Source organism: Dromaius novaehollandiae, chromosome 1 (genome assembly GCF_036370855.1).
Source record: "Dromaius novaehollandiae isolate bDroNov1 chromosome 1, bDroNov1.hap1, whole genome shotgun sequence".
NCBI lineage: Eukaryota > Metazoa > Chordata > Aves > Casuariiformes > Dromaiidae > Dromaius > Dromaius novaehollandiae.
This window is the reverse complement of record NC_088098.1, coordinates 28,166,948-28,410,740: the sequence shown is the minus strand read 5'-3', so window position 1 is coordinate 28,410,740 and position 243,793 is coordinate 28,166,948. Positions and strand designations below refer to the sequence as shown.

General features: G+C 37.0%; 3 protein-coding genes across 7 annotated transcripts; 1 reads left to right on the top strand and 2 right to left on the bottom strand.

The window, feature by feature from the left end:
• Positions 1-2,016: 2,016 nt before the first annotated feature.
• NRCAM (neuronal cell adhesion molecule) lies at positions 2,017-160,314 on the bottom strand. The gene is given in 35 exon segments (XM_064507881.1): positions 2,017-7,325; positions 7,327-7,705; positions 7,707-9,131; positions 10,851-10,929; positions 13,865-13,996; positions 18,318-18,470; positions 19,571-19,696; positions 20,202-20,267; positions 29,345-29,380; positions 30,498-30,674; positions 31,996-32,118; positions 32,320-32,524; positions 34,852-34,967; positions 35,274-35,499; positions 36,383-36,453; positions 36,566-36,763; positions 38,857-38,958; positions 40,284-40,313; positions 41,187-41,311; positions 41,850-41,997; positions 42,082-42,248; positions 42,575-42,686; positions 43,720-43,863; positions 52,237-52,368; positions 53,839-54,023; positions 56,028-56,139; positions 58,219-58,275; positions 58,730-58,900; positions 59,296-59,418; positions 60,343-60,539; positions 63,289-63,394; positions 65,342-65,359; positions 67,947-68,134; positions 100,014-100,103; positions 160,174-160,314. Coding segments are annotated over 33 exon segments (5,559 nt in total). The 5' UTR covers positions 68,038-68,134; positions 100,014-100,103; positions 160,174-160,314; the 3' UTR covers positions 2,017-7,298.
• A 19,765-nt stretch (positions 160,315-180,079) lies between these two features.
• PNPLA8 (patatin like phospholipase domain containing 8) lies at positions 180,080-222,767 on the bottom strand. 5 transcript variants are annotated; one of them, XM_026117713.2, is made up of 10 exons: positions 222,546-222,765; positions 220,283-221,499; positions 219,741-219,890; positions 218,343-218,494; positions 215,695-215,789; positions 209,079-209,250; positions 204,371-204,428; positions 201,413-201,607; positions 183,066-183,261; positions 180,080-180,849 (listed from the first exon to the last, which is right to left on the bottom strand). In XM_026117713.2, exons 2-10 carry the CDS (start codon positions 221,405-221,407, stop codon positions 180,575-180,577), a joined length of 2,418 nt encoding a protein of 805 aa, XP_025973498.2. In that variant the 5' UTR covers positions 221,408-221,499; positions 222,546-222,765; the 3' UTR covers positions 180,080-180,574. The 5 variants fall into 5 exon arrangements, 4 of the variants coding, with proteins under 4 accessions (XP_025973498.2, XP_064363935.1, XP_064363925.1 ...); XM_064507865.1 differs by having other exon boundaries at positions 220,283-221,139; XM_064507855.1 differs by lacking the exon at positions 222,546-222,765 and adding an exon at positions 222,131-222,505.
• A 14,625-nt stretch (positions 222,768-237,392) lies between these two features.
• LOC112993800 (arg8-vasotocin receptor-like) lies at positions 237,393-240,781 on the top strand. The gene is made up of 2 exons (XM_026117742.2): positions 237,393-238,471; positions 239,626-240,781. The coding sequence occupies exons 1-2, from the start codon at positions 237,556-237,558 to the stop codon at positions 239,823-239,825; spliced, it is 1,116 nt and encodes a 371-aa protein (XP_025973527.1). The 5' UTR covers positions 237,393-237,555; the 3' UTR covers positions 239,826-240,781.
• Positions 240,782-243,793: the final 3,012 nt, after the last annotated feature.

The window sequence follows — 243,793 nt, the reverse complement described above, 5'->3', positions numbered from 1 at the left end:
GGTTCTTTTTTTAACAATTTATTTTGAAAGAGTTTGTAATTTTGCTGTGTTAGTAAATAATTTAATTCTGACTTTTTTTTTAACAAATCTTCTAAGGCCATGAAAACTTGTTGTGCTCTGCCTATAAAGCGAATATTTTATTTGCAAGGGCAAAATATCATACTGTTTTTTGTGTAATTTAAAACATTGAAAACCTTCCTTTTTTAGCACAACAGTTTCATAACACTTTTTTTTTACATTGTTACTTTATTTGGCAATGATAGTAGTCCACTAATCACAGTTTACTGCACCAACTGATTTAGTAGTACAGTGCATTATGGAATGCATATTGTAAAAAGGCACTGAATGTATTTTGCCCTGTGTTTCTGGAATATTTTCTCTCATTTTAAAGTTTTTCCTTCAGTGACTGTACAAATTCCAAAATGCATTGCAATGCATATCTTTCATGCCCTAAAATCAATCCAATGTATTTTGATGTAAAAATAGAACACTGTACTGCTGTAACACTTGATAGATTAAAAAGGCTATAAAGTAATAGGAGCAAAGAGCAGATAATAGGGTCTCATTAAGCATCAGCAAATGCAAGTGTCATACTTAAATCATTTAGCAATTATATACTGTACATACTGCTCCTAACTGTCTTACAAAAAGACATATGATAGCTAGACATTAAGTCACCAATTTCACAACAATGTCCACAAAGACATTGAAGTTCTATATAAGACTACTATAACACTCTGACAATGAAAATGGACTTCATATCCAGGGATTCAGCTGAGGACCGCATAACAAATTATCAAACCATGTTTTTATAGTGTACACAAGATTATCTGTGAATTGTGTAGCATTTTTTCATGCATTATACTGTATTTTCAACAGGAAATAATATTATCAGTCAATGTTATTTTTTGTGTCAGTTCCTTAAAAAAAAACAAAAGCGAGAATACTCAAGTTTGGAACCAAATCTGAATTTCTTGTTTTGATTCAGACTAACATACCACTTAATGTGTCATTGTACTGTATAATTATATTGGCCTGCATATTCTCACAGCATAAACGTCTTGTGGTGAGGACCTTTGTTACTTGTATGTTCATATTACAAGAAGCAGGATGTACAAGTGCTTTAAATATAACTGAAGATACTGTGACAAGGGGATCAAGTTCTTTGATTACACAAATGAATTCATAGCATTTACAGGAGAAGGAGCCTCAGAACTTTCATTTCCTTCTGCAGGTTCTTTCTCTTTTTTACCACTGTATTGTCCAATAAAGGAGCCATCCTCATTGAACTGACCATTTACACCTTCTCCATAGTCAACTAAACTATCATCACTGTCTTCTTTTTTCACAGTTCTGTCTGAAGGTGTCCGGCTTCCTTTTTTTAGAGGTTTATGGTCCTCTGCATCACTGGAGACACACACACATATGCACCAAAAAAAAAAAAAAAAAAAAAAAAAAAAAAAAAAAAGAGAGAGAGAGAAAGAAATTAATGAATGTATTATTTTTTCAGGCAAAATCAGCCATGCATGCAGAGTTTAAAAAAAAGCATGTGCACAGCCCTGTAACCCTTTAGTAAACCCACATCACATTGTAGAGACAAATCAATATGATGCAGTTGACATGAACACATGGTGTAGTAATGGTTTAAACAGAGAGTATCTTCAGTGGAGGGAGGGGGTTTTCGCGGTTTCTTTTTTTTTCATCGTGCATGATTTTTCAGTGATAAGACTTGTGCCCTTGGGCTCAGGAGCAATTTAGACGTAACTGCAAGCATTAAAAAGTGGGTTCTAAAGTTACATAAAAAATTATTTGTTCTTCAAAGAAAACAGCTTATAATGTGCCGTGAAGTTAGTCTGTTAAACTTCTTAATTTCATTGACTCTTTGAACGTGAATGAAGAATGAATTTGGTTAAATGAAATATACTGCTTTTTTTACTAGTAAAAAGAAAATAAAAGTGCTGCATTTTAAATAATTTGTTATATAATGCAGGCCAGACTTGCAATTTTCAACCTTACCTTTCAAGAGACCTATATATTCCATTAAAAGGGTGCAGAAGAAACAAATGAAAACAGCCTAAGAAGAAAAGCAAAGTCCATATCCTGATAGTGATCAGTATTTTATGAAGTTGCTCTTAAAATTGCTAAAACATTTACTGTGTACAGGTAAAGCAATAATTTAGCTTATATTGGCTAGAACCGAGCAGTTACGAGCATGCTTAGCTTTTTTTCGTCAGGTACGAAGAAATACTTTACTCCATTTATCTTTGCTAACCTCACCCTGATGGTACTTCCGCACTTTCACTACTTATCAGATCAACCTCCCTACCCTAATCCTCAACTGATAACATGTTCTGGCAATGATGATGATGATTTGGAGCACAACAGAAAACGGAAAGGAAAGATAGGCCAAAACTATACAGCATATACAAGATCACGTAGATTAATTAATGCCCTATTAAGAAGCATTTCACTAAAAATCATTACACCCATTTTCCATTAAGCTACTTTTCATTTCATCATCCTTTTTTGGCTTTGGAAGATACCGAATTATTATATCCTAAAAGGATACATCTGTAATATGGATATACTTACAAAAAGAAAAGCATAACAGAAGTCTTATTTTTCTATACATACAGAGGAAGAGAGAAATGGTAGGAATATAATCGCATTTCCATCTAAGAAAACCTTCATGTTAAAATATAAGAGGGCAAAAACTCTGAACTTGACTATCAACTTGACTTTGTTTTTGCTACTGTGCATGTGGCACGAGGATAAATATTGTGTCACTGATCTTCTGCGCCCACTGGTATTGCAAACAGACAGGGTATTAACACTTACAAAAATTCCACTTCAAAATGTCAAGCCTCCGGAAGCAAAGTGAAAATGTTTGTAATACTACAAACACAACCATCTTAAAAAATATTTCTTAAGAGAGATCATTTTGGAAGGACACTGCATTTAATAGGTCAAAGACAGAACACAATATTTAAACATCTTAAGTATGAATGTCCTTGTCAGATAGAAATGTAGTTTGCCCACTGTCCTCATTAGAGTGCGCCAGAGTCATCAGAAACAGTCAATACAAATAAAATGAGACCAGTCCCTCACTTTTAAATAGTACTAGGTCCTGCTTCAGAAGGAAAATGTTCTGCAGTGTTCAACGCTATCTGTGTGCGAGTATCTGGTAAAGAATATTGTACATACGATTTACTGTTTAAATGGTTTTACACCATAAGTAGGAATGAAAATAAATTAAAATTGCATTTGTATCACATTCTGAATTGACAGAAAAATGTGCAAATATTCTGAAGTGTGATCCTATCCAGTGTAATTCAGTTGGCTGGAATATACCATAAATAAAAAGTACACCATCACTGTTTTAAAAGTATTTACAGTTTAGACATCTTTGTGTTTAATCCAAAACAAAACTAGAGGTTAATTTATAAATTAGATATATCTGGATACAGGAACTTTTGCTTTGCATTGCTCTTAGAGTTTTCTTGTTTGTATTTTTTGTTTATAAATATTTTGCATTTGTTTACAAATAAATATAGTTTATTTATAATCTAAACAATGAAGAAATACTTACACAGATGGCTGCATTGTCTCTGTGATTTTTCTATATTTTAGTAAGGATGCAGATTCTACTGTCTGTTTAATTAAAAAACAAACAAACAAAACTGCAGATTGACCCAGGAGTGTACCTGCATGGATGTGGCTACTGGTGTAAGTGCACAATTACGGCAGATGTAAAACTCAAATCTGAACCTGGGGATTCCCTCCCTCTTTGCACCACGAAAGTCCAGAAAGAAGTTCTGACTGGACTCTGGCAGTAAAAAGAGAAGTGGGATTACCCAGAGTGCTTTCCACTTGTTCAGGAAGAGGAAACGTGCCACGGTACCATGATTCTTTATCAAATTGGACTATGTGACTCTTGTATTAGATATGAATACAGAATTTTGGATGGAACGCGAATAAACTGAGGAAGAAAGAGTAAGAAACAAATAGGTGAGAGAGAGAGAGAGAGAGAGAGAGAGAGAGAGAGAGAGAAGACAGACAGACAGGCAGAGGCAGAGGCAGAGGCAGTGAAGACACCAGTGTTTTGGACAGCAATTTTATAACCCTGGGGGTGCCAAACAGAGAAGGGTCCCTGGTGCTCTGGGGACATGAATGGATTTTCTGTGTGCTGCCAAGAAGCAATCTGAAAAAGTAGCTGGATTGTCTCATTATGAATACTGAAGCCCAAAGAGCTATAAAATACTGGCTTTAGAATGTGTAGCACTACACTGCAGAAACATGTTAAAGCCAGAAATTCTGATATAGTATCTCTGTGGCTTGCTAATCTTGTTTATGATCTTTCACAAAACTGTTCCAAAATGCAATCAGGATAGATCATAATTTGTTTTAGTTTTTGCTTGTGGGTTTGTTTGCTGACTTTTATACTTATGTAGTATTTTGAAATGGAAAATAAAGTACAAGTCAGATTGAATAAAATTACTGTGGAAAATTTAAAAGTATTTTCAAATATGTCACATACACTGTGCATACAATTAATAGTGAGACAGTAAGTACTGGGAACAAAACAGGAAGTGAGCATGTGTATGAATTCTGCACGTAGATGAGACAGCCATGAAAGTTAAGTCCAGTGATACTTTTACTATTTGTTGTCCTACAAATAAATTTCATACTATTAGCTTTTTAAAGATGACAGTTTCTTAATGAAGACTGACACTTACAGATAATCAGCCTATTTCAGTAAGTAACTTGCCATTTTAGTAAGAACAGTGCGTTCAATATTAAAGTACACTCTGAAAGCATGATTTAAATATTTTTCATAAAGTACTGCTAATATAATACATATTTCTTTTTCTTCTTAGTTTCATGAAACAAATAGCAAACTTGCAGCTAATGATTAAAAGATATGATGAAGTAGGAAGGTGATAATGACAAGCATAAAGTACAAACTTACTTTAAAAAACAGTACTTCTATTTCACAAGCTTATCATAGTTATTGAAAGAAATGTGTTACCTTCAAATCTCCTTTCTTCCTTCACCTTTTTAATTTTTCTTCCTTAGAAATGGGTACATGCAGCAACCAGACAGAATGGGGAGGACAGTTTTACGATGCCTCTGCAGTCCAGCAGGCAACTAGTTCCCACTAAACTTTGCCACATTAATGGACATGCAAAACAACTCAATATATGGTTAGCAATACACTACTTTTCCTTATAACACAACTGTTGCATGAGAGGTAACACAAAACAAACAAAATGGTGAAGCATTCCGGGCTGCTGGAAAAGGGGATGCAGAAAAAATCTGTTGGGAATAAATTCCTTTTTCTGTACCCTCAGGTCAACAGCCCAGAAATGTTTAGGTATAAGCATTCATATAAAGCTACAGGAGTACTTTGGACTATTGCTTCCTTGTAAATTTTAAGAGAAACTCTTCCCTAATACCTAACATGTTTCTGCTCATGCTTATAAGTTGTTAGGGATCCTGAAGACTATGTAGATGAAAAACTCTTTCCCTATACAGTTATGCATATGCTTCCCTAAGCATTATGTCTCAATCCAGATTTCAGAACTTTTTACTATTTCTAATGTAGCTAAGATAATACACGCATCTGTATTAGTTTTCCAAGCAGCTTGTCTTTAACATCTCCGCAATACTGATCTTCAATCTTAGCAGAAGCTGTAAAAACTGAAAAACTGAGCTCTTCCTCTAACTGGCAACAGGTTGAAAAAGTTGTTAGTCAAAGAATCCAACTCTCTCCTTGTGAAAATTTTAAAGAAAAATTTACTTGAGATAAAGTTAATAAAATTTTCCATATTTACTATGTCTTCTGAAGCAAAAACATATAAAATGAAATCAATGCAATGATTCAAAAAAGAAGTGACATGGACGTTCAAGAATTAAGTTAGGAACCGTCAAAGAAAGCATGTGTGTGTGAATGAGAACACAGTAAGACTGCTGCCAAATCCAATCAGACTATTCCGAGATAAGAGTCCTCAGGCAGTCTATTGACATTATCTCTTGTGTTAGAAGCAACTGAGCTTAGACTCGGAGTGGTGAGGGCACAAGTAATTGGCAGATCCTTCAGTAACAGATCTGGGTTGCAATAAAATTTGAAAAAATACAATAGAGAAAAATACTACTGCAGGTCATAAACTATATTCACATTGTTAATCAACCTAGAGAAAGATGGAAGACTAGCATATTACTTAACAACCTCAGAGTTGTCCACCAACCATTTTCAGAAAGTCTCTTGTAGAGTAGCTAGGAATTTCTTGGAAAAAAACCTTTGTGCATCAAAACACTTGAGAAAAGAGGCAAAAGAATTCAATGAAATGTGCAAACAGCCTGTGCAACCGCACTAGCAGTCCTACCACTGTAGATGCCTTGTCCTGTTTGATCTTCCTGGACACATTTCACAGATTGGAATGAGAGCACAAAAATACATAGATATGATGTAATAAAAGATGTGAAAAGCTTCCCTTTCATACTTCCCATAAAGTTTAACAAATGCATGCTTGTAATCTCTCCCCATCCTCAAATCCAAAAGCCTGACGATGTTATAACTCCTTAATTTCTCTTGATTCACGGCCCAGGATGGAAATTTAGGCTGATTTATTACAAGTAGACCTGTGCTGGCCTGAACAGGAGCTCTATGTCTTTGTTCTTTTTTCTTTAAACAAACATTTATTTATGGCATTTCTTGCAGTGTCTTGGTGTAATCATTCACTGTTCACAATTAACTGTATCAGTCTTCTATAACTCAAACCCATCAGGATTGTAATGCAATTGCTTTGCTATAAAATGGACTTTCAGAGGCACTGTTTTCCCTTGTTACGTGAAGATCTGATTATGCCTCCAGCTACAGGGGGATTGTGTATCCAGTTATTCTGTGGTTCCAAAAACAACTGCGTTTCCTAAACCGTTCTTTCCTTCATTAGACTGGCATGGTAGAAAAACCCCATGGTGGCAGGTTCTGCGGGAAGTATGCTCTTAGGTGAAGAAACACAGCTGAAGAGTGAAAAACGTCAAACAGCTCCAGACCATCTCAAAAATACCAGGAAGCCTAGCAACTGAATCTGACAAAAACACCTCCTAAATCTGAGAGCTATGACTTTTCTGGAAAATGTTAATTAGTGCCAAAATTATTTAAATCTTACTTTGAAACAACTAATTTCCTAAGCATTGGGCTTACTTGTCCAGAAATACTGATGACTGTTCACTGTAAATTTCCAAATCTTCCACTCTTCCCAGCTCCTGAGGAAAAAGTAAGCAAGTCTATATTGTCAGAAAGTTCCTCTTGATGGCTCTGATGTCTCTCTGAAAATGAGATGTCCTTTTGTAGTTAGTGTGAAATGACTGTGAGACCTTATACTTTCCCTTCCCTCCTTTAAAGTTAGGAGGAGAATGGAAGGAGCTCAGACAGTTGTAAGGATAAGAAAACAAAGAGCTTTCAACAGATCTTTTTTTTCTCAGCTGATGGAGGGAATGTTTGCATTCTGAAAAATCCTTCATGATCTTTACCACAGATTCACCAAATAGCTTGCCACCTGTATATGGCAAAGATAGCAGCTGAGATTTTAGATCTAGCGATGAGGTCCAAGGCCGTAGCCATACAGCTCTCCACGCTAATGTGAGGCAGGCCATATTCTTAACTGTGAGTCTTAGAGAATCCTCAGCTGCATCATGGATGATTAGTTGCAATTTTACATAGCCTATGTGTCCTCTGCCTGGCAGTGGATTGGACCCATTTCTTTTTGAATCTGTCTTGTTCTTCCTCCAGCCATATTAGCAAGGCTCTTGAAGCGTAGGTGCAGTAGATGGATACTCCAAGTTGGGCTGCAACTAGCTTGAAAGACCTTTTGATTGCTTCCTCAACCTTTCTATCAGTAGGATCTTTAGGTAGAGCATCCATATGAGCAGGTGCAGAATCCCCAGTAACCACTGCCCTGTCCACCTCAGGCAACCCCCCCCACAAAGCAGCTTTATCCGCTGAAAGAGGATACACCTTACGTAGCACTGCTGGGGGTTCGTGTTTTGCTTCAGGATTACCCCAAATCCTACAGACAAGATTTTCCAGTGCTGAATGGATAGGAAGGGCATTATCTACCTTGCTTTCTTCAGAGGGCATAGGCAGTTCTTCTGAAGGGCATTCACATTTGGAAGATTTCAACATTAGCACTCTCTTAATATGCTTGAACAGATAATTCTGATTCTCCATGTCAAACTTACGCACAGGATCTGGTTCCTCTTGGTCTTCTGTAGGGGGCTGAGATGACACCTCCACATCTTCAGGGAATGACTCATCATGCAAGGCCTTGTCTGCCTTAGATTTCTCCTTACTAGAAGCTGCTTGCTCTTTTAAACTGCCCACACAGTCAGACTTGAAAGCTTCGAAACTGCTCCCAGTTGCTTTTAGGGGAACCACAGGAACTTCTGTAACTGGTACCTGGGGATGCTTTACTGAATGGGAGCTAGCCTGTGCCACAGAAGTTATACTTTGGCTGGCTGCAGTCAGTGCATCCTTTAACACAGTAGCCAACTCAGGCAATATTATAGATCTCACTAATCTATTTTTTTCAGATTCAGAGAAATGAGTAGCAGTAGAAGGTCTTACCTTCTTGTGGTAGAAGCTTTGAGAGTCTTCTGAATCTGAGCTGTAGTCTGGGGTCTGGATGAACCACTGCTGGAGAGAAGAATGCTGCCTTGCCAGTGAGCCACGAATTGAGTTGCAGCTGAGCTGTTGCTGGAAAGGGGGAGGCTGTCCTGCCTGAGAATCTGAGCCCTCCTCCGACCCCATTATGTGTTGCTTGGAAGCATGATGTCTAGAGCCATGCCTGTACTTCCATTCGTCTGACCTCTCTTCCTCTTGGCAGAGGGAAGCAGAGACAGAACTAACCCTTGTAAGCTCTGAAGACTGCCTAGCCCTCCTCCTGGAGGAGGAGGTCTCTGATCTGGTGCTGGAGTATTGATCCCCTGACCTTCTGAAGAAGTTGGATCTGTCAGATCTCACAGAAATTGCTTTGGTAAAGACAGAGTCTGCTTCAGGAGATTTGGCACAGCTACCTTGTCTTTTCTTTTCCTTGTCCGTTTTCTTTACTGTCCAAGTAGACATGGACCTGAAGTGATGAAAAAAGTTCAAAATACTCGAATTCCTAGACCTTTCAAAAATTACTTACTTTTTTTTTTTAAGGGAAAACCTAAACCCTTTTTCCTCAGAGAAGCACTGCATTGTGACCAGTGCCATATGAGACAGACAAACTGGGAACTGAGTGACTGCAGTGATGTTGGGCTGCAGAGAGGGTGCCAAGATATCTTCTGTAATCTGACTGGTTGCTGCTGCTGCCCTGTCTCTAAGGAAAAAAGAGGAAAGCCCAATACAGACTAATTAAACAAACAAACAAAAAAACACGTAGAAAGGAGTTTTTGCATGGTCAATAGGATGAGTTTCTTCATATGAACAACTCTGAAAGCTATGCATGCAATTGTCCATATTCACCAGACAAAAGGTTTATAAATGCATTATACAATCATTTAATGAAGCACTAGATGATTCTATAGATTAACTGAAGCCATTTGAATATTGAGATACACATTCAAATTTTGCTACAGACCACACATGAAAACAGACTGAATAATCTTACTCTACACCTGAGTAAATATGTATTCAAGCCACATAACTTGTACAATTCTGCATGAAGATCAGTTTCAGCTAATGAAATTTTCAGATATAGAAAGGCAGAGGAGTTATAAAGTAGAATGCAAACTGGGCTGCCTAGGAAAACTTATACAATACTTATTTACATCTTTGGCATTCAGAATTGTGAGCCTCTTCCAGTCAGATTAAGATGCCTATTTGCCTTATATAAAGAAACTACAAAACAGAGTGAATCCTTCTTGGAAAAAAATCAGTATTTCCATGCACTTTTGAAAATTTTCCAGCTACAGAAAGATAAAAGGCCTTTACAATTTTTTGACACAGGAATACACTGTAAAATGTATTATAACACCCAAATAAAATATAATGGCATTGACATATTTAGAAAATAATAACATTATTTCCTGAGCTAATCAAAATACACCATATAAAATCCTGCTTTTTTAATAAACAACCGCACCCATATTTGTTATATGAACAGAGTTGCCAAAACATGCTTTTTGTGTTGCAAGGAGATTCAGTTAGCATATATTTAGGATAAAGGAAGACAATCAGGAATAAAAGCTGTGTGGCATGCTTAGAAGCAGCTTGCTATATTTCTTGCACAGAAACAGATGAAATGGAGATTTGTTTTTCTTTTAGGACGTTCTCCCACCTCTGTGTTTAGTATCTCTTCTTTGCTATTGGATTAAGTGTTAGTATTGTCAGCCATTTTAAATTAATTTATTTTCCAGGCAGTGGAACACCATGTTGCCTTTTTAAAATTTCTATAAGAAACGTATTTTTGAAAAAAGAATGCAATTATGTGCCGTAACTCAAAGGATGCAAGCACACAGTATCTAAAAGCACACAGTATCTGATATTTTAATTATCTGAAAGATGGGCTTGTAAACAAAGATTCCTCACTTTCAGACACTTTGAGTTGAATTTGGACTTCAACTTGTATTAGTGGACAATCCTTAGAATACATTATAAGCTCTCAATTCATAAATATTAGGTGTTTAATACTGCTTCTAATGGTCTAACTGAAATGTTATCTATATGTAGTTCTATAAAACGCTGGATACAGAGTATTTTTCAGAGTGAAAAAAGTTAAAATTTTGAATTAATAAGTGAGATATTATATGAAGCACATGTATGATATGAGTAGTGATCATGACAAATCACATCAGCTACTCACCTGTATTCGCCAAATGTTCCATCATCTTCCTTCATAGGTTGTATTTCTGGATCAGCATGTGCATCCTCCTTTTCCTTCACTAAAATATTTGAAATTGGAATTTTTATCATAAAATTGCAAGGCTAAGAAATTAGGATCCTAATTTCACATACTGATCACATTTGGCAGGAACATATTTGAGTAAAAGCTGTTCTCTGAACTGAGGCCTTAGGCTGTTACATTTTTCATTTTTAAGGAAAAAATCTCTTAATTAGTTATAGAATTTTATTTTAATTCAAGTAAAAAACACTGTATGTCATTTGGCATTAATAAAACTTCCTTTCATTTCTAGCGTTAAAGCGAGTTTTCTGTTAAAAGCCTACTAAAATACTTAATTTACTTATGTTATTAATAGAATTATTTTTTATTGTAATCTGAATAATTTTGTTTTACTTATCCATACTCCTTTTTCACTCTTGATATGCCTCTCATACTGACTGATAAAACTGAATCAGTGTCACATGCGTTCACCGTTAGTTTGTAGCCATTCTCCTTTCATGTCATGCACTAACAATGCAGTAAAGGTTCTCTAACAGACACTCTAAGGGAATATTAAATAGTATTTTTTAAATTATTAAACTTGTGAAAAAGTCCTTTAGTCTGTTCATTCTTTCTTTTATATAACATGATCCAAAGGAAAACAAAAATGCCTACGCTAGACCTAAATTTAACATAATTGCATCTCCTGCAGTAATCGCAATTAAACACATCCTACTTACAGGTTTAGTAATCTTGTAATCGCTGCTGATAAAAGTGCATGCAACTAGTCCTGAAAAACCTATGCAGCACTGTCTTTTGGCACTGAAACCCACTGGTACCTGAGAAGAGACTTGTTCATATAAAACAGATATTCCTATAAACTAAGACTGTGGACAAGAGTATAATAACATATTGACTTCTAGAATATTTTTAATGGTTCTCCCCTGTGCCTTTTCATTTCTGTTTTTCTAGTTATTCAAATCCTTTCCTTGTTTAGCAGACAGTTATATCCAACATGCAATTCAACATACAATCTCATATTCTGGTAATTTACACACTTCATCTGTACATCATTAGTTTACATGCTGTTATTTAAGATATTACGAATAATTCCTGACAGTATTTTCTAACTGTAAAATGATGACAATGCATAACACCTTGAAATGTATCTGGCTGTTATAATTTCATATTGAAATAACTTAATTTTTTTTAACCATAGGCAAGCTCAAGATGACATGCTAAAATTAAGACAAAAAAGCATTGATAACTGTACTTTGCATTTGTCAGTTCATCTGTAGAACAGGATGTTTGCAATGATACCAGAAACATCATTAGTTCTAGAGCCACCGGTACAAATGAATATAGGCTGACTCTGGAAATCTTATCAGACACAGCTGAAGGCTACCATATCTAGTCAACGGATAGTCAACAGGACTTCCACAAACTAATACCATTATCAGCATCCAACGGCCTTCTACACTTTTACTCTAGCTATGTTTTACCCTATTCTGAATGCTGGCTCACTCCAAGTCCTCCCCCTCTTTTCAGTTCTTTCACTTCACTTATTCTACCCTCCCTTCTAGTCTCTCTCAACTAATAGTCACTTTTCCCATATCCTCTCTAATCTCATTTTCTCTTAACAAACTCCAAACATTAGGAAAAATAACTAAAATGTCTTCAGCCTGTCATTCAACTTGGATACAACACTGCATTCCTTAATCATCTTTTCTGCATGGGCAAAAGCATTTGGGACAGAAGCTTCCCTTACTTTACTTTTGCTGTACTACAAGTCTTCATCTTCACCATAAAACAATGAAATAGTTAGACTGTCTGGGCAAAGTAGGAGTCCTGTATTTATCAAGGTGATTTTACCTTCTTGTAAAAATCATCTCATATGTTAAGTTCTGCTATGAAAAATTTGCCTATACACAGAAGAAAAGCTTTAAATGTTCACTAACACTACTTTTCAGAAGTGCTAATTGCAATAAGGCATAGATCAAAAACAATGGCAGAAATTAAAATATAGGATGGATCTTTTTTTTATATTTGTATAAGTATATCCATTTTGTTCATGTCCAAATTGACAATATACACTTAAAGTAAAGCTTGAGCTGACTTTGAATAAATATTCCAAAGTCTGGATACTTGTATCATTTTCCAAATCTTTGGAGTCTATAGTACTGGACAGAAAATTTCATGAGATCACTGGGGAAAGATATATATAAGACATATAAACATATGCACGCATACATACACACATATATGTCTTTTATAATATACACATCCAGAGGGATTGGAGTTTTGATAGAAAAGGCACATTGTATAGGTCCCATTTTAATTACAAATTATGAAACATATTTAACCATTGCTAGGCCTAACACTCAAATAAACTAAAAAGAAAAACCCTTCTTAAAAAAAAACAACCCTAACTGGAGGATGAAGACTTCAAATTTAGCTGCAACAATACAGAGCCTGACGAAGAAAAAGATTCTGAGTAAATCTGAATTTAAGGAGGGTAAAATATTTGAAACAAAATAATCTATGAAGAGAATTTTCCTATGAAATGCTGTTTTCCTGGTACATTAAATAACATGGCAGGTATGATCTGGCATACGTTTCCAGGCCTTCAGACTAATGAAATTCTAACTCAACTCAATTTAGTGGGTTAAACCCATCTGTATTAGACTTCAGAAACTGGGGCATACAGTAGTTGCTGGGAGAGCCGAGTATCCTCAAACAAAGCTCCAACCTCTCTAGAGTGGTAATGTACTAATACCACCCTCCAGGAACGAGGGAGATAGATACCTGTCTTACACTTAAGTGGACTGGAGTTTTCTACCAATAGGCAGATTGCTCCCAACAAGCCTACCAAATGATAGGACTGATTTCCCATATACACAATGTAAATGTAAACCATCAACAAAGGTAATTTCTCCAATAAAACTGAGATCTGTCCTATTAGGATTACCAGTAACTTTTATTGCTATATATCATACCTGGATATTTGCCACCTTTATTCCTCCTTATGAAGCAAACAATCAGTAAAATTAAGATAAGAAGAGCCACAGCACACATAAGACCAATGAACCATCCTTGAGTAGCAATGTCTACCTGCCGACTTGCCATTGCTGCAGAATAAAAAAAACATGAGATTTTTTTTCTGCATTTAAATGTTACAGTAATTCATATAAAAGCCAGTATCCACTGTTCATTAATTACACAAGAATAACACTCACTGTGAAGATCAGTAATAGGAAAAAAAAATGGTACTATACTTTGTGAGTATTTTCATTATTTTAAATGTTTGCAAGTACAAATACATAGAACTTCCTTTTGAATATATAAGCATTCTGCCAACTTAGTTCATCATTTAGGCTTAGCAACTATTACTACTACTACTTTGCAAAACATATATACATCCTACATTGCTTTTCACAAATCTCAAAACTATTCTGAACTGTTTCACACTGATTAAACTACTGAAATGAAATTGCAAATTATAATTAATACAAACATTTGGATAGCATTCTCAAAATGAATAAAAACCCAATCCTCATTAGCTAATTCACACCCATTAGTCTGAAACAGGGCAACAGATGGGTCATTCAAGACCTTAACATTCAATTTCAACTAATAATCAACAACAAAGCATCCTTTAAAGCCTTATTAAGCATTATGGTTTCTTCTTCTCCTCAAGCTCATATCTCATCCTACAATTTTCATGATTGCCATGATTCAGCATTACGGTAGAGCTTAGCGCAGTGTGACTGGGAAGCCCTTCAGTGGCACTCTTTCTGTCCAAATCTTTACTCTGGCTGGAAGTGAGAAGCACACTACAGAGGAAACACTACAGACTTTAAGAAGGGCAGGAATTGTATCTGTGTGGTTTGGGGGCCAGAACCTTCCTATTAGTCTCCAAGACATTAGGTAGATTTTCCTGGTGAAGCCTGTTCCTACTCTGCTAATTGGAAACACACCACAGACACCTGACCTTAAGATTTGCTGTTGAGATAAAATCAGAAGGGTGACTGGAGTGCTATAGATAGAAAACATGAAATGGGAGGAAGATGAACATCCATCCAACCTTATCTGTTCATTCTTTACCTTCGCCTCCAGCCCCAAAACTCCTATGAAGAGTTGCCCAATAGAGCTCTCTCTAGATGGAGAGATAGAGACAAAGATCCTCTTCCCACATGAATAAGGACAGTCACATGCAAAAGGCTTTCTGTGCATAGCTCACATGGCATTTTGGTCCAGCATCTCTTGTTTTTTCTGACTTCATGTGATAAGGTAAGATGGATTGCAGTCAGTAAATTACCCAGGATTTTAGTGAGGGTCAAAAGTACTTCAGATATCAGCTTAGTGGACACTCTGCACTAGGACAAGTTATACTCGACACCTTCAGTCAGTCTCTTTTTTGGTGTCTGTGAGTACATCAGCTCTTATTGCAGAACGTGTTTCACCCAGATCTGCTCGGGAAGGTCTTTGGGCCTGTTTCCACTCAAGTGGTGGGGAGAATGCATGCATAGCTGCACTCACAGAAACGTGAAAGTCCCAGAGCCCCATAAAGATTTTCATCTCTCCTTACAGAAGATATTTAAGTGAAGGCTCATGGCGACATGTCACAGAGAACCTATTTTCAACAGAGCTCTGATTGTTTTCTAGCCCCAGGTCCTGATGATACAGCACAAACTCTCTCCCACTTCCAAAACATGGGGGATGACTATTGGGAAGAGTCCCTGGCTGTGGCTGTCCTTTGAACTACCTGGGCCTTGTTTGGCATACAGCTGATTGTCACTGGGCTGGCAAGCACACTAACAATAAAATATAACAATATTCAGTTATGGGCCAGAATTTAAACCCCTGTCTTAGTCTCACTTTATTTTTTAGTAAAGACAGCCTGAGATTGAGCTAGCCTGGAAACATGGGCTCTGTACAGTCCTAGATTCCTGAGGATTTTCCATGGGCTGTATGAAAACTAAAAGTACCTGTGACATTTGGCGATAGTATCTATTCTCCATTCCATATGGAAGACCAGTGCTTATTCCAGAGAAGTATGGGGCTGAAATTAACTCTTTAATTTGTTGCCTGTTTTTGGTTTTATTGAGCACAGGTATGATTTGATTTCAGTTAAATAGATAATAAATGAATGTGTTTGGTTATTGTAGGATTACATTTAGCAGATTTCCCAGCCTTTGGTAAAGACTATGCTTTCTGATATTTGAGAAATTGTTTCTTTTATGCCTGACAATTTAAACCATTTTTGGATAAAAATATCTAAGGTTTTTATATATGTGTGTATATATATAAAGGCAATGTTAAAAAACAAAATCACAAAGGCCATCCTCCTCTGAACTATAAATCAAATTAATACAAATTTTTGTTTCCACATTAAGGTTAAAATTATTTTGATTTTTGCAAATGTGCATTTATAATAAGGCATTAAGGGTTGCATATTAAATACCATAACAAGACATAAAAGCACATTTAACATTCAAATGCAGTAAGAAGTAGCATTGAGCAAAACAACCCATGCGTAAAAACAGGCAAGACAGATGGGAAAGAGTAAAGATGAAAACTTACTTATACAGCTTCCTGTATTCTTTAACTTATTGTATATCTAGTAGGAAAGGGTTTCTACAGCCTGTAGAACCCAGTGCTACTTTAAAAACGGCACAACATTTCCTGTTTACTCTAAACAAATTATCTGCTTCAGGCAGAAAGACACTTACTTTTGGTGAATGCAGAAGCTGCTAATGCAGGAGTCAATGCAATAAACTATGCTGGTATGCTCAAAAAATAAAAGCACACACTATGAAGATGCTCTATAGGAATGCTTGCTAAAGAAAAAGTTGCAATAAAAGCCTCATATACTAAACCTTGCAGTTTCCTTCCTTATTCCATATTCCTTATTCCATATTCCATTCCATATTCCAGTACGTTGCTCTTTTCTCCATTTTATTTTTTCCCAGTGTTTAACAGCTTTGATCTAGGCTACAGCGTGACACAATATTTTTGTGTAAGAAATATGCTATGTATATCACTAGGCTAGGAATCACAGCGCTGTGCATTGAACCTTTCCTTGATCAAGATCAGAAAAGACTACCTTTAAACTCCCTTATTCCTTAAGTACTCAAGGATATAAGACAAGGCAACTGATTCATTCAGAGGTACATACAGGACTGCTTATCTACTGACTCAGTATTTCTTGTTCAGCAAGGTGCTTCTGGGAAGGTTTCCATTCTGCTTGTTTTGAATCACACTACAGTCTTGATCCTTTACTTACTGCCACTTTAGGCTTTGGATGTATATTTGCATGGAGTTTTACATATCTGCTTTTATATCATTAGCTGTTCTAGGCATAAACAACCTCTGTATTTAGTCCATACATATTTGCTTGGCACTATTATTTGGTACCACATTTTCAAAGCTTTCCTATAGCAACATGATACACTGTGAACAGAAATGGAACAAAAGAAAGCAAAAAATTATGATTTTAGAAAGCATTCACTTTCAAACTGACATATGAATTATTATTCATTATTATTGTTGTCTGATAATTATTTCATATTGTTTAGGCATATTTTCATGTTTAAACTACTTTCTTAAATCATAACATTCTGTATTTGGTGAGGCTACTGCTAAATAACTATGCATGGGCCAAAATGCTTGGAATGAGCAGAAGTGGCTAGCAAATACACAACAAATGGTAACGGCTAACCAAGAACATGCTGCATTGGCAACAACTTATTCAGCATACCATCAAAAAACTTCCAATAGAGCCCTTTCTTAGAGTTAAATGAACAAGTATCACTAATTTGCTTATGAAGACATGACTGTTGCACCCTTTCTTTCAATGAATGTTGAATTATTTTTCTATGGAAAATATACATAAAGAACTAAAAACAGTCTTCTTGATTCACAGCAGGCAGTTTGTGAAATAAAAAATTACACGAAACTGGTATATGACAGGCAAAGACACATTAATAACTAGAAATCCCTTAACAGTAGTTTAAATAGATTACATGAAACATAAAATTGAATGTGCACTTCTGATTATGCAAACATTTTAGATCAGAATTTTGTATTGCAAGTATACACTATTTAAATACAGCACTCTAATTATATTAATTAAAATATAAAGTGGAAGCAAATGAAGTAGTTTATCTCCAGTGCACAGCACATAGACAGAGTGGGAGCAGTGAGTATCTTGCCCCTAATGTAAATAACAGACAAGTAGAGTGAGCTGCAAGGATGAAAACATTCATAACCTACATAATAAATGTGCTGGCATTTCTAGCAATTTATAAAATAGTTCAACATTGCTCTAAAAATAGAACATACATAGATGTTAGCTACAACATCTCTTTGCTAGAACTAGTTCAGTATTTCAGCACTTGGTCTATCACAATTCTGACTACGACACAGAACTGGTATGGTGTGCCTCACCTGGACCTGTCTCAAACACATCCTCTGAACTCTTAAAACCAGACAGGCCCTCAGCACCAACCCGGACTTTATATGCTGTTCCTGGTGTTAAACCCTTTAACACAAAGAAGCTTCGAGAACCATTTACAATTTCTTTTTTCCAATCTTCTTTGCCTACAAAAATTTTAGGAAAACAACATATTGGAATTTTAATTTTCTATGTGTTACTGAAAGTTTCTAGACAAGATACTATCAATGGTTAGTTAAGTAAATTATTAATTGGAAGAAAGAAGTAACTACTCTCAAAAATAATAACATCTTATATAAAATTACAACTCTGAATAATATATTGCATGCAATATCAAGAAGACATTGTAAATGAATTATGAGAACTATTTTAAACATTTGTTCCATTGTATTATAGAAATACTACTTTCATCTATTTTCTTTAAAGCCTTATTGAATTTTCAATTATAGTAAACATGAAAATAGATTTTAATCACTTAATTAGATTATGATTCTAGTAGTTAGAGTCAATATTTATTTTGGTTGACAAGTTCTACTTCAAAATCTGAACACATCATATTTCCTGAACATTCTCCTGTATCTTTTTCTAATAGTCTCAGCTGCCTCTTTGACAATATCCAGAAAAAAGCATTTATATTCCAATTCTCAGACTATCTTTAGTCAGGATTTTAGAAGGACAATGTATTTGTACAGAAGTGTCTTGGTTTTATTAACTAACCTTCTATGTTGTAATGATTACTAGGAGTAAAATAAAAAAGGTATTATCAAAGATTGAAAACTATATTTTTATATCAATAAAAGTATGTAAGTTCTTTGAGCTCTTTTAAAGTTTAATTTAACTACTACAATTGTTTCAATTCATTCTATTTACTTTTTTTTACTGAATTGGACATAATTTAAGAGAACCATTATATCCTGTTTTAATAACAAGTAATCATATTTTCATACATGTAATCACTGTATGATAAACAAAGCAATTTGTGTTTTCAGAAGTTCATGTTCAAAATAATTGAAACAATAATACAAAGGAACAAAGATGGATTTTCTATCTAAGCATTAGATAGCTACTACACATTGACATTTATTATAATGAAAATGATTTGATTGCCCAATAAAATTAAAAAATAATTCTTTTAGACATTTAAGAGCTATCATGAACACTGGATCAATTTAGGACCACATTTACTACTAAAATATTTGAAAACATATCTGAACACTTAGAATAATTTAATGAAATGACTTCTTACTGCCTGCTACACCATATTCAACATAAAAGTTCGCATGATCTGGTCCCTCATACTCCCAACTGATATTGGCATATGTCTCAGCAGCAGCTGTTGTAACATTTCTGATCCTTGGATAAAGTGGTTGCACTGAATATACAATAGAAAAACAAAGCAGAATATGAAATTGTGACTTCATTTATAAAAATAATTGAATTTAAGAATCTACTATGCTAATTTAGACCATATTCAGGGAAAGTATAGTAAATTCATCATTGTTTCTGTTCTGGGAAATTAGTGACTGAATTAGCATGTATGGTAATGGAATCATAAGCAGTTACTATACTATGAAATTAGAAAGTAGAGTCTCTGTACTCTACTGAGCATGCCCTAATTCACCAAGATTGCCAAATACTTAAAAATACCTAATTGCCAAAATCCTGAAAAACATTATTTCTATTCATCTCAAAGTAAAATGCATACAGCAGAAAACTGAAAATATGCTAAAGGTAATAGGAGAGAATGGAGGTATAAAGGAGGTACACTCCTCCCTTTATTCCAAGTGTCACTGAATGGACTGCAAATGCCTCAACTGCAAGCCCTTTAAGGATTTTGTCTCTACTGTATTGGTAATGATAAAAAAGGAACACAATACCCTTATAGAATGTTGGACGGACAGTATGCATGACTGGGGAGGTTGCAAAAAGGGTTTCTGAATATCCTTCACCATCAGAGATCGTAGGAAAGAAAAAATAAAGAGTAAAAACACTTTACATCAGAAAGTAACATTTAAATAATGCAGTAAAACCTTACCTGTTAAGTGAATAACACATGCACACTCTAAGTTCATGCAGGATTCAATCAGTTTTACTTGTTAAAATATGAAGAGGCTAAGTGATACACGTGTATTTGAAAACAAACTGAATTTTGTGTGTACTTTTACAGAACATTCCTGAAATTAGCTTCATTAACATTAGGGATTTACTGCACCCTGAACAGACATTCTTCTGCCCATCAGTGGCTCCCTCGAACCCAAGAATACCAAATTTACTCCTTGCATGTTTTACTTTTTGCATAGAAATCATAAACCTCTTTGAAGAGCAAGTGGTCTTTGGGTAGACGCTACATTCAGAGGAGGACAGGGTCAATTAGCCATAGAATTTTATTTCTTGGCTCCAGAAAATCAGTTAAAACAGGATAAATCTAAAACCAAAGATACTAATGTTATGGTTTTGTGTGGTAAGACTTTTTTCTCTTAACCCACATTTTCAAATCTCCATTTATTTCAGAGAGTATTTTTGGTGCTCAGGCTCCAATACCTGCAGCAAGTACCAGAACGTTAATTCAAATCTCAGTCAAACACAGAAACTGAGAAAGTGATGATAAATCTAGACCACTTTTTATTTATTATTGTTGTTTTTCCAGTAATATAAACTTTAAAGACAAATAGAGAGAATTACAGGCCCAGAATTTCCAAGGTCACTTTTACTCATACTTAACTTGTGTGTACATACAGTTCAGATATAAATAAAAGGGCCTTGTGATTGATAGAAGTGATGTCACCGAGAAAATATTAGCATTTTCAAAGTTGTATTTCAAAGACTAGAATTCTCAGCTAAGATTGTTTAAACCTTTTCTCAGAAAAAAGGGCATATATTTTTATTAAATACCTGATTACTAAATTAGACTATGAAAAACAGATCTCTGTGTCAAAAACCTCAGGTACAGATAACTACACTGCTGATGTAGCTGACGATTAAAGAAACAAAACAAAACTTGAAAAAGCTTGAGTTATGACAAGATAAAACTAATAAAAATAGTAAAATTAATTTTGAATAGATTGAGTTTGTGATGATCCTCTTTCTTCCTGCTGATGAAAGTTTATCTTAAAAAGTAGTAGTAGTAAAATATTTGGAAAGCTAGCATCAAAATATTCTGACTTGTAGGATGCAAACCACTGGAATGCAAAAAGCTATTTTTAAGTACTGTGTCTTATTATCATCTTCTTTCAACAGCAGTATTTTACACAAATATGCACAATGTCCATATCTCTGAAAAGTCTAATATTACCAAAAATAGATTTTAATAGTCTGGTGCAGATACGAATGCGATGTTCCTCAAAGAACAAGGCATAAAATTAATTTTTAATAGAAGTGCCTCATTACTGTAGCACTGTTTGCACCTGACATTTCTATCCTGTTAAAAAAATATCTTTTCTGCTGGAAACCACATCAAAAATGCTTTCAAAGGACCATAAAACATCAGAGGTGAAATCCTTGCCTCAGTAAAGTCAAATAATAGAATTCCAATGGCTTCACATATACTAGAAAATAAAACAGGCAAGGGCCTGTTCTCAAGGCAAGTGGTGCTGCACAGTTTGTATCCATGTAGTTAAATTATTTTCCTCTCAAAATAGGATGACCTTGTTCATTTGGCTGACAGGAAATAGCTTCAAATTAGATTCAAAGAGATTGGTAAGATAAATAAATTTGTATATAATCCACTGAAACAGAGTAAATAATAGGAGTACAGTGCCTAGAAAAGTATAATTTCTTAGTCTTTTTAAAAAAGACCTAAATAATGCAAATTCCATCTATACTCCTGAAAATGTATTCTAGCAATTACAAATTTTCATAATAGCAGTTTTTTATCTTCACACGTGCATCAAATTTTTCTTAACTTCATTCCATTAATACAGATTGAAATGTGAAATGAGAACTAAACTAACTATTCCCACATTTGATGTTTATGTCATTAAAGTGTTTTCAGTCTGTTATTCATTATAGGTAAGTTGTGCTTACACGCTTTATGTATCAGTCCAAATGCCTTTCACCAACCAAAAATAAAAAATAATATATTTATTTATTCTCTAAAATGACCTAATTGAAAATCAAATAGAAAACCGTAGATTTAAAAAAAGCCATCAAGGCTACTAAGTCAACAACAAAAACAGTAAGAAATATAAGAGCCAGGGTTGTCTATGGGGAATCTAATATGCAATCATATACAGTATGGTGATGTTAGGGGATTAGATCCTATTACTCTGTGCCACTTCAAGGTAGTGAGAGGGAAGAACAGCAAGTTCTAAATTCAGAAGGGCGCAGAGTCTGAGATCCTTCCTCATTTGCGCATTGGAACAGGTGTAAGCTACAGTCAGGATCTTAGTATTTTTTCTGTGCAAAGAAAACTACAGGTTTGTAATCTAAATATGACTTGTTCCGTTTTGTTTCATTAAATCATGTTTTCTCAAACCAATATTTTCCGTGTTTTGGTCTTCCACAAGACATGACTGACTCACAGCAGAACTGTAAGACTGGTATTTGTCACCAAATAAAGCTAGAAGAAACTACCAGCAATAATGCAACTCTTGCACAGAAAGGTCCCTGAACTCCATCTAACATCTCTCTCCGCAAGCCCAGGCACTTGTGGATGAAGTAAGCCACCTCATCTAGTGTGAAAGACTCCAAATGATACACAGCTTCTGATACCACTTGGCAAACTGCTCCAGCAAATAACTACCTTCCCTGTGAAAAAATGCACCTTATCTCCATCTTTTTTCTTTTAACTCAGATTTCCAGCTTCTTCTCTGATTAAACGGTTGTCTGCTAGATTAAGTACCTACTGGCTAGTAAATTTCTGCTTATATAAATGTATACAACAAGTTGGCTCTGAAAATTATCTTCATTCTCTTGGTGTTATAGTTTCCAAATCCTCTCAAGTGGGTTTATGCTTATGTTTCTCAGGTGTACTCTTATCTGACTCTTATCAGTAGCTGTTTGTACAGTTATCCTTGTGTAATATTTAGTCAAATTCAAGTTCTATTTTTTCTTATTGAAGACAGTACACCAAAGAATTTGTTCAGCAGCACACCTATTTTCAAAATCATCAATTTTGTTTTCTTCCCCTTTTTCACTACTAATTGGTCTAATTTTTCCAGCAGGCCTGGAAAGCTTTGTTTTTAAGTCTGTTGCATGTGCCATATTTGGAACATGAATTGTGACACATATAACATGATAAGACATGGCTGATGGATCCTGAGGTGATGAAAGCCTACAGTCGAAGTAGCTGTAGTCAAAGCTTGTTGCAAATCTACCCAGGCTCTTGTCTTCTCAGTCTAATTACACCTCTGATTACAGATAACCTTTTCTTTGATATGTTTCTTGGCACTCCTCACAAATGCAACATGTGTAATTGTCAGTTGGAAGAAACTCTCAGTGTGCAAGTGTCAGCTGTTAAAAGGCAGAAAAGCTCTGTGTCTGAAAGAAGTGCTTTTTTACCAGAAAAGCACTATGTTCTCTAGATTTGTAACCATACTGCAGTGCTGTGCAGCATTACTGACAAAAGATGGACTCTAAAAAAGGTGGGACTGGATTGTTAATAAATTACAATTTTTACAAAAGAATTCTTATTCAGCTATCTCCAGTAAATTAAGCTAACCATGCTATAATGCAATGCAAAATTCAGTTGGCATCTCCAAGTATGGTTTCATTCTGGTAGTGAGATATGTTATACAAGCATTTGCCAATCGTTGAGAAAGAGACCAAGGTCCAAAGTTATATTTTTCTTTTTTTTAAATCAATTCTTATGCTTCTTTAATGCTTTTTGTATATTTAAGCTTACACCCTTTCAGGAACACAGTTCCTCCAAATAACACAGTTATACCTGGGCTGCAGATTCAACAAAATTTAGTAAGCCATGACATGAGACATGACAGGATTTTAACAACAGGATATACTCTCTCTCAAGATTTAGTTTAACAGAACAGCAAATTAAATACTTTTTAAAGTGATGAAAACTTTAGCAAGTTTCATGGGATTCACCAGATCTCCATGAAGAATGGCAGGTAAGTGTTAAGCACACATTCAAAGGATAGTGACAAATGGAGAAAAACTCCAAAGAAATATACCATAGGGAATTAGCTGAAATACATAAGTAAAGTGGAAAACAAATTCATATGAAAAAAATACAGAAAAAAGATGAAGAAAAAGGTAACATGTTCTGCCAGAATCTGTAAGACAAATAGAGAATAGTTTTGCTTTTGTTTGTTTGCTTCTTAATCTACAACTTCTACATTACAAAACTGAAGCTTCAAGATAAAAACAAGAGCAAATTCCATTTGTTGGCATTAAGAGATGGGTACTAGTCAGCTCTGAGGTTATGTAGGCCACTGCAGAGCATTCCTGTAGTGCAAAAAATACAGAAGAAAAAGAAGAAATGCAATAAACAGTTTCCCTGTTAAACATTTAACTTGGTATGGATTTTGCGTGATGTCTACAAGGAGAAAGGTTTTTGCAGGGAAGGAATTTTTACACTGAAATCATCATAATTTTCTCTAGTCTAGCATCCCAAGCATCACCATTTTGCCCAGTAGATTTAAAGGAGAACGCACTGGTTCTGCATAGCAGGCCACAGTGAGGGAATACCAGAGATGCATGATGGAGAAGTTCACAGAGACAGAGTGGCCAAAAGAGCAGTGGAAAAATACTATAATCAACTTGAAAAGAAAAAGAAGATTGAACTTGATAGAGAAAAATGTGGAGACACTATGTAAAATGATTCAAAGGAGGAGGTACAACAAGATGGTTGGCAGGGAAAATGGTTTGAAAAAGAGCATTTTGTATGGAACAAAGAATTTAAATGATCATGTCTTCCACTAAGACATCAGAGGTATGAACTCAGCTGAGAATGATTTCTAGCCTAAAGAAAAGAGTTTGTATCTTACACTTGGAGATTCTGTCAGAAAAAGAATAATTTCAAACTCATGAGTTAGATTAGTTGAGTATTTTTTCATTGCAACAAAAGTATTTCTGTCAATAATTCTTAAGATACTATACGAAGAATGCAGACCGAAGCAAGTACCATTTTGACTGGAAGTGCTCGTTTCAGTTAAAGGTAATTGTGATTTCACGTCTCTGTTTTAATTGCAGTTCCGAACTGCCAGTTATCACTGTCTGTGTGCGTACAGACTACAAGAAATTGCTTTCAAATAAATGCACTATATAAAAAAGAAACTGAATACTAAAACAAGAAAGCTTGTTAAATGTACAGATTGGCATGTAATTATACAGGCATGACTCCCTACATTTCAGCTTACAAAAAAACACCATAATGAGCTCTTATGAATGTTTATTTCAATCATATCTTTCATTTCTGCCACTAGTCTAATCTGCATTCTCTTCCCTCCTCTATAGTCTATTTAAAATTTCCGATGGAAGACAGTAGGAAAGACCTGACTCTCGTGATCACCCCAGTCAATTTTCAGCTGCTTCTATAATTATTTTATATTGTTATTTATATTATTATTTTATATTATTTTATATATATAATCAGCTTCTTACTCCCTAATTTCTTCTCTCACAACTGTTGTCTCATGCTTGTTGTCAGACACATGTCAATACATAATGGTAATATCAATGCATACTGCTTATACACTACTGGGTTTAATGCATTATGTTTTACCTAGACAGTTTTCAGACACATACATTTAGAATACAAGTTGCTAAAAGCATTTTTTTTATTTGTAGTGCCAAAACTTAAATGTCATAAGTCATGCCTAGTATCACAGCATTAGAAAAGGAAGCGTAATTTGGAATATAAATGGTGTAACAGGGTAGTTTCCCCATGTTCAGTAGAATAGTGTGTCTCATCATTTACTAGTGGGAGAATGACATGAATCTCCCCTGTCCCATTAAGTTTCCCTGAAATATAGAGCCTAAGAGAAGACCAAAACTCAATTCTTTGTTATTTGCCAAGATCCACAGTATTTCTGTCATTTGACGCAATAGCTTTTCTAGTCCAAAGAACCTTTTGGTGAGAATGGTGGCCACCTTAAAGGAAGACAGTAATTACCTCCTTATCTTGTGCCCCATTTGCTGCAGTATTCTGTCCTTCTAAGTTTTACTCAAGGCACAAGAAAAAATGATTCCTTTATCTAAACCTTTTATCCTTGTCCTCATATTCCATGTCTAATAACCATCTAAAATGGTCGTTTTACCTTATGGGAAAAATGCAACGAAACTTGCTTCTCTACTTACTGATCTTGAAAATTTGGGGATCTTTAGAAAAATTACCTACATCAGCACAGTCATGATCAGAGAAACTCAGCTAGAGCTAATGTTAAGAATGTCAAGTGCTGCAGTTGGTTATTAGTAACAAAAGACTAAGTACAGTGTGCGCGCGTGTGTGTGTGTGTGTGTGTGTGTGTGTGTGTGTGTGTGTCTGTGTGTCTGTGTGTGTGTCTGTGTGTTGGGGGGGCACTTCTGTCTATACATACGGTGCCAAGAAACGGGAAATATTAAGAATGTCAAGTGCTGCAGTTGGTTATTAGTAACAAAAGACTAAGTACAGTGTGTGTGTGTCTGTGTCTGTGTGTGTCTGTGTCTGTGTGTGTTGGGGGGAACACTTCTGTCTATACATACGGTGCCAAGAAACGGGAAATATATTTCAGGACTGCAATAAGAATCCTGAGACACCACAAGATTCTTAGGAGTACTGTTATGTTATTTGCTTCTGCGCCTTTTTCACTCTGAGAAGTGAAACATGTCTCAAGTAGCATACCTAGCCCAAGTTCAAATGATTTGAATTCTTCCAGGACCTTGTGTTTAATGTTTTTGATTGGCCATCTGTAGGCTTTCAGAGGCAGGCAGCCAGCAGACAACACCAAGTACAGAAATTTGGATTGAATTTTGGCTGTCTGAATCTGAATCCTATTGTCTTTTTAACCTCCAGAATGAATGAGCTCAAACTGTAAAAAGAAAGGATAACTGCATTGTTCTAGTAAGTCCAGCCCTTCAAAAAGAAAAACTGAGATGATGTTTTCGATAGATTACAAAATAGCTGTGAATATCTAAATTTCATATTCTATTTGGTGTGGCTTTGGGTCCGCATTACTGAGAACTGATTATCAAGTGCTCTGCTGTACTTGACAGGGGAGAAAAGTTCACTGCTGGGTATGGCTTCTTCCTAAGTGGGCTGAGTATTTCTGCCTTCCAAACCCACCCACTCATGGAACCAAATGATTTGGCACTTGATCTTGGTAATATGATCCTCCTTTTCCTTCCTGGTAGTCCCTGATCAGCAGTGAAATAGTTAATCATGATGACATAAGTGACCACTGAGAACATTCATCTGAAAATTGAAGCAACTCAGATGTCCTAACAGATGTCATGGCTTTGCTTCTGTTCTGTTTACTGTTACAAAGTTTTCATTGCGAATATAAGACCTAGATACTTAAAGGAATACTTGAAAACTTTGAAACAATAAATGGAATGGAACCAAAAGAAGGCATCTGTTCAAGTTTTCAGAGAACTTAAACTGACAGCTCTGAAACATAAGCTGTCCCAACTGATCTTACAAATAAGATGCTTTCTTCTAACTATGGACTGTGATACAGCTATAATTAGATCTCAGTTTCACACAGAGAATCCATTTTTCCTTGCATGAGTTTTTATAGCTAGCTACAAATGATAAGAATTTGATTTTCATTTCTGTTATAATGTCCAGGACTACAAGCCAGTTTTATTGTTCTGTGCTGACCTGCCAGCTACCTGGGCTGATTAAAAAGCAGTAAGAAAGATTTGTCATTAAAATAAATCCACAACCTCATACACTTACCAGAAATACATTAGAATATTCTGATATTAGAATGTCCTTATAGACACATATAAATATGTATAAAATATATTTATATATTATATATACACACATACAGATATATACATATATACATACATGCATACATGTATAGTTTGACTTCGCTTATATGAATTAAATTCTTTTATTCAAATTATTCAAACTTATTGAAATTCTATTATTCAAAATGTGTAATAATCAAGTGGGAAAAATATGTATAATACAGTTTATGCTGTCTCTTTCAAGTTTGTAAAAAAAATGTCAGATGGGATACTTTCATGCACAGATATGAACTGAGATTTTTATAGCCTGAGAATCTGAAACATGGATGTTCACAGGTGTTAATGACACCTCTGTGGTAAAATGACACAGACATATCAAGACACCTTTATGGCTTCTTAGAAGTCCTCAGGACTATCTTTGTTTCTCACAATAACGTTATCAAAATGCATAAAAACTGTGTGAAAGAATATGAAGAATACCATGTTTGACAAAAGAACCGCGTCACAAAAAGCTGAATATTACTAAAGTCAAGAAGAAAGATGATAATATGTTTCTATCAATGAAAAATTCTCAAGTGCACACTCACAAGATTCATGAACCTAAGAAAGAGAGCAGGAAATCATTTGCCTGTGTATTCAATTTGATACTTGAACTGAGAAGTACACAGAGGGTGTTGTCAGTCATCTGTCTCCTCTGCACAGTTGGCTTGTAAATGAAATAAATGCGATCAAATGAATAACATTAATCAGCAGTGAGAACAAGAATGCACCTACTTCTTTTTTTAAAAAAAAAGCACATGGTACAGACAGTAAAAAAATATGCTCTGTAAAAGGTGCCATTTTTTCCGCCCTGGCTAATCAGTGCTAGTGCACCTGGACCCTGAATATTTATGACAGTGACATACATCTGTTAAATGTTGAGAAATAATTAGACTTTAGTGAAGCAAAGCTAATGAATTCCCCTGGAACTTTGTGGCAAAATAAACAGATGAAAGGTATTAATACAAGTATTTTGGATTTTTATCACAAATGTCTCCTCCCAGTACTGATTAATACTTTGTATACTAAAATGTAGTCCAAGATTTCCTCTCCTTACCACTGCAGTTTCCCCATTTGCAACACTGCAAAAATCCACACATTAACAGATCATGCAGTTTTATTTTACCTTTGCCTGCACCTACAGCAGGACGGAGAATACCAGCTTTAATGGAGGAAAATAAAAATAGGAACACTATATAATTAGATACAACACCAAAAGGAACATACAAATATAATTTCATTATAAACCATAAAAGCATGCAGACTAAATAAAATGTACTAATTCAAATAAATTAGAAACAATAGACTTTTGCTGAACATTGACGGACTATTACAAGACAAAAAGTTAATAAACATGCATTTAATAAATTTTATTTTCATGCTTGTTAAGATTCATGGTTTAAAATAAACACAGTTCATATACAACCTTAATATAGTATTAGAGAAATTGTACTGCATATCAACCCACCTACAGCAATTGCAATAAACTGCAATTTTACTAACCATAAGAAACACATGAAAAGATGGTAACAAAATAGGCTTTTAATATTAAGATGTGCAAAATCATAAAAAGTTTACCCTCCAAATTTCCCCTTGATTTAAATTACTATTCTTTAATTGAATTTTCATATTTAAATAACATCTTCAACAGAAGAACTGCCAAAATCTCAGATCTACAGTGGCTGCAAATGTAAAAATCAACAGTGATAGAATCAAACACCAAAATTACGATTCTTTAAACATTACACAATGTCACCAGTTCCTTGAGGCCTTAGATGATAAATTTATTACTGCATTTTCAAGTTATTGCCAGCTCTGTGGCAAAAGTTTAGACCTTACAAAAGCTATTGCGTACTTCAAAAGAGAAATAATTGTCTCAACTAGCCAAAAAGCTGCATCATTTCAGTATTTTTCTCTGTGACCAGAAGAGGTCATTGAACCAGAATAGGTGAATGGAGGCAGACCACTTAAAATATCAAGTTACATGAAACAAACTTTGAAAGTTTCTGGATACATTCTAGCTCAGAAAAGGCAGAGTCTTTGATCAAATGAAGTGGTTTTATACCTCTTTTGTGCTTCCACTGCAGTAGAAAACCTTTGCACATCTTTTCTTAAAAACTATTTTAAATCTTTCATTAATGCACACTAAAGTTAAGAAAGCTCTAGAAAAACTTTTAATAGGGATTACTTCCTCAATGTACCAAAAAAGTGGTAATATTTTTAATAAAACTCAATTTTTTAAAAACTCACTGGATTTTCTTTATACATACCCATCTTACCTTCATCCATAATTGTTACTGCTTCCTCAGTTATCTGACTTCCTGCTCCAACTGATGTTTGTGCATTAAAGTAAAACTTGTATCGTGTGCTGTAATTTAAATTTTTTAATATCAAGCTGCTCTCGTTGGCAGGAATTCTTATCTCTATCAAGGGACCTAATTCATGTGTGTTGTTAACTGTTATTACAAGAAAAGAAAAACAGAGTTAGTTAGAAAAAATACCATTGTGTTTAATCAGGCTTCATCTTTTGTTTTTGTTTGTTTGTTTGCTGCATTGTTCATTTCAGATTATATGAATGATAATTTACAATTTCCAAAGAAAGTCATGTATGGGGTAAATAGGATCTATGCAAGGGGCAAAAATTTCACATGGAGACAGGAAATACCTACATGTTTTTCAAGCTCAAGCTCCACTCCTGTAAGCAACGTATGCTGAGAATGTCCAAAGGTATGTCAGCATTTGAACACAGCTGATAGCAAAAGTGTTCGGACATTGAACATCTGAATCTGAGATAACTGAGTCCACATCAAATCACCTGAACTAATACACTTTTGAAACACTGGTAATTAATGACTCTGAAGTAACTGCCTAAGAACAAATTCAGTATGTTTTGGAATAAAAATACTGACATGATTTCTATCTTATGCCAAAGAACAGAGGAAGTCGGTAAGTGGGAAAAGAACAAACTGCCTTAACTTCTTCCATGTACAGGAGACTCATGATTTCAAGTGTCACTGCTGACAAATTTCTGGGCAGGGCAAGTAAACAGCGGCATGTGGATTCTAAGGAAATGACTAGCTGAATGGAAATAATGCACATTTTAATTTAAAGTTAGTGCATTTCTGGTATCAGTAAATGGTCCTGTGACCAAGGATTCCTATACAACTACATTTATTAACTTCTGATTTGAAAATTAAAACACTAGGAAAATTGGAGAAGCAGACAGCAATAGAATTGGATGTATTTTGTTCTGCTTATAATGGTATTTTCTTCGCAATTAGAACATAAGCTTTACCAGTGGTAGCATCTTGCTTCTAACTTAGCTGTCAATTATTTATTAACTTCTGATTTGAAAATTAAAACACCAGGAAAATTGGAGAAGCAGACAGCAATAGAACTGGATGTATTTTGTTCTGCTTATAATGGTATTTTCTTTGCAATTAGAACATAAGCTTTACCAGTGGTAGCATCTTGCTTCTAACTTAGCTGTCAATTATATGTAGGACTTTATCTCCATTTTTCTGTGAAGCATGATTTGAAGAAATGAAAGAAATAGAAAAATCCCAAACATGTATGTGAGCATGTGAGGTTTTCCAAAAAGGGTCATCTATACTGTCAACATATTAATCTTTTCAAAATTAACCTCTGCAATGCAAATTATAGGAGTATCATACCTTTTCCACATTATAAATTTACTGTAATTTCTTCTTAATAAACGGATTATTATTTGGTAGGCATATAGTCCAAGACAGAATTATAGATTCATTATTAACTTACTTGGCTGAAACTTCAATATATATGATGTCAAAACACCATTTGGATGAGTAGGTGAACCCCACTCCAGAGTCAAAGAGTCCAATGTTGGGTTAGTAATCTTCAAAAAGGAGGGTGAGCTGGGAACTTACAAGAAGAATATATAGTAAATACAAAGTAGATGACCTTAAAACAGCTCATGAATTATTAATTATTAATCATATGACTATATTAAGAAGGACTATTATTTTATGATTTCTAAGACACAAAATCAGCAATTACATCCTTAGCGTTCTGTTTCGGAATATACTACACTTAAGTTTATCCTCTACCCTTCTTATTTCATACCTCCTTCAGGGGTCTTAAATACTTTGTCTGGGCTTGCTGGTCCTTCTCCTTTACCATTAACAACTCTAACATTTAGCTTGTAAGAACTATAGGGCTCCAGTCCAGGCAACATTCCAAAAGTCTTGTTTCCCCTGAAAGTCAGGATCTTTTTTTCTACATGCCTCCTACTCCTCCTGGATAGACTCTGCACTTTCCAGTAGTAAACCTAAAGACAAAAGAAAACCTATGATGAGCATAGAGGTTTTTTAATTTTGCAGACTAAAAATTCCATGAATATCCATGAATCACAGGCAGGAACAACTGAAATTTTAATAAGCTCGGGTAAAAGCAGCATAGACCTTTGCAACTCCAGAAACAGACCTTGTCCAGAAAGGGTCATGTCTACATGACTGGATAAAAATTAGCACTTGCCAGTTCCACTTATGATCAAAGTCAGTTTGACACAAGTTCTGGTTTGAAGCTGCATTAGTACCTGACAGTTCTCATGCTAGCAAGTCCATCTGAGAGGCAGGATTTATTCATACTGTCTGTTCTTGCACTAACGTGTCTACATAGCTTCTAAAGCAACCTGCACTCTGCCACCTTGTTATGTAAATAGATGTCATGCACATAACCATGCAGATATATTGCCTGTGACGTGGAAGCCAAGTTGACATTCTTAAATGTGAAAGAAACAAAATGATTTCTCTAGGCTGGAAAAACAGGCAAGTTATGAAAGGACTCTGATGCTACAATTATGGAATGATAGGCAGGAAGACCATTCTTCTTTTATATGATCATAAGCTCAGAGTACAAAGTACACAAATTTCCGTGTCCATTTTGCTGATTCAGCTTCTTAGAAACTCACAAGTAATTACTGGAACCTCCTTGACTACTCTCTCTTTACCACTCAGTATCCCTACTGTAACTTTTGGAAAGACATTAGCAGTTGTCTCTAAAAAGACCTGTGTTACTCCTAGAAATGCTACTCTCAAATACACCATCATTCATTTTTCACAGGGCAATTTTTTGTGTATGTATGCATACATGATTATACACTAAAACGGATAAAATAATATAAATGGGTAAGATCCTGGTTCCACTTAGGCCAACTGCTTGTGTCTATGGCTTTTTCTGTATTATTAATGATCTTTAACAGAAATTTGGTGATTTGGATTATGGGCATTAGCATTGCTGTAATGGAACTAAAAGTAATCATTAATTTCACTAAATTCTAATTTGATCCTTGCATAGTATATGTCCTTTTGGTTGCCCATTTGTGTATGTAACACCAGGTTGATATGATAGTCTAACAGACCTAATAAATCCTTTTTCTCAGCAGGATTTATTGTCTAGGGCAGAGCACCACGCTAACTACGAATGCCTATGACAGCTCATACAAAACTAGCGTATCTCTCATGGCGATATTTTGTGCCAGGTAAGTGACATCCGAATACCAGGAGCTCACATTCATTTGGTAACCAGATGTTATATGCTCAAGTTCGGATTCAACATAATTGCACTCCAGAATGCTAGTCCTCCATCTTATGACATACATTTCTTTTCCTCTAAATGAGGCCTTGCATTTAAACAGAAATAGTCCAAATTAGCCTGTCTTATCAAGTAACCTAGGTCAGCCTGTGTAACATCTATACGGTTGGAACATATTTATTAGTACGCTTGCAGAGTACAGAAGTAACTATATTATATTTTCTTCTATTGTTGCATATGCAGTCACAGTATTCTCACATTCCACCTTCCCCTCTTCAACAAGTCTACCGTGGTCCTGCAGTTTCCATTCTTGAGTTTCCTCCGCTGGGCTTCCAGTGCAACCTCTGAAGCAATATGTGCTGTCAGATTTTCTCTGCTCTCCCAAGGACATGAGTTCCCCAATTTCTTACCCTGAAGTCCTTCTGTCTCCCATTCTCTATTATTTGCAGCCTTTTGTTTCCAACATAGCCTTCTCAGTTATCATCAAAGCCAGCACATTACCTTCCACTAAACTTCTTTCAATTTTACATACATTCCAAATTTTCTGCAATTTTCTACCATTCCCTCTTTTAAACTGAGCTTTTTCCTCCAAAAAGACAAACCATCCAGCATCAGCTAACAAGTGGCTAGTCAGTCACAATTAAAGATATGGTTAACCATACAATGGCAAAAGATTAGTAATCTTGGCATTCAATAGCATGAGACCCAGAAGGGATTCCTACAGAAACCATTTCTCCTCATCCTCTAAATATCTTTTTGGAAAAAGATCTATGATACTATCATAATTTTTAAATCTATATAATGTGTTTCAAATTAACTGCAAGCACAGCTGTTTTTCTTCAATAACAATATCAGACAAGACTAATACTACAAGGCTGAAAATTTGCAGAACTTTAAATGAATCTCATCAATGTTGTTGCTCTTGGCAGCAGAACTTGTCAGCTCACCGGAAAGCAAGAATAATCCTCTTAGGTATCAGTTATGTCAATATGGATACAATTTCATATATTACAGTGATCTATTTTAATAAACGAGGAACATAAAGCTTCTGGTTGTACTTACTTTGTACCCTTGAAGATGCCCTCGGACAGTTTTTAGTGGAACTGGGTCCCAATGCACCTTCGCTAATGTGCTGTTAAGGACATGAACCTGCACATTGCCTGGAGCAACCATTGGCACTGTGTTGAAAGGATGTAACAAATATCTAGTTAGAATTCAACACTATATGAATATACTTTTTCAGAAAGACTCTTTGCGTTCCATTCAAGGAGTAGTTTAAAATGTTGTTCCTGTTTGTTAAACAGTTGACCTTAGGATTAATACTGCAGTGTTTTATAAAGCCTTATTATCTTCAAATTACTTCAGTTTAATTTAAAAAGTATCTACTACTCCCCCATTTTCAATATTTCAATATTTTAAAAACCCATTTTGTTATGTATTTTGCTTTTTTTATTAGTAAAATTAAGTCAGTCTAGGAAACTTACAGTCTTCCCCTGAATGTCCAATCACCTCTGAAGGCTCTGGAGCATATCCCAGGTCATTTAAAGCCTGTACTTTTATCTCATAGGGAACAAAAGTTGGTGTACCAGACACAATATACTTAGATACATTTGCAACTATAACAGAAGTCCATTCATCATCAAAATCTTTCTGACGCCAGCTGACTCTGTACTGAAGCCCTGGTCCATTAGACTGAAAACCTTTTAAAGACTGAAATGAAAAGAATAAATGAAATTGTTTTAAAAGTATTTTGAAGCATCTGAAAAATCTAAAGTCATAAAGGAGATCTTTTTTACAATTTTACTGAAAATTTATCATTACATTCTATCACTGAGAAACACTGTTGAAATTCCCAAGCTACACTATTTAATCTTGACATGAATATAGTTCAGTTGCTTTTCATTCATTAGTAAAAATCCCGTAGAACAGTTTGAATAGGAGACCGGCTAATCACCGTGCAACCATACAGTGAGATTACTGTAAAAATATTTTGTTTTCAAATATTTCTTCAGAAGTTAGAGAAGGAAATACAGACCTATACCAGCTCCATATAAACCATGTTCCCTAGAGAATGTTTCTTGCCTGGGATGGGAAACTGGTTTTATGTGACTCTCATGAGTTCCTGTCATGATGGTAAAGACAAGACACAGACACAAGGGTCTGTAGCGGAAGAATGCACAATAATTTAGTTCATCACAAAAGTTGAGGGGAGAATTAGGATTTACATTGGAATTCATTTTAAACATAAGAGTCTACTTGAAATAAACCATAATTTACACATTCAAGATTTTCTACATAGGCAGGAAAACATCCCGTATTACCAAATTAATGACTTGTCTTGGAGAAAACAATAATTGCTCAATGAAAATACAGCACCTTGAAAAAAATATTTTCTTTGATAATACATTAAGCTTTTCCCTGAAAGTGAACAAAGGAAAATGTCTGGATTTTTATTCTTTTTCAAAAATGTTTCCAACAAGAAACAAATATAGCTTATCATGGGGTATTCACAGTTACATCATTGTTATTTCTCTAAAAAAATGCTACTCACAGACTTAAAAGCAAACCAAAAAACCCCCAAACCCAAGCTTACCTCCCATGTTATCACCAAATTATCAGGTTCTGAGCCTATCCCTTGTACATTAGAAGGATTTTCATCAGGGTCTAAAAATTAAATATTTACATGTGAAAAGGATGACTTCTGTGTGTGTTCCAAGCAAATTCAATGCCATTCAAAGCATAAATCAATCATTTGCAAATGGGAATACTTATTTACTTGCAGCTTTTGTCAGATATTGCTCAGATGATTCACTTGGCTGACTTCTACCAATCTCATTGACAGCTATCACACGGAATGAATAATTGACGTATGGAGACAGCTTCAACTGTACTGTTGTCTGAGTTCCAGGGACTTCTGTCTGGTAATGCCACACTCCTGGTTCATGCAGTCCATCTTCGTATTCAATAACAAAATCTATGAACAAAAATTGAATCCGATTTTATGTCAAAATTTCCAATACATTCCGAGATACGCATAGTCATTTTTAAATGAGCTAATCAGAACGGAACGATCTAATCAACTTTTTCTAAACACGGAAATTGAAATCCGAGAACACAAAACTCACCCAAAATCTACAGTGTGGATCTCAAAAGTAGTGCCTAAACAGAAATGTAATAGAAGCGCCCTTATTTTTATTACTAAGTATTCTTACTAGTGTAGCTGTCAGGTAACACGCTATTACAAGACCTCTCTCTCAGGTACTGGATTTAAATGTAATGGGAACATGTGAACTATCACAATAAGAAAGTGGGACAGGTTTGGAATTTTGATGTAAAAGTAATCTCTGGCAGACAGGTATGTTGCTCTTAATTGTATGAAGCTGATAATAAAGTATCTATACAATATTAAAACTGCCTAAATATTCCATTTTCCCCAGTAAGATTGGTTTAGCAAAAAACTATTTAAAGCCAAGAACCAATACCTGAGGAAGGTTTTTGAGTGCAATCTTCAGTATTTTCAAATTAAGCCAAGGAGTGTGCGTACAGCAACTAGATTTCTTGTGAGTTGTTGGTGTGAACTTTACTATGATTGCTGTCAGGGCCCTGTGCTTCACCCCTACAGAATATATAAACTCAGGGATAAATAGGTTTGTAGAAGCCCAAAAAGAGGATCATTATCAAAGAACAAAGGACATTTTCTTCAGCTGTAAAAGAGCCAAAAGAGCTTCTTGCTCTTACGTATATTAGACAAAACTTCTGAAACCCTTAACAAGAGTTAGCAGGATATAGTAAAGAAAAGGGAGAAGAATGAGTAGTCTAAGTACATTCCACATAACCTTAAGCTTTGATATTTGAACTTTAGACCCGCATCAAATGTGTGCTACGTTGAAAATTTTGCCATTTTTCATTTATAGATAGGGACAAGAAGCCAGATTATGACTTAGAATATATTCTCTTTGCACTATTAATTATGAAGGGCTTTTTGAAATTGCTTTTAGAAGAAAACTGATAGTACTATATAGAAATAATATTTGTCTAGCAGTCACTCACAAGTATCTGAGGATCCAAGATGTCTAACTAGTACTAAGTATAGGTTTCTGGGCTTAAAGATTTAATCCTGATCTGAGTGGGAGGAAAGAGGGAGAACTGGCCCCAAATTACTATCTGAGTTCTAGTTGTTCAGTGTTCACAGATAAAGGTTTTGGGATGCAATGCTTTCTTGATGAGACTCTTCATTGAAAGGTTATATATTTTATATTAAAAAAAAAAAAAAGGACAAGTACCATCAAAGTTTTCACTACTGTTTTTTGCTTCTCTTGTAACTGGCATTCTGCCTGCAACTGTGGAAGAACAATTTATATGAGACTTCAAAGAAAAATTTTCTACCTGAGCTTTCAGACAAATTCTAGCATGTGAACCGTATCACCTGTGTAAAGGGATCATTCATTGTGAAGTGCTAGTCTTGACCTGTACTTTGAAGTGATAACAGCAGCAGTAAGAGGCTTACTTTTGAAGCAAATCTGTTTCTTGAAGGCACTCAAGGAACCACAAAACAACTAGAATTGTATCGTAATTAAAAACAGCATTATTTAATAGGAAAAGTTCAATTTCCAAATTTACGTTTCAGAGTGTAAGACAATATCTCACTTCCAGAAAAGCTCTGACATGAGCCAACACTACCTAGTATCATCTCTTACAAAAAAATGATCTCTTTCTCCTTCAAAAGCATATAGGAGTAACTTTTTATCCACTGAACAAGTTTACTCGGTATGTATTCTTAAGACTCCACCTTGTCAGAAAAAGCCCATGTTAGTGTCAACTTCTATGTTAACAGTTGGCTAGTACAGTTTTTTGGATCAAAAGCCCAGCTCTTAGGGCAGTAAATAAATCTTTCTGCTTGAGTGCACAGCAGAGAACATTCAGTAAATTTTTGTTATGTAAATAAATGGCAAGTGTAGTGAATGAATTTGCTATTCTTACATGCTGCACACAATATTTATCTCAGAACTCTTTGGAATCTAGAAATAGTGAATTTAATGCTGTTACAATAAATATAGACAAACATACTTGTAATTGGACTGTTATTTTCGTCTCCTGGTATCCACGAGAGTTCTATGCTTCTTTCAAGCTGACCTGTCAATTCCAAATCGAAGGGTGGATTTGGCCGAGCTGTAAATCAAATGAACACAAAGTAAATACTCAAACCAGAATATGGAGTTTCTTCTTCAAAACAATCCTTATATTCAAATCAAAACATTTAAAATAATACAGCAATGCAGATCTACTTTAATTATGTAAGCATGATTAAATGATCATTAGCATGCAATTGTTATAAAATGGAGAAGAACTGATGTATCTGGAATCTTGTTAACTTATTATTAACTTAAAAACAAGAATCTATGTTTGATTTTATCTACATCTGATTGAATTGTAATGAGAAGCAAAGAAATATGAAATGCATGTTTAGTGAACATGAGTGTAATCTATTGCAACTAAAAATAATTAATAAAACATGGAAAATAAAGAAGCACTGACATTAAAAAAGCTGTTTCAGAATCACTGCAAATATTTTGCATGTGAATTCAAAGCAAATAGAAACTAATTGCTAGTCACTAAGCAATTTATTTCTTGTGGTACTTTTTAAGAACCCTGAAATATCAAAGGAGCTGTTAATGTATATTCTCATCATGCATAACGATATAAATGTCCATTCCAAATTGCTGAAAATAATTTATTATATGAATTATTACTCAAAATCAAGACTAACGAGTAGGTTCATTTAAATAAATATAGGCATTTCCACTGAACATGACAGAACTTACATAAATGTGCCCAAGTTACTCATACTTTAAAGTGTTTTCAGAAGCAGGCATATTATGTTGTATCTTCAAATGCAAATTCAGAAAAATGTTGTCAAATTAAAGACTGTAGGTGACCAATGAATAGAGTAACTTTAATTTAAAGATCTGTATCAGAAATTTCATCAGGCACAAACTGACTGGGCAATACAGTCCTAACCACTTCTATAGTGAAGTACAATGAAGCCACACTATGAAATAAAGTACATCACACCTATAAAGTTGTCTTTGAAAGCGATGGAAAAATATACCATAATTTGGAGGATGCAAGATCTTTCATAGTGAATTAGCTTTCAGCCAAGATGTGAATTTACCTTTTGAATCTTTTTTTTCATTTATTATAGAACTAATTTGCATTACAGTGTTCAATAGGAAAAAAAACATACCACAACCAACCTTAATTAAAAATAATTGAACTCTGCAAATTATTTATTCACTAAAATACAAAGCTTTGATTCTATTATTCCAAAGTCTATTATTCCAGTAATGAAGCAGTTGGTAAAATGGAATGATACCACACACACACACAGAAACACAGAGGAAAAAAAAAGGAAAAAAAGATGTTGCGGTTTGCAATAGGCAAATGAGAAATATGTCTTTCAGATGATGTAGAAAGAGAACTTTGCATTAGTTTACCGTAAATGATAGCTGGAGTTGGGGGAGCAGCTGAAAAGAACATTAATATAAATGGTTTAATCAGTTAGTAGCCAAAGAAACAGAGTACTGCAGGTAGTTAAAGACTACAATTAATAGAGAAAAAATAATTAATTTACAGTATATTGTTGACTTTAAATCATATACTGGTAATTTTTCACTGAAAAGTGATAAAAATATTCTTTAATATTTTATCCAATTTCTTTAATAAAATAAATAAAGTAACAATCTTGCAAAATCTTGTAAATAAATATTAGAAGTTTGATGTACGTCATTCTTGGATAGGTATAAGATCACAACACAATTTGGAAACACAAGTGTACTTGACTTCAACTTTTTGGTTGAACTTTGGTTGAACTTAACTTCGTTAGGTAAGAATCACATAGAACATTATTTAAGACTCTTAACAAATTGTGAGCAGGGGCAAAGAAACACATTTTACAGCCATTTGCAATGATAGAAACTTAACAGAGAGAACTAATTTACAAAGGAAAGCCTTGAAAAATCCTATAATCAAGCATGCCCAGTCTTTCTGAAGCAGAATTTAACAGCCAACAAGGTTCTTGTGATAACCTGTTTATGTTCAGATATTCTGCAATATTTGATCCACTGTGTTAGCTCAGGTGTGATATAAATAAAAACCTGTAAGCATGAAACTGAATGTGTTATCTGAACCATTTTATAAGTTGCTGAGTCAATGGTGAACTTGAGAGCAAAACTATTCTTTTTTTTTACCTGAAACATGTACAAAGAGCTGAAATTTCCTTTGTCCTATCCTAGCTGCCAAAACTATGTTTGTGTTTTTCGTTTCAGATCTAATACTGTTTTCAAATTTAACAAAATTAAACACAGTTCTGCTATTATAAAGTTTTAGAGTATTCTTACCAACAACAGTAAGCACAGCACTTGCTGAAACACTGTCCAGAGTGGTATTAATTATGCAAGTATATGTTCCATCATCTTTATCAGTTACATTCATAATGGTCAAGTTGTCTTTACCAACTAGAAACCTGTAAATACAATAAATTCAGCCACTGATTTTTCAATAACTGGTACTTTCATATGAAACTTGCAAAAAAATATTGTCAAATCCCCTGTACTTGTATATTTCAGCAAATATCTAGAGATGAATGTAAGTTATGGGACTATGTCAGCCTTTTCTGCATTGCTATTAACCATCTTCCCACAGTAACTGCCTCTCTTTTGCATGTGTTCTTATTTCCAAATATGCTGAATCTATTTTTAATTTTTTGTGATCTATGGCAAAATATTTCTTCTATCATCTATTTGGCTTCTTATGCCAATTATCTTCTCCTTACAATTGATACACATTATCAATGTGCACATTTAAAAATTTTACATCTCATTTTATTTTAATTCTATCTTAATATTGTCTCCACAGTAAATAGGGCTTTTAGTCAGGAAATATACGATAGTGATGATATTTATTAGTCTTCCTCAATACATGTCTTTCAGAAAAGATCAGGAAAAAAAGCAACTGGAAGAAACTGAAAAGGAAAAATAAAAGAAATACTATTTTGTCCATACCTTTCATCATCTGGCAGCTCTCCATGGTCTTTCAACCATATAACTGTTGGTATTAAAGTAGGATCATGTTTTATTGTACACTCAAATGAAACTTGGCCAGCTCTCTGAATCACTTTGTATTCTGGCTGTTTAATTATCATTGTTGGATCTGAAATTTAAGATCACTATTAGGTATTTTAAAAGTCTGAAATTCCATACTAACCCTGTGATGAAACAGTGATTCATTTCTTACCTTTCACTTCCAACCGCACCTCATTTTGCATGTTTCCTAATTCATTCCTTGCTACACACGTGTATGTACCAGCACTATCCTTCTGAGCCACCGGAATTTCCAAGGTTCCATTATCATGGAAAACATATCCATTTCCACGCAAGATGCTACCTTTCACTCCCTTAAACCTTTATATTAAAAGTAATATCATTATCCAACATCATACTTTAATTCTATCACACTTTATTGTGAGAAAACACAAACTTGGACTACCACAGAATCTAGAGATGCTATAGACAGAATCACATTACTGAAAAGTAAACTTGACTCTGTAGGGGTAACTTAACTGTTGTTATGCTAAGTATTGTATTAACATAATGTAATCAAGTTTATGTTTTAACTATACTATTTTAAAATTGTAAATAAAGTAAAACAGTTTTAAAGTTTTAAATGTTTGTTTTCATAGATAAAACTGCTTTTTTTTTTAAATATTTTAAACACAACAATAGCTTACCATTCAATTTCAGGCTTAGGTGAGCCAAAATAAGCACAGTCTAGCAATGCAGGATTATTTGCAATGACTTGATACAGTTTGTTAGCAGGAGTTAGAATTCTTGGTGGCTCAGCTGAAAAGACAAAGATAATCTGCATATAGATACAAAGATGAAAATACAAAATACTAAGACATCAAGAATGGCCTAAAGATTTACATGTTAACATTTTTCTCTGAAGTGATTTCTGGTCTTAGCCCAGGTCCAAATATGTTCTGCTGCCAGTAGCCTGAAGAAACTTTAGTACAGGAGAATGTTCTTGTTAAAAAAAAAAAAAAAAAAAGCTTCCTCCCTGCTTACAAGTAGTAGTGATGGGCACCAAAACAAACAATTTCATTTGGAGAACTTTAATCAGAATGTATTTCAAGTAAAGAAACTGTTGGGAACAGACTGAACTACACATTTCCAAACCTGCAAGCAGAAAGAAGCTAGGATGTTTATTTGGTGAAACGTCTGCTTTTTTGAAAGGTATCTTGGCTTCAGAAAGAGCTCTCTCATTTAAAAGACAGTGACCTTCCATCAAAGGACCTGCCAGGTCCTTTAGGAGAATCTTTAGAGGTCATTCTGCCTAGATTTTTTTTGCTAGTTTTGTTAAATTCAGAGAAAAAATTAGAGAGTTCACAGTATCTCCTACCTAGAAACATATCCCCTTGCAAAAGCAATTTACAAAATCTTTGCTATGATGGAATTTAGCTGAGTCCTTTTCGGGGCTTATCTGAAGGAGGGATCTTCGCAGAAGGAACACAATGTATTTAAAACTGTAATTTTAGAATGAAACGATTATTTAACTGATCCAAAACACCAACAAACAATGAAAGTGAACCAAAACATACTTAAAGTTAATATTCCTGCCTTATTTGTTATACATACATTTGCTTGATTTACATAAACAAAGAAAAGGGATAAAATTTCTTCTGAGTTTCCTCCAGGATCCATGAGTATCTTACAAAGAACGAGGTATATATACAGCTTTTACACTGCTCAGGAAATATGTCCATTCCCACTTCATAAAGACCTTAAGAAAGGTTTGAGCATGCAATCTCTGTATTAGCAGGGAACAATTGAATACTGTGAAGAAGACTGAAAAATTTAAAAATTTGTTTCTTACCCAAAACATTCACAAATGCATTTGCCAGCAGATATCCATATTCATTAGAAGCATTGCACTGATAGACAGCACTTGACCTCTCTTGCACATCTGAGAAAATTATGGTGTCACCATCTACCTTTCTGCTAGGATCTTCTGGGGCAACTGTTGGTGTTAAAAAAAAAAAAAAAAGAGTTGTTTTGCTTAACTTGCTGTTGGATTATTCATTTTGTACTTGTGAAAAGAAGAAACAATGTGAAAGAGCACAGGCTCTTTATACTATTTTCCTGGATGACTGTTTACCCATTAAGATGTGAATTCCAATGTGCTTAAGGAAGTTCTGTCAATTTTACACATATTTAACTCAGGATGGTAGAGTTCATAGTGTGTGTGTGTGTGTGTGTGTGTGTGTGTGTGTGTGTGTGTGTGTGTGTGTGTGTGTTTTAAAGAAGTGAATTCAAGGACATATTCTGTCTGCATTTTGGAGGAAAAATACTGACATGACCAGTTTTAGGCAAATAGAGGCAATATCTAGAAAAATAAGGGAAGATTTCTGACTGTCAAAAGAAAATGACATTAGAATGACACTGGAACTTTAGAATTTTCTGCGACTTAAAGGTTTCAGCTTTTCAAATAAGTTGTCATATGCATAAATATTTCTCCAAATATAAAAATAGCCTTGCTCAGTTGAAAACTATCTGAGTAAAATATAAGTAAGCGCAATTCTTTAGTACAAAATTAAGAAACAAAGGATGTTCACGAAAGCAGTGATAGTAATTCAGTAGGTGGCACCCTTTCCTTTGAGTAAGTGTTAAACAAAGCATTTCCTCAACTGTTCTGTAGTAGTGCGAGCTGTATCTCAGGAGAGTTAAGAATATAACAGAAAATAAATTTGTGATATATTTCTGAAAAGTAATAGCTGTCAGTTTTGATACAACTGGATGGAGTTACAGAGGTAAAACAGAAAAAACTTAGCTTGTAATACCATGATGCATAAAAATGCAAACCATCATTTAATATTTTAAATAAATATTAAAATATTTATTAATGCATTATTAATATTGAAACATGTTAATAAAATTGATATATTAATATAAAATAAGTGATAACTCTTTATGCTTCAGACAATATATCTATATTCAACTGTAAAGAAAGGGGAGAAATTTTTCCTGTATCTTCTCATTTTTATTGAGATATCTACTACTGAATGCTATAAGAGGGAAGAAACTGGATGAAAGGGACTACAGTTCTGAGCTCCTTCTTGAGGATATTTCTGTCTTGGTTGAATTCTAAGGCCATTTTACATGTAAAGTGACTACACTAATTTCCAAAGAGATGCCTCAAGAACAGTTTTCAACTCTATTGTTTTACTCTTACCTTAAACCACTCTGATTTCAAATCAATAACACAAATCTAAAAATTTGGAAAGGGAAAAAGAAGAAAAAGAAGGAACTGGTAGAAGTTTAAATGCTTAACTTTTCTCTGGGCTTCTGGATTGCTAGCACTTTTTTATTCTCTTTTCCTTTACTTCCTATTGTGTTATGTGTTCCATTTTGCTTCATATTCCATTTACATGCCATTTGCATTAAGATTTATGGCCTGAAAAAATATGGAGCAGATGAGCAGCCTAGCAGGCCAGCCAGTCATCTGTGATAAGTGGTCTGTTTCTGCATACAAATCACTTCTAAATGGAAAAAACTTACAACCATCCTCCCCAAAAGTAGCAGAACTTCCCACACCCAAGCGGATGTTCTAACCACTGTGCTACTCTCGGCCCCTTGCTCTACTTTTTCCTTTCTTGTCCACTGAATCTTGAATCATTTTCTATATGCTGACACAGCTTTAATGGCTGCACAGAATACCTCCCTCACACACACTCCCGTATGTAACAACTTATATATGGCTGCTCCTTTCAGGGAGATGGAAGCCATTAATTAGTTCAAACTTCTCTGGCTGAAGATGAAACTGGATCTTAAAAAAAACACCTAACCATTAAATTATCATTTAAAAAGAAGGGTAGCATCTTCTCTTCCCTCTGCTGCACTTATGGAAGAAAAAGAGAAATCCCTCCTCAGTCCTTTCAAGGAAAAGAAGTAGATGCCTGTTTTCAGAAAAGGGTTTCAACCTGCGGGTCCTTAGAGGGGAAATAATACCTGAGAAAAGTACCGGGTTAATCAGTGTTTCCATTGGACCAGTCTAGCCATTTGCAGGCTGAACAGCAGGGATTTTAGAAAGCTGCCTTTTGAGATTGCTGCCCATTACAGATTGTCTTCTGAAACACCTAATTCTCCCACATATCACAAATAGGACCTACATATCTTTGCCCGTGTGCTACACTTCATTTTGCATGGCCAGACCCCAAAAGTTAGATGTTATATCGTCCAAGTCCTTTACTGATCTTAAACATTCAGCTGACAGCTATACTCAGGCAGAGCTTATTTGCCTTTACTGGGATTCAGGCCACATAGCAACATGACAGGATGGCTGTATGAAAGAAAGATAATGCTATGGAGAAATTTGACAAATCTGAATTAGACATTGGTATTCTAAGTATCAAACAATACTTTAACACTTAAAATGGGTGTGTACAATCAGGATAACAAATGAGCATTTGCTGTCACAGTTCTGCTGCTGTAACAGATAGTTATACACATGGCCTGTAAAAGCCAATATTTACCCCCCAAATTATCAAATCTCAACCTTTTAAAGACTTATGAACATGCTTACATCTTTTCTGGACAAAAATCTGACTGCTTTGTTTCACCGTATTTTTCCATCACTGTATCAGACAGCTTTTTGATTCTATAGCTACCTACAGCATATTCTTGTACAGCAAATATATAGCCTCCATCAGATATTTTTGTCGCAGTTAGTCATCAGCACCCCAAATACCGTCTGTGTACCTTCACATTCTTTTTCCTAAACCTTAGACAGCCCAAACAATTACTTCTGTTAGTATGTTTAAATAACCACTTATGGCACCATTCTTTTTTTCTGGAAAAAAAGGCAGAACCAAATGTGCTTTCTGAACAGATATGGTTAGAACACACCACTGGTTAAAACACACCACTATACTTGAAACTGGAAGGAAAAATAACAGATTTTGTTGGATTTTTTTTCCCTCTTCTGCTGAAGTACTTCATCTTCCTGACCAATTCTAATTGCTGTTCAATGTATCTTTGTGCATGTTCAGGAAGTTAAACACAGTGACGATCAGAACAACTTGTCAACTGATGACACAGTATACAACATAACATCAGTCCAAACAAATAATACAAACTTCAGCCTGATTTCTAAGAAGAATAGGATTTCTTCACAGAAAATGCTTAAGATATGAGATTAGTCATAGTTTTTAGGATATGTAAGTACTAACTGCTTCTATTCTACAGTGAAAACGCTGATGCCATCCCCAGATGTACTAGAGATTTCCTCTAGCTGAAAACAAGCTGGAAGAGAAAGGAACAAAATTACTTGACTGCTTTTCCCCATATCAGTGAGAATACATACATAAATACGTTGGCATGTGTACAGGTTATCTTACCTAGATCAGTAAAATGTCACAGAAAAACACAGTGAAAAAAGAGAAGAATTTCTCTTCGGGAAAAAAGCAGAACAATTCATTACTGTGTGTCTTTAGATGCCTGCATCCCCTTTAGCAAACCTTACCTGCAAACCATAGGTAATCATTCCTGCTATGCATTTACTATATATGACTACATATGATTGTTGGAAAAGGTTTTTTACAGTAATTGTTAGCTTTTTAAATTTATGAATAATATGGTTTTGGACTACAGAACTATGCAGTACCTCTCAAAAACTGACAGCAATGTAATAACAGAAAGTCTGTTGTTTATGTGTTATAGTGCACAGTCAGTCTTTATTAAAGCTATGTTATCATATTGCATCAGTAGGAACATACTGGTTTTTCAGAGAAGCAGTGACAATTATTTGATCTACATTTTCATACAGAATGCTTGTTGTAGTTCTACTATTACTGTAATTCTGTCTTTAAGTTTATATATAGATAATGGTGAAAGTAAACTGGTGGCTGAGACCAACCATGGCTCAAAGACATGATTTTGAACAACTCTAACTTCAGAAATTGCTCTGAAGACCCTGCTATTGTGAAAAAAATTAAGAAAGCAAAGACATTAGCTTTTTCTTCTTCCTTGATATGAATTTGGAAACATATGGTCCTTGTCTAGTGATGTTCATGAATGCTTTTCAAGTTCTGAAAGGACTGCAGAGTCACCTGTATTACAGTAACTTTTGCTTTTTTATTAACCAACCAATCAATACAACTGGGAGGAACGTTCCAGTGTGTAGTCATTGAGGTGGCTTGATAAGAAGGTATGTCCCTAATGCAGGGACCTCCTGGTTCACCATAAGGTGCATGAATGAGCATCCAGTTGTATCAGGCGATCCATAGTATCAGGCGATACTATGCAAGACAAATCTATCCTCTCCAATTTGTGATCATATTGCCAAAATATCATATTATGCATTGAGAGAATGTTATGGGACTAGAATCCTTTTCCTGCCTTTTTTGGGGAAGCTGGAGAGAAGAGGAAGGAAGGATAAGGTGAAGAAAGGGAATTTAAGCAATGGTTCACCTTACTTGGCTTTAAGTTTCATGGTCACATGGAACTACAGATGTATTTCTATGCAGATGAACACTGATCTAGTGATAGATGCACAAAAGTTGAAGAAGTTCTGAGCTGGCAGAGGCTTGGGTTATGGTTTCAGAGTTGAATACAGGCAGGACAAAAACAGGTAGTGAAATGCAAGGGTGGGCATAAGTATAGTGCAGCAGACATACTTCAGAAACTATATAGTAAAACCAAGATTGAAAGTAAGCAATGAAAATGAGACTTAGTATAATAATCCAGTTTTGCCTTACTCTACTTCTTACAGTGAACTGTCAGACAATTTTGGAAGAGATGGGACATGGAAGATGTCCTTTTCCTTCTTCTACTAAACCAACTTGCTCCTCAGAAAAATATTTTCCTGTGACCATTCTAATCCTTGTTCCAGGGCAATTTTCTGATTTTAACAATACTATTGACCCCAAAAGGGACAGCAGAATATTACCTGCAGCCTCTCCCTATTCCACGCACTAGCCACAACTGTCCTTTGACTATCTTACACAAAATACATAAAACTGAGTATCAAAGGTTTTTGCATCTGCTACAGTTATTTGGCCAGATGCATAGTTCCAACATAACGATAGCAGAAGTGGTGGATAAATAAATATCCGTCCTGGCAGCTCTCTCCTCTTTGAAACTGAATTCCTTGGGGCATCAGAGTCCAGTAGATGTCACCCCACCCTCCCACAGCTGCGGTGAACAGCCTGTGTGTGTGTACTCGCAGAGAACGCAATGGAGGACAAATCTCCCAGCCAGGGATTATCAAGTCCTTTCATGAAGCAAATCTAAGGGCTAATGTTTTTCCTTTAAATTCAATGTGATTACTAATGGAGACTAACTAAAAATTAAGATTTAATGTGAAACGTGATATAAACAAGCAAAGGACATGTTGAAAGAAGATAAACAGCGCCTTTCAGTGCACTACTTTGTCTAAATCTAAGTGTGTGTATTTAATATTTAATAGCTCACTGTGAACTATAAACTACTGAACCAATAAATTAGTCTTTTGTGCAGTATTTGAAATGCCTTTCTGAAGTCCAATTATGAAGGTGTTTCCCCTCCCCAATTACTCTGGGTTGTTACTTTCTTAAAAGTTGAGATACTTTATGCATGGCTTCCCTTCTGTAAAACCATGCTGAACTTCCAAGCAGTAAAACACAATGGATTATGCAGCAGTATAAATAATGCAGAACTTCAGCGTTAATTGAGGCATAAGGCAAAGCAGAGTCATGGCCTGAACTTTCAATTGCTACTTGTAAAAGTAATTCCAATTGACCTCTGTGGGACTGTGCATGTAAGTTCAAATTACTCCTGTGAGTAAACATTATAAGGTTAGGTCCTAATCATTCCAGGACGTCTGAAACAGCTTGCTGTAAATCTAAGTAAGTTTTTTCTTTTAAGTATTATTGTTAATGAAAATGAATTAAATACTGAAAAGGAACCTAAAATCTTCCTTTAAAAATGTTTTTACTCTGGATAATATAATCTGGCAAAATGCACAGCATTGCTCTTTTTCACAGATACTTAAAATACACTACTTTTTTTTCTTTATTTTGATATGAAGTCACTCTTCATCTTTCCTCCCTTTTCCTTCTTTCTTTCCCCTTTTGGTATTTAAGCCTCACCCTCTGACTGAGATATGGACAAATGGCTTTTTCTTCAACATTCCCCCTTCCTTTTCTAACTCTATTGTGGAAAAACAAAACCGGAAGAATTAAGCATCTCCCAGTTGTGCTTTCCAATAGAAAATTAAAGGATTGCAAACAGATTACTGGGCCACAGGAGGTGCATTGTGACATACATGATGACAGCAGGGCTTTGAAATTCAAATGTACCTCTTTTTCTTTGAAATGCTGCCATGGGTGTAGCACTCTCAGCACTTCCCTGAAGCTGAAACAGCTGCTTTAGTTTCCTTTTACAGTTTACTAATAATTCAGCTGGAAGAACAGGGGCTCAATTCTATCACTTAGTAACAAGTGAACAAAAGAGCACACTGCAGTTAGGAGTCTCCAGACCAGCTTTTGGTAACTCAGAATATTACAAAATCAAAAGATTCATAAGAACCGCATTTTCTGTGGTCATGCCGCTTCTCTTTCTTAGACGCCCTGAGAGATTCAGTGTACTGGAGCATCCAGTAAAGTTTTACTTAAATATTTAAAGTGGATAAGACTTCAGTCTTGCTTAGTAGTGGGTGACCTTTTACATAAGGCTAAGCTACCGAATTATTCTTCTCCTGTCTTCTTTATTCTTTCCTTTTTCTTCTTTTTTAACTGAGGTTGAGTGGGTAATTTCATTAAAGTCTCTTAATTTTTACTGAATTCTCTTTCATCAGACTTTGTATACTGATTCCTCATGGCCAGTCAGCCAATATATGCTGCCCTAATATTTGGGAAGTTTGGTGGCATCCTGTAACTGCTTCTGAAAACATTGTATTTCTTAATGTTCTATTGCTATCCTGCCAGGATGCAAGACACATCATTGCTGTTCTGGAAAATGTACTTGTCTGTCAGATGAATAGCATGTCCTACGGCATCGATGAGGAAGCAATCCAGGGCAAAGGGGAATCTCATCATCAGTTGCAAAAGATGGTGGTCTGAAACGGTGGTGTTAGTCAACTTCAGCTTACATAACTTATTTAACAAACGGAAACTTCTTGTTTTAAATCTCAGGCTAGAGTCTCAACTTACATTTAACTAGGATTCTTGAAAGAGACTCCTTGCTAAATACTTCTGTTTAAATGTATATATATCTCCTCATTTTTTCCCTGAAGTTGTATATTCCTTCCCTCCAGCTCAGTTTCATCTCTCTTGTATCCAAAATACTTCAAATATATCTTGTTCTTGTTCTCCTGCTGCTACTTCCTAGATTATCACTGCAGAGAATTCTCCTCCATGTCCCAAACTCCATGACTTTTACTTTATCAACATACTTAAACATCTCCTGAAACTCAGTCTTCCAGTTACTCTTCCAAACTTTCAACACGCCAGTATTTTAGAATGTATTACCTCTAACAAGGCAACAGGGTAGATTGCTTGGTTTTTATAACATTGTTTCAAGAAAGAAGAAGGATAAAGGTAAAAGGACCAAGACTGATTTTATGGTACAGGCTATGCTGAGTGCCGACAAAACTGACAACATACGTAGTTTTCTCCAGCAAGTTCTTTTTAAGTTGCATTACACTATATATAGCAGCTACTTTGTGTCTGCCACACAGCATTGCCAGTCATAACACTTTACCAATTAAGTGACTCAATTACCAATTCAGGGTTGCTTTTCTTATCCATATACAGGGAACCAGCTGTTTCACTGTCTTGGTGGTTCCTTTTCTTCAACATCTACTTGGCACAAGTTGTTTTCCAGGCATTTGCTGACTCATCCAATCAGTTTTGCTACTGCTTTTTAGGGTTGAAGCCTTGACATATTCTAAGCTGTAAACCGTGCAAAAGTGCTCTGTATAGCTGAGTTCCTAACCTTTTAGGGTACCTTTTCAATTGTTAGACAAAATTAGTTTTCCACTAGGGCAGCAAACGAGATAGCAAACATGACTGCCAAAGCAACACAATGGCAGAAATTCTACCCCAATAATATTCCTGTCGAAGGAACATGGCATAGCTTGATTGCTATGACCCATCCCTGCAGCTATACCATTAGCAGAACACCAGATGGGACAACCACGTGTACACTCACAAATTCTAATGTTCTCAAGCGCATCAAAGGCACATTTTCTCTTGCCACCTTTGTGAACGCCAACATTTTTACCACCTCATTTATAATTTAGTATTAGCCGTCGGGCTAAAACTACTCAGATATACAGTCTTCATTTATGTTAGAAAAAGCTGACATTCTTCATATTCCCCCATTCATTCTTTTATAAGATAATTAAAGATCTTACTTGCTATGGGAACGCCATTTGTTAACCAGCTTATATGAGGCTTTGGGTTGCCATTAGCCCTGCAGATCAACGTCCCATCCTCTCCAGGAGACAAGACCAAGTTTCTGGGTGCTGTTATCCAGTATGGGGCAGCTGAGGTTAGGAAGAGAAACAGAGCAATCATTTTCCGAAATGATATACAGAAAATCATATGGTACCGTCACTGTAACAATAAAACAATTCAAAAAAGCATATATAGCTATACATATACACTTGCACTGTTATTTTTTTTATATCTGTGATACTCAAAAATTAACTGGTAAAACTGCACTTTGGCTAAACAGAGCTATTGACCACCCACTACACTGAAAAAGGGGATAGCTGTTTACTTCAAAATTCTGGGATAAGTAACGAGATTCTTTGCTTTAAGGCTGTTATCTGCTTTTAATCTAATTTGCTTTTCCTAAAGAAAGCAAACTATGGCATCTACAGCAGATAGAGTGGTGTTTTGATTATACTTAGAGATATCCATGGTTACAGTATTTAGGCTGATAGAACTGGAGTTCGGTTAGATTATGCAAATTGATTTAATGTCAAGAGTGAAACTTAGAAATGGCAAAATTCCTGGTTCTCTGAATTCAATGGATGATTGAAGTAGGGCCAGATGTTTACCTAGGACAGCTGAAAAACACACAGGTATCAAAACGGATGAAACATTTTCCTGACCAAAAGGCCTTCATCTATGTCATCACCTTTTGTACAATAAACCACCACAAATAGCATATGCTATCACATGTTGCCATTAATTCAGTTTTTAGATTGATGGATAGATGCAAACAGAAAATTAAACTTCTACTCTTAAAAAGGAGGTATAATTTGACCATAAAAGCAGAATGGACTGGACTGCAAAAAGATTACATTAACAAAAATGTATATTTAGCATGCCGAATGAACACTACAGCTGATTACTTAAAAGACTAATTAGCTCTCATCCCAAATATTTTCTTTCATGATGTTCAAAATACATACTTACAAGTCATACTTAGATCAACACATTGTGTTTTTAGAACCAGTAAGATATCATCATTGGATACAAGCGGTAAAAAAACATGAAGGAGAAGGAATAACAGAAATATAGATTAAAGGAGAAAAAGAAAGAAGAATATAATGATATGAGACAAATAGACAGATGAGAAAAATATAGTAGAGAAAGAATCAGGGCTATATTAGTGGAGAGCAGAAAAGATCAAGAAAGATGGGGAGGGAAATAAAAAAGAAGGGAAAGAAGCAGTCTAATGACAGGTAATCTAAGGATCTAAAGTAAATGTAGCACAGGTACAAGCTAAGAAATTATTTTACATTTATTACAGTACAGTCTCAGTTTCGCTTCTTGCCTGATAAAATAACAAATTAAAAAGAGAAATGTGTTAGAGACAGAGAAATCCCTCACATGGTAGAACTAGTTGGTTTAATGATCATTTCCTCACTTTTTTTTTTTTTTTTTTACCATTATCATTCATTCTTGCAGCTATAGTTCATCCTAGAAAGATTGTCAAACAGAGTATGTTCATTCTTGCATTTTGGATGCTGATGCTATTAAATTAGGGATTATTTGAGTATTACCTTTAACAGTTACGGAAATGACATGATGAGTAGAACCTAATATATTTCTTGCTATACATTTGTAGTTTCCAGAATCAGCTTCAGAAACATCTATGATCTTGAGAGTTTTCTTAAAGTTTTCAAAAAATGTTCTGTTGGCTGGCAGTTCCCCACCCTCTTTAATCCAGCGGATTACTGGTGTGGGTCTGGAGAAGCAAAAACATAGATCATATTTAGAGACCAGAAAAAAAGGAGAGTAGGAGACCATTCATTTTTTCCAATAAATATTTTAAAAATAATTGTATTAAGAGCCTTTACCCAGATTTTGGGGCATGTCCAGCATATCTGCAAAATATGCCAGCAGTTGTTTCTAAGAAATGACAAGCCTCACTAACACTGTCAATGGCCATCTGTTTGCAGGCTCAATAATTATGGAATACATTTGTTTGCTGATAACCTGGAATCCCTGCTGGCTAACAAAAGAATACAAATATAATTCAAATCTTATTGCACTTATACAATTTCTTGTGGTAAAATAATGCTCCTAAAAGGTAGCTTCCAAATAATGACAAGTTTATAATTGCCCTTCATGCTCCATGATCATCATAAATTTTACAGCACTGCTGCCAGCAGACAGAAAATTTTCCTACGAGAATTAAAGAAAAAATGTCAGTGCTTGCTCAGGTATAGTTACCTGACACCACAGTGTGCCTAAATCTTGGCTAAGCTCCGTGTTGTCCATGGAAGCTGAGAATTATCCAAACTCATGTAGATATACTTCTAAAATTGTAACAAATTGCAAGTTGTTATTTACTGAGTAAAATATTCCCTCTCAAATACCATGATTCAAGGCAAATACTCCCTCAGAAGTCTAATATCTCATATTTTATAACAGAGACACTTAGGAAAGCTGAATTTAAATCATGGTATCAATAATTAGGAATAGTTGCTCTAAACAAATGGAAGAACTGAATCTGGCCCCTTGCGGACAACTGTGTGAGCTTCCCACACGGAAATACATGAAGGCTAAAGACATAAGGCTAGTTATATTGTTTAATATTCCAATTTTTTCCCTTTTTTACTCAGTCATTTTACTGGAGCTTGGATCACTCAATACTTTTATTGCAGGGCTGTCAAAAAGAACAAAAGTAAACTGTAAATGAAGATTACGAGAGCTGACTCTACTCCCACTCGTAGGTGTGGTTATGCAGTAGTGCATGATGCAAAGACACCTGAACTGACCATAGCTGAGACAGAAGAAATGCACTCATGCTTGTATCACACTGTATCGAGCTATGCCTCATCGTGCCCTGCAGAGTTTACACAGGTGAAAACATCTGCCTGATGCTCTGCTGCATCACTTGCACTTATGGGCTTGCCTTGGTGCTATCTCAGAGAGCTCTGGACCGTATTGTTCTGTGCACTGTAAACATGTTCACAGTACTGAAATAGGCAGTAAAAGATTTTCCAGTTCTGCATCAAGGCTGCTCACTTCTCTGATTTCTTCTTGAGGATGAAACTGACGTAAGATCAAACTAGTTCATGAAGTTAGACTACTATTTAGTCATTTTCTACTTGCACAATAACCAGCAGAGGTGAACATGGATTACATCAAAGAAACAAGTACCAATTAAACTCAATTACAGTGGGATGCTGGATGCAAGGAGCTGAAAGTGTGTTCTAATAACTCCCACCTAGCTGACCTAGTAAGTAATTATTAGCAAATGTGTGAGTACCTTTTTTAGATTAGACCAGCATATTCTTATCTATTGTAATATAACTTGAGGGCCTAATCATGGTAAATTTAAGAGAATAAAAACAGTGGCTTGATTCAGGCATTCTATTAGAGCATGATGACAAAGTCCTCAGTACAATTCTGCAGATGTGTGCCCAAGGTAACCTTATGATGCTTCTTGCTTATGTCCTGAAAAGGAACACTAGCACAACCTGAATCCAGTGTATAGAGGGCTGGTGATATGAGAAGGCAGAGGCTATAATATTTATGTTCTAAGTTTTAAAACCTATTGATGCCTACCTAAATGGCTGACTTGTTTAAATCCACTTTATTTTACCTGTCTGTTTCTGAGGCTGTAATACTGTCACTTTAAAACACTTAGTCTTATACAATGGCAACTTCTTAAGTGTCTCTGAACTGTTTCTCTCTGTTTTTTATTTTTAATTAAAGAAACACTGGCTAAAAAGTAACTCACAATCCTGCTGCAATGCACTCCAACAAAAGCACATTTCCTCTCAGTTCCACTTTGTTACTTGTGCTACCTGTTGGTGTTAGAAGAATTGGTTGCCTCTCTGTAACTGGTTTGGCTGAAACAAGAAAAAATTAAAATAATGAATTTCTAAACTTTATTTTAATACTGATCAAATGCATACACCCATTCTCACATTTTGGACAGAAATTCTGCTGCACAGTGGCCATTTAATTAAAAACCATCATGTTACACAATGACATAATTCAACAAATTAGATTTTTGACAGACAGAATCACATCTCAACCTCACAAATGTTGTAGTTTTGAACACATAAATGAAAAATCTTCTATAAAAGAGGGGAGCATTTGATACAGTTTTTACACAGGCAACTATGTGGCCTGATGGGTACACACAGAGCCCTAATCCTACGCAGCTACTATTCACTTCAGCAGAACTATTTTGAAGTGTGAGGGACAACCGATATGAGCCATACTGTAAGACTCAAAGTTACCAAAAGTTATGGGGCTTCCATCAAAACATAAATAAAGCAAAGTCATTGTATGCAGAAATATAAACCAAAGTGATAAGAGGTATACTCCACTTTGCACTATGCTTTGTTCATTATTTTCTAGACTGCGGATGTCTCTTGTGAAGTCTAGTCATGTCTTCTCTTGCTATGTATTTAGTTCAAACTATTCTCCAGTCTGATAATTATGAACCATTTTCCACAAGAAATAACCACAGTCAACAGATAGCCAGAAATTATACTCTGTTGGCTTCAAAAGTCTACCATATTTCATGTGCCTTCATGAAAACTGGAATAATAGACTGTGTTCCATAAATACTAAAGTTCAACAGCAATTTCATAACATACAATTAACTTGCTGTGAGGTGTAGTAGTCTAAATTACTACAATAAATTATTGTACCTTTTAAAAAATGTGGGCAAAACCAAATATTTTTCTCTCTTGTTTATTATGATATAGTATTTACTGATAGATTAATATAAATAGAACACTTAAAACAATTTTCATACAGTATGTACCTTGAATTCCTTAAAAACTAATACATGAATGATACTCTTTAAACTGAGAGACAAAAAAGGCAGTCTAGAGTGATGAACACAGCCAAGAGTCACAGGCAATAGGTAATCTGACCAGTTTCTACTCTGCAAAGGGCCACTGACTCACATTACGAGATTCTAAAAATTCAGAATTAGCTCTGGTATTTCTGAGCTGTGAGACAACTGAATTGTTTTCTCTCTGCTAATTGCAACCTACTACGCTATGTTCAGGTAAATATTTCTTGTTTGTTCTTGAAAGAAAACTATTTTTATGCAGAGAATTAAAAAGGTTCCATGCCCCTGCTATATTTTAGATTTCAGTAAGTTAAGGTTTAATATCTACAGAGCCTCATTTGACAAGAAAAAAGGACAATAAACTACATTAGTTCTATTTCGTTAACTATCGCATACAACACTAACTGGGGGAGCAGCTAAAACTTCAACCCGTATGAAATCAGTCTTGCTCCAAAGCAGCCTCACTAAACACATGTACACCTGTTGAGAAGGATTTCAGTCACAATATACAAAAGAAGACCATTCAACTTAGATTAATGTAGAGATCAGCTCAAACAAACAAATACAACTAATTTTTCCCCTACAAAGTTAATTTTACAGATAGTGTTAAAGTGTTTAGATTTTAATTCATTCCAGTTTTACACTCATGAAACACATTCAAAGTGAATGGTACGTTCAAGAAATTATTACATGTGAAATGCATCTGTTAGATACTTAACTGTTATTACTTATAATGCAGCATGTGATATTGAATAGTCCTAGTGATAATGAATACATCCAATTATCAGTTAAATTGGAGGAAAAATATAAACAAGCAACACATTACAGAAGCAATTAAATAGACAATTTGCAAAATCTGTCCCAGTGTGAAAGGACTCATTTATTGTAAAAGTTGATATTTTTTTATGAGCCATATTACGATAACATTAAAACATTAAATATTTTAAAGGATCACACTGTGCAGTCCCTTTCTAAAGCAAATTATTATCACCAGTACTAATAGATACCTTTATTAGAAACTGGGAAAGAGCAAAGGTTAAGTAGCCGTGGAGGTGAAGTTAGTTCACTAAATGCTACTGTGAAACAGGGAGTGTCAGTGGGGACCAGTGTAACTCACCACCATAAATATCAGTGTCACTCAAATTAGCAGCTATAGTGTCATTCAATGAATCCACTGAAATAAACAGAATATCATGAAGAATGCATATAAGAGGGATAAATCAAAGTACTGGGAATCAAAAGGTGATGATAGGGCCATGGTGAGTTAATCAAATGATCGATTAATTTGTTTCTATAGTTACGACAATAATAAATTGGTATTCTTACACATGAAAACGATTTCAAAACTGTTATTTATTACACCGTAATTTTTCATTAACTGAATCTTACAAAACACTTTTTCAAAACAAAAAAAGCCTAATAAAGGGGAAAAAATCAACGGCATTTACAACAAACTACATATCAAGAAAATTGGAGATTACATTCTAAATTTTACAGAGTAATTTAATTTCTTATTCAGAATTAAAATATGAGAATTCCCGAGTGAAAAACTATTTAACCGTTGAAAAATAACTATGAATTCTGGATAAATTCAATGTTAGGATGTGATTAGGTAACACAATACCTACTTGAAAGAACTTTTACAGAAATTGGCTGCTTCTGCTGTATAGTTTGTGTATGATTAAATCTTGCATAGCAGATATAGTCCTCATGGGTGTCTTCTGGTTGTACATTAGAAAAATAAAGGTCTCCATTTAGGCCTTGGGAAACTCTTTCACTTTGAGGCAACCTTTGGAAAGCTAAGCAAAAACAAGAACACATTTATTTCAACTATAATACACATGCTGTTGTTATGATCTGCAGAATCCATATTTGTTTCATTACGCTTTCTGTAACAGCTTATCTCTTTGCAACTTTCCCATAGTCTTTTGGACGTTTCTTCTGGAGCACCCTTGTCTTCCCTTTCCTCCCCAGTGTGTTAATCTAAAATACACACTGAGATCTCCAGCCACTTTTGAATTTATGCCGTTGGGCTGCATTACGCTTGCTTTTTCATTTCTACATAACAGGAAATTTTTTGAATTTTAACTTAGAGGGAAACTCTGCCATTTGTGGTAAGTCTTAGTGAGCACTGATGAACTCCTTAAAAACACTGACACAAGTATAGTAGGTCTACGTAAGAAAACATACTTACCATTATCCATCCAAAATATTATAGGTGGTGGTAAGCCAACAGGAGGTCTGCAGTGTAGCACTAGGGAATCACCTTCTCGAACTTGATTTGGTTCTATTTTTTCTTTAGTCCACAAAGGGGATCCTACAGAAAATAATTTTAACATGCATACAAACTATGGATTGACAAGAATTCCAGAATTTAAGGAAGAACTGCCCACACAATTCCAGAAATATAGAATAACAATATACATCAAAAAATTAGCTCCTGTAATATTTATTAAAGACTTAATTTTTGTTCTTCTTTATGTTTTCCTGGGAGAAAAGCAAGTTTTTTTAAAAATATTTCTTACAACAATGATTCACTGAAAGTATAATCAATTTACTCAAATTATTTTGGTTAATCACTGCAGGTTCTACAACAGTATCTTGGACAGGTTGAAGTTGGGCAATGCAAAAAAAATAAATGATGCACACGATTAAAAGAAAAGTTAGATCTTCATGAAGTAGTATTATAATTGATTTAATGAAATATGTGAGAACAATACACTTTAAGCTGAGAAGTTTGAAAAAATGATCTGAAATAAAAATGACAGAAAGAGCAGTAGAAACAGTTTATCATTAATTAAATGAATTAAATTAGCTTCATCTCCTTTTTGGTCCCTATCTGTTCTATATTAAAGCTACTACAAAAACTATGAACAATGTGCATCAGCAAAAGAGAGTAAAAATGGTCCTCATCAAAGACGCGCATTAAAGATTTACAATTTTCTTTTCGAATTGTAATGTTTTATATATTACCCAATTTTTAACATGGCAGGTCATCCAGATCTATTGAAAAAATCAGGAAAACATTCTGGGTAGTTAATATTCTAAGAAATTTTGGAGAGAACATGCAATACGTTATTAAATGTATTAAATACAGTATCTTCTAACCAGATTGCTTTGATGATTAAAAAGATGTCTTTTTTTAAGAAAGGAAAAAACAGAATAATTAAAGCAAAATGTCCCTAAGAAAATAAGTAAACAGAAGTTTTTCACATTTCAAGAACATTAGAGTTTCACTTACTGGATGGCCTTATGACAATATTGTTGGAAATGGCTGCTCCTCGTTCATTCCTTGCTGTACACTGGTATACTCCTTCATATGCTTCTGCCTTTCCACCATTCATAATATTTATGACAAGGGTTCCTGAATTTGGTTTCATTGTTACCTGTGCATCTTTATCTATATCAAAATGAGTTCCATTGCGTGTCCATGAGAAGCTACAATAACAAGGACAAAAATAAAAATTGTTTCTTCAGTACCTTATTGTAGATCATAGGGAGAGAAAAAATTCATTTTTATTAACACATTGCATTTTTCCTTCAGTCTATAAATAATATTGGTTCTCAAACTATATCAACAAAGAAAGTAATAGAGCACTTCTTTAATATAACAAATCTGGTAATACTTCAAGATAAAGGGGTTGGCAGAACGTGGCCATTTCAAAGACAGTATTTTTATTTTAAAAATTACATTAAAAGATCCAAAAGTTAATCATATACTGAAAAGAAATGCTTTCCTTTTTACTAAAGATGATACAGTAACATCTGCTAGAACTGATATTGCTAAAGCTGCATTAGCATTTCTCTTATAAAACCTATTGTCAAAAGGGTTTATAAACCTGCATTTCAAAATCTGCCCTGGGCTGAAATATGTCTCAGCAGGAGACCACGTCTCTTGATTGGTTTGGCCATTCTTAAGTTACTGAAGTGAATTAAAGACTGAGTGGTGAGTCTGATTTTTTTTCACTACTCCAACTCAAATGACTGTGATTCATTGAAAGAAATTTTGCAGTCTGATAGTCCATAACTAATCTAGTAAGTTTATACTGGTGTTACTCAAAGCCAGAGATGTTTTGTAAAGGAGCCACTAGAAACGAAGACTATTAAAACTCATTAAAAAATTGTAGAAAGTAGAGATTCACCATGTGCAACTTCTACTATTGTAAGCACTAATTCCTGCCTTATACTATACTTTTGGCCGTTAACAAAGTAATGCAGAGCTACAGCAATGTCTGTGAAGTGTTGAGCACTCAGTTTCCCAAACCATGAATGGCAGTTTTTGTACTTGTTACACATCAGGACACAGTTTGTGTCCAGTTTGTACACTGCAGTGCGGGACAGTGGAGAAACAGGGGCCCATCAGGAGCACCACAATACAGCGGCAGTGTTTTGGGGAGGACTAGAACCCTCCAAGCTCGAAGTGTGAACCTATTCCTTAGGAATTTGCAGGCAAAGTCACAGACTGTGGGGCTTCTGTAACCCCCAGCTACCAGGAACACTGAAGGACATGGGGGAACAGTACAGCTTCAAATGAGATGTGCCAATGGGGTACAAAATCCTGAACTTGAGATATCTGAAAGTGGGAATCTTTGCTGCTAAAGCTATATGTAGCAGCCCATCCATAAGCCTTTATGCCAACTCTCTGCAGTAAAAAAGTCACCCTGCTTTAACAAACAATTCACACTCATTCGGACTGAGAAAGTTCAGCTTCAGAGCTTTGAAGCTGTTCAAATTTCAATATTCATTTGCAGGATCAGATTCAGGACTAATGGACCAGTTATTGAAATAAATTAGCTGGATGTGATAACTTTAAAAACAGGCAAAACTAAGTACAAGCTATTTTCCTCCTTAGAAAATTCTGCACTTAAATCCTGCCTCCGTAGCAGGGGAACAAGGTGGCAACCAGATTTGATGAGAAGGGTGAGGCTGTATAGCAGTAAGCCCTGCCACATGACTAAGGTATTTGAGTCTCATGGACAGTGCTCATAGTCTCTCAGCTAAATCCACCCCAAAAAGGAGTTTAGGAGAAGCACCTGCAGAAACAGGACAGTGGTCCCAAAGCACACCATAATCACCCAGGTCAACATCCAGATTCTTGAGAATAGCATTATGCCTATTAACTTAAAATAGTAGTAAACACAGTAGTGTTATTGCACTCCTACTATTAAAAGAACATTATAAATGGTGAGAGCATCATAGAAAATCTGTCTTCTCTATTCTGTTGCTCAGCATGATAATGACCATGACCCCAAGGCAACCAGAAGCAATAATGTAGAAAAAAATCCTCCTTAGTCGTAAGTAGAAGTATATATAATGAGCTCTGTGTGAATCTGAGCAAGCATTTATAGGCTAGCCTTGCTAATAAGTTGTAGCTTACTGAAACACATTACTGAAAACTCAGAGATGCACATTTCTGTCTTATAATCTCTGAAATCAGAAGCAGTTATGGCAATGATGGAATGCATCACTCCCACTGCTTTTTCCAATTCAGGTACCCAGCAAAAATATTTGGAAACTCCCTATTTCATGGTACTGGAAACAGGTGTTTCTAATGGAAGACAATTCGGAATCTGACGTACACACAGGGTTACTATTTCTGCCAAAAATAAAACTCTTTTAAAGCTGTAAAATGCACCTGGTAAATCAAGGCTTACTGATCATTTAAACCGATACACATTCCTTAACTTCTTACAGAATACTTATGTATTTTAAGATGAACCTCACAGGATTGAGTGATTTAGAAAACATGAAATATACAAGAAAAAAATGGCTAACGTCCCAAATTTGTGTTTATTAGGGTTAGTCTGAATTTATTCACTGTGCATACTTATTGCATGTCACGCCAAAGACTGGAACGTGATCCAATTCATAGTATGGTGTGCTCTGTAGTGCTTTCCATGGGCAGTTACCTATCTCTATTAGTGTAATAATCTAGTATTATCACGTCATTGGAGCTTTGAGGAGAAAAAAAATACTAGTTGCTTGATGGTACAGAAATGAGACTAAAGGATGAGAAATATTCAAATTTATATCACTTTCTGGTAGATGTTTAAATTACAGAGGATGGGTGCGTGCATGTCTGTGTGTGTGCAAGCACACATACATGCACAAACTTGTTAGTTTACAAAAGTTACATTATTTCCTCCTATGCTGTTAGGCCACAAAAAGCAAAATAAATACTACTAACCTTGGCGGTGGCTTTCCTTTTGCTTCACACTGTATTACAATATTCTCTCGGGGGTCAATAATGTAATCTTTTGGAGATTGCTGAGTTATCGTTGGAGGCTGAGACACTTCATTATGGAATATAATTAGGAAACAGAGAAGAATTTAATATTTTCAAAGCATCAGCAACAGTTTTGTAAGTGGAGAAAGCAGAATTACAATCGGCAAGAAAATCAGCAATGAGAGACTGGAATTAAAGTATCCTTTGTAGTTTGGCTGAAACACTCTACTCTTGCAAATCAGTGTAGTTCTACCACCTTCAAACTGAGTTATGCCAATTTACAGCAGATTAAGATCTGGATCGAAATGTTTAATGAACACCATTTGCTATACATCAGATTTCAAACGATTTTCATGAAGTCAAAGGACACTTCAATTCTAGGTCCAATATATATTTCTAAATAAACAGCCATGGTACCTATTTCCACACAAAAAAGATGTTTTTTAACAGACAGAAATAACAAAAAATACAATATATGCTGTTTCTAAACATTGGATTTATTTCCATATTCTCTATGCGTGTAAAATTTTTACAAATTTCTTGTGTTCAACAGGTTGAACTAATCTACAAAGCATGCTTCTAGGAGCTACTTTTCAGGAGTAAAAACTGTGTTTGAATAGCCAAGATACAAGAGGAACCAGGTAAGAAAAAAATAGTAATTAGAAGTTTCCAAATACAGTAAACATGTGAGAAAGGTCTAGTACTGATTCTCCTAAAGCAAAACAAAACAAAACAAAACAAGGCAATTTTCTGAATTGATCCAGGAGAAACATCCCAGAATGAGCAGCATAAAATGAAATTTTGCCTGACAAAGTAGCTGGTACTTTCCTGAAGTGTTTTATAACCTATATCCACTATCTATAGACATTTGCATAGAAAAATTATTTTTATTACATTAAGACAGTGATAAGCATGTCTTCCTCAACACTGTAAATCTGTTTATAGTTAAGTGTCAACTAAAGGAACCAGCTAATAGCATCCCTGTGAACATCCCTGTGCAAATGCTGTAAACTATCTGTCCACCAATATACTCTGCTACTGCTCTGGGATCTGTTTTAGCCACTTGAGCAAAATATTTCAATCATTAGAGATTGCTGTGTTTTCATGTCGCACCCTTTTATCTTAGCCCGTAAAAATGGTAAAACTAGGATTTTTATTTTGAGCATCATTAAACATTAAGTAAGGTCTCTTTGTTACACAGAAAGAGGCAACAGTCTGTAAAGCACTACCCACACGAAATAGCCAGAAAAAAATATTCAGATCATGGAATTGTAATGTTATATAACAGCTAAGCAGAAAAAAAACAGTTTGTTCTAGAGTTTGTTCTTCATCCTCGCTGCGGAAGGGAAGTGATCAGAAGTGGGAGGGAACATTTTTACAGGATGATGAATCTTTGGTATTCTTTTAGAGAAGCACTCTGAAGATAGTCTTTTCTCTCTCAGAGGCAGTTCTCAGAATCAGCAGACATCACACGATCACTTGGGACAAGAAAGCACACTCCGAAAAGGGATATGATATGAGCACTGTACAACGTACACTACATTCTACCTGATGCACATCTAAGACCTGAAGTCTTCACTCCTGCACTGTTAAATTTACCACGATGCTACAGCTGAGTTAGGAGATCCCATAAAAGATTAGGTCAACTCAATTAACTGAACACACTCTTTTTTTAATGGAAATAAAAGTATCTCCAACTCAGACATGTAAAATAATTAAACAAATATATTTACTCCTGAAAGTAGTAGTAAAACATTGCTCATGCTGATATTGAATATGGATTTTAATGTTCAGACAGCATATTACTGAAAACCATACACAATTCATTGCTTTAAATACCAGAATGATTTATGTACAGTAGTATTTTCTGCATGCACAAAACATTCAGCCACAGCAAACCAAATTATGAACAAAATGCCAGAATCACACATTTTGGATTGCAAATTCAATTTGCAACACAATCAGTATTAATTTTCAGCAGCACACAGTCTAATTTTTGTGGACAGGAACTTACATTCTTCTAGAAGTTTTGCTTTTATTCCCCCATCAGAAACAGCAGGTGAATGGGCAAAATGGAGATTAAAAAGAAACATTTGTTAGTAAAAAGACAATTAGCATTTTTGAGAGGGAAGATAAGTATCTCTGGCAAGTACATTGGTCACCATTAAAAAGAAAACATTTAGCACTGTAACCCATGCAGTGATTCCTGAAATTCCAACGATTTCCATTGTGTCAGAAATGCTATATTTATCACAAATTTCACGGTATGAGAAACTTCTCTGAAATATTGACTTTTTAAGGGCAACCAGGGTATGTGACTTTGGCCCCACAAGGACAAGAAGCACTGATATGGAGGAGACAGGAAATCAGAATTAATGGAGTGCGCTGCCCTCATGCTGCAGCCAAAATCAATCTACCCAAATGACCATATGGAAGAACAAAGGGAATGCTTCAGGCTAAAATTACTCTTACAAAGACAAAAGCATCTAATTCTATTCAACAGACATGCAATTATTTTTGATTTGAAAAATACTTATCACTTATTTTAAACATTTTGCATATATGGCTCCTCATCAATAACATTTTAGAGCAAGTCAAACTGCTTTAGGTCAGCTACACTTTTGGTCATACCTTGCATACTTTGGGACATTGTAAAGCATAAGAACTGCCAACCTGGACGAAACCAAAGGCTCAGCTTATCCAGGATGTTCTTACTACCACGTCCCTGTGGTGGGTGTGTAGGGAAGAGCTACAGAAAATGCAACCCTGCCCTTCCCTTGTGGTGCTCTCCCAGTAGCCATTCCAACCATTATTTATGAAAACAATAATATAATTATAGACATAATTTTGGTTAATATGATCTTTGGCTACATATTCATGTATCTAACCAGATCTAACACATTTATTGATGACATATAGCAGGTAACATGTTAATTGAGAGTTATCATGACACTTATAAAAGGGCTATTCATTCTCATCTGTTGATGCACTGCTGGTTAATCTAGCTTGAAGTGTTGCTCTGTGCACAAGCTACCACAGTATTGAACAATTAATATACATTCCTAAACTATAAGAACAGTTTAAAACCTTACTTATAGGCTGCAAAAGTATTTACTGAGAAAAAATAAGTTTAGAAAATAAGACATTTGCTCATCGTGCTTTTAAAGCTGTCTGTAAGTCACAGCTTACTGTTTTAAAGACATTCACAGCGCTACAAGTCTGATGTCATTTAGATATATTGATCTTGCTACAGAAATAGAGGTCAATGGTTTGAGAGGCTTGGAAAAATGTACAGGGAAAAAAAACTCAGCAAAGCGGTTGCAAGCTTTGTTGATAATTATTAAAGAAAAACATGCATTTATGGTAGAAAGGTACCAAAAATATGGGGGCAAAGAAAGCCATGCAGATTAGAATCATAGGTGAATTTACTGATGCATTAATCCATGAATTTAACAGCAGACCTGATGTTCTCTTCTCTGGCAATTAGTTTTACAACTGAATAGTCCATGTGAGGTGGAATATGACTCACTGAATTCTGAAAATGTGATCATGCTTATCTTAAAATGAAAAGAACACCTGAAGCATGAATAAATTCATAAAAATAGCTATTAGAGCCAGATGCAATGACAAATGACAGTATCTAAAGTGGTATTTCCATAGGATTTAAGCCTCTAAATACAATATCCCACGAGCTTCACCTGCCTAATGTGCCTAACTCTAAATTTTCCCCACGTTAACAGAGCTAAATCTAGCCCAGTCTTCAGAGGGATGAGGCATTCAACAACTAACTTGCTGTTGTGCCTGACCTGGCTAGGGAAACTGGTCACTCTTCTGTGCAGCAGGAATATCCTGAGTATGCTTGACAGTCACCAATGCTAACAGACCCTAAAAAATGCAGCAACTACTATTTCTTCCTTTTCAACATGAGATGATACCTTCAAGGCTCTGGTTCCCCACTAACGTAATCCTGAGTAAGACAACAGAATTTCATACCATGGGATTTTCCCCCATATACGTGTTTCCTCACTGGTTAATTCCAGAGTTCCCTGCTCAGCACACTTACTTTTATCTTAAAGGTAGATACTTGACTCTTTCCAGTAATTTAGGAAACCTATGCTTAACTCAGTATTCTGAGTCAAAAAGTAAGATGCTTCCAATGTCTCTGGTTTGTGTATTTGAATCTTTTACTGGATGTCACCTCAGCCCCTAGAAACTCTCTTGTAGCTTCCTAAGATAAGGGTGACTTTTTTACAGCAACTAGGAATAGTCCTGGTGCTTTCAGCAAATTGCCAACATGACCTTAGTGCCACAAAAAATTAGCTTCTCTGCCCTTCTTCATTTTGATCAACTAAAGTGTTCAATAAAGGCATACAAAAGTGTGATGTATTTCTCAGAATCCTCTGTTAACCTTTTTCAAGTGAATAATGGTATTTCATATGTACAGTTTTTGAAAATCTTAAATAAATTCACATAAGTATTCATAATCACAGTGTCCTGACCAAAGTGAGCAAACACATTCCATGTTTAGTCCCATGCTGGAGTTATCTTCATCTTCCTATATATAAATTATACAACTAATTCGCCATTACTCTGCACTTACTTAGCAAGTTAATACTTACAGTCTAGAGGTACCTCCAATGCAGAAATCATTTGGCACAGAAAGAGAATCAAGGAAGCTCTGCTTGCAGATGTGCTCTTCTTTTTCATCATGATTTTAGGATGTAGGAAGTAACTCACACTGGAAGAATGATGTCCAACTTCATCAGATTAGTGGCTGGGAATAGTTATGTAAATATAGACAAGAAACCTGGTAAATAAAAATACGAGAACAACATGGAGACACTATGGAGACTCGAATGATGACATCTTAGTAATGTTATGAAGTACCAGTACTCTATGCATTATATCCAAGGATAAAAGCAGAGAACAGCAATTACACAATGTGCTCTAATGAAATACAAGTGGAGATTCAGAAATTCTTAACATACCTAGATCATGATACTTCCCTTAATTCCTAAGGAAGCTAGTGAATAACACTTACAACCTTCTTGAAGGTTAGGTAGGCTTCTGATTACACACAAAATGTATAACTGACATATGCTGTCATATCTAGCCCCGAAAACCAAAATTTAACTGGCATCACACTGCCAAATTCTCTTCTCTCCTTTCCTGGGTCAAGAGTTGGCAGAAATCAAATTTAAGGGAAATCTGTTCTTTTTTGAAATGTTCTAGATTTTCCCTCTCAAGCAAGTGTGAGAGATCATATCAAACCAAGGTAGAAGAATGATTCTGACACCCTCCTTATTTTTACTGCATTCAGGACCAAAAAGAATGTTGAAGGATTAAAAACTAGCTGCCTGTGAGTCCCATCATCATTACAGGTGACCTGCAAAGAGCTGTAAGAATGAAGCTTTAGAAATCCATGACAGAAGTCTCTAATTCTTATGCAACACATTCTCAGTAATTGGACAACAGCTGAGAAACCACTTTCCAGATGCCAGACTGATCAGAAGATTCACAGTGATCAGCATTAATTTACCTTGAAGACAGCATTTCCCAAGACCATGCACACAAATGCAGAACACAGTGCTATGAAGTCCACAAGGAGTAAAAGTTGCAAAGAAGCAGCTGAATTAGGCTAAATGAAGAAGATTACTTGTATTTCCTACGGTTACTTAAGCCAATCTATGCAAAGAATTTGCCTTAATATTTAGGTTACAGAAGAAATGATGTCTCCTAATTGCTTCTGTAAATGGACTTTCTCTTTGTATAGTTTTCTGATCAGAGACTGGAATTGGAAAACAGCTCTGAGGTGTGAAGCTCAATTTCTAGACCCAGCGTAGCACATCAAACTCACGGATCCTCACTCTCGCTGGCTCTAACACTGATGTTTGCTTTGAAAGAAACATTGGACATCTTGAGAACTGCTGATTAAGGCACGATGTGAGAGGAGGAATTGGTTATTCACATTCCAAGCTATCCACACTACACCACGCCATAAAAAAACTACTAAGTATTCCACATGGCAGATAAGGGAGATTACAAAACTCATCAGGAGAGACAACACCGGAGTCCTAGCCTTTGTATAGTTATTTGTACAAAGTAGAACTGTATGAACAGATAAGCTGGTGAGCCTAACTCAAAAATACCCAGCAAGTGGTTAAGGCATACAGCAGGAAAGCATGTAAGTGGATTCAGATTCTCTTAGTCAGAAAAAGAAAGTGAACTAGGCTTTCCTACGTTTTAAATGTGCATCTTAAATCATGTCAATGAAATCGACCCCACTCTCCCATTTCCCCCCAGTTTGGCAGATGAAACCAAAATAAATACCCATAAAACCTGCTCATAAATGCATTTGGAGGGAGGCCGGGGGAGCGGAAAAATGTTTCTTCCATCCCGTTTCAGGCACATAAACTAGCTGGTTAGTTTCCTGTGACTCCTCTACTGTCAGTAAAGACAAAGAAAAAGGCCTCTCCTGAGCGTGATTTAAAGCACTCAACTTGTTTTCCTGCACTGAAGAGCTCTTCAGAGAGCTGATTTCATTTAACTGACTGTAGTTGTCTGTTCTCCTTTAGTTAAGCTAGGTTTTCACAGACTACTCTCTTGATCTTCACGCAGTCTTCTCTTTTACATCACTGCAAGTTCAGATATGAACTACATAGCTGAATGATGATTTAAGAGATGCTTTCTCTGAACAACATGTTTGACCCAGGATTTACAGGACAGTCTTTGAAGGATTCTACAAGTGAACCTTGACTTTTATTCCTTCTTCTCCAAGCAAAATTTCAGTTCTCTTTACAAAAGTACTGAGAACCTGATTATCCAGTTTATTGTCTTGCTCTTTCATCATGTAAAATGAGTAATCCTATTGCAGTGATTTGAGAGTATTTGAAAATTAAATTGCATTCCCTTTGAACAAGTACCAATGGATACGCAAGCAGTGGTGAATCAGGCTCATACATGTGCAATTAAAATGATTGTGAAAATAATACCCTTGAGAAAATACTTCACATTGTCTACATCTGCTATTGCAGATACCTATTTAGTCTACTGCTCTTATGTCTGGATATAATATGGGAATTTAAGAGGCAATGGGAATTATAAAGCTGAGCTGACACACTGACTTTGTCATTCTTCATAGAGGCAAGGCGCCCAAATGTTTTGTGATAGAACGTATTTAACTGAAAATGATTGCAAGTTTGTCAGCACAACTGGATGCTCTTGTTCAACATATTCAAGATTAAATCTGACACAATTTAGTATGAATACAACAGCTGCTGACTAGAACTAAACATTGTTGTGGCATATTATCTGCTACAAAATAAGGCCAAGTGTATACATGCAGCTTAATGTATAAGCTTCGATTTCAGAACTCAGAATACTTATACAACAGACTGCCTTTTCCTACAGATAATTTGTCTAACATCTCCTAACTCAGTCACTTTGTCCTACTTTTTTCACAGGAAAACAAATAGATTTTGACAGCTCATTCAGGCTATTCACAGATTTGTACAAAGTTCTATATACCTACATACCTCTTACTTACATAATAAAATATCATTATGTTTCCTATGCTTCTTGCTGAAATGTTAATTAGTGAGTAAAAACACAGAGGTCAAAGGTCAAAGCTATGGTTCAACAAATGAATCAAGGTAAATGTGAATGCGTAAGCAAAGCGTAATAATATTTCATCATGAAATACAATATCAAATCTCAAAGGGTGGGCTTTCTGTGCATTAGAAATGGATTAGAATCAAGTGAGAGACATCTACTTTTTTTTTTTCTTCCTTTTTTCTTTAAGGATATGTTTACGTGTCATGGATGAGCTACAGAAAGACATAACCGTAAGAGTGAAAGCACCAGTGAGCCTGAGGTAGAACATTTGGCAGTGTCACAGCACATGGTTCGATGCCAGTGATGTCTTTGCTGTGATTCACATGTCTGGGCACTTTGGTCAGAAAAAAAGAACAGAATGATGAAAATAGATACTCTGAAAACCGTGAAGGAGCTAGGAAAAACAGCATGCATATAGAAGCAAGGCAGAATCAGAGTGCTTTTTACACTACAGATCAAATGGGCCAGGAACCTTCTCCCGGCCTTAAGAGCAAATGATACACCATGGTTTGCATCCATACAAACTCTCTTCCCTTCTGAAACAAGGAAGCCTCATCCATACCACCTACACACTGGCAACAGCCACTGAGTGCGCTATCCCCTCAGTCCCCCCTGCCCAGGCATTGTCTGGGAGAATTACGGTTTGCCCAGACCAAAACCTGCCAGGGAGAGGATTAACAGTATATATGATCATGGAACATACATAAAATACATATATTTTACTATACTATATTAGTAATTAGTATTACTGATCACTAATCAGTGTATTAATACCTACACACTCTCAACAGACATCTCAAAGTTCAATCAATTAAGGCTGCAGCTGACAGAGGAAACATACTTTTCCTGTGGCTACAACAGGGGCAGAACAGCCTCACATCATCTTCAGCATAAGCACGCTGCAGCTTTGATTTCCTCCATGTGCAGCTGCAATGCTTCTCTAAGAGGATATAAGAAGTGTAAGGAAGTGCATTTACCACTATTTAGAGTAATGCAGAGCAACAGAATGTATCTTTTAAACATAATCTTGCTCCACAGAGCTTCGATGTATCAACTGATTATGTATTTCTACTTGATTAGATTATTCTAAGATATCAGGGTCTGTCTGAATGTGAACTGAAATCAAAGACAATGTCAGAAATGTGAAAGGGTTATAAAACTGCAAGAAAAAACAATTCGAATACTTCATGCACATTACAAAAAAAAGCATTCTGTGCTATGCAGTCTTGATTAAATTAACAGGAAACAACTTAGACACTACCTATGACAGGAAAAATTAATAGTGAACACAAAACTTTTCCTCTGCTTCATTTGTTTAATACCTTTATTTTTTCTCGGAGCTAAAGACATATATTATTAGAATATAGGGAAAAAAAAACATTTTTCAAGGGAATCTGTTTTGAGGCAGCCTTATGTAGAGCTCCACAGAAACAATGAAGAAAAGCATTTTAAAACAAGGTAAATGAATTTATGACTTATACATAAAAAATAATGTGTGTGTTGATAATGCACACATTCTATGCACACATTTTAACAGAAAAAAGCACAGTGCTTGCTTTTGAAGATAACTACAATTCCCTTATCAGTTAATGACAGATCTTTGTAGGGTTTATGCGTTTTATACAAATATGTGAACTATGCAAGTATCAATAATTTCATTAGAAACTTTTTGAACCAGTTTCAAATTTAATACTTCCTTTTCAGCATACCCAGCAGTTACAGCATAAGTTAGGTAACATTAAAAACTCTGATTAGAAACAACTATTTCATTTGAAATCTTTCAAATAAAAACAGATAATGCACTTAGCATCATATTACCTAAATGGTATAGACAAAATACTAATAGAAACAAAAATGCTATTTAGATATATTTATTTACCTTACCTTAGATACACTTATATACCTTTATTCTACTTATTTTTATGGTGGTAGCATGACTTCATAGACTAAGCACTCATGTAGGAGTCGAGACCTGAGTCCTGTTCAAAACTCTACCCTTGCGTAATCACATATTCAATTCAACCCGCAACAGTTTGCTTTCTCTCCCTGTCTTTTCTTACCTAATAGATGTAAATTGTCCAAGGTATGGTATATCTACGGTTAGGTAGTCTTAATCTACTTGACACAGGACACGCACCTCTGGGGTGGCAGAATACAGATGTACAATAAAAAAATGTATAAAGCTTTCCAAAATACACCAAAGTAGAAATCACAAAGTATTAAACTCTCTCTTCTGACCTGCTCTTTACGAAGCCCATTGCTTTGTTTTTGGCTATATCATACCTGCTATGGGGGCATCCATTTAAAGACGACTACTATGCAGACAGAACTTTTGCATACGATATGGAACTCCTGAACACTAACTTAGATACCACAGGTACTTACTTCTGTTAGCTGGTTATCTGTACTTTAGCCATTTTCAAGCCTGTTTTCAAGAATGCCAGCGTCAAGAGCTGTGTGCAGGATCTAAACAGGGTTCTGTACAAAACTGCAGTTCTATATACAGTGTAAAATCACCAGCCTTGTCATGCTTATTGACTCGCCTTACACATAGCATTACTCCTTTGGCTCCAACACTGTACTTCAGCCTTCTTATTGGTCTACTTCTTCCTACGACCCTGACAGAATTTCCTGTCTCTGTACTCTCCTCCCCCATTTTTCAAGCGTAGCCTGCTAGCTTCCTTCTTCCTAGCTAGATGATTCATATTTTTCAATATTTAAAAATAAAAATTTGGCTCACTCAGTCAGCTTCATCTCTCTTTAGGACTGTCTTGTCTTCAGGGTTATTGCTGTTCTGCCAATCTTCAGATTAGCAGCTAATTTCAAAGTGTAAAATTACAGCTGATAAATTCAACAATGAAAATGCTAAATATCATCGGGTTTTACATTGCTGCTCATGTGAATGCCACTGGAAAACCACCTAGTCACTGATAATTCTTTATTGACAATCATATATTTAGACCTGCTAGCTAGTTTGTTATTCATTCAAGTCTGGTCTGTTACATTATATAGTTCAATTTATGTATTCGTTAATCAGTGTCACATGGTACTAAGTCAAATGCTTCTCAAAGTCTATTACATCAACAGTGTCATCTTAGTAAACATGTAATTTTAGCAAATATTAAAAGATTAAAATCAAGTTTGTTTTACAAGCCCTACTTTCCATAAAACTATGTTGACTGGAATTAATTTCATTCATGGCCTTTAATTCTCTACCAACGGTGTCCTCAATCAGCTTTTTCCATATGTTCACTGTGATTTATATCAGCCTATATTTACCCTGCTCAATCTGCTTGTCTGCTCTGATTCTGGGCAGATCATCAGCTCTCTTCCAGTCTTAAGGAATGTATTAAAAATGAAAACCAGTGAACTAGAAATCTCCCGCACCAGCTCTTTTGGAACTCATAGATAAACTTATCATCCCTAGGCCTGCTGATTGAAAAATATGTATCTCCAATACATAATATTTAATATTCCCAAATGGCTACTAGTGACTGAGAGAGCTCTTCATCCTAACCTGATATATCACGCTTTTTCCTCAAATGCATCATCTTACTTGTAATAATTAAAATCAACATTAAAAGCACACAAAACAGTGCTATTCCCCTTTGTGTTCTTAAGGCTTGTCCTTGTAAAGTAAATCAAACACTTGTCTACTTATTTCCTTCATGGCAATGGCCAACACATCTGTCATTAGAATAGAAGCCCTTTCACACATGGACCAGTACTAACCATGTATCTACACAGCTCTAGCACAATGGGATCCAATTGCCTCTAATGCAACTTCTGTGTAAACTGCTGAACTGGTATTTAAACAGCTTCATTATGGATCTGTTCGTTTTTGTGTCACCCCTGAACTGCACTTGTACGTGGTCATCTGACACTCTCCCAGCTGATACAACCTTGCATGAGGTTGAGTACTCTGGTCCAGTCAGGACTAACAGGCTCCTATGAGAGCATGAAGGTCCTATTGAAGCACACTCAGCAAAGGATCTAGTCCTGTAACAGCATTTTATTAGGGCTAAAGAGGTGTAAATGAAGGTATGCCTGTTCTGGAAATTCTGTAAGTCATACTCCAGTCATCCATACATTGAACAGGAGACAGGAGGAAACCTGGCTTCTAGTTTATAGAAAGGCAGTTACTCAGCTTCAGTCTTTTCCACGCTGACAAGACACAGGCAACCTGGATCTAGTCTTGTTCACTTGTTTTTTTATATTTTCTTCTCTCCAACTCTATCTCCCTTTTTCTTTTGGGAGTCATTAGTGTTGTTCTTCCTTGAATGCTGTAAAATCTTGGAGCTGCTAGCTGCAGCTTACTGGTAAATTACTATGAGCACTAGATAGAGCCAAAAAAGCAAGGATACTGGTCCTTAAAAATTCCACACAGCAAAGTCTTCCTTCAAGTGACTGCCCTAGAAGTGCCAGTGTCCTTGCCTAGAAGTGCCCAGAAGTGCAGAATAAGAAACATTAAGCACAGAGTTCAAATGTCTGATTAAGGGCTGCAAACAAGCATGTAAGATCAGTCATGGTCCACAGACTAAAATCCTCTCTTGAGAGCAGCCACTTACAGCTGATTTTTAAAAGACTAGAGCAGGGTAGATCTTTCCTTTTACAGTTGTCCTACATATTCCCTGAGGACCTTCAGATTCCCTATTTGGCCCTTCAGAGGATTTAAACAGAGGACCACTTACTTTCTAGATCCTGGTCAGATTAAATTATAAGGTGCTTTGACTGGGGCAGTTGCATACATGGTACAGCAAAGCTGTAGGTACCTCTCAAACAGGGAGATGCCTGGTAAGCTTAGATAACGCCAGAGTCAGATAAGCAGGTGAATGGTATTTTTGGATTGCAACTTTAAACCCAGATGTCTCAATTTTGCTCAAGTGTTCTAAATTCTTCACCAGAATTAGTCTTTATAACCTTATTTTTTACCTCCTCCCTTATAAAAGAAGATGGGATGGAGTATAAAAACAATGTTTTAATGCCATTCTTTTCAGCAGTCCTTTAGAGTAATTACAGCCTCAGCAAATATGCTTCATCTCTTGTGCACGTACATGTATGTTTTGATTTCTTTCAAAGACATTAAAGCATTTGAATTGAGCACAACTTTGCAAATCTGCTGAAGACAATGGAAGTACTCAGGAAGGAGTGAAAACATTCCTTGCGTACGTTGAAAGACACATAATTTGGTTTGAGGCACATCACTATTAGAGATGGTAATTGAGAAGAAGTAAAGAATTCAGCCTGATTATTACATTTCTCAGTGAGTTAGAAATCTGGCACAAAAACAAATTAAGAATGCATTCTTACAGCCACTCAGAAACAGGTACCCACATGATGGCACTATTAGGGTAGTATTTCAGGCTGTACTTTTAACATTTGCACAAGCATGCAAATGTGGTAGCAACCATTAAGTTCACTTTCAGAAGGCCTAATTCAGAGCGGGTATCAACAAGACACAGGATTTCAAGCAGTCCACCTCTTTTCCACTGAAAGGTTTTGCACTAGAGCAAAAAAGTGCTTACTGAAGAAAATATCTATGAATCATCAGACTCTGCTATTACAGCAAAACCATTTAGTGCAAACAGAACCTAAAGGAAAACTGCAGAACAGGCAGAAGGAAAATGTACCACTGACCTGAAGGAGAGCTCTGAACTCAATGTCTACAGTTTCTTGTAAATATGCAGAAGGGATGCTCAGCTGAAATACTCCCTGAAATCTTAATTTCTTTGCCTAGGAAATATGATGAAGGATTTTTCTTTCTTTTTCTTTCTTTCTTTCTTTTTTTTTTCTTAACCATCCAGAATCCAGAGCAGGGGCTTCAAAGGGCCTATAAGAAGGTAAAACATTTTGTATTATTCTGGTTAATCACTTTCCTTACATCCCTGCAGCTAACTACCAAAAGCACTGTCTGTCTAGGAGAATGCCTGCAATGCTGGAGATACTCTTGTGAAAAGCTTACTGTGCAAAAGAACAGAATCTGATTCAAAGATGGGGAAACTCCTCCCTTTGGGAAGTAGAGCAGAAACCACTAATATTAGCATGAAATGCCAGAATAGTTATGCTAGGGAGGAGGTCGCTTAGAAGAGGGACAGTGCCAGAAACTGAGGACTAAGGCATTCTGTCAGATCTAAAGCCCTAACAAGTACACTAACAAAGGAGGGTAAGCAGCGCTGAGGGAACAAGCTGTACGAATTCCAGCTAGTTGCCTTGGGGAAATTTTAAGGAGATGGGGCACCGGTCACCTATATGTAGTATCTATTTAAACACATACAGTTAAGGCAAAAGTTTGCATGTTTGCTGTTTTTAATTTTAAATCACTCTCTTAAAGGAGTTACAATTATATCTGTTAGCTTGAAAACTCTTGGCATGCCATTAAAAATTGAAATGAATATGAACCAAGAGCTCAGATTCAAACATTTCTGAGCTTTAGAAAGATGCCTACCTTCTTCTTGGAAAGGACTGATAGAATTCAAGATGGTTACAGCTGTGCAAATCAGGCCTGTCCCAGCTTTATAATGCAACACTAATTCATGCTGCTACTGCTCCCAACAGGAAAGTGTGACGCTTAAACAAACCAACCAACCCCTCAAAATTTGCAGATATCACCAGAGCTGTGCTACATTTCATAAACAGGCCATTTCATAACTTATGCCTAGGGTTTGCTGTTTAGAAGCCTATATGCAGGGATGACTGGTGCCCTAACAGCCAAAAAAAACTAATCAATTTTTAGATTTTCCAATATTATCACTTCTCTAATTGAGTATCTCTAGTTCCCTCTCACTCTCAAATACTTCATAACAAAATGTGAAGTGCTAAACAGCTTATCACCTTCATAAAAACTGCCTGCTGCAGCTGGAAACCTTAACTGTATAGATAAAGTAAAGCAGGGAAGGTTGGCGTTCGATTTCCCCCCTTTTTTTTGGTTGCCTTTTCTTTTTCTTTAATATTAACTTGTAGAGCAGATAAATACCTCCAGCTTGCTGAGGTATTTATCTACAGGAGTAGAAACTGTGGTAGTTCTAAATTGGAGTATACAACAAGGCAAAGCCTGACATAGCAAGGATTGTGGCCGTACAACAACGCACTGTGAACAATGACACCACTTCACTGTCTATTGGCAACATTAGGTTAAGAGTTGACTTATTTGGCTGGCACTTGAGAAACTAGAGGAGACTTGATGTCTTCCCTCAAGAGCTGACACAGGGAGACAGAGATATAATAAACTACAACAAGGGCAAGTTCTTCCTGGCTGCACTGCCAGGAGTTTTTCCTCCATTCTTGATGAATAGGGCACACAGCAGTCCAGATAGTGTCTCCTATTTAAAAATATCAACAATAATGTCAGTCCTCCATTAGGTGGCAGATTGACCCAGAGCGAGGACAGGGTAGATGCTTCGCTGAGTTTGGAGTTGGGGCAGAAGAGGGTGAAGGACAGTGGGTAGGCAACTCTTTAGGCAAAATGTGGAAATGGGATTCAGAAGAAAGTACCAAGTAAATAGTATCTTTTCTGTTTCACTAGGGGGGAGGGGGAAAGGCAAGAAGGAAAAGAAGTGCAGATGTACTTAAAGGCATTAAGGTTGGAATTACACGTTAAAATCGCATGCATGAAGCCAGAAGGATGTAGAGAAACTGAAATTAAGAGATACTAACAGGAAAATTACAAGCAGAACAATCATTCTCCAGCAGAGTTTAAAGCATAGTCTGGAAGATGATGGGGTAAACTCATCTATGCAATACACAAATGTATAGACCCAATGCTGTTATGTTATTTTAGTGGAATGACCTAGAATAACATATACAATGTATTGAAATTTATATTTACAGGATTAACACCTTGTGTCGCTGGTGTTATTCAACCAGATCTGCCTGTGGCTTTATCTAAATTCTGGCTTGATTAAAACTCTAAGATTTGTTCTATTATTTTTATTGCAGCTGATTCTTTTCTCTCTTCCCTAGTCATTTTCTTGTACCTGCATTATCAAAGACATAAAAACATAGCAATCCCATGAGAGACTTATTTTTATGTGTTTCTCATTTATATAAATGTGGAAATTTTTCCTGCTATTATAATGTTAGAGAATTAATATGACTATATATTTCAATGTATCAAAAATAAAGCCCTGCAGCTTAATTCTCACAATAAACCTTGTGCTTCTAATAAGAGTTTTAAAAATACCATTATCAAACTGAAACCTTCTAAATGAGAAGTGCTAACCTACATTCCCATGCTGCTGCCCTTTCATTTAAAATATATTTTATACATTAAGAATATTTTAAATTTGATTACAAAAATCAGAGAAAGCACTTAATACCACTAAAATAATGTAATTTTAGGTTCAATTTTACAAATCAGCAATGGGACAAAGCCAATAACTATTTGTAAGCCTGGGTGAGCTTTTTTATACAAATCATTAATTCAAACCTTTAGGGTAAAAAAAAAAAAAAAAAAAAAAAACCCTCATTTATTCATCAAGAAGTTAATCCAGTTTGTTCCCTAGCTCACATATAGCTTTCCCTGTGTTTTTTTGGATGTGTATGCTATTAATGAAACACAGAAACTTACCCTGAGTTTCAAACCTATTATAGTAGTAAACATTACATTTTGATATAAAAACTTACAAGGTTAACAGATTCATTTGAATTTCACATTCACATTACCACCAAGGAGATAAAAGAAATTTATTTCCTACTGCTATGTTTACTACTGTTTTCTTGGCTTGTTACAACTAATTTATCTTTGAAATCAAGATCTCAAATTAAAACAGCATACTTTACTTTGCAAGAATAATAATTTATTTTTCTCTTTTAAATTAAGCTCAGTACAGTTCTACACTGTCCCACCAACAGTCGAGGGAAAACCATTCTTCCATTCAAAGAATTCTACCAAATACTTTGTTTTTATGTTATATAAATATTAGGCTATGTACAAATGATATCACCCCACAAAATTAGTAATAAATACTGAATTAAAGGAAGAAAGACTTTTCAAGGGAAAGGAAAATAACATTGCAAGAGAAAAAGATAAAACAAAATCGCAAAGTCACTCAAAACAACCTTTCTGAAATTTAGCTGATACCACTGAAAAAACACTTTACTACAAAACTTGTAATCTAGACTGTACTTTCGTAATAGCAGACCCCTAATAAACGTGTTATTTTTTCCACATTTGAGAATGGATACATTTAAGCATACAAAAATAAAAAACTTACTAACCACATATACATAAAAAACTATATCATTATATAGTTATATATACACACACACACAATATTTTTATCACACACTGAGCCATTCAAAGAAACATCTGTTTTTTACACCAATACCGTTATGCCAATACAGAAACAGGGCAGCACAATTTCACCCCACAGCAGGACTCTTCTTCTCAGGAAAATACACTGTTTTATAATTACACATTCACAGTATCTCCATAAACTATCAACTGAAGCCAGGTTATTTGCTAAATTTCTAAATATGCACAAAAAATTAAAACCAGATTTCTCTTAGTATGGGTACACATAATAGCAATTTCTCTTAGCACAATTATTAGAAATTATTTTAGTATATTGTACCATTTTTAATTTTTGTATAATTGTAACATTTAATGCATATTTTTCATGCAAATGCAGTACAAAATATGAACACTTCTGAACTTTGACAAACTATAAACACTTTAAAAAGTGAAAATATATCATATTCTTAATTCGCTGATTACTTCAAACACTTGGCTTGGCTTTATAGTTTTGACAAATTATCTTATTCTTGGAGGGAATTTTCAGTCTTTCCAGTCATAGTTAGAATAACAGTGTATCAAGGCAGCTTGTCAGTCAGACCCCTCTCCTTTGCACATCTTGAAATATTGATCCTTCAAAGAAAATACAAACAACTGCTCACTTGAGTCTCAAGTCATACCTGCAGGTGACTCAGCTGTATTAGCATAATACTGTTCTGGATTTCAACACGTAAAGAATGCAAAATTGCTGTAAATCAACATTAAAGGCTAAAATGATTTTCTCAGCCATACTAATTTGAGAAAGATGCCAATGTTTACAGATTTTAAATTTTAAATTGTCTTACTGCTTATACATCAGAGAAACCATAATATAACTAAGACCAGAAAGTACTCTTTAATCTTTAATATAAATTTGAATTTTGCTGTTTTTCCAATTTATCCAGAGACTTAGCACCATTTAAAATTATGCTTTGTTGTATTCATTTTAATCAAATGTTACTTTAATTGGGTCTCTAAGGACATGCAGAAATTACCACACCACTGGGATGAATCTAGTTTTTGATCTCCTGTTCTTAAATTTATTTCCAAATCAACCTGATTTTTATTCTCACCTTTAACATCCCTTCAGGCATTATTCCCTAGGGTTCCGCAACATTAATTCCCAATTCAAATTTTCTCAGAAGAGTAATATATCTCAAAGTGGTAATTCTGGAAGGTCAGACTTCTGGAAATGGGGACTTCTTACCAAATCTTCCTTATGGCCTATGGGAAAATGTTGACACGTGAAGTAGGGCTCCTGGGAAATGCCGCACCAGCATATGGATGGAGAAGGAGGATGGCAGACCTATGCTGCATGTAGGTTCGTGGTGCTTCTGAGGGTAGTTGCTGCGCAAGTATGCTACAAGACTGGAGTACCTCCTTCCAGTACGGAGCGAGAAATGAAGGCAGGACCTTGGACACCGAGTGGGAAGGCACACCTGCTCTCCCCTTCCCCAGCCTGATCTCTCCTAAGCACCTTCCTTTCCGGGAGGCAGACAGATGGCTGCCTTTGCTTCCTCCCTGCAAACTGAGCTAGCCACCAACAGACTGGAGGAAGGCTGTTCTCCATACTGCTGGAAGAGTAGCCTTCTATGAACAAGGAGAGTCATGAGACATAAAGTCTTGAGAGGAAAAAGTCAGTCTTTGAATAAGAGCAATGTAACCCATGCTGAGATTTACCTTTTCTTACAGTCAGAATTAATAATTAATACATTTTCCTTAGATCAGGTAGCTTCAACAGCTGAAATGGGTTGATGATACAAGGCGACAAAATTAGAGCACTCTTCCTATGGATCTTTATTTCTTCCGTCTTTAGCATGAAATTAGCTCAGCTGTTTCACTGCAAAGATTTGGTAGTTCACCATTTTCTAGACTAAACTACAAGATGTTAAATTAGTTCATAATTGTATTCCATAATTAAGTTGGATTCAATCTGCCTGGACAGCATTTAGACTAAATCTAAGTTTCATTCATCATCAGAGTAAAATTTAACGTAGAAAATCAACTTACATCTCTAACTGCAGGAAAACAATATTTTTAATATCAAGTTAGATATTAGGTTAGTTAGATATTAGTTAGATACTAACACTGAAGGGTGGGGGGTTTTTTGGTTTGTTTAGACTTTGCGGACTTGTTTTGGGGGTTTTTTTTGGTCATTTGAGATCCTGGAACAAACTTGTTAAATTATATTTTAGATGGAATTGGATCAAGTTCATGAAAGGCATTATGTCATGTGGGTTTCCTGTGCAGCAGTCACTGGACTCCGGGAAAACCCTTGCAAGATTCCTCTCCCAGAAGGAAAAAAGCATAAACAGGTGACAAGACATTTAGGATCACGTATCAATAAGGCATAGGAATACTCTACTCATAACCCTGAAAGGAAGAGAATCCGCAACTCCTTTAAGGTTTACACCTTTAGTTTTTTTTCATTTCAACTGAGAGTGGAAGAGAAAGGCAAGTGACCTGTTTCCAACCTGTTATTATTTAAGGTTTTGTACTGCATTGTAGGGGATCTCAGAATTCACACTCATGACTCATTTTAAACTTTGTAATTGGTTCTAACTGGACTTGGTTGGTATAAGAAGGCATTAGATGGAATCTGTGGAGATGGCAGAGATGCAGGAAGCCCTTTTCCCACTCTCCTTTATTCTTGATAGTGGGTTCCCAGCATTAGGCTGGGGCCAATCTAGCAACAAAGAGTGATTAAGAAAATTTTGACACCATAATGCTTGCTGCTGGATAATTTGCCAGGTAAGATAATAAGATTTCTGCTTAAACCAAGTTCCTTTCTTCCTCAATGGCTGACAATCTTGGCTACTTTTAACATTGCAAAATGTATTCACATCAGTATATCCTGGGAAAAGTGTGATATACCTCATGTTTAATATCATAAAGCAGAATTTCCAGAGACACAGCCAACAGTTGGCATAATTGAGACATTCTGAGCTTCAAACATATGCTTTCTTAAATGTTTAAATCAGAAAGAGTTTACCTGAGTCACTGCATTGGTTTAGCAGAGATATTGAATGTCACGCTGAAAGAGGGGAAAAAGACTCAAAAGACTTAAAACAGATAGCTAAAATACTGTTTAAAAATGAAACCCTCTTAATGTATTTGGGTCAAAGTACCTGTACCAGAAAAAGCATCCATTGAAATCTGAATTGAGAAAACAAATACATTAAACCTTAGTTAACTGGACTGCAGAGTAAAAAAATGAAGCCAGCCATAAAATTCCTTTTGCTATTATAACAGCATTAAGGGCCAGAATTTCTCTTTTCTGCCAGCAATTACTGCAGTCCCTTGACCAAAGGACTTTATCTGAAGGTCCATTTAGGTACTTAATCTTCCAAACAACCTGAAAAACTGCAATATGAAAAGGGAGCTTCATGGACACTAGAAGAACTACTCTTGAAGTCATCCTTTCTTTGCTATCCTGAGTAGAGTCACAGCATTATGGAACCAACTAACCTCCCAGAATTAAAACAGGAAACTGTGCAAAAAAATTAGACTATCCATTCAATGGCCATACTCCTTTTTCTGCAAGGAGTGGTCAAACAGTTCCTCTACAGTTTTTGCCTTCCACTGAAAATGAAAGGGTTGGTACTTAACTGAAGTTTAGGCGCATTTTTGCATTAGGCTTGCTCTGACCTAATGATAAGCTGCTACTAAAAAGACAGGGGAAAATGGAGAAGTCCTGAGCTCCTCTCCTGTGCCTCACTGCACGTCCCTGTACCCTCTCCTTCCATTTGGTTTAAGAACTGTAGTATCCTCAGTAAGTTAGATCAGTTCTTTGATCCAAGAGAAAACAAACCTACACAAAAAAATATTTAGCTCCTGACCTGACAGAGACTGCCCAAAAGGGACTCCCTCTTTTGGATGGCAGCCTGGAATTAAATGCGGTGACATACCACGTGAAACTATACCTTCAGTCTAAGTCTTCATGCAACTGAGCTGGGACAATACCATAATAAACTATTCCTATCACTCCAAGTTTACTCTGTTCCTCCCCACTGAGGCACTGGTGAGGGATACTCTGCAAAAACAAGGAAAATGAGCAGAGTAGAACATCTGCAAACATATTCATGAGCAGAAGCTTTTCTTAAAAAAAAAATTAATCAAAGAAAGATCCTAATGTCTTTGAGTTCCTCCATTTATGCAAGGAAAAGGTCACGAACACAATTTTTTAAATCACTACAATGTCCAAAAATGTAAAAATAGATGTTACTCAAAGACAACCTCCCAAGTAGGTTTCCCTACCCACCCATTTTGCTACAGAAAACTATTAACTTCTCAAAATCACTTTCTTACGGTATTTCACAAGGAATTCTGACATGTTGCTGGTAAAGTCTTGGAATTTCATTTATACTTAGCCCTTTTATTCAGTTTAATCAGTTACTCAGTATGATCATTCTTTTGCATGGCCTTCAGCTAGGACATAGTTTCTTCATGTCCCTGTGATTTATGTCCATAACTTCTAGCATTCACTCCTTTTAAAAATATTTTTCACTTTAACATTGCATTTGCTGACTTTAGCAGAATCTTCTACCATTCAAACATTTAATGCTTATAATTTTGGGAAAGCAAAGATATATTTTATTTTGATGCAACTCACTGGAATCCTTATCTCATATTTAGCAATTTTAAAATACACACACAGCACAGTCTTGAACCTCCTTCCACATGTTCAGGACAAGATGTTGAATAAAACATGATCCAGGGATAGATGGTAAGCAGCAGGCTACAAACATATTAACTTAAGAATGGGAAGGGATGATAAAATTCTCCCTATCTACTGGGCCTTTAAATAGGTCCAAAATAGGCTTTAATAGCCTCAGATCATGTAAATAATAATTCAGAATAGATCCACTTCACCTTAAACCCTAGGATTCATGTCCTCTTTGAATTCCTCTTGACTTCTTTCAAGAATAGGGATGGAGGTGTGGCCTTAACCATCAAAGACACTGGGACCGTTCCCCACTTTCCTTCATAAAAAGAAGCTCTTTGGACATATCACATTTGCTTCTAGAAGATAACACTTTTAGCCTTTAAAAACATTCTGCAGGATGCAATAAACAAACATTCCTGAAGTCCTCTTACCATCAAAGTCTTGCATTAAAATTTTTATTTCTTTGACCTCACAAAATTGTCAGGAAAAGTCCTTCCAGACACAGCAATCTGCTAAACAAGAAAAAAACATCTGATCCAAGGAACAGATGATTAGTTCAACCCTCAGGCAGACCCATGGAAGAAAACTACAACAATACTTCAACCATGTTGAAGAAACAAAATACTCAGGACATCCAGGAGGGTTTTATAATGAAAAATAGAATCCCATGAAGATTATGGGTTCCCACAGATTCCTCAAGCTCATCAACAGGAGACAGAGTAGGCCCTTGTAAGTACATTCTCATACGCACATGAGAAAAAGGAGGCAGCTAGCCTCCAGCATGCCTAAGTATTGCCTTCTTGAGGTCTCAGCCATCCTGCTACTGTTCTGACTAAATCTTCACCAGTCAGGCAGAAAAGGAAAGCTTTATAGGAGAATTCCCTGCATCACTAGCAGTGCTTTCTCAGAGGTGAGAAATAGTACTTTCGCCCCACAGAGTACAGAATATGGCAAAAATAAGGTTCATAAATAGCAAAACAGCTTTTTGAAATAAGGCCTGCTCATATCACATAGCAGAACATGACCTGGAGGTCTCTGAGGGAGGCACAAATCAAGCTTGTCAATGATGCAGAGCATACCTGGCCAGCTTGGGTCCTAAAAGAAGTGTTACCATGCTGGATTTTACTAGTAAGTGGGTTCAGTGCCATCTTGACAATGCTATTCTGCTTACAGTTTTAGAACAAGCTTGGCCTCAGACAACTCAGGTAACTCTACACCAGCAGAGAAATGCCCATGGCGTTATCTTGAAGTTACTAGAGGAGACGTGCATGTTTTAATTTAAGCATATTAGTAGTTCAGGTGACTTCACTAGGAGTCCTTGAATTCTTGAAATTTATATATATGTTGACAGGATCAAGTTCTCAGCCACATAAATAATGATGACAGTTGTAATGTTTAAACACATTGGTGATAAATCCTTCGCTTGTACTTCTCAGATAACATTGCAATTTCCGGGAGTGCCTTCTTTCGAACACGATTTAACCAAATAAAATATTTAGATTTATTGCTTTAAATACTGAACCTACTTCTACTTTATTTATATGACTTCACATGTGTAGAATTCCACTAATCTGAATGGAATTACTCCTGATATATTTTGGAAAGAAGAACAGAATCAGGTCCACTGTCCTTATATGCTCCCCTGTGACATGTCTGTTTTGTTAAAGCAGGCAGCCTGAAAGCCAATATTCACCCTTTTCTCACGACATCTCAGCCACTTTCAGAAGATAGCAGATACACTCATAAATTTCACTGCACATTTCTGTTAGGAACACTAGTAGTGACATCTTACTTTTACTATCTTTATGATTCAAAACATATCCTTGTATTTCTTCATAATGAGTTGCAGCATTGTTCGTAATGCATTCCATCAGGAACATGAACCTTTAATTTTGAAAAGCACCCGTCAAAGAAGTGTTATACATTGTACAAACAGAGTAAGTATCAAACATTTACTGCATTTCCCTGAGTTTTATATCCACCAACCTTTTACATTTATTTTATTCAAATAACATGGGTTTTTTTATTCAGGATAAAATAGTTACAATAACTGTAGGCAACAACTATAGACCAGTATATGCAGTGTCCTGCAGAATAATTCTATCACAGTACTGTATTTCACATATATTTACCAGGATGCATTTTATATACACTGCAAATACTATATTTGAAGGTTTTTTCCTCGAAAAATAGGAAAATTATATATGTTATATAATTAGTTACGTTACTATATATGTCTTCTACTATTACATATATATATGTAAATACACACACACACTTTCACATATATATGAAAAGAATATTCAGTTATCTTAATCAGCTTGGCAAATTGGGGAGCCTGTTGCTTTGATGACTACTCTCCTTTAAAAAAGTGCTTCATGTAGTTTCTGTGCCTGCTTGCATCTGGAGTACATGCCTGGCACAACACAATTTTCCATTTGCACACCAGTTTGCAGTTGATATGGGAATCATTAAGTATCAAAAAGTTACAGCAGCTACTAAAGAGAAAGTTGATAAGTCAGATTTAAGCTATTCATGGGAAAGAGGTACACACAAAGAAGGTACTTGACAGACCATTGGTTAGTTACTCTGTTTGGAATGTGATGTAGGGGAAAATTAACCCAAGATTCTCCATCAAAAGTCACTGAGCTATATCACAAATTTAAACCTACTTTGGTTAAATAATCAATTAAACTGTGTGACATGTTAAATAAAAACATGTAAGGGGAACAAATATTTTCAAGAGGTTTTGACTGCTATTCTCGTTTCATCTATTGGTACGCTTTTAAAAGAAAAACAGAAATTTTGAAAGCACTGCCTTAATATAGTAAAGTAAGAGCAATGTTGCTTTTTCACATGAATGATAAGAAGTATTTGGGTGTGTAGGTTATGCCAACATAGAAATTTTAAAATGCATTTCCTTTATTTACCAGAGTCGAATGTGATAGTCTTTCAAAAATGAAACAGAAGCAGTCTTTGTGCTCAAAGCCTTACAGCTATTCGAGCCAGCACCCTGACTTAGGAGGTCACTTCCTAGGCTTCTGCCAGGTCCATGCAGAGATGCTTTTTAGGCTCCATTGAAGTTCTCTCCTCCCTTTCAGTGTGCTGTTGTCTTCGACTGATCAGATTCTCGCCTGTGTGAGTGAGCACATAATGCAAACTATCCCTCTTCCAAATTTGTAGGAAGCCTTTTTTTTTTTTTTTTTTTTTTTTTTAAAGTAGAAAGATATTTTTTCCTGGGAAGCTGTTTAGCTCTCTTATATCACTCACAAACAAAAAATGGCAGCAAAGACTATCAGTATCAAGCTTTCCCAGACAGCATCAAATACCTATTTTGTACTCTAAAGTTAGTCAACTACTTTAAACATGAAAGAACTAAAAATTGTGTTGCTAACAATTATAGAAGGATGTCCAAGGATGCACATTACAGAAGGATGCACAAGAACTTTTGAAGGAAGTGTTCTATTAAACTTGTACTTCTAAAGCTACTCTAGTCAGAAATTTGTTATTAAACTCCTTACACGTGGTCTTCTTGAATACAGAACTCAATGCAAATTACATCAATTTTTTTTTAATGAAAGTATGTTTTTTAAACAGAGGTGAATGCACTCCTCTGCTAGTGAGAGCAGATAGTCTTTCCTTTTGCCACTTGACTGAGATTAAATGCTGCAGTAGGCAGACACAAGAGGGGCTCTCTACAATGCCCAGAGAACTTTTCCATCCTTTTTCCCCTAGGCAATCATGACCTGCTTTGAGGAAGTACAAAACAAGGGGGAAAAAAGCATTTTTGATTAATCCACTGATTCCATTTTATTGTGTTTTGTCAAGCAGAATATGTAATTTTTTTCTCCCATTTTGCCAGTAGATTAGTTCAATGATCTACACATAAAACTAGTATAAATTTTAACATGAGAAGGATATATCCTCTTTAAAAATATTTGTACTGTTCAATTCATGGCTGTTTCGTGACATTTCAAAAACTAATGAGTATACTGACAGATGACTGGATGACAGGTTTCAAAGAAATGTTTTAGCTTTCTGTGGCTAAACATTTGACAGTTTTCTTGCAGAAGTAAGTTTTCTGAATAACACTTAATAGAAACTGAACAATAAAAATTCTGCTCCGAACTTTACAAGCCAAAACCACACGAACTGTAATTATTTTAAAAACTAAGTGGCCATCAACATTTTTTTATATTCAGTCTTTGTTTTGTTGTTCTAGCACTGTACACTGTCATTATCTGTTCTTTCAGCAGTATTAAAAGGCTTTAGAAACTGCTGATACTCAGTCATTTACTCTTTAGTGAAGCCAGAAAGCTTTATAACATTAACGGACCATGTCACATATCAAAAGACACTTAGCTACTGCAAAAGAGTGCTCCTGATGCCAGACAGATGACATTATTGAGTCATTAGAGTACTCTCATCTGCTAATTTTTAGAAGATCCATAAGAGTTGATGAATCCCAAAACAAAAGCCTCTGAGGAATAAATATGAGATTACATATTCTTCAGCATGCATTATTTAACAGTGTTTCTGCTTTGGATTCCACAAATCTTGTATAGACTAATCACTTAATAAAAGTCTGAAAACGGTGATGCTCCTTAGATGCTTTCCTGAATATACTAGTTTCCTATTTCACAAAAGGCTTATATTGGCTGCAAAGGCGTAACTGGAGAATTTTAGTATTACAAATTTTAGATTTGATCTTTTGGAACAGAGAGAGCAGGCAATCCCTGGTGTTTAATTAGAAGTCTGAAATCACCTGCTACATTTTACTAATTAATACTGATCCTAGCTAAGTACAGAAATGGTACTCTACGCATTTTTTTTCTCTGATGACATTGCCCACAGAGAACAATCTAATCTTCTACTGATTTACTATCAAGCATAGAGTCAATGAGACTTCAGATCAGCCTCCAGTCTAAACTGAGGTTACTCTTCTTGCCTCTGCCTAATAAGTTAGGGATAAATAAGTTTAGAGTCAAGACTTTTAGTTCTCCATGTTTAGACTTATACATGCACAAATCCACATGAGAAAAACTGAGCCACTATCCTTAATTCTTTTTCAATTTATATTGGCTTCGGGTCCCCTATTGTAGGCCTGTGCCCAAATTAATCTAATCAGCAGCATACTAGGGGTTCTGAAAGGTTATGGACAAATGTCCTCTTCCATCTAGCTCAATTAATACAGAGGATTAACAAGGCTTAAACAGGGAAAAGATCAAATGATCAGTTTAGCTGGCTGTCACAGAAAGGCAGGCAATACCCGTCAGCAAGGAGAAACTGGGCAGGCTAATGGGCAACAACATCTTTTGCTGACTTAGCTGTTTGAAGAAGCTGTTTGAAGAACATCTTTCTGTCTACAGCTATGTTGAGATGTGTTGAAAGCAACAGTTAGGTCAACACAGTGTGTTGCTTCAATCATTTCCTACTGTGAATGAATGGTGATGAACCATGGTATCTTAGAAAGCAAAGGTTTTTTAAGTGTTGTTTAGTGAAAATGTTGAAATAAGGGCAAGGTGTATTCGCTATTCAAAGTGCCGCACTGTATCACAGAAGGCTTTTCATATCCTTTCATGGCCATTCTCCTTTCAAATGAATTCAGTTGAAAAGAGCATATACATCTTTGTGTGTGCCTTCCTACATACATAGAGTATTACAGATGAAAAGCACTTGTCAAAAATCAACTAGGAAAGGCAATTAAATCATTTGAAACTTATCCCTTCAGTTTTCCTACACCATCTATCAAAATGATCTCATCGCAGACAGACAACGATAATGATCAACATCATAACTCTAATGAGGTCGGCAGGAATTCTGCTGTTGAGTTCAGTTAGACAGGATTGCATCTAGACATGTTTCTAAAACTGAACAAGGGAACTATCTGGCTGAATACAAGTACCAAAGGAACTATACACCCTACTACAAAGTGGGTGCATCTTGGAAACAAAACAGAGGTTATGCTATACTACTATGTTTTAAATTCAGGACAGGAATACACGTCAAGTAATTTTTTATCCTGACAGGTGTGAGGAGAGGGCAGGGTGCAGTGGAATTCCTGATAGCAAAGGTGCAGTACAAACCACATCTTACAGGATCCACAGGGAAACTACTGTCACACACAGAAGATGTCACAGGCAGTTATTGTACCAAACAGACAAGTAAGGTAACCGCATGAATAACAGAGATAAATGCTGACATCTGTCAAGGTACAAACGCACATATCATACATTGCCCTTACAGTATGCTTGTGTCTTAAGTCTGCATCCTTGATATCTTTTTTCTCATACGCTCACTTCTCCTTGCAATATTCTTTCTTCTTGAAGACTGCCTATTGCCCTGAATAAAAAATTCACAGCCAACAGCAGAGACCTCCATTGAACAACAGGCTCAGGAAAAGAGCTGAAGCTCTGAAAGAAGAGCTGTTGTGCTGCAAGAGAAATCACGGGGACAGGAACATTTCAAGAGCTGTTACAACCTGCAACTTCATGTTTGGAGTATTTGATCATTTATATATTCTTCTGGAGAAGAGTATCTTGTTTTTGACTGGATAGGTCATACAGCACCGGAAGCTTCCGCTTGCTGGAACCCATGCAACACTGGGGATATTCAACAGCTGGATGATTAACAGCCTGAAAAATCCAAATACTGTAGGCACAAGCCACAAGATCCTGCCTGAAAACCTAGGACCAAACCCAGAAAAAACAGACAAAGGCTTTCCAGCACTGAATACTGTAAGGGCAAAAGCAACAAGTTCCAGAGCGGAGTTCACATCGTTAATTTGGATCTATATTCCCTATTATATTAAACACAAGAGAGAGGTGTTTGCGCATGCCTACCTCAACCAACAGAAACTACTTAAAAATTTAAAATTCTCTCTTTCTCCTGAGAGTTCTAAATACTATTATACCAGCATGAAACCAGGTATCAGAGCCTAAAACCTCTACACCAGTCAGGAGGCCATGCCATGACTTTGAGTATGGAAGGAGGAAGCAGCAACATTGTGCACAGCAGCCTGGTAATGCAACTGTGAAACAGAAGGAAATCTGGATTCTAGGCTTGTTCAGTCCAGATGTCCCTAAGCTAACGAAAGGCCATGATCACAAGACTTCAAGTCTATACTAGGAGTCCATGCTTCTCTTGAAGCTGTGCTACTGTACAGTAAAGAAAACAAGAGTAACTGCTTCTATTCATTACATACAAAGAAGAAGCAATAACACTATGTCATTGTCCAAAATCTAGGTAACTTTATGCGTAGCGTTGCCCTCTTCAAGGAATCAATACTCTAATACCCTAGCTGCTCTTTTGTGGAAACCATTTCTGATGCTTACAGTGCTCAGTCCTACTTGGTAAATACTAGATCCTGCTGCAGCTGGTTTTTGAGAAAGAATAAAATTAAGCATTCTTTGTGGAACTTTCAAGTAAAACGAACAGTCATAGTGATAAAAAATATCTTTACTTGGTTTGATAATAAACTCAGAGGTTGAAGGAAGCCTATTGTGGTTCTTTCCCTTTTAAATACTACAGGGAAGCTCTTTATATCAAAATGCAATTACATAAAAATCTCTCTCACTTCACCACTCCTTCCAGCTCCTCTAAAGGTAATGCTTTAAATTAATAAATGGATCCCATTTTAGTTTTAAAATGCATTATCTAAATGTCACAATAATGCTGGGAAAATCCAAGGACAGCGATGACTGTTTCAATCAGTATTTGTGGTAAGCCTTTAATATGATTGTTTCTGTAGAATACATGAGCCCTTCCCAGTTGCATTTCCTACCCCAGCAACCTTATGCAGGCAACCTCCATGATTATGGTAAGAGCAGTTTGAAGAATCAAACTCTTAAAATCTTTTTCACAACTTGCTTTGGGGAGACCAGTGAGCAAGTGTGCTCAACACCTTGAAAGGACTAATTTGTTTTTAAAAAGTGCAGATGTTGATCTAGTATCCTTATAATTTAAGAGTGAGATGATAATCACTGTTCTACAGCAGTGCCAAAAAATGAGTCAAACAAAATGCCCCATCAGCCTTTCTAAACTTGTGTTAATTTTCAAGCGCTAAACAAAGCATACTTTTGTGGTGAGCAAACTGATTTTGCAAAAGCTTTAACTTACAAGGCTGATTTACAAAGTAAGTTAAAAACTGATGGCATCATACGTTATGAAAATTTTGAGAACAGCAACTGTATTTCACACTAGATATTGTTTTAGGAGAGCTGTGTAAAGAAAAGAAACAAGATTCAATTGTTTAGTTAGAAAAATAACTTTTTTATGGTTCACTTTAAATCCCACCTCCACTTTTAATATCTGCAGGCTGCAGAAATATTTTGTTTCTTACCAGCACTTTTTATGAATGAACTGAATTCACAAACATTTCACTAATCAAAGTCTCATGTGTTGCATCTTAATTGCCTATGCTTTTCCAGGTTCCTCAACCATCTCATTGTTTTGGTAAATATTTTCCACCCATCCAAAAGAAAAAAAGTTACAGTAAGTCCCAGAGAGAACAAAATACTATCTTTACTCTTTTAATAGCAAGTATTGTGTTAGCTGAATCTATGAAATATGCAGAAGTGTAGCGGTAAGTTTGGGGAAAAATGTTAAAATGTACTGCAAGTAACTTAATCCATTTATCTTCTATGAATTGAAATTAGCCGATTCTTCAGCGCTGTGCAAACAGTCCAAGAGAGCTGATGCTGTCTTTTACATATGCAAACAGATTTGTAGAACAGTTGTTGCATGTTATTCCGTATCACCATCCAAGATACAGCTATATCTCAAAGTTTTACAACTGCTTGAAAAACATTAATTGGTGGAAGCACACTGTTCTTTTGAATTCAACTGTTCCGGGTGTGAAGCTTCAAAAACTGTGTGGCCTGAGAGCTACCATTTCAGGCAGAGGACTAGAGAAACGTGTCTGAACAACCATAAACAAGTGGGAAGGTATGACAGTTGATGGCAGGTTATTTAAAAAATACCTACAGGGTTTAAATCTTCCTCATAACATTTTACTCTCTTTTCTCTGGCTGGATAGCATCCACTCCTGCCAGCCAAACATCCATTTTCCCTTTGAAGTACTTCCTGAGAATTTAATTGCCTAGTAAATTGCCAACAAAACTTTCAAGTTGTAGACCAGCCCTGAGAGACTCCAGAGGGAACAGCCTAGAATACTTATTCATCTTTCCACAGTCAGTGAGGAAGAGTTGTTCTCTCGGCCTCCAGCCACAAAATCTATTTGTGACTAGACTGAGCTCACTGAACTAAGTACAGGCAAATACAGGAGTTACCAGTTCTCACCGAATATAATCTGAAGTTAAATTCAAGCAATACTTTTGAGAACTGGCATATTTATTCAGATAATTAGTGGATCTAGCTACATAAGCATTACAACTTATACATCTCATGTTTCATATTTGAAAATATTTTTTTTGATAATTTAGACTTCTACAGTTATTTAGACTCTGTTACGCAGTTTTATCATTCTTGACAGGTCCTTTAAATTGACTGCTTCTCATCATGCTTTTCAAGTTGCCAAGGTTCAAATGATAACACAACATAGGAAAGATAGAGGGAGAGGAGCATAAAATTGCTAATTTTTTTTATTTACAGAAATGGTTTTAAATTCTCAGTTTTGTAGCTTTCTGAGATAAATAATCCTTCATAACAATGCAAAAGGACTCAAAATTCCTGCAGCACAAGAAGTGTGAAGGCTAAAACCAAGCAAAGTTTTTTTCAAAGACAAAGCCAGATTAACTGTAGTAAAGATCCTCAAAATGCTGACATAATTGCACAATACTGTAAATTATGCAGCTCACCCAATTCAAGAAAATGTATCGTCTGACAGGAGAACGTAAATTGAAATAATATTGAATTGCAGTAATGCCTAACATGATATGACTAATCCAGTTAATTTATATAGTTTGGAGACAACTGTTTTACATAGCAAAAAATATTGTTTATACCAGAATACAGAATGTTAATCACTCATGACATTTTATTATGAATACTTTAGTGAATTCTTTTTAAACTGTCAATTCAAAAAATTAAGATTTGTAAACACCAGATACTCAGGCTTGTTTACAGTGCCGGAATACATTACTATGAAGGTCTAACCTTAACTGCCTTATTTAGCTTTTAATTCAAGGATAAGCATTTTGCAAACAAACCCATACTTTAACAGAAAAAGAATACATCACTTAAGTAGCTCAAATTCAGATTTTAACACAATATAATTTTACTGCTTTTCCCACTTCACTGGGAAGCTTCTCCCACTCAGTGCTCTGTAACGCCTCAATCTAAATGAGTATGCCCTAGCAACACGCTGGCTGAAAAAGCACAGAAAAAAACAGAGCACCAGGTGTGTTACTAAGAATAAAAGATAAATATGTTTTACCTTAAAAAAATCTATAAATATGGTAAAAAATTTAGGAGAAACAGTGGAAATGAAAAAACTTCAGAAGCTCCAATCTCTATGCCTCTATATTCCTCAGATCTTTGTCTCTGAAATCTCCATCATTTTTTTAAATACTGAAATACATGTACACATGTAGGAAAAAGAAGTGGAATGAGGATCAAGAAGGGGTCTTTTAAACTGTAGTCGGAAAAAGAGTATCATTTACCTTGAAAGTTATATGATACTAACGAAAGCCACATCTCAAAAAAACCCTTGGACTGAATCATAGTTTAATTTTTATTCTGAAGATAAAATTTTAACCAAATTCTCACCTACTCTTCCATCCACAAATGGGATGATTTTGTTAGAATCACACTAACAGAGCAGTTACATGACTAGAAGGCCATTAGGACACATCCTCTTTTAATCCTAGTATTCTATATAGTCAAATGTCTGCTGGGGTTTCTGACACTAAAACCAAACAATATGAATGAAGTTCTGAAGTCATGTTTTTTATTCTACTCCAAAAAGTGTTACATTTAAAGAAACAGTTTCCTTATACAGTTTCCTATTATAAGTATACCAATCTTTTAACCTAGGTTGTTTGTTCTGAATAAAGAAAATCATTCCTCGTACAGAATATTATAGCCCCTTCCTTAACAGCCATCTTTGGGCTTTTCTAGTCTTCAAACTATTTCAGTACCTCTTTCACTATAATTTGCTACAATAACATGCATTTTTTAAGCACAATTTTTGGTAACTGTGAATGTCCCCATGCCAGTCACAGTATTGGCTAAAAAGCTGGAGAGGTTTTCTGTTGAACTGGACAGAGGCACTCTTGAGTAAAATGGATATAGAATATTGAGGGGAAAAAAAAAGCTTTGGTAAGTTTTTGAGGACTTCCCATGATGTGAAATCAATGGGATTTAAAAGTACCTACCCTAGGCCAAATACAATCAAAAAAAGACTCAGAAAATAGCTCACTTCAAGAATAGGACTGGCTGATATCCACTGATCCATGTGATATGGCTAATATCTGTATCAAGTATGTACAGCCCCAAAAGGCACTTCATAGGCCTACAGTTGCGAGAAGCACCTGTTATGGTTGGTAAAGAAAATGGGGAAGGAAAAGAAGAAGGGATAGAAGAAGAGAGACAGAAAAAGAACACAGACAGGGAAGTTCTGGGATCGATTACTGCTTGGTTCTTCAACCCTTGAGTGATATCCAGAAGGGAGAGATTCTTTTATATCCACAGAAAGCTTTTGGTTTCAAGACCACCTCTTCTCTCTCTCTCTCTCTCTCTCTCTCTCGCACACGCACACAGAGGGAAATACGTGTTATTAATAGCTAAGAAATTCAATAAGCTGCGTATTTTCTTTCAGGAAAAACTTTTGGCACTTATCCCTCCCTTGCAGGCACACAATTCATCAAGAAGAATCTCCCTCTTAGACTTGTCTTGAATGGAAAGCAAAACCATATGCATTGAACACATTAGTACTTTTTCTTTATATGAAATCTGCAGATCTACATGCCATATCAGAACACATCTGTAGCATAGCATGGATCGGAAATGGAAGACATCGCATTTCGTAAGGGATATAAAATCAGACTCCTAAAATACGCTTTTTAAAACATTCAAAGAACTGAGAAAGAATATTTCCTCAAAAAAATAAAATAAAATCTGATGCCTCCCTATTAGAAAAATGTGATGACCATGGTCTTTTGCTAGATTAGCTTTTTATTTTTAAACTTACTTCTGTTGATCAACATCTCCAACTAGTTTCCCTCTCTATCTGCCCTCAGGCAGTTTCTTGCACCGTCACATGCAGCACCACAGGGTAGCCAAAAGTAAAAAGCCCCAAGAATGTCTTTGACCAGGCTTGAAAAGAGAGAAAGGAAACTATCTATTAATGCAGTTGTTTGGCAGATTGTACATGGAAAGAGAGAAAGGAACATTTGCTAGTAAAAAATGAAATGAACATATGGAAGCAGAAAAAACAGCTTTTTACCAAAAGGAGAGGCTAAGGAAAGGCTCAGGATCAGTGTCACAGGACAAGCAAATAGGTAACAATGTCTAAATGTTTCATATACTTGACCGCACCAAAAAGTTGAACATTAGTTATCTCTCCCACTCAGCATCCACAATGTGTATGTTGCTGGGACTAAACTTCTCGTTTTGCTTTGCAAATCATATCTCAGAAAGTGCAGTAAGTTATGAGAATCCTAGCAAAGCTAAATTGTTTTTTAAAGCTGTGCCTCTGCAAGCAGGTCAGACCAATGTGACCAGTCATTTGAAGGGAAACGGGCAGTGGAGAAGGAGTTAGGGCACCCCCAATAGCGCTCCTTCAGCATTACAAGAAGGAGCTAGGAGCGATCTTGCCTCCTCCTCAGCACTGGTGAGGCCACAGCTGGAGCGCTGGGTCCAGTCCTGGGCTCCCCATGGCAAGAAAGACATAGACATAGCAGAGCGAGTCCAGCAAAAGGCCACAAAGATCATTAGGGGACTAGAGCATCTGTCATATAAGGAGACGCTGAGAGAACTGGGCCTGTTTAGCCTGGAGAAGGCTTAGGGGGATTTTATCAATGTGTATAAATATCTGATGGCAGATGGCAAAGAAGACGAAGCCAGACTCTCCTTGGTGCTGCCCAGTGAAACAGCAAGAGGCAATGGTCACTAACTGAAATACAGCAAATTCCACTGAAGAAAAAGCTTTTATACTGTGAGGGTGGTGAAATACTTGAGCAGGCTGCCCAGACAGCAACCTGCTCTAGCTGACTGTACTTTGAGGGGTCTGCATCTCCAGAAGTCCCTTCCAACCCAAGTATTCTATGGTGCTATTAGGAAGAGACCAAACAAGGGCAGCGGTGTCTGAATAACATAGGTTTAGTATCACTTTTTTTCTCTGCACAGACCAAGCCTTCAATAACATAAAACAGTTCTCTTGCACATCAGTTGCCTGTATGTGACTGTATTCTATGAAGGCAAGTTGTTCATTAGACTTAGGAATAGACTACGCAATTACAGCCTATCCAGCTGTTTTTCTCTCCCATGCATTTCCTGATGTCCAAGACTCAAGGTCTAGCCAGTATGAGAACTACATAACATACAGTTTAAGACAATGTATTTGTTTTCACCAATCAAATCAATGGCATTGTTATTACATTGTCTATTTGTGTCAGCACATATCCATCACTTGAAAGGATTTTTTTCGCACGCCCCCCACGAAGTCAGCCCTCAAGAGTTAAGGTTAGTTTAATCAGAACAGTCTAATGTATGACAGGAAGCCATCCTTCCACTTTTATAATGCCTGTTCTCTTGCACCAAAGTATTGACAGTCATGCTTTACAACTACAGGGGAAATGAGAGGAACCAATAAAATGTCACAGAGAAAAGCTAGAACATCTCACTCATGAGGAGCAGGCACCTGTGCACTGACCCAATTAGACATTCAAACACTTGTCACTTTGGAGCTGGCTGGTTGTCACTCATCCAAGTAGCCTCAGGGACCTATTGTATGGTGGCATTGCCTGACAGGAGAATTGGAGCTATGTAGGCAATAAGGGCACAGCGATAGGGTGCCAGGATCCTGGTGAGCAAGAGCAGCCGCCAGCAAAGCCAAGAACCTTACAGCTTCCTTAACTTGATTACCATCCAAAAAGCTTTTCAAAATCTTCAATGGTTATCCTTTTTTTCGGAGCAGTCCAGTTTGAAAACCTTACAGTAACAGTCCTCTCTATGGAAAGCTACATTTAACTCTTCAGTGACTAACACAAGAACCATGTGAGAAGAGATTCTTGAAAGATTAAAAAAAAAAAACTTCATTGGAGAGAAAGGATGTCCTAAATGATACTTTTAGTAACACCACCAGCATATAGTTCGGAAATCAATACATTTCATTGCTTATTTCCTCTTTTCTCTGTTTTAAACCTATTATTGATGCTTTCAGATGCTGTCTGCTTGAACACATAAACGAGGGATAAAACACTGTACAGCCATCCACGCCTACACACACTATAAAAAAAAGGTCTGTTCCAGTAGACTGCACACAATACTGCATTCAAGACACCAAAATAAAATTTTTCTTTTAGAAAAGTCATATATTAAAACACAGATGACTATTCAGCAGCTACTAGCGACTTCAAGTAAGGCTATCTCTGTTCTTATGTTGAAAGATTTATGCTACTCAAATACAAGAGCGAGGTGGGGGAGGGAGAGGATTAAAAAAAGAAAAATGAAAGCTTACTTCAAAACTTTCAAAACAGGCATTTTAACCTTAGGATCTAAACCACGGGACTGAAGAATTCATAATGCACCCATGACCAAAACCGTGATCTACACTAGAAGAAAAACTTTTTCAGTACAAAATATCCCAAGACCCTTCTAGCTTCTATTTTGCAGACACTCACTTGTTTACTATTTGACTTGTCCTGACACCTGTTCTCTGCAGCTACGAACATCAGAGATGATTAAGCTTACCTTCAAACGCATGAAGCTATGAAATACTTTTAGCAGCTTTCCTAGTTAATATATTTGATTTGAGCCCTTCAGTTTGAAGCTGAGCTGACATTTTAAAATTTATACTAATCACAAACTGTTTACCCAGATAAATATGGAAATGCAGCTAAATGCAGAATACATTATATGACTTTCCTGACAGTATGTAAACGTAATGCCAGTAGTTTTCGTTCTCAAAGTTAGCATGAAACATTAAAATTTAGCAGGAAAAAACTATTTTACCTTTGTATGAATAACTTCAGAGCAAGATGGTCTATGTCTTTGCTTTCTTTCTTATCCCCTGTATCGCAGGTCGTTAGGTTACTGCCTGGCCTGAAAAAATAACATATAACCCAAAATATTTATACAAGCCAGTAATAACATTCACTATTAAATTATAACAAATACATCATATATGTCTTGATATAGCTGCAATACTAAATTCAGTGTAGCTTAAGTAAAGTTAAGCAGAATGGTATTTTACCAGGAACGTGGAGCTGAAGGAAAAATAAGAAACATCAGGAACAAAACTAAGATTCCTAAGTTTCAAAATTACCTGCATTTAGCACCCCAAAATGAACATAGCTAGCCCCATCAGATCGAACCAGACCACCCCATACAGGTATCCACGTTTTCTATACTAACGAATGAAAAACAGTCAGTGCTTCTGAAAGCTTCAGAGAGACATCCTGATCGAGCCCATAGGAAATCCCACCACATCTTTCTAACATTCAGTAACCTAATCAGTAACCTAACTTAAGGCCCACTGGGTATCTCTATCTCCTCAGGACCAAAGGCTGCAGTGCTCTTTGGGAAACATGGGCCTACACCCTGCATAGGCTTCTGAAAAGACCTCTGCCCCTAGTTGAGGAGGGGAAGAGAACAACCCCCTCCACACACCCAAATCCTCCAAATTAAAAACACAAAATAAACCATAAGGAACCAGTAGGAGAGGTTCTGTCTGGAAATCAACTGCTGCCTCGTTCCGTTATTCAGAGGAATTCTTCATTCAATTCCTCTCTCTCCTCCAACTATCTGTTACGTTAAGCCCCTAATTTAAACAGATGGAAGTTTTGTTGAGGAGGAGCTTATTTTGTTGGTTATTCTTCCACATTAAAGTATGTGTGGAGCTGAACTTTCAAGTGAGAAAGGTTCAAGAAGGATCAGAAATTTTGGAAGTGAGTCTCAAAATTTCTAACTGAGAATTCCCAGTGCAGCCAGTTATTTTACAGTACATGTGCTCCTCTGCAAACTCAGCTATGCTTACCCCTCTGAGCAGCCCTTATTTCAGTGAACTGCTGGTAGAGCAAAAGGCTAAAAGCAACAGAGTAGCATCAGTCTAGCCACCTGTTATTGTATATGTTGCACATTAAAATATGAATTTTATCTTTAGAAAAGTAATTATAGTTTATTGTTCACTTTTATGGCTGCTTAGCACCCTATTAAAAGGTAAAGCAGGAGAGAAAGCAAAATCTCAACTTTTATTAGTGATTCAGTAAGATCAGTTTAGTTTCCTGTCAATTTGATAAGTGGTCATCATACAATTTCTTTCAGAAAATTTAAAAAAGACTTTTTACTGTGAAATTGCTCTGTAACCTGGCAAATCCTTAAGTGTTGACCAGAAGTCTCTTGTAACTGTTTCTTCCAGTAGCAAAGAGCACTTTGCTCATAAACGACTCTTCAAAATGCTCTTTCAAATCAACTTGTTGCTCTCATAACAAAGCACTAGAAAGAATATGTTATCTTTGTAACTCTGCAAGTTTGGCATATATTTCACTGGCTTGGGTAATTCATGTGATCGCCTCCATCTTTACTCTGGCACTCAAATCCTTCCCTCCCCCCCCCCCCCCCCCAATCTATATTTGCAGCTGGAGCAGCCGCTTGTAAACAGGAATGACCTCAATTAGCCAAAGTCAGCTCTGAACTCGCACCCAGAACTGCTATATGCATGCAACTCCTGGGTTACCAAACCACTGAAGTATGACAATAATCATGCACAGCCTACTCTCACATGAAGATAACGGATACACCTACTCTGCCATTGTGCTGCTTCCTGTCTCTGTTTTGGACCACCAACTCTGAGATAAAAGCAGAGCACGTTTTAGGCCTTGTCCCACCCCAGGGGCCACTCCCAAAGGGCAGTGTTGAGCAGACAGCATAAATTTTGACCGTCCATCCTAGACAGTCCTAGGGGCCCACCCGACAAGGCATTGCACCCTCAAACACTCCACAGACTGGCATGCAATACCCCAGGGCACACACCACACTGAATTACGCTGCAAAACCATCACTTTGGTGGGCTGCAACACAGCTTTTGGTATCTCACTCTGAACTAAAAGCATGAAATAGCTGTATCTTAGGGCTGCAGGGACATCACATTACCCAGAAGAAACTCAGATTATGCAGGGTGTATTTGGCCAGTCTATTTTGGAAGAGACTAGTTTTCTAAAACTGAAATGTGGAGGTAGACCAGTCCTTGCCAATTAGCCTTCCTTGATGACAGAGATTTGTCCATCTTCCTTTTACTAGCAGTAAAGAACAGTTGTAGCCTCAAGGGCTATTTCTAAAAGTTGGGCATGGTCTTAAATCCAGGGGTGGTTTGTGCAAAAGACTTCACAGCAAAAAAACACAGCTTTGCAGGTCCACAGACCAATGCTGACACTGTGGATAATTTTTCACAGATAATTCAAAGGCATATTTTAAAGAAGGGGGGTGTGTGGAGGGAAGGAGATTAAAAAACAGTTCCCCATATACTTTTGAACTAAATATATACGACTTGGGATGTACGTTAATGAACTACAATTTTTAATATTTTATTGCGAGAAAAGAAACTGCACCAGAACAACTGTTGAACTGTTTTGAACTGTTGTGTGTGAAATGGTCAGAATATCAGTCTCTCTGGATGTCTGGACTACATTCATTCTACTCCAAAAATAAATATTTGCTATAGTTCTTCTTGACATCTGCTGCTTTAACCTATTTACAGTCCATGACCAGATTCCTTCTCTGTGAGGTTACTTTCTCTGATAGTCTCTTAGGAGGGAGCTTAACAAAAGCTTGAAAATCCAGTGAAATCACAGCCCTCAGTTGTTCTGTAAAACATGTACAGAAGAGCACTTGAAGGTCCAAAATTCAACTCAGATATAAATGAAGAAGTAAAGAAGCAATCTCAGCTTACAAATATACTGTACAACATTTTTTGCTCTTTGACAGTCAACATAAAACTTGAAATTATTATTCACAGGGCTAACCACATGAAGACAATACTTTGAATGTCTTGGTGACGTTGTCCCATGGATTTAAACAAGAAAAGTTCCGCTTCTTTTACTGGGGCCAGGATACCCGCCATGTCCAAACTTGTTAATTAATAACCAGATGTTTGGTTTTCAGATTAAGAGGGGTATTTGCACCCTTACAGAACAATTACAAGTATATGAGCTATTGTGAATCACAACAAAAAAAACAAAAAAACAAAAAAAAAACAAGGAGGAGTGAGCAAAGGGGAAGGTTTAAAAACATATCCAAACCCAGCTTGTTTTATATGAAAGCCTAAAGATCAGATAAAACATGTTTTATAATATATTAGACATATTTGGGGTTAAGTAATTTCTTATTTTCTTCTTATAAGATTAGCTACTAGAACGTTGTGAATGGGTAATATATACTTTTTACTCTTTTGCACCTGAGTATTATGCTTATTAATTACTGTATACGTACTTGTTTAAAAATTCATGAAAAAGCTAAAATTTATACTGCATTGTTGCTTTAAAAACATTCATGCTACTATATATTGTGTCGATAGACCTCAGGCGAGCACAATTTAGAAGGAACAGAGCAAAGACGCTAATACAAAATTATGCAAAAAGTTCAAATATAAAAAACCCAGAACAAAAATTCCATTTTCATTTTATAATCAGATTGACCACATGATTTTAGATTAAATGTATTCAGGACAGTCATTAAAAATTAAGATATTTTAATGGTTTTAACATAAATCTTGAAAGTAGTAGAAAAAGGCAATACATAGCTTTGTCTTAAAATTAATTACATAGATAGATATAAATTCAGCATTTCTTTTTATTTTACAGTGCCACAGAAAGTTATTTAATACAAAAAATTTTCATGGGGAACTGGAAAAAAGTTTGCTTTGTGATATATAAAATTTATTTAAGTATATTTAAGCACAGTTTTATGCTATTCAGTATTGCAGAGCTCCACTATTCATTCTCATGTCACTCCTTCTTTCACAATTAAGGACTGATGAGTAGTCCTCTGAAAAGGAGAAACTACTCTGTTGGTTGAGGCCAGTAATCCATCTTTCTGTCCTATCTACCTTATTTCTGGCAGTTGCCAACCCCAGATCATTCTGACAAACTAGTAATAGAAAAAATATCCTGGAAGTACACCAAAAATAATTGTTCAGTTTTCTGTTTCTCATATACACATCCTCACAAATACATTTACTAAGGCACGTAGTCTAACCTAGATTATACTTATATCCTTTAAAACAATGTGCTATTTTTTCTTAAATTAGTCCAATGTATTATAATAATCAAAATGGAATCTGAATTTCATTTAATACATTGCAAAGTCATGCCCTTCCTCCCTAGACACCAATTAAATTATAGCTGTATTGATTTTAATTCATAGAGTATTAACCAAAGTCAAATGTTTCAGTAAATTAAACAGAAGAGGTTTATTTCCCCTTCTAGATGTATAAACTCCATTTCCAGAGGTGTAAACTCCATATCCTTACATTTCCCCTATTTAAAGAAACCAAACTAACTGATACTAAGGTACACGAATTGTAACTATTTAAATGACCATCAAAAAGAAACAGAAGAGAAAAGGAAAACTGGCTATTACCTTGTGCATGCAGCTATACAATCCTCTTCGCATTTTCTGATTAGTGAGAGGTAAGAATTGCTAATACTCTCTCCTTCACCTTGTAATCTTGACCAAATTCTGCTGTTGCTGGACTGTGTGCAGAAGCGTGTGCAGAAAAGAGCTGTTTCCAGCAGCCAGTCCCTTTGTCCTTGGACCTCCCAAGCTTCTGTGTGATCAGCACAGGCTTTGTGGCAATACAATACGGGTTAAACATTTCCCTGTATTTATTTAAAAGCAGAGCTAAATCTGCTAAGCTGCATGAATGTTTTAGTAAAATGATGCTCACTGCATTAGGGCTTTTTTCTGCTTGTTTGTTTTTAAGAGTAAGTGGTTTCTATCTAAGAAAAGAAAAAAACCCTATAGTTCCTCATTATACACAGCAGTTAAACAATGCAGCCAGTCAAATCAAGAAAGGTTTTTCTCCAGATCTTTCCTTATCTAGAATTTTCCCCTAAATAACTGTCTGTGGCTTGCCTCTTTTTACTTAAAGAACTCGTCTCATTTTTCCCTTTACATGCTACTTGATGAATTGCCAATAGTGCAACACTCAGTTCTCCATTGGTAGTGCCGGAGGGGCAGGTTATTGCTAGAGCTGCTATATATGCTGACAGGTGAAATTCCAATACAAGCAAGCAAATTTATCCATACTCAGAAATAAACGAAAACATTTTAGAAGAGCTGAATGTGCTTGCCCACGGTATTAAGGCCAGCAAATTCTTACTTCATACAAATCTCTCTGAACCACCTTTGCTTTTCAAACAACTATCTTGAAGCAACACTGATTCAAAATAGTGGCTTTTTTAAACTGTTTAAGAAAGAAACCCTATTCAAAACCTTTAATTTCTGTTCTGTCACAAAGGAAGATTTTTTTTAAGTTCAGTAAAAATGTTTCTAACTTTAAGGGGCTTGCTGCTTTTTATAGGTAACAGTCTAAGTATTCTGACAGCATTTATTAGCAACAGCATTAGTTCAGAACAATACCTTCATCTGCTCCTTTGAAACCTATTCTGTTTTCAAGGCTTATTTAGAATAATGCTTTTCTTCACAAAAGCACAATCTATACATAAGAATCTACTTCAAAGCAGATTGCCAGTGAGGTTCAGTAATGACTGCAACCACCTGACCTCTTCAACACAACGAAACAGAGCCAGAGCATCTTAATTGAGCTCCCACTTCACATATATATCATGCTTCTAAAGCTGCAACTAACTTAGCTGAGCATACTAGAGCCTTAGAAAAATAGAAATTACAATTACAGGCGATTTGCTTTTGATCTGAAGGTTTATCATCAAATAATATAGTGTTGATTAGGCAAAAACCTCTGCCATTCAAAGTTATTCCTTTTTAATTGCACATTTACAGCTGTATATTTTAATGACACCAGCTGACATGAAACGTAAACAATTAGCTACTTACCACATCACAAATGTGGTCCAATATTAATCTATTATTCATACTCAGTACCATCTAATTCTTGCAAAAGCTCAATTTTCAAAATTGCTATTTTCTTAGCTTCAATCATTCCTTCTAAAATGAAGTCCCAAACGAAAAAGAGAGTCTTCCTTGGCAATGCAGTATCTTAACTATTTTTTCCCCTCTGCTTTTGGCAGCATACGATATTAAGAAATTAGTTAAAATATAACAGATTGAACAGATTTTTTGTTTAACTGGGTTTAACAGGAGACTGTTCTCTGAATTTTAGAGCGGAATGAAGAAGGGATGGGTCTGATTTTGTAGCCTGATTGACCAAGCCTAATCAGAATTATTTCTGCACACTGCTTCACTACAGCTGTGGATCCATTAAACACTAAATGCTTCGAGAGGCCCATTCCCTTTCAGCTTCCCACTGCGACTCACACTTTTCAAACAGTAGCTACGCAGTGGGCTACTCAAAACATTCAAAAAATGGAGGTGCTATATTTAATGGACAGCTCAAAACCCATAACAAAATCTGTCACTTGACTGTCAGGACAGCAGCTATCATAATAAAACAGATTCTTTGTGACGGAGAGTTACAAAAGAACCCTTTGAACTGGTTCTCTTACCTTGCGATACATTTTTTTTTCTGAGAAGGTTTTCAGTGATAGCAGCTATTTTTTTCTTCAACAAAAATAACCATGTCTACCTCTGAAAATGTTCACTGAGATACATGTATTTTCTAGTAATCATAATATCCTCTGCGGCATCTGGTTTTACACCTTATTACCATCTTAGCCTCAGGAAGCTTTTAAACAAATATAACCACTAGGAATGTCTTATTGCACAATTTCTATAATAACAAAACTACTTTTTTAACCTATTAAACTATTTAAGCTAGTTCTATAGTACAGATGACTAACTGGACTTATACACACTGCCCTAATTTCTCTTCTTCATTTTAAAAAAAAGTTCATACAGTCCCTTTACTATATTGACTACATGTAAGCAAAGAAACATGACTAGCTATGTTTCAGTCTAAAAATAAATGACAACAATATAAAAACGTTATACTAAACTTAAGTGCCAACTGACTCCAGAGTTCTTAGGTTTTCAAAGATGGTGACAGGCAAAATCAGACATAAAATATTTTGCTAATGTACAGCTTCCTTATAATGCTTTTAATATGTACTTAATATAATTATATTAATTTATGCAAGGTAAAATAGGTAAAGCATAATACAACTATTTCACACAGATCATAGGACAAAAGATGTCTTCGACATCTGAAAAATAATTCACGTAGTTAACTTCAAAATTCTATTTAGACTGTGAATGAAGTTACCACCAGAAGGTGTTTTCTGCGAGAAATTACATACTGGAAATAACTATGATGCGCACATACACTACACAGACAAGTCATTCCTGACTTTGAGACCTGCCTATCAGGTGAAAATCAGATTCTGAAAAAAACTAGAATTGCCTGATGACACTGATATCTCACCCATCTCTTCTTTCATGATTTTTTCATTTTCCTTCCCAAATGTCCTCCATTTTTTTCTAGACTGATGGTAATATTCATAAAAAGCCACAAATCATTTGTGTTTTCTAAGATCAAAGTCACGCTCCATCAAAATTTAGCTAGTGTAATACTCAGCTGAGATCTTCTAGTAGTTCAATAGTTAACTAGAATTTAATGCCAGAGGCTCACTTTAGAGAATATGGTATGTCAGACTGGTCAAAATCTGCGCGATTTGTAACTCTGCAAGGACAGGGTCATTCAGCAGTATCCAGGGATGGGGTACAAACATAGGAAAGATATAGGAAAGATAAATCCAAGATAAAAGATGCTTATGTGGTTAGGTCAGTGCTAACATAAAATAGTTGTGTAATACAGAAGAATCATGGTACTGTAATGAAATAGGGCTGTTGCTTTCACTTGTTATTTTGGACACAATGTTTTAAAAGATTCTGCATACCTAATCATCACAACAGAAATCATGTAGGTATTACGCTCTTCACAGTAAAGACTGATGTATTAAAAGGCATGCTTGGGTGTATCATTACCCATAAAGTCCTCTAGCATGTCCACCTAGAGGACAGGAGGACAATATTCAATTTTAATGACTATACAGTCAGCAGTAGGTATGCTAAATAGGTGGCTAGAAGGTTTTTTTAATTATTATTCTTTCGTTCTTTCTTTCTTTGAAGAGAAGTGAAGAGACTTCAGTTTCCTAGGTGGGAATTTATGAAATGCAGTCTTGATTCAGCCTTGTTCCCTCCATGTGTTTGGACAGAGTCCTAAATTTCATGATTAGCTATTATTATGTTTCACATTTCTTCATATGCGAGCTGAATTCTAGATTTGTTTTCATTTTTCAGCTTTTTTTCAGCATTCATTTTTCAATTTACCTTAGATTCTTAGTAAGTTCTGGGATCATAATTTTGTGCATAAAACTGTAAAATACATACTGTTTGCAGTTTCTTTGTGAAAAATGCCTGTAGAATTAAGAGAGTTTGAAAAGACATTAAAGTATAGACAACATACAAAAACTCCTAATATCTCCCTTGCTGTAGCAATCTGTGAAAGCAGTATTAAGTAATACGATACATGCACGCACAGTCTACTGCATATACAAGTGACACTGTGCTAATACAATACATAATGGAGGGGGAGGGAAATGAGGGGGAAAAAGGCATGTGTAAGACTGATCTGGACAACATATGCATGCTATATGCTGTGTTTTAAAGGGTCTAATTCTTCAGTACTGAAAAAAAGGCTGGAGTCTAAAGTTAGCAATTAAATATACATGGTAACTGTTAATCACCAAATTAGCTGATGATTTCTAAGAAATACATTAAGAAATATTAAATCACATGTGAATAGTTCAGCCTGCTACTATACAGAATTGTTTATGAGCAAAATCTAAGTATCCAGTAAGCACCTTTTATTAACATTTCAACAACTGAGTGCCTCAAGTAATATGTATGCCTTGTATCAGAATTTGGTTGTGCTGATTTACCTCAGGTAACTCCCCCATCCTTCCTGACCTTCCCGGCACATCCTAGGAGAACTTACTTTGTTGGAAGGCAGTAAGAAGTAGTAAGCAAGAGCCTTCTGGAAATGCAAGAGACTCAGTTCTGCAATAGATCCCCAAATGCTAAAACACAGGCAAGTGGACCCACCAAGGCCATTCTAAAACACTGAAAGAAGGAAAAAAGCAGGAGATGTGGACCATCTAACATCAAACAGTAATGCAGAATAAAGACTGAAGAAATAGTTTTGGCATGACAACATAGCTTCACAGGCATATGAAGACATATGAGAAGAGAATTCAGTTCTCTGTCTATGCTCCATTCAACATATTTGGGTTAGGAGGTGAATTTTAAAGAGTGACTATTAAGTTAAGTGCTATTCTGAAATTAAAATGACGAAGATCAGGATCCTCTGATGAATGTGATAGAGCAAAATGTTTTCTTCATAATGTTCTATCTAGATTAAGAACAAACTACAAGACTGATTTTTTTAATATGAAAACTAAAAAACTTGGAAGAAAAAATTTAACAGTTGGAAGTATGCGGGAGATATGGATATTAGATATGCCAAAATATTTCGTAAGAAAAAATGCTATTTTTCTCTTAGGTAAATAAACTAATAGTATGTATATGGAATGACAAGCTTGCAGAGATAGCTTAACAGTCTAAAAAGAAATGTGAAAAGATGCCACCATCAGTAACAATATTACTTTAAAATATCATCATAAGCACTTCTACTGGTTTTAGCTGTTACAACTGAAACTTCATGGACCTGCCTGAATTAAACCCATTGCCATCACTTCCTAAGTATAAATTTGGTCTGTGTTCTTTTCTGTAAGCGTACATAGGGATATTATGCCAGACTTAGCCAGTGATTCCTTATTATAAAAACCAGTGGATTATAATAAGCAAAACAGGCTAAGTGATTTTAAGTGAAAAAAGGAGAACGCTATTTTTACTCCATTTTCCAACCATTTCTAATAGCATACAAATCAATCTGCATAACTTACAGGGATTATTTCAAATGAAAAGGCATTTCCCAGAGCTAGGGGGAACTTCATTAATACAGTTTACTTTACAATTGTTGAACTAGGGTGGGGAAGATTCTGCCTCTTTCAAGCATCCTGACACTACAAAAATTAGATCCAAATAACCTACTTTTTCATTTCAAAAATCATGACAGCATATATATCCTGATTATCATTCCTAGACTCCCTTCTCTCCTTTCTGTATTTTCTTAATGTTCACTGCGACAGCCAAAGCTGGCTATTTGCCAGCTGCAGAAAATCACTTACAGAAGGCTTTGGGAGGCAGACTCTCACTGGTCTGATTCCACTGAACCTTTTTACAGGCAGCGACTTTGTTCCCACACATTAAGTGCTTATACTGTTTATCGCACACAGAAGTCATCAGAAGAGTGAAATTTCCCAGAAGTGACTCCAGCATGACAGACTGAGAAAAGCCCTCTTCAAACAACTCAAGGTTTATTAGCCTCCTTATTTCACCACCTATAGCCAAACAGCTTAGTGTTGCTGTAGTCTCAAATAAGCAGGTTTTCTCTTCTGCTTTCACGTTACTTTTTGATGACAATGTTACATAATAAGATTCACAGCATTAAGTTCAATTATACTAAGATTTTCCCTAGTACTGTTCTCTACCCTAAGGGAGAAATGCTTTGCCCTTTCTCTTTGTGCACGATGAATAGCCTTGACTTCAGTATGTCTAAGGTAGTTTCAATGCATGGGGCACAAAAACATAGCATAAGCAGAGACAAACACACACCTCCTGTCCCCAGGGTGAGGAGATCTATCAGCAGCGGCACTACCAACTGGAGCTTCAGCTACAAGGCAGTTTGTTGATGCTGAACCGCCTGTAGCTAACAAGGGGAAAAGGTACTGAACCTAAAATCCTCCCAAACAGCTAGAATCTACATCAAATACTTCGGAAAGAGGAACTGAATCAAGTCTGAATCAAGGAAGAAAAAGAAGAGGGGAGAAGGAGGGAGATGAGAGCTACAAACCAAGGTTAGAATCTTAATTCCCCCGAAGCTCCCCCAGATTCTGGGGTATGAGAGTTTCGATCCATTCTCAAGGGGAAGAAAAAATACAAAGCCTTTTTTTGTTGCAGAAATATTTTTGGGATGCTCGAGCTGTCCAAGAGTTTTCTTTTTCTTGGAAAGGCATGTACTTTTTAAACTTCTACCTGTGATGCATATATTAGCACCTACAGCTGAAAAAGTGAACTGCCCAAAGAGGGACCTGGCTAGAACTGGGCCTAGCTCTATTTCTGCTGTTCCCCTGTCCAAACTCCTCTGCTATCAAACCTAGAAGCACTAAATTCACTGGTGTTTTATATTTGACTCAAAGGCTCTCTAGCTGTCTACTGTTCTTCCAGTCACAACTAGAAAGAATTTAGCAGCTCTCTGCCTCTGTCATGCCTACACGTTCTGACTGACAGCTTGAGACTAAAATTATCCACCTAAATCTCCTAAAGGGCTGTTTTCAATAGGTGCACACAGAGCATGCCTAAGACACAACAGGGCTGGGCTCCCCAAAGCAGTGGCACAGCTGTGATTTTCATTAAAACAACAACCAGAGAAAGACTGTGTGGTAGCACTTTCTTTTTAACACAGAGCAGGGCTGTCTCTGCTCAGTGAATCTCAACATTTTCTCCTAAGGGGTACCACTTCCACGGAGAGACAGTGAAGATACCATCTACCTCCTGTAGATCACGGGTGGGGTACATACTAAGGTAAAGAAAAAAGATTCTCTTCTCCACCCCTTTTCCCCCACTGTCTAAAGATCCTGTAACATGACGTATATGGATTTTCTGTAGAGATAACAGATCCTGTAGGAGTTGGGGTTGGAAGGGACCTCTGGAGATCATGTAGTCCAACCCCTCCTACCGCCCACCCCCGCTCAAGCAAGGTCAGTTAGAGCAGTTGTCCAGGACCATGTCCAGTCAAGTTTTGACTATCTCTAAAGAGAAGGAGACTCCACAACCTCTCTGGGCAATCCTGTTCAGCCACCCTCACATTAAAGAAGCATTTTCTTGTGTTCAAGAGGAATTTCCTGTGTTTCAGTTTGTGCCCACTGCCTCTTGTCCTGCCACTGGGCACCACAGCACCCTGAAAAGAGTCTGGCTCCAGCCATCTCATGTTCATTAACACCAGATTCATTATAGCCAAATTCTCACATACCCAAACTCCCATCAGGCTCAATCTTTCGTTTGCACAGACTGCATGATTTCTGTATTCTCTACAGTAAGAGAGAAAGTATTCATACACAAAAAACAGGCTTTATTGCTGTTTACAAAAGCCAGAGAAGCTGTTCACCTTTTATTGTAGTTTCTCCTTATTTCAGTCCTTTGTCAAATTACTTTTCCTATCAGTTTAAAAGAAGCAAGCCAAGAAGTCTCCATAAGACTCTGACCTTTGCAGAAGTCTGTTTTATAGCTATCAAACTACCTGACTGTTTAGATATCAGTTCAAAGCTTAGTAAAGAAAGACCAAAAATAAAACTCTAGAGATTAAAATTTACAACCAAATCCACTGAAAGTCGTATTACAGTTTTACTATTAAATAGAGGGTATATTATGAAGTAGAAAACCTGGTACTCAAGAGTTTTACTTTGAAATCTGTACATCATTAAAGTGATGTTTCTTGTGGAGCAGCAGGACAAAGAGGCAATCATCATCTTCCTATCATCAAGGACTACTGAATATGCTAAACATTTTTTCAAGTCACACCCAACTTGATTACCAGCAGATGCACCACTTTTTCATAGCAGCTTGAGGAAAAAAGGTGCTTGGAGTGACTCCTCCATCTAGGAGACTGGAGTTGTCAAGAGTCCAGTTTGGTTACTTACATTCTGTATTTGTATTCTGTACAGCAATTCCGCTTTGGACCAGCCTTACCTAGAACTGCTACACAGAAAGAGCAGCTGGAAGAACGGCACAGCTGTAACTTCATTAAGCCAAAGGTACAACTTGTTGGATTAACTCCTGGAGTGAAGTAGTCTCTTCACAATAATGCAGAGCCTCTTCACTTCATTAGAAGTGTTACATCAGCCTAAAGGTATTACCCATATTTCCTTATTTAAATATAATCTGTTTTAAACACACTTTGATTACCAAATTATATACCACATACAGAATTGTGAAACAGCTATCAACTTTCTAAATTCAGTGGAGTTCTCCACAAAAAGGATGAGTTTTACCTGTACAAAAAAGCCTGCAGTGTTGGATTCCAAATGGTTATGGCCTAGAAATCAGTGCATCTCCAGTAGTTTGCCCAGGTAACAGAAAAGGAGTGTTACCCTTCAAAAGGGCAGATAACATACGCATGTAACAGATGCAGCTTTGAGCCTCAAAGTTTGATGAGCTTACAAAACATATAGTAATCAAATGTGATCTTAGGAGGTTTTTTTTGTTGTTTTTTTTTTTGTTTGTTTGTTTTTGCCTCTGAGAGACTTCTAAAGGCATGACTAACATTGCTGTGTTGTTTTTTCAGTATGCTAGTATCAGCCATTATTTTCTCACACATACAGCAAATCATGGAATAGAAGTGGTCTGTGAAGACCCCACTAAAGCTTTAACATCTGCTCATAACATGGTCCACAAATTTACTTTCCTTCCTAGCTCTCTGTGTATGCTTTGGTTATTTAAGAGATTAAGATTCAGCAATTACAAGAGGATGTACACTTATTTGGGACAAAAATTGTATTGATAAGTATGGTTTAAGTTTTCATTAAAAGTTTCATTCTAAAATACAAATCAACAAATTTTATTGATCTAGTTCACCTTTTGCATTAAACATCTCTTCCAATTAATAAAGTCTCTAGTTCCAATGAGTTATATAGTCCTTTCTTTCCAACTAACTTCATGTCTTTTTCTAACTTTATTAACAAAAAATAAGGAAAAATAAGGCCTGGAAATTTAGTCAAAGTAAACCATCTTAGTTATACTATTTTCCAGACGTGGTCCGAGGATATGAATACATTTAATTTGTCTTTCCCAAAATCACACGCTGATAAGCAGGGATGTTACTTCGTCAGACATGACAGCACATTGTTTGTCAAGCCTGTCAGCTTCTGGCACAGGGATGTCTTTTAACCTACTACTTGACTACACCCTAAGATTGATGACTGCTTTTAACTCAGTGGTCTTAGTCTGCCTCTTCAAGTCAAGAGGAATCTTATGCCATCAAACTGGGGGTAAGGCTAAATCAAGTTCTTGAAAATACATTAATCCAAACTGGTGATCTGGAAGGCAACATTACTAATGGTGGGTGTATTTTGCCTTTCTCATTGACAAAGGTTTTTGATTTACTTATCCAAATGCAGTGTGTTTCAAGACAGAATGCTATCTTCACAGATCAAATTTTAATGAGAAATTAAGTTCTAGGGAGAATTAGGGGGGATTACTCAATACCCATATATAGAGCCTTAATTTCTTTTTCCTTTGAAGCAAGTATCTAGTAACCAATCACAGCATATTGCAGTTGATTTCTTTAGTTTGCTTTTAGGCAGCAATGCACAAGTCAATGGCTTTCAGTGCCTGGACACAGGAACTAAAGAATAAAGGAATATTTTGGTTCAGAAGTTGCGGTGGGCCAAATGCCACGTTACAGAACCCCCAAATCTTATAGAAATTCTGCAAGATGTACTTGGAAACTTCCTCAGCAAATATATCCTATTACAAATAACTTGAGCTAGTGTGAAAAAGTTGAAAATCCTTTCTATTGATCTTAAGACATTATTCAGGTAGATCGCCTCCAGACTTGGTGAATAGGCTTTTAATAGTTCTTTTAAATCCAGAAGCTCTACAAATACAGAAATAAAGATGTGTTTTTACTCTGCTAGGTATTAGCTTTTTGTTTGAAAATATACTTAAACCTCTATTTTTTGTTTTTCTGTTCTTGTTAATAAATTTTACCTTACTTAAAGAAATATAAAATAGTAGCTGAAATAAAACTAACCAGTTTAAATACTAGTTAGGAATAGTTAAAGGATGATGATGTTAAAGTGAAGGTCTGGGACTTTAAGTTATATCATACCAATCCAGTAAATAATACCAAAAATATATTTCATCCCAGTGTTGCTATGGAACTGTTTTCCAAGTGGAACTAGATTTTTCCTCCCTTTACCACAGTGTTGTAATCTCTAATGTCTTAGGGTAATTCATCAGCACAGGCATTGTTGATACTCAGGTACTGTTCTCTGTCATCAGAAAAAACACATAATGGACAAGTAGCAAGCAATTTTTAAAATATATATTTTTACCCTCAGAATGCTAAGAGCAGCAAGAGATTAAATATATATGCTTGACAAAGCCAAATCCAATATAGGAACTGGCATACAAATAGAATAAAGGGAAAAGAAAAACCCAGATTATAAGAAAAAAATAGCCACTGCAGGTTCCTTTAAAAAAAGAGGGGATTTTATAGGCATATATTAATTGAGGGTAACACACAGAAACAAACTCACTTTGAAGTACTTGGTAACTTTTAAAACATGCAGTAAGTTAAAGCTGTGCTGTTATTAAATATTGAAGGTTATTTTGACTTCAAACACTGACAAGATGTCTATTTTATCTAAATAAAAAAAAACATGAAAAGAGCATTTGAACTTTTTTTTAAAAAAAGATTTAACACATTCAGTGCAAAACTTCCAGCTTCCTGAGAATATTTGAAGAATTTTGCCTTCATGACAGTTAAAATACTTGATGAAGATATCTTTATAAAAAATGTATAATTCAAAATATATTTTATAAAAACAACCCCAGGGAAATGCTGGTGAGCACTGGATTAGATTTTTGACAGTTTCAGAACATACTTCTGGCTTTATATTTAGACTGATCTAGAACTAGTGCAACGAAACCTCAGGCTGAGGGCAGTTCTGTTGTTAAAATATCTCACACTGCTCTGCTCTGTCCTTACAAAGGCCCTGACCTTCTCAGTATAACCAGGTAAATGATGCTGAACTTGTATTGATTTAGGTGACATCAGACAGCAGAGAAACAGTACTTGTCAGATGGTGAAGAAATATGTACATCCCCTCATCCCTCCTGTGCTAATATGCAAGATAATTAAGGTACTTCATTTTATATCTTGTTGCGTACATCTGATTTTATTATTTGGTAAATGAAAGTTACAAAATCTCTTTAATGTAAGTGTAATATGAGACTATTTCACAGAGCATTTTACAGACTGTTTCACAACACCATTTAAATTGACACAGTCAAACAGTAGCTCTTAATTTACCTATCCTATTGGAGTTCAAATGACTCAGGGCTAAAGAGCAGCAACAGATGATATACTACAGCATGACAATTACACAGACTTCAAAAAATACAAAAAACTTAGGCAATAACATCACCACGGTAATAGGTACTAGTCCTTTGCCCTGTTCTGCAGGGTCCTATACAGACGTCTTTGGCTCTGTTTTGTGTTTCCCTTTCTCCCTGTACTTACCCGCACTCAGCACCCTTTACCCAGCCCCAGTCTTCTGATCCTCAGTTCCCAATATTCTGTTCGAACCAGGTATTTATTTGAAATACCTATGTCACGACAGTAGCCAGAGCCTCCAGATAAGAGTCCTGCCCGTTATGGCAGGCGCTGCAATAAATCTGTATCAAGTGGTTCCTGCTCGGCAAACCTCACAGTCCAAACAAATTATTCTCCCATTCAAACCAGACTCTGTTGCACCTACTGAAATCACTGCAAAGCACATCCATCCTTTCCCTTTTTACTTGTCAGAGGCAAGTGACTAACGCATCTGGACTTAGGCAGCCACAACAGGCACCAACACAGTAAAACATCTAGATCCTCCCCCCACCTTTTTTTAATCATTAACAGTCTACAGTACTGTGCAAACAGACAAAAAAAGTGTTTTAATTTGCTTGTATATATTTTTGCACCAAGTATATATTGATGACACCTGCCAAAGCTACAGGGCATGAAATTAATTTTCACCACCTGTTGAGAAGGTGAGTAATCCAGAGAAGCCACCTGGCTTCTCTAACAAGAAACACAACACAAGATGAAAAATAAAAATAAGAAACTCCCCCACATCCCTTTTCCTCACTATTTCTAGGATTGCTTTTGGCACAAGAGGAGGGGAGAGGAATACTAACAAAAACATGAAACTTTCTCCAGAGTCGAATTTTTATCTTGGCTATACGGTTGGAAAGCCAACAAGTTTTTGTGAGCTGGCAGATGATTAGACTGACAAGATCTGTGCTCTCCAGAAAGCCAGAGGGAGCTGGGGTTTTGTCTGCTTCGCACCCCCACTGACTCGCAGGAAAAGAGCTGACAGCGCATCCGCCACCCCAACAATGGCAGCGCTGTCACCGAGCCGGGAAGCGGGGATGTTAGCAGTGCTGCAAGATCCAGCCCAGGGACACAAAAGTGAGAGAGATCCATAAAACTACCGAGCAATATCTGAAAACAGAAAAGTAAAATCATTCATGCTGGAAGGGATAAGGGATTCAGGCCTAGGAAATGGGAGTTTCTGCAATATGTTTCTCTAGAAGATTTTGATATTTAACAATCAGTGTGTGTTCATTATATGTATGCATCTCCCACCCTCCAATTTCATCTATAATTCATAAACAGCATATGGCAGAAGTGTTATCTTTAAAATGAGTTCTATTTCCGTGTCAATAATTAAACCAAAATTTCCAGCAGCAATTTTATCCTTTTTCCTTATGTAAGCAGATCATTTATTACATCAACTTCAGCATGCTTGATCACATAACAATTGTAATGAATATGCATTAGAGACTAAAGCTACATCAACAGAAACACTAGAAAAAGAATGCTTGTGCGAGTGCTTGCTTTTGCAAGCTTTCTAATGTTCTTTTCAATAAAATCCTCACAACAGATTTTCAGAGGAATTTTCAGAGAAAGAAATTCTATCAAATAGCACCATTATAAATAACAACACAGCTTAAAAGCAGAGTTAGAAACTTTAGGTCTGTTATTACAAACCTCTCCAGTGATCTAAAGAGGAGGAACTGCAAGAAGGGAATTTCTTTCTGTGAAAGTATACCAGTAGAGAAAACAGCATATGCTTTGCAGTGGATTACACAGCAGTAGAATGACAGCCCCGAGATTTTGGGATCAACCTTGAAGCTCTGTGACAGATACTGTTCAGAAGCCATAGATCCTCTTCTGCACATTTCAGCCTAGATGAACTTTTTGTACATCTGTGTTCCTTCTCTTCTTACAGTGCAGGCTCCTTACCCTCATCTCATGCTTGCCCCTATTCAAGCCTCAGCTTTCTAGTCCCTCAGGGTTTCTGCTGGTATCTCCCTCTTCCCAGTTCTTCATTTTATTGATTCCACTCCCCTTTTCCCTCCCCCAAATACACATACATAAACAAGCCTCTGGTCCTATAGGGCAATCCTTTTTCCCCACCCCTCCAACCTTACAGGTCTAATCTCTTTGCCAAATCAGTGAAGAGATTCACTTTGAGTGAAATTATTCACTTTGAATAAAAGCATATTACTCACAGAAAAGGCCAGAGCAGGAGCTTAAGCACTGAGCTGCTAGATCATCCATACTATTTAGTAGTTCACTACATGGCTCTCAGAGGTCACTCCACATAGGCTTCCAAAAAATAGTACTTCACTCTGGGGCTATTGGCAATAGACAGCTTTAAGTTTTTCATAAGGCTGCATTAGTTTGGGTTTATTTGGCAGTGCCCCAACACCATCCAAGGCAGCTCTTGTACTCTCGGATATGCCCTCAAGCTCCCCAGGACACATGATATACATAACCCAACACATACCACAGAAAAGAATATCCTACGGGGCTGCAGCATAGTCTTCATGTTATATCAGACACTTTGAACTGAACCTTCCCTGCTTCCTCACAAAAATCAAGTGATTTGAGGCACAGGAATACCATGTTGGACTTGGAGGAGACTCAGAGCCAAATGCTATGTTGTGTGGATGCAGCCCTGAGCAGTGCCAAGATAGCCACTTTACACTGCTTGGCTGGGGAACCAAGCATCCCCTTCTCAGCTAGCAATTCCCAGTCCTAGTTTCATCAGCTCTACAGTTTCTCTCAGTTTCAAATCCCTCTATTCACCCTTTTGCCTATTCTTTTTGCTCCTCCACGTGACTAGCTTTTCATCCCTCTAAACTTCTGACAAGCAACATTATCAGCATAAGAGAAAATTTCCTTTTCACCCCTAAGCCACCCATTCTTTTGCCAAACCCCAGACTTGACCAGTCCCCAAGAGCTTATTCCTGTAATTACAAAGAAAGCCTTCTCAGACCTCTGCAGGTATGGTCTGGAATGTATTCAGTGTAGATGCAATATATGTTATAACTGATGAGTTACTACTGAAAGTGGGCAAGCTGAAACATATGCAAGGTTCTTTAACCTAGCCAGCAACAGGCAAATTTTCATGAAGATGTCAAAAGGCTATCTTTGGCAGAAAGACAAAAGCTTCTAAATAAAAAAAGCTGGTGTGTGTGTATCTTTTGGGTTTTTTTTTTTAAACATCTTGTACTCTATCCTGAAATACTTTGGCTGAAGTTTTTTGAAGAAATGTAGCTTGGAGCAAACACTAATGTTGAACAGCTTTAGCAACAGATAGCACTAACCACCCCCTCCCTCAATAATAAAGAGTAAGACATGACAAACTGTTATAAATCACATTTATTTCACACAATATGATATCTTTTTACTGTGCCTGTAAGAATTAAAATAACTCAAAATAGGAATGAACACATAATAAAAACTAATCTCCAGTTTTGAATAGAGCTCTAATTTTAGTTCATCATTGTGTAACAGTTTCTTTTGAAGGCAGAATTTTATTCAAGGTATTAAACTCAAGTTCTCAAATACTTTTGAAAACACTGAAAGAAAGACTGCATATAGGATTGATGTAGCTGTTAAGACAGTTCAGTAGCATCTGTTCTGGTCAGAGCAAGTAATACCTAACAACTTTCATCTAAGTATCCCACATTCTAAGCAGCCTCCTTTGAACAGTATATAATTCAGGAACGCAGCAATCATTAGCATCAAATAAAAATTATCAGCTATATAGATCTTCCACTAAAAACTCATGGGGGAATCTAAACCTTAAGAGCAGCAGGGATCCTTACAGCCTAAGTCTAAAAGCTGTTCCATGCCCTCAGTTCCAGCTGTTTAGTGGTAATGCTCAGACCCTTGCAAGAGGCCCTGAACGAAGGAGCAACCTCGATCAGCCTAAGGAAGGCTTCTTTTCCTGTCAGTAACAGGGCCATTTAAAAGAGCTTGCATTCAAAAACAGCACACTGGAAGTAAAATTAGCTCAAAGTGCTAGATCGTGACTTGGCGTCTAATCGTAACACCAACCTACATGATTCACTAAATAGAGAACTCCCAAGTGGCTGACCTTAACCAAAGCAAACCTCCACCATAGAGCTCCAGTAAGATATTTTTAAAGACAAGATAAACTGCAATATACACTAGGTCAGCAAAACCATGCAAGTCAGACTCCTGCACACATACCACGTGCACTCATTTTACATTATTAAATAAAATAGATCAATAATTAGGAACTGAAATATAATTTACAGTTTCAATTATGCAATAAACCCTGCTCTAGTCTTTAAAAAGCACTTAAAGATGTAACGGTTTAAACATGGTGAGTATTTAGTAGCTATAACAGCACTGGATATTTGGTTATTGGAAATTTGTAATTTAAGTATTGTTGTAATTTTTTTCCTCAATTTCTGGTTTTGATTATAAGCTAGACTCATAACTCAGCTAGAGCAGTTTATAGTTTGAGAGTGTCCCATTCTTTTATCTACGTGGGGGCTGAAAACCCATTCTAGATAAAGGGGCACCTCAATCTAATCAACAGCTACCTTTTCCACTTGAAAACACTAAACACCTAAAGGAGACAGCTTTAAGTGCCCACATGCTTCAAAAACTGATGCTTCGGCTTCCCCCATGTAGCATCCAGAAGCTTTTCATAAGAAACAGCAGAAATCTAAAATTAGGAAGCTCTGAATGCCAGGATGAGATGCACTGAGCACTGATTCAGATTCTCTCATTTAGATGCACAAATTAAAAATGACAGATCCAATCCTGTACAGGCTCTCCTGTTTTGATCAGTTTTGCACTTTAATTTTTCTGCCAGCTTCCCTTCTGTGCGGAGATATCCTTCTGTAACTGCCCATGGGCCTGATATCACCTTGTCACAAATCCTTTACGTAAACATCTGATTAAAACCAAGTGATTGGGGGAAGGTGGTCTTCTTTCACAGATTTCTCATATATAGCTTCCTATGTCTCGTGTAGTTTACACACTTGGACAGAGACTACACAGGTGGAGGGACTTTGACTTTTCCTACTTTCATTTTCCATACCCAGTGAATTACATGTAAATTGTTTTATGTACAAATATACTCCATATAATACATTCTCATAATTAATTGTTTCAACAATGCAATAAGCAAAAAGGATTAAAATATTCTTAATGTTAATTATTTTTAAAGGCAGGCATACCATTTTAGACCAAGAGGTAAAGAGCTTTTAAAAAAAGTCAATTTTTTTGGTCTCTCAAATATTATTAAAGGACTTTAAACTTGTACATACATAAACAAAGCTATACACATTATGTTATATTAAAGTAGGTATTTCATTGCATTTATTTCTGAATTCGCTGGCAACAGTTGTCTTGTTTCCACCCTATGAATAGATACTATCAAAGACTTCTAGTTGATTGAAAAAATTACTGAACTCTGATTAGTTTGTAGCCATAAATTTGCACTGCCTACAGCTCAAAAATAATAAGGAAGAGAACCTAAAGATCTGTTACATCTTTCAAAATTAATGTAATTAATAAGATGAATCTAAATAGCTCTTAAATCCAATCATTAGATAGATACATGTTGAGAAAAATCTCTTAGAACATTTTTTAAATACTGAAACAAGTTAAGCTTTTGAAGGTTATTATGGGGGAGGATATTTAAATTGGGGGTTATTATTTGGGATTATTTAAAAACTACTGTTAAGAGAATACCTGCAACAAGTTACCAGTTTGTATAGTTTAACATATTATCTGCTGATGTAAGTATTTCCTTCAAGAAATTTAAATAATTAGAGAGACTACAGTTTATTTGGAGACATTTAAACAATTAACCAAACAGAAAAGTAATCATGGTAATAATGTTGAGAATGGACAAATGTACTCCTCTTTCAAATGAAATAAAGGAATTGCACTTACAGAAATGTAACTAAAAAGTTTCATTTCACATTATGCTGTTCATCTGAAAAAAAGCTGTTTAGTCAAATATTGATGGTTTGAAAAGGGAAATGGTCTTTTGGAGGAAGCAAATACATTCCCTACTGTATCAGTTGTCTTCAATTTCTGTATTGTCATGCTCTAGTCACTTCTCAGTAACAATACTGGAACCATCCAGAGCAAGTCCATTGTAAGAAAGGTGTGAAGAATGGATCATTTTGTTCCATAAAGGCTCTGGAAGTATTCAGCATAAAGAAAGAAACTAGATATGCTTCCTCTTACACCTTGACTGAATACCTCTTTTCACTATACTCAAATGGGTCAAGGTGCTAGAAGGCAACACAGGTTTAAAGCTCCTTGAAAAGTCATCTGAAGGGAAGAGGGAATCTTAAGCTCTTCAAAAAAACATTTGAAACTTGACCAAATATTGATTGCTAGAAAGTATAATGAACTAAATTACAATTCCATTGTATGCCAGGAGAACATGATTGAAGATACAGAGAGCTCATGAGGACAAAGAAGCCTTACAAAGCAAGACATGCTAGCAAGGCATAGCGATCCAGTCCAATTTAACAGCTATTAAATCAGTAAAAAGAGATATCAGGAAAATAAACAATTTTAAAACAGTATGTTCTCACAAGTAATGATTAAAACTGGAGATCATTATCTGAACAGAAGGTTATTGTCAGCATTCTCCTTCACACTATAAAATGCTGATGCCAGTACTCAGGCTTCATGGGTACTTTCCTTCCCTGCATGAAAAAAGTTACAGCATTTCTCATTACATCAGTTTTCAAAAGCATAATCAGTGTACAGCAAGAAAAACCCTACACGTAGGCTCAAACTGTGATGCAAGTCTTTTAAAATCCTGCCAGTTAAAAATGTCAACCTTTATGTTCAAATTTCTCTAAGGAAGACATTGAAGATGTTATTATGTTTCCAAAGCTGTATTTATGCAGTGTATCATCTGTCTGGAGATGCACAGAAGTCCTTACAAGGTCTTTATCATTGAGCCAGAAAGTTGAATGAGGCAAGGCACTTACCAAGAGAAGAGAAGGTACAGCCTCAAGAACTAGTTCAAGCTAGTTTAACACTTTAAGTGAAAAATGTATAATAATATGGGTTTGACATGTTCTCACAACAGTGTTTATAACTGCAGAAGTTTCTCTGCGTTCTGAAATTAAGCTTAGAAAAGCCTCTCTTGATATCATACAATTTCAGTACTACAAAAATCACCCCATCTGCACCCTTATTCTTTACAGCCCACTGCTTCACCACACTGACATGCCATCCTTAGGATTACAAAGAGTGCTCCACCAAATAGGAATCACCTGCTGTTTCCCATAAATCATCTTGAACTTCACTGAGCGCTTTAACACAGGTAGTTCAACTACACACACATTTGTCTTCCATAGAGAAACTCCATGAGAGAGTTTTCACAAAACAACCGACAATATTATATCCTAGATTTCAATAGAGCGCAGTAATGACAGTTTATTATTATTATCGAATGAAAACTATAAAAAAAATAGATATTTGGTAGGGAACATTGTCAGAAAAATTTGTGAGGGAAACCGAGATAGTTATTTAGGTTTCCCTAACAAACAGCATACAAAATGCAGCAGAAAGAAAGGATTTAGTTTTAGTCGTTCATGGTTATTTACAGAGGAAATCAGGAAGCCTATCAAGCCCACTAAGCATGGCCCAAAATGCTGAGATTATGTGGAAGCATAGCAAGATTTTTTTTTTTTTTTTGACTTTAAAGAGACTAAGCAGGAAGAAAACATGATAGGAAGTCATAAAAATCACCGCAGAGCACAACATGCAAGTTCTGCTTTCCCTTCCTTCCCATGCTTCAATAAACATGAAATGAAAGTTTTAACTTACTACCGGGGGAAAAAAAAAATCCGGCAACAACACCACCCCATGCCACATCAAAACACCACATCTCTATTTTAGAAGTGTTCAAATGTTTAGGCCTTCAACTACAAATGCATATTTTGACATTTTCTATCATACAGAAACAGTCAGTTTAGACTGCCTTTCTCCATCTAAAACTAAGCTTTCCTTCCTGGAGCTTTTAGTTGCTTAGACCCTCTAGCCTCAAGCAAGAACAACAAAACAAAAACAAAACCATACACCCCACCCGCCACTTTTCTGCCCTGCGTTGAAACTCCTGTTCTTAAAGCTCAATAGCCCCTGTACAGCTAGACAACCTTCCCACTGTCTGGCAACTGCATAAAGTTAGAGAGGTTCTCTTGCTCCTCAGTCATGAGGGCAAATCTTTAAACAAGTATTTAAACAGCACATTTGACTTAACTGAAGTTAACACCATCAGCACCATCTGCCTTGTTCAAAACCCAGTTCTCCCTGACGGAATACAACCCAGAATACACCCAGGACACTGTTCTAAGCCATAGCAAGCCATTTTTCTACTTGAGAGTACTCCTTAATTCTTTTCATGCAACTGGGTCCCTTCATGCTCTAGAACACAAAAATTCAACAGTCCAGCAGCAGGTGCCAGACACTCATGCCTGAGACACTAAGCAGGGCTAAGATACTCATCTTGAAGGCTAGACCATACAGTTTGCTCCCTGAATTATTTCTATCAAGCTACTATAAACCAGAAAGACACAGAAACAGTCCAGGGTTGAGAGTCAGGAAACATCATTACTTTCATCCTCTCTGCTCCCTAGAGGGAGAAATCTGTCTCTCCACAGTGTAGAAACACACTCATACACTTCCCATTTACCTTATTCTTCTCATATGACAAAGCTGGTGGGTTGCAGCTCCACACACTAAAATGTAAAAAACAATGGTCTCACCCACTGTGTGACACAGCCAGTAAGACAGAAAAAATGAATTCTTGGCACCAGAGATGTGGACTATGCAAAACAAAGTTTCAAAGTTTTTCTTTTACTTAGCATCTGGCTGCCAACAGGCCATCATCATTACACCAGGCTATGAGTATCTGTGTCTTAGGGTGAAAAGGATTTCCAGCTCTCAATCCAGAGGGATTATGTTTAGCACAATGTTAAAAAGAGGGATGCCTAAGGATGCATTAGTATCTTCACTTTGTCACTTCCTAGGCAGTGCAAGGCTCAGCATGCTCCAACAGCATCAGTGAAGGGACCTGACTTCCCCACATAATACACTAGATCTGAGCACTACAGCAAATTCCACTCTCAAGCATTGCACTAACTGCAGCAATGGGGGGCTTGAAGAAAATATGGAAATGTGGATCAGCTACTAGTTGCTAGTAGAGAGATGCAGTATGTCCATATCAATCTGCTTTAATCAGGCAAAAGAAAGTGCAAGCTAGAAGAAAAAAGTAGTAAATTTAAGAGTAAAATTACCATGGAAAAGGTGCCAAAGGTTTTACTTGGTTTGGCATTTTTTCCCTGTTCTGTTATTGCTTCTCCTCCTCCCTCATTTGTTATCAGCTGTCTGTACTCACTTTCATTCTTTCTTCCCATTAAAACTGAGATGGTGTATGGCATCAGACTGTCTCAAATGACCACTTTCTCTCTGAATGTGTATCAACATGGACAGCAAAGCACAAGGTAGCTACACCTGAAACAGCCTGAATACTAGAAACTATCTTCACGGCAGCATAGAATTTGGCACAGGTTTCAAAAGTGACAGAAAAAGCTAAGTTGGCCCCTTCTGAGGTCTGTGCGGCTGCTTCCAGTATTAGAGGTGGTTTGGTACAGGTATGTCCAACATAGTAACAGCAAGGTAAAGCAGCTCTGTGTGAAAACGTGTATATAAACAGCCTTTCAGATACCTCTTGAGAAACTGCTGGTATGTTCCAGACACATTTACTCAGGATTTTCCTACTAGCCTTGAGTTAACACACCCCGTCAGGCCCAAGGCAGCTGCGACCAGTCAGATCAGGTCTCCCAACCTGGTGCTTGGAACTCAGACTACAGGAAAGCGTCTACAGACGCATCTAAGGTGCCCTGACTGCTACAAGGGCTTGTGACCTTGCACTTTCAATGTTTGTTTAACTCCAGCTTGGCTCTATTACTGAACCTAACCCAAACTCCTCCTGGCACCTGCTGGGGAACCCAGAGCAGAAACATGCTGTTCAGAGCCAGCAGAAACCAACTCAGGTGCAAGCAGGGCCAGTGCTTTCTCCCAACTCTGCTGGGCATTTCAGCATCTCCACTGTTTCGGTTAATGAAGAAGTGATTGTATATACACGCAGTAGTAGTAAGAAAAGAGAAAGAGCCAGAACACACCACTATCAGATGGGCCCTTTTAGGGGCACAGAGCGGATGACAAGAAGCTGAACAAATCACAAAATCTGTGCCAACAACTACACCCAAAATTAAAACATGTTTTTCAAGACCTAAGAGACTGACTTCTTTTATTGAAACTAGTGGGGAGTAAGAAGGCAAAAAAGACGAAGGTATGAAATGTTTTCAGGCAGTAGTGAACTCTGGTGATTATGGTATGTTAAGATTTTACTATATAAGAACAGTTAGATAATTTAGTTTTAAACCCTGAATAGCAGAGAACGTTTTCCCAGTGAAACACTGGGAACCGTGAAATTCTTCCATACTTAGAACCTTCCTAGATAAAACTTTTAATTTTTCCTAGATTAATGATTAGACAAAAAGTTTAAAGTAATCATTTTGCTTTATTTTGAAACTGTATAAAAAAGCAAAATTTTAAATCTCACTAGAATTCTGAGCCTCACTGTGATAAGCTGCAAGAGCTTCCATGAAGCAGTATATACGAAAGTCACTGAACCATTTTCTCACTTCCAAATTATCATTGCTATTGTGGACTAGTACCTTTCTATATTAAACCTCAAGACAAAACAAAATTGACAGAACAGATATTGATACTCAAATATTTACAGTAGCTTACATCACCAGAAAGTTCCTTTGAGTTAATATAAGTCTCCACTCAGTGTGGCTAATGGTATCAAATCTAACATACATATCCATAGATAAAACAGTAAACTTAAGCAGAATTTCAGAATCTAGTGAACATGGATGGGTACAGATCTCAAACAGTATAATCTCCTACAAAACAGATAGTTTGACTGGAATAAAAATAGCTGATTAATATCTTACCCACAAGCACAAATAAAGCTCAAATTACCAATTTACCACTAAATACATCTTAATGAAGAGTATAGCAAGGTACTTCTATAAACTTACTACTGTTCTTGACATTTCATACATGACTGTCAACCATGAAGTTGGAATTATGCAATAGAAATAAAGATTGGTATGAATGGAAATGTCTGTGCACGAAAGCACCAGAAAAAAAACACTGCAGAGGAAGGATGAGAAGAATGGTATAGTGTGATAGCCATTGATCTACAGTAATAAAGTTGGTAAACACTGATGAATCTGTTGCTTACATCAGTACCAGAAGGCCTGCACTCTGGTAAAGATACAGTACAGGTGACTTGTGCAGCTCTTTTGCTAATTCTGGAAATGTGGATGGCAAAAAATTCACAGCATACGGTATTTGCTGTGCTTTTTCCTGTTATCCCACAAGGAAGACAGACTGTAACCATTAAGATACGCAAATTAAGAACAAAAACGATCTTAGCAAGGTTGCTTCCCATTTATGGAGGATAATGCAAGCACAATTGTGAAGGAAAGGCTCATGCCATAACAACTGACTCCTAAAAGGAACAGCCCCCCCCCCCCCCCCCCCCCCAAACAGTTGCTGCAAATCAAGACAAACCCATCAGATGTAGAGGAGACTTGGTAGTGGGCATCCCTTGTCCTCCATGGTGCAAATGAACAACTCTGGCCAGGTCTCAGACCAGCTGGACAAACAAATCTTGGTGCTTGTGAGTATGCGTATGGGGAAAGACTGAATGACTGAAATCTGAGGAAACTAGTGACAAACAGAATTTTAATTTCAGTCTAGCTAGAATTAGATTGAAATGAGGTTTAAAATAAACATCCCTTCCATAATCTCCAACAAACTTTGTTAAATAATTAAGTAAACATTTCTGTGTATTCAGGCCTCTATTTTCAGGACAGGGTGTAAAGAATTATGCCTCTAACTGCCTTCAGAGACATTAATTTAGACCTTAGAGTCAGCAGAACAAAAAAGTATCTTTCAAAAAAAATTACAAATGAAACTAGGAGGAACTGGCAAGTGAGCAAAGCATAAAGATGTGACCTACAAAACCACTACTCAAACTTCAAAAGTTTTCAATAATACTCTCAGTCTTCTAAAGGAACTAAGCAGTCAAGAGTTAAAAGGGAAGGTCCCGCAGTATATAAATAACTGGATAGAGATTAGCAGGGGGGAAACCTCAATCAATAAAGACTAAAACCAAACAGTTAATTTTCACACTAGAAAAGGTTAGAGAGTCTGTGCCAGAACTCCCAGAGTTAAGTATATTCAGAAGTCACCTGGAACAAGGAGGAAGTAGGCAAGGAAGGAGATGACAAAGGGTGGAGGGTACTGGTTCGGGTAGCAGAGACAAGGGCCAATTGTAGAGAACTGCAAGGCAGTTATAATACTGACCATCTGGGTAATGTGACAAATGAAATTCAATGTAGCAAAAAGAGTAATGCGCACTGGAAACCCGCCCACAAACTTAATTTCAGATTCAGTAGCAAGTGTCAAGCTTTTACCAAGAATAAGAAGTTGGCATTGTAACAGTTAGCTCTTCAACAAGATCAGTTCAATCCTCAAGCAATCCAAAAAAGCAAAACGGAAGTTCGGAACTGGTTGGAAAAGAAAAGAGGAAAAACATGTATTATTACCCTACAGTACCTTCCATGGCATACCTATATCTTAAATTATGCACACAATTCTGATCTGCTCAGCTCAAAAAAGTTAACTGTTAGATCTGATTTAAAAGTGATCAGCAGGGATGATCATAACCACAAAATCATTTCTGAAAAGAAAACAGCTACTTAAATGTAAGAAAATTCAGGATGAAGAAAAAAAAAAGAGGAAAGACTAAGGTGGTTTAGACTAGAGGGTATAAAACAGGCCTACAAGATTATAGATGGCATTAAATGGATAAATACAGATTGACTGTTTGCAGTTTCTTCTAGTATAGGATATAGTCAACATCAAATGAAAGTTATGTGCTAGACAAACAGATCCAAATCCAAGACAAGGCCTAAGAACAAGAAGTGACTCATCACTCAAAGTGTAAATAAGCCATGGAACTTTTACACAGGTCACTGAACAAGAGTTTGCATGGATTCGTGCAGTGGCAGAAACTACTGAAGTTTAAAAAAGGGGGGGGGGAGAGAGGGCTCAGAAAGTTACTGTAGTTATTGAGATGAAAAAAATGCTAAAGTATTATATACTCTCACCTGCTCTCACTTACCCTCTCTTAGACCTCTACTGTCAGACTCAGTATGCTTCACTAGTAGGACCTTTGGTCTAATCCAGTATACTTGCACTAAAAATGGAAGTGGGACTGAATTTTGAATGTAGGTGCCTGCACCAGGGCAGAAAACCTTTGGCAGACAGGTTTACTACCATGTTCTTCAGATGTATGTTAAAGTTAATTAGCACTAATTAGGCACTACCACATTCAAAAAAGTGTCTGGTCTAAAAAGCTGATTCTAACAAAAAATTGTCTAATCAACAGAAGTCAAAGGCAGGTAGGTATCTCACCAGGAAAGGAATGGAGAAGGGCTTATTTGCTTGATGGCTTAGTAGTGAGAACAGTAAACCAAGCAGCAGAAAGCCAGAATTCAATTCAGCTGAATTCAGGCCTAAGAGTTGGGCACGATCTAAGCAGGAATAGTGGATCACATTCTCTGACTGGAGTTCCAGCAGCTCGCTGCCCATCTCAGACTCCCAGGAGCTCGGGTTCCTACCCCACCGACCAAGGCACTGCTGAGCCAGTCAGGCAGAGAGAACCTGACCCTTTGCAGTTACAGATGGGATGGGGACAGATAAGGACCTCTAAGGAGTATTCTCGCTTCCTTCCTTCACAGGAGCCCTAACAACTGCTTGCAGATGATAAATTAGGTCTCTAATTTCAGATAAAATACACCTCGTCTGACTTCAATCCGTGATGTAACTCAGGACACAGGGAGAACCCATGGACAGCAGGAAAGCAGTAAAGGGGAGAGGCCCCAAGTCTGCATTCGGGGGCAGAACCAGAGAGAAAAGTCAGCTCCCCATGGCTGAACTTCTGCGTGTCAAGGAATGACAGACTCTGTTCCCCTCTGCATCCAGATCCCCTCTAGAAGAGAATTTTATGCATTTATGATTTTTCCAAGAGCTGACTGGTTAATAAATTAATCTTTTTCAATGAACACTTATGCCCATTTAATCAAAACAAAAAATTACTTTTATTTCAAAAGTATAAGATTGACCCAAATGATAAACTGAAGAATCATCATAATTTCTAGCTACACCCAAGACATATCTCAGTTCTTAAGATGAACATGATGCATGGTATGATCTTTAAAAATGATAAAAATCTGCCTATAACAAACAAATCAATAAAAAAAAGACATTTTAAAGCTTCCAAAACTTAAGATTTTAAACTTTAATTTTTTAAATCAAAATTTACCAGAGCATATAATTGCTCTCCAATATCAATAAAAAATAAACTATAATTATCAAGTAGCACCTAGGGGTATAACATGAATTTAACAGCTTATCTTCTAAACAAATTTGTCTTAAATGTTCATTTCATTTTAATCATATTTGAATGAGATTTGCCATATAGCCCAGTAAGACTGAAATAGGTTACTGTGCTCAGAAGAACTGCCTCAGGGAAAGAGAGGAAAAAAACATGGGACAGATTCATCTTCAGTAGTGCATCACACTGCCTTGATCTGTCAGGTCTATTCTTTATCATCATGTCTATGATCACAGAGATGGTGCTACAACAGCCTGTTACACCTTTGATGAGTCCCACCCAGGAGAAGACTACAGAAGGATTTTCCTTCCTGTTTTGTTTAATTGCTTCTTTCTTTGATAAGAAAAAGAGGGAGGGGGAAAAAAATGCTCACACATTAGGCTACTAGAGACACTGTGAAGCCTTTAAATTCCTTTTCAAAGCACACAAATTCAGGTTAAATTCAAGCATGTGTGTACTCGAGAGTAACAGTGCCAAACAGAATGGACAAAATCATAGGAGCTCAGCAAAGCCAGATACTATTTCAAACCACTTTTATTAAAGATTTTTATATTAAACAATTCATTCTTCATCCACAGTAACTCTTATTTTCCCTCATATTTTAGTTGTAGTCAGCTTTGTGCAAACCTCTTGCTGATATTAAACTGCTGATAGAATAAGAATCAGAAAGCACAGAAATAAGAGCTGCACTCATCTCATTTATAGGTGAATGATTTACCAATTTAAAAAGCTTTCCCTACCACTAAATAATATAATATAATGAAAAGATATTACTAGAGCCAGCTTCATAAAATTGAAAAAAAAAAGAGAGCTGAATAAATGGGTCTGAGGCAAACAGAAGGGATGAGACAGTAAGAGGCAATAGATATACAGCTAGTATTGTGAATTTGTAGGAAAAAAATACATAGAGTTTCTTCCTCTTCCTTCATCCACAAAAGCGATTTTTATCTCCATTAAATTTATTAAGCAAGGATCAACACTTTTAGACAAACTATGCATGAACAAAGGCAGCTCAAATTCTGTCAGGCAACAGATATTCATGGGTACAATGTCCAAAACAGGAGACTAAGCACAGATACAAGTCTTCAACCTAGCAGGGGCGATTTACATTTTACAAATGGCACATGATGCACTGCTGGCCCCTCATTGGGAACTGTGTTCTCTGGGGTGAGGGAAGGAGGCTTGCCCACCTGTTTCTTTTTAACATCTCCTCCAACACCTATCCTTCACCTGACTGGGGAATTCAACTAGCTGCACACCCAAATCCACAAACTGTGTGCACATGTGCATGTGTGTAAAATCTGGCTAAATCACCAGATGCAACTGCTTCCTTTGCAGTTAACCATAACTGTATAGACCTGAAGCATGCCCAGAGCACTAACACTATCAGTAAAAATACTGGCTGCCCTGGTTAATAAGGAAATTATGATAGCAGAGGCAGGACATCTATTGATGAGACTAACTTAATGGAAATACTGTGTTATGTAAAGCCTCAGAACAAGCAAATGAGGAAAAAAGGAAAGCTACCTATAAAAAGTGTCTTCAGACAAATGTGCTATCAGAAAGCAGTATCCATTCTCTTAGCCTTATCCATTCTCTCCAATAGAATTCCTCAGCAATAAGAAATCTCTCTGCTAATCTATAAATCCAACAACCACACATCGCCACCCTCTTCCCAGGGGGTGCTGACAAGGTCATTCTAATTCATCCCTTGGGCAATATTTAAGCATCTGTTCATGTAGTTCAGATGTCTAAATGCACTAAATCAACTACTTCATAATCTACTGGCCATTTCTTCTTAAAGGTATCTTATAGATAAATATAAAGACTATAATTACAGATAGCTGGTATGTAATCTCACTTCTGGACACAGCAAAACTGAAATTCCCTTCACCTAATGGACTTTTTTGATTAGGCTAATGATTTGTTTCTCTTCCTATGTTCAGAAATGTTAGTCTATAATGACAAATAAAAGAAATGAAATTGCCATCTAATTCTATCTTTCTATACAGAATCAATTTGCACATTCTGGAATCAGCTGATCAACTAGAAAGCAATATAACACATCATTCAGTACAGTATGCTCTGTTCAAGGCTGATGTTCGATCCCATGGTCACTTATTATATGGAAGACTATGTTATCATGTAAAAATATTGATAAGAAATTAAACTACAAATGTATTTTTTTGTTCTCACTTTAAGTTATTTTGTCCTCAAGACAACCCAGTTCCCTCCACAAGGCTTTCCTCTCAACTCTTCTCAAAGTTTTCTAGTCTGCAGACAGTATCTTCCATCAATACAGCCAAAAACTTTTTCCATTTTCTGCTTCATCCATACAACTCTGAAAGAAAACTTTTGTCATCTTGACATTACCAGTCACTTACCTCTTGAGAGCTCCAAGTTTTCTTTTTCTGATTGCCTCCAACTGTCCATTCTTCCTTACTGTCCTGTACAGTGAAACTCTTGAACTTACTTTGATTAAGGAAAGGAAGGGGGAAATAAAGAACAAACATGTCTATTTGCAATTCACTGAAAACCTGAATCATAAGAGAGGGGAAAAAAAACCCAAGAGACCACATAATAACAAGAATTGCTGTCAGTCCTACCAAGGACATAACAACCAAGGCACTGCAGAATCAGAAGACTGAATCAGTCAGCTTTCTCAGCATAACTACATAAAGACAGACAATGCTGGCAGACTGCCCTGAAGTTACAACTACTTCAATACAGAAAAAGGTTGGTAGTAAATTTAAGAGTTGAGGAATGCTATTGAGACCATGGAGCCAAATAATCCTTTCTCTTACCCTGGTGAGAGGTTCTGCCCTGTAGCCACTACCCCAGCTTGCCTTGTCTCCACAGCCAGGTGTCTGGATTCTGGGACCCAGTAGCTACACATGCACCAACTAATACACTATCACTCCTCACAAACAACTGGCATTGCCATTTTATGAGTCTGACATGCTTTGTTTTCTCTGCTTTTAGTTTGATGTTAAGGCAAATGATGTCTGACAAAAGAATGAGCATAGAATAATCTCAGCTTCAACCATTAACACATTAATCAAACAATTAACGCAACTCAAGTGTTTGTAAAGTTATATATACACATACACACACAAGCAATGTGACTATTATTAAATGATTACATCTGCGAGGGAGAGAAATCACATACTTTTTGAATAAGGCATGTATACCCTAAGTAATTAAAATAATTTATACTAATAATTGTAAGTGTCAGTTTGGGCATGCATTTCTCTGTGTTACAAAAAGGTTCTTTTAAAATGTCAATTAAATATATTAAAAAAAGAACTTTGCTATCAAAGAATATGGGAAACCAGGTGTCAGACTTTCAATTACTTTATAGAGACAAGCATTAAGGAAAACAACCCTAACATATGTTATACCCTAACACAGTATCAGTGCCTGGAAAGAGATACATTGATTTGTAAGCATTTGTGAATTTCCTCCCAAATATTTCTAACAAGTTACTATGAAAAACAGACCTTATCCACGTCATTCCTTATGCATTCTTCTCCCCTCTCCCTGTTCCATGTTTCAATATCTTAGTATTATTGCTGTCTTGCTGCTTTGGTCTGTATTTTACTATAGCACGACAAGTCAGAACTGCACCCACCAAGAGAGAGAGAGAATTAGTATTCAAAAAACAGTGGGCACTAGTTGCTAAATACAGACTAGGAATTAAATAATGAAGGGGAAAAAGTTCAAGACTGGAGCATTACCAATTTTGCTAGTTATGAGAGGTATGACTTTAAAATTCTAATTTCCATTCTACTCTTTCTCATTCAACTCTAACTTTACCTATTCTCATGGCTAATTATAATCATTTCATACAATGGGATGACCAATCCAATAGATTTGGATTCTTCAGCCTTGAAAAAGGAAAAGGGAAAGACAGAAAAAGTCTATAGAGTCTTGAATGGCACAGAGAGAATAACCAGAATGACTGTTAGCTGTCTCTTCCAACACAAGGATTAGAGACACCAATAAAACTAGCAGGTAACAAGTATAAATATCAAGTAAGAAGAGATTTTTCTTCAAATAGCATGTAGTTGAACTCCTTGTCACAGGGTATTGCGGATGCCGAATTTACTTGGCCTCTAAGTGCAGGAGAGTACTAGAAAGGCAACTGACTCTGGAAGAACCCTCTGTAAAGCTTGTGGCTGCATGTTTCCAATATCACACTTTTCCCAAAAGGTGCAAACTGAGTTTCCAAAAGCTGAAGTTCTATGAAATGATGTATTTAAAAATGAATCTAAGGCAGCAGCATCAGTCATAAGACTCTAGATTCATAGATAAAGTGAGTCATCTTCTTTAGCCAGCTTCTCATTCCTATGCTCAGCAAAAAAACCCCAGTCAGCCAGCTTTCAACTCTGCTAGGTTTGGTTCATCATGCATATGTCATTATTTCTCAAGTGATGTATAAATATGAGATGGGAATGAGCAGCCAGAATAGAAGCATAAGACCAGTTCTTTTACAGCAGCACTGAATAAACATTCATGGGATTGTGACTGCAACCAACTAAAGAAAGAAACAAACTGACTCTATGCCCAAGCCACCAGGGACAGAGACTGCAACGGCAGCCTAAGAAGCTTAACACATGCTTGGCCAGTATGCAAGGTTTAAAGAAGGCAGATTTTTGAGTGCTCCCCAGTGAGAATGCTGTGATCACTATGAACACAGCCACAAGTCAGCAATGCAGCTGAAAATTCTGACACCTAATTTTAAGGGCCTAAAGACCAAATAGTCATAGGTGATCTAGCCAAAAAAGCTCAGGACTGATTTAGCTTGTCCTAATGTATGCAACAGGTAAGCTGAATTGCTTTCTGAAGTCTGCTGGCTGGAATTTTCTATCTGCATTGACTAAACTGGAAGTTTACATGTGCACCTAGAGCACATGCAGCTGCCCATGCAAAGGGCAACTGGCAAATAAATTTTGACAAAGTTTGAAACTGCCATCTCCCTTGTATCTGATAGAGTAGATTGCATCACTCCCAAATAGCAGTTAAAGGACTAACTGGGATTATCTACATATAAAATACATGTCATAACCAAGCATACCAATAGGGGCATTTACAGGCAGCAAAAAGACCCTGTGAAAGATAGCCATGGGAATTTATTTCTTAGGATTGACTCTTTAAAACAAAGCGAGAAAGACTTTCAAATATTTAAAATGATTCCATCTGACAAAGTAGTAAAATTCAGAAACAATAGGATCCTCCTACTAAATATGTAAATCCTAATCTCTTGACCACAGCAATAGTAGTCTAGCAGAACAATTCCAGATTAGAAGTTGTGGTTACCTATTTTTACATTAAAATTTGAAAGCTAAGAATGGAATGACAGTCAGCAATCTGCAAAGCATTTTTGTCAGGTGTGAAAGGCTTTGACTTCTTCATATTGTTTTTGTCTTGCAGGGCAATTAAAGTATATGCTTAGTTTGATCAGAGACTAATAAACCTAAGAGAGTTTCAGAGACTTCCAAAAAGGAAAGCTTACACTGAGCTTACACTGCTCACCAGTGAGCAGTGAGCTAGATAAGAGTCTTTATATAACCTCCTCTTTCTTCTGGTCTTCCTCTCCACACATGTGATTCAGCAAGCAGAACTGCCTAAGACTGAGGCTTGGCAGACATGAGGCTAAAATATCAAAATTTGTGAATTTCTTCAGTATATTTGTACTTTTCTTTGCATATTTATGAGTGCAGCTTCACTCATCCAACAACTTCTATAGTTACTAAAATTGCATGCAATAATAGTGTATGCTCAAGTTAAAAGACCATCTTGATACTAGTTTTAAAATATATTTTTACATTATAATATAGAGATAATTCAGTAAGCTACACTAATATTCAAAAGAAACACTTTAGGTCTGAGATGTTTATGAAGTAATTTTATTTTTGCAAACTATTTCAGTCCTGTATTTTTACCCACATATAGAAATTGTTATTTCTTTCACCAGAAAAAAAGGCAGTATGACTTTTAATGAGCTCTGTAAAACTGTATTTAAGATGCAGTTACTTTCGCATTAAGATTCAGCAAAACACATGATGAATTAGTAAAAATTGACTGCCGCTTTCTGAAAAGTACTATGGGAGAGATTATATTAAGTATAATACTTGCCTCTGAAAAACAGATTTTCTGCTAAATACTCCCTTTCTTGCAATACATTTAGCAGTTTTATTATGCTGAGATACCAGATTTTCCTTGCATTTATGATAAAAGTACTGGAATAAGCAGTGATCTTCAGATCACTTTAGAGTACCTTATTCCTGTCCATTACAAATGTGGACAATAAAGACATGTAAACAAGCATGTTCTGCTGCCTCTTCCTACACGCAAAAGAGAACAGTGTCAGCTAGACGTACACTTAACATTTCAGAGTGACAGCAGTAGCAGCTCTCCTAATCACTCAAATGAAAGAATATGCAGTCCATCAGGAAAAGAAACAAAGACCTGTGGCAACAGGAGAAAAGCTCCCTGCTCACTGGGTTAGGATGCATGATTTGCATTATTCTAGGCAAAACAGCTCTTGTCAGTAGGTTCATTACCACCCATTCTCTTCCATTTCAAAGTGGAATTAGGTGATATCATCTACAGCTGATGGTCTGAGTTGTCAGAACAGGCTGAATAAGCAGTAATGCAGACTGGGCTGCACTGGTTTAACACAGCTTTGGAAAACAGAGGTATAGAAGGCTGGATCATCATCATTCTCCCATCCACAGAGTAAAACGAACCCATGAACTTTTGGTCAGACTGGGATCAGCCTCTCCAAGGAAAGGCTGCAACTAGAAAGATGAAACTCAGCTCCAGGACCTAACCTTTTTAGAGCTGGCAAACCACTAGTTCCACTTTTTCCGGACTGATGGACATCTTTCTGCTCTCTGAGGCAAAAAATAGAAGCTATTTATGAGATGTACTGAGGTGAGCTGGAAGTAGTAAAGAACTGACCAGATGTGCTGTATTTACCTTAGCCCTACTGTTAAACAACTCGCTTTCAATTTCTGGATCATTTGTACAAATGAGAAGAGCAGTCACCTGCCTCAGCATTCATGAAGTCATGCAAATAAACTTATGGGATAAGGACCTGGTAGAAATTAACAGGTGTCACTCCACAGGTGCATCTATTCTTGTCCTTTATGTATACCCTCTCCCTACATGAGTCAGAAGAAAGGGAAGGAATTTCTGGCTTGAGAAATCCAAACCTGCTCCTTCACATGTACTCACAAACTTTCACATTTATATATCTCGCACACATTCCAGGTAACTGGAGAGGCCAAGAACCAGCAACAACAGTGAAGGGCTACATCATCTCAGACCCCTGGATGCATCAAAAGCTTCGTACTTGCAGGCAAGAAAGGGCAAAGCATGCTAAGCTTTGGAGAAGGAAGTATTCATGAAAGCTTTTGGACTGTGTCATACCAATAGACTGTTTACTCTGAGAACCAGAGAGTCCCACACATTCACTGAGATCACCCAAACACTAAAAAGAAATCATGTTGGGTTTAAAGAGTTATCTTTGTATCAAACACACATATCAATCCTGAACCTAAATAGATTTACTAATAAATGCCAAATTTGGAAACAGAAGAACTCAAAACAAGAAAAGTTCAGTCATATGCACAGATACTAAATATATCTTTAAATGTCAACTGTTGTCATCTTCGCTACAAGAGCTAGGAAAACCTCATAATCCAAAAGTCTCCTCATTTGTACCCCATATGTCCCAGAAAAAATGTATGCATATACACAACTACTAGAAAATTAAGAGTCACAATTAGCTCATTAAGAGGACAGAATGCCATGAGAATATCAGGTATTTATATTAAACTACAGAATGGATTAGTTCAGAACCAAAATAGTAGGTTTAGCTATTTTTTATAGCAAGGCTTAGAATACTGAACATGACATTTTTCAATTTAAAAGACTGATGTTGCACTCGACATGTACTTCAACTGCAGTGAAAAATATACTTCTGAAAGTATGCATGTACAAGGGCAAGATTCCTAGACCTCACTCTTAAAATGGAAATTCAAAAGATATTACAGAAGAATATACACTGTTCTAAACATGAGGCATTGCTAGACATAGCTTTTGTAGAAAAGCTGTGTCTTTCATAAGACAAAGTGTACAAGTTAACACACACCATGCAAAGAAAATCTATGGTTAATTTAGCTTAAAAATCTAAAAAAAATGTTTTTCTAATTGAAGTCATTTCATAATGAAGAATAGCTGCCCTATTCCGTGGTAGCCCTTTGCTCTAGCATTCTTTATGGATATAGTCTAAAGATTTTTTTAGAGTTTTCATATCAGAAACAACAGATAGAAATAATTTCATCTTCCTCTGTACAAAAAGGTACAAAGGCACACTCAATGGGACAGAGACAGACCTTACATATTCCCTCCTGCTCCCTCCCCCCCCTCTCCCCCGCCCCAGAAAAAAGAAGAGTTACATTATGAGCTCACCTGTCAAACTTCAGAAGATCTACTTCAAGAAAAGGTAGGGGAGGGGAAAGGGAAGAAATTAGGCCTCAAACTACTCTGTGTATTCAAGACACGGAAGAGTAGCAAGTTCTGCTCCCTCTTGCCTGACCATCATAAAGTTATCCTATTAAGTACAGGACTACTTTATTCTAGGGACTCTGCAAGATAAATCCTCCTCCAGAAGAACAGACACAAACAAAAACAGTGTGAATTTCAAATAATCCCCAGTAATGCAAAGCCAGGGTGAGTACCTAAGTTTCGTGCAGAAATGATAACCATTTCATTTAAATGCCCACAAGTGCACAAACATTTTCGTTTAATATAAACTAGCACTTAGCACATAACTTAAAGCACATAAGTGCCCACAGTGCATATCATTTTGCCCTTTATAGATTCACTAGGTTCAGCACAGAAAACATTTGGCAATGCTGTGCCCAACGCATTTCAGAAAGATGGTACAATTCTTCCTCCTCCTCTCCATGCAGAATCAGCTGGTGATGCAGGGAGGAGAGGGGAAGAACAGAGGGAAGCAACTACATTGTAGGTGTATTTCCTCCTGCTTCACCCTCTCTCATGAGACATTTACCATAGGAGGCAGCTTAAATCCACGAAGTTCAATAAGTGCACTAACATTAATCTAGCAATAAGGAAGAGTCCACATGACAAAATTCCCGGTTATTATTCTCTCCGGCTTTTAGTTTATTTTAAAATTCTTCACAAGGCTTGTTTAAGCACGTTATGTCTATAGTCCTGAGCCACACAGATTAAGAAAAATTAACAGCTTGGTCTTATCAAGAATTCATGATCTGTAAGTCTAGTGGCAAACAAGAACAGCCTAGTTGGTCTATCCTGCATGGACATTTGCGACACTTCAAAACTGTCACTTTGAAATACAATTTTAAGCACTTATTTTGATAGTATTTCTCACACAACCCAAGAGAATCTTATTTGCTCAAATACCCTTAAAATAGTGTATTGAACAGGTTTGGGGCAAGTGTGGGACCACCAAACCGCAAGAGGTGGAAAAAAGAACCAAATAAACCATTTCTCCTTATTTCAGATGAATGCGATAAGTAAGTATACTCTTCCACTGTAAGATTATTTAATTGATAACACCTGCATTTCATTTTTAACCTAAAAGAAATAACTGCATCACTGCTGTCTGTAACAAGCTGACAGAAGATTTTGTATAGGTTTCATTATCCCCTTCCAAACACTATCCCTCTCCTCTCTTTCCAGATAGGTCTCTTTTAGACACAGCACATGCTGCAGGTGCCTAGGACAGTGAGGACCATAACAGAGACCATGAGCAAAACTAGGAAACATTACCACCACTAGTCCTATATATTCAAGATGTGAGACCCATGCAAATCACAGCTACGTCCTTAATCAGATTGTCATTTAAGAGCTGAGTGCACCATGTCTCCAGAACTGATTCCTGTCTATTTGAAACTGAAGGGAACAAGGAGAATAGAGCCTAACAGGAAGCCATGGGCTTTTTCAGTTGGTTCCTTGATATTTAAGAAACCTTGAACTTCCTACTTCATTAGATTTTTCACCTCTGAAGTACAAATCATACACAATCATTTAAAAGGAGCTTTTCTTAAGATAGCCTCCAGCCACTTTCTACCAGGAATTTTCATCAAAAACTCCTGATAGTCAGCATTTCTCTTCTCAGGTCTCTCAGAAATGAATATTCCCCACCCTGGAGCACATCAGTATCCACCTGCACACTGCCTAGAAATGGTAGACTGAGAATACTAGAAGAATTTCTCTTACAGAGGTAGGCTCTAGTTGTCTCCACAGTGTTCAAATTCCTTATGATCTGCAGCATACGGAAGCCATACTTTGATCCTCTGAGAACAGAACTGATTAGAAGTAAAAACTGAACCACTGGGAAAAGAGAGATAAGAACAGAAGTCACAGGATGTAAGAAAACATTTATTAATTCTTTAAAACAAGTGGGAATAAACTTTATCTAAGAGTAAGCTATAATTATTTTTTGCTTTCACATTTATTATATGTAATACGAATAGTTTACTACTGTTTAAATCCATTCCTTCCTCTGAAGTTTCTACTTTTCCTTTCTTAGCCTGTATATACTATATTCACCTTGTGATGCAGGAAATGCTGCCAAATGCTTCCTCTCTGGGAAAACACCAGCATAATAAAGGTTTGGTAGAAGCCTTGGTGCCTGAACTAGATGTCGGCACACTTGACTGAAACTGAGCATTAGCCACAGTAAAATACAAAAACTGAAAGTAGTTGGAGAAAAAGGCATGCTTCCAGTTAAACCTGTTAGAGAACAGAGCTCGCTGAGTACTTCAAAGATCTTAGCTTTCTAAACAGAAACACTACCTATGTAAGAGAGTTCCTTTCTCCTGTCCCCCTAACAGGGAGTGGCACATTTCAGGCATTCAGAGAATAAAGCAATGACAACAATGCAGAGTCACATGAAGCAGTTCTGCACCAGCTGGGTGAGCTTCCTGAAATTTCATTCACCAAAAGGTCAAGAACTTGCAGTACTGTATGTATGAGGCCTTTCATAAATTATTTAGAGTTTAACTGCTTGTAAGATTTTCCTTGTATTTCAACACAAAACTAACATTTCACTGATCTGCTTTGCAATATGACATTTCATCCATATACTGTCTACTGTACAGGAAATGCATTAGCTCTTGTGCTGTTCTGGGAACTGAGTAGTCCTCTGCCTTAGGAAAGAAAATAATTATAGTGGGTATGATGAAGAAAAGCAGTTTCTGATTTTACCTACACATAACAGGCTGTTTGTAATGATCCTAGATGAAGAAGCTATCCAGCCTGAAAGTTACTGAAAAATCACTATTCAGATTTTAAGTTTGTAATTTTAAACTCAAAAATGAAATGAATGCTCTAACCTCAAAATATCAAGGATTTGGAAAACAGTATTCTGCAGAGCCTAATCTGAGTGTGCTGGGTTATAAACAGACAGACATAACCCACTAAAATGCAGCCTCTGGCTTAAGAGCAATCTTGTATTAAAACCATAGGTAATCTGTCTTACATAAATCCATTTGCATTTTGTAATCCTGTTAAAAATATTTTGACATCAAATCAATGTTTACTATTCACAAATGCGATGTCCAAACCAGGAGTTGCACTCAGTCAGTTTAATTGTTTTGGTTTTTTCCTTCTATTTTATGAGTAGCTCTTTTATAGCATTTATGATATACATAAACAGTACAGTGGTATGAACTGATTTTTAACGCTTTAATGCAAATATGAATTTATTTGGAGAACTATCAATAGTCCTATGAAATTAAGCTACATGAGTCCGAAGTTCCATTCTGGTGAATTATTCACACCGCTGGGGGATAGTATAACACAACACAAAGTTTTGCCATTAGTAAAGCAGATTATAACTTCAGGCTGGGAAGTTGGTAATAAACCTTATATTAACCCATGTTATCCCACTTAAATCCTGAACAGCAATTCAGTTTGTAGCATGGACAGCAATTCAGTTTGTAGCATCAGGTAGTCACAGGATGTAGGCAGATACCTAAATACACTAAACAACTCCCAATTTAGCCTTAGAATTACCTAGGGAGTTGACCTCATTCATCCTTCTATACTCAGAAGCACACATTCCGGGTAGACGAACACTTGTCTTCTGCCTAAGGCTCCACAGCTCTCTAGAGAGATACAATGAAGCACCTGACTTCTACCCAAACTGTCTAGAAGAACTGGAAAAGTCAGATGTGACGTGGATCACAACCAGTTCCATGAGAGGAAGCAGAAATAGTACTCCTGCCCACTTTCTTCTCAACAGTGTGGTAGTAGAACACATACCCAAGCAGTGGGAGATCCAACTTCAACCTCTGTATTAGAAGAGCTGGCTGAGCAGGGCTCATGACGATTTACTACAGACTGCAGACTCAGAGAGCATGATGTTGCATACCAGTTCTCCCAGCCTTTCCCTGCTGCACAGGGGCTCTGAGTGGATGGCAACTTTCACAAAGTACACCCTCAGCGCTGGCACCTAGGGCAGCATCCAGTACACAGAACAGAAGCAATTGAGACTGTGTTAAGGCCAAACTAAAAACCAGAACCAAGATCTCCCATTTCTTAAATATACTTCATTGGATTGGTTTTCAGGCCGTTCTTATTTCTCATCATCAAGCAAAATAGGAAAAACAAACAGTTGTACTAGGAAGGCTAGCTTGCTACTCTGTTCCAAATAGTTCAAATTCTGGCACAGATGAATTTAAGTTAGGAGGACAGGATTTCACCCTTACATCATGCAACAAAGGCTAACAACTTCTGTGTGTGCGCATATATACACACACATATGTACATATATATTATATATACATACACACATACACCACTGTTTACAGATATGCACTAACATTTCTCAAAAAAGAAAAACCCAAAGAGTCCGGCAAATTTCCAAGTCATTAGCTGCGTCAGTTTAGGTCTGATTTTCTCTTTAAATTTGCAAATACAACTGCTGTATGTCCTACCAAGTCTGGCATTTGTTTAGCGTAACAGCCAAGATCCATATAGTCCAACGCCTCACCTCTGACAGCAGCTAAAAGCAAATGGCTATAGAAGAACATGTCTATGGCAATACTCTCCCAGTCTTCACCAAGTGAAAGCTCAGAGGCTTCCTGCATTTTTCTGTTGCTTAACTCTGTCTCGATGAAGTACTGACTTTTTTCACACCATTTCTGCCATCAGAATAATGGCCTCCAATTTCATAAGCTGTATTAGTAACCTGCTTGAAACATTACAGCCATTGCCACTAACAGCATATAAAGTTAGCAATAATCACTACTACAGAAACTACAGCTAGCACATACTGTGTTTTCACATAAAATGCAAAACACTAACATTTTCCCCACAAACTTTAGGTATGAATCAGCTCCTTTATCTTGCTTTTACTATCAGATTATGGTCTAAAACAATGTACTGTATGTTGTGGCAAAATCTATGGAATTAAAGTTATAATTATGATAAAAAAGATGAATTTTGAGTTTGTGCTATAGTTATGATTCTGATGCAGCTAGGTATCAGAGCTGTGTCTGTGCGCATATCCAGCACGCTTAGTCAGCAACTCCTAGGGTGGTCCAGGAACTCATCAGCTAACCTCTGCACGGATGAGACAATGGACTGATCTGAGACAAAGGTCTGACTTGAGACTGTGGTGACTGAACCCTCAGCTGCCCTTACGCCAAGGCAGCTGACTTACTGTTACAGGACTTCTCCAGGTGGGAATTTTGGACAGTCCCAGAGATTTCCGCAGGCAGCTCCTGCTATGCAGAGGCCAGCTGATAAGCACTACTCATATGTTTAAATGTATGATCAGCATCCTGGGCAGAGGATCTGCCATTCCCACCGACTTCCTCCAGGCAGCAGAAACTGTTCCTGCAGATGCAGATATGGTCACGTAGCCCAGTCTTTTGTACATATGAAATGAAGTCAGGAGATGTTTTACATAGAGTTTAAGGTAACCAATAGAAACAGATCATGCATAAACAGCACAAAAAAACCCCATTTTGTGGAGTCTCATCTCATCCAGCTGAAGAGACTCCCATCACTATCTGGTCAGTGACTAATCACCTAGACAGTTTGAGATTCAATTCCCCAGGTAAGCACTACCCTAAACAGATCCCAGTAAATTACTTGTTAAAAAACACCACACACAGACACACCACAGCTGTATGACTGTACATCTTAAAAGTTACTTGAAGACAAAGGATTACATTGTCTTTTTCAGGGAAAGCATTAAAGTCATTTCCCAGCCTTTGCAGTCACGTTAAGCCTAGCTCCTCTGCATCTGTGCTGCTTCCCTAATGGCTTCCAGATTAAACATTTAGGCATAATACCTAATTAACCTGGAAATGTTTGTTTTATCAAATTGTACCAAACTAATGAATGACAGGCTTGTGAGTACTTTCATTCTCATTCAAACTTCAATTCTAGAAGGATTACTCCCAGTTCATGTAGATGGTAGGCCATAAAAAGCCCAAAAGACCAGAATATTTTCATGTAATTCTGAAGTAATGACAGCAGACTGAAACCCCCACACACACATTTCACACACATTTTTCTCAAATACTTTAAATAAGTTCAGTGTATCAGCAGTGTTCCTGTAAGTACTTTAAAATACTACACAGATACGATTAGAAATGTTTCCTGCGTTAAGGCTGCATATACCACTTACAAGTTCTGAGATGAGTTCAAGTCTAGTTGGCTTCACAACTCTAGCTTCTCAAAAAAAAAAAAACAAAACAAAACAAAACACCACACACAAAAACCCAAAAACAAAACAAAAAAACCCCAGCTATCAACAACAGCCAAATCTGCCTTTTATTTTCCTATATAAAGGGTTAAGTGATTCCAACACTTTCCTTTAGATATGGAGCTTTATACTGTCTTGAATTGATAGTGATGGATGGCAGTATATCCACCACAGAAATTACACCTTCAGACCAGATGGGAACTGAAGCTGATATACTATACAGTTGTCACTTCATAGGGTGTCATTCTCCGTTTCCTCCTCCCCCCCATAATTTAAACAGCACAGTTAATTCTCAATTATACAAGGCAATACAAGGCTCAAATAATCAGGAAAAAACCATGGATAATACACATGTACACGTATTAAGTTACAGAAGAGCACTCAATGAGATGCAAAAGAGTCCAGTGATACTGTTGACTATGAATGTACAGAAATTGTCTAACTAAACCTGACCTAAAACCAGTCCGCATCACATAGGAGAAGCTATGCTGCTTTCTGACCTAAGCTTGCTCACAGGAAGCCAACTGGGGCAGCTCCACATTTACAGCACTGCTAACACAGAACATGGATGATCCACTAACAGATAACCAAGAGTTCAATATACTCAGTTTCAGTGCTGTGGCTGGTAGTCATAACCAGAAGGTTTCTGGGAGCATTTATGTTAGCACTCCCCCCCAAACCCCAAAGACCTGATACAGACCAAAATCACTGGAGAATAAAAATCCCACACACATACACACACACAAAAACAAAAACACCACACAACACACCACAAACTCATACTGAGGCACTGCTCCCATCATGGAGATGGAGCTTATCTGATGAACAGCCCCATGATTGGGAACTCACTTTGTATCTTATCAAAACACGCTCAAACATTACAACTTCCAAGAAATTGCTGCAAAGCTGTTTTCTGTTCCTGATATGAAAAAGTCAGAATAAGGAACCTGTTCAAGAAACTGTTTAGAGTTGCCTGGATTGCTTGTTGTTACAGTGAATTGTGCTTCTATATTTAGATACTGGCATGCCTTTTAAGCCTACATCATAATGACACTGAAGAACAGTTGTGTCCCCAAAACCAAATAAATTTAGCTTAACAAAAAACATAGCTTTGAGAATAAGTAAAAATATGTACAGTGCAAGCTTTTTATTTAAAGCTACTATGTGACACTAGTTCTAGAAGTTGCCAGTGTAACATTAAAACCATTTGGAATTCTGAAGGCAGTTGGCGTAATGTGTAAAGGAAGCTTTTCTCCCTTCAAAATGCTATGAGACTAAGTCTCAAAATTCACCATCTTTCTATGACCAAATTCTATATTTGTTAGTCCAGTCAGTAATTTGATTATTGAAAACAGAACATCATTCATTCATGCTGATGATCAAGTCAGTGAGGATAATATGGCCATTCTGGTTCTCCAAGCTATATAATGGTGCTGTCTCCCTAAGCTGTCTGCAGGATATTGTATTTTCTTGACAGTACAGTTGTTAGTCTTTTAGAACTGAAGCACTATTCAGAATTCTACTAGCTGGATATAAATCCACTTCTTGGATATAAATCCACTTCTTGGATATAAATCCACTTCTTCCTTTCTCCATTCTCAATAACATTAAAAGTCTCAAATCCACCTTTTTTAATAGCAAACAAAACTTTCTGATGAGTAAGGTATACTACATGAAAGGTATCTGAAAGTAGAAGTACTCAAAATAAACATGTTCTTCCATACAGTATTTTAAATTCTGGTACAGAACAATAGAACAATACTTTTTCTGACTAGTGTGAACACATTTAGCAGGGCCAGCTTTAATATTCTTTAAAGACGTTAGTTCTAAAAAAACGGTTATTGCATAGTACTTGCATAATAATTATGCCTAGACACCCTAATCATAAGTTACAATCTCATTCTGACCAGTAGTGTACAGACAGAGGCTCAGCATCAAAGAGCTTTCAGAAATTTGCAAAATCATTTCATATGAAAATACAGAAGTCATTATACAACAAACAGAGGTTTTAAAATATTTGTTTCAAAGTCTGGCTGTCTAATTATATTTAAGTATGTAAGCATCCTTAGAAGGAACCTTTAAATATTTACAGTTCTGTGCCTACTATTACATGATTGCACTCATAAAAGTAAGATTTACATACTAATTACTCCCCTCTGCCTGAATAGCAGGTATTTAAAAATCTACCATAGGATGGGAGAAAGAGCAATAAAGGGATAGATGAGACAAGGGAACTCAAAAATGTTGCTCTTCTGTGTGTTACTCAGAGAATTGCCAGTGTTTTATTCTGGGCACTACACAAATTTTTCTTTGAGGATTAGTGTTCAGAAATTAAGTTGCAGTATACAGGTTTAGAGTTCCGATTTGTGTTCTCTGAGAAAGATGAAGAGTTATTTTTTCCAGAAATATTTAGTGTTGAAAAATTATCAATAGCTGTGTTTTGTAACATTTACATTTAAACTACCATTTCATTTCAGCATATTGTCACAATTAGGATCTTAAATAAGTGTTACACAGAGATCACAAGAGAGAGTCCTTTAGGAGGTTTTAAACTTTCTAGCGAAAGTGATTTTTCCCTTATTCATTAATACTGTTTTTATGGTCTATTTAGATATTTTTCACACATAATTAGACAACAGGGTATGAACCCCCTATAGTCTTCCCCCTGCATTTTAGGGCCACCCCAGGGGCTTCTGTTTGCCTTCTGGTGAGCCCCAGGGGCCTCATTTGAAGTCAGTCAGCTCTTTTCAATTTGAAAGCTGAAAGACAATGTTTGTGATTTCTGTTCTGGAAGCAATCCATGTTTGTAGTGCAATATTTCATCTTAATGTCTTTTCATCACTACAATAATGTTATTTCCTTCCATTTCAGGTTAATATCAATGATTCACAGTATTCTCTCTAGGTTTTTGGGTTGTATGCATCATACAGAATCTTTTCCCAGCAGTACATCAGCATACATCACAACAGTTCAATTCATGGAGAAATTAGTTTCTCCCCTCAAACTATAACTTTCCTAAACTTCTCTCACCCCTTTCTCAGACTATAACCATAAGAGGTTGCAGCAGTTACCTACCATCCAACATAGCTCTCTTCCTTCTCTCCCTTTCCATCTACTACTTTTTCAAAGATCTTGGCTTCATTCAGTGAAGCCAACTCAGTAACAGTGATATAATTCATCCATGCATGTTACACCAAACTGTGGCACAGTCTACAATTCAGATACAACTGGCAAGTCCAGCCTTCCTAGGTACAGTGGGAATATTAACCCACTACGCTATTCACTAGAATGATATAACCACTTGGGAGACTGAGAAATGAGTTACAGACCTAGCTGACCCGTGTGCTTGTGTTCATCCCTGCCTTCTTGGCCTTCATAACCTAGTGCCTAGGCCTCTGCAGCTGACGAGCCAAATAAAGACATGCTCCCTGCATGCTCAGAAACTACCTTATCTGAGCTGATTCCTCAACTGATATCACACATACTGCCGAGAGCCAAACCATACAACCACAGGGGATGCTCTGCAGCTTGACGCTCACCGTTGTGAGAGCTCAGAGAGCCAGAGCACCTTCCTGCATGCTCAAAGGGAGCCTGGAGACGCAGGTCCACACAAACAGAGCATACCGCTATGGGATCCCTGCCCTACACGGTCTCAGTTAAGGAAAATACAATCCCCATTTCCTCTGCACTCCCAACCACAGCCTGAAAATACACAAACTTCACACACAGTTTAACAATCTACAGTAAGTGTAAAAGGCAGACTGTAGCTGCATGCCCTCGCAGCTCTTTTTGCTTTGACAGACTGAGCAGTGACACCACTAGCTTCAATCATCAAAAGATGAAAAAGCCTAGTTTAATTTGACTGTATGAGCTGCTGTTTCTTCAGATGTGTCCTATCTATCTGCCAGTGACTTAAATTAAGGCTTTCATGATTTTGCTCTAGAAAACCATTCCAGAAAATAAAACTGAAACATTAGAAGTTGTTTCAAAACTGCTGTTCTCCTTACATTTACTTTTACCCCACTTATCCTACCTATGCCAAAAATCTGTTCCTTCAGTAAGGTATGCCTCTGCCCAAGATACAGCTACATTAAAATCTGATTATCTGAGTCAATTATGGGGGGGGGGGGGGGTAGAGGAAGAAGTTTCCACGTTAAGTAGGAGGCTCAGGATAATACTTGATTACAGAAAAACACTTTTTCACATATTAAAAGGGTGTAACCAGCATATTCCTGTTTCTGTGCTCCTGGTCTTTAGCTTGTCTAATTGTTTTTCTCTCTTCAGAAATCATTTTCCATACAAGAAAAAGCAATTTTCCCTCAGTCTGTGAAAAAAGTCACTAGAATCTAGATCAAGACACCATCATTTTTGTACTAGCAAAACTTGAACAGCAAGACAAGGAACAGATGCATAGTATGAGAACAATTTCAACAAATATTATTTCTTGCACCATTTAATTTTTTTTATGCAATTGTTTTCTTTGCCAGTCCAGACCATATTTTACAGTTAAGAGCATCATTCATTAAAATGGTGGCTTGAGGTTTTATTTTAGTAAACAACAAATCATAGCTCTGTCCGATGAATAGCAATTTGCTTGTAATTAAGTAGATCCAGTCTCTTTGCTTTGTCTCCCCTAATTTTTGCCCTTTTCCACACCTTCTTCCGATTTCAGCATTTTCTTACCTTTTCTTCTTCCATTCCATGTTCCTACATCTTTTTATTATCAAACTAGGAAGCTGCATATTAACTTTTAATATGAAATTCTCCTATTTCAAATAACAAAGAGACTGACATTTGTTTACTTTATTTTGTTGTGAGAAATGCTTTTGTCGCAGTTAGGGTTAAAGGTAGCAATGAAGAGAATAAACAGTTCTAAGAGTTGGCACGTCTTTCAATATAATATCCATCAATGGAGAAGGAAAAAGCATAATCTACTGCCAGTAGATTAGAACTACAGTGTGTGATCTCAGCAAACAGTGTTATGTCTCTCTTCAAAGGGCAAAATTCAGTCCCTGTAGAGCGTTGTCAAGTCTCATAACTTTAATGATTTACTGAAAACCCAAATTTAAAAAAAAAAAAAACCACCAAATATTAAGAGCAGTTCAGGGTTGCAATAAATGTTTCTTGGCCCTTCTAGTAATAAAGAAAAAAGAAGAGAAGCCAAGACACATTAGCCAAGTGTACTACCTATGAAGACAAGATCTTAAATCTTGGATTTCAATGATCCTCCTGAATGTCTGATGCTGTCAATTCTGCCAGTACTTTTCCCATGCTGCTATGAGAAATTTGCTACCATATTTCAGTGCCAAAGTGGGGAACGAGTTGTGAAGAAGTTCTTAAAGTCTTGAAACTAACTGGGGAAATTGCTCCAGCTAAAGATTTGCAGATGGTATCTGCAAGTCATCTTATGAAAGTCCTCTCTAAGTTCTGCTACTAGAGGGGGACTCTGCCTGCTGGAAGTGACAGTGGGGAAAAACAGAAATCTGGGGCAGCATTTAAGGCTCTCTGAATGATCTTTCACTCCAGCAACTACCACTACTAGGTTCAAGCGCCCACAGAAAGCAAACAAAGCTCCTAGGTGTTGCCTCTAAGGAGCTCTGTAACTTTGAAACAATGGGATAAGGACCAGTATTACTTCCCTTATAGAAACTGCCTACCTTTTAGGAAAAAATAATTCAAAGAGACTCAAACTAAAAATTTGAGAAGGTTCATGAGCAGTAAAAGGCAACATATGATATTCTTTATTTAGGTTTTTTTACTAGGAGTGTTAGGTGCTTAATTAAAAATCACTGAACACCATTTTCCACTGAAAACTACAATCCTACCTCCTGAAAAGGCTGCTTTTATTGAAGTACTTAATTTTAGGACCATAATATTATAAGATTTTCCATGATACTCTGAAAAGTAAGTTTGTTTATTTTTCAAGGGCATTATTGTTATTATTAAAAAAAAAAAAGAAGAAGAAGAATAGGTAGACCCTGGGGGATCTTTATAGTAACATGAAAATTAGGGTCATTTTCCAGCCACTTCACATTCAGACAGGATTAAATTCTTCTTTAAAAGAAATAAGCTACTGAAAAAGTGTTTTATTTTTTCATTTTCAAATGAACACCTTCCTGGAAAATGCACTTGAATTAAAACTACTGGATTCAATATAAAGGTAAATGGGTTAAGTTTAATAATTTATTAATGACAGGTTGAACTACATGATCTGATGGTCTGCACTGAATTTCACTGTATGAATACAAAAATATAACTGAGTTATAAGCAGCTGTATTTACTTGTATATGTTACTGACAGAATGTAACACTATCTTATGTTTATGAAACTCTGTATCTATACATTGTTTATTCAACCATTATTTCCCTATATTTTTATATGCATAGGTGGTCTTTTTCTATGGTGTTTTTTTGTTTGCTTTTTTTTGTTTTTGTTTTCATTCATTAAACAGTAGGTCTGCCCTCTGGTGGTCAAGCTCACCTTCATCTATTCCTACTTTTTAAGTTACAAACGCATTTTATCCAACCACCACCTACAAGTTCTAGCAGATTGTTTAGTTTTTAGTCACCTTGGGCTTGCCTGCTTTTCCCTTCAGTGAAGTAATTGCTTATATTTCAACTTTATCTCACAGAAATAGCCAGACTGTCATTTTTAAGATGTTCCTAGTTTTTCAGCATCTGCAACCAAGTTTAGACACCAACAGTAACACCTTAAATTTCAATTGCTATTGAGAGAAGACAGTTGTTACCATCTGAGGGAAGATGTTATATCCTGTAGTACACTGAAATGTTGGCCATTAGATTCCAAGGTCCATAGAGACATGAAGTGCTTCTCAGGGAAAAGATGGATATTTAAAAGAGGATTTGGAATTTAAGTCATCAGATTTACTTTACAAGTAAACCTCTACAACATTACACAAGACCAATATGGACAAAAACATTTAGCTAGGAAGAACCATTGACTGTAACCCATTTATTAACACTGCTCCTCTAACATGTGACAGGGAAGCAGTCATGCAACTTCCTCTTTTACACTGTACTATATATCCAGGAAAAGATTACAGAAAACTATTTCCCAACTCTAAGCCTTCATTTTCAGAGGAATAGTAGGTGCAATCCTCTCTCATTATTTGATGCCTTTAGGGCATCAGACGAAATAAAAACCACATATACAAGAACAAAGACCACCCAAAATGGCTGAAATTTTTTGTTTGTTTGCTATTATAAAACCAAACCAAAATCTGTTTGTGAGTAGACAAAAATGAGTTGGACAACAGAAAAATTAGGTAGAGCTCTGCTATGAACGGTACATTCCTTCACATCCCCACAAACATCACAGGCAACCTGCAGTGTTACTTGGACTGAATTGTACCGAGTAGTAATAGTCCTCATCAGCTCCTTTGTCCTAATCAAAGCTGTGCCTGGGCAAGAATAATATGATGTTTGCAGTAGAAAGAAAAGCTCAGAAGACTGTGGATTCCCTGTGACAACCCAACATATTTGGTCCCCTTTCCACCCTCACTACCAAGATATTCATTATCCTTGGGCATCTTTGAACTTCAGTAAACAAACACCTCAATAAATATGGTGGTAAACAGAAGTAGGAATCTTTCACATCTGGCAAACAAGGCCATTTCCTATCCAACATGCCAGGTCACAAAAGTTCATGTCCTTATGACTTATAGGCTTGATCATGACACTATCGAAATGGTTTCCCCCACACTCCAGAAAAAGTGTCAGCTTCTTTAAAACATGACAGCCCAAAGACTCTACAACACATCATGCTGCAGGTTCTGGGAAGCCAGTTTCTTGTCCTAGCTTTTAGCTTTACTCAGATCTTATTTCAGAACTGAACGGGATTGCCATTATGCCTATGACTAGTTTAACAACAACAATCTAATCACATTGGAACCATCAAATTGTTGACAACTGAAAAAGGCTCACATCTACAGAGGACAGTAGTCTTCATAGTAGCTGGACCTAGAACATGGAACTTACTGCTGCAAGACAACAAGAATGACTAGAGGCCTCAGTTCATCCTACACTGCATGCAAAAACTCTATTTCTATACTTTCCTCTCAATATAAAGTTCCTCTGTCGTACACCTACTCAAATTACATACAATTTTGACAGCATGGGAAAGAAAAGGAATGCATCTCCCTTTTCTAAGCTTAAACAATATGATATAACTTGTCAGAAAAAGATTAAAAAACAGTAAAAGGGCTAGTACAACCTATTACTATCTCATCTCATCCATGGCAAAAACCAGATTATAGTAGTATGTAGTCATGTAACAACCGTGGCAAAATTACAAAACTCAGGAAGCTGATGAAGAAAAGCCTTCCATTTTCCAGAAAATAAAAGCAACTCAAGGGGGTTAAACTTCCTGTTGTATTTAGTATGTCCAGAGACCATAGCATTGGTCCACAAGCAAAGGGTGGTGGGGAGGAACCCACAGATTCCAGCTTACTTGAAGTGGCAGTAAATGAGTCACTGAACCTCTTCATCCCACACAAAGAATAGCCATTGCCCACATGAAGCTTACCTCTTCTTTTTATCACTTGAAAACTGTAATGAGGAAGGCATATAAGGTACCTCCTACATTTTGATTCACCTAGAGATGTGAGCTGTAGTAGGGAAGGAAATCCCATTCTTTTCAGTCCTTCCAAACACTGGGGCAATAGTGAAGAGACTGGCTATCCAGCTATGTGCTATACAACCTTACTGCTGAGATGAATTTGACCAACAATATTAAATTCTTAAATACCTTTGACTGATGGGGAACATGCCACAAATAACTGGGGCACTTAATGTTTTCCTTCAAATTGCTTGATTTGATAAGTCCTTAAGAAAACAAAAAAGCCACTTGACCAATAACAAGGCAAACTTACCATTTCCCCCTTTTTCTGCTCCCCTTCATGTAATTGATTTCCTTGATTCTGGCATGCTTTTCAGGATTCTTCTCTCCTTCAGGACTGTTTGCGCTTCCCACCTCATGCCTCAAAGCTATCCCTACTTCATCCCACAAACTTATCTCTAAGTTGTACATTCCCTCTCAATCTATTCTACCTGGAGCTCCAGAAGACTGCTCCCTTTCCTATTTAAGGTTTCCAGTGAGTATTATTCTCAACTCCCTCATTTCTATCACTTCTTTCTAATCCAAAACTCAATACATTCTGCTCCTCATACCTTTATTGATAAAGCAGCCCTCCTCATGACAGATTTTGATCCATTATCTTCTTCAGCCTCTTACTTCAGACTTTGTTCATTTATACCACCCTGCCCATGCTACAGTGCAATATTCAACAGGAAAACTGCCCTATGAACTGGTCAGCTAACTCACTGCTAGTGTTATCTGCCAGCAGAGCTGTTCCCTAGCCTCCAGTCTCATACAGTTGACTTGTGCAGTAACTGATCATATGCAATACCCTTTGGTCTACTCGCATGTGCATGCATGCACACACACAGCCTTACAGTTCTGGCACTGAAAAGTGGATTACTTTACTTGAACCCTCAGAATCAAGCTTGACAAATGCAGAAAGGCTGAAAACGTATTTAAAAAATGGAAATCAGAAGTGAGTTTCAGTTCCGAAAGACAAAAAATATCTATACTAGTGTATAAGCACCATCAGCTCCTCAGTTCAATAATGACCTGTAAAGTGACATAATATGTTAATATTTTGGGAGACTGTCCAGAAAAGCCTGAACAGTGGCCAAAGATTGTAACCCATATAACCAGGAAGTTATGGATCAACTTTTGTTCTCCTCAAGCACGTTGTTAAACAGTAACAATTACATACTTTAAACCAGAGGAAATTAAAAGGTCATATATACTTAATGGTGCAGACAAAGTATTAAGACAACTGTAATCCCAAGAGGCCTCATGCAAATTCAGAAATCTTGCATGAGAATTTACAGAATTTAGAGAGACCAAATTAGTACTAATTCTCTTATTTAATTGACGATTTAGACAGCTAATTTGGACAGCTTTTCTAATGGGGCTGGTTTTTTAAAGTTATCACGTCCTCATAAATTGAACTGGTCTTTTTTCCTCCCTTGGCTATTTTTGTGCATCCGAGATGCTTTGGATCAAATGCTGCTTTTTATATAAAAGTTTGGTTGCTTAAAGTAGAATGGGGGTACTGTAAGCTCTTACAGAAACATTTTATAATTCAAGCTGCTATGCTTCCATACTAAAAAGTTAACAAGGGGAAAGCTGTAATCACATTATGAATTGAGCCATTTCAAAAAAATGAAACAGTGTAGGAAAACAGTGCATTCACAAAATAAATACTAAGATACATTTATCCCAATTCATACAGCAAAACAAAAAAAATTGAAAGCTTTTTACACCAGTTAATAGAGGATCCAGATGAACATTTCTGTACTTATTCAACGTTTACTAGAAGGGAGAAGCTAAGGAGCAATCCAGAGAAGTATTTGCAATGCAATTAGGCTAGACAAATAAGTCTGAATGTATGCCAGCTGCAGGGGCCTGCCCTTAATTCACACAATCAAATGTCTAGTGTGTTGCACAGTGTCTAGCATCAGTATCTCCAGTATTAGAAGTCTCATCAGATATGTACTCGTTTACTGAGCATATTAATCTGGGTCTGAACACACTTCTACCTATACCTTCTAGTTCTCCCTGTGCAGGTCCATCACCATCTGTCAGCTAAAGCTTCCACAGATACAAAAATTACTATTCAAACAAATCCGTTCGACACTCAAACTAAGCTATCATTCACATTTCAATATGAGACTTGAATTCCTTTTCAGTGTTCTTCAACTTTGACCCAGCTCTACCCCCTCCTTCACTGAAAAGGGCAAAGACAACAGCCCAGCAAGTGGGACAGGCAAAACAGACCTCCTTTGTTCACTTTTTCCTTTCAGTTTTCTACTGAGGTAAATAACTGAAAGCTCAGCCAGCCCTCACCAGCTCAGAAAAAAGCAATATAGCTAGCTCGTAACTAAGCTTTCCTGGTTAACAAACAATATGACAAAACTTATGGCACATCATGTTAATCTTACTATTGAGGTTTATTTACAAATTCTCCTACTGTTATGTGGGAGACAATATTCATATATGCATAAAGTGACAGTATCTTTTATACTAAACTGAATAGGCAATAAATATATTTACCAATTTGAAATGCAACAAATTATGACTGTAGAGAAAGTATAACTGAATTTTTTGAATACTATCAACCCACTCAAGAAGGCGAAATCAAATTCGCTGCATATTGCCCAGCAGATGACCTCCTACATTATTCCCTCAGCTTACATTACTGATGCACTTTTTCCTCTATGACTTCCCATTTTACCAACTTTGCTCATAAAACATAACAAAATTAACGTATCCAGTAAAAATTGAATAGCACAGTTCTTACTGTGCTCTTCAGACATAATGGAAGGTAAATAGTCTCAGGCCAAGGTGATCTGGGACAACTGAATAAAACTACAGAGTAACAGCCACTCCACAGCTCCAAGCAAAACAGATTTACTTTTTAGGCTGATGGAGCCATTTGAGTTGTGTAATAATCTATTAGAAAAACCAAACCCTTAATATATTCAGTATGTTTTATAACCAGATAATATGGAAATTCATCTCATTCTTTTTATTATATCAAGTGAAAAGATTAGTATTACCTTCCCCTGACTTGAAATTGGAATCCCCAAAGCGAAGAAATATGTCAGTTAGGGAGACATCTCATTAACTCCAAGAAACTGCAATTTGGTTATTAGAGCTTCTGCTATCATCTTTTTTAAGCAGCAGAAAGAAATGTCAAAGCACAACAAGCTTACAGCAGATATCAGTAAATATCCACTGGATTCATTATTTCATTCCATTCTTGAATATAAAAGCCATTTTTAAAAGTCCAATTTTCTTATTACAACTTTTCTCAAAGCAAACAAATAAATAAATCTGTTGACATGATAAAAATATACTTTCTGCAAGAAGATAAGGCATAGTAATTAAGAATCAGATTGTGGTGATCTCATTCACCTTGATCAATATTACTTTTGAGTATTTGTACTGAGGCCAATAAGACCTATTACAGAAGATAACGGTCAGAGTAAGAGTATGCTTAATTGCAAGTTTATTCTGCGAGTGAAGAGGGTTTTACTCCATCATTAACACCGGCTTGTACACACTAGCCCATCATCTGATGTGGTCACACAGCTGTACACTTATCCTTTAGCTACATCTCCTTTGCACAATCCAGAATTTAAATTCGTTCAATGGATGCTGCAGATTCTGACAGCATCAGGCGATGAGGGTTTTTTTTTTTTTAACATTCAATATTCTCAGAATTCAACATCTTACCAATTCCATACTAAAATTAGTTGTCAAAATGTATCAAACACCTGAGAGAATTTCAAAGTACTTCTAAATTCAAATAAGTTATTTTCACAGACTTTAATATTAAATTCTTAAGCAACTCTGGTCACTTGCTTTGCAATTTATATTCAAAAATAAGGATAGCCATCAACTAAACAGGTGCCTGAGGTGTATTTGTATGAATGGTAATACTGAACAGATTAGACAAATATTAAAAATAGGAGTGCTGCAAGTCAGTTTTCCTATATATTCTTGCAGGTTCTTCGAGCTAGTATCTCTCTCTTTTCAGCTGATTATCTCATGCAAAAAAAATACCTGCAAGATGTCTCTTCACACATATACTGCTCTCAATTTCAGAACGAAATTCAGATGCCTTCCAATATTGCATAGGGACCTGCTCTATGCACAGTCCCACATAATTACAACCCAGAATTGTCAAGCTGATTTATCATTTCAACCTCTTTCATCTTTTAGTATAATCTTGTGCCTGCTAGATTCAATGAAATTTTATCATTTCATTTACTTTCCACAATATTTTGAATTCAGAATTGAAATATGCTTTAATACTCAGAAAAGAGAAAGCAAAACTCAGAGGGCATGAACATGTTTAAAAAAAAAAAAAAAAAAAAAAAAAAAAAAAAAAAAAAAAGAGTGGCTAATCTTGGCTTCTTGACTCAGCAGGAAGTTTGTTTGAATAAACAGTGAAAAACTGGACCTTTATGGATAAAGGAACTTCTCATCATGATCTACAAGTCTCACTGTAGAGTTAAATACCACATTTCCATTATTTTAACGGACTACACAGACAGCTAGCAAGCAGTACTCTTTTCACAATGTACTTGTCAATATGGAACAGCCTTATTGACTGGGCTGAAGCACACTATAGCCCTTAAATATCTAAGCAGCTTGGCATTACTAATCAGATGGAATACACACTAACCAGAAACCTTGGTTTAAACACATTTCAGACTTCAAAAATAACACACCTGTGCCGAGAAGTGTATCAAGAGCTCAAGGTTTAGTTAATTATTACTGTTTAACTGAAGAGCAAGTACGTTTGACACTCAGATTTCACTGGTTTTCTGTATTAAGTTACCCTTAGAAGAGGTAAAGCAGAACGCGGGCATATACGAACATCTCGGGATGGAGACAGCTTTTAGTCGTTTTAAGCCTCTTTGGCACTGTCATTCACTGGAAAGAGCTCAGCGCAGAAGGAAAAGACGTGGTAAATAAACGTGTAAAAAGAAAAATCGTGACCATCTGAACACATCAGCCGCACGCCCAGGCGGGTTTCAGAGGCGCTGCCCGGCGCCGCCGCCGCCCCCGCCCCGCGCTCCAGATGGAGAGGCGCCGAGCGGCGGGCAGCCGCCCCCCAAGCCCTAATCCGGGGCCAGCTCGCCGCTTCAGCACAGACAGCTCCTTCCCCGCGAGCGCGGCCGCGCAGCCTCCGCGCGGCACCGCGCCGCGGGGGGGGGAGCCCCGCACGAAATGGCGCCCTGCCGGCCCCTCCGCGCGCGCCCGGTCGCGGGGGGGGGGGGCGCTCCGCCGCGCGGGCGGGGCTGCGGCCGGCCGCCGCCTCGCTGCCGGGCGGAGGGTGCGCGCCCCCGTCGCGATGCCGGGCGGAGACGCTCCGCGGCTGCGGCGCCACAGCGCCCGCCGCCGTCCCCGGCCACCCACCTGCGGCGGCCCCGGGCCGCCACCGCCCGGCCCCCACCTGCAGCCGCAACAAAGCCGCGACAGCGGCCGCCTCCGCCGGCGGGCCCTGTCGCTGCGGCGGCAGGTGCCTCGCACGCACCCGCCCGCCGCGCTCGCGTCCTGCGGGGACCGGCGGGGTCCTGCGCACCTGCAGCCGCCCGCGGGCGGCTCCGTGCCCGCCTCCCCAGTTCGGCCCCGCAGAGGGGCCTCCGGCAGCGCCGCACGGCGCGCCCGCCCGCACGGACGCACCCGCCGAGCCGGCGCCGGGTCGGGCCCCGGGATGCCGGGCGCTGCGGCTGCTGCCACACGGCTCCCCGCCGTCGGGGCGGCCGCGGGGGGCTGCCGTCGCCTCGCGGTGCGGCGGCACGGCAGGACGGCGGGGACCGGTACTCACGGGTCGTTGCAGCCCCTCCGCCCGGGAAGCGGCGGTGGGGGGAGCCGCAGCCGCGCACCTCCTCCCTCTCTTCCTCCCCGCTCGGCAGCCCGGCGAGAAGAGCCGAGGCAGGCGCGCTCCCGCGCCTATCACCTCCCCAGCGCCCCCGCCCCCGTCCGCACCGCGGGGCGCGCACCCGCGGGGGGGGTAGGCGGGGAAGGAGCGCGCCTGCGCGGGCTCGCCGCGGAGCGGGGACGCGCGGCGGCGGCGGCGGCGGGTGGGGCAGCGCTGCCCGCGGCGCGGGTCCCTCTCACACCTGAGGTGGCGCGAGGGGGGGCGGCAGCCTCCATCTTGGGCAGTGCCCCGCGGCTGTGGCCGCCGCCAGAGAGCGACTGGACCCTGCTGGCGACCTCCCTCCCTCCGCCACCCGGATAAATGTCAAAATCGGCACAGTGCTCCGCGAGGGGACCTGGCTCCAGACCTGCCGGCAGTCCCAGGCCTCGCTCCGTCGCAGCCCCCCTCTACCTGTAACCGCCGCCCCGTCTAGGGCGTCTGGAGAAGAGCCGTTACGGTCCCACGGCCCGCGGGGGCCTTTCTCGGCGCCCGCGTGCAGCCTGTGCAGGGCAACGGCCGCGGCGACAGCCCGCTGCGGAAGGGCCAACGGCTCGTCGGGGCACCCCCCACCCGCCAGCGGTGCGGGTGCTGGTGAAGACTGTTTTAAATAGAGGCACTATTTTAGCCTCGTCGTGCTCCCTCTAAATACATGGTTTCAGCTAGTTCCCGAACTGGAGACAAGGATATTATTTCACGCTCGAGAATAGTTCTGTTGAGCTCGGCAGCACTGCTCACATGCATGTGGTTGAACACGAGTGTTCGCAGGAGTGGAGCCAATAATTTCGGCCATTCTGGGTACAATACAGTAAATTGCAGTGACTTTAAAAGGGCACAGGCCTGCGTTGCTGGGCGCGTCGCGGGGGAGGTGGAATCCGCTGTGCTGTGGTTGTGGTGGGGGCTGCCAGCGGGCTGCCCACGGCTCCCGCCGGCGCGGTTTTCGTTGGTGAGAACAAGATTAAATTAGATGGAATCTCTCAGTTCACAAGTTCAGGAAGTCGGACACTTGGATCTAATCATTTAAAGAGAAACTCTGGATGAGACCACTTAGAGAAAAGCCTCAGATGAGGGTTATTTCAAATAAACCTTTCTTTCAGGTGCATCTCTTAATTAAGAAGCACTCGCAGTGCACACCTTTGTTTCTGCACCTTCCCTTCCACGTCTTGCAGTTCATTTAAACTGCATTGCCAGAAAGCATTTTAATACCATTTTGAGACTGCTGTTTACTGACACTTAAAAGCAAACATAATGCTTCTTGTCACATACAGGCTATGCTCAATATTGTTCAAAATTAATCCTTGTCTACATTTAACGTGTGGTAAATGTGATTATTCACCACTGCTGACCTTGCTTTTCAGTCAGCCATTTTAGGAATAGATATACCATTTTGTTCATTGCAAGGTGGCAACTTTTATAGTGTTTAACTCTTTATACATTCCAAGAAACAGCTCTCAAGATGACCTTTATATTAGTAGCTTTACAGTACAAAACACAATATCCATGATGAGCAAAAAACCCTTATCCTGCATCTCCCCAGAAACTCCATTATGATTCTAGCAAGTTAAATCTGAACAGCTGACCTCTTGAAAAACAACACACTAAATGAACAACAGACTCTATAAATGATACAGCACATGCATATAAATATCCAAGGGCTAAACAGTAAGTCAGACACTACTGCTTCAGATTTTGGAGATTTTCATGTTCCTATCAATCTGAGACCAGGGTATTATTGTTTGAGACATGAATATGTAAAGATTAGCTGGATGTGGAGAAAATCCCTTTTATAACGTGAGGCAAGTGAGTGCTTGAATTTACGATGTAGCCTTAAATGTTTACTCTTGCTTACTTGCTTACATTTATTCTTGCTATGACACTCCTAGATTCCCAACTAACTAAATTATTTTAATCTTAAAAATAACAAAACTGCAGTCTAAAGAAACACTCTGCAATGTGTGAACAAAAGGCCTAAAATGTTAGGAAATTACCTAGTCTGCTTTCACAATACTGCATTCCACAAGGACAATATGTAGCCACTGCTGCCTTTGAGAAAATATGGACATAAAATGCTGAGAGAAGCATCATTTCTCAGACAGCTATCTGTGTCCTTGCTGGACTCCCAGGGAACATGGCGAGCCTAACCTTGAGGAAGTGGAGTGAGAAGCTTCGGCACACTTCAGGGGAAGGACAGGCAAGACTTGAACTGAAAGCTGAACCTTTTTCAGATGTAGAAGCTAAGATCTGGTTAAGCTGAAATGTTGCAACTGGTATGATTACTCATTTGTGATTCTCCTAAGAATTTAAACTCCATATTGTTTTTTATATTACTGAGATAAACTAATATACACATTCAATAGCATAAAGCAGAGCTTTCCAAATGGTGTCATGCATACAATTATTAATAAATAAGTTACTTCAAATGCTTATGCAGCTTATTGCGGAGCTAGAAGGTACCTCTGTTGTTGATGGCACCTCCTATTGTGCCATCATTGCTGGAAGTAGGATGGTGGCATCAAGCAAAAAGAAACAGGTGGGCTCGTTGGCCCATGATGGTAAGCAGAACTTGTGTCGCTGAAGGAACGTTAGCTTTCAGAGTAATTCTCTGCCACCTTGCATCTTTTTTGTAGTCATAATACTACCATTCCACTTTTTGTAGCATTTCTCCTCACTTTGCCTGCTGCAGTTATATCCACCAATGGGCAGTTACAAAGCAGCATTTTAGTCTTCATGTTGCATAGGTATCAACCTTTGTTCATTTAGCCCTTTACTGCCATCCCCTATTTTAATTTTTGGTATTTTGTAGTCTTTGTTTAGGGAAGCATTGATCAGATACATGGCACGTTCATTTAATTGACACACAAAAGGCTATAACATGATTGCAGTATTGTAACACAAAAAAAAGATATGAGTAACTTGATCATAATGGGTATCAATCATGATTTGGACATATGGAAAGAGTGGTTATGAAGAAGTTACCAACTGAAATATTCAGTGGGCTGATACGATGGAAGGGGCTAGTGCTAGCTGAAAAGAATTCTTTGGCATTTTGCTCATAGACCAGACCTTTCAAGGGATATGGAAAGACATCCAGGGTTGTGTTCATCTCACCTAACTTTAGATGTCTACAGTGTGAATGTCTGCATCTGAGCTAGTCACTCTCTCCATTAAGTTTAAAGGGAACCAGAAATAGGCACTTTTAGTGTATGATTCATCTGACCTATTTTAGATATCTATGTTAGAATAAGCTGACTTGCATCCTAGAAATGCCTGTTTCTCTCCATTGACTATAACAGGACCAGAGGGTGTCTAGTTCAGCTGTGAATGTCTACATTGTAAAAGTCTACATTTAGTCGGCTGAATGCCACCCATGTGATTTTAACATGAGTTAGTTGATACCCTTTATTCCACTTGGTTTGAGGTTTTGCAATGGTGAATGGATCACAGTGCAGTACATAAAGTACTTCTCTTTACACAAAGTAAAATGGTAAGAAATACCTGACTGAATGTCAGACGATAAAAGACAATAAAATTTAGGCTAATCTTATTCGGGAGATCATGAGTCCTTCCCAGTCATAAACTGAAAATCTTTCAAGATGGAGTAGCCTACCCAGCAGTATGATGAATTTTAATCTAATTTTATTTATTGGCATTTCAAATTTATTTCAGAGGATCTCGCGATGCCATAATAGTAAAATAAATGCCCTTATTGCTGGACTTACACTTTCTGGAAATTAGTGTTTATTTACTATAGCAACAAAAATGTGAATATTGCAAAGCAGAAAAAGAGACCAAAAATAAGATCAAAAGCTCAAGTGATGCCTAATATAAAAGCTGCGCTGCTTGGTATACAGTAACAAAATGAGCCCTCACATTCGTATGCATGGGATGTGTTTTGATGTAAAATATGTAGAGAACTGGGCTAGCAAGAGATTAAACAGAAAAGATATTGCACAGAAGTGTTCTGATATGTTGTCAAGAATTTAAAAACAATACTTGATTTAAGGCTTCAGAGCTATTTTCTCAAAAGACAATTCATGACTAGACAGGTACTGCCACGCCTGATATGTAAGTTATAACCTAGGTTTCCCTTACTAGGAATGCCAGCTTAGGCACCTAGGCAGGCTAGCAGGCTTAGCAAAAAGCCTATTAGTGACAGCCAGACAGAAATGTCAGTGATAAAGCTGTGTTTTAAATCTTGCCTTTCTTAGGGTTTTAGATATTGCAAGCTGCCAGGAGATACTACTGGAAGTTCACCAGGCTCAAGCTCCCTTCAGGAATTAGATACTTGAACCCAAAATGGAAAGAGAGGATCCTGTTCTTTGAAGAGTGATTTAAGTGAAGGAGCTGCCGGTGCTATCACCTCTCCCATTTTCCATTACTCTGATCATTAGAGTGCAGAGCGAGGAAGTAGGAGGTCTCAGTCCAATTCCCTCCTTTGCTTGATGGAATTTAACTTACTTCTCAGGGCACTAGCTTTACAGCATCTTAGAAAAGAATCTAAGGATGAAGATAGAGTATGCAATTCATCTTGTTGATGCTTTTCCCCTTGTACAGGCTAGTTAAATATTGAGAGGAAGTAAGATCACACAGATAAAATACATCTCCCACAAACATACCTCAATTTATTATTTATTTGTATATTATATTTATTATTAATATTTTATATATTTTATATTTTATTTATATTTGTATAATATATTACATATTCCATTATTATTATTATATTAAATAGTATATATTTAATTAATTTAAAACTCTTTAATTGATATATTTGCCTATGTGTGGGGAAACTTGAGTTCTAAACCTATACCTACAAATACTTAACTGTTTCTTTTTAAGTAGAGTTGCAGCTGGCCTCCCTTTTCCCAGATCACTTGACTGTCTAGACTAGTGATTAGAGTTCTCTCTTGTGCCTATGAGTATTTAGTAATTCTGTGCAAAGTGAAATTATTTCAGAAAGAGAGATTAGAGTATTGTTTTATTTTGGAATACTCAGTATCTTAGCTTCTAGACATGAAAGGCTGAAAAAGTAGTTAAAAACACTTCTTGCACATCCTGGACAATTCTAATCACAAGAAAATATCACTGTCAGCTTGGTTTTGTGTGAAGCTTGATCAATCGGATGGATGTACTCTGAGGATGCTTATAAGATCAAGTCCTTCAGGTGAAAGAGAGAATGAACTTTGTAAACCTCCACAGATGTCAAAGCACACTTTTGGCCATGCTTGGAAGGTGATCTCAAGGAAAATAAGGAACCTTTGGAAGCTGTCAGAAACTTAACAGAGAAAGGATTAAATAAAACACATATTTAATGTGATGCATGGTGTATTACAGAAACTACAGACATTTTTGACAGCAGTATACAACATGGTGAAATGGCTCAAAGTCAATGGAATTTAGATACTGATTTCAACAAGACCAATGCCTTATCTGGTATATAAATAAATAAGCAATAAGTTCTTCACGCACAACAGATTAAATTGTCTGCAAACACCAAAGACATTTTTCATGTGCATGATTAGATTTCACATTTTTCTGTTAGGAAAGATTGGCTAAGACCATTAAAAATCTCTTAGAAGTCTAAATTTATGGTCCTCTCGTATTTCAAGATTCTTCAAAAGCTGTTCCATGAAGATTAAATGTCTACAGACACTGGTCAGTTTATCTAAGGGACTTCTAAAGTGCTGATCAGTAAGCAGCTCCGTTTTCAACAACAGCTTAGAGCTAAGGTTGAACTGTTGCATCTTTTGGCTAAATATCTCACAGGTTGAGAGAGTCTGCCTTCTCTGGGAAGTTTTCCATTATGGAAACGAGCCAGGAAGCAACTCCAAGATTCTGGAAAATGGCTAATAGTAAATATTAGAGCTATAGCTGTAATTGCTTTAGTGAAGCTGTTCGTTCTAGTCCACCAAATGTTCATGCACCTGTTTATTGTGTGTATAAATACTGTGAATAAACTTACTGATTCACACTATAAAAAATTGTGTATCTAAGCCTTTTCAGGGGACAGAGAAGAAAAAGTGAAGTTGGTAAAAGAGTAAGGTGTGCGCCCTTCTCCAACACATGAATATGACTTCTGATCGCATGTATTAAAGCTTAGAATGAAGGAAAGGTTTTGCCTGGGAAATTGAAAGGAAAGAGAGGAAAACTTCAGTGAAAAATTACATAAATTAAGTTTTTTTGAAGTTATCCTGTAGTCTTGAACTAGAAGAATGCCCAAAAGGGCTTCTCTAATCTGCTTTCTTAAGATATACCTTGTTCTCTAAGTCTTTTGGATCTTCTGAGGATGAGATTGCTTTTAAATTACTAACAGACTATTGCCCTAAAGGCTTATGTTTGGATTCCTTGAGGCAGTTTAAGTGAGAAAATCTCTGGATAAATTTCCTGGCTCTACTAGGTTTTCAGAGAAGAGAAGTCAGTGAACAGCAGTTCATACTCCTTGTGGCTTTCTGAAAACAGTTGAAGGTAATTAATCATCATTTTCCCTATGAATTGAGAATTCAGAAGAGTTGATGAAACTTGCGCCAAAGAAATCAAATACTTCAGAGGACTCAGAAATTTACAGAAAACATTTCACATGGAACACAAGAAAATTAAAAGCAATGCATTCAACATCACCAGAAATATATATACATTTAACAAAAATAAAGGAATTTTAAAACAAAAAGATTCTAAGATGTTCAGAATGGTGCCAGATGACATCCTGTTAGAAATAACTCTACTCATGCTTCAGAGATTAAACTGAGATGCAGCAAGCTTACAAAGATCCCATTGCATGTGCAGGTGGGAACCTCAGCATAAAGAATATCCTTCTTTTATCTTCTGATCCCTAATATTAAGTTGCATTAATACATAAACAGCAAGTGGATATATTTAATTTTACCATTCTATTTGTAGCAGATGAGATCCAATTTTATTTTAATTTTCATCACTTTGAGATTATATGAAGTAGCCTGATCTTATAGCCTGTGGTTACTTTTAGCCAAATTAAGGCAAAAAACGTACTGCTATAGCTTCTCTCCTGTGTGTTTGTATTGTGTTTGATCATTTTCAGTTTGAAGTGTACTGACATAGCACTTTTCAGTTAAGCAAGAGAATGCAGCACTATTTCCTCCTCTGCTTGATCTCCCCTAACCACCCATCCTTTTAGTCCATAAGGTTCATTATTTTTCCCTTCTTTTTATGGCAAGAGCATATCATTTTATCTTTTTACAAACTGAAGGAAAGTGACGCAATTTCTGAGAAGAATACTGGCAATGAGTCTGCTCTGTCTCACTCTTTACTAACACTTTGCTGAAACAACTAGTATCACATACAGCAATCATCATGGTGTTTGGGTGTCTCCTCTCACTAAATTTCCCTATCTCACTAAAATAAATTAAAAACCTTACTTAATGATACATGATCCCTAGATCCCTAAAATTATCATTCTTCCATTTCCTTAACTACCCTTGCTCTCTCCAAAGTGCTTGGACAGAGTTTACATTCAGAGGATGATCCTTCATCTCCTTCAGTGCTGGAACCTGCGTGCTGTGATGCCGACTGCTATGAGAGTCCACCTCTTCCTCAGCTCAGGAGTTCCTTTGCGTATTTTCAAGGAGAGCTTTCTAAAAATTAGTGTAGTTTCCAGCTATTTGCCCTCAAATCAGATGACTGAAGTGACAGAGCACAGACAATGGGATATTTTGTTACCAACTGTGGTAGAAGCCAAGAAATTTTCCTGGTACACCCAGACTGGCTCATATCAACCAGATTTTTCATTTCCTTAATAATAAGAGTGGAAGCAGGCCTAGGAAGGCAAACAGTGCAGTTTTGTTGCTCCTTGGTGCTGTAAATCCCAACAGGTGACAAGAAATATGGTCTGAAGTCCAGCATTAACCTTCACAGGTCTGGCTGGGGGATTTTGATGTGCACAGCTGGGGGCAAGGTGGGTCAGCTGACCTTAAGGGAGGGAATGGATCCAGGGAACCAACGCTCAAATTTCTTTATCTAGTATGGTCCCTAAAGTGGACTCAGGAGAATGGCAATGCTCCCTCCTTGTGGGGAACTTTTAATTGGGTGCGGAATACACCCAGTTTTATTTCTGCATGTGTGCACACACCTTTTTTCATTTTACACTACTGTGGAACATCAGAAAGAGCTTTAAATCTGAGTTCCCTATCATGTTTAAATGTGCTATATAACCATTTTATTTAACATACTGATTTTTTTTTGCATATTTGATATATGAATATGTGCAATCAATACATAAATTAAGTTGTGGCTTACTGTTTCAATCTGTGCCTTCAAGCCAAATACATCCATCTGTTATCTAGATTTCGCTTCAAAAACCTGCTATATATATTTCCTTTGACATCAAACTTTGCTGTTTCCCCTAACATTCCCTTATTTTTCTGAAGTTATTTTTATTGTTGTGATTAGGGAGGAACCTTTCACCATAACCAAAAATAATCCATTAGCACAACCAATGATCTTCTGTTTTTTTAGCTATGTTATAATAACTTTTTTGATTCTCCGGTCATCTATCATTGTGAGAAATGTTTGTGCTCAGCTCAAAGTTTTAGAAATGCACTAACATTGATGTTTTTGAGCAGTAGATACAAGGCTGTTGCCTCTTTTGTTGTAACACCTTTTTATCAGTCTTTGTTCTATGGTACAAATACCAATAACATTAAGAGAGCTAACTTAGGCAAGTACGCTCTGGTCCAGAAATAAACAGAATAATAGATGAGTACAAAAACTGTTCTATGAGACATTTAACAATTGATTATAACAGCATCATTAGGTTTCAAAATTAGGCATGTAGTCATTAATGAGAATACTTTAAAGTACACCAAATTAGAGAGATAGGGAAGTCAATCAGAGGACAAACCAGACATAGACAAGCCTACAGGGCACAGCTAGAAAAAAAGAGGAGTTCTTCAGAATGTGCAATAATTACATGGAAAAAAAGATCTTTTCTGGGAAGGAGAAAGGGGAGATCTTAAAGCAGTAGTCAAGGAGGAACTCATACAGGAATGCTATCATACCTTTTTTCCCTAAGGGAGTAAACTTAGGTCTTGATTCGTACCAGATACTGTTCTAGGCCTTGAAAACAAGACAAGACTGCACTTTCAACAAGGCAAGATGACTTGTCTGAGCAAATATATGAAATCCTAAGCATCTTCACAGAGATGAGGAAGAGCAAGTGTAGCTGAGAGCACAGCTGACTACTTGCCACCATCTACTGTAACACTCCATTTTTGCAACAACAGAGGCATAAAAATAATTAGAAAAAAACTGCTCTCTCACACACACCTAGTATCTCTATCTGAATAAAAGCTCAAAAATGTAAGATAGTAAGACTGAAACTTCTGTAATTTGATTCCTTGACCTTGAGAGTAGGTGACTGCAGACGGGAGGCCAGCATTAAGATAAAAGATAGCTGTAACAAGTATTGTTTAATTCAAGCTAAATGGAGGCTGCATTGCCTGTCTCTGTAAAGCTATTTGAGCCTATCTGCAGATTAGAAAATAAACTACATTCTGTCATTTTCTAATCTGCTGTTTACTGTTGTGGAGATAGAGTTTATGAGATGCAATACGTTTGTTTTTACAAATAAAGTCTGACAGGGTGACTTACCTTCTAAAGAAGCTTCTTTATTCTTGTTTCTTTTTAGGTAACTGGAGAAAAAAGCTGTCTGGGAACTGTCATGATAAACAGAGTATATACTTCTGAGCTGTTGCTTAGAAAGCTCTAAGAGCACCTAATTAGAAGTTCTGTTTGCTACTTTGTGCAGGCTCTGGATCTGCTTTGCGTAGTTTCGAAGTCCTTCTCTGCAATGAGGACCAGAAGCTTTCTTCCCTTAGTGTGCCACTGGCAGCATCCATAAACAGCCATGTGTATGTCTAAAGAATGCTTTGGGTATTATGGAGAATGCCCCGGTTGATGTCCTGTGTCCTTGGAAACCTCAAGGAACCATATGGTACTTTTCAGGTCCCCTCTTCACATGGACTGCAGCGATTTGAGATTGCCAGCACATATTCTATGCCACTCCAGTGTGCATGCTTTTGCCCACATAGCCCATCTCTGCTAAAACATGGTGTCACAGGCCCATATTGGACCAATTCTGCTTTTCCACTACCAGCAGGAGAGTGACTTCCCACCATATAAAGAACTTGACAGCATTTGGAATAGTAGTCTGCCTATCCCATATCACCCCACACTGAGAGCTAAAAGCCATACAAGACACTTGTAAGGTTAGCAGAGCAGCACCTATACTTACCCTTTAGCTTGTTTGGGGAAAATACTCCCTTCCCCACCACACCTGAGAGCCTGCTCTAACATCATCAGCTGAGCACTGAATCTCATTTTGCTTAATGAGCTAAATCTGCCTAGCAGCAAGTTTATTGCAGCCTTAAATAATGCCAGCCAAGTATAGTGTCTGTCAACAGCTGATCATGCATGTGCCTGCTGCCTTTTTGTTCCTTGATGCCTATCACAAACATCTGCTGCTGTGATTCTCTCTCCAACCTGGCTTGAGTCACAAGAGGAGCGTACTATAAAGGGTCAAGGTTACTAGACCTGCACCCATCTTCCTTTTTTCTCAGCTGTTCTCACCCAAGGCCAGCCTAGCTTTCCCAGGGAAAAGTTCACACAGGCTGTGCACTTCCCTGGAAAGACTGGGAACTTTGTTATTTTGTTGGTGAGTAGATTTCTCCAGGAGAGAAGTCATGGAGACTTTAGAGTCTTCTTTTGAGGAGCTGTTCAAGACAGAAGGGAGAAGGTTTGCCATCAGCTTCATGCTAAGAATATCTCTCTGCCCATTCCACTAACATCTCTGCATGTCAGCTGGCCCATTGCGGACAGGGATGCTCTTAACAGAGTAAGATTACCAGAAGAAGATACCTACTGTCAGCTGGAGGTCTATTTGCTCTGGGGACTTTGCCCCTCTAAGGTGCTTTTTGCAATAACATCCTCAGATATTTCCAGCAGTCTTGGGGAAAGTGGTATCTTCTTAGTACACCAGATCAGATCACCTCATAGAGTCCATGTTAGTTGCATGACCCAAAGCAACCTTCCACTGTGACCACTTAGATTCTTCATTGTTTGACCTGCTAAGCTAAAGACAGAAAGAGGTTTCTATTCATGTTTCTGTATCTAATGTCTTCCAAATGCTCCTGGGGAATGGAAAGTGATGTGTTTGAGAAATGTCTTTGGATGTGAATGGAATTTGTGGGGCTGTGTTCCTCTTCCCAGAATTTGGTTGCATTTTGGAAGGCCTGAGAAAGACTAACTGAAGTTGCTCACTTATTGCACACCATATATTCATTTACCTAGAAGAAAGTCCATGCGCATTCGTCTCTGAAAACAGCTCTCCATACGTCCTGTCCTACAATCAGTTAGGAATCTGAATGGTGAAAACACCCGCTGGCTGAGAGTGGGTGCTATGGACAAGTCTGCAGGAAATCAGAAGGATTTAGATGTGTTGGTTTCTGTGCAGAGTCCATCTTTAGGAGATGGCATGTCCAGTTTAGTTCTCTGCAGGTAAGTTGCCTGAACATTTGAGCACAAGTACCCCTAGTCTTGATTTCAGACCATAGTAGCAAGACAGCAGGAGCTCTGCCCTGCTTAAAGGTCCTGTGCTGCTTCAGGATGGGTCAGGCTGGCTGGGAACTTTATGTTGGGACCTTCTGCAGAGGGATCTCTTGGCACCGTCAGTTCTTATTTCACATTGCCTTTATTTCAGGGTTTGGCAATTCAAGCTCCACTGCAAATGAGTGGTTTCGAAGTATTTTGGGGAGCTGAGTAGTAGTCTTCTGTCTGGTGCTTTTAGTGACTTCTAGCTGATTTTGTGACTATGGGGATATTGTTTTCTGAGGCCTGGCTGCAAGAGCTTTTTCTTTACAAGTAGCTATTATGAGTGGAGAAGGCAAAGGCATTGTGTCCTGGACAGTAATAATGATCTAAGTTTTCTTCCTAATTATCTCCAGAAGGAAAAAGAAGTCTGTTTCTCTGTGTGGTTTGCTTTTCAAAGGACTGACTGGCCAGAGTGACTACTAATACGAAGTGGCTGCATCTCTAATCTGGAAGAAGAGATTATCTGCTGAATAACTGACCATTTCCTGAGTACATCTACCACAATCTCTCACTTTAGCAGAGGCCATTTACAGAGAGACCATGCACCATGAACTGAATGGAAGTAATGCTGTTTTCTGTCTGTGCCACAGTGATAGCATGTTCCAACAGCCTACTACCAGTTGCTGACAAAAGACAGTAGCAAGCCCACAGTTTTGATTTAACACATGGGTATATTCAGTTCTCAAAACCAACTTCTTTTTTAATAGTATTTAATTTAACTTGAGTTATGATGAACCTTTTGTAATCATAACTGTATTGGTTTGCAAAGAGAAAACACATTTAACTGAGAGGCTGCAGGGGGCTGAGCCCTGCATAGTACAGAAGGAAAAGCTCTCGCTTCAGAGTCTGAAGTGAATGCACGGTACCAGCCAGACATAAAATATGTAAGCACAGCATAACATCAGAATTGGGCAGGGTACTTTGTTTTGTTTTGCTTTTTCTTTTTCCTTTCTCTGATATACAAAACCATTTATGTACCCAAGCAATACAGAGCTGTCCAGAACACACTTGCTTCCTGACAATCTCAGCTAAACTTTCCTTTCCGATTTGTATCTTTTCCCAAGGATTTATGACATTTTTATATCCAGTGCATATTCTTGAAAACTCAGTCTGCTATAGAAGCATTATTATCTCTCCTGCTATATTCATATCCAGATTTGTCTAAGGATTGCTCAGTCCTGCTTGGTGATGTTTTTAAATCTATTATCTATCAAGAAATAACAGCTAGAAATAAAAAAGTAACATTCATTCATCATCCTTATCAATGGACACAATGCTGAAGTTTTGAAGTTATGACGTGCTTATTCTTAGCAAGCTCTGTGAAGAAATGCTTTAGGGTTCAGATTTAGTAGTACATGTTTTTTGTCCTCTGACTCCACACTTCAAAGAGTACGTGATGTACTACTTTCCTTGTAGGAGGGTAAGAAATACCTGGCTTTTAAACTCTCAAACATTTCTGATATTTTTCTCTACAATATATGTTGTCTTGTTTCAATGTTAAAAGAATTCCCTGACTGCCTGACTTGCCTGCCTGAAAATTTACTCAAACAAAGTGTGCAAAAGGATGGGACAGGACTATGTTTCTGAGAGCGGCTAGTGAGGAAGCACTGATTAGCAATAATTTTGCTGAGATTGTGTCTGAGAGTGGACACAGACTGGGTCTTTAAGAATTACTTTCGAGAGATAGCTATCAAAATTTTGAGACATTCTGAAGGAATGTTGTCCTACAACAATTGTTGTGATGATTATTGTTTCATTGAACAATGGAATAATGATGTGAGCACAAAAAGCTGTTCTTTTTTTTCCTTTTTTTCAGTTTTTGAGGTTTTGAAAACCAAGGAAGTCTTTAAATGCTAAAATCCTGAGTTTGCTGAGCTCTGCATTGCACTTTAATGGTACCTATAATCTGTCCAGTTTGCCTCTATGGTTTTATATGAAAATACTAACATAATCACAGATGCCTCCTGAAAGGTAAGGATTTTGTAACTGTACTGTGTATTTTTTTTATGCTGCTGCAGCTATATGGTAAATCTTTTTTTCTTCAGTGGAAAATAATTAATAAACATAGATGATAATGTATGAGAAACTGAAATATTAAATGCAATTGTAAATAAAAAGCAGAATTTCATTACTACTAAAGACTAAACATGCATTACCAGGGACATAAGTACAGGACTGTTTCAATGCTTGTTTCACTTTTATATTGTTTCCCTGAAAATTGCTATTGGTTTCCCCTCAGTGAAGTCTGCAAACTCTTTTAAAATAAGTGATAGCATTGTCATAATTAAAACTTGAAGAAGGAGTAATCAAACTTCTGTTTTGTTAGAGAATTAGCTGCAAACAATGAAGGCAATCAGTGAAGTATTGGACCAGGTGGCACATTGGATTAAACAGTATTTACTCTGAAGTGTACATGAGTGTGAGCGTGGGAACGAGGAGGCTGGGAGTGAGGAGGCTGAGTGGCGAACAGGGAGTCGAAGGGGCAGTCCCTCGAGTGCACACCTCAGTGGGGAGGCATGCTAGGGGGAAAGTAATCTTTTTTTCTGTGGTGTTTAAGGAAGAGGGAGTTGGCATGCTTGATTTTCTCTGTAAATGAATATGTTTACACTTACTGTCCCTCAAATGGGACAGTTCTGCAAGGTCTGAAATTTTGACTCACTTTTCAGGCCAAACGGCAACAATGGGGAAAAAAGGGGTTTTGCCTTCTTGCCTTGTATAGTTGAGTGTAAAAGACTAAAGGTTAGTATCACAGCTGTGTCTGGGAGTCCAGCCCTTAAGCAGAAACAGGAAACCTTAAGCAAGCCTCTCTTACAAAAGATTACATTTGTGTTTAATACTTGTCATCTTGAAAACAGTCTTTTAATGCAAGAAAATCAGGACTATTTGTTGAGCCAGCAGCATATAAGTATTTTAATCTTTGATGAAAAATCAGTGGTACCAATCAGTAGCAGGCACAAGCCAAATTTCTTCTTTTACCCACCATGTGTCTTGTCTTACTTCAGCCTCTGCTAGCTCCCTTTTCTCAGCTAGGCAAGCAAAGCCAAATGCTCTATATGATCTGTAGATCAAAGAAAAGACATAATCCTCACCTAGTAGATCTAATGAGAAGGAGCTGTTAAAAGAGCTTTTCTAAGACAGCCTTGTAGTTTTGAGGCACATTAGATGCAGAACTTTCAGATTTACCTCTTTCTATGGCAACATTGCTTCCTCCAAAATAAATTGCCTTTTAAACTTCTGTCCTTTAAACTGCTTGTGCACCAACGCATGTAGACAAGACAACTGCTAGACAAGACCAAAAGAAGCACAGCTATCTCCGTCATTGGTATTGCTGTGCTTTGGGTATACCTACAGGATCTGGAGATGGGTGCATAGAGGAGTCAGAGAAGGGGGATGCCCCCTTTTCTTCCGGAGGTTACAGAGTAGCTTACGCTAGGGAGGCTGATATACTCTTTTCCCCCTTGTGCAGTTCTATAAGCCTAAGGCTTCTGTTGTATATAAAAGGCTTTTACCGACCCCATAGCTTAAAAGGGATCCTGTTGGCCACAGACACCATAGCCATTCCAATATTGCAGTTATTGCATTATATAGCCACATTCACGAATTTAACTCTTAAAACTTACACAAACATGGTTTCTTTTGTTACATTAATTCACCGTATAACTATTCCATAATCTTGCTTTCTTGAGTTTAGAACCCTTTTGTTTCCAGGCTAAATTTATTTCTGGTCAGTTTGAACGTCTTTGGTTTTATGCCAGTATCTTCCTTTACCTTAGGTATCTTTTCCTTCTTGAACTATTTTTGAACAGCAGCATATACCCTCCTTTCAGCCTGTGTTTTGTTAGCTGGAACAAGCCACAGTCTCTTAACCTTTTTTTTCCAGTCCTTCTTTACATGTTTTTTAGTTTGAATATTGCTTTCTCTTATAGCAGTGACCAAAACTACAATCATATTCAGCTGTTGCTGCCTGCACTGTGTCCAACAGAATCAGTATCTTTGTATCACTACCTGAATTGACATCGACAGGAGATATCCTAAAAGCAGTGCATCACACTTGAAGTTCATGGTCGCCTGCGCGTGACATATGCACTGCTCTTTCCTCTGTTATTCCAGGACTGTGGAGGCCAGAACAGAAAGAAAAGGAAATGAGCTCAGAGGAGGAATAGGGAAGTGGCACACTGCTTCCTTGCCTGAGGAAGGGGACCAGAACTGGAATCACTGTCTTCACTCCTCTGCTCATGCGGTTCCTCTTCTGTGGGCAATAAAGCCTGGCATCCTAAACTCTACGGCTTAAAGTTTTATTTTCTTTCGGTAATGAAACCTCTTTCATGTATAAAGATCTCCTTCTGCATAGATAACTGGAAAGTAACAGATGACCTATGGGCTTTTTCTTTCAGGCATTGCGTAAAGACAAGGGAGATAATTTTATGTGTATACTTTCGCATTTGCTGGTATGGACTCTTTATTCCTGCCCCTCGAAACCAGAGTGAGGAGCATTAGAGTGAGGGCATTGTGTTTTGCAAAGATTTGACACTGTTACTTTCTGAACTAAAGCATGAACTTTTTTTTTTTTTTTTTTTTTTTGGATGTAAAGCTGGCACATTCAAATGTGAACACTCATCAAGGCAGACAAATCTTTTTCAGTTCTCTGATTTAATGAGTAATCTGGAATGGCTATCTGTTATCTTTGTATAATTTTTCTTCTAGATTTAAAATTCCCATTAATGTCTCATTTTTCAGATTCATCCACATTATCCTATCCATGGGATTCTCTGCGGTGTATTGACAAACCCACTTATTTTTGTCGGTGTCATTTTGCTGACTCTGAGTTGCAATCTGTTGACTGGATAACTAACTACACATCATTCCCAGGGGATCTTCTTCAAAGCATGATTCCTTTAACTAGAGCCTCTGCATTAAGTTATTCCTTTTTCTATTGTCAATTTTGTATTTTAAGAGACTTTTCTTTTTCATTCTAACCTGTTCTCAAATTCATACTGCACTGAAAGCCTGTTGTTCAAAATACTCATGATCCCTCCTAGATTTACCTGCAATGTGAATTATATTCTTGTCCATCCAAGTGATTTGTTAAAATATGAGTGTTTGACCCCGAACTAGTCCATCTGCTCTCTCTTCATAAACCCCTTTAATTTAAAATTCTTGTTCCCTGTTTAGCAAATTCTGAGTCCTCTGCAGTTCTCCCTATTCCACCTTCTTCTCATGTCTGTCAGTAACCTTCCTGCAAATAGTTTTACTTTATAAACAGTGTTGTAGGAATACATCCATGATAGGTCTGAGTCCTTGCAAACTGCTGTTTTCTTGAAGTAACTAAAAAACTAATTACAGCTAGAATGATAAATCTATCACACCTGCATATTTTTAAAGTGGTTTAGAGGGGAGAGAAAACTCCTAATTAATGCCTGATAGACAGTGCAGCACTTGCAATACTGAGGATCAAAGAGTTTCGTTTGAAGGGCTTCAATACATGCATCTTGGGAATGTATACACAGTGGCCTGAAACAGTCTGAATTACTTACTCTGTAGCTCAGCTCAATTTTATGTGTACTTCTAAAAAACGCTGCTAAGAAGTGAAATAATATTGTTACAGTAATAGAGGAAGAAAAGTGTTAATGAAGATAACTTCCTACAAAAAAGTGTAATCCAGCTCTTGCCCCAACTGAAATAAATTCCTCCTCCCCCTCCCCAAGACATCAATGTGCAAAAAAACAGCAATATGTTTAAACTGAACCAGAACCTTTTGGTAGAATGAACCTGTGTTAAAACACAGCCTGCTTTTCTTTATATGTAGCCTTGACCTCACGGATGTAAGAGCTTTAATTATTTTCCCACTCTAGTCACATGAGCAAACCGGTATTTCATATGCAATTTATGTAGTGTTGTTGCTATTATATATATCTTTACATGCATCTACTCCATCTCAAATATTTATACTTTTGTAATTCATAACCAGGCTTCCCATACTGCACATCAAAGATGAAAATCAAGTTTCACAGAGGTCTACCATGAAGCCCACACTCTTCTAATGTCCTGGTGTGTGGGCTGAAGCATACTGGGACTTTGCACAGAGAAAGGGACCAGCTCCAAGTACCATTCTGCCTTCACTCCTGTGAGCTGATTAAATACATTGACGTATATCCACTTGGAAAGGCCACCTCAAATAACACGGAGATAAGGTATATATTTTAGCAAGTATATTGCGATTTTCTAAATATGAGATCTCAAAAGTCAAATAGCTCCCCTCAGCAGTCTAGAATACATTTAATGAAGTCTTCTGAAAGGCTGATTAGATAAGCCAAGGCACTATGCAAAATGAGTGGTATTTTTAACAGAGCTGCAATTGAAGCTTCGTAGGCAGCTAGCAAAGAACTACATGTAACCCAATATTTAAATATAGCTAATCTGATATTGCAACCTCATTTGGAACACTCTTAATTTCCCTGTTCTACATCCTTTAGTCAACTCCTACTATAATGTTGAATTTATCTATGAGAAGACAACTCAGAGAACTTCCAAATGAATAAAAATGTCCTGCGTTATGGTAAACAGAAATAATATTTCATCTGCAAAGGTATTTTCTATTAAAGGAACTAGTTCAGTATATGCTCTTACATCAGTGCCTAAACATTAGGAATGTACAGGTTTTATTTGTATTAAAATTAAATTGAAATTTTACCAGTCCGTTCATTACAGACAAGTGTTTTCTAAAATAACTGCTTGTCTCAAAAAAGTATGACTGGAAAGTACGAATTCATAATACTGTCTTTGATATCCTTATGGATGGTGCAATGACTTTGTCCTTTGCCAGGGCAGGAAGAAATGTATGCTATCATAGGACAATACCCTGCATTGTCTATTATACTGAAGGATGCTGGCAGCACAGCTTTACTTTAGACAAGGTGCCTTTTCCACCTCCGTGATCAGAATAATGTTGACATTTCTTTTCTACATGCTTAAGCTATATCAAACCAAGTGGAAAAGCTGGATTTGTTAGTCTTTTACTTGTTTTTTAGCAATTGAGATTGAAGATATAAAAGGGGAGTTGTGTAAAGTACAGTTGCACCAAGAACATAAGATTTTCCTTTTCAATATTTTTATTGCCCAATTGGAGGAGCTACTTTTGGTGTTTGAAGTAAAAAAAAAAAAAAAAAAAAAAAAAAAAGTAGAGAATGGACCACACACACATTCTTTCACTTATCTTTAAATCACTGTAGCATTCTAATGTCCCTGCCTCTCTATGCTGTTTCTCCTCTTTTTCCTTCCTCACATACTGAATGACAAAGGCTTTTTTAGCCCTTATACATCTATAATTTGCTTGCATTTGGGACAATTAAAAAAAATTTGAAGGCTACAGCTTATACACCAATGACTTAATAGCTTCAGTGACAAAAACAAGAGAATGGAGGGAGCATGCAGAGGAGTTTGTATATTTGAGTAAAAGGACAAAGGTAAAAATTACTTCTCAGGTTAGAAAAAGAACTCAAATCAAATGTTTTCTTCCACAGTCACAGAATATTATGTAGAAACTCCTGAAATAATGCAGGATCTCAGCTGCCTTCTGCGAAGTCATGCTCTTAAAGACAGCCTAATAACATCTTCAGTGATTTAAGACGACAAGTATAAGGGGTGAAAATCAAAGGAAATGTTATTTTTTTAGTAAATAATGCAATGGCAGATGATTACTCCTGAAAGGCAAGGTGACAAAATAGCTTTTGCTTTTGAATGCACTGGTGTTTGGTGAAACTGGACATTTTATGCACTGTATAAAATACACATTTTTTCATGCACTGTAGTTGTCTACTAAGAGGCAAAATCTCACCCAGAAATCAATCAAGCAATCTTATTGATGGGTATATGCCAACATGTGAGAGCAGTTGCGCATAACTCACATTTCATTGCAGTCATACTGTTTCTAGGAACTGACTTGTACTTTCCTGTTACTGAAAATGTTTTCATTGATGTAGTACATTGTCATAGCTCACCATACCACCTTTCTTGACATAAGCAAGTTGCAAAGCAATGAATAGTAAGAGTGTGGTAAGCTTACTACAATTTCAAGATTTTACTTCCTTTTTCCTGTGACAAGAATATCTGCTCAAATGAAGTATGGGGGCTTGGGATTATTTTCAAATAATGAATGAATGAACCTATCTAAAGTTATTCCTATTATGTACAAAAAAGATGAAAATAAAAAAGCGAATTTTAATGCTATCTTTCAACTGTTAAAGTGCAATTAACAGAGACAAAGTTTTTGTAAGAATGTTTTAAATTGACCAGCAATACAAGAGCATAACAGGTATACTGCCTACAATAAAGTTAATGCAGATTTTATTTTTTGTTAATCTTGAATAAGCGTGGTAGTTAATAAATAAAGTTTTACTGTCAACATGATTATGGTACATACATCCAAAAATGCGTAGCACAATTGTTGTCACAGTTTTTAGTTTTAGTGATTTTAACAAACTTAGGCAGTACAACAATAAGATCCCTAAAGTTCAAAAAATAATTAACACTATAAAACCTTGTATCAAGTGAATGTGCATAAAGTCGCTGTCCTGAACTGCTTTAGATAGCTCTCCAAAGAAGTTTGCCATATATTTACCATAATAAGCATTCTCCCTTTACAGTACTTTTCTGGAACAAGATTTACATTTACAATCTTTCATGCATTACATATTCACAATTTGGAAAGAAATGGAAGGCCTTCATACATGTCAGCCTTTAATCTTATCCAGTCACTAAACCTCTGCAAAGTTGTTTTTTCCTGTGTTAAAATTTTTGCAGCTTTTCTCAGTTTTTCTTCATTTCGTTCTAAATAACGAATTCCATCGGTCTGCAACTGATTAAGTTTCTCTTTACGATTTTCATCCAGAGGTATGTCTTCATTCATAAGAGGGTTAAATCTGAAATAAGTATCTGGAGGTAACAGCGCATCCAACATGGTGTGAACTTCTGTATTTAAAACAAATGTAGGAAACTGTTATATTTAAATGAAACACACAAATTCTTATGATCTCTGAACAGTAAGTGATCTGGAGTGATGCTGTAAGTGTAAATAGGTGCTGCTTGGCTCAGTATATGTTTTTCTACACCATCAGCTTATAAAAAAACCCTCTCTCTCATTAGGTGGTTTGCAAATGATCCTGTAGCTGTTTTCTTCGGAAAAGCTTCATTTTTTATTCTAAGACAACTTCACTGCTATGACAATTAAGAAGGATTTGCAGCTATCTAGAAACTAATTTTTAGTTAAATGTACATTCTAATTCCTTTGCAAATAAGACTGCATTCTAAAGAGCAGTAATGTAACTTACATATTGCCATTTAGGACACCCATGATTTGTTACACTGAGGATTAACAGGAGCAGGTATTATGAAACCGACAGCAGTATATTCTTCTCTAACATCAAAGACTGCACTGAAAAAGATGCAGTTTTGAAGGTTTCTTTTATTTGCAATTAATTCTTTTTTATTACTACAGATTTTTTGTTTTGAATTTAATATTTATTCAATTCAAAATTTTCATGGTAAATTCTAAAAGTTCAGTAAACAAGTACAGTAATAAACTGGCTATGTAATATATTTATATATTCTTCTCTTCATCTCCTACACCTTCTCTTCTATAACCTATTTTCTCTCTCCTTTTCTCTTTGTTAGCTCTTCACTCAATCTTCCATTTCCATGACTTCTTTCACCTGTCTATTCTCTTTTATTTTCTCCTCCTTTGCATTCTTACCACTCTCTTTCATCCTTTTAAACATCTATTTTTATGTAAGAATTTTAAAGTGAAAAACATCACGAATGAGATGATAAGTCAAGCAGTTTTGTCCTGAAATCTCCTCTGTCTGGTCCCTTGTCTTGTAAATTACTCAGCTGTGTCTCTGTTCTTGTCTCACCATCTCCCTTCTCTCTTGTTCTATTTAATACACTCCCCTTTTTCCTTCATAATATAACTTCCCATTTCCTCAAGTCTACTGTGTTAAGCCCCTTTTTCCATTTCCTCTCCTTTGGTCTCCGCAATGACCTTTCCTTCAGTTTCTCATTTTCCCCACCAATTTTTCTGCTGCATGGAAACTTATTCTCTCTTTTTCTTGATAGGTGTTCCCACAATTGTGCAAAAAACAAATAAGGCATAAAATCTAGCTTTTTCTTACTAAACAATAGTCAGTTGACAGAGATCATGCATACTTTTACACCAAGGGATATAGACTGTAAGAATATTTCTTGATCAGCATTAAACAGTTCCCTATGAACCTCAGGTTTTTTACAAAATCTTCTGTAAATTTTTTAAGAGGAAGAAAGCAGTTGTATATGAGTATTTCCTCACTTTATAAAAACGAAAGAGCTAATGATAGAGTTACAAGATATTCCCAATCTAGGATCAGAGTTTATTTTTGAAACCACATGCTTTGCTCCTCCTGACATCAGTGGAAACCATAAGCATTTGCAGATATAATCTAGCCCTTCGGAACCTGCATATTAAAAACATATATGAAAAAGAATATACTTAAAGTACTTCAGAAGCTGTTGAGAACTAATCAATGTTCTATATTAACTGCTAAATCTTACTGTTTGAAAAAAAACAAACCAAATTTAAGAAAATACGATTTTTCTACTGAAATGAATTTCTGAGTAGGCACAAAAATATACACCTTTCTATAAACACTACTGGATTACTACTGTCATTCTGATTTTTAAGGTATCTTTTATCTTTAGTATACCTATGTCATCAACCTTATGTTAACAGTTGAAAGTTCATCAATTAAAAGAGCTTAACAACAACATAATCAAGATGTAGACTCATGAAGATAAAGCTAAGAAATGCCTTCATACTACTATTTCCAGAAAAACACCAACTATACAAAATTAGACAAGAAGAAACATGCTTGAAATATAGTAAATATGCATAAAATAATAAAAGTAGTATGATGAAAATATCTTACTGAGAACAACCATTTAAACTCAACTTTTAATCTACATTTAATTTTCTACATTTAATTTTCATCTAAATGAAATCTGAGATCTTGCTATGAGTAGTATGGCTTAAACAGAAGTTTCAACAGGGTGGGCAGAGAGGAGATGGGGAAGAAGTTGCAGATTGCTCTCTGAATTGAAACTAAAGAATCATAAACAATTAAAAACACAATAAAAATATATTTTGAGACACTAACCTTCTGTATCAGTTGCACTGCTGATAACATTTGTGAGTTTGGCTTTTAAACTGGTGTATGTGACATGTGTCTTCCCTTCACTTTCATACCGGCCAGTGCCCAGTGATACTAGACACTGCAATGGAACATTTGGCCAGAGACACTTGCATTCATGAACTGCCAATGCAGAAGGATTATTTAGCAGCAGACCACCATCCTGTAAAATAAAAATATCTATATTAATACTATACATAATATATGGTCATAAAAGAAATTGCAATTATAATCTACACTGGCATAGCACTAATATGCCAAATCGATTAAATGAAACATGTGATAACTATCTTTTGTACAACTGTTTTGTTTGGGCTACGCAGCACCGTGTAGCTGGGCTTCCTGGGCTCACAGACACTGCGTGAGTGGCTCTACTGTCTGGGTTCAGTTCTGCTTGTGTGAAGCAGTGTATAGAAGAGGTAGGCTGACGTAGCAGCATGCACTGTAATGTCTGAAGAAGCTACTACTTCATCTTCTGAACGAACACCTTTTAGGTAACGCAGATATAAACACGGAAAAATTTTTAAATGACCAAAAAGCCTGCATCTCAAAATATTTTATTACTACTATTATAAGGATATATTCCGTAACAAAACCCCAAAGTTTATCACTAACTGTAGATTCTTAAAATAAAAAATGAGAAAGGCTAAGTTTGGCCAGGGCTGCTGTATAATAAACACAGTTGTTATATAGGATGCTATGGCCCAGATTTAAGACTTGGAAAATATCAGAATTCAGCCCAGGACTAAAAGAGCAACAAAGGCTACTTTTACAAATCTGGAGGTGAGGAGAGAGATGATCTTTTGCTGGTGAAACGTCAAATATATTGGTGACTATGCTGGGATAAAATACTTTTGGATCAGTATGAATGAGTATAGCTATTGAGAAGTCAGAGGAGCATTCAGATGAGATGATGTTGATCCAGCAATTCTTTAAAATTATGTTCAGCACTTCCTGGAAATACCTATTATCTTCATTCTGATAAAAAATAGATTATTTTGGATTTTGAATTCAACAGGATTTTCTATAATGGGAAGGCCTAAAAAAAAAAGCAGTTATAAAAGCAAAATTTAACAACATGAAAACATCAAGTTCAACAAGTAGTGATAGATTTGGCTATTACAGCATTTAAAAATTGAATCTTATGGCTTGGAAAATTATTTTGTTTTTGTACTTGCTGTTCCTTTGATATTATTTATTTACAGTATCAAAATAATGAGCTTCTATGCGCTATGCAAAACTGAGTTACCTAAGATTGTAGACCGTTTTGCCATTAATCATGACAATCTTTCTAAACATTTTTTAAAAATTACTGTAAAATATAGATGCTGCAGTTTTTCATATTTCTACAGCTGTACCAGACAATTGCTGGCATGATGATTTTCCTTGGCTGGCAAAAAGCCCCTAGAATTGCAGCAAGATTAAAATTAACCAAGGATTTGAGACCACTTCAAAAGCCTATCCTGATGGCAAGGCAGACTACTGAATTAAAGTAGGCTGAAAATTGATTTCTAATGCTACTTAAGCAGCCCCATTTTTCTGTTTGTGCCTGTTCTGCATTTGCCAGTAATTCTGTAGACTTCGTGGGCTGCGTAGGGGTACAATTCTGTCTTCCCTCAATTAAATAATTTTATTGGAAAGGGGCTTTAATTGGAAAGGGGCTGGTCTGACATATTGGCAAATTCCCCTGCCCCGCACAAAACCTAAAAGTACGATAATCAGATGAGGAGGTTACTACTCTTAAGAACAGTGGTTTTCCTCAAAGTAAACAAACCAAAACAAAACTACCACCATGTCTTTTTATTTTTCCGTGTGCTAAGCTAAGAAATCTTCTTCCTAGTTCAGGAATGAACTCCTACGCTCTCCTGGCAGAGGGGCTAAGCACAGGCAGTACCCGTGGTCTGCAGAAGAGAACGCTTAATCAGTACATCTCTGCTACCTTGGTACATAAGAAAAAGATAAAGCTTCCACACTGCCTTACAATGCATTCTCTCTGCTTTAAAATAGCTTAATTTTGTTTGTCTCCTGGGCATCTAAGAAAGCATAGTAGGATATACTTTGTGCATGTAAGTAGGTAGACTGCAAAAACATGCGGAGGCTTTCGTTTCTAAGATTTTTGATGTTAAGAATAGTAAATAATCACAGCAGAAAATAAGGATTTTATATCCATTCAAAATCTCTATAAAGAAAATTTTAGAAATGGAAAAGAAACAGAATATGGACTATAATAAACATTCTACAAAAGCTCCCTATACTAAAACCTGACCATCACATTACAAAAATAATAAAAAAGCAACCTATTCAGGAATAGCTTGGAATAATAAGTCTTCTGGCATTGATGCACATTTAACAGAAACTCCTAACTACAGCTGTGATAAATAAGTAAAAACAGGATTACTGAGCTGAGGGAATTTCTTTTTTTTATTAAGCTTTCATTTCAATCTACAAAAGCTCTTTGAACTCATTCTGGACTGTCCACTTTGCTCAAGACACTGTTAAAATGAATGGCCTCTTCAGTGCCTATTAACCTTGCTTATGTTTAAGTTAGACTCTACACAGAAAACTAAATACAAGGATGTTTTTGTCCTTTTCCAGCTCTAAGATTAAGAAAATAGTAACTAACCTTTCTGATTGAAAATACTTGTTTCCTTCCTCTATTTTCATAAAACTTGACAAAAAGGCCTGCCCGAGAAATATGTTAAACTAGCATTACAGAAATATGACAGAAAGATCTAAATATTCTAAGAAAATATTGTTTTAAGGAATCATGACATATCTTTCTTCACATTTGTCTTTGAGATGCTAGAATACAATTCAAGTGTTTCAATAGGCAGTTTTGTCATGTTTGTGAATGTAACACATATAGAGATCATTGGGATCTTCGCTGATCCTTGCTTTGGAGTTCCTAAAACAAGTTAGGCAACTTGTTTTGGAGATGTGCTAAAATTTGTTCAGTAACTTTAATTTTTTCTGGGTTTGTTGACATTATTCCATATTTATATCATGAAGTAGTACAAATTATTTCTAACTTACTAATTATGATTTTTTTGTTGCAAACATTTAGCTTTTAAAATATTTTTATACAAATGCATTAACCAAAATACAGTATAACTAGAAGACTGAATGATTGCTAACTGTATAGAATGTTCCTGGAGTATCAGAATAGTTTCCTCCCTTTTCCATATTAGTTTCTAGAGCTTTCTTGCCACTTTAAAGTTTCATACAGTTAAAGAGTTGGAGGCAAACAAGGTCAATTTATCTAATCTATGGGTACCAGAGATGTCTGCTGGCCAAAATCTGAATTCTTGTTTGTCTCTGTTTCCAGAAGGAAGTCTTTCAATTTTTGACTCCATTCATTTTCAAATGTTCTGTTTTCTTGGTTTCATCTGTTGTCTTTGATCCTCTTACTTTTCAATTTTAATTTTTAAGTGTTTCAGTTACTAGGATGGTAGGATTAGGATCTTCTCAGCATGCTTCTGCAGGAGGGGAAAAGGGCAAACAAGAATAGTAAACTAGAAGAAAGAAGTGTCACTCAAGCTAATAATGTACTGATTCAGAACACGAACTAAAACACACAACTGTGGAACTAACAGAAATAAAGTAAATTGTATAGCAGTGACATGCTATCGGGAGAAATGTGGCAATCACTGAAAGATCAGGGAAACTAAGTATACAGGTGGCAAACTGCACTGAACAGCCTATGAACTGACTGTGGGAAGTTCCACATATCTGACTTTCCATGAATAAAACTGCACTTGTACAATAATGCATTTTAGAAAGTTTGTAAATATAGTGATTAATAAGTGTATCAGTGAGACGTCAAAATGCAACCTCCAAGGTATATGCATGTACTGTTGCATCCCTCTGCCTTTTATCTGTTTTATTCAATATATTTTCAGAATGTAATTTAGAGTAGAAAAGCACAAATGTCATGGACCCATACTAGCATAGCATAATTCTGCTCCCCTAAGCCTTCATATAAGTAAATACTACAGAGGAGAAAGTGTCTTTGCTTTATGCCACATACAATGGTATAAAAATTACCTTGTCAATATAAGTTTATATTTTAAATTTCACTATAATCTTCAGATGTAATTCCAGTTCCACAAAGCAATGATGACTATGTACAACACCAAATCTTTTCCATTCCTAGTTAATTTACCAGCTCCTTTTGGATAGACTGAAATATCTTAATACACTTTGTTTCCCATTTTATCTGTATTATTATATGGCCATGGTATAGTACCTACGGATGTGCACACACAGAAGAGGAGAGACAACTTGAACAGCATAGTAGATATGCTACTACATTATCAATGTACGCTTGCAGCAATGAATGCTAATATCATATTGGGCTAGAGAACATAGCCAGCAGGTCAAAGGAAGTGATTATTACCCTCTACTTACCATTCATGAGGAAAAATTGTAAATACTGCATCCAGTTTTGGATGCCCAATTACAAAATACTGAAAAACTGGAATGAATACAGTGTAGAACCACGAAGATGGTTTGGGAGCTGAAGCACGTGACATATAAGAAGAGACTCAGGGAACTGCATTTGTTTAGCCTGGAGAGAAAAGGCTAAGGCTGAATCTAATCACAATCTTCCACTACAGAGGACATACAGCCAGACTCTCTCTAAAAGTGCAGAGCAAGAGCCACAGAGTCTGGGACCTCCATCCTTGGAGATTTTCAAAACTCAAGTGGAGAAAGGCTGAGCTATCTAAGCTAAATTTTAACTTTATCCTGCTTTGAAGAAGAGGTTGGACCAAATGACCTCCAGAGGTCCTTTATTACTTCAAATTTCCTATGATTCCATGCTATTTAAAGTATTACGTGCATCATTGTTGTACATAAATCTTATTTTAGCTGTAATATGAATTTACGTTCTAAAAGCCGGTCTTGTAAGAAACTGACATTTGCCAGTGCAAGTCAGAAGACTTGTAAAAAATGCAAACATGCATTATCCATATGTAACTCATATCTTGGAATCCGGAACTGAAAGGGTGGCTTCAACTTACAGGAACTCTTCAAATGGCTCATGTGCTGACCAGCATCCCCAGAAATGTGCAATTGTCCTGAGTTCTGACTACGTACTGGGCAAGCGGCCAGCGCAAGCGGCCAGCACAGACAAGTGGCTCACTCCCTTTGCTCTCCCATTCTTAGCTTGTCTTTCCTTGCCTACATATCACCACCTCTTCTTATTCAGTAAATTCTGTAGTTGCAAGCCACCTTTTTTACTTCCCAAACATACATGAGTCACCCCAGAAAAACCTTTTGTGTTCGTCTACCAACGTCTGCTACGGTCAGTGCACTGGCAACTACTATACACTTCCTAATATTCTGAACTTTGCAAAACCACTCCACACTTGAGTCAACTTGATTTGCTGACAGTACACTGAATAAAGTGCCATAGCAGGAATGGTAATGTAAGCGCTGAAAAAGGGTGTGTAACCGTCCCAATGTCATCACGGAGGTAAACGCAATCGAAAGCAGCTATTTTTTTTTTAATTTCCAATAGAAACAATGGAAGCAATGAAAAGAATTAATCTTAAAAGGGAGCTTAACACATGTATAAACAAGCTTATCTCTGACAGCAAAGCAATAAACTTGAGGAGTGAGAGATTACTTTCTGTCTTATGCCATGCGTTTCCAAGGGGTAAACGTTCAATTGCTATGTCTTGCTTAACAGTGTATGAACTAATTCCTAAATGAACTTTAGGAAATATTTTTTCCACACAAGTTTTTCCAAAAATATTCCTATTGCAACTGCAGCCATATTTTTAGGGCCTAGTGTTGATTAGCTGGAAGTCTAAAGCTGTAGCTAATATCTTCTATAAATATTCTGATGTTTGCAAAATAGTCAGGAAAGGCTCCCTCATGATTTGACTACTAGATCATAAATTATTTAAAACAGGAAAAATGCACCTTTTGTAGGCATACACCTCAATTAAAACTCTGGTGAAGATACCCCCCTTCCCCAATCTGAGGGATAAAGAAAGGCCTGATTAAACAATATGAGTTAGATGGAGACAAATTCTACAACCAGAAGGAAAATACCCTTGAAAGCCTCAAAGACAGCAAATACTCCAGACCCGTTGGGAGCCTGGTTGTACAGAACCTTCCGAAAATCTTGTATCACATAAACAACTATTATGAAGATGCATAAAAACATGATTCTAATATTAAAGTCAATACTTTAAAAGCTGTTATTAAACTTAACATGTTAAAAAAAAATCAGTCATACTTTACTATGGCCAATTGTTTTTTATAAAGTTCAGAATACACCGTACATTCATAGCTTATCATTCCATTTCCTAACTTTGTCAGATTCCAATTGTGCCTCGTAATTGTTCTAAGCAACATCTAGTGTGCTGCATAGTTTTACTTAAATGATGCTAAACTTTGTGAAGAAAATAATCTAGCATTGGGTGAGGGATACATGACTTACAGAAGCCAAGTCTGATATTTGGAAGCTGAGTTTGTTAGCTCCATAGTAACCATTTCACCTCACTGCCTATGCAGACATGCTTTGCATTCTAGTTCACTTTTACAGACTTGCTCTGTTGTTTACTTTCATTGTATTTGTGAAAAAGTAGAGACAGAATTAGTACAAGGCTATCACAGTCTAAGACAAGATTTTGAATAGACTTTTGAAAAGTATTTTTCAAATCCTGTGTTTAAAATCAACGTAAAAATAATGAACAGAAGCAGATTAAGAATAAGGCTTACTGCTTTAAATGAAGAGCTTGAAGTGTTTTTGCCCTATTACAAAGGGTTACTTCTTAGAAAATAAAAATCTTTAAGCTAAAAACATTTACTCTGGTTTCCATAAATAAAATGGGTATGCCTTGCTGAATTATTCCATAAAATCATCTCTATACATTTACATAAGTAGCAGCAAGTGTCCTCAAAGTAGAAGACAGGATTAAGAAATGAGAGGGTTATTTTAGTACCTGTGAGATCTACTCAGGTAACATATCGACAGATATTTTCAGGATTCATAACCCAGTCTAGTCCTCTGATTGCACTGGGCACATATTGCCATTATAAGAATATTAACTTATTCTAAAGCTTGTTTAGCCAACTATCACTGAGTTACCATGTTACATTTAAATATATTATTTAATGAAAAAGGAACCTATAAATTTAGATTTAATTGTATAATAAACTAGTCCCTGCAGTGCTGAGTACAAATATGCTTTCCTCAACATAAAGGTTACATGATTACACTGTTCTATGAAAGATCATTAATTTTTAGATAAATTATGGTTCTCCTCTTGTGAGCAATCAGTCAGTTTGGTCACAGCACTACTGAGGATGAAACTGTTGAAGAGGAGCTCCCAGCAAGCACAGGAAGTCTTTATATCCTTCCTTACACAAACTATTTTCGAGCCTAGAAAATATTGTTACAAACATGAAAGAGTGTAGAAGTAGAATTGTTTTATCTTTATTTTGGTGCTAGCAGTGGAAAATGGTGCCAATATTTCTAACAGATCTCTGAAACGTGGATTTTAAACAAGTTGTTTTAGCGTCATTCTAATGGTAGGTCTGTTCCACCTTGTTGCACAAGAGATGAGCGAGAAAAGTAATTTTAATAATTAAACCATTTTCTATGAAGCATACAATGACCTAAAGTTAGCTCTTTACAAAAATAAGGTATTTGAAGAAAATCACTCTTGCTCCACAGTCATACTAGCAGACATACTATTAGGTCACTACATACAATTTATAATGTATTCTGCACGTTGCTGCTTCCTCAAGAGCCCTACTTGGTGACAAATACTAATGCATTCCTTCTAAATTGTTAGAAATTTGTAGGAGAAATGTAAGAATGAGCCAATTCCATTACTTACAGAGAGGCAACAATGTCAAATACACATCTGCTCATTACTTTATAAGGCTATCTCAAAATTAAGTCAAAAATAATTCTTCTGCAGACACTAGGAAAAGAAACATTTTAGAACTGTGATAACTGCTCAGGTCTGGATTGAAAAAGGAATTCCCGCTGAACTGAGTAATGGCAAAAATCCTTAAAAGATTTTTGTAGAGAAAACAAATTAAATAAATTTGTATTCATATTACTGAATGACATCAATATCAAAATTTTCATTACTGCTGTCTGATAGTTTAAAAAAAATCAATTACAATGTACATTAGCTAAATCTGTACTTCTGACACACCAGTTGCAAACAAAGGATACTGTCTATTGAGAGATCACATTACCTAAGTATATTAAGTATAAAAATATCTGAAAGTTTGAAAGTTTACTTAAGAGCTTACTTTTTAGGACAACCATTCTCCCCTACAGTTTTTAATCATTATTCTTCTAATGATTACTCAAGTATACCTTACTACACTGTTTGCATAAACACAAATGTTACCCTAAATGCTTCACAGAGCTTATCAATATTATCACTAATATGAACTAACAATTTAGTAATATATTTTACTTCACATTAGTCATGTTTGCACTTGACATTTCTTCAGGATAAATGGTCTAGTGAGGTAGGCTGCTAAGTGATTATCTTAAGTTATCAGCTCAGCCCAGCTAGTCATTAATTCATAGAAAATGCCGAGTTGCCCCGAAAACACTATGGAATTCATGTTTACATGTCAGATACTGAAAACGCCCTCCTGTATCTTATTGATGAAGACTTGCTAAATATTAGCGGGCCTCATGAAAGAAAAGGTCATTTGACAATAAAATAAGTTGTCAGATATCTCATTAAAAACTTTACCTATATACCATAGATTTAATTGCATATATTCTGCAATGAACAACAGCACACATCAACAAAATATTCTTTATTGTACCTGTAGCTTCCAAATGATTAACTGCATATACATTACAAGTGAGGCACAGTGCAGAAACTAAGAAAGGAAGCTGGTCCATGCTTGGACCTATGCTGGACCCAAACACAGGGCCAAACCTGGGTTCTTCATATTATGTTTGTGAAGCACAGAAAATGTTCAAGAGTCCAGTTAAAAAAAAAATCTAAATGGATCTTAATAAAATCCTTCTGAATTCAGATGATGCTAGGGGGCTTAAGTCTAGAAGTTTTGTTCTTTCTGACAACATTTAACTTAGGAAGCATATAATAAATCTCTTGATAGTGAGTAGAGTTTAAATATATCAGACTGTAAGGAGATAGCTCTAGTAGTCTTACAAAAGAATTACATTAAAACAAAGAACTCCACAAGTGAGCAGAAATCCCAGATCCAGATAAATCCTAATGCTTGTAAAAAAAAGATGGACTGTATTAGACTTTCAGAATTTCAGAATTGTTTAAGTTCTATTTTCCAAGGCAACCAGGTAAATATAAGGACACAATATATTATTATATCAATAACCTGACTAATGTTATTTATAATTTACTTATTGATACTAGTTTTGCAAATTAGTTGGTCTATGCTTTTAGCTGCCAGTTTATCAAGGAGTAGTAAAACTGACAGGAAACTGAAAATACTTCAAGAAAAATATGGAAGAGTACGAGTAGTAGTAGTAGTGATCCATAGGAAATCTGGGTTAGCCATATTATTAGATATACTACTGACAACTGCTATGCAAAAATTGCTGATCATCCATCTGTTTAAATCTGTACAATAATCAGAATGCTGTAAGCACCCTCTATGGACCTCTTACATTAAGTGTATTAGAAACAACACAAATATTTACCGTTCATACTGTAATTTCAAACCAAAATTGGATTTACCATTAAAAAAACTAATTTATACAACTATGCAAGCTATTCAAATTTCTTAATATAATTTTATTCTTCGTTTATTGACGTAAACATTAGAATTGTTGAAATTGAAACAAAGCAGGGTCATAACCAAAGTATTTTATCTTAAAATTTAAGAAATAGAGGAAAATAATTACTGGAGATAACTCACATGAAGGATTTGGGATCTGGATATGAACTACCTAGTACCTGTATCCTCAGTAAAGGCGGGGGGGGGGGGGGGGGGGGGAAGGGGTGAAACACGGAAGGCAAAGTTCTGTACCCAAAATGAAGAACAAACTCCTTCAAGATCATAAGCAAGAAGAAAGCCTATGAAGAGCAGGAAAAAAACAATGTCTTGTTGGTCAAAAACTGGAGGAACAGAAAAGGAATCAATCAGTTAGAACTTGTAAAAATATTAAGAAGTTCTTACTAGTAACCTAAGAAAAACAACAGCGAACAACTTACGACTATATAGCTTTCTAGCTACGCTAAGTTGTTTCAATTTTTCTTCTCTTCAATTACTGTTCTAAAGATAGGCATTTTATTGAGGTTAGACCATATTTGCCAGGGTCATTCTCCTTCACTGTCTCTTTTGTAAAGAAAATATATAGTCACTATTACTAAGGCAATGATACTTTTTTAATTAAGGTTCTTTGCTGCTAGACTGCAATTTCATGAGACTCACAGGATTTTATACTCTCTAAATTTAGTAGTACATACCTAGATGAAAAATATAACGTGGTTTTATCAAAAGCAGATAGAAATGGTAACAGATTTTTTTAGATAATTAACATCTGGACTTGTAAATCACATCACATACCAGACCACTGGAAAACAGTTAAAGAGATTACAGTGGAGAAATAACTGGCTAATCAGACAGACAACAGTTTATGTTGAATGAAGAGCTCTTTGGCTTGAGACTGTTTTATAACAGAATTATTCAAAGGCTCATTTTGGGCTCATCATCTTTTCTCAAAACTATGCAAGTGCTAATGGAATCTGTTACTACAAAAATTAGAGGTATAGTAAATACAGTGGCCTTGGTGAGAATACAGAATGACCTTCAGGTCTGGGGCAACCCAAACGAGATGATGTATGATGAAAGAAAATGCTTATAAACATGAAGCTATCCTCTTCAGAACAAACCTGGAATCACACAGACCAAAAAGGAGAAAGATCTGGGTACAGAACTTTCATGGAATGATTTAAAACCATCTATATGGAGTGGCTGTTGAAAAGGCAAATGTGTATTTTTGCTGTATCTTCTCCTGAAAAAAGGGAAATATATGACACAGTTAAGAAAACATCTAGAATACATCCAGCGTTCCAGCCTGATCAAATTCTTTGAATTTTGCTTCTAATTTAAAAATCTGGTGAATTGAAATCTGGTATATCATCCAACTTTGTACGATATGCCCTGGGTCATGCCAAAGCACACTGAAGAGTCCAGTTTCAAGAAAGATTACTCAAACTACAGCAGGTGCAGTGAAAGACTACTAGTATGATTAAGAGAACACAGAGTCCATTTTGTAAGATTGAGACAGTTTGGCATATTTAGACTAGCAAAATGAAAAAGGGTATGAGTGCTTTCTATAAACACATCAGAAGGGTAAATACTACAAAAAGGAGAGTTAATTAAACTGGAGAAAGCACTGGCATGGCAAGAATGGGTATCAATTAGCTATGAATAGACTCAGACTAAAAATCGGAAATTGTCTCGCTATCAGAAAAATGAGAACTTGAAATAACCTTCTACAAGGGTAGCAGAAGCAAAGACAGCATTATGTGTTTATGAACTAGACTGTATGATGCAGTTGGCAGCTATGACAGAGAACTTGACTTAACCCAAGAGAAACTGTTTAGTTCTATACTTCAGCTATTTTTTTCCTAAGGAAATGCCTGCCGAAATAATTCTGAAAGGATCTGCAGCCAGAAGTCTAAAGTATCTTTGCTATAAAAACAGTGGCATAAAGTTACATAAAGTTAAAAAAAAAAAAAAACCCACAAGGTAAAGAGTCTTTGAAGTCATCTCCAACATGCTTGGGATTTGGAAAATTATCATGACAGATTAATCCTCGTACTGGAAGCAGAGCTCAGCACAGGAAATAAGACACAGACATTGTGCCCTATTCAACTACTGTGAAGATACTGGGTATTAAACTAACCAACTTTATGCACATTTTGCATACGTGCTAATAATTAATGCCATCACAGTACTAAGATCTATATCTATGACAAAAAGAGGGCAGCCTCCTAAACAGCAAAACAGAAGGAAAATTAGAGTGGATAGTGGCTGACAAAACTGGTAGCATGGTCGACCGTTCACATTATGCATAGACCACTATATATATCACAGTCCAATCTTCCTTAATGGAAGAGGTAACAATGTATCAAAAGTTGCTCTAAACATTCTTAGGCTTTTATTTGCAATGAATACCACAAAGCTATTTCAAATGGAAATACGGTCTCATTTAAGTCAGTATTAGAGAAACAGACAACCTGGAGGAAAAAGGAAAAAAAAAAAAAAGAAAAGATTACAAGCGACAAGAATTTACTGCAAATAATCCTTTGGCTCTCCTCAGAAATGGTGGCCAGTAAGATCAGAACCTGACAGCAGGAGTCTACATTGACTCTACAGAGATTACTGAATGGACTTAGCTCTTACTTGTTCACTATACCAGCTTCCTCTGATTTTGCAAGGTTTATTTTTTTGCATTAATTATTAGCTGGTAAAAAGAGTCAATAAAGATATCTGAACTCAGAAATCTAAGCAAAAAATATTTTAATATAGTTCATTTGGGAGTGATGTTTTTTAAATAAGCACTCTGAAAGTTACATTTATATCATAATATCACTTTAAATGATAGTAGATAAAAGTCATAATGCTTCCAAGTTAAATACCTAAAGAAATCATACTCTCAGTTTTATTTCACAAAACAAACCTTCACAAAACACTTCACTTAGCAAGTCCTCTACAGGAGACACTGCAAGCAGCCTGCTCTGCAAACTAACACCGGTACAATAAACAGAGCAATTCTGGGAAGGTTGGTAAACTGCATCATGTACATCCACCTTAAAAGCTGCTAACCAAACCTCTAGAATCTGTAAGAGAAATAGAAATACACATATCCATGTAGCTGACACATGCCAGTAAATTCTCCCTTCCTTAAACAGTAGGTGATTTTGCCTCAAAGGCTGTAGGAAAATGTGTATGGCAACAGCTAGATAGAGAAACAAAGAAATATTTGTTTCTATCATTGTGAGAACAAGATATACCTATTAAATCACAGTCCATGTAGCTCCAGTGCATACTGATCACCGTGGCATATCCTAAGAATGAAAAGAACTTCAATGTGACCTATATTCTATGTCTTCTTGGAGCCTGGGAAGCACCCTTGAATCTAATTTTAAAAGCTACCATGTAAAACCAATTAGGGTAGGATCCACTAAGCGAATCACTTTTAAAGGCCCGTCCTGTAACAAATTACAAAGATGAACAAGCTTTCCAGATGTACCATCTAATGAAAGGAGGTAAAGAGTCTTCAACACTGCATATTGTGTTATCAAGATGAAACTTGAAATTTTAGTTACAGCATATTATGGTTTGTTTTCTCTCCGCACATCTATATATTTATAGGTTGTAGTTTCACCACACATACTGTTACACCTGCACTATTAAAGCTCCACTATCTAGCTGCCAACATTTTAACCTCCTTATTATCAGTTCTTCCTCAAAGTTCTAGAAAACATGAGTCTGTGAACACTAGCATAAGTCAGCACCAATATTTTAACAAAACTAATTTTAAAGTAGAAATGAAACTATGGGAAATTATCAAGAAAAAAAAATACCAAACCCTTTGTATTGAGTATATTTTATTTTGAGAGAAGGAGGGAAAAAAAAGTTCCTTAAATCCCTTCTCAATTCTGCTGCCCTTTTAATTAATCTGTTAGCACAAATTTAGTTTTTTTCTGTAAAACCCAATAAATGAAGTGTGCATAATGATTTTGTTAAATGTTAAACTGCTCCATTATTTAATTGGTAATTTGCTTGAAACACCATACTGCCTACTGAAGTGACACTACTGAACAGTCTGAAAAAGAAAAGCTTTTCACTCTACAGAAAAAAAGAGGAACAGAAATAAGAAACAATCCCACCTCTGTGGGAAGTGGCGGGGTGGGGGGTGAATCGCTCTTTTTAAGAGGGCTGGGAGAGGTTAAGTGATGAGCAGGGCTTCATAAATAGAGGTTAATATAAAAAAAGCTGACATATGTGGCAATAAAGCTTCTATATTGTGACATCAGGGCTTGGTGTCTCTCGACTTGCATGGTTCCTGGAGAAGCATGTTACAGGGATTAAATCCCTTTGAATGTTAATGTGCTCCTCTTTTGAACCACAAAGAATATTAATCCTCCTCCCCTCATCTACCAACAGCTGCACTGTTTTTTTCTACTTGACAGAGCGGAACTGGATAGCATGGCATGATTGAGGCAAATGTAAATATTGCTATTCGGTTTTTGAGCTACTTTTTGTGGAAATTTATCAAACTTTGCATCAGCTTATCTACAGCACAAACAGAAATAAATGTTTAGGAACCTACAAATGTCTTCCTTAATCATTATGTCAGAAGAGCTATAGAAATAATAATTTATTACCTTATTGATTAAATAAGACACTTTACAATCCTCTTGAATGTTTGCAGTGACTAGTACAGAAAGTCATACTGGAGTGCTCTCAGAGAAAGGGTGCGCATGTATTGCTCACAAACACACATGCATGTGTAAATATACACACATACAGAAAAGTGAGGATTAAAATAAAAAACAGATACAATTCAACTCAGGCATGATTCCAACATAGACAGTTATAGAGTTATACACAGAATTTTTAAGAACCCTACACATATCTCTCTCAGACAACTACTTTATGCAGTTTGAAAAAGGGCTCCAATTTCAACAAAAGCTAGGTAACAGAGGAAGATATGCAGGCTGACTATAAAAAAATTACTTAAAGTTAATGCATACTGCACTGATGCATGTTACAAAAATCATGTTCCTACTGCAGTGTCTTACATAATGCTGTGTTTCTTTTATTGCTATAGTTCAAAAGCAGCCTGACCTGTTAGACAGTGTATAACCTTAGAGTGATAAAACAGAAAAGAACAAGTATTTCCATATAGGAGGAGGAATTTAACACGACAATTATAGTGAATGAACTAACCTAATCCTAGCAATTTTACAATAATGATGCTAAATGAATACCTACCTATCCCACGTTTAGTTTTTGGGTACGAGCTATAACTGAGTAAAATTTATTAACATTTTTTTTTAATCTAAAACCTGAAGATTAATAAAAAGCTACCTTAAAAAGAAATATGATTGCACTTACCATTCTATTTATTTAAAAATGTATTTATGCATATACATTGTCTTTAATCCAAATACCTGAGAAATACATGACTCAAGGGTCACCTTGGATTCTTTATTAGAGATAAATACTTGATTGCCTTGCATTTTCACTGAGGTACCATTATGCCCAAGAACATCAGGATAACAGTCTGTTAAATGCATGAAGGCTTTTACCTCAGGGTTAAAACAAGGTAATTCAAGGTAGCTTGCTTGTGAAGTAGTGGAAACATAATCTGGGATAAAAATCTGCATGAAGATTCTATAGCATTTGTCATGTACCAGTTTGTTACCCTTCTGCCTATTAAAAAACAAGCACATCTCAGACAAAATAGAAAGTTATGGAAATACAGATGTGATAAGAGAAGTATAATCTGGGTAAAGATGAGCTCGAAACACAAGAAAGATGATGGCCTTTAGATTCTAAAAGAATTTAAAAATGTTAAAATATCATGCATGGGTGGAAGAGATATTTTCAGATAGTGAAAATTTAAAATCAATCAATTTATCATCTAGTTCTACTACAGTAAACAGTTTTAGTACTGAAAATATGCTTAGTCCTTTATGGCTTACAAAAGCGAAAGTATTCCTGCTAAGAGAATATATAATTTAAAGACTTGGAACCTCATAGGTGTGAATTCTACAGAATTAATCAAACCATACCCTAAGTTCTTGCTTTCTAATAATTAAAATACATCTAGTAGGATGTTTTAAGAAAAAAAAGAGTTGCGACTCTGTGAAACACTAATAAAAAGTCTATGTAGAAGGGCTTGCCCAAAGAGACTGGAGTAAGGAGAAATGAACTAGATGTCATTCTAGCTCTATGTAGCTGAGAATACTGGACTTAATTTCACCTATTTTCACTTTAAGCCCAGTTTACCAGACTAGAGAATGTAAAGGAATGGTTAGTATTATTGAAAATTAATATCCAACTTACTGCACTTCTGGAAATACAAGTCTGTCAGACTTGCCAGACTGTAGTGGCAATACAAAAATGACATTAAGATAAATAATCGTCTAACTACTGTGCAGAAGATAAAAATCATTCTGTTTGCTTAGCTGTTCTTCATATAGAAGCAAAACCAGACTTTGATGTGCTCTCAATTCAAGGAAAGAGGGGGTGGAAAGGTGAGAAGAGGAAGAAAAGTTCCTCACATAGCTAAACACTGACCCATTCAAGCAGTTAAGGAGCAGCCTGGAACAGCTCCAGAGGCTAAAGTAGTTCCCTTTCTAGTTTTGCTTGACCAGATGGAAGATGACAATGCTTCAGGATTTTGAGCAGTGCTTTGGAATATATGATGTATGACTCCATTTTCAGCTTTAAAAAACAAAAAAGTTTCCTTCTATGCTTATTTCAGGCGGTATTTGATTAAAAAAAAATATATATATATGCTCTTAGGGCTACCACATGCACCCTACCAAAAAAACCCCACACACACCAGTGGAACCACCCTACTCTCCACAGGATCACCTCTCCCCCAGCTTATGTAGAATTTTGGTGGTCCTTAATTTATATAGCTGAATATAATTAATCCATCTCCTTTCCATCTCCTCATAAATGTTAATTCAAAATACAGCTTAACTTTTGAAATTATTATTTTAAACTATTATATACGTCACGAATATTTAATGTTTTTGCAATGTGCATGCGAAGTTACCAACACACGAACATGGTCGCCATTGACTAACATGTAAAACTAGATAAATTCATCCAATCTAACTAGGCAAGCTAGAAAAGTATATTATATTGTGAAAAGTTATCCTACATGGAAAGAAAGATGCTGCGAAGATAGACAAACAAAAGATGTCTCAAAGATTCTGGAAGTCACACCCTGCAGTTTCCTTAAGTAGTTTTACTGTCGCATATGCTCACACTTAACTCTCCCGCTTCATCAGTCTAGATAGAAAATGTGCCCAGACTGAGTTTCTGTCAGATAGAAAATGTGCCCAGACTGAGTTTCTGTCACATTCTTTAGGAGAATGTTATACAGCTAAGTTCCTGAGAAATTTCCTCCCAAGAATGTTCATTTTTCTCAGATTAAATTCCAGCTTTATTGCCTCTGTATCACTGCTTCTGAATTTTTCACTACTTGATCTTACACTTCTTATTTGTTACCTAAGCATTATTTATGCACATTACACTTTGCTAATGAGTTTACACAGCCTTTTAATGGACACCATGAGAAATGCAGCACATGATCCAGGTACAACTTATTACTCAAAATGCGCTAATGTCACTTTCCAATAGTTAATTCATCTGATGGGATTAGCCTTAATACAGTTACAATGTAATACTGCTCTTTAATTCTCTTAAATTAAGTAAGTTCTCTTTAAATTTAGGGGATAGAATCCTATGCTTTCTGGAAGGGCCTCTTTAATCCTTTCTGTCAGAAATCTGCAACACTTTTTTTTTAAAAAAAAAACAAACAATAAAGTTTTAAGTAAATATATACTGTAAAAAAGGATTCTTTTCAATCCAGAGAACTGGGGAACAAACAGTGAACGGGCACTGGAGGACGAGAACACAAATGTTAGAGAAAGCTACTAAAAAAATTAATTTCCCTTCCTCTTTACTGCTCAGGATCATTAAAATGGCATTCTCTGTTGATAGGAAACATAACTTCATTCTCAAGGATTTATTTTGCAGTTGTCTTCTAAGTGCAATTTTACTGCCACAGCATCTCTTACTCTTTTTGCTAGCTCAGAACCAAGACAGAGCTTCACAAGCAGTAAGTGGAGAGAATTAAAAGTAGAGTGTAAACAGAAATTGTGCACTAATAAAAGTAACACTGAAATGCCCAATTTGAATTTTTCACACTTTTGTATTGTTAGATATTAAGTTATACCATCTGTTTAGTGAAATACTGCTGAATGAAACACCAGTTGTAAGCAGGAAGTCAGAGGCAGTTTACAACTCATATAAAGTTTCCTCCCCGGCAAAGAAGAAAGGGACAGCAAAAGAACTCAAGTTTGTATTAACAAAATGAACATTTTAAAGCCTCTACTCTTTCTAGTTCTGCAAGGGCTATGTAAGCTAAGAATTTCCTTTCTTGTTCCTACCTATTCTAGACTTTCCATCTGCCACTAACATAACCGGCTTATTTCCGATTCAGAAATTCATACTTTTTTTTCCTCAGGTATAATGTTGGAAAATATTTATATAAGGAGAAGATTTCAACTTACCTGATGAAGATCATTACCCAAAATATATTCCTGAAAGTAACCCGGTGCAGCTGATGAGGCTCTAATGGCCTGCCATAGTTTATACTGACAGCCTCCAATATAATGAGACTTAACTCCAGGAAAGTGATTGTAGTTTCTAAAAACAAACGCTTTCAGCGGTGTTCCTCTGTTTACAATGGTGCTCACCGCAGCCACCTAGTAAAGTTAGGAAGATTTGATTAATGACAAATCTCCCACATTATGAAATTCAATTTATACATTAAATCTGGAATCCTACTCAGGCTATATTTTGTTCACTTTCATAATGCCTATTTAAATTAAAAAAAGTAGAACATACATTTTTAAAGCACAAAATGATAGCTTCAATTATTGCAGTGAAGAATGATCTGCAAAAAGAAGAATGCATTTTTTCAAGCACACCTGGGGAAGAGGGCAAAGATTTAGTTCTGATTAAGTTCTGATCACATGAAAATGAAGACTTGCTGAAACCATAACAGGTGTAATCTGGTAATAAAACAATGCTATTTTTTCCATTATATTTCTCTGTAATCTGAATTTCATCCAAGTTCACTAAGATATAGTCCACTATATTTAACGTTATTCAGTAACAATTAAAAAAAAATTTACCGCATCTATGAATTTGTCCTTATATAAAGTTTGTCATAGTCTATTGCCATTCTATTTGTAAGATACAGAAATAGCTTCCTGCGGAGCTCATCTCCACTTCTTCCCTATCAACTTGAGTCACAGCTGCAAAGTTTTTAAGATACCTCCTTGCAATCTTCCCCTAGGCCACAAAAAAAAAAAAAAAAAAAAAACAGAGAAGCTTGAACTAGACACAAACAGCACCCTGAATTCTTCTATCATAAGAATAAAGAACAGCACTTGTGGGAAAGACGCTTACTCTGTTTTGTTTCTAAAATGGGAGAAGACAGCAACTAGAAGAACATAAAGACTCAACTTCCTACCAACCTTCTATTGGCACCTCCAAGTACAACAGTCAGCAGAAAACGTCTTCATTGCAACACAGGAAATGACATTCTGAAGTACTCCCTAAAGAAACTGCTATTTTTAACATTAAATTATTTCTACTGGCTATTCTGTTTCTATCAATATCCATCCACTGACACGTAAACAAAAATGGGATGTCAGATGTAAAATTAAAAAAAGTTAGCTTTTTGAAGCAGTCAAATTCAAATGCTGCAGAAAATATTAAAACTAATTCTCCATATACATGATGTTTGCTACACACATAATATCCTACATATTTATTTTAATTAATCATTATTTCAAGTTCCTATGGGCTCCAGAAAGAGAGTCTTAATTGATGTGAAAAGTGCACTAGAAGTAAGCCTACGTGCAATTCTCACAAGTTAGTAAACAGCAATGTAACAATGGCATGAAATATATGTTAGAAGTGTAAACTCAATTTTTTTCTCCTAGGAAATAATTACTTATTGTAGCCCCTCAGTTAAAGTCCCAAATAGCCATGAAAAGCTCTCTCCAAGGCAGGGGGGCAATGACAATCATACATAAAGGCTTTCTAGTTTTTTTTGTAAAGACACTGAAATATCTTTAATAAAAAGCCACGTACGTAATTCTAAGTGGAAAAGCCAAAATCATAATGTCATGAATCAAAACGTAAGAGTGCAAACATCCACATACTTTACAGATATAATCACATGGGGTGAGAGTACTTATAATGACAGCTGAGTATAAGAATGTGCAAGACCTTTTAGCAATGATGCACCCAGCCTGGTTGGCGCTGTTTAGAACAATACTCTTTAGCAGACAAGTGGGTGCCCTATTCTGTATCTTGTACTGTTTTATACAGCAGCCTTTCTTTTTGTGAAATACTACTCAACAGCACTAGCAGCTGATGCTGTGATAACACTGCATTAATTTCCATTCTTCAACTACATAATTTTAAGTAAATCATTTAATTCATAGTAAGTCTGTATTTAGAAAAGCAAAAACAAAGTAAAACTTCAAATGAAAGTGAGGAATGCATGCACATACACGGTTTGTACTCCATTTGATGGAGGAAAAAGTTTTCTGTTTCTGTCAGAAAGAGGGTCTGGTTCTTAGCAGTACTGAAAGCAATAAGAAAAAACCTCAGAGAATTTAATAGAAAACTTACAAAAAATAAGCCTCTTAATGTGATAATTCCCCTGTATGTTTCCACTTCATGATGCAATCTAACTTGTAAAGTAATAAGCACCTTTTGGAAAGATCCATCTCTCAGTGAATCCAGTAACAGCAAAGATCACAAAGCTGTGCATTTTATTTTGATTTTACTGTGCCCTGTTAAAGAGCCACCCTTGCCAGCACTACAAAGTGGTTACCGTAATTACTAGTTTCAACTCTATTTATATACACATTTTATTACTGAAGAACATGGAAGGAAGCCAAAGAGACCAGTTCAAAGATAACTTCCAAGTCGACATAGGACAGCTTCTCTCTCAAAAAGTAACATGCCAGTCCAGCCTTTTCATGTCCTCATTTTAGACATGGAATAGGAACACAGTCAGACAAGCACATGTTTCTATGTTTAGAAAAATGTTAATGTCTTTCATTTAATAGCAAAGCAGTGAATATAGTGCTATGACACCAAAACACCTGTTAATTACAGATTGTTCTAAAACATGTGCTATTATATTTCTCTTCTTTCCTCACACTCTATCCTCCACCAAAAATAAAATACCCTTGCTTTCTCATCTTTCACTCTCATGCTGCTGCTGTATATAATACCCCTCCAATTAATTGGTGCCCTTCAGATGATACAGAAAGTAGAGATCTTAAGGCCTGTGAATGTGACTGGAGAAAACCGGGTAATCTAGATAAAGGGAAGAGCGACTCATTTTTCTCACTACACAGTAACAGATCGCAGCTGCCATGACAGGATTTCTGCGTACCAATGAAATTCTCCTACATAAAAAAAAAAAGCTCCACCCTTACCTTTGGACATTTGGAATTTCTTGCAGTTTCAATAAGAAGATTTGAGCCCATTCTTTCTCTGCAAATGTAAAAAAATTGAAAATGCTCCATCAGTTTAGCATCATACAAATACGAAACAAATAAGTCAGTACAATACAAGCATTTTATCAACCCTAATTCTAAAATTTTGCATTTAAAAGAAAGAAACCTTGGATTTCAGTTTAATGATCAGATTTCTGCATTTGACTTCAATAGACCAGTATCTCATATGTTCTAAGCTGTTGGAAATAAGTCTGAAAAAGTGACTGTGGTCTCCATTCAGCCACTCACTTAATCACATACTTGAGTAATCCTACTGATTTACAGTGAAATACTTCCTGGGAAAAAAAAGCACTTTGCTACATTTAAGAATCTCAAAATCAATATCCTTATCAAAAAAGTCTTATAGTGATGAAAATTGCTCTCAAACTGTTTACCATTATGAGAACATAAACTAAGAACAGAACACACTATTCTGCATGATTTAGAAGAAAATGAAAGCATCTTCATTTAATTTTCCACAAAGACAATTCAACACGCATTTAACATCCCCTTTTGAGGGGGAATTTTCTCATATGTATAGGTTATCATAAATCTCACGGCTATTAGATCAGAGAAACAACACTACTGATACGAAATGTAATTTATCATCACATCAGCATTAGGGTCAGTATTTCAAGAACCGACTACAAGGTAGCCCTCCTGCATAATGCAAGATATTGGAGGATACCAGCATAACAGCTAACAATCTCATATCAGCACCTATTTCAACTTCAGTTTGCTTATGGTAAAGGTTTAAAAGTCTACAGAGATACAGAGTGGGTGCTCCTCCATAAAAATTCCAAATAGGATTTAATTTAAATAAATAAATTTAGCTCTAATATCAGAAGCTTTTCCCTTGCCCTCATACAGACCCCACACAAACACACATGGTGCATTCTCCTTTTTCTGCCATTTCCAGTATTGCCACACTTCGTAAGTATGGTGATTCCATCTGCTGCTGCTGCTAAGAGATCATGCATCTATTGCTGCAACTACTGTGACAGTAGGTAGGAGCACCTCCACTGTTAAGAACAATGACTATCCACCTAACCTGGTGAGGTCAGAAGACAGAAGATTTAAATACATTCAGGACTCCTGCCATTGTAGCAAGCATTTGGAGGTAGGATAGTTTACTGTTCCACTAACAGATATCTGTGCTAGGGGGATGGCTGCATAAGTGCACTGGAGAGGGAGGAAGGGAGACAACCTATACTCTTATGATCAAAGGCTGCTGCTGACACAATCCTTACATCAATAGCTCTGTTTTATTCAATTTTTGGCCAATAAATGCATTAATTCCAATCTCACAGTAGCTAGCCAGAAGGGGAAGAGTGCCACCTGCATTCGCTAATTATACAAGGAGACCAAAGCACACAAACCAGTAAGTAGGAATAATCAGAAATGAAAGATGAGATGAAGAGAGGTGAGAAGCAACACTTACCTACTGACTTGCATCATTTTGATCTACTTCTTTCTAAATACCTGTATAAGATTTTTTTTTCCTAAATCCTGATTGCAAAGATCAAAAAAAAACTTGCATAAGCAATAGCCACTGCTTAATTACAGGAACTGTCTGACTGAATCAGGTTATTTTCTAGAATCTTGCTTCTTAGGAAGATCAGCACCTGATGATTCAGAAGAGGTACAAGAAATCCCTTAAACTATTACGTAACTTTTAGACATTAAGGCCTAAACAGTGAAGTTTAATACTGGTTCCAAAGTGATTCACCAATCCAGATAGGATTGGTGCACACAGAGGTTTTAGTCCCACCAATTTCACGGAAAGAAATACAATTTACAATCAAACAACTGGAGGATAACTCCAGTTCACTGCATCTCCCCTATAAGGAAAGGCTGAGAGCTGAGCCTGTTTAGCCCAGAGAAGAGAAGACCGAGAGGGGATCTTATCAATGTATACAAATGTCTAAAGGGAGGGTGTCAAGAGGATGGGGCCAGACTATCTTCAGTAGTGCCCAGCGACAGGACAAGAGGCAATGGGCACGAACTGAAACACAAGAAGTTCCATCTGAACATGAGGAAAAACTTCATTACTGTGAAGGTGACAGAGCACTGGAACAGGTTGCCCAGAGAAGCTGTGGAGTCTCCTTCTCTGGAGATATTCAAAACCCACCTGGACACGATCCTGTGCAACTTGCTCTAGGTGACCCTGCTTGAGCAGGGGGGTTGGACTAGATGATCTCCAGAGGTCCCTTCCAACCTCAACCATTCTGTGATTCAGTGATTCACAGGTTTTACTTTTATACCATTTTTATATCATATTCACTTATTTGCATCTAAAGAGTCTTGTAAATATAAATAATCTCATCACCATTGTGACTAAAGTTTTGAGAAGGATAATTCTAAGAATCTCTCACTTCCGAGAAAAAGTGAACTTTTTTTTTTTTTTTTTTTTTTTTTTTCAGAAGAACACATTATCTCCTTGAAGTTGCTCAAATTTAACTTGATATGATCCTGAGCAACCTGATCTAGTATTGAAGCTGCCCCTGCTTTGAGCAGGGGGCTTGGATCAGGTCATCTGTACAGGTCCCTTCCAACTGAACTTATTCATTGACCCTATGTTACACATTTTTCATCTCTAAATTACGGACTGCAGTATTAAAGCAACACTCGTGTAAAGCAATTAAAATATGACCTTTCTTGTTACCTAAGAAAACATTGCATCTTCCATATGATGCATTTTTAATGTTAATTCATAAAGGTGTACTTCCCATGACAAAAGATTAGCTAATTTTCTATTTTACTATTGAAACAAGTAAAGAAACTTTCTTATGTGCAGTCTCATTTTTAGGTTAGTAGACACAATTTAGTGTCTACTAACAATTTAATTTAATATCCATCACCTGAAAGAAGAATATACATTATTTGTCTCATAGTCTGTTTATTTCTCCGTCAGTAAGAGATGCCTGCCCTGTAAGAGTTAGGGTCAAACACTTAAACTGATTTTTTTTTTTTTTTTTTTTAAACTCAGTAATGTAACAGTAATTGAAAAACAATTACCCAGCAAATTATATCTTGGGGAGATAATGCTATTCCATTTCTAGCAAATACTGTAAACACTGTCTATACTGCAGAACACAGGAAAGTTTCCCAATATGTAAGTACAGCCCTAATACATTTTGACTCCCTCCGTGTTTGAAGACACTATTTCTATTCCATTCCTCACCTTCCTGAGGCCAGCATAAAGATCAACTGCTCACCAGTTCAGGCGACAGAGGCACCAGAACGGTAGCATACACTACAGACCAACCACATCTTTCTCCATCTACCTGATGACTAATACATATCCAAAGAAGGAAGGTCTTCCTGCAGAAAGAACTGACATTCATATCAGGTGATATAAAATATACCCAAAATAAACTAAGGAGCAAAAGGAGTACTTAAAAAAAAAAAAACAAAAAAAAACACACACACACCATCAAAACTAAAGCATATCAGCAGACCTGCCTGAGAAAGCTTAGGGGGAAATCTGGGAAATTGTGTTTGGCTTAGTAGGGAAAACTGATAATGTGTCATATTTAAAATATCTGAAATATGCTTGTCATTTCTAATAAAAGCTGCATTTTAAAAAAAATAAGCAGCCTTAGTTCAAAGGAGATGCCTTCTGCTTTGATAATTTCATAATCATTTTATGACCGAACACCACTAAAAGCAGCAACACTGACTTTATGGTACACTTCCTCAGGTGTCAGCACAAACATTTGTGTAGTGCAGTAGTGACAAAACTACGGAACTGGCTAAAACCCACCTAACTCACCTGGGGAGGTAAAATACTTCCCTCCTTTTTCTGCCTCTCCCCTGCCCTCCCCTTCCCCAGCCCAAGTTTTAACTCTAATCAGTTCTCTGACCTCATTTGCTGACTAACTACATCCATACTTAGGTTGCCACAAAGGAGGTGGTGTGGCACAGGGTTTGGAATGAGCAGGTTATTTAAGTTCTTTCAGTAGCAGTGCCAACTTACACTGCCGCAGAAACTATGACAATAGTTCGCTGAGAATTATAAACAATGAAGCTGTATTAACATGAATGGAAATGAATAAAAGTAATAAAACTTATGATAATTTCTTCCAGTGCTTTTTCCTAATTATGTACTAATACACTTCCATACAGATATATGAACAAATATATTTCATTGACAACTTTGACACAGTAAAAATATTTTTTCAATGCAGTCATTGTAGCTCATTTTCGATTTCAAAGAACGAGGTAATGTGCAAAATGCCTCACTACTGCAGCTAAGATCATAAATCCTAGTAGGGCATATCATTTAATTTTTTAACACATCTCCCATAAGGAAATAAGGCACAGCAAGTGGCTAGTAAAATTTGTAATAGACCTATATAATAAGTCAGATCAAGCAGAGCTGGAAAGCATACAGGCATATAATCATAAATTAGTGTACTAACCCTTACTTTATTCCCTGGAAACAGAAATCATTACATTAAAGTCTTCCAACATTTTGGCAAATATAAAAACAGTGAGCTATTTCAAAAGAATGAGAGCATATACTAAACCTTTTTAATTGTTTTAAGAATTTCTTTAACAGTGAAACATAACAGGACTGAAGACTCTCAGACATCATTAATAAATTATTTTTCACCTGATTTTTTTTTTTTTTTTAAATACTCACTTGAGCATTTTTTCCCAGATATCGCTGTCATAAAAAGCGTGGCTCCAACCCATTTTGACTGTTCCAACAATGACATTCTGCTTAAAAACATCTGATCCTAACTTGCGATACAGTTCTTCACATTCATCCAGAGGGATATGGAACAAACCCAACATAAAAGCTAATATAGCCCCTGAAAAGAAATATTTTGAAATTTACAATATAACCTGGAATAACTTTATAAAGATGGATTACCATTTAATACAATTCATAAGTTAGGAGAATATCTACTGTAAAAAAGAAAGATCAATTGGCACAAATCACTAATTTCTTGCTCAAAGATCACAAACTATCTTTTAAGAGGGTGTATTCAAGATAGGGAGCATTTACTTTCAAAGACAAAATTACGAAAGGTTCAAAAATGGCATTATTTTACTTCACAGATTTCATCTTTGCAAAAAATATATGGCAGATAGCAACTGAAATCCATTGCTTTATTTGGAAAGAGATAAGTAAGAGAAATCTAGGACAGTTACATACTGTGGTTTTAAAAAAAGTATTTGGAGCATAATGTTATCTGGCAAGCTCATTAAGTCAGTAAAGAAAAATTCTAGGAAAATTCTGAAAAAAAGAAGGGAGTTTTGACTGTTTTGTAATACATATATTTGCAATCATTCATAATGATAAGTCATTCATACATACTGCCATCTAGCGTGTGCCTAGAAAGAGCATAATCTAGTCCGGAAGGAACAAAACATAAGAGTATCTGAAAAGCATGCTTGCAGAATGCCATTGAACAGACTTTGGAAAATTACAATTAATGCATCACTTCAACTCTTAGGTATATTAGATATATTAGTATATTAAATTGGAATGGAAAGCTTACACAAACTTTAAATTTAATTGTCAAGCACTGGGAGAACATGTAACTACAAGCATTAGAAATAGTTATGGCATAAGATTTTTCCAATTTGGAAACGAATACAATGTGTCCAATATATTTGAATAAAATAAATTTAAAAAAGGAGTAAATACTTGAAATGGAGTAAGACTAAAACACACACACAAATAAAATTACAGATGAATTTAAAGAAAACAGGACTACTAAACTTCTTTCTTTCCCCCAAACCATACTACCATAATGGCAGAGTGTAACGGTATTCACGGTATCAACTTTTAAAAACGTAAAAGACATCCTTAATTAATTAAAACCTGGGCTTACTTGACACAAAGCTTTGTTAAAAGAAACTTACCCACCTGCCAAATTACAAAATGCCTATGTTCAAAGACCAAGCATCTATCCAGCAGCAAAACACAGTTTTCCTGAATCACACAAATTCTCCATTGCCTTCTTTTCCTCTTAACTCTCCAGCACCAACCCTATAACATCACGCATTTGTTATTTTGGTCAAAAGTTTCCAAGCCAAAGGGCCAAAGTTCATACCAAGTGCAAGCTCATCTTCCCTTCATCTCCTAAGAAACAGCATGTAAAACTGCAATCCATGTCAGCACACAGTGGCGTTACACAATAATCAGAGGTAACGTACACATTAAAGGGCTTTGCTGAAATCTGTTGGATTTCAAGCAAGACAGAAGAGCAAGGCCAAAACTCAAAGATACAGACCAGCCTATATTAAGTGGTCCTGATAAAAAAATCTCTGATACTTCTACCACATCCTGCTCTGTATCACAAATTTCTACACTCCAGCCATCACTTGAAAGCCAACATTTTTTGGGGGGGAAAAAAAAAACAAAAACAAAAAATAAATCCTGAAAGGCTAAGAAGCATATGTTAGAGAACGTAGGGATACAGTTGGATAATAAGACCTGAGACAGACAAGAGTAACCTGAAAGTAAAAAGCATTCCTTCCTTATTCAGGACTGGTAAGGCTTCAGCTGAAGTACCATGTCTGGATTTGAGCGATGTTCTTCAAAAGAGGGCTGTGGACCCATTAAAAAAAAAAAAAAAAAGACTCAGGAAAACAAGGAGAGGTCTGGGAACAATCACAGGTCAAGGAAATATGCCTCTAAGGAAAGCCTGAGTAAACTGGGTATGACAAAAGCCTTTAAAAGCACAAGAGGCTGCTGCAAAGAGAAAGGAAGGAACCTGTTGTCCATGTTCATTGCAGGGATAGGAAGAAACAGTTTTGAACTGTAACAGGAAGATTCACACTAAACATTTGGAAAAAAATTTCAAATATAAAGATAGCAGAGCACCAGAACAGATAGGATTCAAAAATCTCAGACAGACGATCATCAGCAGTGAAACAGGCATAACTGATCCCACCCTGGAAAAAAGAGACAGCCTCCTAAGGAGACTTCCAGCTCTGTAATACCATGACTTGACTTTAATGAGTTTTCCGGAAAGAAATACTTCTTTGAAGGGGAAGTTGCTCGAAATGCATTTCAAAATTAGAAAGAAACCATGGGGGGAAAAATTCATCAGCAGAGATGCCAACTTTGTCTCAGGAGGCTCCCAATCTGCAATTCACGGAAGGCAGGGAGAATACACTAGGGGAAACTATCTGTATATGGTTCTTAACATCTTGAGGGGAATATTTTGGGATAACGTTCTTATCTTTCTAACATCTTATATTCTATAAAGACAAGATGCTGAGCTAGATGGAATGATCAGGCTGATATAATATGGCAGTTCTTAAGACTTTTTTAGCTGAGTTAAGAAGGAAGAGTTTTACAACAGCCTGGGTACAGATTTCTGGAGCTCACTCTAATACATTTCAGAGATGGAATGCAACAGCAGGTATGAGAAGAAGTGTCATGGCATAGTCTTGAGTTTTGTTTTGTTTTTTAAATAAAGTATTTGGCCATGAAGATTAAGTAGGTTGTGCCTTTCCTTGTTTACTTAACCAGCTTTGTCTCTACCCTGAGCTGCAGCCATCAGAACTTTCCCAGTAGACACTTTCTCAGGTGCTCCTTGAGGTTCTGGACCATAGCTATTTTAGACATTTCCCAATCATGTAAATATTTGGCAAATGGTGGAGAAAGGCCTTAAATAGGTATTACAGGAAAACTGAAACTATTAGCAAAGCAATTCAGGCTCTCTTTCTTAGTCACAACATGGACAAACAATTCAACACAATCACAAACCGCACATGGAGAACTTGCATGCATCTAGCACTAGCAGCAAACTGCACTGAACCACCAAATCCCCAGCCACAATGTACTTCCAAAAGAAATATCATTAACTTATCACGGGAGCAGTGCTAAAGATGTCTTTAAGCAAGACCTCTTGTCATCAAATGTCCTCTGCACTGCCACACATGGAAAAATAACCAATAACTAAGTAACTTTCAACAAGTAATCATTTAATCTAGTCTCTCTACCAGCAATCTTAAAATTATCTTCTATTATCATTCCTGAGCGTGAGAGACTTGAGAAGTGCACCAGTGATCTTGGATTAATTCTATGTATCATCATGGAGAATACCGTCACAGAGCTATGAGGCGGCCAGGAAGCAGAGCAAGAAGTGACTAAGCATTCCTAGTAGAAAAAGTAACAAAAGTAACCCCACTGTGCAAGTCGTTGAATGGAGAGAAGTCTCATCTCTCACAAATCTGTGTACACAGACTTCATACACATCCAAAACTGACGATTACAAAGACCAGTGCACTTCAGATGTCCTCACAGTAAAATACACCAGAAAACAAATGCTTGCAAAACCTTTCATCACAGTATGTCAATGACCAAATCCCTCACAGGAAGGATTTGAATGCCACTAATTATTACATTAATATGGAGATTTAGGAAAAAAGTGTCTTTTTGCAATTCTTCAAGGAGGCTAGCATATTTGAAAATGTAGTAGTATGTACTTTGCCTGATCACATGATCTTGATGCTATAAGCTGCTCCCCATGATCGAATCAAAAGCACACCCTTATTGAGAAGTGTCTTTCTGACTTATGTATTTGGACACCGAGTGAGTGAGTGAGTGAGGAAGGAAGAACAAGCTACATCCACAGCTTCCCTACAGATAAGAAGTCCTCAGCAGGTTCAATGTTGTGTACGTCTATGAAAGCACATCATATTCTACAGAGATCAGCGATAATCGCCCTCACTTACAGAATTCTCAGGCAGCTCAGTTCATGGGGCAATGGCACTTCCTGCTCTCAAAAGATCTTGCTTTCATCCTTGGATGTTTGCACAGAACAGGCACAAACTTAGTACAGAATTCACATTAACTTGAATCCCCATTAAAAAAATATTGAATATATATCTATTTTTAATTCATCCGACATCACTGCATTTCTCAGGCTCACAGATTCTCTGATGCTTCCGCGTCCAAGAATCATGCTCACCAATAGCCTTGTGACCTAAATATGCAGGGCCCACCACAGCAACCCCTGTGTGGCTGTCCCCGTTTGCTCCCTATGACCACCAGTGAAGAAAAGTACAGCGAAGCTAACTACAAGGACAGACTCTGTGATGCTGAAATCTTTACAAACTGATTCTTTCTAAATCTCAAAGGAAGGATGGCTGAAGGATAATAAAAGATAAGAACAGCACAGCACGAAGAACTGTAATATCCAAAAGGTATTCCTCCTATCCTTTAATACATCACTCTTGTAAACTACAACTCATCACGCTGCTAGCTTCTACAAAACCAATTGCTATCTTCTTCCATCCTGAACCTAGTGTATCATCAATGCAAACTATAATGGAAAAGTGAACTGCTAGCACAAGCCGACAGTTATGTACTACCTTTCCCAACTATGTACTGTCATCTGCTGCAAGTTCAACTAGTGCAGACAAAAGCTTGCTAGAGTAAGTAAAGCTTAAAAGAACTTAGGGAGGCATTAAAAGAACTTGTTAAGTATTTATTAGCAGTTACAAAAAACAGAAAGCTGGTGAGAAGAATTAAGTCAGTTCTAATCAAAGTACTGGGCTCAAACTGAGTAAGAACACTGTTTCTATCAAAGATTAAAAAAAAATCTTAATCATGATTAAAGGAAACATTAGAAAAGTGTTTTGTTAGTGAAACTATCTTCCAAAAGAAACAACACCTCACTGCTAAAATAATTTACATACAAATTCTTCAAAGACTACTAAGAACGTAAAGCACAGAATCACACTGCACCCACAAATGAGTTCAGTCTAGTAGACCTGAACATTCTCTCCTTCCCTACAATTTTGACTCTAGTAAGTACATCTTTGGAAACACAGACTGCAATATAACTACCTGTGGTGATCCCGTGTTTAAAGTATTTCAGAATTTAAAATTGTATTGGAAGATAAGTTTAGTGCAGAGAAAGTGGAGAAGGTGGGTTTCTAAAGGAAACTGAATTGCTGAACTACGGCATTATGTTAGACATCAGTATTATGCTGCTACTGGTCTGGCATCATCTCCAAAAGACATTAATCATTATGACCTTTCTAGAAGAAACTTATGCTTTGGAGCTTTTGCCTTCTGAAGGAGAAGCAACTTACCAGTGAATCAGAGTAATTAAGGTTGGGAGGGGCCTCTAAAGCTCATCTAGCCCAAATCCCTGTTCAAACAGGTTCAATTAGAGCAGGTTGCTCAGGACCTCATTGAGCTGAGTTTTGAATCTCCATGGATGAGGATGTGAAACCCTGTGTGGGCAACCTCTCCCAGTGTTTGACCACCCTCACAATGAAAACATTTCCTTATAGCTAACTGTAATTTCCCTCATTTCAACTTGTGCCTGGTGGCTTTTCTCTTACTATTGTGCATCTTCAAGAAGAGTCTGGCTCCACCTTCTCCACATTTTCACGTTAGAAACAGCAATAAGGTCTCTCCTTAGCCTTCTCTTCTTAAGGGTGAAAAAACCCAGTTCTCTCACCCTCTCCTCATGTCCCATCCTCCAATCCCCTGACTGTCTTGGTGGTCCTGTGCCAGATTTGCTCAGTATGTCAATGTCTGTCTCATACTGGGGAGCCCAAAACAGGAGGTACAAGGGTCAAGTAGAGGGTCCTCAATGTGCTGGGTATATTCGTGTTAATACAAGCCAGTATGTGGTCTGCTTTCTTTGCTACAAGGGCACAATGCTGGCTCATGTTCAACTTGTTCCAGCAGAAGCAGGTCTTTTTCTGCAAAGCTATCTTCTAGCTAATCAGCCTCCAGACTGTACTTTTAGGTAAGGCTATTCCACCCCAAATGGAGGACTTTGTATTTGGCTCTGTCAAACCTCATGTGGTTTCTGTCAAGCCATTTTTCCAGCCTCTGAATAAAGGCCCTCTGGTGTACTGACCACTCTCCCTAATCTGGTATCATCCACGATCTTGCTAAAAGTGCAATCCATCCCATTGTTTAGGTCATTAACGAAGACTTTAAACAATATTGGCCCAGTATCAATCCCTGAGGAATGTTACCTTATTTTTCTGGAAAGCCCCAGAAATATCTAATATCTTTACCTCTGTGTGCAAAAGGAGGCTTTCATATTCACTGAAAAATGACAAATCAGTTTGCCATTTTAGTTAAAAGCAACAAGTACATCATGAATCACTCTAAGAAAAAAGAAAGCCTTTAGAAATCACACCTGTATTTTCCCAGCTTACACTCGAAGTTGGAAACCTGGCAAATCCTTCAAAATCTACATTTGTCTTCAGATGTTCTTCTACCATATTCATAGCAAAATTCCAACTCGTCGATTAAGATTTACCTGTGCTTACACCACAAATGTAGTCAAAAAGATGATGAACAGGCTTTCCCGTAAGTTCCTCTAGTTTCCGTAGAGTCTGAAGCGCGACTAAACCCCTGGAATGTGAAAACAGAACTTCATACACAGTGGTAGCTTTATCTTATATAGCTCTAATTAAGTCCACCTTTGCTTAATTAGAATTAATTATAACTACTAATAACTACAACCATAAGAATCCCCCTGAAGACTTCAGGGATCAAAGGAGCAATTAGAAATGAAAAAAAGTATACTAAATATAAGTGTCAGGCGTGCTAGAAAAAGTACAATTCAGTTTCAGTGCTCAACAGCTACAACTATATTGTTTTGTAGCACAGCCTGAGGAATGTTCTCCTTCAGGGGATGCAGACTCAGGATCAATTCTGGCTGCATCCACACTACATAGCACTTAGCCCTCACTCTCTGCAGACCCACACAGCACCCCTTGCGACACAAAGACAATTATTTTTCTGTATGTTTTTCCACCTCAATTCAATGTGTCCGAAATAACAGGAGAGATGTGCTCCAGCCCATGACTTGTGCTTCTATAGCACAAAATTGAGAGTATCTGTTGCATGCCTGGAGGCATGATGTGAGGGCATGCAAGGGAGCAAACTCTGCTGGAAGAGCACTGGGGGATTGTGCAAGGCAGGAGGAGTGCCAAAGCAAGTGCACCTTGTCAGTACTTTCTGCTGAGAAGGGCCTCTCATGCATGCTATCCCTCCAAATCTGTCGAGGCTTGGGCGAGCTGAAGAGCTAGTCAACCCAGTTCAAAACTATAACCAGCTGAAAGCTATCAGTTAAGTAGCACAATAATCAGTAGCCAGTGCTCAGGCTCACTCTCTGGATGTGCTTCATTTGGTGGTACAGGCGTAGCTATTGCTTTCAAAACATAAGATGTCCTAACGAAGACAACTGGGAACCCAAAAATCCACAGCGAGTTTTTCAAGATACTGTTCTGTAAAACATACTACAAAGAACACTCCTCCATTGACAAGGAGGCACACAGGAAAAGAGAAGAGTTCTGTATTTATAGTATCATAAAACTAATATGAATTTATTAACAATCAAGTGTGTACTACCAAGCTGTCTTCATATTTTACTGGGACAAAATAGTATCTTTACATTCAAAAGTACAGAATACTTCTTTTAGAATAAATTTGAACTTGGATATTTTTCATAAATACTTAAATTTAAAATATTTTAATAGTAATTATACACTGCATTAAATAACACACTAGTCCCATATTTTCAAATATTAGTGTTTAGCACAAACACCAGATTTACAAAAAAGTCAGTTCTGATTAATTAAAATATGAATGCAGTACATATGAAGGCAACTATTTCACATATCTGTTAGCAAAATGCTAATATGAGAGAAGGTAAATTGCAAAAAAAGTCCTTATAATGTCACTCCCCTAGAAATCTAACAAAATAAAGTATTTTATTTATATATAGGCACATTATTATTGAAAACTAAACCAATGAGCATGCATTATAGTTCCTCTGCCACAGACAATACCATGATGAACTACATTTGCTCAAGGCTGAAACTTAATTTTACAGCTCTTATGTAAGCCTGCAGGACTAAATGAAGCATGTGACTGAAAACATGCACAGTATCATGCTATTATCTGCAAAGAATTAATCTTTCTACTTGCTCAGAACTGTGTATTTTACACTGAACTTTTAATCTCCAATTTAAAAGGTGATGACTTTTGGAAAATATCAACAAAAATAACTTTGAAGTTGTGACACAATTTATTCCTAAATGAGGACAAGTAATTTTGATGTGAGTAAATAAATACCATGGAGAAACAAAAAGCTTGTGAAACTGTTTTTGACATGGTTTTGCAACTGCAGTAGCTTTGTATTTCAATTCCTATCAATAAACATTTGTGATTCAGTACATAATTGCAAAGCAAATTTCTTCAAAAATGCTTGAAAACACAACTTTTTGTAAGCATCAGGCTTAAATCTAAACACACATGCTTTTCGTACTACTCTTTGCAAATTGTGGTAGATGCATAAATTCATGCAAAACTACAGTCCAAGTAACTAAGGACATTTGGGGGGTGCGTATATAGATGTATTCAAGAAAAAAAGATGCTAGTTGTAGGAGAAGTATAAATCAAGAGCACTGGTAGCACAGCTTTTGCCACTAGCCTGTTCATTCTTTCATGTGAGACTAGTGCTGCTAAGGTAGGCCACCCTCCAGAAAGATTTCAGGAACATTTTTGCATTATTAGGTGAATACAACCATAGAAGTATTAACTCATTCTAGCATTTCACGGTCAGTTTTGGATTTCTGAGATCAGTATGAGCAGTCTGATCCAAATAAGCATTTAATTTATTTCCAGAGAAGAAAGAGCCAAACCAAGAAGTACTTATGCATATAGTTAACCTTAAATAGATGAATTATTTCAGCCTCATGGCACTAATGATGCATGGCTGTTTAAGCACAAATACACACAAAAATAAGTATCCATGACTTGCATACTCATCTGCAACAGAACTGTAAATCATAAATTGCAGGTTTAGACAAAATTATTGAAGAGAAACTGAAATTTTATTAGGAGTTACAGTACAAGAAAGTCTAAAACAAAAAGAAAGAAAACACCCCAGAGTTTTACCTTGTTCCTCCTCCATCAATAGTGAGTACTCGAATTCCCCAGCCTTTCACAGGGTCTGTATATCCAATTACAGCTAAAGCCTCTCTAACAGCAGCCTGAAGACTTTCATCATTTGCCTGTCTCAGGCGCAGTAGGCATGGAATTAATTTTTCCTATAGTTGAAATGAAAAGTCTTTGTAATTATGCAAACGTTTATACCAAAAGAATCCAAATATGAATTTACTAGTTTGGCATTTAAGTGTAAATGTAACATATTAGTTAAAGTCCAAAAAAGTATTTTTAAAATATATATTTATTATCTCTATTTTGAACAAAGGATGGAAAGAAAGGACTTCAATACAATGTAGCTCCCCCCGGTCTTATTTTCAATGTAACTTCCTATCAGAATTAAACAATCAAGGTGAAATTTAAATCTTTCTAAAGTAGGTATAGAAACCATACTTACCAGCAGTTTAGTTTTATTAACATTAATTTGTTACATTGGCCAAATATCAACTCAAATATCAAGTATAATGAGTATCGCTAGAAGCCTAGATTTTGCTGAATAAGTATCACAGTTTTAAAATAAGTGTCTTCAAAGTACATTAATATTATAACAAAATAAAAATTAAGTTTTTTCCTCACACTAAATAATTCCTAAATTTACAATTACTCTCACAAAAGCATTCAGAAGATTATAATCAAGATGGAAGTAGTGAGTATACTCTTTTCATAATAAAATAATTCTTAAGAATTATTCACGGGCATGCCCAAACCATAGCCCTGCCAGGACAACTCATCTGGCCTGCACTCAGGTCCCAGAGAGCTCTCTTTCAGCAATGCTGCAACCCACATCATGCATCTGTCACCTCATATAGAAAAAGACGTGGGACTGAGATACACTGGAATTTGGCTAGTACTGCTAGAATAATCTATTGCCCACCTCACGCCCTCGCACTGTATGTAGGAAAGAGAAGGTGTAGGACTAGATTACACTAACTTATTTGATGATTAGTCTCCACTCCTCTCTCTTCAAAGGGAGCATGCAAAGAAGAATCAAAACTATTGTGCATATGTAGATCAACTGTACATTCCCATCTGGTCTGGTCACTTGCAAGAGAGGACACAGTGTATGACCTTCATCTACCACTACAATAACCTATATTATTTATCCACATGTCAATGCTGTATGCTTCTAAATTTAATATACCAATCTTAAGAGTCCTAAGCTCTTCATAATTTACACATAAATCTGCTTGAACTAGCTAAAAGAGTAGCTATAAAAAAAATTGTAATCTTTACAAGTAGAAAATATGACAAGTCACAAAAAAACAAAACAAAATTAAAATTTCACATCATTCTATAACAGTTTTTCTATCAAGTACTTATTGCTTGCCCAAGCATAATAATTATTTGCACCTTAATTGCAACGCCTCTGCTCTCTGGAAATTCCAGAAGATGGTAAGTCAGTTCTTCAACCCTGTTGATACAGACTCTTCGATTAGAGGATCTTCGTAGGGCTTGAACTAAAGCCCGAGTCCTATTATCAATACTCACTCTTGCAATAATCTAAAAAAATACATACAGAGAACATAAGAACTACTCCAATAATACATGCATAAAACTTGTCAAGACTAATTCCAAAGGGTTATTTTAAGAATTCTCAGAAGTAATGGACAGCATGTTGTGCTAGAGATCTGTTACAGGCTCCAGATAAGGGTGTCTTAAAAGTACGCACCCAATCCTTTGTTTGTTTGTTTATTAGGAAATAAATAAATCAGGCTCACAACAACGTTACACCAAATAATCTAGCTCCAGTATTTCCACTTGAAATAGATAGGCTCTTTCATAGTCCAAATATTATAATTTCAGGGTTGCACTGAAAACATAAAATTACTATAGCAGCTACAACATATATGTATACACACACACACATATAAAAACACGAAGAAAAGACCTGCCTTTTCTCTCTGAAGAGACAGTCGCTTTTCCTTCTCTTCTGCAGTTTTAGTCTCACTTGTCTGGTCCTCCTCATCTTTCTCAGACACTCCTTGTTCTAGCTGTTTACTCTTCACTTCTGAAGCAACTTTTGCATCAGATCTTAACTTGGGAACCAGCCCACCAATGTAGCTGTCTACAAAAGCTTGTACACTATTACTGGGATATGAAAGGAAGTTTGCAATACTTTTTTTAGTGGAAACTGGAGGAGCAGCATTTGTTTTTTCAGCACCCAGAGTCTCTGCTTCAGGAAGTAACGTAGCTGCTGAATTCACGCTATTTTCTTCACTCATTACAGTACTTTCTGGTGAATCAGGCTTATCCCTCACTTCACTTTTAGAGTCCTGTAATAAAGCATTCCTTTTTTTCTCGTGATCCATAACAGAACTATTATTAAAGTACCAGTTGATATGGTCTGCTACAAAGTTGTAAGTCTCTCCAAAATTTGTAGAGAAGTAGCTTATATGAAAGAGGTGGCTTTTAGCATACGTTGAATCTTCTGGAATATCTTCGTTAGTACCACTTGAACTTATCAATGCAGACGCCAAGTTTTCTTCTTCACGAGTGGATTTCTTGGCAGCTAGGCCACTGTTGCAATCTTCCTGAGTTCTGGCATCTGTGACTTGTTTATCATTTTCTAGATTTGCCTTGAAGTTATTTTCATCTGCATTACTTTTAGTTGTTTTTCCCAGAGTACCCGAGTGTGGCTTTAATCGAGCTATCCGTGAAACCAGTTCACTGTGAGTGCCAGACACTGCTTTTGAAACAGATTCTATAGTACTCTTGATTCGTGACATGCGATTGTTCACTTTTGTAAGTCCTTTGGAAGAAGAAGTTAAAAGTTTAGAAACTCTGTCATAGAAAGGGTCATGGCTGTAAACGTGTTTGTTACACCAAAGTGTTCTGCTTCTGGCCCATTTACATTGAGGTCTGTTTGTATGAAAAACTCTAAGATGAATGGCATGATTTATCCTCCAGGAGGGTTTAGGTCTATACAAATAGAGGTATTTATTTCTTTGCTTCCACCAAAGACTTCTTGGGTTAATCAAGAAGCACAAATATGTATCTAAAGATAAATAAACTGTCATTACTTATAAATAATTACACTTCCCACGTGTTGCTTGTCTACTTCATTCCAGAAAAAATAATTCAAAAAATAAGTCTCATATCATGGTGTTATCTGAAATAGAAAAGAAAGGGAAACAAAACAAAAAAGGTAGCAAGTTAAACTAAAATCTAGGAGTTGTTCAAAGCAAATGTGACTTCTTTATCCTTCTATTAAAGGCGGAAAACATTCAAATCAAACAATCCCATGGGAATACCTACTGCTCAGGACATTTGGTAATATCATCTTAACAACTTAATTTCAACGTGTTCATCCTAACATGTCAGTTTAAGTCCCTCTTGCACAATATGCAAGACCTGTCAAAAGCACGCAGTGGCATATAGAAAATTCCTAGGTAGGTTTTCTAATAAGCGGAAAACCATCTCTTTGACAAGTTATCTCATGCAAAGAGACCAAATTTCAAATGAAACTGATACCGTATTACTAGTCCATTAACAAACTCCTCTCAGAGGAGGAAGTGCACCAATTCTTCGAACAAAATTTCAGTAAAAAGCCACAAATGAGTTCATTGCAATGTCCCTGCCCTAAGAGATAAGAGTAGCACAGTCTTAAAATTTCTTCATATAAATAATCCTAACTCTACATGAAAAATACAGGCATTTCAAGGGGGGAACTGAGTAACCTTAAACATTAAACAAGAGCTGAACAGAAACCTCAAGAGCAAGTTGACTTATCCGTTACTTACCTAAATGACCAAACTCTGACCTTAGCCCTCTCTATGTTCTGTGAAAAGTGCCACAAGAGGTCAGGACAAAATCCGTGGCAGCTGAAGCCAAAGCAAAAGCACGGGCGATATAACTGCAGACGGATGTTTCATTACTTACTGCTTCCTCAGCGGCAGCCTGAACTTAAGCTGTTTCTGTCCTTCTACCTCGGTCGCACCGGTCCAACCGGGCAGCCGGGCGCTAGCCTACCTCTACGGAGCGACCCGCGCTGAAGCGCACACACGCACAGGCCAGCTGTTCCGAGAAGCGGAGCACCTCTTGTTTGTACCCTGAGCCGTTTCGCAGAAGCGATTTCGAGAGCAGCCGCGGGACCGGGGGGCCGGGCCCCTCGCTCGGCCCCACCGCGCTCCCCGCCGGCCCCGCCCCGCCGCCTACCTGCCAGGAACGGCTCCCGCAGCCGGGCACCGGGCAGAGCCTGCCGCCCTCGCCCGCAGGGGCGGCGCCGAGGCGGGTGCCCCCTCGCGGAGCGGGGCCCAGGGCGGCGGGACCAGCAACAACGGCCACGGCGACACCACGCAGAGCAGGAAGCTGGGCCGCACCCCTGCGCATGCGCCCCGCGCGGCACGCCGGAAACAGCTAAGGCGCACACAGCCTCGCCGGCCGCCAGGGAGAGTGACGGGCGGGGGGCGTGACGTCAGGGGGCTGGGCGGGGCAAGGTTAGGGCCGCGGCGGGGTGGGGGGCGGGGAACCGAGGGCGGGCTGTTGCGGCTGTGCGCCCTCCCGGTGACGCAGGTGAAGGGACCGTTGGGACGCGGGTCCGTCACCGCCGCGTAGCTGTGCCCTGGGCATGTGTCCCCCTCCTCCCGCTTCACGTTTAATACTTGGAGATTACAAATGTGTTTTTCGTAGGTTCGTGGTGTTTAAGGGGCAGCATTGTGTTACCCGGCGAGGCTTCTGGAGGGTGGCAGGTCTGTGAGCTTCACGCCTGCGGCTGGGGTGTGTCTGGACCAGAGGTGATGATTTTGAAAGACAGTGAATCCACCACATCCCTTGGTGGACTGATGAACTCATTGCCTCCACTATTGGAGAGATAATGCTTCATTTTTGGTTTTGGTTTGGTTTCAGTTTCCAGTCATCTGCCTCTGATCTTTCTCTTGCCCGTTAAAAAAAAAAAAAAAAAAAAAAAAAAAAAGTAATTTTCTTACCTTGTGTTTTCATCCCAAAAGAAAAAATTATACCCATCACATGTAATTAATTTCACTTAGTTTTGATAAACAGAACTTTCTACATCTCCCAATGTAAGGCGCATTATCCAGCTCTTGAATACTTCATGAATATTAACTGAATATTTCTGTAGTTGCTTTTGCTTCCTGTCAAAGTTTTAGCACTCTTAAGAATATCAAGGCAAGACATACAGGCAGTATTCTGCTGTCACTTTTACTAGTGAGGACTCAGTGCTTCCAAATAGCTCATGAGCCAAGGACTATCTAGGGTCCTTTAAGCACAACACAGTGACAATTCACACTGAGGTCCTCATCTTTTCTCTCCTAAATCTTTTCAAAATTGCCACTTTCTGGATTACAGTACTCTGTTCTGCAGGTGTGGTCTGCATTTCTTGTTTCTAGATGATGATACATCTGGTTGTATTACTTAGTGATGGGTCTCTCCTTCCAAATGTTTTTAACACTTGTGTGCTATTCTTTAATTTATCGTGTGTTTTCATGATAAGTTAAGCTTATTTTTTAACCAAATAGCTGAAACAGTAGGGGCCTCTGTCCTAAATGCAAGACATAGCTAAGCGTGGAGATTTTGCTACCTATTGCTTTATGAAGGTTTCTTTGGATAAAGGCCACCCCCTATTATGACACCAATATAGTACTGATAAATCTTGGGCAATGGTACAGGGGCAGTTTCTTTGGCAGCAGCGCTTGCTTAGGCAGCTTCACAGCTGTTTCTCCCCTTGTGAAAGCCCCAGGACTCCTGTCTGTGTGGCTGCATGGTGAACGGAATTGGATTTCATAAATGGCTTAAGAAGCAGTCACCCATCTGAAGCAACAGCCTGAGCTGGCTTTAAGTAGGATAATGTGCATACTTACTATCACAAAGGGTTAGGCAAAACAAGACCAACAACTTCAGTAAGAAGGAAGTCAGGCCACATTGAGCTCCATGCTGCCAGTGCACATCCTACCTTTCTTTGACTGGCAAGTTATATATTCAAGGTAGATCACAGCTGGTCCCTTTTATCTATACGTAGTTACTTCCTAAACAGAGTCACATTTTCTCCCCTAAACTCCTTGTGAAATTCCCTCCTGTGCTTGCTCAGGGCATTGTTTTACGACTGGAATATACTGCCTAGATTTGTAACTTTCCTAAGGGAAGAGATTAATAATTCAGAGGTTTCACACTTCTGGTCTAATCACAAACCAACACATTCATGCTGCACAGCTCTCCCTGAGGACAATCAGACCTGTGTGATCTGACTTGTTCAGAGGCCATGGTTCATCTACTACCTCTCACAGCACAATCATGCAACTCTCCAAAAGAACTAAAAAACCACAGACAAAACAGACAAATTTCCATATCCCGGGCACAGATTCTGCATCTCTCTGAAATATTTCTTTTTGCCTTCTCTTTACTGTGGTCTTGACATTGAGAGGAATAGATCTTAAATTTATTAATCTAAAAGACAGACACCTCAACTAAGCTAATTTTATAGGCTCTGTTGGTAGTCAAAGGAGAGTTGATTCATCCCATTTGACTAAACACCTAATTTTTAGATAAGATAAATGAATCTACCCATGGTATTCCAAGAGTGGCTAACTCCAATTAGAGTATTTTTCACGTAGTATGTAAATGATCCCATTCACTACATTTTGAGCTATATTTTATTTTTGATAGGATGTACATTAACTTTTAAAATTATTTTTCTTTCAATACTTGATATGGAAAGTCTCAAACAAGAATTTGTGATTATTAATGTTTTGTTTGCTGATCTGTATTAGGTTGTATACCCAGCACTCAGGATCTGTTGGAGTGGCCCACTAAAGTTTGATAGTTTCCACTTTAGGATAATACTGAAGGTGGTTTGATTTTAATGAATGCCATCTCTTTAACTTAATTAAAAAATTCAAAGGCTTTCAAAATGTTTTCTGCAATATCAGAATGGTACAATTCTTTAAACATACACATTCAGTGTACTGTGATGTTCTCACTACAAGTGTGTGAGCTATATTCATTTACATGTGTGCTATGTTTTTAAATTTTATTAATAATTTCTAACATTCACATTTGTATGTTTATCTTGGACTGCTATTTGGGGAGAAAGTCATAATGTGTTATGAGGCAACTTGATAAAAAATGGATCTTTACCATGAGTATACGTTTCGTTTGTTTTTCTAGGGTTTCCTAGCCTGATCTATGCAACAACAAAGTTTAAACAAGCTATTTTCTTACAGTCTTCTTCTGTATAAAAGGGGAGAAGAAATACTGAAATTAATTAATTCTGGAATTCCTTGCAAAATTAAATATTCTTTATTGCTATTTGAGCTGCAGAGTTCAGTGACTTCAGCTTAGATGAATTAAGCCTCCATAGAACTTCAGGAGTGAGATATTAATTGTGAGAAAATATTTTTACTGTACATTTAATATAAAGGTATGGTAAATATTTATATCATTTGAATATATACAGACAGTTAGTTTTTTTTTTTTTACTTGTCCTGTTGATTATGGATGGTATCCTGGAAATACAGTACAGCCATCTAAGAGACTCAATCGAACCAAAAAAGCAAGTATTTCAAAGCAGTAGCATAAATTAACATCAACTGGTAGAGTAGTATTCTGTTAATAATGGTATCTGGGATAATTGCTTAAATCTAACATCTCCAATTAAGCCTTAGGGAAAATGCTGTTTTCTATTCACACTCAGTGTAGTCTGACATATGCAGAAGCTGAATAGTCAGTGTATTTTAAGCTTTGTAAACACATAACACAGATATTCTGCGTTTTAACGCTAGATGGCAGGCCAAAATGGGAAAACATTTCTTTGTTTTCAAACACACGATACTGGAAAAATCGCAATTTGAATGGACAGATAGTGAAAGTTCTCAGACTAATAAGAATGAAGACCACTGGACACAGATACAAAAGGTCATGTTTTTGATAGCAGATACTTTCTGCAGCTTTTCATTTGGTGCAGTTTCTGGCAGAAATACTGCTAAATGGAACATTTTCTACATTATTTTCATATTTTTTTGTCTAAATCATTTCCCTTTAATATTTAGCTCATGTCAAAGAAGAATTAAAAATTGTTGAGGCTTTAGGAAGGCTTAAACAACTGAAAAAGAAGAAAATCCTTCTGAGAAAGCTGTCTATCAGGTAGTCTTATGGTTGTTTTTGCCATCAGTAGAGTCAAAAAGGAGGTGATGTAAGACTTACATTGCAACTGCTTAGTATCTTTGTCTTACATTAGTTTTTTGGAAGAATTAGGCTGCTCTGCTCCTTAAAGGGCTGAAAACTGTATTGTCACTGAATTGCAGATAGTAGTAGAGAAGTAATGCCTTTGTAAAGGAGGTAGCTCAATTTGATAGAATGTTATAAACTGTTATACTAAACATTGTGTAATCAATTCACATAGCAGCAGATGAATATTTTGGCCTATTACCCCAATCATCTCCCAGTTACATGTTGCAAAAGAAGTGTTTGGCACTTCCTGTAGCAGAAGGGTCAGAGTCCCGAAGGGTATGTCCACACTACATAATACATCAAAATGTGACTTTATCTAGCTGCAGCACCATGCTAATGTGGCTGCTTGCAGGATTTGAGTTACTGTCTGTGCCTCACTGAGCTATTCCATGTAGACCTTCCAGTTACTGGAGTCATCATTATTAGCAATTTAGTGCACTAAAGGAGTTCTTTTAAGGTGCAGATTATTTTGTGCCAATACTTGGAGTCTTGCAGTACATACTGGAGGGCACCACTGGAGTGAAGGGAGCAGTTTCTCTCCTGTGCAGCCAAGGTCAAAGCCGTATGATGGATGGCCACCTGGAGCACTTCACTTGCAGCGTGGCTGGAGCAATTTGCTTTCTGTGCATGCACAAGATTCTGCTAGCTAGCGGCACGACAGTCTCAGATCGCTGTACAGAAACCTGCTTTGCATTGCCTATTATGTATAGATGTGCAGTGCATTCCTAGGACTGATAACCAGGACAGACTTCATTGCTATTAAACCCACAATGAGGACAAACATTGCTAGAACCATAACTGATCACACCAAATCAAAACCAGTCTTTCCCTGTTTGTGCTGCTGTTTGTTGTTGATGCAGGTTCCAAACCAGCCCAGCTATCTTGAGTGATGCATTGCACAGTGCAGGCAACCTAGTGAACTGTAATGAAAAAAGATCCAAATTATTCCCATTGTGTCTTTCCTGTTGAGGCTGTTCCCAATGCAAAATGTAAATGTACCAAAACAGAAGGGTAAGTGCAAAAGTACATAAGACTTTTCTGCCCCATGGTTAGGCACTTGTCTAGAAACATGGACATAGTTTTTGGTCTTAGTTCCTCAGGTTCTTATTACGCAATAGCTTGTGATATAAACTGCATATACAGGAGCAAACACCAGCCTGCAGAATTCTCCTTCTCACGGGAATGCTTTAGCCACAAGGCTATAGAACCATATTCCTTTTTCCATGGTTTCTTCTTGGTCCCATGAATCTTTCATTCCTTTCTGTGTAGTCACCTAGTTTCAACAGGGAGAAAAGAAAGCAATCTCCATTCTGCCTTGCCAGTAAATTGGTGAGCAGGAAGTTCTCTTAGGAAATCAGAGAAGTGTATTTAAAGCTTCTCATGCTGTAAAGAGCACTGAACATATTTTCTCCCATAACCTGGGCAAATACTCCGTTCAGAACTGTGTAATACAAGATACTGTCAAAGACCTTCTTCCTGTTCCTCTTTCCTCGGATTCCTGCTGTTCCCTCCTGTTCCCTCCCATGGACCTTTTTCTCCCCCATTTAAGAGAACTGGATGAGTCCTGGCCTGTTCGCTGAAGGAGTGGTTGTAACACACCTTTAGAATTTCACGCTCTGCATTTTGAATAACTAATATCTGACTGTTGTCCTCAGTTAAGTGTTATAAACTCTCGATTAGAATCTGGATCTAGGATTTGAGCTATGCCCCTTCTGTTCATTTTCCTGCTTTGCTAGTTCTAAGCCATTTCCTGCTTCCCACACAATATAAGGGAGCTTGGATACCTAAATCAGGGTTTTGGATTGCTCCTGAGGGAACTGGTACCTAAGTTCTTTATATAGTTATCCTCGGTTTCCCATGCCTCCACAGCTCATAGTACAAGGTCTCTGGCCTTGATCGGAGCTTTTTTGCCTTCTAGAAATCTAGTTGCTAAAAAATAAAGTACTAATCACATTATTCTACAGTAATTATTAATAATGCAGTAGATTATTTAGAATTTGAAATTCAGGCTTATGCTAAAGGTCCTATTACAATTCCTTTTTACCCCTCTGTGATTACCATAATAGTTGTGCAGTTATTTTTCAGCACTCAAAGACTGATAGATGTGAGTTTCATTACTGCAGCATCTGGCTAAAGTATGACTGTATATATGCAGACAAAATACTTGACATGAACGGGAGGGGGCCAAAACACACAGTCTCTTCAGATGCACTGTAATTAATTCACTCTCCTCATTGTTTGCAATTGCGGATTCAGGATCATCTGAGAAACTGAGTCACTGCTGTTTATTTTGTCTTTCAATTAAAAAATCGAGTAAGTCTGAACTTTACACTAGGCCTTGAAGTGTCTTACTAGAGTTCATCTTAGCAGTTTTCCCTTTATTAAAAAACTCTGTTTATAACTTCTCATCTGTGGGAAATGTACTTTAACATCCTTCATCAGTCCATTTATTGATGTCATAGTTCCTCCTCCCAAAGTTACATATCCTTTCAGTTTCCTCTTTCCAGGCTATTACGTCCCCATTTTTGTGAGCTCTGAGCAGAACCTCAGTGAGGCTCCTGTGGGTACCTCTGTCTGTCAGTTGTTTCCTACAGCACCAGTGGCAGGTGAGCTGGCAGGCCATTTAGTGTCTTAATAGCAAATCTGGACTATCTGGAGCGCTGCAAGTGAAAAAGATACTTTTTAGCAAAAGCCTTCATATCTAATTATAATGATTTATTTAGATCTCAAAGTAACCTAAGGAAAGTTGTAGAAATTACAGCAAAAGCACTTTTTATATAGTATTGTACAGGTAAACACTATTTATTAAAGTTGCACAAAAATTTTCAGCAGCAATGGGAAGAAGGTGTTATTTCAAGAATCATTTACAAGCTATAAAAAATAGTTCTACCACCAGAATTCAAGTACATGAAGTAAGCAAACCAGTTACAGTCTTTGGAGCAATAATCCATTAGATGTGCAAGTGGGACTATTACTTACTGTTGTCAGGAACAAATTTGAAATCAGAAACATGCACAAAAAAAATTGAGGTCAGCATTTGGCCCACTAGCAAACAACAAAGCTTTAAGTTTTACTGAAGCAGGTTAAAAAGTTATCCTTTCAGACGAAATTTCTTTAGGGATTAAAAAGAAGCACGCAGTAATTTACGTAGTTAGTCTTAGTTTTTTACGATTGGTACCTGTGACACTCTTAGTTACAAGTCACAGGGGGCCCATTGTTTTTTCTCTGCTCTATTGCCTCTGGCTAATTCCCACTGAAGGGATATACTTACTTTAGGAGAGTCTCGATCCAAAATATTGCCTAACAGTAATTATAATGGTTTGATGTGTTGCAGTCCTGCAGTTTAAGGATATAAAGCTGGATTTGTTATCTAGCATTTAATTGTACTACAGTAACTTAACCTTCCTTTAAATACACAATTAACATACTTATCTGTGAAATGAATATATTTTCATAGAAAGTGAAAGGCATCCAGGTTGTGTGTGTGTATGGGAGAAGCTTTTGCACACAAACACATGTACACAAAACATTTGCGTGTGCACACATTAAGAGAAGCCCGCTTTGAAGGGTTTAACTTTTGACATGGGAACAAGTTTAGCAGTACAGAAAACTGTCCCATGTTCATTATAATATTAATTTGAAAAGTTAAGAGAATGCATTTGGTAGTACATCTGGACTAGAAATTTATAAGGTTTTGGATTGTCCTGACTTATTTTTTAATCTTCTTTTGGTTTCCCTAAACGTTCTTCTTCCCACTCATAGTAAGTTTTGTCCAAATCAAAGCTTAACTCTTTCAGAGCAATGGAGCTGTTGACCTTATTCATCATTTTTTGTCTTTTGGTGTCTTAACAACAGCATTAGTTGCAGTCTATATTGCATGACTTTATATATGCTGCCTGCAATACTGTTTTCTATATGTTTATCTTATGTTGATGCATTGGATTTAGCTGTTGTTTTAAGAATGCTTTACTTCCATAGACCCTCCCTAATAACTTCCCAAGGGTTTGGATGAATCTTTAAGCCTCGTCTAAACAACTTTGTGTATTAATGCAACTACTGAATAAACAGCGGATTTTTTTTTTTTTCTTCTTCTTAAGAAAGCAGACCTGTAGAAGGTTGTACCAGTACAGCAGCAATGGTGGACATAATTTTAGTACTTATAAGCTGAGTAGCTTATCTACCATATCTGGAAATAAGCCATATTTCAATACTAAAAAAAAAAAAAAAAAAACCTCCATCTTGTTAATGTCTTGCTGTAAGTGCATTTATACTATAGGCTAAATCCGTGAACAATGCTCATGTAACTTTCACTGATCTCCTGTATGAAAGAATCCATTTGCTAGCAATTATAATACTACCAAAAGGAGTTCTCATTATATTTTTGCTACTGATATGTATTTGTATTTCTTAATACATCTCCCATAATGTATTTTCTATCACTGGGGGTATTTTAATTTAATACTATGTTAATTCTTTTTATCTCTCCAAGAATATATTACTAAGTAGTACTAAATAAATGTATCTACCATCTTTTCCATAATTGAATCTTTTACTGTGTGTTCTGGTCCTTTTCATCCAATAGGTTCTAAAGTAGCTGTTGTTTATATTTCTGCCATGGGATGAAACACTTGTTTTTTTTTTTTTAACTCTAAAATGCATGTAATTCTACTTCAGCACATGTCCTTGCCTGGCTTGGCAGAGCGGGCAAAGATTTGGCTAAGGAGTAATCTAATACCAGCCTACCAGTACTTTACGGACAGCTATGGAGTTGATGGAACCAAATTCTTCTCCATAGTGGCAGATGATCTAGTAAGGGACAATGGCCACAAATTGCACTGTGGAAGGTTCTGAATGAATATTAGGAAATAATTCTTCACCAAGAGGGTAGTGCAGCCCCGGAACAGGTTACCCAGAGAGGTGGAATTTCCATACTTGAAGGATTTCAAGACTCAGCTGGACAAAGCTGTGTCAGACCTGATCTAGTGATAGCTCCACTTCAAGGGACAGTTACACTCTGGAGGAGGAAAACTAAAGAAATCCCTTCCAAATAATATTTCTATGATTCTGTGATTCTGTGATTAAAGTACATAGTTCTGTATAGTCAGTAATGTAGCCACAGGAGAAATTGTGGCTGAGATTTGCCTAAATCCTAGCTTTGAAAATGTCTCCAGTTGAACAACTAAGAAAAGTGACCTGAAATGATTATGCAGCTACAGATACAGAAAAAATTCACCTGACTTACATCTTGTATAGCCTAGGTATATTTAGGTGGATTACCTGGCAGTACCACAGATTTCAGGTATTGCATGCTAGAGGAAAGGTAAAGGAATTATTATTTGGATAATGTTGGAATTATGCAAATCAGAACAATAACAACAAAATGGGCCATATGAAATCTCCCAAGATACATCTGAAAATTAATAATTGAGGAAGCTATATGGGAAGACTTTTGAAAAGTCTAATTGTTCCACAGTCTAACAGAGTGATAGAGTAAAATCTATGCTAAATAAATCTTTGTGTCTAATACAACACTATCCTGAAAAAATGCACTTGTATGTACAATAAATCTGTGATTTAGGAGAAAACTCGTATTTATTAATAAGACTCACATAGATGTGTACTAGAAAACACATGAATAATTTAAAGTGACTGTTGCCAAACAGTGAGCATTTCAGACGTGAATATATTTAAGTTAGAAATGAGGAAAAGGTTTCTATCCATCTGAACAGTTAAATTTTGGAACACCTGTCAAACAATGAGAATCAAAAACCTACTTTCCAAGATGGAGCATGAAAAATTTAGGAAATATTTTGTGTAACATGGTTGCCAGTGATAACAGATGATTGGTTTCATAAACTATTCAATTTTTCCATTCTATTACATTTTTGTCTCTCACATTTTAAAAATATGTTTTAAAATATATTTCCTAGTAGTTGGAAAGTAGATGGAGTTGCATAAAGATATCTTGCATAAGATGCATCATGGGTGTAAGGCAGATTTTATATTGTGTAGGTGTTTAAATGGGGGTGTCTGCATGTGAACTAAGCATCTAAATGCCTATACGAAATGCAGTCAGTGAATCCTGGAGGGCTATTCAACTCTCAATAAGCTTAAAGGGGGCACAGTGAGTTCAATGCAGTTGTATATGCATAAGCATCTGGTGCTATCTGAGATGTCCTGGGATATGTTAGACAGCTAGATAGATGATGACATGAGTCCTGTGGTCCTGTGTCTTTCTGGTTTGATAACTGCAGGGCAAGCAGTATATGCTAGGGCATCTCAAACGGTGCTTGTTACCTAATTTTAGGGACTGAACTGAACCCTTCATTTCCTTTGGCTGAAATAGGAGTTTAGACACATTGCGCATATGTACTCAGTAGATTCAAGGAAGCAATTATTTGCCTTTATTCAATACTCATTAAACCATATGTGGACATACAGAATACTACGTCCAGCTTTGGAACCTCCAGTACAGGAAAGATGTAGATAAGCTTGAATGAGTTCAGCAGAGGGCCACGAAGATGATTGGAAGGCTGAAGCACTTGCCCCATGAGGAGAGGCTAAGGGACCAGGGCTTCTTCAGCCTGGAGAAGAGGCCTTCGAGGAGACCTAACCACAGCCACCCTGTACCGATGGGAGGTTACTAAAAAGATGGAGCCAGGCTCCTAACTGAGGTGTATGGCAGAAGAATGAGAGACAGTGGTCACAAATTGAAATGGGGAAGTTCTGACTGCACATAAGGAAAAAACTCTTTCACTATGAGGATAATTAAGCATTTGGAACAGATTACCCAGGGAGGTTGTGGGTCTCTGCTCTTGGAGGTTTGCAAGACCAGACTGCACAAGCCCTACAAAAACTGGTCTGAATTCAGGAGGTTGGACTAGGGACCTGAGATCCCTTTCAAACTACATGACTCTCTCATTCTGTGATTCGAAGTGGACACCTAAATTTAGGTGTCTTAATCTGTGAGCTGAATCCTTCCCTACCAGCTAACTGACAAACATTAGATGAAAGCCCACACTGAGAAATTCAGCAGAAGTTAATTAAAATGCTCCTTCCCACTACACTGAAAATAAATAATTTAGGCAAAAAACTTAACTTGGACAGATATAGCTGGGAATGCAGTAAAGCTGGGCAACAGAATACTCAGAGTAAAAGAACAACTATGACTAATTGTGGCGGACCAATGAATGAATCTTTTTGCCTTAAACATTTCTTGGTGCATGGGGTACATGCAGGCCATAACCCCGAGCAAGCCATCTGTCTCTGGCAGAAACAGGACTGGGCTGCTGTGACCCCCGAGATGGTCTCCCTGCAACCACCCGGGACACACCGAGCCTGCACTGAACAGGGCCACAATCGGGCAGAGACTTTGGGATCTGGAGTGTAAATTATTGTCCATTTTTAGCGCAACTTCTATAAGATTTGCTTGACATGAGTGGCTGAATTTGCTGGAGCCTTGGGCCACACTCCCTAGTTCGGTGAGAAAAGGGCCCCAGAGCTGGTGCAGGCGGGAACGATAAGGGAGTTACCAGCAATTTGCATCTGAAACAGTGCTAATTGCTGGAGTTACCAACTCTTTGTCAGGACCTTGAGAGACAATAGCAGAACCCGAGGAATGGAGACACACCCGTGGAAGAAACTGCAGCAGAAAACAGCCTGCCTAGAAACGACGATGAGATCCAATAAGGAGCAGGAGACCCCAGACCCAGAAAATTACTATTGGTCCAAACTACCATGTGAGGGGTGGAGAGCTTAGACTGGAAGGTATAATTGTCCAGGGATTTCTTTGTTCGGGGTCCCTCTTCAGAGGTACCCAACTCGAGCCATGTGAAGAGGACCCACCTACCACCAGACGGGAACCCCCGCCTCCACCGCTGAGACTCCCAAAGGAAGAGGACCAACGGGACAACACTGGATCCACGGGTGGTGATATCTTTTCTCTCTCTCTCTCTCTCTCCTCTCTCTCTCCTCTCTTTTCCCCTCTCCTTTGTTGAATCAGTAGGAAATGTGTGGCATGGGACTTGTCTAGCTAGTTGGTTATCCTGTTTGACCACATGCCTTATCTTTGTGTTAATAAATCTTAAAACTGGTTGGCTGGTGTCGTTTCACCTTAATTCAGTCCAAGGGCATCACGAACTTGGTCGTTTGGTCCCAAGGGGAGGGAGGTCGTCCTGAACGACTCCCTTCGGGCCGCGACACTACTTAAATATTTTCATCTGTTATCCTGCGTTTATTTTCTCAGTGAGTTATATTCCCAAGATGGATTCAATTTAAATAAAACATTATCCTGAATGTCAGCTAGCTTGAATGAAAAAAATGGAAAAGGCATAACTGTAAAGTTATGAAACTATTAACATATATTGAACTAATTATAGGTAAGATGGAGTGGAATCTTACATCACCAAGACAATTTGTACAAGGAGGGCCACTTCCCTTCGTATAAACATAGCAAAGATGACATGTTCCACCGTCTGTTTGCCCTTTAACCCATGTCCACATGCTGGGTCTGATACCTAGCATATGTGCTGCCCAGATGTCTTGTGCTGCGCACACGTGTATAGCTAGGAAGATTTGCATATTCCCAGGGATCTAGTTGAACTATTCTAGGCGTAGGTGGTAGAGCACATGTTCCTGAAATATATGTCTACCCATACACCATGCATTGCGGAAATCACATGAAGATATGATTCTGATACTGTATTCTGGTTAGTTTTCCAATACCATCCTGGAAGTGATGGATATTGCATATTCTAGTCTTTTTACTCATAACTTCTTGATTGTTGTTTAAGTCATGAAAAGTAAGCTTGCATACCGTGCTTGAACTTAGGTTTAATTTTCTATTCAATGTGTTCCTGTTTCAACCCACCTAATCCTAGCTCTGTCTAGATGTAGGTGTTTACCCAATATCCTGCTAGTGGGCTAAAGATCACACCTGGCTTTTTGTTAACGCATGGTGTGAGGATGTCAGGGTCAATTATTTTGGAACACACACCAGAAATTCTGTATTCATTCGAAGGCAGAAATGGAGATCAGCCAGCCTGCTCTACAGCACACTGTTTGCAATCAGAAGAATTGCCAGGGATTCTTGGACAATGGCCAACTCAGTTATTCTTCTGGAAGCTATTGAGGGAAGGGAGGGTGAGGGCAGAAGGAAATACATCTGTTCCCTCACAGTCTTGCCATGCTGTTTCCCACTAGTCAAGATGGATTCCAAGCTGAGGAAAAACTAAAAGAAACAACCTTTGGGATCCAATTTTGCTACAAATAGGCTTCCTGTTAGGAAAAAATTATCAGGTATTTCAGACTAAGTTGTGATAATTCAGATTCTTTGCAACATGGTCACAGCGAAAAGCTGTTTTGGACCTAGGCAATTGCAGCAGCGTTCAGCCAAATCTGGGTTACCTGTATCCTCATTACTGTTGCAAGTGGCTGTTCACTGACATTGTTCTGGTTGTCCACTGTCCATTCTCATAGCTGCACCCTTGCCTGAGATACTAATTGCAGTTCCGCGGTGAGATTAGGGGAAAAAAACAGGGGAAGAAAAGAGATCACACTGTTTTTATAAGCCTTTGTAGTCTATGTCAGCATACTGTTTGTGTCCCTTTGAATTTTATCCTACCCCTGGCAATTGAAACCTGAAAACATTCAGTGCCAAGGAGATGTAAGTCTGTTCATGAGAGTCCTCAGCTGGTTTTATAAGGTAGTCATGGTCACAAAGGTAGTATAGGTGCAGCATCGTGCACTGTGTGTGTGAACAGCATGGACATACTTTTCACCTTATCAGTTTCCTCTTCATAAAGACTTCAAATTACCAGTCTTCTGACTTCATTTAAAAGCATATGAGTGCCCTAACTTATGACAAGATTGCATACAAATATGTGTTATCATTCATATTAAAATTATTATTAAATGAATTTATTGTGATTAAGGGGACAGACTGAGGGAGAACAGATGAAATTAAATCAAAATTGCTATTCCTATCTGCCACTAACAGTATGCAAAAGTCATACTTGGAGACAGATGAATGAAATTGTCACAGTCATGATACGACTTACTCCACAAAATGAAAAAGGGTTACATAGTCATAAATGTTCTCCCAGTCTTTAGCACTACAGTAGAAAAGAGGCCCTAAAGTTGTTTTGCCATGTGGACCTTTTCCTCAACTGCGTTTCTCCCTAAATTTTCACTTACTTTTCTATTAAATTCTCAGCAGACTCACAGTCCCAATAAAAGTAATTTATTTCACATGTGTTATTTTTCATTTTGCTGAGAAAAAACATCTAAATCTTGACCCTTCTTGCAATAAAAAGATTATTTTTAGGGCAGTTAAAATGCTTTTTTTTTTCTGAATCAGGTGACTTAGATCTCAAAAAAAAAAGGGAAAAAAACATGGAAAAATATGTTTCTTTGTCTATGCTGCATTTAGGATGTGGTCTTTGCCCCAGGAGCCTAGAGAATTGCAGTTATGATGCATCTGAGCTCAGGGGCCTATCTTTCCGTCTATGTATAAGCATTCCTTATTAAACTGAAGCATACACTTATGGCTGACATGAAAAATAGTTGAAAGAACTCTCATGAGTAATATCATTGAAGTATGATTTTGGCCACAGCTATTTACAGTTTAGGTTTTTGGCTGAAGTGAGTAACTTAATTATGCCGAGCCTCTGAAGTTCTCCTTTTATTTATATATTTCACCCAATTGTATTACTTGCTTTCCTATTGGCTAAGATAACTGCAGCCTACCAGATGATTCTGAAGTTACATAAGGCTCTATTTGAAGCCTATATAAAGCCTTTTTGCACTCCAGCAAGAGCCAGAATTTTATCAAGATACAGGTCCAGTGCTTTAGGTTCACACATGCATGAAGAGATTTGTTTGAAGACATACTGAAACCTGAACTCATGCTGGTTTATTTACTAGCCAGTCCTTCACAGCTGTCAACCTGAGTCGCAACAGCTACTGTAAGTAGCTTCTGTGCACGATGAAGAATTTTTCATTTCCTATGCAAGATAACGCACATCAGACTGAAAGTCCTCCTCCTCACAGATTCCTGAGTTTGACAAATAAGTCAGATCCTGTTGGAAGACCAGAAAGAGACGAGCAGTTGGCTCAAGCAGAGATTGCTGTATTGGGGGTAATATTTCTGACAGCATCTGTGGGCAATTTTATTCTCATACTGGTACTGTGGAGAAGAAGAAAGAAGCTCTCTAGAATGTATGTATTCATGCTTCACCTCAGCATAGCTGACTTAGTGGTAGCATTTTTTCAAGTTCTGCCTCAATTAATATGGGATATTACAGATGTTTTCATAGGGCCAGATTTCTTGTGCAGACTTATCAAATATTTACAGTTGCTGGGCATGTTTGCCTCTACTTATATGATAGTGGTCATGACAGTGGACAGATACCAAGCAGTTTGCTACCCTATGGTCACTTTCCAAAAGAAGAGAGCCTTGTGGAACATTCCCATTTGCACTAGCTGGTCTATATCACTGATGTTTAGCCTTCCACAGGTATTTATCTTTTCTAAGACTGAAATATCTCCAGGCATCTTTGAATGTTGGGGTGAATTTATTCTACCGTGGGGCCCAAGGGCATATGTAACTTGGATTTTTGTAGTTATATTCTTCATTCCCTCAGCCGTCCTTATCACATGTCAGGTTAAGATTTGCAAAATAATCAAAAGGAATATATATGTGAAAAAACAGAATGAATATGAAATAACAAATCAGAAGCAAGTCCTGCCATCCCGAGCAAGCAGTGTTAACTGTATTTCAAAGGCGATGATCAAGACTGTAAAAATGACAGTGGTGACCGTTTTTGCGTATGTTCTTTGTTGGTCACCTTTCTTCATTGCACAACTGTGGTCTGTTTGGTTCCCCAGTGGCGTTACCGAAGGTAAGATACTCTCCATCCTCTTTAATAACTTTATAGCAGGCTAACACATTGCTACATGGCTTTGTATGTGGACTTTGCTTTTGTGTAAGGTGACATGTAATCATTTGAATATGATTAAAAATGAATGACTGAATTGTTTACCTACTCTATTTAATTAGGTACAGAGAACTTTTTTATATTACATGATCAAAACATGATATTGTGGGTATTTTGTATGTGAATGTGTACGTGTGTGTGTCTATCTGGGTATGTTTGTACACATACATGTATGCTCTAAGTAAGGGTTTTTCCTGCAGGCAAGACTCATTAAACAAGACTGATTAATCTTTACTGATTAACACACAGTATAGTAAAAAGTATCATCTGCTTCAGCAAGGGTTCAGTTCAGACTTGTATGGATTTTAGATAATAGAGTAATAGCATTTGGAGCTCTTGAGATGAAAAGGAATAATTATTCAAATTATTTAACGTATAGAACAGCAATGGTACAAGACATTTGAAATATTTTTGAATATTGAAATTGTATTAATGAAGTATTTGCAGTAAAGTATGAAACAATTAAAAGTTGGGTAACAGCTGTTTATAAAGCAAACAAGCAAGCCTGAAATATCAAAGAACAACATGTAGTAAACAAGCTTAATCTTGTCAAATTTATACTGTTGCCTCTTTGTGAAAGGCAGACTTAGGATGTGACTTTATTTATCAAGTTAACCTATTAAAAAGTCACAGATATAAACCAAAGAAAATTAGATAATAGCCTGATGGAAAAAATCTTATGGTCTTTGTTTTAAGAATTCTTTCTGTAAGTGTGAATTCTGAGTCTTACTCTCTCTATATTTCTGTCAATATCTGTATTTGTATTTATTTTTATCTGCATCTGTATATCAAGATAACAGTTCTTTGATTAACTTCTAAAAACAATGCATCTACATCAAAAAAGAATATACAAAACTATTTAACTCTGAAATGCATACAATGACAGTATATTTTACACCTTAGACAATTAAAAATTGCATTGAACAAATGGAAGTTTCCTGGTATTACTTTAGCTTTAGTATGTGAACAGGTACACCAGAAAGCATCAGACTGTGGTAATGTTACTAATTTCAATGACTGCTTTATTAACTGTTATTCCTTTAACTATTTTATTCTAGGTTCAGCATTCACCATTATCATGCTCCTTGGTAATTTGAATAGTTGTATCAACCCATGGATTTACATGTATTTTTGTGGGCACATTCCATATTGCACAAAGAAGCAGTTGGAGAACACCACAGCTCAAGATGAATCTGTGATCACAGGAAGCATTCATCTGGTAGACAGAGACCCTGAGGAAAACAGTGCTTCTGCATAAATGTTGAATGCTTTTTGCTGCTTTGTTACATTTGCTATGTTTGCAAGTCATATCAATATTTTACCACGATGCCTTGTTTTGTGGATAAGGAACCTGGAAAATTGTCCTTTGTTGTATAAATATATTTCTCTGAAGTTCTGTAGCACATACTGCCCTACAGGAGGTTTCTGTATCATGCTAGCCTGATTCAATACTTCGATCATCATTGTGCTATCAAAATTAATTCTTATATGGACTGATGAAGATACGTAATAGTATCTTAGATGTTTTGTGTCATAAATGGCTTTCTATTCTGTGATTCTGGATTTCCCAGTAGTAAATTTTTACAACTGGTCCAACAAATTGAGTCATAGTTGGAAAGGAATCTGACATAATTAGATCTGAATGTGTGTTTAAATTGAACCATGAATTGTTCATGATTCTAATGTGACTGGGGGACAATTTGACAAATCTTAAGATGGCACCAGAAATTCAGTAAAGTCCTTTGCCAGCTATAATTAATACCTCCTTTAAATAAACTCCTTATATACATATATAAAATGCTGAGTGTCTTAATATCTGGGATTTTTTTTTTTAAATACAGTGTCCTTGAGATGCTGGCCATCTGCTTCAGTTTCAAATGCTCTTGTGGGTCACTGGCGGTCATTGGTATAGTAAGATTCCAAGTTCATGGCTTCCTATTACAAAGCCATCAAAATAGGATTTGATCTTCCATGCACCCCCTGATGTGCAGGCAGGTAAACTGAAACTCTGCACACACACACACACACACACACACACACACACACACACACACACACACACACACACACACACACACACACCCCTTAAGTAAAAATGGACGCTGTGAATGTACTCTTCTGTTTGGTATTCTGCATACTTTTGTGCAGGTCGTATTCAGACCTATTTGTTCTGGCATGCAATTGTTTGATAGAGTGTGCTTAGAACCAGTTCAGGTTCAAATGCAATTATTTCACTTTCATGATAAAAATAAATTTGCATCTGTCTGGAAATGCCATTTGCTTGCTAGTTTGTGGGTGTTTTATGCAGATAGCTATTTGTTCCCCTTTCAGTGCCTGCAATCTAATCAGAAAAGTACAGAGGAAATGTCAGCAAGGCTCTTTCAGGTGAGAGTAGAGCTGCATCGGCAAAGATTCCTGGTGATAATTTCTTATCACCTGCCTGTGTTATATTTACCCCTCATCAGCGCTATTCATGCTTCATTTTTATGAGCGCTAGCAATCTCAGATTTCAAAGGAAAAGCTATGGAACTAGTTTTTAATAGCTTTTAAATTGTATTCAAAGAAATACTGATTTAAACTAAATGGAGATTGAATTGTGAAAAGTGCTAATGGATAGTGAACAGACATGCTTCAGGTTAATGTGCACTGATGTAATTGAATCTCCTATCATTTCAATTCCCTATAACTACGCCAGATAGGAGTAATAACCAAGAACTGCTGTTTTTTATGACTGGGGGAAATTAGTGTCCCAATTCAGCTAAGAAGTTGTTTCCATCAAATGGAAGAGGAGAAGGGTGGAGAGAGTGTCTGGAGCCAGACAGGAATGGGAGAAGTTTCTGGAGAAAGACTTTCATGGTAATTGCAATTCATAATTATTATTTGCTGTTTTTTTCTGTTTAATTAATAGTTATTAATTCCAGCCCACAACATGCCCCCAGTTAAGAGCAGTTCTTTAACTCAAATGACAGTGTACTTACTTGGGGTATGAAGATGCTATTGATGGGATTTTTTTGTATGTAACCATTGACTTTCTAAGACTTTAATTCAAATTGGCTCTCAGTTAAGTTCCCTCTTATGACTTAATCCCATGGTTAAAGGTTTTCTGTCTTTCTGCTTGTTTTGATTACAGTTTGTTACATTTCAAAAAACAGCAAAATATGCAGTGTGCAATTGTACATAGAAATGCTTCAGGGAATTACCTATGTCATTGTACTACCAGATTTGCAGCAAAGCACATATAATTTGCAACTCATTTAAATAACTGCAGGGAATGATCTGCATATCTGTATATTGTCCTAAAGCTATATTTTGCAACTGTTTTCTTTTTACCATTCAAGACACACAAAGGATCAGGAAATCCTCCGTTATTCATTAAAAGCCTCAGCAGGTATATATTTTCAAGGAAAACAGGTATTCAAATTCTGTGGAAGTACTTATCCAGCTCAAGAACTGACATAAGTCACAGTAAAGCTCAGAGACTGCAGTGGAGCCATGCCATTTTACACCAGCTGGTTTGGCCTCTGCTATTTAAACAGGGCAACTTCTGTAGTTACATTTCTGCATTTCTCATGTGTTAGTAACTGGATTTATAAATAATTTGGTGGAGTTTGATTTCCAAAATGCCAGTAGCTTCTATAAAAGTCTTGGAGCAATATTAACTGTTAGTATTTCAGATATTTTGTTCATCTAAGTGAGTGAAATACCTCAACTTCTTGGGAGCAAATAATGCATGTTCAATGTCTGTAATGTTCAAAACAATGATATTTGAGGCTCTCAAGTAAGTGCTTTCTTTCTGGTTTTTCTTTTATTTTTTTCAAAGGATCAGTCTTGTTGTTAAAATAGGAAGAAAAAGAATAAAGGTTCTTGTGACAATACTAGTGTCAAAATGCACTGGCTATGAACTCTCCTGCTTTTGAACAGTTGCCTTGGCTTTTTTATAGCAAGGTTGGGCTGCATATTCCAGATCTCACTCATTATCCCCACCATTGCCTGTTCATCGATACCTGGGGGCAGACGGACTCCTGCTAGAGCTGCCCCCTTGCAGGGGAAGGCCCTTGCAGCCGCTGGCGGTGCTCCAGGAGAACCGGGCTGTGGCCTGCACTGCCCCGGCGGGGTTTGGCCGTGGGGCCCGGGCACAGTGCGGAGCCACCAGGGCGCTCCTTCCCCCGCCGCCACAGGCAGCGCTCCTGGGTGGCTGCCGGCTGCGAGGCTGCAGCGGGGCGGCCCCGGCCCCAGGGAGCCGCTTCGCACCAGGCCCCGCCACGGGGCCCGGCCGAGCCCCAGAGCCCGGGCCTGGCCCCCTGGTCGGCGGGCCCGACACCTCCCGGGGCTGGGGCTGCCCCGGCTCCCCTGGGGCCCTGCTCCCTCGGGGCAGTGGGATGGGCCCTGAGGGCCACAACTGGCCTGGCCCGGCCTGGACTGGACCGGCCTGGCCCAGCCCTGCCAGCAGCCCCCTGCCACCACCGGCCCGGCCCCAGGGAGCCTTCAAAACCACAGCAAGGGGAGATTTTGGTTCTGGCTGACAATTCTCCTATCAAACTTATTTTCAACTAATGGGAGATTCATTTTGATAAAGTATTTTTTTCATGAAATGCTTGTTTTTACAGAACATTTTTTTTAAAGAAAGATATTTCAAAATACAGTGAAAATTGTCTCTGTAAATTTGGTCATTAAGTTTCTGGGGAGCAGTAGTTTCAAGGTCTCATGCCCTCAGTTTCCTCTGTGCTTTGATTCTCCAGCCAGACTATTTACTACATTATCATTTCTAATTCACCGTTGCTTAGATTTCCAATAGGCTTTACAGTGTCTCATTGAGAGGCACGACTGAGAGATATCACTGTAGTCTGGCCAGGTGGTTTCATCCATACAAGGGAATCGGTCCCTGGAGGCACTGTAGAAGCACTTGCAAATGAAAAAAAATCCAATTATCGGATGAAAACTCGCCTTGTAAATGTTTCGGTTCTGGTTTCTCACCCAAGTAATGTCTGAGCCAAAAAATATGTAGTATACAAGTTTGCTCTCTTGAGGTGACTGCTGTCTTGCTGATACTGGGACTGCAATAAAGTTTCCAGTTATCTGTTTTTCCTTTAACTTTCTAAGTTTTTGCTACCACTTCGTACAGTTGAGAAAAAGGAACTAGGTTCTTTCCTAAGAATGATTATTTCATGTTTTTTCAATACAGATATAAGCATGAAAGACAATGTTATCAGTCAAATCTATATTCAT

Excerpts from the sequence above, each read along its gene's own strand:
- PNPLA8 (XM_026117713.2), bottom strand. The coding sequence starts at position 221,407 with ATGACAGTTTATTTATCTTTAGATACATATTTGTGCTTCTTGATTAAC. Across the intron at positions 219,891-220,282 it reads TGTCTCTTCAGAGAGAAAAG|ATTATTGCAAGAGTGAGTAT; the intron begins GCAGGTCTTTTC and ends GTATTTTTTTAG. Across the intron at positions 201,608-204,370 it reads GAAATTCCAAATGTCCAAAG|GTGGCTGCGGTGAGCACCAT; the intron begins GTAAGGGTGGAG and ends TAACTTTACTAG.
- LOC112993800 (XM_026117742.2), top strand. The coding sequence starts at position 237,556 with ATGAAGAATTTTTCATTTCCTATGCAAGATAACGCACATCAGACTGAA. Across the intron at positions 238,472-239,625 it reads CCCCAGTGGCGTTACCGAAG|GTTCAGCATTCACCATTATC; the intron begins GTAAGATACTCT and ends ATTTTATTCTAG.